Source organism: Cricetulus griseus, chromosome 6 (genome assembly GCF_003668045.3).
Source record: "Cricetulus griseus strain 17A/GY chromosome 6, alternate assembly CriGri-PICRH-1.0, whole genome shotgun sequence".
Lineage (NCBI taxonomy): Eukaryota > Metazoa > Chordata > Mammalia > Rodentia > Cricetidae > Cricetulus > Cricetulus griseus.
In genome coordinates, this window is record NC_048599.1 from 1,196,320 (window position 1) to 1,457,127 (window position 260,808).

At 48.2% G+C, this 260,808-nt stretch overlaps 8 protein-coding genes and 3 long non-coding RNA genes across 24 annotated transcripts in view; 4 read left to right on the forward strand and 7 right to left on the reverse strand.

Annotated features, from left to right (window-relative positions):
- Slc17a9 (solute carrier family 17 member 9) overlaps positions 1-10,376 on the reverse strand; it is a 15,599-nt gene extending 5,223 nt beyond the window's left edge. The window contains exons 1-6 of the mRNA XM_027419909.2: positions 9,619-10,376; positions 3,730-3,927; positions 3,237-3,376; positions 2,847-2,946; positions 871-1,001; positions 110-206 (exon numbers count right to left, since the gene is read on the reverse strand). Of these exons, the coding sequence (XP_027275710.1) occupies positions 110-206; positions 871-1,001; positions 2,847-2,946; positions 3,237-3,376; positions 3,730-3,927; positions 9,619-9,710 (758 nt within the window). The 5' untranslated portion in view covers positions 9,711-10,376. The remainder of the gene's footprint in view (positions 1-109; positions 207-870; positions 1,002-2,846; positions 2,947-3,236; positions 3,377-3,729; positions 3,928-9,618) is intronic.
- A 6,363-nt stretch (positions 10,377-16,739) lies between these two features.
- On the reverse strand, positions 16,740-24,648 carry Gid8 (GID complex subunit 8 homolog). The gene is made up of 5 exons (XM_027419908.2): positions 24,509-24,648; positions 20,720-20,849; positions 19,352-19,548; positions 18,447-18,644; positions 16,740-17,646 (listed from the first exon to the last, which is right to left on the reverse strand). Exons 2-5 carry the CDS (start codon positions 20,835-20,837, stop codon positions 17,473-17,475), a joined length of 687 nt encoding a protein of 228 aa, XP_027275709.1. The 5' UTR covers positions 20,838-20,849; positions 24,509-24,648; the 3' UTR covers positions 16,740-17,472.
- Positions 24,649-24,804: 156 nt separating this feature from the next.
- On the forward strand, positions 24,805-80,367 carry Dido1 (death inducer-obliterator 1). 6 transcript variants are annotated; one of them, XM_027419906.2, is made up of 17 exons: positions 24,805-24,956; positions 46,342-46,527; positions 47,691-47,802; positions 48,702-49,533; positions 50,450-50,771; positions 53,285-53,497; positions 54,448-54,676; positions 62,616-63,075; positions 63,193-63,352; positions 64,557-64,673; positions 64,806-64,910; positions 65,889-66,024; positions 66,247-66,775; positions 67,314-67,467; positions 67,828-67,917; positions 68,683-68,878; positions 76,114-80,367. In XM_027419906.2, the coding sequence occupies exons 4-17, from the start codon at positions 48,704-48,706 to the stop codon at positions 79,362-79,364; spliced, it is 6,792 nt and encodes a 2,263-aa protein (XP_027275707.1). In that variant the 5' UTR covers positions 24,805-24,956; positions 46,342-46,527; positions 47,691-47,802; positions 48,702-48,703; the 3' UTR covers positions 79,365-80,367. The 6 variants fall into 6 exon arrangements, with proteins under 6 accessions (XP_027275707.1, XP_027275704.1, XP_027275706.1 ...); XM_027419903.2 differs by having other exon boundaries at positions 62,616-63,352; XM_027419905.2 differs by having other exon boundaries at positions 62,616-63,352; positions 66,247-66,742.
- Positions 80,368-96,221: 15,854 nt separating this feature from the next.
- Tcfl5 (transcription factor like 5) lies at positions 96,222-122,437 on the forward strand. Its single transcript, XM_027419902.2, is given in 8 exon segments — positions 96,222-96,282; positions 96,285-96,687; positions 96,689-96,832; positions 97,642-97,825; positions 98,276-98,438; positions 107,245-107,491; positions 110,233-110,374; positions 122,315-122,437. Coding segments are annotated over 8 exon segments (1,467 nt in total).
- A 797-nt stretch (positions 122,438-123,234) lies between these two features.
- On the reverse strand, positions 123,235-148,476 carry Col9a3 (collagen type IX alpha 3 chain). The gene is made up of 32 exons (XM_035446352.1): positions 145,661-148,476; positions 145,054-145,122; positions 143,971-144,006; positions 143,362-143,433; positions 142,551-142,604; positions 141,472-141,507; positions 141,209-141,232; positions 140,922-140,975; positions 140,519-140,572; positions 140,169-140,210; positions 139,081-139,137; positions 138,636-138,689; positions 137,913-137,966; positions 137,584-137,637; positions 137,321-137,374; positions 136,806-136,859; positions 136,088-136,141; positions 135,369-135,422; positions 135,211-135,264; positions 134,667-134,711; positions 134,511-134,564; positions 134,174-134,227; positions 133,567-133,620; positions 133,374-133,445; positions 131,644-131,679; positions 130,765-130,809; positions 129,202-129,234; positions 128,871-129,017; positions 128,640-128,694; positions 127,932-128,114; positions 125,236-125,313; positions 123,235-123,741 (listed from the first exon to the last, which is right to left on the reverse strand). The coding sequence occupies exons 1-32, from the start codon at positions 145,724-145,726 to the stop codon at positions 123,551-123,553; spliced, it is 2,043 nt and encodes a 680-aa protein (XP_035302243.1). The 5' UTR covers positions 145,727-148,476; the 3' UTR covers positions 123,235-123,550.
- A 135-nt stretch (positions 148,477-148,611) lies between these two features.
- Positions 148,612-154,807, reverse strand: Ogfr (opioid growth factor receptor). The gene is made up of 7 exons (XM_027419900.2): positions 154,481-154,807; positions 153,138-153,206; positions 152,527-152,605; positions 151,670-151,748; positions 150,913-150,979; positions 150,350-150,498; positions 148,612-149,886 (listed from the first exon to the last, which is right to left on the reverse strand). Exons 1-7 carry the CDS (start codon positions 154,619-154,621, stop codon positions 148,923-148,925), a joined length of 1,548 nt encoding a protein of 515 aa, XP_027275701.1. The 5' UTR covers positions 154,622-154,807; the 3' UTR covers positions 148,612-148,922.
- A 1,278-nt stretch (positions 154,808-156,085) lies between these two features.
- On the forward strand, positions 156,086-160,190 carry LOC118239065. Of its 2 annotated transcripts, XR_004770513.1 has the most exons (3): positions 156,086-156,322; positions 158,243-158,295; positions 159,319-160,190. It is a non-coding gene; the product is annotated as an uncharacterized LOC118239065 (long non-coding RNA). The 2 variants fall into 2 exon arrangements; XR_004770512.1 differs by having other exon boundaries at positions 158,243-160,190.
- Positions 159,976-163,544, reverse strand: Mrgbp (MRG domain binding protein). Its single transcript, XM_027419898.2, has 5 exons — positions 163,318-163,544; positions 162,747-162,868; positions 161,740-161,821; positions 161,356-161,430; positions 159,976-160,998 (listed from the first exon to the last, which is right to left on the reverse strand). Exons 1-5 carry the CDS (start codon positions 163,463-163,465, stop codon positions 160,811-160,813), a joined length of 615 nt encoding a protein of 204 aa, XP_027275699.1. The 5' UTR covers positions 163,466-163,544; the 3' UTR covers positions 159,976-160,810.
- A 4,477-nt stretch (positions 163,545-168,021) lies between these two features.
- Positions 168,022-218,054, forward strand: LOC103159484. Of its 5 annotated transcripts, XR_004770480.1 has the most exons (8): positions 168,022-168,471; positions 168,590-168,708; positions 170,601-170,711; positions 195,252-195,391; positions 214,867-214,991; positions 215,539-215,685; positions 216,023-216,249; positions 217,180-218,052. It is a non-coding gene; the product is annotated as an uncharacterized LOC103159484 (long non-coding RNA). The 5 variants fall into 5 exon arrangements; XR_004770479.1 differs by having other exon boundaries at positions 168,590-170,711; positions 217,180-218,054; XR_004770481.1 differs by having other exon boundaries at positions 168,590-170,711; positions 216,023-216,180; positions 217,180-218,054.
- Positions 171,209-173,211, reverse strand: LOC113836248. 4 transcript variants are annotated; one of them, XR_004770477.1, is made up of 2 exons: positions 172,193-173,211; positions 171,209-171,843 (listed from the first exon to the last, which is right to left on the reverse strand). It is a non-coding gene; the product is annotated as an uncharacterized LOC113836248 (long non-coding RNA). The 4 variants fall into 4 exon arrangements; XR_003486253.2 differs by having other exon boundaries at positions 171,209-172,310; positions 172,865-173,178; XR_004770478.1 differs by having other exon boundaries at positions 171,209-171,869; positions 172,865-173,160.
- On the reverse strand, positions 201,616-243,142 carry Ntsr1 (neurotensin receptor 1). The gene is made up of 4 exons (XM_027419897.2): positions 242,426-243,142; positions 204,736-204,949; positions 202,916-203,006; positions 201,616-201,932 (listed from the first exon to the last, which is right to left on the reverse strand). The coding sequence occupies exons 1-4, from the start codon at positions 243,140-243,142 to the stop codon at positions 201,683-201,685; spliced, it is 1,272 nt and encodes a 423-aa protein (XP_027275698.1). The 3' UTR covers positions 201,616-201,682.
- Between the last annotated feature and the right edge of the window lie 17,666 nt (positions 243,143-260,808).

Below are 260,808 nucleotides of genomic sequence, written 5' to 3' on the forward strand. Positions count from 1 at the left end.
GAAACATGGGGCATTTGCTGGAGTGTCAGGACTGGGTCCTGCCAAGCATAGCCAGCTCCATGTCCTGTTCTCACCCACGCTTGGCCTGGCCACGTCAACCCTAGCTCACCAGACAGAGGGCTTCCGGAAGAGTTGTCTCCAGGGCACTTTGGAGGGCCTGGCCATAGGCAGGCCTTGTGCCAGGACACCAAGGGCCAGAACAAGGTCTAGGGGAACAAACGATTTCACAATGATAACTCTCAGGACCAGCAGCCCACACAGCAGCCATTTAGGAGCAGCTAGGCAGAGGAGTCAGGGTGCATCTTATTGTCCCTTCTAAGGAGTGGCTATCAGGTGGCAACACCCATGAGAGTACAGTTCTGTGTCTAACCTGGGCCTGGGCCTGGAGTCCCTCTGAGGCCACGTCTTGCTAAATGAAGATTCCACCTGCTAGATTCCCTATGTCAGCCTTAGCCTTGATGGAACAATATGATGAAAATCCAGGGCTGGGTCAGACTAAGGGATCAGCACTTGAGTTTTCAGAGCTGGTAGCCCTGGTCACCCTGTAGAGCAGACTGGCCTCAACTCAGAGATAGGCTCACTTCAGTCTCCCAAGTGCTGGGATTGTAGACACGTACCCACTTGCCCATGCTTTTTTGTAATATTGCCCCAGCAAAGTGGCTTGGGAGATTAGGTAAGGAGACTCCATCCATGCTGGGGTGAGACCAAGCTAGATTTGAGTGGAATTGTTTCTTTGATATGTTGTTGGTGCCCTGTCTGGGATGAGCACATGTTTATTTGGTCTTTCCAGAAAAAGTTCATGCAAAGGGTGTCTGAAGCACTGCTGCAAGGGGAAGAAACACAAGGACTGGCCCGTGTGGCTGCCATTACCTTTCTCGTTCAGCAGATACCTGTACACGTAGTATACCCAGAGCAAGGTGAGGCCCCCGGAGAAGTAGAAGACACTCTGCCAGCCACACCAGTCCAGGAGCACCGAGCCTACACCCCCAGTCACCAGGGTCCTGGGAGACACAGAGGAGTGCTGCAGTGACCGTGGTGACTATCACAAATGAGTCAAGCCCCCGGGGAAAGAGGCTGCTCAGAGGCCTGCCTCACCCATTGTGCTCTACAGGGTGGGAGGGCTGGGGCAAGGGGAATTTGGGAGCAACTAAGGACACTCAGCACGGGGCCTACTGCCACTGTGTTTTAAATTTCTTTCTTCCAGACCTTCAAATTGACACACAATTTGTCATGTGAATGCGTGGGAGAAAAAAGGTAACGATAAAAGGGTAGCTTAGGAAACACTGACGTGAAAATATTCCTTTCTTTTCTTTTTTTTTCTCCATATATTATAAAGGATAATGAAAAGTTTCTACACCCTGATAAGCCTCTCTGACGATGCAGCCATCCAAATCAGACCAAATCAAACCAAATTAGAAAAAGCCCATGTTTAATGGATACAACGCTCCCGGATGGCCTTCCAGCCCCCAGAGAGGAGATGGGGAAGGCAGACAGTTTAAATACCCTGTGGGAGTGGTCTTGAGCATCTCTGGGGGAGGGGCCATCATTTGGCAGGCTTTCTGAGATACAGCAGGGTTTGGAGGGAGCTGGGGGAGGGAGGCTTGGGTGGAACCTCTACGGTAATATTCCAGATTCTTTGGGTATATGGATGCCAGGGGCTGGGGGCGAAGCTTCCACCATAACAGATAATATTCCAGAAACACTTCTAAGCGCAAAACCAAAACCAAACCCCACAAACCTTCCTCTTCCCTTTAACTCCAGGGTACTATGGTCCCAGAAGCAATAAAGGGTGGCTTTGCCTCACCCTTCAACCCCCACCCATCACCCTGTGCACTCAGCCAAGAGAGAGAGAACACTGGGCTCTGGTGTGAGGTTGAGCTAGCTGCCTTCCATCTCCCTGTGTTCTCATCTGTGCCCCAGGCACAGCGCCTGGGGCAGTATCCTACCCTTGGCTGGGGCAGCACTTTCTCTCCTCATCCCTCCTGGCCATTCACAGGACCCTGTCTGCTGTGAGGGACACCAGAGCTGAGATTGAAGATGTATACTGGATCCCTCTGTAGAATCTGAGCTTTCTTGTTCCTTAGACATTCACACTTCCCAATGTGAACTGTGCTTTTAGTGTTAAATCAGGCCACCTTAATCAGCAGAGTTGGCCCCTCACACAGGGGGCCTCTGTGATCCCACTTTCCCCCCCTCTCCTCCCCACCCTGAACTCAGCAACAGTAGAGCCAGGCCTGGATGATTCAGGAAGTCCCCATTAACATCCCAGGAGCCCACCCAACATACCAGATAGTGGCCCTTCCTCCATGCATGCTCACCAAGAATGTCTCACAGAGGGTGGGGCAGTCTCTGGCTCCCCTCTGGCTCCCTTAGGATAAAGCTGCATGCTCACCCAATCCACATGGCAGAGCCCCAGCTCACAGCATCCAGAAAGGCAGAGACATGCTGGGATGGTTTAACTTTTATTGCTAACTTGACAAGATTTAGAATCATCACAGAAACACACCTCTGGGTGTGTCAGAAAGGTTAAACTTCGAACAGGGAGGAAGAACTATCCTGAGTGTTGGAGTTCTGGGCTGAATAAAAAGGAGAAAGTGAGCTGGCATGGTGGCTTGCACCACCACCACCTGGCCTAAGTCCTGTCTTCTTAATCTGCTTCTTGTCAATTGGTTTGTCACAGCAACAAATGCTGCACTTGTCACAGACCTGAGGAACAGCGACCGCCTGCCGCTGGAACCTAGCACTAGCCAGCAGAGCCAGTCCTCAGGCTCCTCTACTTTGACCACCACTGCTGGACTTGAAGGATGGTGAAAGCTTCCTGAATCCCTGGGAGGTAGGGACCTTACCCGAACTGGGAGCCAGCGCCCACAGTGCTGTAGGTAAAGGCTCTTTCACTCTCCTGCACTCTCTGAGACAGCAGACTGGTCAGGGCTGGGAAGTAAACACCTGAAACAGCAGAGAATGCTGTCACTGGGTGCCCAGAGAGAGCCAGTGAGGACAGGACACCATTTGGGTTTGGGCTGTGAATCCAGAGGGCGTCCATATCTCCTTTCCATTACCTCACTGGGCTGTAAGGGACCAGCAGGTTGTCATCCAAATAAATACCTTGGTTATACAGAGTAGACTTTTGAGCAAAGGGTAGCATACAGCACAAGGTGTGCATGGTGCTCTGTGCACACTTTCCTGGCAAGGTTGAATGGCAACATCAGAGGGAGGAAGCTGGAGATGGCCCTTACCTTGGAGCAGACCCATGAGGATTCGAGAGAATGTCATGAAGGCCAGGTGGCCACTGCCAAGGTGGACGAGCAGTGGCGTGACGACAGTAATGAAGCCCCAGGTGGAGGCTGAGAGCAAGATGACCTTCTCACCTCCGAGGCTGGAGGAGACATGGGGATGGGATGAAGTCCTGTTTGAGAGGGCTGAGGGGTACCACCACTAACCACTGTACAGAGTCTTGTGGTTGGCACTGCAGCCACCTGCCCTACAGAGGAGGGGCCCAGGGTGGAGTGCAGTGTATGGAACTGAGTCTGGCCTGTATGTTTCATGTTTCTTACCCACTGCCTTAGAAATGCCACACTAGACCTCCTCCTCCCAAATATTTGTTGAGCTCTTCCCCCCTCGGTCCCTCCTCTCCTGTGTGCAAGGGCAGGACTGACCTACTGCCTCTCTGAGGCACCCAGATGATGCACCCCCTTCAAGCCTGGGCAATGGGGAGAGGGGGTTGGTTACCGATCCCCAAGGTGGCCGCCCACCACCTGAGTCAGGCAGTAGCCCCAGAAGAAGCTGCTGAGCACGATACCAGCCTCCTTCTTGTTCCAGCCGAAGTCCTGGCTCATGGCAACAGTGCAGACAGGCATGGTGACTCGAGCACAGTACAGCAGGCAGGTGCCCAGGAGAAGCATCCCTGTCCATGCTTGGCACTCAGGCCTGTGAGACACAGAGAGCAGTCAGGACCTGGAGAGGGCCCCTAGATAGCCTTGATCACTCAGATAGGGCCAATACTAAACCCAGGGGGCTGAGAACAGTACAAGAGACCTCAGGATAGGGGCCTGAGGTTAAACACAAGACAGCACATTCACAAGGCTCAGAGCCTGGGTCCATGCTTCTGACTTCCAGGACTGTACCAGGATCCCAAGTTGAGGACCAGACACTAGCACTGTCCATATTCTCAAGTCGATTGTTGGCCACAAGGATGCAGAAAGGGAGCCAGAACTAGCAGACAGCTAACAAGCTTCAGGGCAATGTGCTAAACAGGGGAATCCAAAGGAGACAAGGTTCAGAGAGAGAAGGCTCCCAGGGAGGAGTGCAGCCATCCCTCCTCCAAGGTCCCCAGGAAAGGTCTTCAGTCTTCCCAGAAAGGGAGGCAGTCAGGAGAGGATATAGAACAGTGGTCCCAGAAAGGGAGGCATAGAGGATATAGAACTGTGGGGGGGGGGGAGGGATTTGCCCTGGAGGAATTCCGGCAGGGCAAGGTTGCTGGGCAGCTAGATCCCACGTAGCAGTAGAACGGGGAGCTCAGGGCTCCACTTGAGTGGAGTTCATTGTACACTGGACAGTGGGGAGGCAAAGAGCCTCAGAAGGGGAAGAGACCCTGGCTAGGCTCTTAGAGTGAGGTGTGTGGCCCAACTTATGGGGGCCAGGTTCAATCTTCCTGAGAAGAGCTTTGAAGGTAATTAACCTCCTGGTGTATTTGAGGTCACATGGTAGACTGGTGGGCTTAGCTGGATGGAAGGGTAGCAAGCAAAGTGAGCTCTCTCTCTCTGCTCCACCCTCAATCTTACTGTGCAGACTAGCTTAAAGTGATGGAGCCTAGGGTGACTCCAGACTCAAAGCAATCCCCCTGCTTCAGTCTTCTGGGTACCAGACCTACAGGTGTAAGCTACTAACTAGCTTGCTGCTGCTGCTTCTCCTTTTTTAAAGACAGGGTCTCTCTATTTTGTCCTGGAGCTCAATGTGTACACCAGGCTGGCCTCAACTCACAGAGATCCTCCTGCCTCTACCTCCTGAGTGCTGGGATTAAAGGCATGTGCTGCTAGCTGCTGCTTCTTCTTCTTCTTCTTCTTCTTCTTCTTCTTCTTCTTCTTCTTCTTCTTCTTCTTCTTCTTCTTCTTCTTCTTCTTCTTCTTCTTCTTCTTCTTCTTCTTCTTCTTCTTCTTCTTCTTCTTCTTCTTCTTCTTCTTCTTCTTCTTCTTCTTCTTCTTCTTCTTCTTCTTCTTCTTCTTTCTCTTCCTCTTCCTCTTCCTCTTTTCTTCTTCTTTGTTTGTTTTTTGATACAGGGTCTTTCTGTGAAACAGACTTGGCTGTCCTGGAACTCTCTAAAGACCAGGATGGTCTCGAAACTCAGAGAGCTCCATCTGCCTTTGCCTCCCGAGTGCTGGGATTAAAGGCATGTGCCACCAACGCCTAGCTTCTTAAACATTCAAATTTTGGATTAACATCCACCCAGATAATTCTGCTGACAGCTTGGGTCTGACAGTGAAACAGGAAATATGGTATGCCCAGACTCATCTGCTCTGGCTCCTTGCTCTTCAGGGAATTTGGATATCAGCAATTTTAGGAGGGATGGTGATGACAGACATGTAAGTCTGGGTACCGCTAGTGAGTTTGATCACACATGCATAGACCTAAGGTCCACATTATTTCCCTCACCTCACCCTGTAAAGACCCCAGGTTTCTACTGGAGAGACATCTGATTCCTTCTTTTTCTTTCTAGCGCTGGGAATCAAACCTAAGATCTCACTCTTGCTGGGCAAGTACTCAATCACTGAGCCATGTCTCTATTGGGAGGTGGATTTGAGACATGCTCTCCTGTCTCTGTGTGTAGACACCTGGCAAGCAGATTCTCTTTTGGTTTTGGTTCTTGGCTTTTTCGAGACAGGATTTCTCTGTGAAACAGTCCTGGCTATCCTGAAACCCACTCTGTAGACCAGGCTGGCCTTGAACTCACAGAGATCTGCCTGCCTCTGCCTCCTGAGTGCTGGGTCTAACGGCACTTGCCACCACCACACGGCTCAGATTCTCTCTTGTAAGAGCTCATTGTTTGAGTGACTGACATAGTGTATAGTGGCCCGATGCCACAATAGGACAGTGGAGAACGGCCTTTGGCCCATGAGTTCCTCCTCTTAAAGACACCTTGCACATATCAATATGGATATTCCACACAGCACTGGTCAGTCAGTCATCAGCCCCAACCATCTAGGACAGCAATGGAGAATGTGGGTCTGGATGCTTGGGGATTCTGCATGACTGTCCTCATGATGATTCTAGAAGAAATCCACAGTTCAGATCTTTAAAATATGAAATGGTTTTGAGATCTGCGGAAGTGGATACTCACTACAGGAGAAGAAGAGAGGGCTTGAGGGAGGGCATCCTTCCTGGGAGGGGGCAGACAGGAGGGTGGCATGACTGGACACAATCTTTTGGAGGTGGGCTGGAGTTTTGAGGCAGGTGACACTGGCCACCTCCCAACAATGGCACAGACAGAGCAGGGAAGAGACAAACTAGCAGATATCCAGCCAGAGTACCAAGGTTGTAGTTGGGCTGGGTCCAGAACACCATAGAGTAAGTTCTGGACAGAGTCACAGGCAAACAGGAGCAGAGTCAAAGGTGAGGGCCAGAAGGCAGAATGGACAGCCCAGTCAAAGATAAAATGGCAGAGAAAAGACTTTGAGCCACAGGGCAGGAACCCAAATCGTGTGATCAGTGTCTAGCAGGGGAAGAAGGTGACATAGACGGCAAAGAGCCTCAGTCAGAACAGAGGGGGGCTAACAGCGAGACAGGTAACAGATGATATGGGTTCCTGGGAGCATCATATCCTGTACTCCCCAAAAGATGTGTGGGGTCCTGGGGACCAGCTGCAGGCCCCAGACTATATTACCAAGAATCTTCCAGGGAGGTCAAGGGAGGTGGAAACTTCTGAAGTCTGCTCTGGTAATGGCCAAGGTGGTGTCCACTGTGTGGCAAGGAACCTCTGAACCCCAGAGTCAGGAAGGAACCTCTTGAGTAGGTCCAAGAAGGGTTGAGCCCTCTGCCACCTACTTGGGGACCCCAGACACTGGGGAGGGCAGCAAGCTGTGACCCTTACCCAATATGATGTCAACAAGTTCCCTGCTGGTTGAGGGGGAAGGCTCAGAGCTCAAGCTACTCTCAGGCTGGGGTCCCCAGGAACTACTTTTTTTTTCATAGTCAGAGAAGACAAGGCATGGGTAGGTTAGCAGGCAGGAGGGGATCGCCATCTGGCAATACTTCGTGTGAGTTCAGAGGGTCTGAAGCTTATTAGTTGGGGAAACTGCCAAGAGTTGGTTCAAGTAAAAGGTTTTGCCCCTGTTAGCTGGTGCCACATGTACATGACATACTCTAGCTTGATTCTTTCTCAGGCCTCTAGGAGCCGGGCCTTCCCCTCCTGTCTCCTGAAGATTTGACAGAACTCTTCCCAGTAAGTGCCCAGAACACAACCCCGCCCCCCAACAACACCCCAAGTCTGCTTTCACTTCTTGTCAGGATAGTGTCCTGAGCAAACATTGCCACTGGATTATTGAAAACACAGGGCTACCAGCCACACATTAAAGCTGCCCTGGAGGGTGTCCTGCTTGCCCTGAAGTGCTGCCTCACTTGCTGAAGCCCACCCCTAGGTGAGGACTCTATGCAGTATAGGTGGCTTGTTTTAGCTGACTGGAGGCACAAGGGTCACAACAGGAGCCCAGGAGCAACACTAACTCACCCGCTAAAAGTCACATCATCTGAAGGTATCTTAAAAAGGAGCTTTATTCTGGGGCTGGAGAGATGGCTCAAAGGTTAAGAGCACTGGTAGCTCTTCCAGAGGTCCTGAGTTCAATTCCCAGCAACCACATGGTGGCTCACAACCATCTGTAATGAGATCTGGTGCCCTCTTCTGGCCTGCAGCCATACATGCAGACAGAACACAGTGTGCACAATAAAATAAATCCTTAAAAAGAAGGTGGGGGGGGGGTTATTCCTTTATGCAAACCACCCAGCATGCCACTCTTTCTAGGTACATCTGTGGCTGCCCAGCCTGGTTACTGCTGGAGACCAGTTAGAAGCAGGAAGCCAAATAGACCCCACCCTCCAGATGAATAGTGTGTTTAGCTTCCTGATGGCCATGGGAGTTCAGAAAAGGCCTAGGCAACATCAAAGTCCTCCTGGAGGGTCCCTACCAGACAGACCAGCTGCCTAAGGACTAGTTAGAACCCCAGCTCCAAGATCCCTCCTCTTGCTGAAGGCTCTTTAGGACCAGGGGCTTGAGTCAGGATGCCTGTAAAGTTCCACCTGCCTGACCGGAGCCAGAGCTCAGGCTGGCACTCTCAGCGGGTATGATACTTCCTCCTAGACTTCTGCATCCTTGGCTTCCTGTAGATCGGCCTGTGCAGAGCATCCGGGGCTGAGCAAACAGGTGGTCACATGGCCCTTGGTTCAGAAAGGGGAAATGTGCTGGCACCAGTGGCCAGGGTACCAGACGTGCCAGAGTGTACCCCAGTACTATACATGCCTCCCTAACTCAGCCACCACCAACCTCCCCACACTCCCAAATTTGCCTCCCAAGTCACAAAGAGGACTGGAGGAGACGGTGGGTAGACAGAGTACTTAATGCTGTTACTATTACCCCCACATGAGTTGAGGGTGACCTTGACCCTGCAAAATCCCCCAGAATTCTCAGCCACCACCTCTGCCAAAGGTGACTGGAGCAAGCACACAAGGAGAGCAGTAAAGACAAGGGCCAGGCAGAGCCATTAAATTGTAACCTACAGCAAAATTGGCCCAACAGTTCAGAGTTCTCAGAAGGCCCAGGGTAGTGCCTCTGGGGGCCAGGTGAAGCAGAGGTGTGGGGATAAACATGGGGTAGGGAGGGAGGCAGTAAATCAGAGAGAGAGAGCTGGCACACAGTGCTCCTCTTCTGGCCCTCCCCCTAATTGTCACCTGCAGGGTGGAGATCAGGTTCTGTGCCTCTCAGTGCCCTCCTGTTGTGCCTCTCAGCTGCTCTAGGAGGACCTTGAAATTCCTCCCAGTAGATCCAGGGTGTGAGCTCTTTTATACTGAGTCTCCTCTTTGGCGCTCCAGTTTGAACCCTCTCATGAGGTCCTGTAGCCAGATGCCACCTTCTAGCACCTGGTTTCTGTGGGGCTACTTGCCTGGAGGGCAGTGGAGACCGTGGGAATGGAATATGAATGAGAGTGGGTAACTGCTGCTTTCCTTCTTAGTTAAGAAGCCTTGCAAACTTGGGACCCGACTCTGTGATACAGAGGCACTGCTCGGATCCCTAGGCTGAGTATCTGTCTAGCTCAGTGCTCCCACTAAGTGCACCGGACCTCAGAATACCAGCAGGCAGAAGGGCGAAGGAGCCATTTGCCAATTTTGGTATTTGATTAGAAGAGGAGGGTCCCTTTACTGGGTTGAGCGTTTATGTCCTCCCTCTTCTTGGGGGCTAAGGCTGCCCAGGGAGGAGCATGCCAGTCCCAGTAGAAGTGAAGGTGACAGGCTACACACAGAGACGCTGGGAGGCGCCCCTAGAGGCTGGTGCTCCTGAACTCAGGTCCCGTGAAGTAGCGTCTCCCTAAACGTAAGTGTACTCCTTGCCCCAGCGCCAACCACATCCCCATTCACCTGGACCATTGTGTATCCTCAGCTGCAGCAAATGGGGTCTTGCGGGTCTCCTCTGTAGTTGGGTGCATCAGGCTGGAGCGCTGGGATGGCATGGGCACCGTTGAGTCCCAGTACCGTGCCCTCCCACCTCAGGCCTAGGCCAACCCACCGGGCAGCACCGCCCAAGTCCACGTGTCAGTCCCAGTGCTTCCGTCTAGCTCTCCTAGGACGTGTCGCCCCCGGAATTGAGTCCCGCCCCACTGATGTCTGGGGAGGCAGGGCCACAGACCTTCCAGCTGCTCAACCCAGGCTTGCCACTGGGACTTCCCGCTGGGGGGAGAGAATTCCCTGGGGGATTGTAGCCCCAGACCTGTGGGCAGAGACTTTCAGAGCAGTATGGATGAGGGGTTCTGGTCCTATCTACAAGCCCTGGGGGTAGTGATGGAAGAGCTCATAGGGCTGTGTTATGGTCCAGTAAAAATTAGGGACTAATCCATAACTAAATGCAAAGATAGTAAAACTTTAGGACCAACTTTAAAATGGAACTTTGGGGGCAAAACTGAGCTGGTGAGAGCGCTAAGGGCAGTGAGGGTGGTCACTGGGCCCCCACACAACTGCAGGCCAACTGGGACACACCCACTAAAGGCTTCCCGCTGCACTCAGAATCTCCACTGTCTCTTCACCCTCCACAGAATGCCTTCCTAGCGTTCAACAGCCCAGCCCACAACAGGTCTTCACTGAAATACATATTTGTATTAAAAATAGTAGGGAGCTAGGACGTGGTGGCACATACGCGATCAAGAGGCAGAGGTAGGCAGATCTGTGAGTTCTAGATCAGTCTGATCTACAAGAGCTAGTTCTAGGACAGCCTCCAAAGCCACAGAGAAACCCTGTCTCAAAAAAAAATAAAATAAAGATAAAAATATTAGGACCTGAGGTTAGGGTGTGCTCGGCATATGTGAAGCCCTAAATTCAATTCCCGGTATTGGAGAAAAACGATCAGTACCTCAAAGCAAGGTCCATCTCCATCAGTTATCCAGTAGGACGCAAAGATGATGGCAGAGAGAGACTTGCTTCCCTAGCAGGCCAGGCATTGCTAGTTAGTTAGTGTAGGGTACTAGTAACTCTGTTCTCTTCTAGGTGTCCACTTTATTAAGTGACTCTCTTCAGAAACGGTGTACAAAAGATCCAGAATCACCAAGCAGGCAGGGCAGCGTTGGGCATTTCTGGAGGGGTCACTATTCTGGGGACAGGTGGATGAAAGTAGAGAAAGGACCCACAAGACACACAAAGTCTGCAGGAGCAGCCACGAAGTGTTGGGTATACATTTCAGGCCAGAGCATAAGAAGTAGGGTGGACGGTTATGCTGCCAGAGTTGACAGGGCAGGTGAGGCCAAGGTACAGGGGAGACTTAACAGCAAATTCTGAGGACAGAGTCCCTACCCCCACAGCGTTGGGTTACCCTGACCACCAAGTGAATAGCTAGTTGAGTAGCCAGGGTAATGGGGGTGGGGGTTGGGGCCCGCCGAGACCCCAGTATCACCTAGGCCCTGGGGCAAGAGAGGTCTGAATTCTTGGGCTGTGGATAGGGATTGGGGACCTTCCTCCCCAGGCTCCCATAGTCACTGAAGCAGAAGGTATGAGTACAGCCAGAACTGCCTGAAAGAAAATGACATTGGCTGGAAGGTGAGAAACCTCAGCGGTGGGCAGTAGCTGAGGTGGACATTCTTTAGTTGATACTGTGAGCTGCCCCACACCCAACTGGCAAAAACCATCTTTGTGTTCACGTTGGAAAGTTCCACATGGAGATAAGTAATGCCTGTCACAGTCTGCCAAGCACAGGCTTCTAGCTCCATCGAGAGCAATGGCTGTGGCTTTTGAGTGCATCTGTTTTGTTATACAAATCTGGCAGGGGGAGCCATGCCACATGTCCTTGAGCTGAGTGACTCACACACCTTGCAGCTTATGTCATCCTGGCTTTCTACTGAGAAGCCAGGCAGTGTTGAGTCCAGATGATTGGGTTTGTGAATAAAAGCAACTCCCAGACCCTACCCTGGGCCCAAGTCTCTTCCAAGACTCCACTTTAACCCCTGCCTCCTCTGTAACCCAACACACACAGTTCCAATGATGATTAGTCTGAATAAACCAGACTGAATGGTTAAATTTTACTACACTGTTCCTGACTGGCAACTGTAAGAAATAAGAAACAAGACTTCAGGAGCCAGATGTAATGTTGCATGCCTGCTGCACAGGTATAGCCAGATGGGGCTGCAAAGGAAGATCTGAAAAGGTAAAAAAGCTTTTGGTACCGAGCATAATCTGCATCCACCTTCTAAGCCAAATGTGTACATGGTACAGTTCAAGCAGCAAGGTCTGAGTCTACAGAAAGCCAGACAGTGAACACCATAAGGACCAAAGATGCTTGTATGCAGCCAGTTTGGTTCACAAAATGATCTCTGGTGCTCTGGGAAGAGCTCTTTTTAGGGGGTGCTAAGTGCCTTCAGCTGAACCTTTTTTTTTTTAGTTTTTGAGACAGGGTTTCTCTGTGGCTTTGGAGGTTGTCCTGGAACTAGCTCTTGTAGATCAGGCTGGTTTTGAACTCACAGAGACCACCTGCCTCTGCCTCCCGAGTGCTGGGATAAAAGGTGTGCTGCCACCACCCAGCTTCAGTTGAACCTTGTAAAAGCCCAAAGTGCTGAGAAAGGCCACCACCACCTCTACTACTCCCTCACTCTCCACACCAGAGTTCCAGGCGACAGGACGGCCTGTTTGACTTTTGAGAACCAGTTAGAAGGGTTTATCAGATATCTGACCTACAAGAGGGATGATTCCTGTGTATACAGGTGTGCATGTTTGTGGGTGAAACCTGTAGATGTATTTAAATAGGAGAGGGTTAGTCAGGGCTGTTTAGAGACTATCTACCAGGCACTTCAGGTTCCGCCTTAGGAAACTGGCAGGTGTGCATCCGTGGAATAGTAGATTCATGGAGTGGACAGTCACATGCAGGAGAATCTACTACCCTGTAGTAACCAGCCTCCAAAAGCCCCCAATCCAGAGTCTCTGTCTGCCAAACCTGCAGAGAAGCTGGGCAAGAGGAGTTTCACTAGGACCTGCATCTAAGGAGGAGCTCTCCTCAAGTCACAGCAAGTGGCTGGACAGACAGCTCAGACCCCTTGTTTCCACACAGGACCTGGGCTTGCTTTCTAGAACCAACATTGCTGCTCACAACAGTCCATAATTCCAGTCCTAAGTGACCTAATACCCTCTTCTGACTTCTGTGGGCACTAGGCACACAAATGGTACACGGATACACACTTCCAGGCAGAACACTAAGACACATAAAGGTTTTTAAAATCTAAAGAGAAAAAAAAAAAAAGAGAGAAGTCATTTGCAGGCATCATCAGTAGTCTCGTCTCTTGGCTACAGTTGGGCACAAGCAGTTCTGCAGTCTTCTTCTGTATTAGCGTCACACTGGGCTCTTAACCTGGTCTTCAATTAGGGGCACAGATGAGATGTAGATACAGCAGACTTCCACAACCCTTTAAACATTCTTACCCACCCGGAGGCCACACATTCCTGCCCTACCAGTCCTCCAGATTCACATGTAACCCCACTGGTGGATGGGTAGTTGCCCAGGACTAGTACCACTAGAGCTAGTCTGCTTCCAGGACAGGCAGACCATCTCAGGACCTATTATCCACAGTGCACAGAACTGTGTCAGAGTCTGTGATAGGTAGTAACACCAGGGGCCATTCAAATTCTGTGCTCTTTTATGCAAATATAAAGAAGTCTCAAGTCAGGATGGCATCCCAAAATTGAGGGAAAACATTCAAGATAGGCAGGTAGTCCCCTAAACCCTTCAGACTCAACATGCCCGAGTTCACATTCAAGCATACCAGAGATCACTGCCACTGAAAAGTTTAGCCTTACCCTCTGGGAGCCATGAGGCTAGCTGTGACTGTAAGACGGTCAAGAGGGCCACATCTCGGCACTGCTATGAAGGGAGGACCCAGGGATGTCATGCCCCACCACCCAGTGCAGGGTGCCTCTGCAGTGTGCTGTTTGGTGCACCCTTGGAGATTTCCTCTCCCTGCATTTCCCCCAGGCCTGACTGAGAAAATGGCAATGGGGGGTCCACACTGGCCAGCAGCATGGGAGCCACTGCATGCTGCATGCTGCACAGGGCACCCACAGCCATCTCATCCTGGGGCCCAGGAGTGCTGCAGCTGCCAGCTGAGTGCACTGGCACCATGCTGTGGCACAGTAGTGCTTTTCTAACATCTGGAGGCTTTCTTGTAACTGCTGAGTGGGGACAGAACAAAACCAAAGTGTAGTTATATCTCCCTGATATTCCAAGTCTAACACAGTGACTTGCATGAGGTACCTCTCCAGGGAAGGGGGAGGAGGGAGCTTTCAGACAACCATTCTGGAAAAAACAAAAACAAAAACATGAAAGCTTTTGCTAACAAATTCATAGCAGGCAGTCAGAAGCTGCCTTACCTGTATGTCTCAGATGATGTGTGGCTCTAGCAAGTTAAAGATTTATACAGACTCTACACATCTATTGCTACCAAACCAGCTTACTAAGTTCCAGAAAAAAGCCACACCTTTGTGAAACAGGCAAAAATACACATGGTGTCAGAACAAGACATGTCAACAAAACAACAGTGAATGAAGGCTGGTTATCAGACTGTACCCATGCATTGTGTCCCTTGACACATGGAATTTGGTCTTTTGTTCATTCTGAGACTGGACATCAATAGCCTGTAAGTGAATCCCATTTCTTTCTCTTGGTGACATGAGTGTCTTTATCACGGAACATGCAAGAGTCCTTCTGGAAGCCTGGTTCTTCCTCTCTAAAAAGTAATAGCACAGAAGAAAATAAAGACATCACAAAGCCACCATTCTTCAGCTACATACATTGTAGAGGTCTCAAACACCAACTCCAAACAATCAAAGTGACAAAACAAATCATCTTTAGTGTATAATAATCACCATGCTTTAGAAAATTCCAAACTGAGGTTACTCCTTGTACAGCTCTATGATGTTGGGACAGAGTACCAGAATTTTCTCAAGTCTCATTTATTTCAAGGCACTATCAAAAGGTGCAAAAAGAAATAAAGCTACTTTGTAAAAATCCAAAAACACTTTTTTTTTGAGAATCAAAGGAGACCAGTAGAAAAACTAATCTATCCTGAATGTTCAAGTAGCTTAACTTCATTTGACTGCTGCAACAGAAGTCGGCATGTCCTCCCGTGGAAGGGGACTGCTGAGCACTGGCAGATCTGACCTCTGTGCCACTGGCTGATTATGCTACTGACTGAAGTGGTTAAGGTGTCAACATCTTGTCTTATAGCCATTTAACATTTCAGGTGTTCGTGCAACAAGCCCGTTTTGCATATTGTGGCTAACCCTGCAGAGGGAGCTTCCCCTTACTACCCATGTTATGCCTTCTAGTTTTAAGAACACATCAAACTGATTGGCTATATTAGCGATCTTAAACATATTAATAAAAGATACAAATATGCTGGCTATCTGGTGCCTTTTTTGTTTAGGAAAGGATCTCATATATAATACAGCCTAGGCTGGGCATGAAAAATCCTCCCTCAGCCTCATGAACACTGTAATTACAGGCGGGAGCAACCACACCTAGCTTTATATGGTGCTTTAAAAGCAAATACTGTATCTTTATTGATACCCCTCCCCAACTTCTGCTTCATTTAACTTACTAGCTACCTGAAAACTGAAGCTTCCTTTCCCTTTACCTTTAAAAAACATTTGTGTGTGTGTGTGTGTGTGTGTGTGTGTGTGCGCGTGCGCGCGTGTGTGTGAATGCACACACACGCACCTGTGTGTCTGTGTATGTGGAGGCCAAAGAGGGCATCAGCTCTCTCTGAGCTGAAGTCACAGGCAAGTCAGGGGGAACACCTGACTTGTTATGTGGATGCTGGACTTTGGCCATCGTGATTAGTCACCATGTCCTCTTAACCAATGACCCATCTCTCCAGTAACTCCTTATTATTCTTATCCTCACACCTAATGAAAAGCTACATCTGCAGATGATGCTAAAAGACACCTGTCTACGAAAGGAGAGGTCCGCTCACTCCTTACTCACAGACCAGAAGAGCAGGTGTAGGTGTGTGTGTGTGTGTGTGTGTGTGTGTGTGTGTGTGTGTGTGTGTGTGTCATCGTAACAACAGCAACTTCATCATCAAACCTGTTACTAATGTGATCCTAAGAAGACCACTGCCAAAGCACCTGCCTTCTGCAGTAAGGGCTGAGAGCTGGAAGATACTCCATTCCATTCCCAAAAGAGCAGTAGCCTATGGGAGGAAAATAGATACTGATGAACAGTACTGAAGCAGGGACATGACAGAGATAGCTGGTTAGTTGTGTACCTGAGCAGCTTAGGTGCGGGCAAGCTGAGCGAACCCAGTCTGACCTAGCTTGTCGGAATGTGCCATACAGCTCAAGAACAAGGCACACAATCCAATTTGGTAGTTACTAAGGACGCTGCTTGTCAGTACCAAGCACCAGAACTCCTTGCTCTAGTGTCAGACAGGCAGCGGCTACCATTAAAGGACAGTGCCTATACCATCTCCACCACCCATATCCAAGGATAACAGCTGGGAACTCTGTAGATCTGTGCACCCCTGTCCCACCCCAGCCTTTGGCATTGCTCCAACAAGGCCCCATCAGGCCTGGGCCACTGCCAAGAATCAACCAAACACATCTGCACCTGGCATGACACATGTGCACGCTCAACACTCAAGAGCACGACCTACACATGCACATCGACCACGCTTCACAGATCATGTCCCTCCTACCTTCCACATGCAACAAACAGCTCATGAGAAGCAGGACACTGCAGCACTGCCCACATAGAAGCAAGAGATGAGAAACGACCTCACCGAGAAGAAGTTCAAACTGGCTACCATGAACACCCAGTCCTGTGAAGCCTGAGACCACCCAGCCATCCCCACTAACACCAGATGCCTTGTTGTCATGGAGGGCATTCCCTAGACACATAGGCTTTTCAATTAGTCCTTCAGCTATGGGTAAAGGTGCGTTCCCTGTGCCAACAGGGCAAGAACACCCAAACAAGGGCTGTGTGGATGAGAACTTTGTAGAAGCCATTGTGGTCATTCTGGAAGTAAAGAGAAATCTTTATTTTCAACAAAGTTGCCTACAAGAGATGGTTCATTGATCCACTATGAACGAGTCTCTCATCACATACAGCACCAAAAAATATATTTAAAAAATTAAGAAAACATAGCCTCATCCCTCACACACACATTCCCTCCCAAAAGGCACACAGCCCAAACCAAAAGGTACAGAACTAAATCAAACTCAATACCCGCACACAAGTTATCTTTGAATTAAGATTTACAAATTTATATATTCTTTCCTATGAAGGAACAAAAAGAGGAGGAAAAAGAAAGAAAAGGGGTAAGGAAAAACTTGAAGGGCTGATAAGACCTAGGAAAATAAACACTGCCTGCCTGCATGACAGCAGAAAGCCAAAGAACGCCAGTGCTTTCCTGCTCTGTGAGCGTGAGGCCTGCAGCTGAAACGACACTCCCTAGCAGTGCAGCACACGTGTGGCAAACCAGATCTTCTAGAGCCAGCAATACCGGAAGCACTGGGACAGTCAACTGCAGTGTGCAACCCTCAGGACGCAGGGCATGGCAGAGGTGGCGTGTTCCAGCATGGGTTTGCCAGTGTTTAAAAAGGCCATTTCCCCTTTTTAAACAGTAAGGGCCAAAGAAAATTACAGGGGGGAAGAGTTCTCTACTGCAGTGGCAAATGGGCCAGTCACAGCCAGAAGGGAACGAGTCCTGTGCTGGTTGACAGTGCTGGGTCCGTGCACAGGCTCTATTTGGGCTCCTCAATCACACCTTTGCTGAGGTCTGTCATTTTGGGATATTTTACTTTCTTCTGGTCTAGCTCATTCTGAGCCCAAAGTAGCAGTTTCAGTAATTTTGCAAGCTTGGGTGTAGACTCCCGATTTTCATAATCCAGAACAGCCTGGTTAACTTCACTCCACACCTAGGAAAGAAACACATCCAACAGAGATGGCCATACACGTGTACTAGCAGCAAGTCTTATAACATACTTAAGACATGGTTTTCAGAGCTGGGGATAGAACCCAGGTCCTCAAGCATGTTAGGCAAGCTATATTCCAGCCCACTGGATACAGCACACACCGGAGAAGCTTGTTACTCATTTAAAAACACATTAAACATTGGCTAAAAGCCACTCCAAGGACCCTAAATGGTCCTCATCTGAAGGGGTAATTACATTTTGGTCAGTAATGTCACAATGAGGTCAGCTAAGTGCCCTGACCCTTTTAAACAAAAGTGTTGTGAGGACTGTGAGAGAGAAGAGCAGCCCAACAGCTATGTGAGTGCCCTGCAGGCGAGCCTTAAAGAGGTATCTAAAGAAGATCTTCAAGGATGGGCAGAGTCCTTCTATATGGTACAGAGGATAGAGCCCTAAGAGAGAGGGATCCACCTGGGGGAAAGGAGGACATGGATCTTGGGAAGCAATGACCTGTCATGTATGCAGCACACAGAAGGAACTAAGTTTCAGAATAAACAGATCCTAAGTTGAAGATACTTAGGATACCTGTTTCTAAACTGACAGGAAGAAGGGCTTTGGATAGTAACAGTCCTAATGCCGCTGCTCCTGGTTGTCCAAGATAAATGGGTATAGATTAGAGGAGCTGCTAGTGTCCTACTGCAGTGTCCTCGCCCAGGATTTCACCCCATCAGAGTTTGGCACATGTACCATCTCCCACAAGTCCCTTGAGTGTCTGTGAACACAGCTTTTCCCTTACCAGCCTTTACCTTCTGCCTCTGCATCATGTGGAGAAGGTCTCCAAAAGGTGACTCCTCAGGGCTATCGAAGGCCAACAAAGCCAGTGTTCGCTCCATTTCTGTGAGGCACTCTCTGCTTTCCTCACCCTGCTCTGCCAGTTGTGTCTGGGCAAACTCCAAGGCTGCTTCTGTCTCACGTTGACGGATAAGTTCAATTAAGTGCTGTTGCTGGTCAATAACAAAGACAGACAAGTTGAGCTAGCACATACCCTTGTGGGTGACACCCAGTACGGTCAACAGCAAAGACAGCCAAGCTTGGCTGGCACACACCTAGATAAACACTTGGCCTCAGTCAAGTTTATCTCATGGACTTGAGGGTGTAACTCAGTGTTAAAGCACTTGTTTAGCATGCAGTCAAGGCCCTGGGTTCTACCCATACCACCACAAAAAGAAAAAAAAAAAAAAAAAAAGACATTTCCAAGGAAAGACTTTTCTACCATCTCCAAGGTGGTGCATTTCTGTTTTAAAAGCAAAAGGAAAAGTTGATGAGACTGCTGCAGTAAATGTGTTTGTTGTGCCAAGTATGCTGGTGTCAGTTTGATCCACAGAACCCGTGTTAGGACAGAGAAAGTGGGCTCCCAGGATTGTTCTCCTACTCCCATAAGCACTGTATTCTCTCTCTCTCTCTCTCTCTCTCTCTCTCTCTCTCTCTCTCTCTCTCTCTCTCCCCCACTCCTTCCCCCCCCCTCTCACACACACACACACCCCTTCACAAAGCACTTGGTTTCTATAGTACATAAAGCAGCAGTTACCTTAAAGCCTGTCTGTTTCCAACACTAAGCAGTGTTCTACTAATACACAACAGCCAATGTCGCTCTGAGCCATTGCAAACCAGTCAGATTTACCAAGCATCCACATCACATCCTAAAACTCACCTGAAGGTGGAAATAAAGATATCGGTTTGTGTCCAAGAGCTCTGGGTGGAGGCTGTTGATCAGGGCAATGGCCTCCTGGATCTGACCCTTTAGAATCATCTCCCGAATCTTGATTCGCTCATCAAGTGTTTCTAGGTCCACACTTGGTTCGATCCCAGACTCCATTCGAAACTTCTCTGCTGCTTCCTTAAACCCCTCTGAAAAGAAAACTACCTTCACTGCTAGGAAAGATAACCAGGAATTAAGGCTCTGTACCTCTAGAGAGCCCACCTACCATTAAATGATCCTACATACAAATCACACTTTCCTAGGGCCCTTTTATTTACTATTTTTGTGATTAATAGTCAATGCTGTCATTCCTTTGCAGCTATCCAAAACACCTGGTCTCAACTGGAAGTTCCAGACTGCTAGCCATGGTGTGCTGTGACACCGTCAGGGCAGGGATTATAGGCAGAATGCCAGAGCAACAGAGCCAACTCCAGGTGAGGCAGACACCTTGCTGGATCTTCACAGGGCCACTGGGCTTTACCTACAGGAGCCTGGTGAGGCCAAAGTCTCTGTAGCCACTTTTAAAGAACTTTTAGTAGAGATTAACTGGAGAGGCACAGGAGGATAAGGGTTACTGGAAGACTTCCACTGCTTGTTTTTGAAAATCGGGCAGGACAGCTGACTCTCTCGCCCCAGTCAGCAGTGATCTCCCCTGCAACAGGAGCAAAGTGCTGTTTTTCTGCATATTCCCACTCATTTCCCTTCCCTTCCCTGTGTTAGAGTTGGCCACACCTACAAACAGGCTGGAATATTTTTTCAAACTGGCCAGAAGATATCAATTATCTGGACTTTAAATCTACTCCAAAACATTTTTTTTTTTTTTTTTTTTAATTTTGAGACAGGGTCTTGCTGTGCAGTCCAGGCTGTCCCAGGATTCAGAATCCTCCTGCCTCAGCCTTCTGAGTCAGAACACTTCTTTTTTTTTAAAGATTTTATTTATTTATTATGTATATGACATTCTGCTTCCATGTATTATCTGCACACCAGAAGAGGGCACCAGGTCTCATAACGGATGGTTGTGAGCCACCATGTGGTTGCTGGGATCTGGAAGAGCAGTCAGTGCTCTTAACCTCTGAGCCATCTCTCTAGCCCCGAGTCAGAACACTCTTAATGATCATGAAGGCTTACCTATAAAATGGTCAAAAGCCAAAAAAGGATGTTGCTTTAAGGTCTCAGAGATCTGGAGCAATTATTTTATCAACAGGATGGATATATATATATATATATAGATAGATAGAGAGAGAGAGAGAGAGAGAGAGAGAGAGAGAGAGAGCGAGCGCGCGCTATGATCCAGTGGTAGCCCTCACAGGCAGTCTTTACCTGTGACCAGGTAGTTCATGATGAGACGGTTCATGTCCGCTCGTTGAACATGTAAGTTGTTGAGCTTTTCCATCCACTCATCTTTGGTTATTTCATCGGGTTTTTCTGTGTAACTCATTATGATTTATTTCTACAGGAAAAAGACACAACAACTGAGGAAGAATTATACGCCCACTGTGATCATTTCAGAAAATAACACAGCAATGTAGTAAGAAGTGGAAGAGTGGGAGGTACTTTTAATCTTGAAAACGACAAGCAAAAAAGGTCTGAGAAAAATATATATCTGGGTAAAATCAACAAGGTCAAGGGTGGGAAGTGTGGTTAATGAAACAAAGAGTCAAAAGTAGTAGAATGAAGACATCAGATTGTGTCAGAGAGAAAAGTCATCACAAGGAGGTCGTTAGTTTTGAAGCTAGGTATAAAGAACAGTCATTGGAGAGTTATATACTAAAAGTTATATGCTATGATGTTAAAAAGAAAAAAAAAAAAGAGGCACCAACCACACAGGCAACAAAGGCAAGTCTTAGTGAAGAACAGTCTTCTTCAACTCTTTTGTTGGAACACACAGCAACACTCCTTACAAGGTGGCACACAATGCCTCCTGCAGTGCTGCAACTGTACCCCTGCATCTTAGAAAGGTTCTAACATGCACCAAAGATGTGCTGTTCACACCTCAACATGGCAAAAACGTGGACACCACTTCCCAAAATGTTCATTCAACTGCATGAATAAAGGAACTTCGATATATAGGTGGCATGCCCAAACCCTTGGGTAGGTGTATTCTGGATTTGGAATTCTGCAGCTTGTACACAGACAATATGGCACAAATTCCAATCTGCGGTGGGGGAGAAGGAATGGGGGTGGGGGAGGGAGAGGGAGAGGGAAAGTACATGTGAAAATATTAATAATTTAATAAAAAAAAATTTGAAAAAAAAAAAAAATTCCAATCTGCTTTATGTATGACAGCCTCTCCAGAGACTAAGGAGCGTGGTACAAGTATACATCATTTATTTGATAAAACATGAATATTCACACTCAGCACAAAGGAAGCTAAAAGATGCCACTAAGTTTTGCCAACAAATAGGTTTTAAAAACCTATTTTTTAGGTGGGCATGGTGGTACACAATTTTAATCCCAACATTTGTGAGGCAGAGACAGGTGGATCTCTCTAAATTCATAGCCAACCTGAGCCTGATTTACAATAGACAACATTAAATGGGGAAAACAAAAGCTAAAACCAAAGTCCAATTGTGACCTGAGTTTTGCAAAATCAAAAACGACAGGAACTTCATGGCATATCTTTGTGTAGCCCAGGCTGTCCTAGAATGTACACAGATCCACCTGCCTCTGCCTCCCAAGCGCTAGGATCAAAGGCGTGCACCACCACTGTCTGGCAAATATTCAGTACTTTTGAGCAGACATGGAATCTGACAGGAGTCATTTCATGTGGGAGGAAGGCAGCTGGGGTAGCTTTGGGAGCACCAGCTGGACCGTTGTCACTAACATATACCGTTTGTCACTAACATATACCTCATGAGTATTACTTTGCACATTGCAAAGGACAAGCTAATTTGCTTTAATAAATAATAAAATTGGGGGCTGGAGAGATGGCTCAGAGGTTAAGAGCACCAACTGCTCTTCCAAGGGTCCTGAGTTCAATTCCCAGCAACCACATGGTGGCTCACAACCATCCGTTATGAGATCTGGTGCCCTCTTCTGGTGTGCAGATATACATGGAAGCAGAATGTTATATACATAATAAATAAATAAAATCTTTAAAAAATAAATACATAAATAAATAAATAATAAAATTGAAAGACAGCTCTGGTTTCTGGGCTGACAATGGAATGCATGCTGGGTGGGGAGAGCTAAGCAGTCCAACGAAGAGACATCCTAGCGCTGTTGTAGAGGACAACAGAAATCATGCTTTGGCCTCCAAACCAATGGCAGCTGTTGCTGGGCTGACAAGAGAGAAGCATGGGCAACCAGAGACTGGAACTTTCAAATGTCAGGCCTTAGAAATGGGGCCACGAGGACGTGGGAGAGATGCAAGCAGAACAGGTTGGAGGAGCAAGGCAAGTCTGGGTGCAGGGGACTCTTGGCAGTTGGAGAGGTGTGGTAGGCCCTCTGGATTACAGGCCCTGAGACCCACGCTGGAAGCAGTAATTAGGAAAACACATGCATACACACACAGGGAGGACAGGGAGGAAAGTTATCTAAGCAAGAGAGTGTGTGAGTGAGTGAGTGTGTGTGTGTGTGTGTGTGTGTGTGTGTGTGTGTGTGTGTGTATGTGTAACAGTAATTAGGAAAACACACCCATAGACACACTGGGAGGAAAGTTATCTAAGCAAGAGTGTGTGTGTGTGTGTGTGTGTGTGTGTGTGTGTGTGTGTGTGTGTGAAGCAATAATTAGGAAAACACACCCATACACGCTCTGGGAGGAAAGTTATCTAAGCAAGAGTGTGTGTGTGTGAGTGTGTGTGTGTGTGTGTGTGTAACAGTAATTAGGAAAACACACCCTTACACACACTGGGAAGAAAGTTATCTAAGCAAGAGAGTGTGTGAGTATGTGTGTGTGAAGCAATAATTAGGAAAACACACCCATAGACACACTGGGAGGAAAGTTATCTAAGCAAGAGAGTGTGTGTGTGTGTGTGTGTGTGTGTGTGTGTGTGTGTGTGTAACAGTAATTAGGAAAATACACCCATAGACACACTGGGAGGAAAGTTATCTAAGCAAGAGTATGTGAGGTGTGTGTGTGTGTGTGTGTGTGTGTGAAGCAATAATTAGGAAAACACACCCATACACACACTGGGAGGAAAGTTATCTAAGCAAGAGTATGTGAGGTGTGTGTGTGTGTGTGTGTGTGTGTGTGTGTGTGTGTGTGTGAAGCAATAATTAGGAAAACACACCCATACACACACTGGGAGGAAAGTTAAGCAAGTGTGTGTGTGTGTGTGTGTGTGTGTGTGTGTGAAGCAATAATTAGGAAAACACACCCATACACGCTCTGGGAGGAAAGTTATCTAGGCTTGTGTGTGTGTGTGTGTGTGTGTTCACCCATACACACACTGGGAGGAAAGTTATCTAAGCAAGTGTGTGTGTGTGTGTGGGTGTGTGTGTGTGTGAAGCAATAATTAGGAAAACACACCCATACACACATTGGGAGGAAAGTTATCTAGGCAAGTGTGTGTGTGTGTGTGTGTTTTAAAACCATAAGATGGTAAAGTGTCAAAGCCCACTTTCGGGGACTGTGGCAGGAGAGCAGAGGCGCTTAGAATTTGAGGCACATCGGGACTTGCAGTTGTAGCGGACTGGGGAGACCCCAGGAGCCTGAAAGGCAGCAGGGGAGGCGGGAAGTGAAACGTAGCAGGGTTGTCAGAGGACTGTGCCTCTCCGTAGCCGCGGGATAACAGCCGGAAACACCCGGATTCAACTTTATTCCGGGATGCACAGACCGCTCGGGGCGGCCGCGGACAGGGACCCGGCGACCGCGCCGCCGGCAGGGAAGCACCCTCAGCCCCGGGGATGACTCTCAGCGAGGCGACTGCGCCTTCACCTTCCGGTGCCCGCTCCACAGACTGCGGCTCTCACCACAGAGGTCCCGGCGGCGGCGGCGGCGGCGGCCTCCAGACCTCCCGCTCCGAGGCAGGGCCGTGCCGGGCGGGACCGGAGACCCGGGCAGGTCAGCCTGGGCGGCACGGGCCCCCGACCTCTGACCTCGGCCCACCCCGCAGCCCCGTGAGGACGCTCGGCACGGCCCGCCGGGGCCCGCTGCGGCCATCTTACCGTGCGGATCCCGCCTCCCGCGCGACACGGTCTGGGCGGCGGCTCCGCGGCCGCTCCCGGGGCCGGGGAGGGGCGGCAGTGACAGCGGGAGACAGAGGAGGAGGGGACGGAGGCGGAGGCCGCGGCGGAGGCGGGGGCGGGGCGCGAAGCGCAGGCAGACACACCGGCGTCCGCCGGCTCAGGCACCTCTCGCGAGAGCGCGAGGTGCGAACCGGCAGCCAATGGAATCCTTCTCGCGAAGGGGCCGGGCGGGCGGTCACCGGACGCCGGGACCTCGACTTCCGGTCTTGCGCGTCACTAGCTCTTCCGGCAGTGCCCTGGCTCTACGGGTTGGCGCGAGAGTCAAAAGGCCTGTGTCCCTCCTGCGCAAGATGGCTGCTGCGGGGGCGTCTGCGTACTGAGTGCTAGCGCGGGGGATGGAGACCTGTAGACTGAGTTCGAGGCAAAGGTCCCAGCTCTTTTCTTGTTTCCTGTTTTCTTTCTTCTTCTCGTGTGTGTATGTGTGTGAAGCTGGGAGAGGGGAGGGGGGTGTGGGGACGCGGGGATGCGCGAGGAAGGGAGGGCATTCTCCGGCCTTGTCGTCCGTCGGGCTCCGGCCCCAAAGGCAAGGCCTCCGGACGTAAGCGAGCGCCGAGGATTCTCCTCCGCGGACGTTATAATCGAGGCCAGATCGGCGTCAGAGCAGCACTGCCCAGAGCTGGAGAGCGGACTGCGGAGGCTCCTGGTCCCCGGCTGGGCAGGGACGCCTGCTTTCTGGGCGTTCTCGAAGGTGACTCCTTGTATTGGGGCTCCCCGGGACGGGAGCGTGCACGGAAGTGGCTCTCCCTGCTCCTGGGGCACTCGCGGAGCGGATCCATGCTTCCCGGGGGGACCCTATCCCCGGGTACCGAGGGACTTCCTACCTTGGGGACCCTGCTGGAGTCGCCGGCGGAGGGGATCATTGCCGCCGGAGAAGGGACCCCCACCCCCATGCCCTGGGAGTCACGGTGACTCCTTGCCTCGGGATAGTCCTAAAAGCTTGGAGTGAGGGCTGGGGATTAGCTGGAAGCCCAGGAAACTGCTGGCTGCAGTTGGCAAATAGGTATTTGCATGTTTATGTGCTTATTGTCTACCCCAGGGGGGATGCAAATTTGGTCATGGTAATGTAAATGTATTCCGGATTGCTTCTGGGAGGAGGAATGTTGGACATCCTGAGTTGAGGGTGGTTGAGTTTGCTGGTTTAAAAATGAACTGAGTTAGGTGATGTTTGGGACAAGCCTTTAATCCCAGCACTTGGGAGGCAGAGAGGCAGGCAGATTCTCTGTGAGTTAGAGGCTCTCCTGTCTACAGACCGAGTGCCAGGACAGCCGCCAGGGCTGTTCACACAGAAACCGTGTCTCAAAAAGAGTATAACAAGCTGTGACTTAAAAACGAACTCTAGGCAAAGCAACTTCTTATTGAATCACTTATTTTCGGCAAGTCTGTCCAATTTAGCAGATGTGTCGGCAATGGCCGCGCTGGCCGTGAACATTTTCCATTTATCACAAAGGCTAAATATGCTGCTCCAGAGTTCTGACCAAAGCTGTTGAGGAAGTTCATGTACTGTATATTAAACACGTTGTGCTGCTTAACCCTGGGTTAAAGTGTGCAAGGAAGGAGGCCACTATCGTCAAGAGAGAGAATGGCTTACTCAGAAGTTCAGTCCTCTGTGGATGGTGGGTTAGCAGTCTTTGCAGCAGCCGGCCAGTTCTAGGGGATCCTCTTCCTTCTCCTTAGTCCTTCGTACAAACTGGCTTCTGAGCTCATTGTTTTTGCGGCGTGCACAAAGTGTCCTTTGCCACAGTGTCTTTCCTAATGTGACACATGTTCACTCATCTTATTGTTTCCCCTATACCTGATCTCCGATCAGGTACCTATTGTAAGCCCAGCTAAAAATCTGCTGTGGTTCTCTTTGGGCTGTGCTATGTGAAATGCTTCCCTAGCAGCTTGGACTTTCCTGGAAGTCTTCCCTAAACACCAACCAGTAGGCTCTGTCTGTGCCTTTTGCTCAGGTGATAATTTTTTTAATTTTTATATTTTGGATGTTCCAGATAGAGTTTCTTTGTATCCCTAGCTGTTCTGGAACTGGAGGACTTGTTCTGTAGACCAGGCTGGTTGGGAACTGACAGAAATCTGCATGCCTTCTGCCTCCTGGGTGCTGGATTAAAGGTGTGTGCCACCATGCCTGGCAAATCTTTTTAAATAATCAAGAAATTTGGCTTGGTGAGGTGGCACAGGCCTTTTAGTCTGATCTGCATAGAGTTCTAGGTCAGCCAGAGCTACACGAGACCATGTGTCGAAAAAGGAAGGTCTGAGCTGGATGGTGGTGGCACATGCCTTTAATCCCAGCACTTGGGAGGCAGAGGCAGGTGAATCTCTGAGTTCCAGGCTAACCTGGTCTACAGAGCAAGTTCCAGGATGGCCAGAGCGACACAGAGAAGCCCTGACTCAATTCCCCCCACTCCCAAGTGAAATTTTTTCCCATGATTTATTTTGATTTTGTGTGTACATGCCTGAGCATGTGGGTGTGGAGGCCAGAAGAGGCAGCCAGAACCCTGGGAGCAGAGGCTGTAAGAGCCAAACTCCACTTCTGAAAGAAGAACAAGTGATCTGAGCCCCTTAGTTCAGCCTGGAACTATTTTATTTTTTGAAAGACAAGGTCTTGTGTAGTCTATGCTGACTTTAAATGTATTGTGTAGGCAAAAATGACAGTGAATTTATCATCTCCGACCTGTACCTCAAGTGTTGGGATTATAGATTTGTAGCTGTCTTTCTTGGACCACCAGCCCCCAAATCATGACACAGAGATTTATCATTAATTATGAACTTGCTTATAGCAAGATTATTTTTTACTTAAATTAACCCATTTCTATTACTTTATGCTGCCCTGAGCTTCTTCACCTCATCTATGAACGTCATGCTTTTCTCCTTCCTCCATGGCTGGCTGGCCTCCCTCTCTGCCTGCCAGCCGTGCCTGTTCCCCTTCTGTCTGCCTAGGCTGTTCAGCTTTTTATTACCTTAGGCAGGTAAAGTCAAGAGCAACACATCTTTACATAGCCAAACAGTTATTCTGCAACACAAAACAAAGGCAGCACATCTTTACATAGTTAAACAAATGTTCTATTCCACAACATAGACTTACACCACTACACCCAGTTCCTAACAAGCCATCCAGAGTTAACTAATTTGATACTCAAACTCAAATGCCGAAGAATGATTCTAATAGAGTTTTCAAAATTAAAAACATGTTTGTTTCTTTTATATTTGGGGGGAGGGAGGAGACCGGGTTGAAATCTGTCTGCCTCCCAAGTACTGGATTAAAGGTGTGCATCACTACATCTGGTTTCTATTACATTTCTATAAAAGCATAAATAAGCTGTAAAGCAAAAACATTGCAATTCATAAAAAGCAACAGTCTTGCATATGAACAAGTTGCATCTGTGGGTGTTGCTAGCTTGGTACTTGCTGCTCTTGCTGGGTAGTTTGATTCTCAGCCCTTACATGTGGTGGCTCCTAACCACTTGTAACTCCCACTTCTGATGTCTTCTTCTGAACTTTGTGTGCATCTGCACCCGTGTGCACAGACACACACACTCTTTAAAAATAATAATGAATCTTTAATAAGAACCAAGACAGCAGTTGGTTAGTGCAACACAGGTGGACCTCTTTGCTAGAAACACCTCAAATTCATTATGTGTTCGACTTTGATTTATTTGTTGCATGCTTGGAACCTGATAACCGTTGCCAATTTTTATGATCCACCTCCCCATTTCAGTTATGCAACCTACATAGGATTGCAACTCAGCATCTGAGGAACTGGGTTCTGGCTCAGGCAATTGGGCTCCCTTGCACGTGATACACATACATACAGATGCAGGCAAAACACTCATACATATAAGCATAGTAGTGCATGCTTTTAATCTCAGCACTTGGAGGCAGAGGAGTTTGAGACCAGCCTCACCTACATAGTGACTTCTAGGTCAGCCAGGGTTATGTAGAGAGACTTTGTTTCAAAGAAGAAAAAGGTTCTGAACTACTTTTTTTTTTCTTTGCTCTCAACTCTCAACCCCATGTTGCAAATGCCTTGTATCATGATTCCCTAAAAACATAAGGTTCACTGTGCTGAGGAGATGGCTCAGTGACAAGCTCACTACACAAACATAGGGACCTGAGGTTGGTCCCTATGTGCAAAGACTGACACTGAGGCTTCTATTTGTAATTCCAGTGCCAGGAGGCAGATATGAGAATCCCTGAGACTCTGTCAAGCCCACCTTTCTGAACTGGTGAGCTCCAGATTCAATGAGGGGTTATTCTCAAAAGTAAGATAGAAATTGAGGACGACGTCTATCTACGCACACGCACACAGCCAACATAATCCCTAGCCTTCTCCCTGCTGAGTGCACTTGTGCGTCTCCACACTCATGCATGTAGACTCACACACGCACACAGGTTCTTGTGTAGTGGACATCGAAGTTAATAAGTATCCAGTACATTTTAGGTGCGTATATGAATCTGCTGATTAGATGGGGAAATAAATGAGTCACTAGTACTGGGGCCCTTCCCCAGGATTAATACTAGCAAAGGGACAAAGGGGAGAGGGTAACAGCTCATTTTGTTTTTTCTTTGGGATTGGGTACACCCAGAGGAGATGGTCTGTGTTCTCTGTTACCCTGGTCTATTTCTTCAGGCAAGTCTCACTAAACCTGAAGCTAGGCTGGTAGCCAGCAAGCCCTAACAGTCCTGCCCGCTCCCTCACCGCCGCCACACAACAGTGCTGAGGTTACAGGCACATGCTATGTCTGGCTTTTTATGTGGGTGCTGGAGATTAGAATTCAGGTGCCTCTGCTTGAGCTGTCTTCCAATCCCTGTGAGTCAATTTTTGTATGTTAGACTCTGAAATGCTTTTGAGTTTGAGGTACACAAGGAAAGGTTCTGAGGACCAGGTGAAAGGGTAGGTCCAGATTGAGTAGAGGTGGGTTTCTGCAGTGTTTGGAACAGATAAGGTAGTGGAACAGAGCCATGAAGACCGACCTATGTGCAGTGGTCCTGAGTATGTAGGAGAGTAGGAAGTAGGTGGGCATGTCCAGAAACAGCCACGCTGGCTACAATCTGGGACAGTTGCCAGACTGACAGAAATGCCATCAGTCTGGTGGATTCATTAACTAGTCAAGCTTCCTGTGTGTGAGAGGTGGACCTGGGGAGAAAAGCCATAAGGTTTGGCCCTGAGGTAGGTGGGGCTATCCTGTGGTCAAAGGTACCACTGTTCTGCAAGCCAAGGCATGGATTTAAAGGTGTTTTATTGTGAAAGAGTAGCAGTTCTAAAGCCTGGCAATGATCGTATACACCTTTAATTCCAGCACTTGGGAGGCAGACAGGTGGATCTCTGAGTTTGAGGTCAGCCTGCTCTTTATAACAAGTTCCAGGACAGTCAGAGAAATCCTGTCTTGAAAAAAAGAAAGAGTAACAGTTATAGAGGAGCTAAGAGTATATGGGTTGAAAGAACTGGCGGGTGAGGTAAGAACAGGTAAAATATAAAAAAATATAGACCCTGGTATTCTGGAGTCCTTGGCTTCTGTAGAAAAAAATCTACAAAACAAACAGCTTTCTTCACATTTACTCCTCAAAATTAAAAAAAAAAAAAAAATCCTGTCGGAAGGAGATAACTTTTGTATGTGTCACTTTTCCTTTCAGTTCCAGGGGATCTGGCACTCTCTTCTGACTTATTTGGGCCCTAGGCATACACATACATACATGCAGAATACTTATATACATAAAATCAGAAAAAAATTATCATTGACCTCTCACCTTTTATAGGTAGATTTGTACAGATTATGTTCTCTGGACATAGTTTGCAACACACACACACACAGTGTGTGGTTTGTTTTTGAGTTTTGAGATGGGTCTCAAGGTGTTTCCCTGTCTTTGTAGACTAGGCCTCAGAAATCTGCACCACACACCTGGCTGGTTTTTGTGTTTTGTTGTGTCTTTGTTTTAATATTTATTTTTGATTTTCAAGACAGGGTTTCCCTGTAGCCCTGGCTATCCTGGAACTCACTCTGTAGACCAGACTGGCCTAGAACTCATATTCACCTGCTTATGAGGTTAAAGACATGCTCCTCCACACACCACCACTGCCTTGCTTGTTTTGTTTGTTTTGTTTTTAAAGACAGTGTTTCACTGTGTAGCCAAAGTTAGCCTGGAACTCACTATCTTCCTGCCTCAGTCTCCCCAGTCCTAGTAATACAAATGTCACCACACCTGGCTACAAAGTCTGTGGATTGTTTCCTTGGATCTTTTCTGTTCTGCCATTACCCTCTGCTCTGTACTGTGATGGCTGGTGGTGCTGGCTCTCAGCTGTGTAAGGAATGTAACACTGCCATGTAAAGATCTTCTGTAAAGAGGAACCCAAGGCTTCTGCTTTGTTCTGCTTTTCGAAGCTGCTGGGTTCTTCAGTGTTCAGTGCTGTGCAAAAATACATATATTATGTAAAGTGAGCTCTTGGGGCTACCAGATCACTCATGCCTAGCATGCCCCTAGAGTAGCTCTGGGTTCAGTTCCCAGCATTGCACATAATAAAATGAACTGGAAGCTAACTGTTAACTTTTGGTTTTTAGATTAATTTTTATTTCACATGTATGAGTGTTCTGCTTGCACATGCAGTGGGTGTCTGGTGCCCAAGGAGTCCAGAAGACAACTTTGTAACTGGAGTTAAGGATAACTGTTTGCCTTCTTTGGGATGCTGGGAGCTTAAGTCTTCTGTAAGAGCAGCAAGTGATCTTATAACCATTGAGCCATTTTCCCAGTTGATTTTATTTAGGATTTATCAGTTTCTCAAAAAGCAAAATAAAAAGAGAAATGCCCGGTGATTTAAGCTTTTCTTACATATAAGCACATCGTCCTTGCATGTCTAGCCCCTCCCCCCAGTGACCAGTGTATATTCATGTTCTGTCCCTGTAGACTCAACTAGCTTAGGACCGGAAATGCTCTGGAGCCAGGCTGGGCACAAGCTTGTCATGTTAACATTTGGGAGGCTGCAGCAGAAGGATCTTGAGTTCAAGGATTGCTAGGCAACATTGACAGATTGTGTATGCATACATACAGGCATGCGTACAGGAGGAGGGGAGTGTGCATCTGCACTGACAAGTACAGGGTTTTGTATCCTCGTTCCCTAGACAATACAGCATAACATTTATGTAGCATTTGCTTTGTATCTGGTGTAAGTCATCCAGGGACTTACGTGTGTAGGTTCTAGGGAAATAATTTATATAAAGGCCTTGAGCATCTATGAATGTTGGCATCCTTGAGGAGGGAGGGCTGTGCCAGGTATCTTGTGGCAATCTGCATTCTGTCTCTTTAGGAGTTTTGTCATAATGATCCACCCATACTCTTGTTTAGTTAGACTTCTGTGATGAGCATGTGCCACAGGTGTAGCTGACCAAGTGCAGGTGTACAGCAGCACTACCCTTGTACATAACCTGTCAGCAGGGAGCAGCAGGGACTCTCCACAGGGAGTATGAACAAACCCTGTCTGGCTCTCAGCTAGGGTGTAGGTCAGGGAGCAGGGGACAAGAGGAAGCAGGCCAAGCCAGCTTGGTTTACCTTATCTCCCTGCTGCCATATCCCTCCTCTTGAACCCTGATTGGTCTCAGGGTCCACACACCTCCTGAGACAGTCTATTGTTGCCCACCTGGAGGGCCCAGGCCCCTTGTTCTGGGTCTCATACTGTTTGAGACACGATCTTGCTGTGGTGGGCATTGTGTGCTGGTGAAAAGCTGCCATCCTTCTGCTTCCTAAGCCATCTTAGAACTGGGTAACCGGCATGGGCTGACTTGGCAAGTGGTCTTGCCTATCAAGTTTCCAATGTCTGCTGAATATCTTCAGGGTTTTGAAAGTTTGGATTGGGGGTTTTAGTGCAGAATTGTAAGTGGTGCCATCCAAAGGATTTTATTTAGTTTTTTGTATTATACTTTATTGTATGTGCTGCCATGGCGTCTGTGTGGATGTTATCAGAGGACAACTTGGAGTGGGGTTCTCTTTTTTGCCATGTGGATCCTGGGGATCAGACTCAGGTTAGTCAGTCTTGGTGGCCAGCACCTTTACCTGTTGAGCTGTCTTGTCAGCCTTGCTAGTTCTCCACCCCCCTTTTTAATTGGTCTGTGTAGTACACACGTGTGTGGTAGGAGGTGTCCAGTGTCCTATTAGGCTAAAAGCCAGCAAGCTGTAGGGTCTTCCCATTTCCACCCCTCAACCCCCACCTTGGAGCCAGGGTTACAGACATTTGCCAGGATACCAGCTTGTTGTGTGGGTGCTGGTGATTGGGAACAAGATCTTAACTGGTGACTGTAAACAGTAAGGATTAAGGGCGTTGGTGGCGCACACCTTTAATCCCAGCACTCGGGAGGCAAAGGCAGGTGAATCTCTATGAGTTCGAGACCAACCTCCAGAGTCACAGAGAAACCCCGTCTTGAGAAAGAAAGAAAAAAAAAAAGATGTTCACATTACAGATGTTTTTCACCAAGGAGGGGTGAAAATTGGAGATGACAGCAAGAAAAGGACAGTGAGCATATAGTTAGTTGTCCCATAGATGGCCACTCTAGCACAGCTACCAGACTGCAGGGTGGTTCTCTGAGCCTGCAGCCACCACACGAGCTTGGTTCTTGGTGTGAGTTCTCCATGCTTCTTCCTTGTTGTTTGCCTGGGCCTTCACTTTGGCCTGTGATGTAAGCGCCCCATTCTGCAGCTTGCACGAGCTCACACACTTTAAACTGGATTCAGTCCTGTCTGGTTCTGTGTCTGAGGGTAGAAACCTCCCTCAACTCAGGGCAGAGTTGAGAAATCAGAGTAGACTTCTTTTTTTTTTTTTGGGGGGGGGTTCCCGAGATAGGGTTTCGTTGTAGCTTTGGAGCCTATCCTGGAACTAACTCTTGTAGACCAGGCTGGCCTCAAAATCAGAGATCCGCCTGCCTCTGCCTCTGCCTCAGGAGTACTGGGATTAAAGGCGTGTGCCACCAACGCCCGGCTCAGAGTAGACTTGTTGTCAAGAGTCAGAAAGGTCAGAAGGATCTCACCAAGGAGAGATCCCTAGGAGTTGGTTTGTAACCTTGGGAAATACTGAAAGCAAGCCTACTTAACTAAGGCCGGGCTTCTGGACATAGCTCTAGAGTTCTCCACAGTGTGAGTGAAGGCCACATCTTTGTTTTTCGAAGAGGCTGAAATTAGAACCAGGAGACTCTGGCTTCCAAGCGATGTGTCTACGTGCATACGTAAATTAGAAGCTGGCTGTGTGAGCAAAACTGAGCGCTCAACCCTGGTGTTAACTGCTCTCAGGGTAAGAGGCTAGTGTTCATGGTGCTGCAAGGGAGTAGCGCGACCGATCTCCGGTTTCCTGAAGTGTCTGGGGGACAGTGAAAGAATGTCACTCTGGTTAGCACGGGGGAAATTCTTAATGGGGGGGGTTGTTCCCGACCCTCGTATTCACGTATACCCAGGCAGAGATCCTGGCTCCTAGTCGGTATTTAGGAGGATCGGGGACCGGGCAAGGGAGTGAAGCAGGGTCAAGTCCCAGGGAATTCCAGCTGGGCGGGCGCCCCTGCCTGCCCCGGGGGCCAAGGGAGCAGAGCGACCTGCGCTAGAGCTTTGGGGTCTTTTCTTCCTGGCTCCTCCCCAAAGGAATCGGACGCAGGTTCACCTCGAAGCGCCCATGTCCGCTGGCGCAGGGGTCTCTAAATGCTGGGCAAAGGACTGCCCAGGGTAGCCCCTTGCTTCGAGGCGCGGAAATCTGTCAAGCGTGTCTAGGACAGACCTGGCGGGCGCTCCGGGAAACCCAGGTGGCCGCGCTGGCGCATGCGTGCGGCCAGGACGGCAGAGCCGCTCTAGCCTCGCCGCGTCTCGGTGGCCGCTTGATTTCTTCCGCTTGCTGTGCGGCCCGCCGCTCTAGGCCGGCGGTCTCGCTGGCCTCCGCGCTAGTTCCGTGGCGGCTCTGGAGATGGCCGCGGGGCCCCGGCGGCCGCGGTAAGTGGCCCTGTGCAGCGCAGGAGGGCGGGAGCCGTGTGGACCCGGACGGCGCTCGGAGTCGGGGCCTGGCGGAGCGGCGCCATGGCCGCAGCCCAATTCCTGCGAGTGGCGTTACCGCGCCGAGAAAATGGCGTCGTGGCCCGCGGGGCCCTTTCCGGCCCCGGTCAGAGGGGTCGCGGAAGAGCGCGTGCGGCCGGGCGGCCGGTCTGCGTCTGGTGGAGTTGTGTGGTCCAGGCTGGCCCGGGTCTGGGCGGCTGTGGAGCCCTTGAGTGCGAGTCGTAGTTGCGGCCCCGGCCGGCCCGCCCGCCGGCCCGGCCGTGGCCTCCGGTCCTCGGCACTCTAGGTAGAGCCCTCGTGGTAGGACGTGACTGGGCCTGGGCGCGGGTGTGCGAGCAGGTATCTCGGGGGGCGGGAGGTGCCCCATTCTGGAGCGTGACTTGGGGCCTGGGCGTTGTCGTCCCCCCCCCCCCGACTCTCTTACCAATATTGGTGTCCAGGTGCCTGTTAAGGTAGATTGGTCTCAAGCTACTCTTGAGTAAGAGGCCCTGATTCTGATTCGCAATGCTATGTATGTTTAATTTTCCACACAAGGAGTCTCCTTGTTATATTTGATTATCTGGAGGTTCTGTCAGGTAAACTCAGCCGTGCACAAATGAGAATCGGCACACAAAAAAGGTTGTGCAATTGATTGCCCCTGCCAACACCCATGACCAGCACTTTCCTCCTGGCACTCAGGGCATGTGTAGCATCACAATGGCTTGCTGAGAACATGTGCTAGGGGACTGAGGGAGGCCCAGGTAGGTCTTGAAGGTGAGACGCAGTGTCTTCCGTGCACAGTAAAGCTCTCTGAACCTCTGGTAGGTAAGCATGCCTTAATAGGCTAAATAAAGAGTCTTAATTCCCAGCCAGTGCTGAGCAGCTCAACGAACGATTTCTCAGTGTATGGGTGCCGTGCCAGGCTTTACACATCTGTCAGCAGGACATGTTTTACCATGTTATACACCTGTACTATGATGCTAGGTACCTTCTGTTTGGCCCTGGAAGAGAAAAGATTCAATATGTAAACCAGCCTGTTTCACGTTCCTCTTAGATCCCTGCAGTGTCCCATGCCTTTGGGTCTGTTTTTCTCATGCTCAAGTCCCAACTAAGAAATAGTAGCAAAACGGAGTCTCTTTTGAAACTTAATTGGATGACTGGGTCCTATATAGATAAAAGCCCATTCATTTCTATGATTGTGTCAATTGATGTGTGTTGATTGAGTTACAAAGGTTATATGATTAACAGACTGCAATAGTGTGCTCTTAGGAAAGAGGAGGTCAAAGCCCAAAGTCCGAGTTGTGCTTATTTGTTGTTCTGAGTGTCAGACTCACATGTGAGAGACCACGTTGACCCCCAGGCTTTAGTCTATTTTCTGAGCGATCATTTTGAGAAGTTGATAAGGGAAGGTGAGTAGGCAGTTGTACATACTCTTAAAGAATTATTCTGGAGGCTGGAGAAATGGCTCAGCTGTTACGAGCTCCTGTTTGTCTTGTAGAGAATCAGAGCTTGGTTCCCAGGCATCTGTGTCATCTGGAGGGTTCACAACCACTTGTGACTCTGGTGCCAGGAAATCCTATGCCCTCCTGTGGCCTCTTCGGGCACCTACACATAGGTGGCAGACAGAGTTTATCCGTAGGTGTTGATTATCTTCTGTGGTGTTTGTAGGACATAATACTTTTTTTGTGTGTCAAACGTGTAAATGCTAGGGTTATGTTTTTCATGTGCTCATAGATGAAAAGGTAAGTCAGGTTTTCCAAGATGAAGGTGGCTTTTTTGTGCTTGGGTCAAGAGGTAATACTTCAGAATGGGCTGAAGAGATGGCTCAGGTATTAAGAGCATGTATTGCTCTTCCAGAGGATCTGAGTTCAGTTCCCCGGACCCATGCCAGGCAGCTCACAGCCTCTGGCCTCGACAGGCACCTGCACTTGTGCACATACAAGTACACAAAAATAAAAATAATAAAAATAAATTTAAAAATTGTTTATGCATACGGGTGTTTTGCCTGAATGTATGTATGCCACAGGTGTGCTTGGTGCCCTCAGATGTCAGAAGAGGGTAGCCGATCCCCCTGGAACTGGAGTTACAGGTGGTTATGTGTTGTTATGTGGGTGCTAGTTATCAAACCCTGGTTCTCTGGAATAGCATTCAGTGTTGTTAACCTCTCAATCATCTCTCTAGCCTCATACATTTTTTAAGGATAATATTTATATAGAAAAATCTTAAAACAGTACAGAAAAGCAAAGTGGGAACACTGTAAGTAGCCCATGTTATAGCTGTTAGTGTGTTCAGAAGTGAAGATATATGTGGCACTGTGTAGCTGTTTGTCAGTGCTTTTATCCAGTATTGTGGAACCCTCTCCGTGGCACTTTCCATGTCTTGAAATCTCAAACTAGTTAGCTTCTGTGATGATGTGGCTGTGTGTACTAATTAAGTCTGCTAAATCAAAGAGAGGCAGTCTCCCCTGGCATGAGATCATGCTTGACAACATCTGCTTTCATGCTCTTGGTTAAATATGTCCCTAAACCCTCCAGGAAATGTGGACACTTGTTATTTTGGTAGGTGACATTGACCCATCTGTTGCACATTGACCCATCTGTTGCACATTTGCCAAGTGGGGTGCCTATTTGATGTTTGACCTAGTAAGGGCTTCAGAAAGGATGTTTTAGGAAACTTGAGGTCCCTACTTCAGAAAGGAGGTAACAGCCCAGTGCACAGCCCACAATTTGCAGCCAGGACTGAAGGCTTGAAGATTCCTTTTCACACTTCCTGAGCCTCTACCCCATCCCTGCTCAGTTAACCCTAACCACCAAATGTCTTAAAATGGAACTCTTGTTCTGACTGTTGAGGATAGAAAATACTTGTTATTGGGACTGGAGTAGGAATTGGAGTCTATATCCAGAGAGCTATCCCTGAGAAGCCTGATAGCCAGGGACCATCATGGTTTGTTAGATAATAACAAAAGAATCATGTCTTTTGGACTGACTTAGCCTTGTTGTTACCTGTTTTCACTTGTGTTAATGTTAAGGGCTGAGTGTTGCTGCTCTTAACTGGCTTGAGGATGGAGTTCAGCCGTGCACCGATCTGCAGAAGACAATACAGGAAACCCTGCTAGAACTCCTTTATCGGCACCATATTTCATTAACACCCCCCCCCCTCGCCCCAGTAAAACCAAAGGAAAAAAACATGCGTTGTCCCCTGCTAATCTCAGAGACGGAAAGGAAGATTCCACTGAAGTACAGCTCCTGGATTGAGTTTCCCAAGCCTCATAGCCTCCTCAGAGTAATAACTGACCCTCGAGGAGGGAAGGAGATGGGATCAGATTAGGTCCAATTACTGCCCAAGTGAACCCTGACTGGACAGAAAGGCTGCTCTATACAGGTAGACAGCAAGTGTGGGAGTTCTGTACTCTGTTCCCACACTTCAGGGTTGTTATACTCAGAAATTCCTGGTAGCACTGAAGAGCTTTTGATTTATTTGGGCTTTGTTGATTCTGATTGTTTGATTTTACAACTGACCCATTTAAACCTTTTATTCAGTTTAAAGCAAACTCATCTGCTCTTATGTTAACAAAATTTTTTAAATTTAATTTAATTTTTATTTTTGGTTTTTCAAGACAGGGTTTCTCTATAGCTTTGGAGGCTGTACTGGAACTTGCTCTGTAAACCAGGCTGGTCTTGAACTCACAGGGATCCACCTGCTTCTGCCTCCCAAGCCCTGGGATCAAAGGCCTGTGCCATCCCCACCACCCTGCATGTTAAATATTTTGTGGGAACTAATTTCTAAGTCTAAGACCACTTCATGAGAAAAGTAATGTTTATGCTTTTTGTAAATCTGTTTCTATTTCAAGTGGCACACCACTATCACGTGGCTTCTGAACAAGTATGAACATAATTCCCAGTGACAATAGAGGGCATATGATATCTCAGTGCTGAGCATATAGCTTTGATCTGGGGATCAGCCATCCACTGAAACCATAACTGTTCATAACAATTAAAAGTGCTCGTTTGTTTTTTTTTGCAACAGGGTCTCACTATGGCTCTGGCTGTCCCATTAATGACTATGTAGACCAGGCTAACCTGGTCAAGCCTTTTTTCTCCTTCCTTCCTTCCTTCCTTCCTTCCTTCCTTCCTTCCTTCCTTCCTTCCTTCCTTCCTTCCTTCCTTTCCTTCCTTTCCCCAAGACAGGGTTTCTCTGTGGCTTTGGAGGCTGTCCTGGAACTAGCTCTTGTAGACCAGGCTGGAATTAAAGGAGTGCACCATCACTGCCGGGCTCTGTCTGTGCCTCCTTAAGAGTACTCTTACTGCCAGGTGGGGCAGCACGAGCCCTTAATCCCGGCACACGGGAGGCAGAGGCAGGCAGATCTCTGAGTTCAAGGCCGGCCTGGTCTACAAAGTGAGTACCAAGACAGCCAGGGCTATACAGAGAAACCCTGTCTCGAAAAGAGTGCTCTTTATTATTGAAATGAGTTGAAAGAATAGTTGACTCTAACCACCTAGAAAAACCTTATACTCTTACTATCTTTGAACTATTTTTATTGGCTTTACCAGTTTCTTGCCTTTGGGGGAGGGTATGGAACAATTTCCTTGTGATATTGAAGGTGTTTTCATTCAGGTCATGCTCCTCCAAGAGGAGTGAGTTAGAAAATGCCATTGCCATGACTCTTAGGACAGTGCCACATTCAGCTGAAAGTGTCTGCAAGGGAGAGGCACCAGGATTGTTTGACCAGTCTTTTGCATTTACCATGGGATGTAATATGCTTTCATTGTAGACAGTGGGAAATAGGATGGTAAAGCTAACTTTCATGTAGGGCTGTGGAAGTCCATGTCCTTTGCTTGTAGGAGTGGCCTGGGAATACAGTGTGCATACTAGGTTTCCTGATAAGCACAAGAAATGACACATGCAAGAGTAATCTGGTGGTGAGGTGACTTGAAGAGCAACAGTTACCTATACAGAGCCCTCCCTATGTAGCTGCTTTTAGAGTCTTGGCGTCCTGCTCCAAACAAGGTGTGTCCAGTTCCTGACTACCATTAGAAGGGTTGAAATTTCCTCCCTATGTGGTGATAACACTGTTTATGAGTTAATAAAGCTTGCTCGGGGATCAGAATGCAAACTGGCCCACTGACTGGGCAGTGGTGGCACACACCTTTAATCCCTGGATCTCTGGGCTACACGAGAGTGAATCATTCTAAAAGAACAACAGATCTTACGCCTTTAATCCCAACACTAGAGAGCTATATAAGGAAATGGTTTCATGTGAGATTCAGTTTCCAGTCACAGAAAGGACAGGATCTCCTTTTCAGCCTTGGTAGAGGTAGGAGCTAGTGTGTCTGACTGTTTGCTTCTCTGATCTTCATGCCAGCTTCAGTAAATCATAATAATCACCACAATTCCCCCTTTTTTGTCTAATTGCCACCCAACTTAAAAGCCTATACTAATAGAAACTGAAGGAGCAAATTTGTGGGATACAGAGGCTTGGAGGCCTAGCTGCAACCATCCATCCTCAAAGTGTTTTTTCTCTTAACAAGTGTTGCTGTTTATCTCCACCTGCTTATAAATCAGTAATAACTGTGAAGGGCATTTTGTTTGTTGTTTTTGGTGGGTTGTTTTTTTTTCTTTGTTCTGGTTTTTTGTTAGTTTTTTTGAGACATAGTTTCTCTGTGTAGCATGGCTGTCCTGGAGCTGTAGTCCAGGCTGGTCTCAAACTCCCAGAGACCCACCTATTCCTGCCTTTCAAGCACTGGGATTAAACCCATGTGCCACTACCTCCTGGTTCTTTTTTATGATTTCCTCAACTTTCCCTCATAATTTTCTTTCACCTAACCAGAATAATTTAATAACATGTGATTTGGTAAATAGCATTTGTTTGCTGAGCAGTAGACTCCAAGAGAAGTAAAAATTGAGTTCCTTCATGGGCCCAAGCATCAGTACATGTGATAGGAAATTTCTGCAGCTGTAGAGCCAGGCCTTGCCACCTACTCCGTTAGAGCTTCATGGACAGCAAGCTGCCCCCACTGAGGACAAGGGAGGAGGGAGTTTTCCCATCTCTGAACAGGCTGGACATTCTAATTATTAATCCACTTTATGGGAATTAACAACTGAGTTGTAAAAGAACCTTTTCTTAGATAATCTTTCATTTTTCATAAACAGGGTTAGCATCTTTTAAGTCTCATTTACTTAACAGATATTGCCCAGATAAAAAATCTTTGTTTGTTTGTTTGTTTGTTTGTTTTGGGTTTTCCAGACAGGGTTTCTCTTAGACCAGGCTGGTCTCGAACTCACAGAGATCCACCTGCCTCTGCCTCCCAAGTGCTGGGATTAAAGGAGTGTGCCGCCACCAACCAGCTCAGATCAAAGATCTTTAATAATAGAAACTACAAGTAACAATAAACTGGCCTAACCTGTCAGTATTAACAGATTCTGAGTTAGAGCCAAATAATCTTTATTCCAGCACTGGATATAATTTCTAACAAGTTAGAATTGCTTCGAAATTATATTTGGAGGCACTGGAGGACTGTTCTTGGTATTCAGTAGAGTGCTCAGGCCCTGGACTCATCCCAGGCATTGCGTAAACCAGGTGAAGCATTCCTGTCTTCTCGGTATCCCAACACTCAGGAGGTAGAGGCAGGGTCATCGTTAGCTATACAGGGAACTGGAGGTCAGTCTGGACTACATGACAGCCTGTCTAAAATAAAATAGTTTTGAATATCATTTCAAGAAAAACAAGTTTGAAAACATCTTGCCGTTCAGTAGGACAAAATGCATCATGACTGGATGCCAGGCGGTGGTGTTGCACGCTTTTAATCCCAGGCAGAGGCAGGGGGGATCTCTGTGAGTTCAAGGCCAGCCTGGTCTGCATGTGTGTGCCAGGATAGGCTCCAAAGCCACAGAGAAACCCTGTCTCGAAACCCCCCCCCCCCCAAAAAAAAGAGTCATGACTGGGACTTCATTGTGGCCATCTGTCACCTGGCCTACTGAGAACTAAGAAGTTAGTTTCATGTTTGTGGCTGTAGACAAGTTTAAGCACACAGCAGTTAGAATAGTTATAGTTGAATCTTGAGATTAGAGTGATTAAAAGGTCATGCACCACACTAAAGTTTTTAAAAGTGTTATTTTAACATTTGGGGGAGAAGTTTTGCTTAATTTCTCCTTTGCGATGGTGATGATATTTTGCTGAGTCAGGAAATGGGAAGGGAATTTGGAAGTTGTTAGGAGCACACAGGATGGAAAGTGGTGCATTGTAGATGCTGTTACTGACTGCCTTGTGCTACCCAGCATTAACTTAATTAGTAGAAATGGCACGGAATTAAGGTTCTTTTTATATTCCATTAGCTTCTGTGGGATCCCTGAAACCTTCCTTGGATGTGAGTTGTCAAAACTTTGTGAAATAATAATAGAGCAACATGATGAGTTTTCCTGGCGGCTGATTTGTGCACCCATACATAGGGACCCTGTGCTGCCACTGTGGACTGGGTTTGTAAAATATACATTTCCCTTTAGAATATCTCTGGTGAGAGGAAAGGGGAACTGTGGTTATTATGTAAAATGAATTTTAAAAAAGAATATATTTGGAGCCAAGGAAGATGGCTCTGGGTAAGAGTGTTTGCTGTCAAGCCTAATACCGTGCATTTGATCCTTCAAACTGTATGGTGAACAGAGATAAATGGCTACTGCTAGCTGTCCTCTGACCATACACACCCACACCGTAGCAGACATGTGCATGCACATACCCAGAGAAAATTAGTGTCATTTAAGAAATTAAGTTAGTGTGCTTGAACAAAAATTACATGCTGCTTATGTTAGGATTAGCCCTCAGATGCACACCTGTGTCACTCTTTCCTATGAGGAGTTGGCACTTGTACAACTTGTATGTGTCTCCTTGGATGATAAGGCACTACAGCTGTCCGGCTTAGTGTTTGGCAGGCATGCCCTCCAATACAAATGATGTGAGTCTCAACAAAACCAACCCAGGATTTCTTGCTAAACATAAAATTTGCACTTTCAAGAGAAAATTAAAATTTTGGAAACTTATCTGGCATTGTGAGCTTGATAGCTTCCCAGTAATTAAAACATTGCCGAGGCAATCCAAACTGTTACAATCGCCTTTCTCTAACTGCCTGAGATGCTGTGCTCCTTTGCTTCCTAAATGACCCTGTGTATGTGGTCAGAAGGTGCAGGGTAGGTAAAAGACTCACATAGTACCATACAGGCCAGTGGGTTAATGCAAGAAAGTAAGAGACCTTGACTGTGTTTTACAGTCCACAGCACTGTTGATTTGGTGCAGTTTCAAAGAACATCTACAACTGTGTAAAATGAACGACATGCCTCTGTAAGGCAGGGACTTTCTTCATAGAGTTCACCTAAAACCATACAAGGCAGAAGCATGTTTGGAAATCCTGTTAATCTTTTTTTGTTAAGCCAGAAGATCTGGAAAAAAAATACTGCCATTCTTAATGTTTGTGTGATTTTTGAAAATAACAAAAAGTAATATTAAGTATAGAGGACTTTTACTTTTCTGAAATAACAATACATTCCACATAAACAAAAGATCTTGGAGTCTTCAGAGTATATTTTGCTGAGACCAAAAGCTTTGAAACCTACCACTTAAGAATGCTGGTCAGCCATATAACTAACCATTTCTGCTGTCTTCAGCATTGTAGTTGGCATAGCATCTTTGGAGCTCTGTCCTTAACCTCATTAGTATAGCCCAAGTTGTCCATGGGTTTGCTGTAATCCTCCTGTCTGCTCCCTGAGTACTGAAGTTATAAATGGATGCAGTCACACCTGGCTTTAAAGTGTGTGGGGGTGGGGAGGGTGCACATGCCTGTGTGCTTGGCATTCTATGTCTTACTCTATTGCTTTCTATATTACTTCCTTGAGACAGGATCTCATTGAGCTGGATACTTGGCGTTTTAGCTAAACTGTGGCCTTTCTGAGCATGTTCTAATGTTGGGGCTGCCAGTGTAGTACATGCAGCTGTACCAAGCTTTGTATGTGGGTTCTGGGGACTTGAACTTGGGTCATGTTTACAAAGGAAGTATCCCACTGAGCCACCCCAAATCCCTACATAAAATTTTAATGCTGTAGTTTCATTGTATAATCTATACTTCTGGTTAATAGGAAAATAGTGGGTTTTAACTGAGAGGAGGGAGGAAAATGCCCTTTATAGTCTAACTCGGTAGCTCACGCCTTCAATTTTAACATTCAGGAGACTGATGGCAATAGGATTGCCATTAGCGCTGGGGCATCCTGGCCTAGAGTCAGACCCTGTTCAGAGAGAGACTGACGGAGATCATGCACATGCTTAGAAATGTAGAAAGGTAATTGTAGCTTTAGTACATTCAGAAATGACCACTTTTTCCTTCTTTGGGGAGAAATTAATATGATAGATATGATTACAGTTTCATGGCCACTTTTTTAATATGGACTGTGCTGTGTAGAATTGGGTTAGACATGTAGCAGTGTTTTACTTACTCTTTAGTGGTGCTGGGCTTGGTGCCTAAGGGCCTTGTGTATGACAGGCGAGGGTTCTGCTGTGCCACAGCCCCAGCTCTTACTTAGTTTTATAAAATGGTCTCCTTGTATAACTGAGGTTGGCTTGAGCTAGCCTTTTTCCTATTCTCCCTATCTCCTCAGGATTGAGGTGTACATACCTGTTCCTGTGTTGCCAGGCACCAACACTATCTTTTACTTAAACCTATGAATATGTTTCGTTTTGTTTGTACTTTTGTCCTCATACATACTTGCTTTTATTTCACAAACTGAATTTTAGTAGTTTCTGCATTGGCAGAGTAATGAAAAAGTTTTCAAATACAGAATAATTATTGCAAATGACTTCTATCACATTCTACTTAGCAGAATTAACTGTTTGGTTTTTTTTACTTTTTTGTTTTTGTTTTTTTCAAGCTAGGGTTTCTCTGTGTAACAGCTCTGGCTGTCCTGGAGCTAGACCAGGCTGGCCTCTTAACTCACTGATTTACTGAGATCTGCTGCCTCTGCCTCCTGAGTGCTGGGACTAAGGGTGGGCACCACCACACATGTCTAGTTTTTGCTTCTTAATATTCAGGAGTTTTCTAAAACCTAGAAATAATGTTTATTTTTCAGGTTAATCCGTACTTTTTACCCCAGTATTCAGGATCCAATCCATGCTAGGCACTCTTCCAGTGATCTACATTCACATCTATAACTTGATAGATATAACTTGTGTATAACTTGATCTATAACTTTAAGAAATTTTTTTTTTAGATTTTATTTATTTATTTATTTATTTATTATGTGTGCAACATTCTGCCCCCATGCACATCTGCACACCAGAAGAGGGCACCAGATCTCACAACGGATGGTTGTGAGCCACCATGTGGTTGCTGGGAATTGAACCCAGGACCCCCGGAAGAACAGCCAGTGCTCCTAACCTCTGAGCCATCTCTCCAGCCCCAAGAAATGCTTTTTAAGTTATTTTATGTGTATGAGTGTTCCATTTGCAAGTATATCAGTGTACCACATATGTGTCTGTTGCCTGTGGAAGTCAGATGAGGATGTTCGATTTTTCTGGAGATACCCTGGAACTTGGGTGCTGGGGACCAAACCCAAGTCCTTTGCAAAAGTAGCAAATGCTCTTAACTGCTCAGCCATCCCTCCAATCCCTATAAATTGAATCTTTTAAATGCTTTTCATTCCTGAGATTATTGTGATTTATTTATGTCTGTCTTTGTAAGTACTTTGTTATGAAATACAGGCATTCCAGTTTACTCTAAGAATCAGTTTCTGACTTCTTGTTTTGTTGTCTAATTTTTGGTCCTATAGCCTGGTCCAGCCAGTAGTTTCTGAATTCTTGAAGTTTGCTTTTTGTGGCTAGCTTTCCATGTGATAGAAACTATATGAGGTCTAAAAGGTCATTGTCACTTTAAGGATACATGGAATGTTTGCTCTTTGTCTTGGGTTACCAGGGAGACCACAGTTAGCTGGCAGGCAGTTGGAGCAGGCAGAGAGAGGAGTAAGAGGTGGGTTCTGCTCAGAACTGCTGGGCCTGGCCATTGTAGTTTCAAAGACCTAGCTGGAAGCAACAAGTGTTTAGATTGTGATTATATGAAAGAGTGAAGGAGAGGGCTGGATTGGGGGGGGGCAGGGCTGGAAGGTGTTACGCTTTTTTGAGATAGAGCCTCAGAACAGTGTCATTTGTTAGGACCTTAGTAGGAAGATTGGACAAAATCAAATGATTACTTATTTACTTACTTATTTTGGATTGAGACAGTCTCCTTGTATAGCCCAGAATGGCCTCAAACTCACAGTCTTGTTTCTGTCTGCTTCAGCCCATATCCACCACCCTGCCTAGCTCTCAAATATACCTAGATAACTACAGCCTATTGGTGTTCAGTAAATACACATTTAGTTCTTGTAAATTTCTTAGATTTTAAATTAACTTATGATACTTCTGTACTACTAAGATTTACAAAAAAAGCACAATTGTATAATTTTGTTATTTAGGCTTTCTACTTTCTGTGTTTCTCCTCTCAATGTTGGGTTTCTTTGTGCTGGGTCTGCTTTATGATAAGCTCCTAATTGAATTCAGAAGCAACTGATGCCCTGAGCCACCTTCTCTCCTTTGCCTTTGACTCCTGCCTGGATAACCCCTTCTTTCAGAGTATACCAGTATCACTACTTCCCTATTCAGAATAGGTTAAGTAGAATTTGCTTTTTCTTGGTTGTTGCTGTGTGGCGTAGTCACAGTTGCTTAAGATATGTAACATGCTTTCCCTTCCCTGTAGGAGCTTGTTCAAGAAGCAGTCCACACTGTCTCTTCGGTTGTTGGAAGCTCCAGAATCTTCTCACTCATGAGCGAAGACTGACGAAGGTGTGGTGAGGCTTAGCTATCTGCTGCACCTGTTTCCCAGGGTTATTGTTATATGTAGGATTGTCAGCCAAAGATTTCCAAGCTTTCAGTTTGGGGACAGGTAAGTGGCATTATTTGTATAAAGAAATGACTATAATGTGTTTCTAATAGTCTAAAGTACCAGATTTTATACTCTTTAGCACAGCTTTGTTTTATGAATGGCCATTTTTAGTTAAGAATTTGGCTCAGTTTCTTTGTTTTCACTTTGGCTATGTTACCATTTTGTAAACCTTAATTATATAGTTTCTGTCTAATTAGAAAGCAGTTTTGTAGAGGAAAAGTGGAGATGCCTCTTGGGTTCTTTCTGGGCTTGGAGGATTTCTTAGGAAGGCAGCAGGGGTCGCACCTGGACTGTACTGAGTGGAGATATAGTGTCTTGCTTCAGCCTGTGTCTAGAGTATGGCCCAGTGGTAAAATAGGAGAGCTGTTTTGGTGCAAAACTTGTTTTGCCTAAACAGCAAGACCATACTTCTCTCCCCAAAGTTTTCTAACTAGAATGAACAGGCCATTATAGTAGGTACAGTTTGATATTTACCCCCAGGCTATATTTAATTTTTTTCTACTTTAATTTTTTTTTTTAACTTTTATGTGTGTGCGTGACTATTACTATGTGTGTGCAGTGCTCACAGAGGCCAGAGGGGCTGAGAGTAGAATAAGTTCATAGCTCTCTGTTGTGGGTGCTGGGACTCAAGCTTAGCTCCTGAAGAACAGCCAGTGGTCTTAACTGCTGAGCATCTCTCCAGCCCTAGCTACATGTATTTAAAGAGAATGCACTAGGTAGGCATGGTGGTGATGTCTTTAATCTCAGCAGTGGGGAGGCAGAGGCAGGTGGCTTTCTGAGTTCAAGGCCTGGTCTACATAGCAAGTTTTAGGTCAGTTACATGGTGAGACCCTATCTGAGGCCAGCCACTCCTCTTAAGTGACAACAAGCCATTGTTTCTATCCTTGGTGTCCAGGCAGTCTGAAGAGTTGTATTATGACTCAGAACAACTGTTGGTACCTGACTTAGTTGAGTTCTGGCCTTTACATTTTAGGGGAGGTCACCTAAGGTGACTAAAAAAGTGATTCTTCACTCAGCAGCTTCACATGACCTCAAGGCCAAGTGATAAAGATCAATATTAGGCAGCTTCTGTAGCTGAGTGACAATTATTTACTATATACTAGGAAAGAAAATAATGTTTAGGCTACTGATAATCTTAAATTTTCTGTGTTTTGTATTTTCAGGGTTTTTGTTTAATACCAATCCTTTTCCTAAGATGGAACATGCAATAAAATCATGCGTCACTAGCATTTAAATGCTATTAAAGCCTGGACATCTAGGAAAAGAATTCTCAAGGTATACACCTTTTCCAATTTTGTCATTGTAAACAAGAAAGTTTCATCTTTTAGAAAGAAAGTGAAAGACCCGAGTGCGTGGTGGCGCATGCTATCCTCTCAGCTCTGGAGATGCTAGGGCATGATGGTCACCACAAGTTTAAAGTTGACCTTTGCCACATAGTAACAGCGAGACCTTAGGGAGGGGTACAGACTTGGGGCTACTATATATGTTGAAGCTGTTGCTTATATAAACAGGCACAGTGGACTGAACTGTGGTCAGGAATCTGGGCAGTTGTTCTTTGTGTCCACAAGATATACTCCATGCTCAGCTGGCTCCAGTGTTCAAGACACTGTCCCTTCCAGTCTAGGTCCTGGATAAGAATCAAAACAAAACAAAACAAACAAAAAACAGGGCCAAAGCCCCAGCCAGCCTTGGCCAGACCTCTGTGGACAGGCCCAGAAGTGGCACACACCATGCAGCCTGTGCTCACTGATGGTCATGAACAGCCTGATGCTTGCTATACAGAGTGCCCAGAGAATGGCATGGCCTCCAGCACCACTCTCACTCTGTTGGCCTGACTATTTGGGTCTTCACGCTGCTTGGACTGCCCTCACTTCTTAGTTTCCTGCCCATTTTATGTTCGTTCACTCTCTGAGCTAGATTATTTTCTGCAGAACATTTGCTGCATAACTTAGAATGTCTTTTTGTTATTTCACATTGTCTTGCATACCCCCCATAGGAAACAATGACGAGAAGCATTTAGTGTATGCACAGTTCTGCTCCTCTAAGAAAATGCCCTATGGTCACTTTTGCTAAGGGGCACTCGCTAGGTGTCTCTGGTAAATGGCCAGCCAAGACTACATGGCATGGTAGCATGGTAGTTTGTTGGTCACAGTGTGATTGCCTTTTATCATTAGGTATGGATGATAAAGGGCACCTGAGCAATGAGGAAGCACCCAAGGCTATCAAACCCACCAGTAAAGAGTTCAGGAAAACCTGGGGGTTTCGAAGAACCACGATTGCCAAACGTGAGGGTGCAGGAGACACCGAGGTGGACCCCAGTGAGCAGCCACCACAACAGCATAGTCTTTCCCTGCGCCGCAGTGGACGACAGCCAAAGCGCACCGAGAGAGTAGAAGAGTTCCTTACCACAGTTCGCCGCCGAGGGAGAAAGAGTGTGCCAGTCTCACTGGAGGATTCCAGTGAACCCACATCCTCCACCGTCACTGATGTGGAGACAGCCTCAGAGGGCAGCGTGGAGAGTAGTTCTGAGGTCAGAAGTGGCCCTGCACCTGGCTCCTCAGGGAATGAGCATCCTGCCTCTTCCGAAAAGGCAAAAGGGGTTGATGAGGAAGAAGACACCTCTGATAGTGACAGTGATGGCCTTACTTTGAAGGAACTTCAGAACCGCCTTCGAAGAAAGCGAGAACAAGAACCCTCGGAGAGGCCCCTGAGAGGCATTCAGAATCGCCTTCGGAAGAAGCGCCGAGAGGAGGACCCTGCTGAAACTGGGAGTGTACTAACTGGCAGCGCTGATGAGAGCGTACCTCTCTGTAAGCCTGAGCCTGAGGCTAGTCAGGGACCAGTGTCCCAGTCAGAGAAAGATGACAGAGAAAATCAGTCAGAGGGGAAAGCAACTCAGGGAAGTAAAGAGGAAGGCCCCAGGGATGCAGGCAAACCAAAACCTGAGTGTGAGGTTTACGACCCCAATGCCCTCTATTGCATCTGCCGCCAGCCTCACAACAACAGGTAGGTGGAGGGAGGGAGTTTGCCCATTTTCAGAGAGAGCCAAGGGATGGAGACAGCGAAAGGACTCCCATTTGCTTTGATGCCACAAGAGCTTAAAGCTTGGCTTGCCAAGCAGTTGGTTTATTGAAAAAAGATGAATGTGTCCTGTAAAAAAAAGAAACAAAAAGAGTATACACATGTGGACTACCTAGAGTCACTCTCTTCACGGTAGCAGCCAACACCCACTGCACTGTGACATTCACATATGGTCACTTGTATACAGCATGAGATGAAAAGCTCACTGTCTCGGTCTCAAGCCATGTGCATCCAGTGGACACTGTAGATAGGTGAGAACCATCTGCTGTCCCAAAGATCCTACGGGAGAGTGTTATTCAGGACATGACTGCCGCCAGTGTGGTCCTTTACCTGAGTTGGCTGCCAGGTGGTGATGGGGCATCCCTGTGGGTTATTAGGGGATGAACCTGCTGCTGCTCCATGGAGATATTCTGAAGCCTCTAGTTCCCTCTTAAGTGGTCCAGCCAAAAGATGAAGGGCTGAGGATGTAACTCGGTGGTTAGAGTGCTTGCTTAGCATGCATGAAGCCCTGGGTTTGAATCCCAGGGCCTCATAAAATGTGTGGTGGCAAATACTTACTTGCAATCTCAGCATTCAGTAGAGGCAGTAAGATCAGAATTTCAAGATCATCCTTGGCTACATAGGGAGTTTGAGACACGTGAAACCGTGCCTCAAAAAATAAGTAAATAGGAAAGAAAAATTATAAAGCAGATTTGTAATGCTGGTTACAAAAGGACGGACACATGAGTGCTTTTAGTTCTGGTCTCACTTTTTACTTTGTGTGTTTTCATAACAGAATGTTAAGTTTGACTTGGTGATAATGCTGCACAATAACCACATAATCATAACCTTCCCATTTCAGGTTTATGATCTGCTGTGACCGGTGTGAGGAGTGGTTCCATGGTGACTGTGTGGGCATCTCTGAGGCCCGAGGACGGCTCCTGGAAAGGAATGGGGAAGACTACATCTGCCCAAATTGCACCATTTTGCAAGTGCAGGACGAGACAAGCGCCAGTGCCGCTGATGAGCAGGACACTGGGTGCAGACCCTTAGGTGCTGACGGCACAGACTGCACGAGCATAGGGGTGGTAGAGCAGAAGTCTGGTGAAGACCAGGGGATAAAGGGTAGAATTGAAAAGGCGGCAAACCCCAGCGGAAAGAAAAAACTCAAGATATTCCAGCCTGTAAGTATCTGTTTGCCATGGCAAGCACAAATGTCAGGCTTACTGCTGATGAAAACACCCAAGATTAGGAAGGTTGTGGGTGCAGACACTGTATCTGGTACTGATACGTGTCTGAGCCCTACAGAGCAGCATCCTGCTGTTGCTTCCATCTTGTATCAGCTTAGTGGCATTTATTGCACGTGTCTATGTCATTCAGGTTGGCCTCCAGTTTGTGGCCCTTCTGCCTTAGCTTCCTTAGTACTTAGTACTAGGATTATAGGTATGTACCAACACCATACTCTAATGGTCCCTTAAAGGAAAAAATACCCATTTCTCCATACTGCTGTTGACTAAGGTTGAAAAAAAAAAAAAATAAGCCATTTAATTTGTTCTTGGTGTTACGTGTTTTGAGTGCTGGCAGAATTATTGAGAGAATAGTGACTTGTATTCCCCTCTGAGCATCTTGATCTGAGTTGTTACAGGCCAGTTACTCATTGGGTCGTTTCTCTGCCTGCCCAGTGTTTTCTTCATTCTTCCTGCTTGATTCATGTTACCTCATGGGACCATGACCTTCACGTCCCCATGAAGGGGTGCCACTGTTGTGTGCATTTTCATTTTGGTCCCTTGACCTCTGTAGCCTGTCTTCCGGTAGGTGTAGATTCTAGAACATCACTGCCTTACCATTCACATGTGCTGCAAGGTGAAAGAGTGATGGCTACATGAAAATGTGGTGCTGTTAGCATCATTTACTAAAGGAAGTTGTCCATTTGATGTTTTTATTGCCAGTATATTGGAGCATGGCCTGACTTTTATTGTGTGTAAACTTAGATTTGGTAAAAGAAAAGCAACTATGTTATTTAACCTGAATACTGACATTCTGCTGAATTGGTATAAGGGGTGTGCTAATGTGTATTTAGCTTTGCCATCATCTTATCATTAGAAGTTGTAAGCAGAGACATCCATATGTGCTATTTCCAGTGTGTGGTTTTTGCTACTGTGTTACAGACTTAGCTTAAAATCCCACTCCAGACTCTCTGGGTCAGATCCTGGTACAAAGCCTGGACCCCTAAGGGGCACAGTTCTCCCAAGGCTTCAGACTCTCAGAGAGGGGGGGCGGGAGATCCCTGCTGGGGGCTTTCAAACTGTCAGGCATATGTCCCATTCAGTCTTTCTGATAGACTTAAAGCTAAATGGTTTAAATGGTTGCTAATTATCTAAAATGCATGTTTAATTGAGTTTCCTGTATTTTGGCAGTATTGCCACCATCCCCCCAAAAAGGCTGCCTTCTTCAAAACCAACTGGATCTCTTCTCTTTTAGGGAATGGCACATTTTCTCTTTTAAGAATTTTCACCTGAGGGCTGGGTGTGACAAGAGTTCATGCTCTGGAGGCAGTATGAGTTCAAGGCTTACCTGATTATATAATGAGTTCCTAGGCCAGCCAAGACTACTTTAAGAACACTAGTTGCTCTTCCAGAGGATCTGGGTTCAATTCACAGCACCTACGTGGTGGCTCACTACCATGTAACTCAAGTGTCAGGGAATTGGATGCCCGCTGACTTCTGTGGCACTGCATGTAGAGAAACATATATGTAGGCAAAACACCCATACGAATAAAGGAATTTTCACCTGGGTCTCCAAGATGGCTCATTGGGTAAAGATGCCTGCCATCAAACTGAGTTTGATCTTGAGATCCCACATGATAAAAGGAGGGAGCTGACTCCTGGAAGTTGTCCTGAACTCAGCTGTACATGAGTGTACCTACACACACAGTAACTAAAAATTTAAGAGTATAATTTGTACCTCATTAAATATACAGTTTTACTTTTTTTAATGTGTATGTCTCGGGGAGGGCTATAAGTGCCGTCAGAGGTCAGAAGTCTAAAATTATAGGTGATGGTGAGCTAGCTACCTGATGAGGTCTTTTCTAAAAGCATTTGAGCCGTATTTCCAGCCCCACTCTGGCTCTTGATATCATTTTGGGACCTGCACATGTTTTCTGTAGAGGGCATGTTAATCTGAAGCTCCCATGTATATAGAGCTTGGCAGGACAATCAAGGGGGAAATGGGTTTGTGTAGTTCACATAAACAAAGACAGGTTCTTACTATGGCCTAGAACTTGGGAATCTGCTGCCTTCCTTTCCCAAGTACTAGAATTGTATTAAAGATTGTGCCATCAAAAAAAAAAAAAAAAAAAGATTGTGCCATCGTGCACAGTTAACAAAACAATTTTTATTCATATCAAAAATATTGTTAGAGCCAGCCATAGTGGTGCACACTTTGCACCTTTAGTTCTAGCACTAGGGAAGCATAAGCAGGTGGATCTCTTGAGTTCAAGGCCCAAGTCCACCAGGCTGCATATCAAGTTTCAGGCTAGCCAGAATTAATGAGACAACCTCTCAAAAACCACCCAAACAAAAAGCAATGCTCTTGTCTGAATCATAGTGACCATCAGTGCCATCAATGGTGGTGTCACAGCGCTCACCACTAATGTCGGCAAGTACGTTGTCTGAAGTTAAGCTGTTTCATTCTACAGGTCGTAGAGGCTCCTGGTGCTGCTAAGTGCATTGGCCCTGGGTGTTCCAATGTAGCACAGCCTGACTCCGTGTACTGCAGCAATGATTGCATTCTCAAACACGCTGCAGCTACCATGAGATTTTTAAGTTCAGGTAAAGAACAAAAACCAAAACCCAAGGAAAAGGTCAAGATGAAGCCAGAAAAATTCAGTCTTCCAAAATGCAGTGTTCAGGTAAGTTGACCAAAGTCACCTTCAGGACAATTGCAACAGGAAGTGTTTGAAAGTACTCTTCATAGATTTGTTTGTTTGCATGAGGAGAGCAGGGAACAACAGTTGTCAACAAAATCTAGATCACAATTTTCTTATCTCTTCCCCATCTGCTGAGGGATTAATTAACATGAATATAGTAAAACAAGCAAAACTGTGGGTTTTGTTTTGGTTTTTGGTTGTTTTTCAAGCCAGGGTCTCACTATGGAGCTCTGGTTGTCCTGGAACAAATTCAGTAAGACCAAGCTAGCCTCAAACTCTGCCTCCCAAATGCTAGGATTAAAGGCGTGCACCACCACCACTTGCCCAGGCCAGTCTTACGATTTTTACATATCCCTTGGAGAGTGTTTCCTTTGTTTTAAAGGCCCTTCTGAACCCAGGCAGGCTTTGATGGTTTTCTTCCCTTAGCCTTCACCCAGCTGGAATTACAGCTGTGTCATCAAGCCTGTCACTTTGGATCTTCAGACTCCCAGAGAAGTAGTTGCTCTATTCAGTGAGAGGATGATAGTACAGAGCATGGGGTGTGGCTGGCATCCTGATGGGCAGATTACCCACCGGGAATGCAAACACCATTTGTGCTCTACAGGGCCTCATGTGCACATGCAGGCTTTTTTTATTTATTTTGTTTCTAGCTTGTTTCACCATCTTGCAGAGAGGATTGGTTCATGCTTCTTTATCTTTGCTGGTTCATACCTCAGCTAGGTTCCAGACAGATGGGGGTCAGGAGTCTTGACATTACCCGAATGTTACATGAGAGTGCTAAAGGCTATTGGATGTTGCTCAGCTTAGGTGAAAGGTGAAAGGTGAAAGGTCTTAAGATGCCAAAATAAAAGGCAGTATCATGTCTCTAATTGGTCATTGAAGCAAAGGTATCACTTCAGACCTTAATAATTGGGATTTCACTGATTATCCAGGCAGGGATTAAAATCTCTTCTGTACACAAGAGACTAGCTTCAGAGAAAAAGGAAAACCCAGTGAAGAAAGTGATGGTGGCTCCTAGGAGTGAAACTTGCGGGAAGGAGGTAACCTGTGAAAGCACCACACCATCCTGGGCGAGTGACCACAACTACAATGCCGTGAAGCCTGAGAAGCCCGAGAAGCCTGAGAAGCCCACTGCACTCTCACCCACCCTATTGAGTAAATGTACGTATCACCCAAAGGCTGGCTTCCCAGGCCCCTCCCATCATCTGGATGGCTGCCTGGGGCTGTCTAGGAGTGGAGTCCTGGGTGTTCTGATGCTGCTGGTAGCCAGCAGCTCACCACCAGCCAGAACAAATACCAAGATGCCTCTGGACCCCAGGTGTTCCTGCCTAGCCTGTGGAGCTTCTCCTGGGGTGTTTCCTAAAGAGCTGTGTTGGCCTCGATACTGAGGCCAACAGTATCACATTGGAGGCAATTTCTATTTCAGTTTCAGGCTTTGGTAAGTATTTGCACAGCTCTCAAGATGGGACTACATCAGTGCACTGCTCAGACTCCAGGCTCAGTACCCTGCAGACACCAGTTTCTCACAGGACAGCCTGCATAAACCATGAGGAAGTTTTCCACATTACTTTTTCTTTTTTTTATGGGGGTGGCAGGGTTGAGACAGGGTTTCTCTGTAGCTTTGGAGCCTCTCCTGGCATTTGCTCTGTAGACCAGGCTGGCCTCAAATTCACAGAGATCGCCTGCCTCTGCTTCCCAAGTGCACCACCACTGCCCGGCTACATTACCTAGTTTCTGCACATGAAGTCATCACTGCTCTTCTATAGCAAAATTGATTTTTCTAGAGGTAGGATATATTTGAAAGGACAGATAGATAAATTGCTTGTGTCTGTTTCACATACTACACACCTACATAACAAACAGGTCCACATTTTCAAGGTCATTTGTTGCTGCTGAGACCTTATGGTGAGTAATTATGGTGACTTTTACCCTAGGGCAATATCCTCATCAAAGTGAGAATTGTGGGTAGTGGCTTCCAGATTCCTTTTAGATGTTGAGGTTATTAGTCTGCCCCAGATTTCAAACAATTGAAATGGCAACAGTTTGAGTAAATTTTTGAAGCCCAGGTCACAAAGTTGAAGCCATTTTTGCTTAATAGCTCCATACTCTACAAGGTATACCTTTTGTACAATGGTTAAGTGAATTTTCAGTTATGTTCTTGATAGTGTTTTGTTCCATCTCTGCTCACCCTCAGCTAGCCCAGATAGGTTACTGATAGTCCAGGCTAGCCTTAAACTTGCTGTGAAGCTGAGGATGACCTTAAACTTGTGAAGGGTGTTAGTATTTACAGGTGTGCAACGCACCTGATTTATGTTCTCAGGTGTGAACTCAGGCCATATTAGTCAAGCTGGATAACCTACCAACTGAGCTGCATTCCTGATCTTCTATCTTCACTTCTTGAGAGTGTGTGTGTGGTGGTGGTGGGGGGTGTCAAACCCAGAACTTCATGCATAACTAAGCAAGCACTACTTACTAACTGGTACCCCAACCCCATTAGTGCATACTGTACCTTTTGAAAAATATCACAGGATTAGAGTACCCTGAATTCTACAAGTATAAACATGCTATACTTCTTACTAGCCTTGCAGCAAGTTAACGGGGGTGGGGGGGGGCGACACACTTCTGACATAAAGGTTCACAAAAGGAGAGCGAAGTTATGCATGGTGTTGTAGGCCTAGAGTTGAGCTCAGGATTGTGAGTTCTAGGCTAGCTGGGGTTGCAGAGTGAGAACCTGTCTCTAAGGCACTCTGCTGCATTGTGACAGGCCATCGTGCACTTCAGGCAGTTGAGTAGTGAGTTTTATGTTTGAGAGGACATGTGTCATCTCAGGTGTTCTTTCTGTTACAGCAGCTCTACAGTAGCAGCACTGTGCACTAATGAGTAGGCTTAGAGCCAGGGACCACCTCTCCTAATAAGGCAGGGCCCACCAAGTATAGGCTCAGGTGCTTTAAGTGTCTGTAAACAGTAAAGGATGTAAATCTGGGGGTATAGTCAAAGCCCAGGGAGCTGAAGAGTGAGTGCAACTCAGTTCATCTTTGTTTGTGTGCCCAGAAGGGAAAGGCTGCTCTTGAAATTCTGACTTCAAGTCTTACTGTAGAAGCCATTAACCTTCTAGTTTCATTCTCAGACCCTGGTAAGTATAATGCCTATTGGTATCCTAGATGGTCCTGTGCCTGGAGAGAGAGGGTATTGGTGAGGAAGATGGAGAATAGTGATCCTAAATCTGAATGCTGTCTTCTCCCTCCCACGAGGTCTGGAGAGGTAGAAGGCTCCTCAGGGGTCATCAAGGTGTGACCAGTTTATTTTTATTTTTGTTTTGAGACAGGGTTTCTCTGTGTAGCCTTGGCTGTCCTGGAACTCAGATTCACCTGCCTTCTGAGTGCTAGGACTAAAGGTGTTGTGCCAGCACTGCCCGGCTGGTGACTGGTTTGTGTGTTCAGAGGTTCTTTTTCTTTGACCTCTTCCACCTTGCCTTATACATTGGCTCTTTAGTAGAGCTGATGGGCTCCAGGAGCAACAAAGTGGGACTCATAAACAACTGATTAATCTTCCCAACATACCAGCATCTCAGAATTGACCAGCATTCAAAATACAGCATCAGGGACATGTTTCTGAACCAGTTGCTTCTGTTTTTTCCCTTTATCCCATAAGTGTTATCTTCCAAACATTGAGAAGAGAGTGGTATCATCAGTGAGAAACACTGTCCCCTCTCTGCCTCTTGCCAGTCCTCTTTGACCCCTCTTCCTCTGCACAGTGGGAAGGCACCACACAGCCTGTGCAACTGTGTCCCAAGGACTCTGGCCCTGTCTCCCATTACCGGTGTGCAGAACACGCAAGAGGGGGAGTGGGGAGGGCATGGAGGGGAGTTAAAAGTGAACCCAGTGCTGGGAACACTTCTACAATCTTCTGAATGGATGCTCACCATGTACACTGAGAAGACTGCATGGCAGAGCCGAGGAGCCCTGCTGCTACCCCCTGGGTGGATACAGGCAGGCAGCAAGCTGTCCTGCACAGGAAGCCACACCTCCACATGCAGGTGATTCAATTTCACACACAGTTGTTCCTCTGATTCTTTTTTCTCTAGAATATCTGTACAGTATCCTTAATTTATAGAAACAATTGTCATTTTTAAAATTCCCAAAGATCTTGATATTGCTGTTAACCTTTTTTGTATCCTTCTGTGTTTCTTTATTTCCACACCTCCCATTGTCAGGAGGGAAGTGGGATGAACATTTGCCTAAAATATTCAGATTTATTAGTTTTGAAGCAGAATTTGGTATTTATACTTGTATACACAATAACTAGTATGTTGGACTCACTAAATGGCTCATCGAGTGACTTAAAACACTAGGGTTGGAATAGATGGTGACATGACAACAGTGTATATGGGTATGGGGACTTAATGGAGAACCCCAACTGCCTAGAAACCCAAATCCTGAGGGTCGACTACACCCTACCCATGTGGAAACAGTTTCCATGTTGATGCATGCATCCTACACAGGTACCAGGGCGGGTAGTAAGTGGAACAGGGAGAAGATGGGTTTTTGCCAGGTTATCTCACGGTGTGGGCTCCAGAAGCACATTCCATGGGATCGTGAAGGAGTCAGTCATCCGTATGTGGAGGGCACCAGAACCCTAAAGCTAAGGGTGGGCCTGTGTTTTATCAGCTGTATGAGCCGTTTATTTGTCTCCTCCAGGGTTGTTAGGGGCAATAAAATGGGGCGGGGAGCAGCTGTGCACATCTAAACCAAGCCCCTCCAAAACAAAATGTGCTAAGGGGTTCAACCTGGCAGCTGTTTTCTAGTATACAGAGAGCTAAAACTTACAAGGTTGTCAGTTAAATTCTTTTGGTATTTTAAATCATCTTTGCTTTAATAAGTCTTTAAAAGGCCTGCTGTTAAAAATTGGATCATAGCACTAACTTGAACCTGCCAAGTGAGCCCCTAAGAATACTGGTCTGTCCTACAGTCTGTCCCTGTGTGTCCTTCACCTCTCTGAAGTACCTTCCTGTAAACTTAAGGAGCTGTGGATCCAAGGGTTATTAACACTCCAAGAAAATCCTTTTGATTGCAATGCTGATGTCAAGAGTACAATGGTCACCTCTGAAGATACCTACCACGATTCCTCAGTATATTTCCATAAAGTGATAAAATGCACATAGTTACAAGCTTAGTGTCCAGAAGTTAGAGACTAACGTAGAAGACCAGATTCTTTGCTGCTTTAATGAGGGTTTGGGCAACGTTGATGTGCCACAAACCTGGAAGAGCTCGGCAAGAACTTCACCTGGTTCTCCACTGTCCCTCCAGCTTTGGACCCTTTCAGTCTGCAGGGCTCAAGGAAGGCACATGAACTGTTTTAACATGTTCCCATCTTGTTAGTTTCAGTAAACAATTTAGGTACAAAGAAATGGCTAAAGTGAACTTTACTGAAGTCATCTGTGTCTGTGTTTGGGGAAATCTGAGGAACAGCAGCTCAGCTCCCACATAGCTGGGCAGACAACACACACAGACATGGTCTTCAACTGCATTCCAGTGACTAATGTATAATGTATGAAACTAACATTACCCACCCAACATTGTTTTAGTTAAAATTTCAAGACACTGAAATAGTTAATATAATTTGCAAGTTTCTTAGAGTTCTCTGCATTAAGATGGAAGTCAAATACTAGATGTCAGTAAGAAATAAAAGATTTGGTTTTTATCCCCCAGAACATAGTAGTTGGATGTGGACTGGGGTCATTTTAGTCACAGTGGGCATCCAAGGAACATCTCTGACATGGCCTGGCTGATTTTGTCCAGGTCTCATTTTCTTATATGAAATTAAATCCGCACCTGCTTTTTAATAATTTTTGAGATGGCCTCAATATGATGATAGCTCTGGGCACCTCTCCCTTATATAGTCCTTCCTCAACTTGAATCGTGAGATTATAGGCATGTGTGTGAGGTCTTGAGAAAGGGGTGTTTTAACAAACATTTCTACTTGCTACTGCCACCTCACTGAGAAGAGGTGCAGTGAAACAATGAGAAACCCTACATTATTTGTTCCACAGATGAGGAGCAGAATTCAACTTGGTACTGGTTATCGTCACTCCTCAAGGTGCTGGAGGTGAAATACCTGCATGGGGACAAGCTGTGGCAGCCCCCTGTAAGGGCAATCACCAGGCAGGGTATTCTGGGGGGGGTGGTTGGCACTCTGTAGATTTGGACCCCTGCCCTGTGTGGACCCTGGTATCTGTTAGACTTCAACTTCAGTACATTTGCAGGGCTCTGTTCTGGGAGCATATGGGCAGGGTTTGTCCCCCAGTTCATTTCTCCTTCCCTCCATTGTGAGCCATTACTGCCATCTGGTGGCCAGCACTGCTGTATCAGCCCTGTTAATGAGCCCATGGTGTGATGATAGTTTAGCCTCTGTGATCCCGAGCAAAACAAAGCAATCTACTGTGCTCCATCAAACTTGAAGCGACTTAGTTTCTATTACAACGAATTGGTGTTGGCAACAGTTCACCTAGAATAATGGTCAACACCACTGGAAACACCTTCCTCCTGCCACTCAATGTTAGTCAATACCCCCGCAAGAGGGCAGAGGAGGGTACTCACAGAATGACTCCATTAGTGGGATGGGCATGTGGAGGGGGAACTTAGCATTGCCCTCTGCCTAGTGGCACCAGGTATGGCTCTTTTATACCGTATACAGCTAAAAGTGAATTCTGGGGTTCTGTTTGCCAAATATGTACAAGGCACTGGTTTTGAACCCAGGGATTGGGGAAGGGAATGGAGTAAGGATTCACAAATTGATATATTGCTCTATTCAGAAATGAAAATGGATCCCTATTGCTAGCATTTTCAGCAGTTGCTGCTCCAGGTCAACATCACTGCTTTACATAACTGTAGGGGCCAGAGGAGCAAGCCAGTCCCTTGAGCAATGGCAGTGCATAACTGTTGCCACATTTTACCCCCTCCAAAATAGAAAGTTTGTCAAGATGCTTGTAGGCAAATGACTAGTGACATCCATCATTTATGAGATATATTTGCCAATTTGTAATTTATGTAATAACTTTACACACTGGTGGGAGTGTCACTAAAGGCTCCTGACGATTTCCTTAAATGGACAAAAGCTGCTGGAGCTATAAGACTGCAGAGTGATAGCTACATTAGTGATGGATGACATTCAGGTATGTCTGCTTAGGTCATCAGATGTGTCCTGGGAGTGTTTGGAATAACCAGAATGCAGCCATACCAAGAGAGATTGGGTCTATTATAGAACCTGTGGTTTTGAAGTGCACATTTGTAACCAAATGCAAGACACACCACAGATGTTTCAGGCCATACTGCTGCTGTGTGGAGGGGCTTTCTTGAGGTTCTCGCAATCCCTTAGTTTTATAGAGGTGGGGAGGTGCTGGTATTGGGTCTTGCTTGTGTTACCACCTCACTCTTGTAGTCCTAGGCGGCTGGCAATCTAGTACACATTGACTGTGCCCCTCCCTACTGTCAACATCTCATGTAGCACTTGGTCCTTACTGTTCTTGGAGTGCTCATTCCTTCCCTGGCCCTTCCTCAGAGGAGTTTGCACTTATTCTCTTTTTCCTCCACATAACCCAGCAGCCAAATATGCAGGTGAAAACCCCTGGAGCTGAGAGTTAGAAAAAGGACTACCACTGCATACTCCTTAACATTGATCTTGCCCTATGGAAGCTTGGCTGTACTCCTTGGTTCACAATGTGCTCTCTTCTAATAAACAATTGTCTTGCACACTGTATTGTAAAAATAGCTCCTTGACAGTTAAAAAAAAATACTCCATTGGTGAGAGTGTGCTGCTAATTTCTATTTTGTACCAATCTGTCTCATATCTTCTGTCCTCAGGTGCAGGTTTTGGGTAGATGTGACTTAACTCTGTAGAGCTCCTAACATGCTTCTGAGCACACAGACCACTTGCAGCAAAGGGCCATTGGGGTGAAGTTGGAAGGTTTTCAGATGAAATGCAAGGCTTGCATTTTCTAGGTTTTTCAGTGCCAGTTTGTAGTTGGCAGTGGTACAGGCTGCCAATGACAACTTGGTAGCCAGGTCTGGCAGGGCTCCTAGATACCTGGACTAGTTTGTTGAAGTGCTATTTTCTTGTATATGGGGTCTCTGGGCTTCCTGGTATATTGGAAATGGGTACTGGGAGCAAAAGGTAGGAAGTAAATATCTATGATCTTGAAATTATGCTTGGGGATGGCTGGAACTGCCTGTGTAGGGTGGGTTTTGCCAGCACACAGTGTTTAGATTACCTGTCTAGTTGAGCCATCTCATGGGTGTTTGTTCATTGCCTGGAAAGATAGCAGTCCTGAAGCACATGTTCACAGACATTTCCTTACGTTGTTTTACCACTTGGGCTGCTGGGCAATGTGTTGGACAAGCATCATGCAGTCCCATCACCCAGGCTGTGGTGCGGACCCGCTGATGTAACTTGGGACTTGGGAAAGTGTGGGTGTGGGGGGTGTCTATTCCCTCCTTCACTATATGGGTTCTGGGGGCTGAACTTGGGCTTGGCAGCTACTGTACTTGCTCAGACATTTTGTGAGCCCTTAGCATAGGATATTTTGTTAACCCTTTTACCGTGCTGACTGGATTGGGGGTGTTAGGGGTGGGAACTTACATAAATGGACATCACTGCTTTTGGCATCTGATGCTTATTGCTTCCTTGGCCTTCCCTCAAGAAAGGAGTCTGCTGATTTCCTGTCACATAAACTCCCGGTGTTCAGACATGCAGGTGACATGCTAAACACACTGAGAGCTGAGAGTCCACTGCAGTCTTCTGTTTTGGCAAATTACTTGTGATATGAAAATAGGTTGGCTGATCCTATATTGCTCACCAGTTTATACTTTTATCAACTATGTCTCCAGTGGACTTTTGTAGAGTGATGATGAAGTAATGTGTGTTCCCTGTATTAACAGGTGTCAACCTTCAGGACCTATTACCAACATAAAACACTGCCCAAACTTGAATGTCAAGATTTTAAAAACCTCTGCAAATGCCTAGGTTGACTGTTTACAGGGTGCACATGGTATAATGTTCACTTGGAGTTTGTATTACCTGACTTTATCTGCATTCTCCTTTCTAGCCATGAAGGAAGACAGGAGAGCAGAGGACAGAACAGTGGCCGTAGCTGCAGTCCCAAAGAAGACAATTCCTCCAGGCTCCTTGATGGGCAGGCAGACTTCACCCAGAAATCTTGCTCCAAAGAAGCTTCCTCCTTATGCTAGCATGGCAGGAGCCAAACCAGCCATTAAGAAGCTGCCCTCAGGCTTCAAGGGTACCATTCCCAAGAGGCCATGGCCCTCAGCTACCCCTTCAGGCACTTCTGCCAGACAGGCAGGACCAACACCTGTGACAGCTGCTTCCAAAAAGTTGCCTGGGTCTGCTGCTGTGGTGGGAGTTATCAGGAAGCCAATGTCTGCCAATGCCTCTGCAGCCTCTCCAGCCCCAGGACGCCTTGGGCCTGTGAGCTCAGCCCCATCACAGCCCAATTCACAAATTCGTCAAAACATAAGACGCTCCTTGAAAGAGATTTTGTGGAAAAGGTGGGCTGTTATACATGTCATACATTTTGCAGATACAGCATTGATGATAGTATTCTGGATTTCCCTACTAGGGAAGTGCCCCCTGGTTTATGTAATTCCTCTTTTCATTCTATTCAGAGTCAATGACAGCGATGACTTAATAATGACAGAAAATGAAGTAGGAAAAATTGCCCTCCACATTGAGAAGGAGATGTTTAACTTGTTCCAGGTTACTGATAATCGTTATAAGAGCAAATATCGCAGCATCATGTTCAACCTTAAGGATCCTAAGAATCAGGTCTGTGTGCCCCCAACTAAATGTTGGGACTTCTTGACCCAGAATAGAGCCTTACCTTCATTTCTGTTAGCATCACAGTGACCTAACAAATAGCATTGGGAGCGCCCTTTCTGTCTTCTCTGCCACAACTGGAGTTAGGCATTTTATTACCCCTCTCCTTCCATTTTACTAAATAGCTTAAATTTTGCTGCAAAAATCCCATGCCACTGCCCTAAGATTAAAGTTTTTCATCCCAGTTTTCATGGCTGTCTGGTGGACCTTTTTATTTTGTTTTGGGTTTTTTGGGGGGTTGGGGGCAAGATCTCACCTTAGCTTTGGCTGGCCTGGGTCTTGCTTTGTAGACCAGGCTGGCCTCAAACTCTTAAGAGATCCAACACACTTGCTTCTGCCTAGCAAGTGCTGGGACTAAAGGTGTGTGCCAGTACAACGGGGTTCAAGCAACCTTTTCTGCTTTGCATTTCTTCCTCAGCTACAAATGTGGGCCACCCCTTGTAGTTTTCAACTTTGCATAACATGGTGCCTCCTTTCTGCTACTGGGGCTGTTTATAGTGTTCTCTAGATTCTGAACACACAGAATCTCTGTGTTTTAGAAGCAGAATCAAGTGCCCTGTCTACATCGCCATGGTCTCCAGTCCCATGGTAGAAGTAATATATTCCTGCCTTTAACATCCTTTTTCCCGGGGAAACAGTGTCTCACTATGTAGCTCTGGCTGGCCTCAAACTCAGATCCCCATGCTGGGGTTAAAGGTGTATACAGGGCTGGAGAGATGGCTCAGCCATTAAAGGCTAGGCTCATAAAAATATAAAAGGTGCATACAGTCTGGCCTTGTAACTGTGTTTTTGAGGCAGTCTTGTGCTTCCGCTTCCCAGGTGTGTACCACCCCTCCTGGCTTCCAGCTGTTTAACCTATATTCCAGGATGCATATATGATTTGTGATCCTGAGAGGGCATGGAGTCTGCAGATGGCCTTGAAGTCAGCTCTCAGCTGCACTATTGCCTACTCAAGAGAAGGCTGCCCATAGTGGGTGGGGGTTGCCCCTCTGCAGGGTGTGTGGCTTAAGTTCTTGGAGTATTCAGGGTCCATCTGATTTCCATTGTGCTGCTTTGTTTCTTCATATTGATCCAGAGTAAAAGATAATGCTAAAGATGTATGGATGAGGAAATAAAAGATGCTTTTTTTTTTTTTTTTTTTTTTTTTTAATAGGGGCTCTTCCATCGAGTCCTTCGAGAAGAAATCTCCTTGGCAAAACTTGTCAGGATGAAGCCTGAAGAGCTAGTATCTAAAGAACTTTCCATGTGGACAGAGAAGCCTACAAAATCTGTGAGTGCTGAGGGGGATGGTTGCCTGAGGCCCTAGCGGTTTCATTTTTCCAGAATAAGCGATGTGGAGGTAGATGAATATTCCTTCTGCCTAGAACCCAAAGCTGAGCCTTCGTTTCTTTCCCTCTTGTAGGTGATAGAGTCCAGGACTAAGCTGCTTAATGAAAGCAAGAAGAACACTGCTAAGCCAGAAACTATTCCTGACATGGAAGATTCTCCACCAGTGTCAGATTCGGAAGTGAGCATTTGGGGCGTCTGGTGTTTACACAGAGACCGAGACTAAGATGTCCCTAGTCACTGAACAAGTCTATGTGTATGCATGGTGCAGTGTGTTCTAAGTGCTATTCCTTGGGATGATTTTGTCTATTGTAAAACTTTTCACTTACGGAATTTAGGGATTATGGCCCTGTCTTGGCGGCCTTCTTCTCTATTGGTTGTTTGTTTGTTTTGGTCTTTTCCAAGACGGTTTTGGACCTTGTTCTGTAGACCAGAGTGGCCTTGAACTCAGAGATTAACCTGCCTCCACCTTCAGGCAGTTGGTACCACACCTGGTTCTCCATTGGTTCTTCACCAATTGTGCTACTAATTTAGGGATGGATTGGATTTGGAAAGGAAATTACATACTTGAGCCAAGCATGTTGGCGTTTTCCTATAATCCCAGCACTTTCTAGATCAGGGGTTCTCAAGCTGTGAGGTGTGAGCCTTTCACAGGGGTCACATATCAAATAACCTGTTAGTAGATACTTGCATTAGGATTCATAACAGTAGCAAAGTTACAGTAATAAAGTAATAACAAAAGTAATTTTATGGTTGGGGGTCACCACATGGGGAACTATATTAAAGGATGGCAACCTTGGAAAGGTTATGCTAGATAGGAGCAAGGAGGTCAGGAGCTTCAGGGTCATCCTCTGCTACTTTGTTTTTTTTTTTTTTTTTTTTTTTTTTTTTGGAGGGGGGAGTTGCTTGCTTGTTTGATTTTTGAGACAGGGTTTCTCTGAATTGCTTTGGAAGCTGTCCTGAAACTTGATCTGTAGACCAGGCTGGCCTAGAACTCACAGAGATCTGCCTGCCTCTGTCTCCTGAGTTCTGGGACTAAAGGTGTGCGCCCTCTGCTACATTTTGAGGGTCAGGAGCTTCAGGGTCATCCTCTGCTACATTTTGAGACATTGTTTCAAGAAAACAAGAAAGGCAAGACCTACTTGTGTTTCAATTTTAGGAACAACAAGAATCAGTAAGAGCTGCCCCTGAAAAGAGCACAAAGCCTCTTCTTGATGTCTTCAGCAGCATGCTAAAGGACACGACAAGTCAACATCGGGCTCATCTTTTTGATTTAAACTGTAAAATTTGTACAGGTGAGCATAATTTGGGCCTGAAACTTTGGAAATGAGACAAAATCAGATTTTGTTTAAAATTGCTCTTCTAGAGATAACAGTGTTTCAGCCAAGCTTAGACAGAGTGGCTCTCCAGCGCTTATACAGCCTTCCCTCAATTGATTTTGATTAACATAAGAAGCCATTTCTTGCTCATTGACCTATGCTCTTGAATGTGTCTTCCTCATACCTCATCCTCTTTAGGTCAGGTTCCATCTTCGGAGGATGAACCAGCTCCTAAAAAGCAAAAGCTTTCAGCTTCTGCCAAGAAAGAAGACTTAAAGCCCAGGCATGACAGCTCTCCATCTGATCCAGTTCCTAACACTGCTGATGAAGGAATTGCAGAGATACTGCCTGAAAATGCCTCTGAACCAGACCTGGAGAATATGTCTAGTCTGAACCAGGAGAGAAAATGTTTCCCTGGGCCTCCAGGTGATGGCCATCCTGAGCCCTCCCCACTGGATGGCCTCTCTCCCTGCTCTGCCTCTGGTGGGAGTGGGGTGGTCACCACAGTCACAGTGTCTGGCAGAGACCCCAGGACTGCCCTGAGTGGGTCATGCACCGTCACAGCCTCCATGGCAGCCCACCTGGACAACTCCCACACATCAGAAACCAAACTGGACACACTAAAGCCTGCTTTGACTCCTGCAGTGGTGCCTAAGTCCATACTGGCTAAGCCGTCCTCCTCTCCTGACCCGAGGTACCTGTCAGTGCCACCATCACCAAATATGAGGTTTGTTTAGGATGGGGTCTGAGCAAACCTCAAACTCTTGCTTTAGACTGACAAGGAAAGCTAGTGATTAGATTTATCAGAAACCTGGCTTTAAGCTGGGCAGTGGCAGTGCACACCTTAAATCCCAGCGTTTGGGAGGTAGGTGGATCTCTGTGAGTTCGAGACCAGCCTGGTCTACAAGAGCTAGTTCCAGGACAGGCTCCAAAGCTACACAGGGAAACACTGTCTCGAAAAACAAAAAAAGAAAGAAAGAAAGAAAGAAAGAAAGAAAGAAAGAAAGAAAGAGATTTCTTGAATGCCTAATTAGTATTTCAGTATCATTCACATCTTGATTTTAAGTTTTTAACTTAATGGCCATTCTGATTTGTTGTGTGATCAACTTATTTCTTGACCAAATATCTAAGTCATTATGACTTTAAATAGTTGCTTGGTAAGGGAAGCCACCAACCTTGGTGTTCTCTTCTGCTCTGAAGTCTCCATACTTTGAAGTATCCATTGTATACAAAGAAATTGACACTTTTTTTTTTTTTTTTAACAGCATTTCAGAATCACGATCCCCACCAGAAGGAGACACAACCCTCTTTTTGTCTCGGCTCAGCACAATTTGGAAAGGATTTATTAATATGCAGAGTGTTGCAAAATTTGTCACTAAGGCATATCCTGTCTCTGGGTGTTTGGATTATCTTAGTGAGGTTAGAACCAAGAAGTCTCCATCCCTCCCTCCATTCCTCCCCTCTCTCCCTCTCTTCCTCTGGGTGTGTGGGTGTGTCTTGGAGGAATCAGATCCATGCTGCTCTTAATGTTGTATGACCAGAGACAGAAGTCAGGCACTTGGTTCCCTGCTTAGGTGGGTTATTTCCACATATTTGACCTGCCTCTGCTTCTGAACATAATATCCTGGGGAAGAAGGTGGTTATCTTCCCACTCTGGCTTTAGGTGACACTCTTCTAAAGTGGTAATAGTTTTGTTGTGCCATCTGGTGTTTTGGAATTAATTGTGTCAATCTGTGAAGACTGGAGCTCTGGTGTTGACTCCATGTTCTTCTTGTATAGGATTTGCCAGACACCATCCACATCGGTGGAAGGATTGCTCCAAAGACGGTTTGGGATTATGTCGGCAAGCTCAAGTCATCCGTGTCCAAGGTACCTGCTCACAGTGTGGTCTCTGCAACAGTGGGAGATTGTGTTTGCTTAAACTTGTTCTTTAAGTCTCATTTTGTTGGGCTAGGGCTTGAAACATCAGCCAATCACTTACTGGACATTGAAAGTGTTTATAAGTACATAAAGATGTGAAGGTATACTTGACTAATAGTGATAGGAGCTTGTTTCTAATTTATAATGGTGTGAATGCATTCAAATTTTAGTAAATACACAGGCTTTGCTTCCCTCTTTCATGACTAAGGGAAATGAAGGTAGGAACTTGGAGGCACACAATCTTACCTCATGGCTGAGGTTTTGTCTTCCTAAAAATCTCTCAAGTCAGCTGCAGCTGATGTGTGTGAGATTTCTTTTGAATGTTGTCTATAATTTGTACCCGACTCATAAGAGAAGGTAAACCATATAGATTGACCTAATATTGAGGAGGCACCCAGATGGCACCTGCTGCTAGTGTGTCTTGAGTGCTGTGATCCTCATCATCACATGAATAGTGAAAGTTTGCTTGGTGTCAGATACTCCTAAGCTGACAGCTGTATATAATTGCTTACTGAAAGTCCTGGGAATGGAAGTGGTTTTAGCCCAGAAGTCAGACTAGAACGTGTGTTCTTTACGCTCAATGTGAATTAAGTGCAGGTAATAGATCAGAGTCAGACCTGCCAGGCAGTGTGTCTGTCCTAGGATCTGTATCTGGAGGAGGTTTGTTCAGGGCAGCCCAGGTGCATGCTTCCCTGTACTCTGTTTGCCTTACAGGAGCTCTGTCTGATCCGCTTCCATCCTGCCACAGAGGAGGAGGAGGTTGCCTACATCTCTCTCTACTCCTATTTTAGCAGCCGTGGCCGCTTTGGGGTTGTAGCTAATAACAACAGGCATGTCAAGGACCTGTACCTGATTCCACTGAGTGCTAAGGACCCTGTGCCATCCAAACTCTTGCCCTTTGAGGGCCCAGGTAAGCACCCAGTTTCTGGAAGGTGAAGGCACAGCACAGCCAGTCCCCAAATAGTCCTCTACACTGACACAGTCCTCTCAGGTTGTCACAGGGACATCTGACACCTGTCCCAAACTCTCTGGAACCAGTGGAACCGTGGCTCTAAAAGTGCCTCAGTTCATGTAAAAATTGACTCACAGTACTTACAGTCAGATTGTTTGCTGCCTCAGACCAGGGAGCTGTTCAAATGCCAGGACCAAGAACCAGACCTAGAGAGTTAAGACAGGGTTTGTCTGGACCCAGGGTGCCTTCCTCTCCAGAGAGAGGGTTGCTGTTATTGTTGCCACTCTGCTCAAAGTGAGCTGGCCTCTTCCATTCTAAGGCACTTCTCCACAGGACCTGATTCCTAAGGGTCCACTAACAGGCCCATAGAGAATCTCAAAATGATTACTTTCTAGTCACTGCACACACTCTAGAAAGTTCTTTTGTCTTTTCAAACTATTTAAACTCACTCTTTCCTTGGAATCATTGCTTAGCAGATTACATATAAAGAAACACACACTGGGTTCAGGTGACATGGAGGGGCCTACTCCAGTGATGTCCAGCTCTGCCAAGTGTCTTCAAGGAATTTTCAGGGCTTCAATTAGGGAATTGGCACTAGGTGCCTAAATTGGTTTCTTTGATCATTATATCCCCAGAGCATTAGTCTTACCTAAAGGCCATTGGGTTTGACAAGTGCTAAATATTCTTTAAAATGCTGTCATAGAGGAAGCTGATGAATGCCCCAAGCCCTGTACCCCACACCACTTAAACTTGCTAGGATGCTGAAGTCCCAAGCTCATTGCCCCAAGCACAGCCCTCTGCCAACTACAACCTGCTCCTAGTTCATGGCACGGGTTTACCTGTGCCTGAAGTTTCAGAATTTGTGCACATTAAGGTATTGGTTGGTATCCTAATGCGGGGTTAAATGTTAATGGACATGATGCAGTAGGTGATTTTAGTGCCCAGCACATTTCAGAAGTAAAGTGTGTTAGTGTATTCTGTGAAGCCATGTTAGGGATTAAAAAAAAATGCCACTGTGGATGGCACAAAGTGCCTTGGAAGTGCTCCATGACAGCCATGTGAAGAGGTCTGGCCAGCATATTCCATGACCAGTTCTTCGGGAAGTGAAGATCCAGAAGCTGACTTTGGCAGGCACCTGTATGAAGAGCGGCCAGTCACTTAGATGTGTCTCAGGTGGCGGGTAGGAGTTAGTAGTGTCCTTGGGTGGTGCCTGTAGTGAGGGCAGGTACTGCCACTGGGACCCTCCTCTCAGGTGGAAAAGCACACCATTTATTGCAGGGGTGTGAGTTAGATCCCTTGCCTCCGGTTGGCTCAAAAACAAAAGCAGCGCTTCATCATTTATATTCTCTATCCCATCTCCATCTCAGCATTGCCAAATGAGGAGAGACTGTTGGGAGTGTTGAGAAGCCTGCAGAGTCGATGGGTGTTTGGGTACATGGGACCCTTAACCAAACAGGATTTGGGCAAGGTTCCCAGTGGCCAGGGCCAGGAAGGAGACCACCAGAGGAATGGTACCATCCATTGTGGCTACACAGTTATCTGGCTGCAGGGTCATGGGATAGCCAGCTGGGACAAGACAAGTCCATACTGTGCTTCCAAGATGACGGTTTGGGGGTTGGCTTATTGTACCCCACTAAGAGATGGGGACTAACCACCCAGACTTATGTTCGGTGGCTTAACAAGTAGAGGGGCACACTTGCTGAGGCCTTGACACTGAAAGATACACTCAAAAGATAGGCAGATTTCCATCCACAGTAAATCATAAATGTGTCTTGTTGAATAAGAATTTAGAAAAGTAATGAAATATTACCTTTAAACTTCTAAAGATTTTTTTTTAACTTAATGACTGAGATACAGTTTTAATTATACTGTTGCCACAATTACATGTGTGTGGTATTTGCACACTGTCAGTACAAACAGCCTTGACCTAGGCCAGGCTTGTGGCTGGACCTGCCTTAAGTACTGATGGCTTGACTTGGCATTTTTCTAAGTGGAGAGGGGTGTGTGTGTGTGTGTGTGTGTGTGTGTGTGTGTGTATGTATGTATGTATGTATGTATGTATGTATGTGTGTATGTATGTATGTATGTGTGTGTGTGTGTGTATATGTGTGTGTGTATGCTTGTATGTGCTATATGTGTGTAAGGCTGGGCTGGAGCCTTGGTCCTGGGCTTGGTTTTCCCTGTCTCATAGCATGTAATCTTCCCAGAAGCCCTGGACACCTTGGGCCACCTTCAGGTAGTAGTAGTTCTGTCCCCTCAGCTGATCAGTGGCCCCATCTGAGTACCTAGGTGTGTGCTTGCTGGGGTCACTGCACATACCTAGAAAATTACTGGGGCTTGGGTCTGCATACCCCAAAGCCTTTCTCTCAATACAAAGACTGCCATTAGTCTCTGTGAGAGTGGTGCAGTGCTTGTCTTGAGCTGTTGTCCTTATAGCAGGGGTTAGGATGTCCTTGGACACAGGTAGCCTCAGCCCCATGTACCGTGTGTGCAGAAGATCATGATGGGAGTAGAGAGGGCCTTGCAGGAAAGTGACCCCCTTGTCTATGTACCTCATTTTCTATGTGTGGAGACACAATGGTCCCTCCCTTTGAACGAAGAACCTCTTGAGCTCTGTTCTTTGAAGGATGACAGGACCTCAAAAGTACATAGGTCACACCTTCAGGACATCAGTGCCAATATTTGGTTCTTGGCCTAGTATATGTGGTTCACAGATCCAGTCAGTACATCCTGAGCTGCTGGGTTTCTTATGACTCTAGCACCCCTGTGCTTTTTAATGATTTTTCACAAAAATGCTGTCTGATCTTAGTCTGTCAGACACTTATGTTTATATCTAGTGTGATTATTTCAAAGGATAGCCTTGGTCCCTCTGACCTCGCTGTCCAGCTGCTCCACACTAGTTTAGATGCTATCTTAAAGGCACCAACAGGTTCTCAGGTGACTTGTGGCCTTAGTCAAGGGAGTGAGACTAATTTAGTTACAGGAAGCCCTTCCCTTCTACCTGGCCCTGACAACACTGAGTGTGAAACCCACTCACATTCATCAGGGCCACTGCCAGGCTGGAGAAAACCAAGGCCACTTCATTTGGTGTCAGTGCCTGTTGCACTCCCCAGTTCCCTCAGCATGTGTCCAGTCTCCTCCCCAAATCTCCCTCAGGTGCCCTGAGGGAAAGGACATGTCTCTATATAGAAAGCATTCCTCAGAGAGTATCACACTCTAGTGTCTTTGTGTTTACTTTTAAACAGTTCAATTAGCTGGAAAGTTCTATGCTTTGAAGTTTTAGCAGGTAAGCACTCCAGTTTTGTGTATGTATCAAAGCTTTGCACAGAAACTGTAATCAAAGTCAAATACAGTATTGAATGGAATGTAATACTTTGTTCTATCCAAATCAATAAAAATGTGTCATGGAAACTGGTCATTGTTTGTTTGACTTGGAACCATGTGGTAGCTGGGGCCACTTGCCCTAGGCCTAGCTCTGTTCCTTGTAAGCCAGCGTAACTCTTCTGATAGTACAGGGCCTCCCAGTGTCCTGCCAAGTGGTGTACAGCAGAGAACATGCAGACTGGCATGCCCCATGGTGTCCTTTGTACTTGGGCACCTGGAAGAAGATGGACAACGCCCTGTTACCCCAAGCATGCACTGGGTGCAGTGGCTTTTCCCTGGTCTTACAGCTTCAGAGTCGAGGAGGGGAGGACATGTGCGTGAGTGTGTGTGTGCTAAGTGGGTTGGGAAGTATACAGTTCCCCCCATCTTTGCCAAGTGTGTCCAAGTCATACCTAAAAACACAGTGTGCACATTTTATTTTGACAGATTCAAACCAATAAGGGTTTTCATCTTGAACATGTTGAACATACTGTTAGATTTGGGAATAGAGATACCGATTTGACAGGTGTGGGGTCAGTGGGAATCTGCTTTGGGGTGATTCTGTTAATAAATGGGAATGCTGACATGTACACAGGTTACAGCACCACCTCCCACCATCAGTAGAAGCAGGTGTTGTCTTCTTCAGCCACATCTTCAGACTGTTGCTAACAGGTCTGGATACAGGTCCTGAGAGATGAACTAGCACACCTCTCCGGTGGTACATCCTTGTCTGGTTTCTCTTCCTTTATGATACCACTGAGTTCAACCGCTAGATAGACATTTACACCTTGGAAACGGGCAGATGAGAAGGTTAAGGGCTTGCTTTCAAACACACTAAACAATGTATCCCTTATAGTTGGACAGCACATTTTAACTGCATCTGTTATGTCAGTCTTGCACTGCTTGTTTTTTCAGTTGTGTGAATTGACAGCCTCATAAGAGCCCCAAAGAGGGTGATGAGTAGCTGCCATCCTGTCTAGTGCTGGCTTTGTTTGAACTCCACCCCACCCCACCCAATCTGCACTGCAGCTGGGGTGACCATTGCTTCTCGGGTCATACATCCCAGGCTCTGGGGAGTTGAATTCTTAACCTGAAGGCTGACAGAATCCAGCAAGCCTGGAAAGTGAACCCCAAGAAACCTGGATCTCCACTGCCCCTTCTCAGGGTGTGGGGTAGAGATGTGGATTTGGGGACTTTGCCCTGCATACCTTGCATACACAATGGAGCAGCAGCATTAACTTTGGGACATGTCCTTCACTCCTCAGCGAAGATACTTCCAAGGCCCAAGATGGATAATTGAATTTGATTGTTCACAAGATGACGTTGCTTCCAGGGTGCTAGCTACAGTTTAATTTTGGGTTGGTTTTGTTTTGGCCCAGGCTGGCCTGAAACTCACCATATAGTCTTAATTTGGCCTTGAAGTCATGAAAATCTTCTGCCCTCAGACTCGAGAGCCAATGGATAATACACATGAGGTACCATTCTTTGTGGGTATTTTACGTAGTTGCAGGTACACACGAGGTAGGCAATAAGGGCTGTGCATTCTGGGGAGGTTAGCCAGAACATGGAGCCCTGCAATGTGCACACACATGGGATGGCCGGGTGATTAGAAACAGCTGCTGGTAAGATGCCATTCTAGGCAACCTACTGTGCCCAAAACCACATAAACACAACTACCAGTTTGCTATGGATGCTGGAGCACCCTGCTGTGCTGAGAGACACATTCTTTTTAACAGTACCCTGGACCCCTTTTTGAGTCTTGGTTGCAGTGGAAGCAGGAGTCTGATACAGTAGAGGGCCCATCACCTGCTCTTGGGTGGGCTGGAAGTCCTTTCTGGAGTGAGGCAATATAGCCCCTCTGTGGTCCACATTAAACTGCCTACCCCACCACTTCACACCAGGGCCCCAACCCTTAGCACCTGTTCTTCCACCACCCACCCCCACCCCCAGCCAGCATCCTAGTGTCAGACTCTAGATAGAAAGAGCCTGGCTTACAGAGCTGTCCAGTAAACTACAGCTTGAGGCCCAAATGTTCCAACAAGTTCTCATCACTCAAACTTGCAAGCTCTGGGCATTTTCTACAGATTAGTTCAGAAGGGCTAAAAAACTGGTTTAGCAATTAGTCCAAACTATAGATCTTAACAAGCCATATAATATCCAGGAAGCAAATAGCAACTTAAAATCCCCTTAATTTCTCCTTAGGAAAAGAACTTGATAGCCTTCCACACATTCTGCTCTCCGGGTTTTTTTTTTTATTATTTTTTATTTTTTCTACTGCCTAGCTCTTTCTCTGATAACACTAGGCAGTTACAACCCTATCAGTTTTTATGCATCCCTCCAGGAGATTCTTGGAAAGAGGGAGGAAGGCTAGGTGTGGGGGCTGGGTAGTCAGCTCTCAAAGGCTGGCCCAGTTAGCCATCTCTATTCCCCCTGTGTGCTAAGCCTTACTGGAATTTAGGAATTGTAACACCCTTAGAACTAACTAACTACATATAACTGTCTAAAAGCAATCGTTTACAGTAGCTTGAAACACAAAATCTCTGATAGTGATTTAGTTGCTTAAAAATTATTACATGAATTATAATATGAATGCATTTTATAACAGTAAATTGAATAGTATAATCAAGTTGATAGCTTGTTTAATTTTACATTTGTACTCTTGATGCTATGTCATCCTCCCCACCCCCAAGTTACAAGTTTTATGACCTGGACTTTTCATTCATGCTCCGTTCTACACACAGAAGAGGAGTGGAAAGCAGCCCTGGGGAACGGACATTCCTGGCCTGGCTTGCCTCACCATTGTAGAGAGGTCCTTGCCTTTAAAAGCAGTGTGCCCTGAATCTCTCCAGTGCTTCTTTCCAAGGGGTGTACTCTTCGCCACCATTTGCAAATGCCCCGTGCTTTAGTGAAGCACAAGGCTCAGTGCTTATGAAGACTTGAGCAGTAGGCAGTTGCTGTTTAGCCCCGGTAGACCCTGAACTTCCAATCCTGCTGGTGCTGCTTACCACCTCTCAAGTTCTGGGGCCGCAATTGTGTCCATCGTTCATAGCTCACTAGGAGTGTGGTAATATGAATGCCCAATGAATTTTGTTTTAAATTGAGCTTTTTCTCATTACTGTAGTTCTGACACCACACTAAATTGACTGTCATTGGTCATTATAATTTGAGTTGAATTGATTCCTAATTATTTGCTAGCCTAGTATATTTAACATGTGCAGCTCACATGTTAAAGCTAAACGGGGCTGTGTCTATGGTGTGCAATGGGGGCAGGTGGAAAGCATTGCTGAGCCTTTAAAAACATTGTTTGTCTTCAGAAGGCAGAGACCGATGGATATCTGGAGTTCAAGACCAGTCTGGTCCACAGAGTGAGTTCCAGGACAGCCAGGGATACACAAAGAAGCCCTGTCTCAAAAAAAACATTGTTTCCCAAACAAACCCTGCCAGTCAGATGTTTCAACAACTAGTGGCTACCTGTCTCTCTCACCTCTTCTATAACTCTAGTATTTTAGCAACTGAAAAGACAGCAAAAATTCTCATGTAGGATGGGTTTGCTTATTATGAGTTGAGTTCTTGTTTTGTGTTTTCTGATTATGCATTAATCTATCATGGGTCCCTTTCAAACTGCCAGAGCTGGCACTAGGTGGGTATGCTGGTACATTGAAAGTCTACAATCCCTTGGCCTTCTACAGTAAGCTTCTTAGTCTTGGGATTTGACTTTCCTCAGATCCCTTCCTCTGCCCATTGAAGTTCCCCATTAGTGAAAAAGTTATTTCTGAAGGGTGGAAGCTAGGCTTAGATTCTAAAGTTTGTGTAAATATTTTGTTTTCCAGGTCTTGAATCACAACGTCCAAATATAATACTTGGGTTAGTAATATGTCAGAAAGTCAAACGTCCTACAAGTGCTGGAGAGCTAGACAAGACAGATGAGAAGCGGGCTCGACTCCAACAGGAAGAAGCAGAAACTTCAGTTTATCCCAAAGTCGCTGCAACTTTGCCATCTGAGAAGAAGCCTCCCAAGTACCACCTGCACTCTGCAGACACAGCTGCCAGCAGCACTACACCCCCGGGTTCTCCTCCACCCCCTCCTCCTCTTCCTGAACCCCCAGTCCTAAAAATACTGTCATCCCTCAAGCCAGGGTCCACCAGCACTGTGGCAGCGCCCACCACATCAGCAGTGATCACCACCACAGCTCCCCCTGTGGTTTCTGCCTCTTCAAAAACAGCCTCCCCTCTGGAGCACATCCTGCAGACTCTGTTTGGGAAAAAGAAGTCATTTGAACCCTCGGCCAAAGAGTCTGTTGGGTCTACCCTATCTCCACATCAGGATCCCAAGGCCAAGGGGGAAGATGCCGTGTCATCTGCAGCTCCTTTGTTGGATCCAATTGTTCAGCAGTTTGGTCAGTTCTCAAAAGACAAGGCTCTGGAGGAAGAGGAGGAAGGTGACGACCGGCCCTATGACCCAGAAGAAGAGTACAACCCTGAGCGAGCTTTCCATACTCTGCTTGCTGAGCCAGGGAGGCGCCATGACGTGGAAAATGTCCCTGAGACAGCTGAGAGGGAAGAGGTGGCCTACGATCCAGAAGATGAGACCATCTTAGAGGAAGCTAAAGTGACCATTGATGACCTGCCCAATCGGATGTGTGTGAAAGTCAGCTCCACGGAGAGGCCTGCTGACTTTGCCACCGATGCCACTAATCCCTCTCTAGTAGAGCAACAGAAAATGTTAGAAGAGCTAAATAAGCAGATCGAGGAGCAAAAGAGGCAGCTGGAGGAGCAGGAAGAAGCCCTTAGGCAGCAGAGGGCTGCAGTTGGCGCTTCCATGGCACACTTCTCTGTGTCAGATGCACTGATGTCACCACCTCCCAAGTCCTCCCTGGCCAAGACAGACCTGTTCTCTCAGGAACAGCAGGCCCAGGACCCAAGTCATGGAGCCCTGGGTGCCAACCACAGCTTAGACTCCAGACACAGTAGGGACCCGAGGCAGGCCAGGAGGCTGGCTGCTGAGAACACCGAGAGTGAGCCTCTTCCCAGGGCTCCCACAGGAAGCACACCTGGCCCACAAGGCACCCTCCCTGCCAGGGAGATGCCTGCTGCTGGGACTGCAGCAGTCCAGGGACCTGCCCTAGCTCCTGAAGCCAAGGAGTCAGAGGCTGTTCCCTGGGCTCCGGGTGAAAACGCTGTGTTGAGGCCTGAACATGATATGCAGAAGTGTGAGCACCCTGGTAACCCTGTCTCCTTGCCCCTGGACAACAGCCACCTTCCTGCTGCTGGTGATGGTGCATCCAGGCCCACAGCGCCCCGAAGAGTGCTACTGCCCACGCCTCCTAGCACCGCCTTTCCACCCAGCTTCCCTTTGCAGCCTGAAGCACAGAATTTCACCTCCGGAGGCAGGGAGCCGTTTCCAGGACCTATGTTTCTGTCTCAGGAAACATCTCTTGGCTCATCCCAATACGAGGACACTCGGGGTGCTCAGTCTGCTGGGAGGAGTGACAGCCCAGTGGCTGATACTGAGGACAGCAGGGAGCCACAGCTCAGGACTGGCGAGGGAACTACTCAATTCCCCCAGCCTGGGCAGAGGGGAGGGGGCCCTCAGCCGCAGTTTCCTGCCCAGCGGGAACCTTTGCCACGCACTTTTGGGATGTCAGGACACCATGGCCCTGGTTTCCCAGGACCTAGGGGGCCAGTCCCTCCCTTTTCAGAAGAGAGTATTGTTCCTAATAATGATGGACCAAGGGGCCCTCCACCTGCCCGATTTGGGGCCCAGAAGCCACCAATCCCTTCCTTATTCTCTGGGCAACATGGGCCACCTCCCTATGGGGACAACAGGGGACTCTCACCTTCTTACCTTGGTGGGCCCAGAGGAGGAGCACCAGCCCAGTTTGAAGAACGCAAAGACCCACATGGGGAGAAGAGGGAATTCCAGGATACACCATACAACGAGATGGCAGGTGCCCCTGCTCAGTGTGAAGGACCGGACCAGGCCCAGTTCATGGGGAACAGGGCACCCTTCCAATTTGGAGGCCAGAGACGGCCCCTGCTGACTCAGATGAAAGGGCCCCGTGGAGGGCCTCCGCCATCTCAGTTTGGAGGCCAAAGGGGACCACCACCTGGCCATTTTGTGGGCCCACGTGGGCCACATCCTAGTCAGTTCGAGACTCCCCGGGGCCCGCACCCTGGCCAATTTGAAGGACCCAGGGGCCAAGCACCAGGTTTCATGCCCGGCCCCCGTGGTGTTCAGCCCCAGCAGTTCGAAGAGCAGAGGGTGAACTCACCGCCACGGTTTGCAGGTCAGAGGGCACCTGCACCCCTGCCGTATGGAGGACCACGGGGGCCCGCACCCTTTGCTGAGAAAAATGAACAGCCACCTTCTCGATTTCACTTCCAAGGCCAGTCTTCCCAGCCCGTAAAGCCTCCCCCTCGGCCCCTGCTGGAGCTACCAAGCCACCCTCCTCAGCACAGGAAGGACCGATGGGATGATGCAGGCCCGGCCACTGCCCTGCCTTCCGGTGCTGGGTCTGGGCAGGGCCCCGAGGCTGACGGGCAGTGGGCCACGCCTGAGTTCCGAGAAGGCAAAGGGCATGAGTATAGGAGCCCAGCTTTTGAAGGGAGACAGAGGGAGCGGTTTGAAGGAGGACCTAAAGAGAAGCCTCTGGATGAGCCTGAAGCTCAAGGGTTGGAGAATCGGCAGGGCCGGGCGTTTGAGGATCGGAGGCGAGAGCGAGGCCGAAACTGGAGTCGGGAGAGAGACTGGGAGAGGAGCCGGGAGTGGGACCGGCACCGGGAGTGGGACAAAGGCAGAGACAGGAGCTCCAACAGGGACAGGGAGAGAGACGCCGACCGGGCTAAGGACTGGGACCGAAACCGGGAGAGAAGCAGGAATCGCGACCGTGACCGGGAAAGGCGGCGAGACCGAGACAGGTCCCGGAGCAGGGACCGAGACAGGGACCGTGAGAGAGCCCGGGACCGGGACCGGGACCGAGGCCGGGACCGGAAGGACCGTAGCAAGAGCAGAGAGAGCCCTCGGGATCTGAAGTCTGAGGCTAGGACCTCTGATGGGGGCCCCGCCACAGCCCAGGCCTAGAGGCCATTGCACTCAGGGCTGGTGACAAGACAGAGACACGCTGGTGAGGACAAAGACCTCGTGTCAGCTATTGTTAATAGAGGCTTAGCCTGGCAAAGACCCCTTTAAAAGCCAAGTACATAAAATGTGTTGAGCAAAGAGTTTTTGAAATAGCTATGAACTTAGATGCAGGATATAATATTCTGGACTTCAGGAATTACTGTAATTTTGTGTATAATGGTTTGTTACAAAATTTCCCAACTTTACAATTCTGATGTTTTTTTAATAACTTAATGTTTCCATTTAAAATTACAGAAATGGGAAAGTATCTACAAAAGCATATTGCTTTTTTTTTTTCAGATTATAAAGTTATCTTTTCCAATAACTTGACTGGTGTAAGTCTTAAGGGAATTTCAGTGGACCGTAGAGCTAGCTTTCCCTGTGCTGCCATCTCTGCTTCCGTGTATCCTGACCTGTCCGGGGGCTCTCAGTGCTGTCCTGGATGGAAAGCACTGTTGAGGGGGTGAGCTGCGGTGTGTGCTTGCAGTGGGAGAACGGTCTTCCTAGGCCTGGTTCCCCACAACGCATTCTTTAGAAGTTTTTTCAAAACATAATTAGAAATAATCCGTCCCAGTGGAAATTGTTACATTTTAAATAACAATTTATTTTTAAATGTTCAAATTTATCAGCCTAAAGAAGAAGCAAAAAGAGTTCAGAGTAGCTTAAGAGGGAAGAGGCAGGAGCCATTCAGAAAAGCATTGCCCGGTGCTGTCCTCTGAGTGGCTCTCTCAGGCCCCAGACAGGTGATGGGTTTGGAAGCTTCTCGGTGAGATGTGGCAATGTTTGTACCAAATCTGGAAGAGGACTGAGGGTGAAACAGACTGCTTCGTAGCCTTTAGGCTACTCTGCTGTTGCCACGTAGCCCCTCTGAAAATACCGTGAGAAGGTTGGCTAACTTATTTGACTGTGCAAATATGTTTGATAGTTCATTTTATATTTTCATAAACTTACTTTTTCAGATAGAGAATTAGAGAGCTTCGTTTGTTCTTTGGAGTCTTTTATTTCATTGTACATCACTACAGATTTTTTTTTCACTTTATAGCACAAATTTTTTAAGTTGAGAAGACATGAAAAAAATAGCAATTTGGGATATTTGCTATTACAAACCAAATGTCAGTAGTTTAAATTACATGAAAGTGTCAGTTTCAACATCTAAAAAGATGTGAAGTTTTTTTTAACATATAAAGTAAAATTTTCTAACTTAAATGCACAAGCATAAAAATCAAGTGTGTTTCTTTAGGTTTACTTGGTAGAAATTTCTGTACATTGTATTTTGTATTGCAGAGTGTTATATCACTGTCCATTTAAACACAGGACTTCATAGGTTTTGTTACTTGAAGTAGAATAAATATCTACAGAGTTCTTGTCTCTCTCTTCACTTAGCCTTGACCCCCAGTTGTCACAGGTGCAGGCACAAGCTTCCCACTCCCAACTAGCAGCCTGTGTTGGATGCTGCCTGCTGTATGGTGTCAGGACCCAAGGAGCAATGTGCTGGCCAGCATCCTATATAGAACCCTGATTGCATATGTGTGGGCTTGCAGGAAGCCTGCAAGTGTCACTGAAGGCAACCCGTGTTGGAGCTGGATGTAGTAAATGCACAGGTGTCATGGGTAGAGTTCAGCCCTTCACTGCTGGCTTTTAACAAGGAACCTAGCTGATTGTGGAGCAACTATTCTGGTGGAGTTGGTGACCCTTGACTGCCACCTACTGGTAAGACTTGGACCTACACCCAGCTGCTATATCTCCACCTAGGTACCCAGTCAAGAAGATCCTGACCCAGGCCCAGCTGGTTAAGTGTTTGCTGGGGCTTGGAGGCTGACAGCAACTCCCTCACCAAAAAGCCTCTGACAGCCATATCACTTTTCTTTTTTGAGGTATCCCTGCTATATAACCTCAGATTCACAGCAGTCGTCCTCCACCCTGCTGAGATCTGAGATTATAGGTAGGTACCATCACCCCAGCTCCCATTTTAACTTGATCCTACATGTGTACCTTGGCTGCATTATGTCACTTTGATGTCCACCCCAAGACTCCCTGAAACCTATTGCAGGATCCTGCAGCACACCTGAAAAGGCAGGTGCTAGGGCCCCCAATGTAGGGTAGTATCCTCTACCCATTCTAGAGCCCCAGCAACAGCAGCCAGGACATGGGTTACCAAATCCAGTAACAAGTGAGCAATAGTATCTGTGTCCCAGGGAAAGCATAGACACTGTCTATGGCCCAGCCCAGGAAGGGCCTGACCTGTAGAACACAGAAGACAGATGTCTGGGAAAGTAGCTAGTAAGTACTGCATGTCAAGCCTGCTCCCTACAGCAGCTCACATCTGTATGGCTTTTAGAGCACACATCTGTATATCTCTTAGAACACAGGTCTGTATGGCTCTTAGCAAATGTTAGGGAGGGGGGAATTCAACCATGGTTTTACACGCAGCAGACAGCTAGTAATACCTATACATGTTTGCCTCTCACATTCCTGTGACAGAATACTTAAACAAGGAAGGAAGGGTTATTCTGAATAGTGGTTTCAGGGGGATTCAGTCTGTCATGAAGACTGGAGCAGCTGTTGTTGACAGTGGGTGCTTGTGACATGTCCTGTTCACATCTTAATGAATCAAGAAGCACACTGCTCAGACCCTGAAGCACATCTGGGCTGTAAACTTCAAAGCCACTCTCCCCCACTTGGTGGCCTGTGTCAACCATCTAGGTTGCTTGTCTTAAAGGTTTTATTAGCTCCTAGAACAGCACCACCAACTGAGGACCAAGTATTCAAACATTTGAACCTGTGAGAGACATTTCAGATCCAACCATATTCAGTCTTATCTTTTGCTTAATTAATAAGATGTGGATTGTATAATATCATATTTATTGGTTTTTTTTCCTTGTCAGTAAACTGGATAATTCCCATATATTACACATGCACTCAAACTCTTGTTTACAGGAGGGCTTGGTAGCACACGTGTCATAGGCAGGCAGATCTCTCTGAGTTTAAGATCAGGTTGCACAGTGAGACCCTGTCTCAAAAACAGTACTGTAGTGGCACCTTTTTCCACCAATAGATTTGAGGTACCGACCTTTGGGTGTGGCTTTGGTGTGCAGATGTAATCCCTTGTAAGGAAGGGGAGGGGCCTCAATCTCTCTTGTAGCTTCTCTGGAAGGAGTATTTCATCTTCAAGTTTAGATTTGGACTGTTCTAGATTTTCACAGGTTGCCTCCAAAACTTTGTGCTTCTGTTGGCTCCTTGCCAAAGCTGGCCTCCATTCACGATGACTAAGCAAGCCTTCATACTCCTTTTGAACAAGGCTCACTTTTTCAAATAGTTTGCATTTTTCTTCAGTTCGCACAGAACGCTCGAGAGCAAGTCTTTTCTCTCTTCCCACATAAATCGGCTTCGAATTGATTGGAAGCCTCTCCACAGGAGCAGGAGAATGAATGGTAAGTAGTCTAAGGGTAAGCACACTTATTGCCAATTCCAATGAAAAACTACAGCAGCTCCAGAACCCGCCCCATGAAGCCCCTGGCTCCCGCCATCACCACACCCATGGGCGGAGCTATGGCATATTCTGTTACTATTTCTGAAAAGCCTGCAAATTTTGAACACCCAAAAGGATATACTGAATGCAAATGGGAGCCCATTCGTATGAAAGATTTAAAAGATATTAAGGAAGCAGTAGTTTCTTACGGCATGCATTTACAATTTGTGAGGCAGTTAGTAATGACCAGCTTCAATTAGTCTCAGCAGTTTTAGACCTGGGTCCATAGTTGCAGTGGAAGTCATATTGGAGGAAAGAGGCCAAGGCCCCTGAACATCAAGGCAGAATCAAAGGTTATGAGGCTCCCCAAGATCAGATTCTTGGTGAAGCCTGTTTTGCTGATGCAGATACTCAAGCTACATACAATGAACACATCTTGTCCCTATGCCATACAGGGATAATGAGTCATATACTAAAGTTATACAAGGTTCAAAAGAACCCTTTAGTGACTTTTTGCAAAGACTGACTAAAGCTGAACAAATAAGGGTAGCAGATCCAGAAGCTAGACGAGTACTCATTGAATCTCTGGCTTTTGAAAATGCTAATTTAGAATGCAAAAAGGTGTGTGGGGCCTTAAAGATCAGATCAGCACCAATGGATGAATGGATCCTGCACACAGCCAATGTTGAGTCTTTTGATTATAACACTGAGGCCTGGGTAGGAGAAGCCATCTCCAAAGGTATGAGGAGACATCAAAATACCAAATGTTGGGGCTGGAGAGATGGCTCAGAGATTAAAAGCACTGGCTACACTTCCAGAGGTCTTGAGTTCAATTCCCAGTAACCACATGGTGGCTCACAACCATCTGTAATGAGATGTGGTGCCCTCTTGTGGCAAAAAGGCATACGTGAAGGCAGAATGTTGTATACATAACCTTTTTTTAAAAAATACCAAATGTTTTAATTGTGGTAGAATAGACCATCTGAAAAGAAATTGTAGACAAGGCATTCCTAGAAATAACACTTCTTCTGGGAAAGATCCAAAAAGAAGGCCCTAACCTTCTGGATTATGTAGAAGATGCAGCAAAGGCCAACACTGGACCAATGAGGGTAGATGAACAGGAGACAAGACCTAAAGTCACTACATCTGTTCATGGTCACAGTATGGGTGGTAGCCATGTGTGTAAGGCCAGGAACCTCCTGAGTCTGTCATGGAGTGGCTGTGTAAGGTGATACTTTGAGAACAGAAGGAAGATCAGGATGGCCAGGCTGGGACAGGGGTGAGAGGCACCACCGGGGACAGCCTGGGGAACTAGGACTGCTCTGTATCTTGATGGCAATACAATCACATGACTTATTCCTCAAGAACCAAGACTTAGAAGAGACTCCATCTCGTAAGTGCGTAGAAGCTCCTGAGGTGTTCAGGTCCCAAAGAGAAGGTGTGGAGTTGGTGGGAAAGGAGGAACTGTGGTGACATTTTGTTTATAAAGCTTACCTGAAGATCGAGTGCAGAGCTAGCCTTGCTAGTTAGCCATAGAAGCCAGTCAGTGGTGGCACACACCTTTAATCCCAGCACTTGAGAAGCAGAGGCAGATGGATCTCTGTTAATTCAAGGCCACCCTGGGCTACACGAGATTAACTCAATCTAAAAGAGAAACAGAGCCAAGTGGTGATGGCTCACACCTTTAATCCCAATAATTGGGAGTCACAAACCTTTAATCCCAGCACTAAGGAGGTGGAGACAGGAAGGGATAAGGCTGGAGAGAGATAGGAATATAAGGTGGGAGGAAACAGGAGTTCTATGAAATCTGAGCAGCAGTCAGTCTGAGGCAGTCTGATTGCCCCTTTGGTCTGAGCATTGGTAGAGGTAATAACTCTAGCAGAGCAGTGGTGGCACATGCCTTTAATTCCAGCACTAGGGAGGCAGAGGCAGGCAGATCTCTGTGAGTTTGAGGCCAGCCTGGTCTACTACAGAGCAAGTTACAGGACAGCTAGGGCTGTTACACAGAGAAACCCTGTCTCGGAGAGTTTCTGATACTTCAGCTTTCACCCCCTGATAGCTGACTCTGAGTTTTTATTATTAAGACTAAAGAGAATTTATGCTGTTAAGACCAAAGAGACTGGCACTGTTAGGTCCTAGAGCACAATTAAAAAAAAAAAAAAAGTCAATCAGACCACTGAGGTCTATTAATCAGAAGCAACTTTACTCATCAATGCAGGGTACAAAAACTTATAACTAGTTAGGGCCACAAATGTCTTTTTATAGCAAAAGACCATATGCAGGGTGGGGAGAGCATGCCTGGAGTTGGGATTTACAGCTTCTGGGGAGTGTATCTCAGAATCAGGATTTATGACCACTGGGGAGTGCACCCCTGAGTGCAGTGGGAGTTTACAACCTCTGATTACAGGGTGTTAGTTCAAGATGTTTAAATAGCTGTGAGTCTGTTTTAACTGTCCCCGCCCCAATCTGGGGAGAATGTAGGGCAAAAGGTTAGGTAGCTTGTTTAATGCAGCTATCAGCTCCAATACCCCTCAAATATGTGTATAGGCTATAAACATACAATTTTTCATATTCCTGGGCTCTTCAGCATCATCTGAGGGTGAGCTGGAATGGCTGCCCCTTTTTTTGAAGAAAGGCTACCCCTTTTTATTCTCTATAATTTCACAAAGGATTAAATGGGAGAAAGGGGGCATGTGATCTGGGATGTGGCTTTGAAAGGAGAAAATTAAAAGTCTAAAACTCGGACTCCAAAGCCCAAATAGAAAGCTTAAGCTTCTCTGAGTTCCCAAAAGGCAGGCCAACAGACAAAGTTAAACAAAAGTCCACATGACTCAAGGCCTTAGTCCAGATATCTCAACCCTTGAGAGGTGTTGACATTCCTCTAGTCCAAAGAGGATCAGATAGTCATCAATTGTAGACGTCCCCAGCGCAGGAGACAATTAACAAACTCATTTCCTCTGCAGTATCCTGCTTAATTGCACCTTGCCTGAAGCATACGACCATTGTCCTGTCCTGTGTAACCACGGAAGTTCTGTAATCTTGGGTCTTCCAGCCCCACAATTTTCCCTTATAAAAACACTCCTTGGGGCTGGAGAGATGGCTCAGAGGTTAAGAGCACTGGCTGCTCTTCCAGAGGTCCTGAGTTCAATTCCCAGCAACCACATGGTGGCTCACAACCATCCGTTATGAGATCTGGTGCCCTCTTCTGGTGTGCAGATATACATGGAAGCAGAATGTTGTATACATAATAAATAAAATCTTAAAAAAAAAAAAAACCTCAGTCGAAAGTGGGTACTCCATTTGTTCCCTAATGAATGGGGTCCTTGCTGCAGCTCATATCCTCGAATCAATAAAGAAACCTTTGTCCTTGCATTTGGTGAGTCGTCTCCTTGTTGGTGGGTTCTTTCGGGGTTCCATAACCTGGGCACCACAGCTTGTGATCAGGAATTGAGAAAGCTAGCTTTGATCTGGACAAGTTAATAGGCACCAGTCATATGTTAATGAAAGGGCCATAAGTTCCTCTTGCCAGAGATAAGAATGCCTCCCTTTTTAGCAAGCAGCAACTTTCTTCAAGCCCCTGAGAGGATGGGGGATTTTTTTTGTCTAAATGCTGACCTTGGGAAAAGGGACTTTGGGGGTAATCAGACTCTCCAATATAGAATATTACTGGGTTTTTTTTATGTCTTAGTTTATCCAAATAGCTAAAGCTTTAAAGTGGGCAAAGGCGAGACCAATATTAGTGTGACCCTGGGTAGACCTTAGGAATTTATAAATCTTGATTATCAAATATCAAGCATATGTTACTTATCTAAATTTTCTAGCAGCTTGGTGTTAACTTGTGTGGGAGTAGGCAGAGTTATGCTGTATGTCTCCAAGGTGGCAGGGATTTTTTCCAATTAGCAAAAGAATTGTTATGGTAAAGCCAAAGGGGAACCTTGGAGGGATTCCATGGCAGGGGAGGGTGATTGAGGTGGAGGGGGATGGGAGACAGCGTGGGATGAGACACAAACATGCCAAGCAGACAGCTTAGTGAGAAGTTTTATTAGAAAGGGAGGGGGCGGGGGAGAAAAGAGGAAAAGAGACACAGATAGAAAGAGGACAGAAGAGAAGAAGGAGACAGGAAATTCTTGTCTGCTCCAAGAAACAGCAGAAAAGAGAGAGCAGAGAGTGGGAGCCGGGCAGTGGTGGCGCACGCCTTTAATCCCAGCACTCAGGAGGCAGAGGCAGGCGGATCTCTGTGAGTTCGACACCAGCCTGGTCTATAAGAGCTAGTTCCAGGACAGGCTCCAAAGTCACAGAAAACCCTGTCTCGAAAAATCAAAGAAAGAGAGAGAGAGAGAGAGAGAGAGAGAGAGAGAGAGAGAGAGAGAGAGAGAGAGAGAGAGTGGGAAAGAGAGCAAGTGGGCAGAGGTCTTTCTTTTAAAGGGGTCCCTTGCATCTGGGCTGCCTGAGTGCATTCTAGCAAGTGACAGGGGAAGGCCAGCATAATGCCTGAGTCCTTACAAGAGTTATTTTGTTTAAAGAGACCATCATTATATACATCCTCATCCTCCAAGAGTTACTTTGTTTAAGCTGGGTGTTGGTGGCCCACGCCTTTAATCCCAGCACTAGGGAGGCAGAGGCAGGTGGATCTCTGTGAGTTCGAGGCCAGCCTGGTCTCCAGAGTGAGTTCCAGGTTAGGTTCCAAAGCTACACAGAGAAACCTGTCTCGAAAAACCAAAAAAAAAAAAAAAAAAAGTTACTTTGTTTAAAGAGACTACATATCATATGTTATGTGGATATCCCTTCGATGTCTCCTCTTTTCTGGAGGGAAACTGAGGAGTGAATCAATGGGGGGGGGAGGTCTGGAAGGACTTGAGCAAGGGGAAACTGGTCAGGATGTATTCAAAACAAAACGGTGTTTTAACAAAGCTTCAGCAGGCTAGTTAGGACAAAAGGAGAGATGCAGAAGAAAGTAAGCCACACAGGAGAATACGGTGAGACCTCATCAAAAGAAGAGTTGCAACTTATTGTTTTCAGGATAGTCATTCATAGGATTTGTTAGATTTGAAGTTACTATTTTTTTTGTTTTTTGTTTTTTTATCATTTTTTTACTTGAATTAGAAACAAGATTGAATTACATGACAATCCCAGTTCCCGTCTCCCTCCCGTCCTCCCCTACCACCCCCCCAACTAAAACCCTGCCTATCACATCCCCTTTCTTCTAATCTACACCTGACTCAACCTTTCTGCTCCCTCATGACCTCTGCATCCTTCCTCTTCTTCCCTTCTCATTCTCATAGCTTCCTCCCTCCTCATCCCGTGCTCTCAATTTTCTCAGGGGTTGGTGACCCTTTCCCCTTCTCCAGAGGACAAAGTTTGTCTCTTTTAGGGTCCTCCTTGTTTACTAGTTTCTCTGGCAGTGTGGATTGTAGGCTGGTAATCCTTTACTCTATGTCTCAAATCCACATATGAGTGAGTACATATCATGTTTGTCTTTTTGTGATTGGGTTACCTAGCTCAGAATGGTTTCTTTGAGTTCCATCCATTTGCCTGCAAATTTCAAGATTCCATTGTTTTTTTCCCGCTGAGTAGTACTCCATTGTGTAAATGTACCACATTTTCTCTATCCATTTTTCGGTTGAGGGGCATCTAGGCTGCTTCCAGTTTCTGGCTATTACAAATAATGCTGCTATGAACATCATTGAACAGAAGATGTCTTTATTGTATGAATGTGCTTCTTTGGGGTATATACCTAGGAGTGGAATTGCTGGATCTTGTGGTAGACTGATTCCCATTTTCTTGAGGAGTCGCCATACTGATTTCCAAAGTGGCTGTACAAGTTGGCACTCACACCAGCAGTGGAGAAGTGTTCCCCTTTCTCCACATCCTCTTCAGCATAAACTGTCATTGGTGTTTTTGATTTTGGCCATTCTGACAGGAGTAAGATGGTATCTCAGAGTTGTTTTGATTTGCATTTCCCTGATGGCTAGGGATGCAGAACACTTTCTTATGTGTCTTTCAGCCATTTTAGATTCCTCTATTGAGAATTGTCTATTTAGTTCTGTACCCCACTTTTTAATTGGATTGTTTGGTGTTTTGGAGACTAGCTTCTTGAGTTCTTTGTATATTTTGGAGATCAGCTCTCTGTCAGATGTGGGGTTGGTGAATATCTTTTCCCAGTCTGTGGGCTGCCATTTTGTCTTGATGACTGTATCCTTTGCCTTACAGAAGCTTCTCAGTTTCAGGAGGTCCCATTTATCAATTGTTGATCTCAGTGTTTGTGCTACTGGTGTTATATTCAGGAATCGGTCTCCTGTACCAATTAATTCAAGTGTATTTCCCACTTTATCTTCTAATAGGTTCAGTGTGGCTGGGTTTATGTTGAGGTCTTTGATTCATTTTGACTTAAGTTTTGTGCAGGGTGAAAGGCTTGGGTCTATCTGTAGGTCTTATATATGTTTGCATCCAGTTATGCCAGCACCATTTGTTGAAGATGTTCTCTTTGTTCCATAGTATATATTTGGATTGTTTGTCAAAAATCAGGTGTTCGTAGGTGTGTGGGCTAATATCAGGGTTTTCAATTCTATTCCATTGGTCTACCTGTCTATTTTTGTGCCAATACCAAGCTGTTTTCAGAACTATAGCTCTGTAATAGAGCTTGAAGTCAGGGATGGTGATGCCTCCAGAAGTTCCTCTATTGTACAGGGTTATTTTGGCTATCCTGGGTCTTTTGTTTCTCCATATAAAGTTGAGAATTGTTCTTTCAAGGTCTGTGAAGAATTGTGTTGGGATTTTGATGGGGATTGCATTGAATCTTTAGATTGCTTTTGGCAAGATTGCCATTTTTACTATGTTGATCCTACCTATCCAAGAGCATGGGAGATCTTTCCATTTTCTGGTATCTTCTTTAATTTCTTTCTTTAGAGACTCAAAATTCTTATGGTACAGGTCTTTCACTTTTTTGGTTAGTGTTACCCCAAGGTATTTTATGTTGTTTGTGGCAATTGTAAAGGGTGATGCTTCTCTGATTTCTTTCTCCACCAATGTGTCATCGGTATATAGTAGGGCTACAGATTTTTTTTTGAGTTAATCTTGTATCCTGCCACTTTGCTGAAGGTGTTTATCAGATGTAGGAGTTCCCTGGTAGAGTTTTTCAGGTCACTTATGTAGACTATCATATCATCTGCAAATAGTGAGAGTTTGACTTCTTCCTTTCCGATTTGTATTCTCTTGATCTCCTTTTGTTGTCTTATTGCTCTAGCTAGAACTTCAAGGACAATATTGAAGAGGTTTGGAGAGAGTGGACAGCCTTGTCTTGTACCTGATTTTAGAGGAAATAACCCCCTGTATTTTATCAGACCACCATGCTTTAAAGTTAGAATTCAACAACAACACGAATTACAGAAAACGTACAAACCCATGGAAATTAAGTAACACTCAATTGCACAACTCCTGGGTCGAGGAAGAAATAAAAAAAAAGAAATTAAAGATTTCCTCGAATTCAATGAGAATGCGGACACAACATACCCAAACCTATGGGACACTTTGAAAGCAGTGCTAAGAGGAAAGTTCATAGCACTAAGTGCCCACATGAAGAAACAGGAGAATAATCACACTATAGAGAATTAACAGCACAACTGAAAGCTTTAGAAAACAAAGAAGCCAATACACCCCGAAGGAGCAGACACCAGGAAATAATCAAATTGAGGGATGAAATCAATAAAATGGAAACTAGGAGAACAATGCAAAGAATCAATATAACGAAGAGTTGGTTCTTCAAGACAATCAACAAGATAGACAAACCTTTATCCAAACTTACCAAACATCAGAGAGCGAACATGTAAATTAATAGAATCAGGAAAGAACAAGGGGACATAACAACAGACACAGAGGAAATCCAGAGAATCATCAGGTCATACTTCAAAAAGCTATATTTCTCAAAATTCGAAAATCTAAAGGAAATGGACAATTTTTTGGACAGATTTCACTTACCAAAATTAAATCAAGAACAGATAAGCAACTTAAATAGACCTATGACCCCTAATGAAATTGAAGCAGTCATCAGAAGTCTCCCAACCAAAAAAAGCCCAGGGCCAGATGGCTTCAGTGCAGAATTCTACCAAAAATTCAAGGTACAGCTAATACCAATTCTCCTCAAAGTATTCCACACAATAGAAGCAAAGGGTCATTGCCAAACTCCTTTTATGAGGCTTCAATAACCTTGATACCCAAGTCACACAAAGACACAACTAAGAAAGACAACTATAGACCAATATCCCTCATGAACATTGATGCAAAAATTCTCAATAAAATACTGGCAAATCGAATCCAAGAACACATCAGAGAAATCATCCACCACGATCAAGTAGGTTTTATCCCAGTTATTCAAGGATGGTTCAACATACGAAAATCCATCAATGTAATCCACCATATAAACAGACTGAGAAAAAAAAAAAAAACACATGATCATCTCACTAGATGCTGAAAAAGCCTTTGACAAAATCCAACACCCCTTCATGATAAAGGTTTTGGAGATATCAGGGACAACAGGAACATACCTCAACAAAATAAAAGCAATCTATAGCAAGCCGACAGCCAACATCAAATTAAATGGAGAGAAACTCAATGAAGTTACTATTTTTTTTTTTGAAATTACTATTTTTGAGAGTTCCAAGGAAAGCTACTCGAGATCACTGGGTGGTTTCTGAGGGGCACCTGTCAGGATTACATTTGATGAGGTAGAAGTCCAGCCCCACAGGGATACAGAAGGTTTTGTTTAAGATTCTCTAGAAAGGAATGAGGGACTCCCCGCCTCCCCCAAGGTCATACACAGTCAGGCCTCGAGCCTGGGTTATTGCTACTTTAACATACAATACTTATCTTAACAGAGTATTAACTCTATGTTGGCTGCTTTCATGGCAAATGCAACTTATGCTGGAATTTTTGATTCTCAGTCATCAGAGTTTTGTTATATTTATTTATTTATTTATTTATTTATTTAGGGGGGGTGTTTTGATACAGGATTTCTCTGTGGCTTTGGAGGCTGTCCTGGAACTAGCTCTTGTAGACCAGGCTGGTCTGGAACTCACAGAGATCTGCCTGCCTCTGCCTCCTGAATGCTGGGATTAAAGGTGTGTGCCACCACTGCTCGGCTTGTTATTTTATTTTTTTAGACAGGGTTTCACTTTGTAGCTCTGGATGGCCTAAAACATCATATGTAGACCAGGCTAGCTTCAAAGTCACAGAGATCCACTTGCCTCCCAAGTTTTGGGACTAAAGGAATGTGACATCATGCCCAGCAGTGAGAGAGAGGTTTTACTCAGACTGCTGGGTGAGGAGGCCCTTTCCCTTTTCACGCCAGATGATTTCCCCATCATTCTATCCTGTTGTTTTGGGTACTTTTCGCCCTTCTCAAATTCATCTCACACTGATAACAAAGCCATTGTTCATTTTAAGAGAAAGCCAGACAAGGTGGTACCTGCCAGTGATGGCCAGAGGACATCAGATCCCCTAAAGCTGCAGTTACAGGTGGTTGGGGGCCACCTAACATAGATACTGAGATCCAAACTCAGATCCTGTGCTAGCTCAATATGTGCTCTTATCCACTGAGCTGCATCTCCAAGTCCCCCAGTTCACCACTTTTGAAAGTCTGGGTATCGGCATCATGCCTAAGAACCTAATCCTGCCTTCATTTGTATTATTCTTCTTCTTCTTCTTCTTCTTCTTCTTCTTCTTCTTCTTCTTCTTCTTCTTCTTCTTCTTCTTCTTCTTCTTCTTCTTCTTCTTCTTCTTCTTTTTCTTCTTCTTCTTCTTTGTCTTCCTCCCCCTTCTTCAAAAGGCATATGATACTACATCTGATTGACCTTTCACTCTCCTATAAACGAAGCTTATAGCTTTCCTTTTGAGTCAAGCTTCATGTTAAGAAGGGTTTATGTTGTGATTCCCTTTCACTGCCCTATGTTGAAAGGGCCATTCTTTCTCCATTGAGCTGGTTTTGCACCTTTGTGTACTCAGCTGGCCCTGCTTGTGAGAGACTGGTCTCCGCTCTGTTTCATTGATCTTTATGACTATTTCTTCTCTAATACTACACATTCTTTCCACTTTAGTCTCTTATCAACTTATAAAATATATTTACTTAGTGTGTGCCTATGCCAATATTTGTATACCATGGGCATGTATGGCGGTCAGAGGACCACTTGTGGGAATCAGTTTTTTCCTTCTACAAAGTGGAACCTAGAGATTGAATTTAAGCCATTAGGTTCGCTGGCAGGCACTGTTGCCGACAGCCTGTCGACATAGCTATTCAAGCATGTCTTTCCGTTAAATGTAGAATAAGTTTGTATCTACAACAAAAGTTTTCTGGATTTTAATAAAAATTTCAGCAAACCTATCACTTTGGGGAGACGTGGTTACTGTTGGGTTTTCCAACAGTAACTATGTAGATCTTTATTTTCTACAGAGTGTAACTTCCTGCATCCTTGTTCCTAAAGCCTATTTTTAGATTTATACCTAAGTGTATTTTTGACTACTTGTAAATGTTACTGAATTTAAGTTCAGTGTCTACAAGTTTCTTGTTGGTATATAGAAATATACTGGTATATGTTCTTGGATTCTGCAACCGGATTGAATTTCCTGTTTGTTTGGTTTTTTTTCTTTAACAGATTCCATAAGATTGTTTACATAGATCAGGGTGCTGTTCCCATCCTTAACCTTAATGTATAGTGTAACTATTTTCCCTAAGTTTGACATGACCACTCCTGTGCAGATGCAGAGCAGCTATGACCATCACAAGAAATTCTCCCCAAACTGGGCATTCCCTAGAGGAGAGAGGGGTGATTTCAGGTCTCTTGTTGATTCCTCTCTGATTGGAGTGAACAAACATTTACTTTCTTTGTTTTGTTTTTGAGGAAAAAGTTAACTCTGTAGCCCAGTATACCTGGAGCTCTCTCTGTAATCCAGGATGTCTTCAAGTTCATAGCAACCTTCCTGCACTCTAAGTGCTGAGAGTACAGATGTAAGCCATATTTGTCAGCAGAGGAATTGTTTGTGACAACTCACTGTGAGGTCCTAGTGGCTTGGAACTTGTTATGTAGATCAGGGGACCTCATACTCATAGAGATCCATCTGCCTCTGCACCTAAGTGCTGGGATTAAAGATGTGTACCATTACACACACCCTAGGGCTTGGCTTTGTGTCCATCTTGGTAATGGCTGCTTTTCCATATTTAGTGTTTTTAGACTTATTTATGTGTGTGAGTGTTCTGACTGCATGTTAAGTACATGCACCATGTGCATACCTGGTGCCTGTAGGGATCTAAAGAGGCCACTGGATCGCCTGGAACTCAAATTATGGATGGCATGAACCACCACATAGTTGCTGGGAACCAAACCCAGGTCTTCTGCAAGGGCAACAAGTGTTCTTAACTGCTGAGTCATCTCTCCAGCCTGCATGTCCACATTTAAATCATTTCTATTTTATGTGATCTTGTTGTACTTAAATCTTCCAGCTGTTCCCCTTGTGCCCACCTTTCTACTGTTTTCTCTTCTGCCCCTTTACACTGCAATCCTATGTCATCTTCATTTTCTTGTCCATGGTTATTTTGAGGCCTTTGGGGAACATTTTTAATCTATCCAGGTCTTCATTGGGTTGTATACAAATTTATAGTTTCCCTGTGTATGATATGCTGGATTGCCTTAACTTCTTTAGTACAAGTCTACTAGTAACGATGGTTATTTAATCTTTTTCTTCCAGTGCTGGAGATCAAACCCGGGCCCTCATACATCTATTACTGAACTCTATTCCAGCCCTATTTATATATTTTTTTAAATTAGAAAAAGTCATCGTGTCAAGTGTGGTAGAAGATGCCTCCTATCCCAGTATCCAGAGGGTGAGGCAGGGGGATCACACCAAGTTTGAGGCCACGTTGGCTACAGTTTGAGCCTTGTTTTAAAAAGTGAAACAAGAGCTGGGCATTGGTGGCACACACCTTTAATCCCAGCACTCAGGAGGCAGAGGCAGACAGAGTTCGAGGACAGCCTGGTCAACAGAGCAAGTTACAGGACAACCTCCAAAGCAATGCAGAGAAACCCTGTCTCGAAAAGCCCAAGAAAACAAAAACATAAACAAAAGCCAACCAATCAATCAATCAAACAAAAAGTGAAACAAGAAATAGAAAGGGAAGAATTACCTTAGCTTTGCTTTTCAAAAGACAGCTTTGCTAGGCTATCTCCCTTAGGCACAGAATTTTAACACTAACTTTGTGGGCCGGCCTGTGGCGCACTTTCTTGATTGACAGTTGATGTGGGTGGGCTCAGCTCTCTTAAGTTACAGCCCAGAGTTCCCTCAGATTGAGCAGTGCCTAGAAGCATAAGATGAAATAAACCCTCTCCTCCCAAAGCTGATTTTGGTCATGCTGTTTTACCACAGCAATAGAAACCCTAACTAAGACATTGGATATAGAATATCGTGATGCTATCTTTGCTGGGTATAAAAGAGTAGTTCAGCATGTGAGAGGCCCGAGGTCTCATCCTCAGCTTGACTAAAAAAGAATGAAAAGGAGCTGGAGAGATGGCTCAGAGGTCAAGAGCTCTGGCTGCTCTTCCAGAGGTCCTGAGTTCAATTCCCAGCAACCGCATGGTGGCTCACAACCATCCGTAATGAGATCTGCTGCCCTCTTCTGGTGTGCAGATATACATGGAAGCAGAATGTTGTATACATAATAAATAAAATCTTTAAAAAAAAAAAGAATGAAAAACTCGAATGTGTGTTGCATGCTACTCCACCTAAAGCACCCAAAGCACAGGGACTTCAAGCCCTAGGCAGGGTATGGCCAGTAAAGAGCATGGTAGCACTACAGAAGCATGGCTAGGAAGGGGCGTGACTGGGTCCGCGGGGTAACTGGGCATGCATGCGGGATAGCTAGCTGGCTCCCGGGCAGTGGGCAGGGCGGGGCTAACCAGGGAGGGGGGGGGGAACGAGCCTGAGACAGACATTGAGCCAATGGGCGTGCCTTTCTGAGGGTGGGTGTGACCTAACTGGGCGTGGCCGCACGGGGCGTGGCCTGCCCAGGGTTTGAGCATAAAGGCGCAGTGCATCCCAGTCCACTGGGGGGGCGGGGCAAGCGGGCGGGCAGTTGGCGGGGGCGGCGGGTAACGGAGGGGCGTGGCCCAAAGGGGGTGGGGTTACCGTTGTGGGCGGGACTGCGCAGGCGCCCCGCTCCTGCGGTGTTAAGCGGTTTCCCTCCCCCAACGGCGCGCCCGCGGTGGCCGGCGCGTCGTCTGCGGAGGCCGCGACCCGCCTCGCGCCCGCCCGCGTCTGCGTCGCAGTCCCCGCGCCCGCGCCCCGCCGTTGGGCCGCGCCGCGCCGGCATGTCGGGCCCGGGGCCGCGGGAGCCGCCGCCTGAGGCGGGCGCGACGGCCGGCGAGGCGGGCCCGAGGGCGCGGGCGGCGGGGACGCGGCGCTGGGCGAGCCGGGACTGAGCTTCACGACCACCGACCTGAGTCTGGTGGAGATGACGGAAGTGGAGTACACGCAGCTGCAGCACATCCTCTACTCGCACATGGAGGCGGCGGACGGCGAGCTCGAGGCACGTCTGGGCTCCGCGCTGCTGGCCGGCCCGGGCGCGGGCTCGGGCGCGGCGGGCTCGCTGGCGCCGGCGCCGCCCGTGTACCCAGTGCTGTGCCCGCCGCTGGCGGCCGACGCGCCGTGCCTGGGCCACGTCGACTTCCAGGAGCTGCGCATGATGCTGCTGGGCGAGGCGGGCGCCGCCGAGAAGACGCCTGGCGGCGCGGACGGGACGCGGACGCGGGCAGACGGCGCGGCCAAGGAGGGCGCGCGGCGCGGGGCCGGACGGCGCGCCCGAGGCCCGGGCCAAGCCGACCGTACGCGTCCGTCTGGAGGACCGATTCAACAGCATGCCGGCCGAGCCGCCTGCGCCGCGCGGTGCGGAGCCCGGAGAGTCGGGCGTGGCGCTCAACAAGTGCGTGCGGGGCGCGGGGGCGTCGGGGAGGAGGGGCCTGCTCACAGAGCCGGTGCCGTCTGAGGGGGTCATGCTGGGCGCCTGCCGAGGCTGGGTGGGTTCCTGGAAGGGCTCCCCCCGCAGCGCCACCCGCCGCGGCCGCGTAGACGCCAGCCTTCCCCGCAGAGTTTTGGGAGGTTCGTTGTAAAGGGGCAGGCAGTCTGCGGACTAGGTAGAGGCGGTCCCGCGCCGGCCTGCTGCGACTTAGCCCGAGGGTGATTGTGGAAGTTGCACGCTATGCAAGTGCTGGTTGGCAATTCTGAGGAGTACCTGGGTCCCGTGAACCTTTGGTCTGTCGCGGAACCCCCAAAAAGCAGAGGGAGAGTTCTGGGGACTGTTCCCTTTGCTCCCGTCTCCCTCCTGGGTGCCATGGGAAGCTGCTCTGGCCTCCAGTGCAGACTTGGACCTGTGGAGAGGAAAGGCTTGCTTTAAGATTAGCTGAAACCTGAGACAGTTCCTGGCCCACTTAGTGCCCTCCCGGGTAGCTGTTGAAGACACTGACTCTGCAGTTTGACACTCACTCAGGCTCTGGCTGACCTGGTCTTGCCCATCCTTGCCAGATTTGGAGGATGACAGAGATTGGTGTCAGGGAGTGCTGCAGGCGGGGAGGAGGCAAGTGAACTTCACCAGCACCACTGGCCAGTGGATCATGCAGGCCATATCCTGGACGGCTTGAGAAGCAGGGTGGAGTGGAATGGGTGATGGCAATGTTTCGGGAGCCTCTCCGCCACCTATTCCTCAGGTTTCTGGGTTTTCTTTTGTCTTGGCAGTTTGGTAACTCTTATTCGACATCCATCTGAATTAATGAATGTTCCTCTTCACCAGCAACAAAACAAATGTACGACCTTAGTGAAAAATAAAACTGCTGCTGCCACTACTGCTCTGCAGTTCACCTACCCGCTGTTTACAAGTGCCTGCTCCACTGGTGGGAACGCCAGCCTTGCACAGACACAGGTAAAGCTTTTTCGTTTATGTTAAATGCAAAGCTTGTAATTTAGTGCAATATTGTCCCAGGAATTTTTTTTAATGGAACTGGTGACCTTTTTAAAGTTAAAATATTTATATTGTTAGGCATTCTTAAGAAACCCAGTGAAAGGGCTGAAGAGATGGTTCAGTGGTTAAGAATGCATACTGTTCTTGATTTGGATCCTAGGTTGGTTCCCATCTCACAACTGCCTGTTAACTCCAGCTTTAGGAGGGGATCCTTCTGGCATCCGTAACACCTATAGTCATGAGCACAAACCCACACATACACGGTTAAAATCTTTTTTTTTTTTTTTTTTTTTTTTAAAGGGAAGTTTTTCAGAAGGTTTGAGCATAATTCTGTCAGTGCAGTTTACTTGTGCTGTAGAGAGCAGACACAGCTACATATTGATACAATTCCTGTTACTTAACTTTTTCCAGAGTTCTAGTAACTCATGTTCTATACTGGAAGCTGCCAAGCACCAGGATATTGGACTGCCTAGAGCATTTTCTTTCTGTTACCAGCAAGAGATTGAGTCCACCAAACAGACAGGAGGTAGTAGAAACAAAGCCTTGCCGGAGCAGGTTTGGATTAAGGTGGGAGGTAAGTGATAAATGAGCAGGTAGTGGCTGTGTGTGCTCTTGACAAGCTGTAGCTGCAGAGTATTTAGGCTCTGGCGGGTGGGGACAGGAGAGGACCTTTATATACACATGTGTAAGAAGTCTTAGGGGTTTCAGCAATCTCTTCTTTGAACTGTCTTCTGAGTTTTGAATGTCACAGTTGACTCAGATTTGTACACTTTGAAGCTTTTTCTTAACAGTAAAATGACAACAGCCTCACAAACATGTTCAGGTGCCGTAGCCACTGAAAGTATTTTGTAGTTTATTTTATTTCATACTTTGGGGGTGATGATGGAGTCTGAAATGAACAGAAAGCTCCAAAGAGATAGTGTCGTGGCAATGGCTGGGCTTGGCAGAGGCCACTGGATGCTCAGAAGGTCTGGGGTGTAAAGAAGCCACCACCAGCACACTGTTTCTTGATAGTCCCTTCAGCACCTCCCTCCTGGGAAAAGGTTATCTTGCAAGAGACAGTAATTACTACTCCTGAAGCTTTCGGAGCTGCTGAGGCAGAATGAGATGGAAACTGCTGCTTCCTGTCAGCCCTCAGTTTTTAAAAATTAATTAATTAGTTAATTTTTTACATTCCAATCCCAGTTCCCCTCCGTCTTCTCCTCCCATTCTTCCCTCCTCCTTCCCCCCATCCCGCCTCCCATCCACTCAGAGAGAGTAAAGCCTCCCCTAGCCTGTCAACTCATTCTGTCCCATCACCTCATTGAGGCAAGACCAAGCCCCCTCCCCCCATGTCTCGGTTGAACAAGGTATCTCTCCACAGAGAATGGGCTCCACAAAGTCAGTTTATGCATTATACTTAGATCTTGGTTCCACTTCCAGTGGCTTCATATACTGCCTAAGCCACACCATTGTCACCTGTATTCAGGGGTCCTAGTTCAGTCCTATGCTAGTTCCCCAGCTGACAGTACAGAGTCAGTGATCTCTCACTAGCTCGGGTCAGCTGATGCTGTGGGTTTCCCCATCGTGGTCTTGACTCCTTTGTTCATATTATCACTCCTCCCTCACTTCGATTGTACCCTGGGAGGTCTGCCCCATGGCTAGTTATAGATCTCCACGTCTGCTTCCATTTATTTCTGGGGTTGTGGATTGTAGGCTGGTTGGTTATACTTTGCTATGTCTGATACTCGTATGTATGAGTGAGTACATACTAGGTTTGTCTTTCTGGATCTGGATTGCCTCACTCAGGGTGTTTTTTTCTAGTTCTGTTCATTTGCCTGCAGATTTTAGGATGTCAGTGTTTCTTACTGTTGAATAGTACCCCATTGTGTAAATGTATAATATTTTCCTTATCTATTCTTTGGTTCAGGGACATCTAGGTTGTTAGGAATAATGCTGCTATGAACATAGTTGAGCGAATGTCCTTGTGGTGTGGCTGTGCCTCCTTTGGGTACATGTCCAAAAGTGGTATTGTAGGGTCTTGAGGTAGACTGATTCCTAGTTTTCTGAGAAACTGCCACACTGATTTCCACAGCAGCTGTACATGTTGCAGTCCCACCAGCAATAGAGGAATGAGTGTCCCTTTTATTTCACATCCTCTCCTTTATAAGCTGTCATTCTTGTTTTTTATCTTAGCCATTCTGATTGGTATGAGGTGGCATCTCAGTTGTTTTGATTTGCATTTCTCTGATGACTAAGGATGTTGAGCATTTCCTTGTATCTTTTGACCATTTGAGATTCTTCTGTTGAGAATTCTCTGTTTAGGTATTTTTTGATTGGATTATTTGGTAGTTTGGTGTCTAGTTTCTTGAGTTCTTTGTATATTTTGGAAATCAGCCCTCTGTCACATGTGGGGTTGGTAAAGATATTTTCCCATTCTGTAGGCTGCTGTTTTGTTTTGTTGACTGTGTCCTTTGCTTTACAGAAGCTTCTCAGTTTCAGGAGGTCCCATTTATTAATGGTTGCTCTCTGTGCCTGTGATATTGGTGTTATATTTAGGAAGTGGTCTCCTGTACCAATGTGTTCAGGGGGGTATTTCCCATTTTCTCTTCTATCATGTTCACTGTCGTTGGATTTATGTTGAGGTCTTTGGTCCACTTGGACTTGGGTTTTGTGTACGGCGATAGATAGGGATCTATTTGCATTCTTCTACATGTCGACATCCAGTTATACCAACACCATTTGTTGAAGATACTTTATTTTTTCTATTTTATATTTTTAGCTTCTTTGTCAAAAATCAGGTGTTCATAGGTGTGTGGGTTTACATCAGGGTCTTCGATTCTATTCCATTGGTTCACCTGTCTGTTTTTGTGCCAATACCAAGCTGTTTTCATTACTGTAGCTTGATGGAGGAAGTCTTTATATATGTTTCTCTTATTGGTTGATGAATAAAACACTGGCCAGTGAGGCAGGAAAGTAGGCGTGACTAGGATGAGGAGAGTTCTGGGAAAGGTAGGCAGAGAGGCCCGCCAGACAGAGTCGCCATGCTGCTAAAAGAGGAACAACACGCAGGGGCATCACCAGGTAAGCCACAGCCTCGTGGCAATACACAGATTGATAGAAATGGTTTAATAATTAAGACAGAGCTAGCCAATAAGAAGCCCTAGTCATTGGCCAACAGTTTAATAACTAATATAGCATCTGAGTGTTTATTTGGGGCTGACAAGGGCGGCAGGACCCAAGCAGGACAAAGAAACGGCCCACAACAGTGGCTCTTTAATAGAGCTTGAAGTCAGGGATGGTGATGCTTCCAGATGTTCCTTTATTGTACAGGATTACTTTGGCTATCTTGGGTTTTTGTTTTTCCATATGAAATTTAGTATTGCTCTTTTGAGGTCTGTGAAGAATGGTGCTGGGATTTTGATAGGTAATGCATTGGATCTGTAGCTTGCTTTTGGTAGGATGGCCATTTTACTGCCTATCCCTGACCATGGGAGATACTTCCATCTTCTTATATCCTCTTCAGTTTTGTTCTTCAAAGACTGAAGTTTTTATCATACATGTCTTTCACTTGTTTGGTTAGAGTTGCCCCAAGATATTTTATATTGTTTGTGGCTATTGTGAAAGATGATATTTCCCTGAATTCTTTGTCATCTGTATATAGGAGGGCTACTGATTTTTTTTTTTTTTTTTGCATTAATCTTGTATCCTGTTATATTGCTGAAGGTGTTTATCAGCTGTAAAAGTTCCCTGGAAGAACTTCTGGGGTCACTTATGTGTACAATCATATCATCTGCAGATAGCAAAAGTTTGACTTCTTCCTTTCCAATTTATATCCCCTTGATCTTTGTTGTCTTATTGCTCTAGCTAGAACGTCAAATACTGTATTAAATAGATATGGAAAGAGTGGACAACCTTGTTTTGTTCCTGATGTTAGTAGAATTATTTTTGAGTTTCTCTCTGTTTAGTTTGATGTTGGCTCTTGGCTTCCTGTATATTGCCTTTATTATGTTTAAGAATGTTCCTTGTAGCTAGGTGTTGGTGGCGCACAACTTTAATCCCAGCACTTGGGAGGCAGAGGCAGGTGGATCTCTGTGAGTTCAAGGCCAGCCTGGTCTGCAGAGCAAGTCCCAGGACAGATTCCAAAATAATACAAAAACCCTGTCTTGAGGGGCGGGGGGGGGGGGAGGTTTCTTGTATCCCTGATCTCTCCAAGACCTTTATCTTATCATAAAGGGATGTTGGATTGTCAAACTTTTTCAGCATCTAATGAGATAATCATGTGGTTTTTTCTTTTGGTTTGTTTATATGATGGATTATTTTCAGATGTTAAACCATCCCTGCATCTGTGGAATGAAGCCTAGTTGATTATGGTGGATACCATACATATTTCTGATGTATTCTTGGATTCAATTTGCTGGTATTTTTACGTCGGTGTTCATGAGGGAAATTGGTCTGTAATTCTCTTCCTTAATTGTCTTTGTGTGGTTTGGGTATCGGTAATTGCAGTCTCATAAAAAGAGATTGACAGTGTTTCTTCTGTTTGTATTGTGTGGAACAATTTGAGTATTGGTATTATTAGCTCTTTGAAATTCTGGTAGAATTCTGGTCCTGGGCTTTTTTTGGTTGGGAGCCTTTTGATAACTGTTTCTATTTCCTTAGGGGTTATAAATCTATTTAATTTGTTTATCTGGTTCTTGATTTAATTTTGGTATGTGGTACTTATCTAGAAAATTGTCCATCTCCTTAAAGTTTTCCAATTTTGTGGAGTACAGGTTTTTGAAGTATGACCTGATTCTCTGGATTTCCTCAGTGTCTGTTGTTATGTCCCCCTTTTTGTTTCTGATTTTGTTAATTTGGATGTTCTCTCTCTGCCTTTTGGTTAGTTTGAATAAAGGTTTGTCTATCTTGCTGACTTTTCCAAATAACCATTTGTCTCAATTGATTTTGGTTTTTCGAGGCAGGGTTTCTCTGTGGCTTTGGAGGCGATTTTTTTTTTTTTTTTTTTTTGGTATTGTTTTCTTTGTTTCTATTTTATTGAGTTCAGCCCCTCATAATTATTTTCAGCCATCTACTACTCCTGGGTCAGTTCGCTTCTTTCAGTTCTAGAGCTTTCAGTTGTCACTAATGCGGGAATTCTCCAGCTTCTTTCTGTGGGCATTCAGTGCTGTGAACTTTTCCTCTTAGCACTGCATTCATTGTGTCCTATAAGTTTGGGTATGTTGTATGGTCATTTTTTTTTTTTTTTAATTTTAGGAAGTCTTTAATTTCTTTATTTCTTCCTTGACCCAATGCTGATTCAGTTGAGCATTGTTCAATTTCCATATGTTTGTGGGCTTTCTGAAATTTAGTGTTGCTGTTGAATTCTAACTTTAAGCTGTGGTGATCTGATAAGGGTACAGGGGTTTATTCCAGTTTTTTTTTCTTTTTTTTTTTTTTTTTTTTTGTATCTGTTGAGGTTTGCTTTGTTACTAAGTATATGGTTGGTTTTTCAGAAGGCTCCATGAGGTGCTGAAAACAAAGTATATTCTTTTTGTTTGGAAGGAACAAAAATGTTAAGTCCATTTGAGTCATAACATCTGTTAGTTCCCTTATTTCTCTGTTTTGTTTTGAGATGGTTTCTCTGTAGCTTTGGAAGCTGTCCTGGAACTCCATCTGGAGACTAGGGTGGCCTCCAACTCACAGAGACTGGCCTGCCTCTGCCTCCCGAGTGCTGGGATTAAAGGTGTGCGCCACCAATGCCTGGCTTCCTTATTTCTCTGTTAAGCTTTTGTCTGGCAGACCTGCCCAGTGATAATAATAATAGGGTGTTAGCTGGGTGTTGGTTCGAGGCCACCCTGGTCTCCAGAGCGAGTTCCAGAATGGCCTCGAAGGCAATACAGAGAAACCCTGTCTTCCAAAAGCAAAAAAAAAAAAAAAAAAAAAAAAAAAAAAAAAAAAGATGGGGTGTTGAAGTCTCCCACTACTAGTGTGTAGGGCTTGATATGTTGATGTAAAAGCTTTAGTAATGTTTCTTTTACAAATGTGGGAGCCCTTGTACTTGGGGCATAGATGTTCAGAATTAAGATTTCCTCTTGCTGGATAATTCCTATGATGAATATGAAATTCCCTTCTTTATCTTTTTAATTTGTTTTTTAGTTTGAAGTTCATTTTGGTAGATATTAGGGGTAGCTACAACAGCTTGTTTCTTAGGACCATTTGATTGGAAAATCTTTTCCCAACCCTTTACTGTGAGGTAATGTCTGTCTGTGAGGTTGAGGTGTGTTTCTTGTATGCAGCAGAAGAATGGATTCTGTTTTTTGTATCCAGTCTATTAACCTGTGTCTTTTTATAGGTGAATTGAATCTACTTATATTAAGGGACATTAGTAACCAGTGATTGCTAGTTCCTGTTATTTTTGTTTTTGTTGTTGTCGGTGGTGGTGGTGGTGGTGGTGGTGACATTGTGTGTACTTTTCCCTTCTTTGGGCTTTGTTGCTATGAGATCATCTATTGCCTGTGTTTTTGTGAATGCAGTTGACTTCCTAGGGTTGGAGTTTTCCTTTTAATACTTATGCAGGACTGGGTTTGTGGATAGGTATTGTTTAAATATAGTTTTGTCATGGAATATCTTGTTTTTTTCTGTCTACGGTGATTGAAAGTTTTGCTGGGTATATTAGTCTGGGCTGGCTGGCATCTGTGATTTCTTAGTGTCTGTGTAACTTCTGTCCAGGACCTTCTGGCTTTCATTGTTACTACTGAGAAGTCGGGTGTTATTCTGATGGGTCTGCCTTTGTATGTTACTTGGCCCTTTTCCTTTGCAGCTCTTAATATTCTCATTCTGTATATTTTGTGTTTTGATTGTTACGTGGCAAGGGGACTTTTTTGGCGGGGGAGCCCAGTCTATCTGGTGTTCTGTAGGCTTCTTGCATCTTCATAGGCATTTCTTTCTTTAGGTTGGGAAACTTTTTTTTTTTTTTTTTTTGGTTTTTCGAGACAGGGTTTCTCTGTGGCTTTGGAGGCTGTCCTGGAACTAGCTCTTGTAGACCAGGCTGGTCTCGAACTCACAGAGATCCACCTGCCTCTGCTTCCTGAGTGCTGGGATTAGAGGCGTGCGCCACCAACGCGTGGCTCTATTTCAATTTTCAAGTCTTGGACTTATTTGATTCTTTTTTTTTTTTTTTTCTTAGTTTTCTCTAAGGGGATTTATTATTTTCTTCCAATTTTTTTGTTTGTCTTTTTTTCCATTTCCTTAAGGGAATTTTCAATTTTCTCCTTAAGGGTCTCAAACATCTTCAGTTATTTTAAATGTCGTATTCTTCTGCCTCATCTGTGTTGGGGTGTTGAGGCATGCTAGTTTAGCTATAGTAGTAGTTTAGCACCACTAGTTTCTGGTAGTGCTGTATTGCTCTTTATGTTGTGAGTGTACTCTTACCTTGTTGTCTTTCCATCTCCTCCTCCAATTGGTATATGTGCAGCCTGTGTTTCAGGGGGTCCCTCTTCCTGCTATTGGTGTAGTTGGGGGCTGTGGCTCTGGTGATTGCTCCTTCAGGTGGAGGTGGAGTCACAGTTTTGCTCATCACTCCTCTAGGTAAATGTGGGGCTGAGGCTCTGGTGGTCAATGCAGCAGCTGGGTGTCTCTTACTGAGAAATGTTAGTGGATGCTGAGTGGGACACAGGTGCTCTTTCCCTGAGGAACTTAAGATGCTTTTGGAAGCCACTGCTGGAAGCTGCTGCAGTTGTCACTCCCCTCGGTCACTCACAGGATGACTCAGGCCTCTCTCTGAACCTCCCATTGGCTCTGACCTCTCTCAATCAAGTTTTTTGTTTGTTTGTTTGTTTTTTTTGTGACTAATGCTAAAGGTGAAGCTGCTGTCCAGGTAATCCATTAATGACTGGCTCTGAACAGAAAATCCAAAAATGCAGTCGTTGCTCCATCTACAATGCTGGCTGTCTCGGCTGGTCTTCAATATATGCTGGAATTCCTAAAGAAGTAGCTTCAGTGACAGTGCTAGCAGGGAATGAGCACACAAGTAGGCAAGGAGCCGACCCTCAATTTTGTTTGTCAAAACTTTTACGTGAAAGTCCTTTTGTGAAGTATAGATGAGCACTAAGATGGGCCTGTGCCCACAACTAAGACTAAGGAAGAAAACACCAAAACTTCTGAGTTCCTTCCTCCGGCTGTCTCTGAAATGTTATCCAGAATTGGTGGTAAAGGACCATTGGCTTTTTGTGACATGTGGGAGAGCATATCTCCTGCCCACTTTGTTTTGTGTAACTGAATTTGACTTATTTATGTACTATGTCCACAATAAAGTGCAAAAGCTATGATTTTTTTCTTTGCTTTTTTTCGGAGTCACTTTAACGTAAGAACATATTTAACTGAACCGCTTAAATTATATTCTCATGTGAGGTAAAGTATCAATTTTCTTATTAAAATAATTAGATATGAGGAAAAATTTTTAATGAAAATACTTGAACCATTCTTTTCATCCTAAATTCTAGAAAAAGAAAACAATGTCGTGGTTCCTGTATTCATGGGTAATAATTATTGACTAAAAAGGAGGAGTTAGTTCAATGGTAGATCAGCGGTCGAGTACTTAAGGACCTGAGCTCCACGTTTAGCTCCACGGGGGGAGCTGACATAGTTGTGTTAGTTGCATAGCACTCAGAAGGGGTGGATTTTTGTTGTTGTTGTTATTGTTGTTTGTTTGTTTGGGTTGGGATGGGTTGGTTTGTGGGTTGGTTTTGTTGTTTGAGACAGGGTTTTTCTGTGTGTCCCTGGCTGTCCTGGAACTCACTCTGTAAGCCAGGCTGGCCTTAAACACAGAGATCCTCCTGCCTCTGCTGGGATTAAAGGTGTGCACCACCACCACCCTGGTCAGAGGGGGTAATATAATTATGCTGTAGGATTGGAGCTCAGTGCTGAGTGCCCAGAGCCTCTGTCATCATAGCTCATTGTTTCTTTTTTGTTTCTTGGTTTGGTTTTTCAAGATAGTTTCTCTGTGTAGCTTTGTAGACCAGGTTGGCCTCAAACTCAGAGATCTGCCTGCCTCTGCCTCCCGAGTGCTAGGATCAAAGGAGTAGGTCACCACTGCCCAGCTTCATTGTTTCTTTAATTCCTGCTTGATAGTGTTAGAATCTTGGATTGAAATGTAAAACATGCATATGCATGGGTGAATGCACAGGCACACACACAGTCAAAAATAAAAGAGGAAAGAAAAAGCACTTAGAAGGGTCAGGAATTCACAGACATCCTCAGCTACACTGTGAGTTAAAGGAATACTGGGCTTCATGAGGCTCTTTCTCAGGAAAAACAAAAAAACCCAAACAAAAAAACAAGCTGCCCAACACAGATATTCTACATTAATGAGAATGAGTTAATAAAAAACTAAATGACGGCTTTTTTCTTCTTTTGCAAAGAAGAAGCGCTATGTAAACAAGCAATCAATAAGAGGAATCGGAGTAGAATCCGCCAGTTGGACACAAGTGTGGAGCGAAGAGCCCTTGGGGAGATTCAGAATGTGGGTGAAGGCTCCACAGCTTCACAGGGCACCTGGCAGTCTTCTGAGTCCTCACAGTCAAACCTCGGGGAGCAGACGCAGAGCGGACCCCAGGGAGGAAGGTCTCAGCGTCGGGAGAGGCATAACCGGATGGAAAGAGATAGAAGGTAATCCAGTGATGGACCAGGGGCTCCATCCATACAGTTGTCTTAGGTGTGCTGGCCTTTTCCTGTGATAGTTCACCCTCTGGAGGCTTAGAAGTCCTTAGACTCAGTGATCTCTGATGGACTCGTGCTCTGGCTACAGTAGCAGGCAGGATACAAAGCAAAATGACCCAGGTGTGTGAGAAGAGCTAGCAAGCACCTTCCCAGAATTCTTCTCCTGGAAGGTTACACATGACTCCAGTGTTGTGCTCCAGAAGCAGCAGTATGGTGCCACCAAACAGGAGGGCTCATCGTCACATGACAGTCCCTGTCAGGCACCCTGTAACTAGCAGGCTCCCAGTGTGAGCCATGTTGCTTACAGAGTTGAGGTTCTGTGGGCTGCTGTTCACTAGTCTCCCCAAGCCCGAGTTCCCAGACACTAGAAGGCCAGCCTTGTCAGCAGGTCTTTAAGGAGTATTGGGCCTTCAAGTTAACTGCACAGTAGGTAACATTGTAGCTTAATGTTTTATTTAGGGTAGCCAAGAGGCTGAGGAAGGAGGATTGCTTACAGTTTGAGGACAGTCTAGGATATGTAGTGAGTTATAGGTCAGTCTTGAATAGCAAGACCCTTCATCCAAAAAAGAAAGGAAAAGGGAGAAAGGAAAGAAAGAAAGAAAGAGAGAGAGAGAATGTTGGGAAAGAAGAAGTTAAAACTGTTATTGAAGTGAGTTACATAAAAGTGAGTTTGGATGTTATATGTGCTCCTCTAGGTAGTATAAAAGTTTGTTTATTTTTCTCTGTTGAAGTTGGGTTTTTATTACAATCAATTTGGTCATTTATGAGTATTGTGTATGTGTTTTCAGCTCAGGAATAATGCTATTTAATGAGACAGTATTGTGTATTAAAGTTCCATTATTGAATGAGACAAGGTGATTTATTGCTTCTTAGAGGAATGTGTTAAAACTAGGTAAATACCTTTCTTCCTTCTTTTCTTTCTTTCTTTCTTTCCTTTTTTTTTTTCTTTTTTTTTTTTTAGACCAGGCTGGCCTCAAACTCACAGATATCTCCTTGCCAATTTTTTTATGTGTATGGTGTTTTACCTGCATGTATGTCTATACACTATTTGTGTGCCTGTGGAGGCCAGAAGAGGGTGTTGGATCCTGAGTCCAGAGTTGTGAGCCACCATGTGCATGCTGGGAATTGAACCTGTGTCCTCTGGAAGAGCAGCTAGCCACTGAGCCTTCTCTTCAACTGTGTTATTCTTTGTGTGTATGAGTATTTTGCTTATGTGTATGTTTGTGCCTGGTGACTGCTACGACCGGTCAGGTCATCTCTGGAATTGTAGTTACAGATAGTTGGGAGCCACCATGTGGGTGCTGGGGATCAGAGGTAGGTCTGCCAAGAGCAAAACATGCTCTTAACTGTTGAGCCGTCTCTCCAGTCCCATTGCATTTTTTTTTTTTTTTTTTTTTTTGAGGCAGGGTTTCCTTCTGTAGCCCAGGCATTTTTCTTATTATTCCTGTACAAAGGTCATGGTATACCTGAGGGACTTCCTTTAGTCTACTGTGAATTGTAAATTGAGTACTGCTCACCCTGATGTGTGTTTAATGAGCACATATGGGATCTCTGCTCTGTGGAATTCTTGAGACCAACTAGTTTAATGGCTTCTAATGAGTTCTGTGCTTCTTGAGTTTCTCATCTATAGGATAAAGTTGTTACTTACCACAGACTTGAAGTCAGAACTACTTGAGCTAGGGAAAGGGTTTAGGCCCTTGGCTAGAAATTGGGGTGCATCTAGTAGGTACCAGCTGCCGTTTGACTGCAGGTGTGTGGGTGTGAAGGTGTGTAGAGTGGACTGCATGTACCGTGTAACTGTACACTGTATAGCACAGTGAGGGCTTTGTCTATTACTAGGTGTGATATGTAAAGCTTAAAGCAGGCTGTGACTTAATTCTCTCAAGAAGATTTTTCTTCAATGCTGGTGATGGGAGCCAGGGCCCCAGAGAATAATAGGCAGACATTCTGCTGAGCTTCAGCCCCAGCCCTAAATGCTCTAAAAATGGATACATTTATTTTTATTTTTATTGTTTTTCAAGACAGGGTTTCTCTGTGTAGCTTTGGAGCCTATCCTGGCACTGGCTCTGGAGACCAGGCTGGCCTCGAACTCACAGAGATCCGTGGATACATTTATTTTTATGAGACAGGGTCTCACTGCATTGCCAGGCTGACCTTGGATTCATGACTGTTGTGCCTGAGCCTCTGAGGTGCTTTATTAGAGGTGTGCATCATCAGGCCCCACTCCGTCTGAAAGCTATGCCTGTGCCTGAGCACATATCTCTACACGGGAAGCAAGTCATGCTTCCTGAATAACCATGGGGCTGGTTTTGGAGCTCAGTGTCCAGCACTGCAAGAAAAGAAAGAGAAAACAATGGGAAAAAAGCACTTGCCCAGGAATTTTGTTCTTGAGTTCAGGGATTTGCAGTCATTCCTGGTGTAGAGAGCTGGCCCATGAGAAGGAAACAGAGAAAGTGTAGGGAGCCGCAGGCTACTGGGCCACTGCAGGTTCTCTGGTGACCATGGCAGCAGTGGCCTCTGTGGACAGGTGCTTAGTGCCCACTGGCTCGCCTGAGGCTTCCGGGTGGGACGCGCTTCCTGCTTTTGGAGGTGAGCTCCATGCATACTGCTTTGTTTGAATGAACAATGAACTCTGTTGCTCCTGCACTTCACCAGCCGTCCTGTGTGATTACTGTGGATTTTGACTGCAGGCGCAGAATCCGCATTTGCTGTGATGAGCTGAATCTTTTAGTTCCGTTCTGCAATGCAGAGACAGATAAAGCAACAACCCTTCAGTGGACCACAGCATTCCTGAAGTACATTCAGGAAAGACATGGGGATTCTCTTAAAAAGGTGAGTATTGTGGCGTGGACCTCAGTGTTCCTGAACTGCGCTCAGAGAAGATGGGGTTTCTTGATGTGGTGACTGCAAAGGTGGGCAGAAACCTGAGAATTCTCTGTTGTAGTTGTCAGTGTTGCTTCTTATCCTTTCTTCCTGGACTCTGAGGATGGATATGAAGTTCAGTATGAAGGGAGTTCTGCTTGTTGATGCCACTTACTAAAGTCATAGTCACAGCCCAGATTTGCTTATGAAATACAGGTGACTGTCAAATGTCAATTGTTAGATACCAAATTGAGTACATGTTGTGCATAGTATATTGTGTTGGATCTGAATGGCATTCAGGGCATGATTTTTTCCTCTCAGAACATGGCAAGGACAGCAGACATAGTTCAGTGGTAGAATACTTGCCTAATGTTTGTCAAGCCCTGGGGAGGAGAAAAATGAAAGCTTTGAAAAACCGTGAAAGTAAGAATAGCAATGGGCAGGGATGTGAGAAGCAGATAAAATCAGTAGTCTGGACCTCTGGCTTCAGAAGACAAATTATTAGATTTCTGTGGTGTGTGTAACCAGTACAGGCTGAGCCACCAGTGCTCACACACTTCTTGTTCTTTGGGGACCACTGCACTCTGTTCCTTTCTTTCCACACATGGGCTGGGATAGCTAGCCAGCCCTCTTGGTTCTGCAAGGACTGATGATTGCTTTGGGAGTCAGCTTAGCCCTGGGATGGGCTGGTAGAAGAAAGAGAGTAATGTTAGGTTTTGGCCTCAGAATTCTGGTGGTCACAGCTTATGGCCTTTGTCCTTCAGGGTATTAAGGGCTTAGGGAAGTAAGTGACCACCTGGTGTATTAGGGTTCTCTATAGGAACAGAACTGATAGAATGAAAGAGAGATTTATTTGAATGGCTTAGAGGCTGTCTTAGGGTTTTTATTGCTGTGAAGAGACATCATGACCACAGTAACTCTTACAAGGAAAACATTTCATTGAGGGGGCTCACAGTTTCAGAGATGCAGTCCATTGCCATCATGACAGGGAGCATGGCAGCATGCAGGCAGATGGTGTGCTGGAGGAGTAGCTGAGAGTCCTGCCTCTTGCAGGCAGCAAGATGTCAACTGACTGTTACATCGAGGGAAGATTGAGCAAGAGAGACCACAAAGCCCACCCCACATAGTGACAAACTTCCTCCAATAAGGCCACACCTCCTAATAGTGCCACTCCCTTTAGAGGCCATTTTCTTTCAAGCCACCACACAGGCTATGGTCCAGCTAATACAACAATGGCTGTCTACCAATGGAAGGTTCAAGAATCTTGAGCACACACTTGAATCCAGAAGAAGTAGGCTCTAATGCTAGGGAAGAAATGAAATTGCCAGCAAGAGCAAGCAGGCAAAGAGAGCACACTTCTTTTTCTTTTTTCTTTTACTTATTATTTTTATTATTATTTTGATTTTCTGTTTATGATACTTAATTTTCTTTTCTTTTTTTTGTTTTCAAGACAAGGTTTCTCTGTGGCTTTGGAGGCTGTCCTGGAACTCACTCTGGAGACCAGGCTGGCCACGAATTCACAGAGATCCTCTGCCTCTGCCTCCCGAGTGCTGTGATTAAAGGCGTGTGCCACCACTGTCCGGTGTCATGCTTAATTTTCAGATGGAAACAATAGCCAAGTCATAATTGTCCTTACTGATATAAGTGTTTGTCACACAACCACAAATGTATTATAAATTTAGAATAGTTGATAGTGTCCCTTGAGGTACATTCTTTTAGTATCTCAAACTTAAATATGATAACAACTGATAGTCTCTTAATTGTTGTTGCATTATATGATAAAGAAACCAAGGAAAGAAAATACAAGTATCTATACAAACATATTTTTTAAGATTTATTTATTATATATACAGTGTTCTGTCTGTATGTATGCGTGTAGGCCAGAAGAGGGCACCAAATCTTATTACACACAGTTGTGAGCCGCCATGTGGTTACTGGGAATAGAACTCAGGGCCTCTGGAAGAGCAGACAGTGCTCTTAACCTCTGAGCCATCTCTCTAGCCCACAAACATGTTCTTAACAAAATATGACAGAAACACTGTCGACTATAGTCCTCATTTCTGCAACTGGTCACATGGCCAGTATACAGTAACCCTTGTAAAAGGTTGTAAGTCCCTCTGGGGGAGGACTGAAAAAAGGCTAACAGTAAAACTCTTTGGTAATTTATCAAGGTCCTTCCTCAGGGATCTGGCCATCCCTTCATTCAAGGGGTTCTGGGTCTGTAAATTGGCTCATGTCTGAAAACTGGTCCATGGGCCAAGACTCCCTTTGCCACAATCCAGTGTAGCCTTTTTTTTTTTTTTTTCATTTGTTTGAGAATTTTTTAGCTTATTCAGATCAAACAAAAATGCAGTAGGCCTCTTAACGTAATTCATTCCTGGAAACACCATGTTTGGCTAGCCAGTTCCAAAGGTCTGTACTAATCATGACAACATAAAATTCACTTTGTTCTGACCATTATAAGTCAGGCCGCTATGGACATTGCTTTGTCTATGCTGCCCATATGATAACTGCAATTCCTTGCCTTTGATGATTCAGGGCTGCCATTGGGCCCCTGATACTTCGGGCCTTAAACCCAATTGCATTTAATTTATCCAAGTGAGTAGCAGCATCTCCAGCCCTAAGGTGTTGTGGAAAAGGATGAAAACAAAACTCTTCAAATGTGCTGGTGTCCCTCTCACTATTTTGTGTTTTACAGGATTAGTGAAGGGCATATCTTCTAGGCTTTCCCATTGTGGAGGGTTAGGTTTTACACAGTGTACCACCTTTAGCATTGTAGTTTCCCTGAGTGTTAATATCCCTTCATCAACAAAAAGCCAAGGGATAGCAGGCATTTCCAACTCCTTTTCCTGGGCCACCTTTTGACAAATGCTTCAGCCAACCATTCCACCAATACTGACTCCCTTTTTTTTTTCCCCCTTAAACTGTGTGAATTTCCCTATTAAACCTAGAGTCTTCATTCAGAGGGCCCATATCAATCAACTCAGCCTGATCCAGTTTTATGTTCCTTCCACCATTATCCCACACCCTTAAAATCCATTCCCACACATATTCTCCATGTTTGAAGGAGTTATAAATCTCATTAAGCTCTTTAGTATTATAGCACACCTTCTCATGAAGTACACATTCTATCTCCCATCTAGGAGCCTGCTTGGCCTTAAGTCTGGTATAGGTCTAGAGGCGTCTACTGACAGGCTCTGAGGGACATCAGTATTGTCTTGCCTTGTGTCTCCTTCAGAGAAATTCATTGCTGGTTTAGCAGTTGATGAAGGATTAATTTCCTTAGTTAAAGGTGGGAAAGGGGTGGGGGTGTTCATCTTCTGCAGAGGGTGGAGAGGCTGCTTCCTCAAATGAGATAAACCCATGAGAATCTGAGGGTTCAAAATTCTCAGCTTCAGTAGAGTCCTCCCACAAATCCCCATCCCAAGTGACAGGATTCCATTCCTTACCAATTAATGCCCCTACTTTAATCACTGACACTCTCTGGGGATGGGACTTGAATTTTCTCTGTAATTCAGCCAATCTTATAATGAGGGCTTCCGTTTGATTTTCCACGCTTGAACTCTGTGTTGCTGGCAAGAAGACTGTCTTCCAGGACACACTTAGAAGCTTTTAGACTGTTTGTAGGCACATGGAGCCAGTAATCTTATCACTGAGCTCATTGTTGTTTTTCACAGTATTCTGAGGTGCTACAAGTTGGTTAGTTTTATCATGAAGCTCATTCTTTTCCTTTGTCAGTTTATCCAGAGATGATAGGAGCAACCAACCAGCATCATCATTTTCCTTTTTCTACAAATTGTCAAAAGGTTTATATAGTCACCAAATCCAATGTCTCTCATAGTTGGTGAGTTGGGCTAATCAGATGCATTTGCCTCCTTAAGTTTGTAAAATAGGTGACACTATGGGTTTTCTAGTACTCTCTGAACTTCCAGGAGAGGCTTCAGTAACTGTAGGTGTTGGCAAATTGGAAAGCCTATTTAAGATACTTAAAAATTCACCCCCAAACTTCTGTTGCTCTAGAGCCACTTCTGTACCAAAATCTGCATTAGTCAGGGCTTTCTAGAGAAACAGAACTGATATAGAATGAGTCTACATATATATATTATAGTGTATAGGTAGATAGATGTGTGTATATATAAAGAGGATTTATTAGAATGGCTTACAGTCTGAGGTTCAGCTAGTCCCAACAATGGCTGTCTACCAGTGGAAGGTCCAAGAATCCAGTAGTTGTTCAGTCCGTGAGGTCTCAGCTGGTCTTCAGTACACACTGGAATCCTGAAGAAGTAGGCTCTAATGCCAGTGAAGGAATGGACTTGCCAGCAAGAGTGGGAGCGAGCAGGCAAAGAGATAAAGCTTCCTTCTTCCATGTCCTTTAAATAGGCTGCCAGCAGAAGGTGTGGTCTAGATTACAGGTGGATCTTCTCACCTCAAAAGATGCAGATTAAAAGTGCGTCTTCCCACTTTGAATGATTTAAGAAAAAAATCCCTCACAGATGTGCCTGGCTGCTTTGGGTTAGTTAATTCCAGATGTAGTCAAGTTGACAGTCAAGAAGAGCCGTCCCACCTGAGTACTGACTTTGGACCAATATTCTGCGGAGCTCATGAGGAGTGTGTTGGAGAATGGGTTCAGATGATACAGCAAACCTGGAGCCTTGACAAGGGCCCCTGTGAGAGACCTGCCAGGGCCCCAGCCACACTGAATGGGACCTTGACATCCTTGTTTTTGTCCCTTTCCACCATCTGTGTCTGAGTGGTATTTACATCTGTTTAATGCAGCATTGTGGGCTGTTTTTAAGTGCACTTAGCGCACTGCTGCCTACTCTGCTTGGATTTTTATGGTTATTTGATAACATTGTTTGCTACAATAGACTGCTGGTCTGTCTTAAAATAAAGCTTTACAATTTGTTAAAAAGATTTAGTCTTTGGCTCTGTGTTCCTATTTGTGGTAAATTGTTGATGTAATCCAGTCCAAAAAAAAAAAAAAAAAAAGAGTTTATAATTTTTGAAATAAAATCTTAAGAATATACTCAAAATATGAAGCTTTTAAAACTAAGGATTTTTCTTTTCTTTTTGAGGTTATAGTATAATTGCATCATTCCCCACTTACTTTTCTTTCCAAACCCTCCTATATGTCTCTCCTTGCTCTTTTTCAAATTCATGGCCTCTTTTTTTTTTTTTTAAGTTGTTACATGCATATAAGTATATAGATGTATGTATATAATATATAAATTCTTAATTATAACTTGCTTAATCTGTATAATGTTATTTGTATATATGTTATCAGGGCTTGCCATTTGATATTGAATAAGCAATAGATGTCCTCTCCCCTGGAAAGACTATTATATTTGTATAATTTTGACTCACTGAACTTGTAGATGACTTCTGGGTCAGATTATTGGGCCAGCATTGACCTAAAAATATTCAGGCTCGATTGTTTCCATAGTAACTTTCCTCCTCTTATTTGCATGTATATGACTTTATAATTCAGTAGTAAGAGGTTTTTGTTTTTTTTGTTTTGTTTAGTTTTGTTTTTTTGAGACAGGTTTCTCTGTGGCTTTGGAGGCTGTCCTGGAACTAGCTCTTATAGACCAGGCTGGTCTCGAACTCATGGAGATCTGCCTGCCTCTGCCTTCCAAGTGCTGGGACTAAAGGCATGGGCCACCACCACCTGGCCAATAATAAGAATTTTAAGTGTTTTTTCCCCCAAGTTTTGTTAGTGCCCATTTTGCTCAGATCTTTCCTAATGTAACAGGTACCCACTCCAGAATCTAGGTATCTTGTGGAGATGACACCCCTGCTGGTTCAGAGGAAGACAGGAAACAATAGATAATGGTAGTCAGATTCTGCCATAGGGCAGAAGCCCCTCCAGGGCCTTTAGGACCACAGAGGAGCTTTGGATTTGAGTCAGGATGTGTGCAGGCCGGGGAGCTGAATTTGCACAGGTTTTCAAGTGGGGATGCTGCATGTCATGGCTGAAGAGAGCAGTGTCTGCAGCCTTACTTCTGATGTCTCCTAAGAACCAGAACGAACCCTGGGCAATACATGGTCAGAGCACCTTTTACATCCATTACTTGCTATTGGGGGGCTGGTAGGAGGCTGCAGCTATAGCTCTGGAAACAGACTCAGCCAAAATGCAGTGGAGGGAATGTCTGACTCAGCATGGCTGTGGTGTACCGAGCGTGGGGCACAATGGAAAGGTGTAGAGATGGCTTGCAGTGCATCTTTGGCTGGGTATGCTGAGCTTTTGGGTCTGGCCAGCCCCTAATGGTGATACAGAGGTGTTGGCAGATGAGAATATGATATAGGTCGATGACCACTACACAGCAGTGTTCAAACACGAATGTGGAGAGCCAAGAATATTTGTGTGTCCATCACCTAACTCCTCAGCTGATGTGCTACTACTTCATCCATGAACACATTTAATTAAAAACGTTCTTAATATTATGTGTAGGAGTGTTTTGCCTGCATGTATTATCTGTGAACCATATGTGAGCAAGGTGCCAATGGAGGCCAGAAGAGGGCATTGGATCTCCTAGAACTGGAGTTATTATGGTTGGGAACAACCATATTGGAGCTGGGAATTGAACCTGGGTCCTCTGGAAGAGCAGCCAGTGCTCTGAGCCACTGAGCCACCCCCTACACACACACACACACACACACACACACACACACACACACACACACACACACACACACACACACACACCACACACACACACACACACACACACACACACACACACACACACACACACACACACACACACACACACACCACACACACACACACACACACACACACACACACACACACACACACACACACCACACACACACACACACACACACACACACACACACACGTACGTACGTAGTGGGGGGAGAGAGAGAGACAATTACAAGTTTGAATCTTCATTTAGAAAGATTTCTACACAGGGCCCTAAAAGACTGACCTATCTTCATATCAGCCCCACAAAGCTGATGGCAATGTCTACTACCCAGTCTCACATTTCTGTAAGGATTCTTTTAGGTTTTTCAAGACAGGTTTTTTCTGTGTAGCCCTGGCTGTCCTCCAACTCACTCTGTAGATCAGGCTATCCTCAAAGTCAGAGATCCACCTGCCTCTGCCTCCCAAGTAATGGGATTAAAGGTGTCTGCCACCACCACTGGGTTTTGGAAGGATTCTTTTTTTTTTTTTTTTTTTTTAAGATTCATTTTTATTTCATGTGGTCTTTTGCCTGCATGTATGCCTATGAGAGAGTGTCAGATCCCTTGGACCTAAAGTTACAAACAGTTGTGAACTGCCATGTGGGTGTTGGGAATGGAACCCAGGTCCTCTGGAAGTGGACCAGTGCTCTTAACTAATAGTTATTTCTCTAGCCCCTCTGTAAGGATTTTTACAGTGATCTTTGTTGGAGTTTTTGTTTGAGTTTTTTGGCAGGGGAGGTGGTTCGAGACAAGGTTTCTCTGTGTAGCCCTGGCTGTCCTGGAACTTGTTCTGTAGACCAGGCTGTCCTCAAATAGAGATCTGCCTGCCTCTGCCTCCCAAGTGCTGGGGTTAAAGGTGCACACCATCTCTGCCTGCTTGGAGTTTTTGTTTGTTCACTCTGTTTCACCCTCTCACCTGACTATCTAGCCATGGCTCATGAACTGTGTTTGATTTTGCCCTTTAGTCTAAGCAGCTAAAATCTCACCATCCCTGTTTGTAGTGGTATTGAGGTTTGAAGGTCTGGCCAGTGGTCTGTGGAATATCCCCTTCTTGATTTGGGTTACTGGTGATGATTTTTTAACTACAGAGTAGTTTTAGACGTAGATATCACAAGAACCCATCTAGACTTGCTCAGTGTCCCAGGTTGCTCGTGTGTCTGAATGATTTGATAGTGAATTACAGATGCCATCTTACACCTCTGTTCTCCAGTGTTTGCTTTTTTGTACATTGTCTTACATAAACAGAACACTGTGGTCAAGATGGGATTGTGGTAACAGATGGGCACTGTTAGCTAGCACTGTGAAGGTTTACATTGTTCCAGCAATGTCCGTCTCCACAGCTATCTCCCTGGTTGGGATCCAGTCCGGGGCCACTGGTAACATTTCATTGTGGTGTGAAAGGCAATTAGGGATTTGTGGCTGTGAACCTCATCAAGGAGTTGAAGGCTGCTGAGCCCCACTGCCATCCTATGGCTCATCTGCTTTGCCTTCCTCTTGTCATCAAGGGAGAGGTCCTCTTTGCTATGAAGTCATACCTTCACCTGGTTATTTCCAGACCCCGTCCTGGCACACAGGTCCTGACCCCAGGCCTTCTTCCCTAATTTAATTAAAGCTGTTGCCATTTCAATTAGTGTTCTAGGGAGCTCTTTGGATCCGTTGTCCCCTTCTAGCATTGCCCTCCTTACTGCTAGCTCAAAAAATACCCTATGTGCCCTCTAAAGTCCACCCTCCTCTCAGCTCTCAGGTCTCCTCCCAGAAGCCTTTAATCGTTGCCCCTTCAGTGTTCAGCTAGAGTAGGGTCCAGGGGAGCCTGGAGACATACATTTCTTGACTTTCTGCACTGGCTTCTAGGATATCACCCTCCTGGGTGTCTGCTCCTCTGAGTCTGTCTTTTCCTCAGCATCTTAATTATGGGATGCTCCTGGCTCAATCTGGGAGCCTGGACCTGAGCAGCCAAGGCAGGAGAAGTATCTACTGTTTTGGTAGACAGTGGTGTACCTTCCTGAGTCCAGAGCCCCTCCATCATCCTTCATAGTCTAGACTCAGCCTTTTGCTCCCAGGATGGGGAGGATGCTCCTTGCAGAGACTGCACCCCATCTTTTTGAGTACCACCTTCCTTGCAGAGGTGCTGAGGCCCTCATGGCAAGACTCTTGAGGGTCTGTGCCTACCATTGACTGCTGACAGCCCTTGGCCTGTTTGCCTGCCAGCCTCATGCTCTAATGTGATAAACCAAAGCCGTATTGTGTATATGATGGAGCATCTGGTCCATTAAACTGCATCCTTTATGATCTCGTCCAAGTACCACTTCACGCCAGGTAAGTGTCATTCATGCAGTCTATGGGGTGGCCCTACATGGGTGCACTGGGGTGCTGAATTCTCTGTACCACTGACTTCACCAGATACTGGGGTCCAATGTGGAGTTGATACAGCAGGTAATAAACATAGCTTCCCAAAGTAGAAGAAAAGACTGCCACTAGCATTGGATAGGCTCTGCAGTGTGGATGAAGAACCTAGCAGCTACAGCTTTTGCTGGGGCTGATAGAGGGTCATTTGCTACAGCACAGGGGCCTCAGGGTTGGGATATGTAGCTTGATGACTACAAGTTTCTAAATGTCCTCATAAGAGCATGGTTGGCACAAATGTAGCAGAAGAAAGCCAAGAGATAGAGTCACACCTCTCAAATTATGGGGAAACTGCTGTTTGTTGCAGATTTTTTTCCCCCTCTTTAGAACATGCCACTAGAAGTACCTGTCAGCCACCCAGCAAGTACCTGTGACTTGTATGTCACTGAGTGGCCAAAGCTATGCAGTGTTCTGTTCTAAAAATAAATTATCTTGTACAAAATAACCCTACACTCTTGTCCTGCTCTGTTCCTGGCTTGCCCATTGACTACTCTGGGCCCCTCCTTGCTGAGGGTCGTACCCCAGCTTCCTTAATTTATTCTGTATGCATTAGTATTTTTTGTCGTAGTTTGCTTTTAATTAAATAACTATCCTTCCTCTGTCCTTCCCAAATTAAAATTTATGTCCCTTAGTCTCTTCCTAATGAGTGCATTAAAATCAAACATTTCCCCCCTCTCTCTCTGCCTCTCTCTCTCTCTCTCCCTCTGTCTCTTCCTCTCTCCCTCTCCCCCTCCCTCCCTCTCTCCCTCTCCCCCTCCCTCCCTCTCTCTCCTCTCTCTTTTTCTATTATTAGGGTTAGGAAACAAGACCTCATAGCTCATGTAGTGTAGCTGGGGGCTGGGGTTGACCTTGAACTTCTGGTCTTCCTGCCTTTTCTCCTCAAATGCCAGAATTACAGGCATGTGCTACCACACCCAGTTTACACTGGGGATTGAACCTAGGCATAAGTTACCCTCTCAACTCCACCCTCCTCCCAGGTTTACTCCCAGAAGCATTTAGTTGCTGCTCCCATACAGTTCAGCCAGAGATGGGCCCTCAAGACCCCTTGGCTTTCTGCACTGGCTCCTAGGACATCACCCTCCAGGGGCCAAGGATGTGACTTAGTGGTAGAGCACTTGCAAGGCCCTGGGTTTGATCTCCAGTGCCAGAAAAAAAAAATGAGATACCACTTCAATATCAAATATCAGAAAAACAAAAATGAAAATAACTAGTTAGAAAAGATCTGGAGGAATTCTAACACTTGCGTGTATGCTGATGGTGAAATGTGAAGTGGTGTAGCCACTGTGGAGAATAGTATGGTAGTTCTCAGAACAGAATTACCATATGACCCAGCAAATCCAGAGATTGAAAAGAAGAATTAGACTGACGTTTGTCTCAGAGCATTCACAGCAGCTGTACTTATCATAGTGGACAAGCAGAATGTTTTGTTGGACACCCAATGGCAATGTTCAGCCATGAGAAGGACTGGCGTTCTGGTGCCTGCTGTAATGAATACTCCTTGACAAGCTGAGTGAGATAAGCCAGTCACCAATGTGAGGGTCCCTGGATAGATCAGACTCAAAGATGGAAACTTACTGGTGTGTGTCAGAGCAGGCAGCGGGATGCCATGGTTAATGAGGACCATTCCATGCTGTTTGGAATGGTAAGAGACATTTTGTGAGCCACCATGTGGTTCCAGTAAATTGAACTCAGGACCTCTAGAAGAGCAGCCAGTGCTCTTAACCACTGAGCCATCTCTCTGGCACCGATAAGAGACATTTTTGGAAGAAGCTTCTGGTATACTTAGTGCCATGGAATTGTAAACTTGCAGATGGTGAAAACACCAAATTTTACTATAATGCATATTTACCAAAGCAGGAACTTTCAAACCTAGATTAATGAGTCTAGAATGCTATACTTAAAAAAGAAATTTCTAAACAGTAAAAACAATAGAACAGTGAAGGCCCACATCTCTGAGCCCAGCCTCCTTCCACTTTAGTGAGTTAGCACACTTGTATTTTCTTTCATTTGTAGACAGCCATCCCAATGTCTGCCTTTGCACTCACAGGTCTCTATACTTGTGTGTTGGAATTGAAATCCAAATACTAGTCTCTTTCCTCTCAGGGTCACTTATCTCGTAGGAATTCACACATTCTGCATTTCACAAATTCATGGAAATAGTTAACTACTTGTTTGCTGCATCTTCTAGACTAGCCTTCCTGAGGGTCTTCCCCCACCCTCCCAATTCTTGGGCCATCAGCCTTGGTAGCTATCTGGCGACATTGAGGCCAACCCTGTGTTTAGGTTAGGAAGCAGGCCAGCCTTGTCTGGACTTTAGACCTAAGGCCTTTTTAAAGGCAGGGAAAGCTGGGTGAATAAGCAGACTAGCAGCCTGCAGGGAGTTACTCTTAGTCTCACTGTGTGCAGAGCAAACTCAGGGACTGCCCTAGTCCGTGGCTGGCCAAGGATCCTCACCAGTTTGTTAAGGGACAGCCACTGACCTGGAAATTTAACAAATGATGAAAATACTATATTTTATGTTTTTAACCATAAAAAATGGCCATATACTCCGACACTGAGAATTTATTGGAAAATCTTTAAAAAAAAACATACATACAGTATAACCCCTATTAGGGAAAATGTTTTTTCCTATTTTCTCAAATACCTCCTCTCTAAGGTGTGACATGTTTGTGATACCTTAGAAGCTCATACTTTGAGATAACTTTACATGGCTCCTAATTTCAGCCCCTTGTGCTTTTGAAACTAGCAGCATTAACATAATTTGAATTCAGTGCATTAATGATCACTTCTTGACTTTAGGAATTTGAGAGCGTGTTTTGCGGTAAGACTGGCAGAAGGCTAAAGCTGACTAGACCCGAATCCCTGGTGACCTGCCCTGCACAGGGCAGTCTGCAGAGCAGCCCCGCCATGGAGATCAAGTGACTGGACTGACCCAGGACCTGGGAGAGAACTGCTGATCTCACGGCATCATGCACATGCCCGCCATCCCAGAGCTCAGCTCTGAGTCCTCGAGAGGGATGTGGCTCCAGTTGGTGGGACTCCAGTAAGGATTTTGAGAGCACATTTTGTGAAAGTTTTTATCTAAACAAAATACTTACCCACTAATGTCCGGATGACCATTTGAGGATGAAGACATCTTGATAATTAGTAATTTTTCAATTACCTGTCCGACACCATCATGTGTTCTTAACATGATAACTTAAAAAAATTAACATCCTTGGTAATTTCTTGAGTCTCAAGACTAAAGAAAACATTGCCGTTTACTTATTTTGTTTACATTTTAAATATGCCCCTTTAGCAATTGGAAGAAGGTAAATTGTTCTTAACTAGAAGAGGTTTGGAAACTTTATTTCATTTGTTTTATCACCCCCTGCCCTATTTCCAGTCTCATGGTACTCTGTATTGGAAAATGCAGTGCCATTTTAAAACTTTTTGCTAAGAATTTTCCAGAGACTTCTTTTAAAACTCCTTTTGCCCATAAACATTTTCTCGGTAGATTGCTTCAATGCCCACATTTCCACATTGTGAGTCATTGCTTTATGTGTAATAAACTGTATGTTTGGAACACAGGTTTCCAGTGAGTAGCTTTATTTATTGTACAGATGGTGCAGTGTAGTTCCTTCAATAAATACTGGGAGCCAGAGATGTTAAGTTTGCAATAGAAAGCAGGTGAAACACATTGAGTGCCTCACCTCATCACACTGTAGCCAGTGCTAATGTGAAGTTTTAGCAGATTGCTTTATTGGTAGTCTATTATAGGCTTTGTGTAAGTGTTATGTAAACAAGTCTCTGAGTGTATTTATCTCATGGAATTGTACAAAAAACAAAAAACAAACTTGAGATTCAACATCCCTAAAGTCTCCATCCCTAGGGCCTGTGCCTGAGGTATGCTGTCACAGATGAATGGGCTGCCATTAATCCTGCAGGTGGGACAGTGACAGTGGTGCCAGTAGATGCTCTTGGGGGCCCAGACAGCAGGCCAGGAAGGATCCCTGCTTCCTCCTGGAGTGCGTTGTCATTTCCCAAAGTTGCTGTTTATGAGCTCCGAGAACCTGACTTTTCCCCACCCCCCCCCAACACAGCTCCTTGGCAGGCTGAAGTGTCACAAATCCCCGGGGTTCCCTGAGCGCCAACAGCTCCAGGAAGGCCAGGATCACCAGGAAGGCCAGGCTCACCATGAGCACCATCTTGACCATCTTTGCTGATTCCAGGCACACCTTGAGGCCCTAGAAACCAGGAAAGTGCAGTTAGAGGCCATGGGAACTCCACAGCCACTCACAATCTACCTGGAAATTCTCCCTCTACTGGTTTAATTCTGAGATGGGGCACTGGGGCACAGAGTCCCGAAGAACAGAGGCAAAGACAAGTGGCTGGGCAGGAGGTGGGCAGGTACAGCTGAGGCAAGGCTAGCCACAGATAGTATCGTGTCCTGAAGACAGTGCTCTCTGGTCTCAGAAGGGCTTGTGGGGTGTTACATCAAGAGTGTATTTGGAGGGGGCTAGAGAGATGGCTCAGCAGTTAAAATCACTGGCTTCTTTTCTGAGGTCCTGAGTTCAATTTCTAGCATTCACATGGTGGCTCACAACTGTCTATAACTGTAGTCTCATGAAATGTGATGCCCTTTTCTGGTGTGAAGATGTACATGAGAAAAAAAAAATACCTCTGTACATAAAATACATAAAATCTTAAAAACAACAAAAACATATTTGGAGTTGGCAGGCAGCCTGGAGAAAGTTGGGAAACTTTAGCTAGGGGTGGTAGGCCATAGCCATTTACCAACAATGATATTACCCAAATGTGAGGGCACAGCTGGGAGTGGAAACTTAGAGGTAATACTTAAGGCCATGTAGGTGGAACTGTAGCCTGGGGTTGCCAACAGGATAGTCAGGACAGCAAATAAACTGGGCAGGGGTGCCTTGAAGAGAAGGGAGGTTGTACCTCAGAGAGAGGGGCTACACCTCATGGAGGAGGGTAATGAGCCTTATGAGGTAGGGGCACCTTACAAAGGAGAGGGGTTATGTCTCACAGAGGAGGCAGGGAGGGTCACCCAAGCACAGATCTGGCTAGAGGAACCTAGAGAGGAACACTCCTTAGGAAACACAGCTGCAGATAAAATTCCTCAGGGGCCTGCAGATGGCATGACTTCCTCCTCCTACCAGCCTCCTAGATGCTGGGATTACCAATGTACGCCAGCACACCTAGTCCTCACCTAGCCCCCAGCATTGCACTGTTTCATTAAGACACTGAGTGTGACAATCAGGATGACTCAACAGGCAGAAGTATTTGCCTATAAGCCTGGTAACTTGAATTTAAGGTCCAGAACTCATGTACAAGGAGAGGAGAACTGACTCCACATAGTTGTTCTCTGACCTCCACATATGTGTTGTGGTACATGTGCATGCATGCCATGTATGTGCACACAGGTGCACACAGGCACATGCTCACTACTAAGTAAAAAGAAAAAAAATCAATGTCTATGTTGTCAATTAAGAGAGATTAATTTTCTGGAATAGAAATTATATTTAGTAAGAAGTTAACCAAACCTATTTAGCTAAAGTTAGAAATAGAAAAAGTATTGATCCCTGGCTGTTAACTGATTATTCATTGTTTCTATATACTAAAGAGATTATAAAAGCAGTTCCTAACCAGTGAAAATGTTTGCCAAGTGAAAAACACTTCCAGCCTTCCCCTAGAAGAACTGTTTGATGGCAGTGGCCTACCTTGGGGCCCCTGGTCCCCAGCAGGCCCATCCAGTCCTGCTCCTGTTGCACCCTTGTCTCCTCTGTCACCCTGGCTTCCTGCAGTGAGGAAAGACACAGACATATTAGAACAGCTGCCCATCCACAGTGATGGCCTTTCCCATCTTGTTTCCACAGAGCTTGCTGCTTTTAAGTGTTTCCTGAAGTGAGGCTGTTCACCAAGGTACACACCTAACATCCCCAACACATCAGCTGACACCACCCTTACCTCCAAAATCACTGGTGGAGTCCTAGTTTTGTTTGAAATGTTTATGCTTGTGAAACAATTGTGTTGTTTGGTGTTAACGTTTTCAATATGTGTTTCCATTCACAGCTTATCAAAGGATATTTTGTTTTCTAGTTTTATTATTTATCTATTTTTGGTTTTTCAAGACAGGGTTTCTCAATGTAGCTTTGGAGCCTATCCTGGCACTCGCTCTGGAGACCAGGCTGGCCTCAAACTTACAGATATCTGCCTGCCTCTGCCTCCCAAGTGCTGGTATTAAAGGCGTGCGCACCAACACCTTGCTTATTCTAGTTTTATTGAGACAAGGTTTTAATCTATGGTCCAGGCCTGGAGCTCACTATGCAGCCCATGCTGACTTCCAACTCACAGTGATCCTCCTGCCTCAGTCTTTTAAGTGCTGGGATCACATGTGGCATTAGAGTGTTTTTAAAATATCCCCAAAGTGTTCTTCAAATCTTTCAGCTGTTTCGGTCTGGTCATGGTCACACAGGGTTGGGGCTATAGCTCCATGGTAGATCACTTACCCAGCATGCACAAGAACAACAAAAGTAAAAAGCAAACAACCTCCAATGACACAGATACAGTAGCACTGGTTTTCTGGCTTGAGTTCTAGGATACCAGACATATGAACAGGTGTGATTATGGTGCAAGTCTAAGGCTATTGATGCTTGTTGTTAGGAGTGCTGCTGGGTCTGCAGTTGCCAGTGACCTGGAGAGGCTGCCCCAGTGTCTGGGGTTTAATGCCTTTGGACACTGGTTCCATGTGGTGAGCCTCAATAGAGGATTCAGCATTGTATTTTCAGGGAGGGGAGAACAGGGAAAACAATGCTGAGTCCTCTCTACAGCAGGTTCATGGCATCCTGATGCACACTCATCGGTGCCCACTGTCTCACACAGAGTGGACAGTGTGGCATGTTCACTTTCAAATAGAAAACAGGTTTGTGTGGCCATCCCAGCAGGCTTCCCGAGATCTCTGTGTCTCTGTCACCACCTTTAGTGTCCAGCTGTTTTTTTCTCAGAGCATCTATACAGGTACATAATGCTCTAAATTTTATCTTCAGTCTAGAAGGAAATCAGATACATGTTTGGAGGAAATCCTGTATGTTTTTAAAGATGGCAGTCACTCACATGATACCAGATGGCACAGACTGCCTGAGAAGGCCACATTCTGGAGGAATGACCAAGAAAACAGTCATCTGAAAGTTGATTTTGGGACAGACACTGCACTGAAACAAGAAGAATTCTCCGTGTTTGCTCTCTGGTGCTGAAATTCCTCAATCTCCGAGGATTTTAAAAACAGGTAAAAATGATATTCAAATTATACCCAGTCCATCCACCTACCAAAGTTTTAAGTGTAACCTTGGAGATGATGAGGGACTCAGAAATCACTTCCCACACAGATTATTATTATTTTTTTTGTTTTGTTTTGTTTTTGTTTTTTTGAGACAGTTTCTCTGTATTGCTTTGGAGGTTGTTCTGGCACTCGCTCTGTAGACCAGGCTGGCTTTGAACTCACAGAGATCCACCTGTCTCTGCCTCTCAAGTGCTGGGATCAAAGGTGTGTCCCACCAATGCCCAGCCCAGATTATTTTCTCAAGCTACCTTTGGGAAGCAGGAAGCTATTGACCAATCAATCAGAACCAGGTGGAATCAGAAGTTTCAAATTTGTCACCAATGACATGAGGCTTGAGAGGTCTACATTTTAAAATACACAAATTCTCAAGGTTTTGGGGAAAGGCTGATGTCCATCAGCTCAATGTGTCATTACAACCCCCAGTTTGTCTCTGGTGCCCTAGTTTTCTTCAAGCAAGCTGTCCACACTATGCACTAGTTACTATGACATCAGAAGACAGGTATTGAGGTCTGACCTGTCTCTTCCTTTCAAAGGCTCCCTGATTCATATAATCTTAAATACAGTTTGAATGAGTTGTTTTTATTGCAACTGACATTGTCATGTACTACCAGTCTTCATTAAAGTCTGAGCTCTTGGGTGAAATTGGTTCCTATTATTTATTGCTCACATCCCCAACAAATTTTGTCCTGGTGGTATTTGAGAAAAATACCACATTTCAGATTACTGTGCTTCCCACAGAATGGCAAGAAATTACCTGTGGTGGCCTCAAAAGCACAAAGGCCCAGATTGTTGACTGCATCCTTACAGCATTTCTAGGTGAGCCATGTAGACAGTAGAACTGGTTGACCTACACTAAGCCCACATAAATGTGTGTTGTTCTCAGGTCTCATGACCATGAAGCCAATTGAGGGCAGAAATGACAGTCTCATTCGGGTGACAGTGGACCTGAATGTCCCTTAAGTCCTCTCATCCATGGATCTCGGGAGTAAGACCTCTCAGCATTGGAGGGTGGGACTGGTGGCTGAGACAGTGCCATCATAGTGGCATGACCATGTCTTGCTTGGATCAACTACTTACCTCTAGGTCCAGGATCTCCCAGTTCCCCAGTGGGACCACGATATCCAGGGGGACCCCGAGCACCAGGGTGACCAATGGATCCTGGGGGTCCTGGGGGTCCTGGGGGTCCAGCTGGACCAGGCCTGCCGATGGAGCCTGGTGCTAAGGGCTTCCTCAGGTGTGCAGCCAACTGTGCGATTTGCTCTTTTGGAAAACAGGGTTCCAAGTACACACTTCAGAGAGGATTACCAAAGTATCTTCATGCAAAGTATAACACATCCAGCTATCTTTCATAAGGGAATGCACTTACTGACCAAAAATGGTTATTAACTGCTCTAGGGTATACCACGGGAAACAAAAGCCCCCCCCACCCCCACGAACACCTCACATGCTGGAATGAGAAGTTCAAAGCCACTCAGGAAAGGAGCTGTCCCTCCTGGCCAAAGGGCATAGTGGTTTGTTTCTTCCTTGTTTTCTGAGACAGGGTTTTTCCTGTGTTCCCCTGGCTGTCCTGGAACTCTCTTAGACCACACTGTTCTTGAACTCAGAGATCTGCCTGCCTCTGCCTCCCCAGTTCACCACCACCCAACTTCTTCCTTGTAACATTGCCCTCAATAGCTAGTTGGGGCTTCTCTGAGTGCCCTGCATTGTGTTAAGCCCTCCTTGAGGTCATAGGACAGGCAGGGTGGGGAGGACAGTGAAGGGTGAAGGAGTGCACAGGAGACTCACCACTGATCATCCCCCCACAAAGCTCCCTGATGCGCTGTTCACTGGCTTCCTTGCCCTGAAATTCACCAGGTTCATCAGCAGGTGGGCCAGTACACCAGCAGCCCTGACATACCCAGCACATCACTCCCCAAACCGATAGTTCACAAAAAATCATGTTCTAAACCCCACAAAAAATCATGTTCTAAACCCAGCACAAGTCCAACTACCCCAACACAAGAGAAAGGAACAAACCGGAATTCCAGGCTTCCCTGTGATGCCTGGAACACCCTGCAGGCCTTGGAGGCCCAGTGGCCCTGGGGGACCAGGTACACCCTGGACGCCGCTGGTACCATTGGGGCCCTGGATACCTTTGGGGCCCAGTTCCCCTCGGCTTCCAGACTGCAGAAAAACAAGAGGAAGGGGGTCAGAGTGAGCGCTCCTTGGGAAGTCCTGAACCTCAGGAGTGAGTGGCCACCAGTCCTCAGATCTAGGCAGTACCTTACAGGGCAACTACCCACCCAGAGGTAGATGGGAGCCTGTGGGCTCCTTGGATTTGTTGTCAAAGTATCTGCTAGGTACTTACCTCTCCTTTTTGTCCAACGGGGCCATTGGGACCCTGTGAAAATGAAGTGAAGTATATTCTTTAACTATGTATGGGGCGGTGGCAGTGGCTGTAAAAGCTGACCTCGCACACGGCCATGGGAGGACAGCTCTCAAGCTAACACTGAAAGCCCTCACACATGAACACACTGGCAAGGTTCTTCTTCTTCACCTACAGATGCTGTTTTAAAACCTCTGTCCCGGGGGCTGGAGAGATGGCTCAGAGGTTAAGAGCACTGACTGCTCTTCCAGAGGTCCTGAGTTCAATTCCCAGCAACCACATGGTGGCTCACAACCAACTATAATGAGATCTGCTGCCCTCTTCTGGTGTGCAAGCATGCATGCAGATAACTGTATACATAATAAATAATAATAATAATAAAGCCTCTGTCCCCTGATTTTAGTGGCTGTGTGGTGTCTGCTCTTACACCCGTCTGGCCTGGTTCCTCCCAGTCTCTTCACTCCAGTATTACAAATGCTGAACTGAACATCTCCTTTCTAGAACGCTGTGCCTTTCCCTAGCTGGGGCCTCAGAAATGGTTGGTCCCAAATGCAAGTAGACTGATTGGGCCCATCTATTGGCTTTGCTCACAATTGTGAGCTGACTGTCCACAGATAAAGCAGGAAAGGACAGAGGGTGAAGGTCCCCACCTGGCTCACCATTATGGTAAGTGGCACCATACAGAGGTTTCTGGCTGGCAGGGGCTCTGTCCCACACAACCACTGTGTAACACTCCATCAGTTTAAGAATGATCAGGTGGGGCTGATTCTAAAGCCCTGTCAAGAATTTTCCAAAATAAAGTACAATCAACTGGGATTATTTGTGAAAGGCATTAATAGGTTCACAGTGGCCAAGGGTTGCTACCTGAAGGCAGGATCCCTGAAGCTAGACTTTCTCTGTGTCACTTGGACAAAAAGGAAAGACATCACTGTAGAATTGAAAGCCCTAGCCACCTTGAAGCCACAAAGGCCTTTCCATTTGAGTTCCAAGGTGGTTCTATTCCTGGTGCCTCCAGGAGAGCTGTGAGTGGCTTAGTCAAAGCTTCTACTTAATTTTTTTTAAAGATACACTATGTATACAGTGTTCTGCCTGAATGTATGCCTGCAGGCCAGAAGAGGGCATCAGATCTCATTACAGATGGTTGTGAACCACCATGTGGTTGCTGGGAATTGAACTCAGAACCTCTGGAAGAGCAGGCTTAACCTGAGCCATCTCTCCAGCCCCCAAAGCTTCTACTTTATAATAAACCCAAGTTCCAGCTCTGAAAGTGGCATTTTTCTCCACTTTGACCTCAGCAGTGGCTGATTCAAGCAAGGGTGACTTTCCTGAGCAAAATGTAATGAAGCCCTCTGAGAGTCCTAACCTTATCAGGGAACCACCCTGCCTGTGTCTTCTGGACCCCACTCTCCCACCACCTACACTCTAATGGGTGGCAAGGCCTGGGCACTTGTGGGTGCCATCTTCAGATACCTGATCCACAGGACAGTCCCCACCAAACTGACCAGGTGACTCTCAGTTGGCAGTAAGGGGTTCACGCATACTCACCAGCTCTCCCTTGTCCCCTGGAAGACCATCAGAACCTGCAATGCCCTGAGGATGACACACTAAAGTTACCATTGGCTCCTCCCCACCTGAAGCCACTTGTCTATTTTGTTACTGATCCTAGGCCAGAGTCTAGGCCAGGATCCTGTACTTGAAGGAGCTTCCAAAGTAACATGAGAACAAAAAAGCCACAGCCCAAGAGACTCACAAAGCTGAAGCCACTTATTTGCACAGTGAGGCTTTCCTGCTATGTAGCACTTCCACAATGTTATACGGAGAAGCCCTGGATCACCCAGAGAAGAGGAAGCAGCTGCTGGGAGGATGGGCTGCCACAGCCATCACAGTGCATCCTCTCTGAGCTGTTTCAGGGAGGAATGGGCTTCAGAAAGCCCCACAGCTCAAACCTGCTTTGCAATACACGTCTTAGAGCCCACACTTCACTTCTCTTCACTCATTTTTTTTTTTCTGAGACAGGGTTTCTCTGTATAGCTTTGCAGCCTGTCCTGGAACTCACTCTGTAGACCAGACTAACCTCGAACCCACAGAGATACACCTGCCTCTGCCTCCTGAGTGCTGGAATTAAAGGCGTGCGCCACCAATGTCTGGCTCTCTTCACTCCTTTTACAAAGCCAGTTTCCCTAATCAGAAGTACCCCCCCCCACCCACCTAGGACCACATAGTGATCATCTAGACTACTTGTACCCAGTAAAGCAGCTGACTTTGTCCCCTCTGATGTCCAGGGCTGCGCTAAGCAGGGATGGAGGAAATCAGAAGCAATACGAGACAGAGAGAAAGAATTGAAGAGCCTCTCAAGAGCTTTCAAAGTAAACCCACAGCCAGATGGCTTAGAGCTGAGATGACATGCATGGAACTTATGCTCACCTGGTCTCCTTTAGGGCCTGTGGCACCTCCTGGACCCTGGGCAGAGAGAAGGTTCTAGATTAGAGAAATCCTGGTGATCCCCACAGAGTGTCACTGCCCTGCATAGCAGAGGCAGGAATCCCACTTAGAGTAGGCATAACAATTTCTCCTATGGCAGGGGGCTCAGAACCAGACCCCAGCCCCAGCTGCCAAACCCAAGTTTATAGATAACAGCAGCACACAGCCCTCCATGCCTCACAGGTTCTTCAAGGGTCAAATTTCCCAGGACAGCAGCTGCCTGTCACGCCCAGTGGAGAACGAATTATTAATGTCTATGACTTGTGAAGGTATTCTGTGTCTATCTCCGTCTATCCGTCTCTCTCTCTCTCTCTCTCTCTCTCTCTCTCTCTCTCTCTCTCTCTTTCTCTCTCTCTCTCTCTCTCTCTCTCTCTCTCTCTCTCTCACACACACACACACAGAGCTTTTTGCTTGAGTGGTGGAATATGTGCTTAGAGAGCAAAAAGCATGAGGCTTCCTCAACATGTAAAGGTGAAGGCTGGAACGATGGCTCAGAACCACATCAGGCAGCTCACAGCTGTCTGTGACTCTAGTTCCAGGGAATCAGACACCCACGCTCCTGCATACACACAATACACATGCATACACGTGGGCAAACACATACTCATAAAATAAAAATCAATCTTTTTTAAAAAGAGAATTCAAATGTGAAAGTGAAGGCAAGAGCTATTCAAGGACAAGAAAGCCAGAAAAATGCACCTCCAGCCCCCTGGGACTGGGTCAGGCACCAGCGCTGCCACCAACAAGCTTTTCCCTCCATTAGCTTAGGGTCCTTGGAGTTGTTGGCTAGTTTCCTAACCCCTGGAATTTCCTGCCTGGAGGTTAATAAAGCACCTTTGTCCCTGTGTAGTGGTATGTAGTTTCTGTGGCTCTCTGTGTCTGTAAAGATGCCCTGGAGCCTCCAATGCCTGAATGTACACATCTTTAGAGTGCTTGTTTCTGCCCAGTGGGGAACCAAGAAAGCAATCACATAGCCCCTAATGACCTGGTGTATGGTCTAGGCTCCTGTCAAGACCCCTAACCTCCACCCAGGAGTGAGAACCTGAGTAAACCACAACTCCCTGGGCCCTGGCCCTGTAGAACACCAATATCACTGGCTGCCATAGGACCAGCAGCAAAGAGTCTTAGAAAGTTACATGTTTGAAACACTAGGGTCATTTAGGTCTCAGCTCATACCCAACAGTAGCCCAGAGCCTAGAGCCTTAAGTCACTGCCTCTACCCATGCCCCAATTACTGGTTCTTTTTTGTTTTGTTTTGTTTTTTGTTTTTTGTTTTTTTCGAGATAGGGTTTCTCTGTAGCTTTTAGATGCTGTCCTGGAACTAGCTCTTGTAGACCAGGATAGTCTCGAACTCACAGAGATCCTCCTGCCTCTGCCTCCCGAGTGCTGGGATTAAAGGCATGTGCCACCAACGCCCGGCTCAATTACTGGTTCTTTTAGTCCTGCATGTGGAGCTTGCCACAGAGCAGTGACTATTCTAGATCCCCTCTTGTCCAAGAAGATCACCAAAAGAATGAACGATAAAAGGACCAAGGGCGTCTGTTCACAGAGTCCCTAGCATCCATGTAGAAAGGAACAGAGTGTCCTTACCACCCATGTGGAAAGGAACAGACTGCTGCCTTGGGTCTATGTAGACTGGTTAGAGCAGGGAGGCACAAGAGAAAGACACTTACCCGGTCACCCACATCACCCCTTAGGCCTTGGGGGCCTGGAAGGCCAGGGTCTCCCACGTTGCCCTTACGGCCCTGTGGATTGGATAACATCCCAGCTAGTCAGTACCCAGCTAGTAAGACCGGGCCAACCTCCTCTGCCCAGCCAACCAGGGCACATTGCCCTGGCTTAAACCATTACTCCAACTTTACCCACCTGGAAGCCACGGACACCAGGGGCCCCAGGAGGACCTTGTGGGCCAAGGGCCCCCTAAAAGAGCAAGATATAAATGGATACTGTGAAGTCCATGGAGGCCCTAACAGCCTTTGTGGCCCAGAAAACCCAGCTATGCCTCCCTGGGATGTTGGGTGGACAGTGAATGAGTCTTAAGCCATGCCACTAAATTACTAGTTTTGGAGATACAAGCACAGACACCTTCTGGGGCAATTAAGTATGGGGAGCAGATCTCAGGCTCTACCAAAATTGTCAGGCTGGCTCAGTGTCAGGTACCAATGCCCAGTGCCTTCCACAAGGTGCTAGAGAAGGGTTGAATCCACAGGTTATATAGTACAAGGCTTGGGAATTTCCACCTAAACTTGCCAGGGTCTCAGCAGCACAGTGACATGAAGAATTTGAGGTTAAGGTAGCCCAGCATGGCACCATTATTCCAGAGTGTGAGGGATAAAGAAGGTGAGATTCCCCCATTTCTTGCCATTCCCAGGTTTAACAGATTTGGCCCTTGATAAACCCAAAGTGCTACCCCTTCTTGCTCATAAACTATGTCTCTGTGCCCGTTCCAAGGGAGCGATGTCCTCCCACTCACCACTGAGCCCCTGTGACCAGCCTCACCACGCTCCCCTGGAACACCAACATCTCCCTGCAAGGAAAGAAAAGGTAAGGGCAGGATATGACATACGACATATGTGAGGAGAAAGGGCCAGAGTACACTCGTACACATGGAAGGGGGAGGCGCAGAAACCCAGCATGCACAGACAAGGCAGAATCTCCATATACACATAGGGGAAGGGCAGGTCCCTGTGGACACATGGGGAAAGAAGCAAGGTACCCCTGCACACATGTAGAGAGGGCAGGTTTCCATGTATACACACTGGAGGGGTAGAGTTCTTGTGTACACATAGGGAAGGGTTACTGATACTTACAGGGATACCTGGCTCTCCAGAAGGGCCAGCCTCACCCAACTCCCCAGCTCTACCCTGTAGACGTGAGGAGACAGAGAATGTTATGTCCCCTCCTTCCATCACCATCACTGGAGCTTTGCCTTCTGTGACTCCCTCTTGGGGGAAAAAGCCACTCACCGGTTCTCCCTTCTCGCCTTTGGACCCGGCTCGCCCAGGGAGCCCCTGCCAGGACAGGGATCAGGGTCAGGTACAGGGTTGAAGTCAAGATAACAGTCTAGGTCAAGACTGGAGTTTAGATTAGGAATAACGCTAGTGATCAGAGGGTCAGGGCTGGAAGCCAGGATCAGAACCAAGGCTGCTGAGCCCACAGAGGGCATGCACCCAGAAAATGTTCACAGTGCAGTTGCTCTGTGCACATGGGCAGTGTGCATAGGCCAGACAAAGCACCCCCAAGGGTAAAGCTGACCCACGATGGGACTCTCACAGCTTCCTCAGCCTGATACAGAGCCTTGACAGTACTCCCAGTCAGGACACACAAGGGGGACCCCACAGTATCCAGAACAAATACAGGTTCATTTTGTCCCCCACACTAGAGTACAGAATGTTAAAGTAGGTCCCTGTCATCACCTACCAGGGCTGTGCCAGATCCTAACAGAGTTATTCCTAGGACATCTGCAGGAGCTAATCCCAGAGGAACTAAGCTACTGCTGTGGGCACTCACCGGCAGCCCATTGGGGCCCTTCTCTCCTGGGGCACCATTGCGACCAGCCTCTCCCTGCAAGGACAGTGGTTAGGGTATGAGGAAAAATGATGGCGAGGCCTGGAGGAGCTGAACTCCTCTCCCATCTCCTCCCAGCAAGTGTTCTGCCAGGCACCAACCTTCTCGCCATCAAGCCCTGGCACGCCATCCTGGCCATCCTTGCCTGGCATGCCCTAAGGACAAGTGACAGTGTTAGGCCCTTCAGACAGACAGGATTACCTTGTTCCACGAAGAAACCCTTCCTAAACTAAAAATGTCTCTTGAGTCCCTGAGACTGGCTGTGTTTTCCTGGCTAGGTGGCTGTATGCTACCCTCAGAGGCCTTGCAAGGGAGTGGGTAGACAGAGTGCCCATGGAGCCCAACATACCCATCTGTGTTTGCTGGCCCTATTCTACCACCCTTCCTTTCAGGCTGCTGGGAGCTGCTAGGTGCTGCTGTAGGTTTCTGTGAGCTGGTGGGGGCTGCTGGAAATGTTGGGGTATTCAAGGGAGGCTATGGATTTCTGGGGCTGCTAGAGCAGTTGGCGGGTGCTGGGGCTGTTGGGGACTGCTAGATTCTGCTGTGGGTTTCTGGGAATTGCTGAAGCACAGTGGTTTAAACGGCAAGGAGGTAGTCGCAGGTTAGACTACATATAGCACTGGCACTTTTGAATAGGGTCCCTGGCCCTTCATAGGTCATACACTTGTGAAGCAGGGCCCTGTGTGTGGAAGGTTCTGTGGAAAGAACCTGAGGGGAATGATGACGAATGGTAAGAGCTCAGCCAAGAGGAATAGCAATGTTGGGGCAGTTTTGTGACCATGACACCAGGCTCAATGCCACCAATACCTGAGATACTCACTGGTTCTCCACCTGGTCCGGCCACTCCAGGGATTCCTTTGGGACCAGGCCTGCCCTAAAGGAAACATGGAACAGAAACAGCTGAAGTTGGGTCCCCGAGGAACATCCCATCCTGCCTCTACAGGCTCAGCCACACAGGCCCAGCTTCTGGGACATCAGGTATACTGTGCTTCAACTGGAGACGGTGTCATGGCTCATCCCAATCACTGCAGATAGGCTCCGTTACCAGGGCTTCTCCAGGCATGTGGAACCCTTAGGATTTACGGACACTGTAGCACTGCTCAGCCACTGGTCTTGGGTAGGGAAGAAAAGGTTTGGTGGCTACCAGAGGCAAATGTTTGTGGATAGCCACTTCTGTTCAGGAGAAGCCTGGGTGCCTACTAAGCTCCTGTCCACACACCGCACTACAGAATCTCCATCTGCAGCTGCAGTCTGAGATTAGCAAAGTGGAGGGAGGAAGCTACCTATCTATCTCCTAGGGCTGGGCTGGAGCCAGATCTTAGTTCAGTGGCCCAGGCCCCAGCCTCTGCCCTGAGCTTCTAACTGCTGGCTGCTAGGCAGGGAGAGGGCTGGGACCCTTCCAGAATAGGGTATAGCAAGAAGAGCCCTCATGCCCCTGGCAGAGGTCCTCCAAGTGTTCTCCACCCCCAACTCTAGTCAGGAATTAAGTCAGGCTCTTTCACAGATGGATCCAGAGAACCAAGCTCCTTCTTACTTACCAGGTCACCCTTAGGGCCTCGGAACCCTTCTGGACCCCTTTCACCTCTGTCACCCTAAAAAATAACAAGGGGGTAGGGACAGGGTTAGCAACAGAGAGAAGGCAGGAAAGCTGTGTATTCCGACTGTGGTCCCTTCCAGGTTTTGCCTGGTTTAGCCCTCTAGACCTAGTCAGTGACACCCCTCCTCCCCCAGCTCATATCCGGACAGCAATGGAGGCAGATCTCCCATGAAGGTCAGATATCCCATGCACCCCAGCTGTGCTGTCACCGAGGCATGCCACACACCCTGTGGGACTTCCCATATGCTCCGGACCTCACAGATAGATACACCACCCCATGGTACATCTGACTGCCTCATGTTTCTATCTATGGACAGACAGGGCTGGGGGAAATCCAAGTGGGACAGAGGGAGCATTTGTGTGAATTGGCAGCAGGATGGTGGGGTTGAGGGTCAAAGGTCTGGGCTGGTGTGTGGTCCACCTCCCCATCCCACCCCAGCCCAGAGAGATACATACCACTTTCCCAGGTGCTCCTGGGACCCCAGGGGGGCCCCGAAACCCAATGGGACCCTGTAGAGGAGAGATGGCATTTGCTGTCCTCCTAGAGGAGGCTCCAGCCCAGCCCCAAGTCGCCAGCCAGCAAGAACCCTGAGATTCCGGCTGCTAAGGCACTTTCATCTTGAGCCTGAGAAGACTCTGGGTAGGGACAATTCTAGGACTGACTTCAGCTGACCCACAGCCCCCCCTCCTTCACTCCCCATGGAGCCAGAAGCACTTACCCGGTCCCCAGGGGGCCCAAGTGGTCCTGGAAGTCCTTGTAATCCTCGTGGGCCCTGAGAGAACAGAACTGTGCCACAGGGGCCAGACGGCACATCTACCTGAACAGTCACCATAGGCCTTGCCTCTGAGTCCCCTGAGGCCTTGGCATCATTCCAGAAGAGCTTGACTTCAACTAAAGCTCCTGGAGGGAGCAACTCCAGCCTTAGTGTCACCCTGGGTACGATCCTCTCTCAGGAGCTGGTTACTTGTCCCTGAAGTCTAAACTAACTTCCCTTGGTGACCATCAAAGGGTTTTCCACCTCACCACCTGATCCCTCCCTATCCTCACCTGTAGTCCCACGGTGCCTGGGATGCCAGGAGGCCCAGGAGGTCCAGGATTACCCTACAACAGAGAAAGCAGTAGTCAGCTAGTTCACTCTAGTTCTCCTCACATCTTTCATTTCCCACTGGTCCCCTTCCGTGAGCCTGAGTCATGAGGGGCACCACTCCTCCTTCACAGCTGAGCCACGGAGGTTGAGTGAGGTGGGGGATACACCTCACTCAACACACAAATGATGGTGGCCTCGATACCCTGGGAAGGACCAGAGGTCCCTGCTCAAGCGGGGGCCCCAGGCCTTCTTAGGCACCTCCTTCCTGGTCAAGCGGGGGGGAGTGCTCACTGTACATCTGGAAGTCTGTACTCATCATAAGGGTATCCTGCACCTCTTCCCAGCATGTAGCAAGGGTAGGCAGTGGCCTTCTAGGACAGTGGCCACTGTGTCAGAGTGACAGAGGCTTCTATGAACACTTTAGGCCCAAGTGTCCTCAGAGACTTTCAGCATGCCAAGAGCTTCCATGTGAGGTCAGCTAAAATTTGTTTACACGAACATAGTCTGTTCCAGGCCTCCCAGTTCTGACTAGCCAGGCCCACTGAGGAAATACCAGCAGCAGATACCCACCCAGAGGTTCCAGCTCCTTTCCCTATGACTTTCAGGACTGCCAGCCACCAACTCCCCTCTGCCTTGTGGCTGCCACTTCTAGCTCAGTAAAACCTATGTGGACAGCATCTTACCTTCTCACCATCTTTGCCAACTTCTCCTTGTTCCCCTTTGTAGCCAGTAGGTCCCTGAAAGCAAACATAGAAGTCACAGTCCCTAGACCATTGGATGCCCCCAATCAGGCATGAATTCAGCATCCAAGGTGCAACTGGACAGGGAGATTGAGACCTGAAGGGGTTTGTGACTGTGCTTCCCAAGAACCCCCAAGAGGAGGAGGGTTATGGTTAGCCTCTGCCTCCTGTGACCTCTTAGGCCAGGCTGAGCCTAGTCACACCCACTTCTAGTGTGAGAAGATGGGTAGAGAAAATGGAATGAGTTGATGAACAATGATATCCACCCCCCCTTAACAAGCTGAGTCTAGGCTCAGGCTTTCTGAAACCCCAAACTACATAGCATGGAGGGGACCCAGTGGCCTCTGTCAGTGGAGAAGTGTGCTCAGCCTGTCACCTACTGACTCACCTTGAACCCTGGCATTCCTGGGGGTCCAGGGGGGCCTGGAGGGCAGATGGCAGGACACTGTTGAAAAACAGAAGGGTCAGATCCTTCCAAGACAATTGGGGCAGGATACCAAGAGAGACCAGCAGCAGGGGGTGGGGGACTGAAAAGGACCATTTCACCAGTGAGGGGTACTGTGGACAAGCCTGAACAGGGCCCCATTCAGAGCTGGGCATGAGGTGTGGTGAGTGACTGTGGAGAGCTGGACTGTAGCCAGTCACCGTCCCTCACTCTCTACAGACAGGCTCAACCTCAAAGTAGCTATTTACATGCTGGCTGCTGGCCGCGGGCTCCACAAAGGAGCCTTCATGTGACTGGGCACCTGGAGGCTCTTAGGAGGGATGCTATGTGAACTCAACCAATAGTACTGATGCTCTGGTTTGACAGCATATCTGTGCCAGATACCAAGAAACCGATGGAGATTTCCAGTTCACTTCATGCTGAACTGGCCAGGTCAAGCCTGGGTACACAGCGGCAGTGATTTCTACCCACCACCAGCCATCCCAGAGGCTCAACACTGTCCTCATCTGGGAGAGCCCTCTTTTCTCCTTCTAGGGGATGTGAGCAAGGGCGAAGAACAGTGGGAAGGTGGCCGTCGGTGTTGGGTGAAGCAGTGTCCAGATGGGGATGAAAGCCCCGTGACAGACTAGGCCTGTCAGTCACCCAGGGCAGTGGCTGCTTACCACCTAATACTGAGAACAGCTGAGAGGTGGCTCTTCAGGAAGCAGAGTTGCCACCTGATGGAACTGCACTCATTAGGTGCCGCTCCCCTGTGACTAGCAGCTTTGTAAGGGACAACACAGTTGTAGATGGTGAGCAGAGAAGATGAGGCCAGGTTTGTGCCTGGAGCCATCTGCAGAGCCCAGTCCCCAAGGAACTCCCTCTGGGGCCTTCCTGCCAGGAAAGCAGGTCCCTCTATGGGTAGGAACTCTGTCTTGGAACCCCACCCCACCCCCAAGCAGTGGCCCCAGGCAAGACTCCTCCTCCAAAGCAGGACCTGAGTAGGTCTGTGACTATGCTCATAAGCCCCCCATAGTCACCACGAAGCATACCTGCAGATCAGTAGCACCTTCAGGGAGGACTCCAGGGTTTCCCTTGAACATAACAAAGAAGCCGTTGGTGTCCATCCACCCTCCTACCTACTCTGTTCTTGGTTTTCATCTAACAGAGGGCTTGAAATCCTCAACCCTATCTCCCCAGCAGTCAGTGCCAGGCACTGCTGACCCATCTGCAGAGTAGATGACAACAGAAACCATCTGTCCTGGGGCAAAGTGACCTTTTATGCTGTACCAACCCGTCTCCCACCTGCTTGTGGGGAATGGCAGAGCCCGGGTAGGGATTAAGGTGGGGTCCAGACTAGCTAGTCTAGACTGCCTGACAGAGACCCCTCCTCAATACTTACAGGAGGTCCAGGAGGTCCTGGGGGACCAGGCAGGCCTGGGAGTCCAGAGGGTCCCTACAGAGGAGTCATGACTCAGAACAGAGCCTGCCCCACCCACTGAGGGCACCAGTTTCACCCAAACAAGAGGATACTACAGCTCCCTGTATCCTCCCTGGATGAAGCCTGTGTTGTTGGCACCTATCTGTCTGCCACCCTGGGTCATGTGCCTCTCTGCCTGGGCTTCTGTCAGTGCCCACCAAGTATGGGGCAGGGGGGGAAGGGAAAAGAGAGGAGAGAGTGTACAGGGAAGACAGAGGAAATGGGGTGAAAGTAAGGAGGAGAAGGATCACGGAACTTCTGGTTAGGTGTGGGTACTAAGGCTACATGTATTCATGCAGTGGCCACACAAGGAGCAGTTACTCACCGGGGGGCCTCGCAGACCAATCCCACCTGGGAGTCCACTCACTCCTGCCTCTCCCTGGAGGAGGTAAAGAAGAGGGAAATGGGCAGCCTGTGACCCTGAGTGAGGGACTCCCACCAGGGTCATCTGTCCTTTGGAAGGCCAGGACTCCAAGTGTGAAGAAGTCAGGTCATTCCCTAAAAAGACCACTATGCCACGGTCTGGGGTATCCCACACAAGGTGGGATTCAGTGAGGGCTGCTCTGGGAACCTACATTCTTGGGAGGGGCCCAGGGGATGATGAATACTCACAGGAGGTCCAGGCAGGCCTTTGCCCTGCAAAGCCAAGAATAATGTCAGAGCATAGGTTGGCCCTGCCACCCCCAAGGCAATTTTGGGGTCCAGGAAGAGTGAGGTACCTGATTTAGGAGAACCGTACCCACTATTGTAGAGGTTATAGCCTAGATAAGGCTCTAGGCCTGTGGGCCACAGCAAGGGACCCCAAGGATGTCATCCCACAATGACTAGTTACACTGGCTTTCAAAACCTCATAGGGAGGAGAGGTTGGTACTTACCCCAAGTCCTGGTGGTCCTGGGGGTCCTAGACTTCCCTGAAGAGGAATAAGGGGTCAGAGCACACAAGGAAGAAACTCTGACCTTTGTTTGCAAACCTATTTTTTTTCCCTTTGGAGCCTAAGTCATAATTCTGTCGAGTTGGGGAGCAGGGATGAAAACCGCTATAGAAAACTGAGGCCATGCAAGGTTCTGCTGTCCTAGAAACCTGAGTGAGTATGGAGGAAAAACATGGCCAAGAAAGTTGCTAGTGGGTAGGCAGAACCAATGGGAGGGCAGGACACAAAGGTAGGTGTGAGCCACAGTTAGGGGACCCAAGACTGTCTTCTGGGAAGCTGTGCCAACATTAGCTCATTGCTGAAACGTCAGGCCTGGGTTTATGTGAAGGAACTACCAGCTTGGCAGACAGGGTCTAAAATGACTGGTTTGTCAAGAAGTGGGTACACTCTGGTCCTTACACTGTAGTCAAAGTGTCCCCCAGACAGCCTGGGACCAACCCACGCAGGCTGAGCAGGGCCAGCCCAGGTGGCCACCAGCGACTTTCTTTCATTTAGGTGCCCACATATCTGAGTACCCCATGCTAGCCTTGTGTCCTCTCTTGCTCTCTGAGGTGCTTTGCGCTCATGACCCCTTCTCCTGAGGTGAAGAACCTGTAGACAGATCTGTTCTCCAAACCAGTGGGAAAGAGGGCCAATTTGCTGGTAAATGGGGGATTCAGTGAAGATGGTCCAACTCGGGATGCACAGGGGCGTGGCTCCTCCTGTACTGATTCACCCAGGGCCCTGGTGTCCAGGGACACTGAGAGGAGGGACATCCGGGGCTCATCCTGTACCCCCATCACCACATCAGCTCTCCCTGCCATGGTCTGAATGCCAAGATGTCTGTGACCAGGTGCTGTGGGATTGCTGGAAAGAGGGGCCTAGGGGTGTCTACTCAGCATCATTCCCTAAAGTGGAGTAATGAGATAGGGCCCAGTCAGTGTAGTCGGGGACATCATCCACAGAACTTTCATCCTGATGGTATGGCGGGCCACCTGGGAACCGTACCGCTAGACTTTGGCCACTGGAACTGAAACACTTACCCGTTCTCCAGGGGCACCTTTGGGTCCTGAGGGTCCATCCCTCCCGGTCAGACCCTGGAGAAGTAGGTAGAGTACGGGCTCAAGAAACCACCAAATGAGAAGCACATGCCATGTCCCAGGAAGGATGAGCCACTGACACTTTTTTGTTTGTTTTTTCAAGTCAGTGTTTCTGTGTAGCCCTGACTGTCCTGGAACTCGCTCTGTAGACCAGGTTGACCTTGAACTCTAAGAGATCCACTTGCCTCTGCCTCCTGAGTGCTGGGACTAAAGGCGTGCACCACCACTTCCTGGCTCACACACACTTTATTAGCTATGAATCCAGAGGCAGGGATCACTTTGAATGGGGTACCCAGAGCTCTAGGAGGGGGTGGAGCCAGCACGTGGAAAATCTGCTACCAAACCAGAAGATGACAAAACAAATAGGTCCAGCAGCCCAATCCTCAGATCCTGCCTGGCTAGTCCCACAGCCAGGACCTTGAGTACACCACTATCCATCAAGGCATCAGGGAGCTTGCAGGAACACTCGTGTGGCCAGCATGGTGCAGGAAGCCTGACAATGGGCACTTGTTCTCAGATCAGTAAGCGCTGAAGCAGCTTCCAACTACTGGAAGCTGGTTCTGTCCCAGCCAGGAGCTGGCAGTGTCTGGGATGACGGCCAGGGACCCCCACTGGGAACTACTGCAACTTCTGTCAGGACAAGGTTTCCTGCCTGAGTAAGCCCAGCTGCAGAATAGCAGTGAAAGCCTGACCCTTGGCTGGGCTGGGACAGGGGTGAGGTGAGGTAGGGATGCAGTAGCGGGGGTACACTCACATCCACACCGGGCAGTCCTGGCAGTCCTGCCTCTCCTGGCTTCCCTGGCTTCCCCGAGGCCCCTTTGGGTCCCTGGTAGAAGGAAAGGACAGAGTTATACAAGAAGTATCTGGCTGTAAGCTCTAGTCTCCATCAAGGAAGTCAAGTCCACTCCGAGAGGGCTACCACCCAGCTGTGGTGATGGGCTCCTTCCCCTGCTACTCTGCTCGGCCCTGGAAGACTGTCTCACTCCCATTGTATCTACTGGATGTTCACCAAACGGATCCAGCCTCCCCAGCCAAAGACCAGCAGGTCACTGTATAGGAATGCCTGTAGGCTCAAGATCTTCAACAAAGGTGAGAGAGCCTGCACAGGCACAGTGGGGAGAGACCTATAGGGCTGCACTATCTCTCTTCTCTAGTTTATCTGAAAAGTGACACAAAGAAAGCTTCCAGACAAACCCAGCATATGCTCCCCTCCCACCCACTTCCAGGCTCTGCCCTCAGGCCTCTCCTGGGGCAACACAGGCCCACAGCAGTGAGGCCAGGGCATCAATGATCTTTTGTTTTCCATGTTCACCTCTCCCTTGCAAACTAGAAAAGCCTCCCATTTCTAACCAGGGATACTTACTGGAGGGCCAGGCAGACCTGGAGGGCCAGCTTCTCCCTACAAAAACAAAAAATGACCACATGTAACCCCTGAGAATAGGAAACCCACCCTAGAGCTGGGTCATTCTCCAATCCAGTTCTGGAAGCCTGGCCCATGGAGACATTATGGGGGTCCCCAGACCCTCTCTCTTAAGATATCTGGGGCCTCTCCTCTGCAGGGATGGGGTGAGCTAGAAACAGGCTCAGCCACACAGCATTTGGGGATCACTTGAGAACGCAGGGACATAGTAGCTTCCAGGAAATAGCAAGTGGCTGTGGCTAGCTGAGCATCTTGACTCCATCTGTCTGGGAGATGGCAGTTCCTCCCCCATTTTCCAGAAAGATGTCCCAGCAGCTGCATCCTCCATGGACACCGCTACGGTGGCTGAATCTTTCAGCTGAGACTTTAAGACTGTTTTAAGGAGGGACCTTAAAGCCCAGATGCTCAGCTATAGCAGAGAGGGTTGAGAGGGTAAGGTCCTGGGCAACCTAGTCCAACAAAGTAGACCAGGAAGGGTGTGAGGGAGCCTGTGGCTATTCCAGCTGAGCTAGGTACTGGGACAGATTCAGGGAACTCTTGGTGACGTTTCCTATATCCTTCTATGGCGTGCATCCCTAGGGGAATAACATAAACGACTGGAGGCTGCCCTTCCTAGAGAAGAGCCTGTGGGAAGCTTTCTACTCCAGATGATGGGAGGGGGTGGGGCAGAGCTACAAGATTGCAGTCGCCTTCCCAAATTGTTTGGGCCATAACTTATTGAGACGCTATCTCTGAAGCTGGTCCCCATCCCCATTTAAGACTGACTCAATTCTCAGCCCCAACACGATCCCCAGGTCCCCAGAGTACTCCCTGGACTACAGGAGTACATGCATCTTTCAGGGCCCACTAGTTTAGCCAAGGACCACCTGTTATCTATACCCCAGAATCTACCCCAAAGAGGAATGGGGCCTTTTCAGCCCTACTGGGGGTACCCTGTATCACCCAAGCTCTCAGAAGAGGGGCTTGCATGTGTGGTCACAAGGCTAGGAGTCTCAGGGCACCTTCCCCATTCCTCTCCCAACTCACATCGATGCCATCCTTGCCGGGCTTCCCAGGAGGCCCTTGGGGACCAGGGGGGCCTCGAGGTCCCACTTTCTGAAATTAAGATAAGTTATTAGGTAGCCCTCTTTACCACCATATCAGCCCCGTGTCCCATCTTCCCCAGCCCAAGTAATTCTGGGGCCTGTGACAGAGGCCCGTGACTCCTCCCCCCTTTCCTGCCCGCTAGAAAACCCCAAAGTCTCCAGGGCTGGAGCCGGGTGCGGAGACACGGTTATCCCCACTTGCTCCAGGAGTGGCTGTGCCGCGGCCCCGCAGGGAGTCTCCAGGAACAAAGACAACATTGTGCGTTCTGAGCGTGGTGGCAGCGCCTTCAGCGGCCTGACCGGGTTGGGCGAAGACAAGTGGGAGCCCAGGATCATGGTCGATTTGTCCTGGTGTCCATGGGGCTCGGCTGCATCACGAGAGTTTGCCCGCCGGAGCAAGGCGGCGAGGAGGCTGCCATAGACGTCCTCGAGGGTCCTCGGCGGCGGGGCTCAGGGCTCGACCCATGAGGCTCGAGCTGTCTCGGGCTGTGAGGTTCGACGTCCAGCCCTGTCCCCGACCCGGTCGGCACCCGAGGGCTCGCGCTCACCTGCGCGTAGGTGGCCGTCAGAAGCTGCCCCAGCAGCAGCAGGGCTAGGACAGGAGCTCCGGTCATGGCTGGCTGGCGTTCTGAGCGGCTGGCGCCGGGCAGCGGGGTGGGGAGAGGGGCTGGGGGCGGCGCGAGGCCCTGCGCCCCCCCGGCCCCGCCCCGCCCGCGCACAAGCCCCCCATTCAGCTGGGCCCACCTGGGCCGCCGGGGCGCCGCGTGGGCTGGAAAGAAAAAAACGCAGCAACATTTTCCGGCCCTCCTCTGAGTTAAAATTATCCAGGACAGAGCGTTACACACACGCACCTTTCAGCGCACAAGAAAGACTCTTTTTTTTTTTTTTTTTTTTCTCACTCCTCTGCCAGATCGTGGCCAGGAAGAACCCCATCTTTTAAGAACTGCGAAGGGCACACCCAAGCTGCCCAAATCCCAAGAGGATCACGGTCGGTAAATCTCCCTTCAGGATGCCTACCATGACAAGGATCCTGCATAGTGACAGTACAGCACTTCAGGCTAGCCATCCCAGTCAGACCTCTCTCTCAAGCTTGGACTCAGGCTCTAGCCGGGGTAGGGGTGGTCTGGTTCATTTCAGCCACCACTGGAAAGCCTCAGACCTATGGTGCACCCTGTTCCCCAGGGGGGAGCAAGATGGTGAACCGGAAGAGGAAAGCAGCAGCCAGAAGATGGAGGCTGCTCAAGAGAAGGACTCAGTGTTAGGACATACCTGGAAGCAGGTCTCCACAGTGGTAGTCCCTCCCCCTTCCAATTATTTCACTAAATTATGTACACGAGTCTTTTGCCTGAATGTCTGTATGTGCGTATTGTGTACTGTGCATGCCTGATGTCCAGAGGTCAGAAGATAGGGATGGTTGTGAGCCTCCATGCGGGTGCTGGGAAGGGAACCTAGGTCTTCTGCAGATGTAACAAGTGCCCTTAACTGCTGAACTAATTCTCAAGCCCCTTCCCTTAATCTTTCAGATATTTAAAGCACCTATGGGGCTTGCTAAAGCTGTGGGGTCCCAGATTACCTGTCCTTTCTGGGAATCTGAATGTCCAGAGTAACACGGCCCTGGGTTTATAGGACACGGCAGAAGCTCTATCTGCAGGCAGGGATTGTGTGACAGAAATGAACAAGAATAGAGTGGATAAGGGTGAGAGAGATGGGGGGAGGAGACAAAGAGACAGAGGGGGGAGAGAGGAGAGGAGAGAGAGAGACACAGAGACTCCAATGAGAAGCTGTGGCTTTCTCCTGCCAAATGCGGTAACAGGAGATTCTGTCAAGCACCCCACTGCCTGCTCAAGTGTTTGTGAATGTACGTGAGAGTGAAGCAAGGGTGAGCTCAGGAAGCCTTGACCTCAAGCAGTCTGAGATGTACCAAACACCTCTTCAGAAAAAGGTATTCTGACAAGGGAGAAGACCAACTCAGGCAGCAGAAGGTGCAGTGTGTGTGTGGGGAGGGGGGCTCTAAACATCCCATCTCACGTGGTCTGGGACAGGAGACTCTTCCGAGACCAGGGTGTCATGGCCTCTGTAAAGAACCTCCTACCTGACTCAGGTTCCTCTGGGCAACACAGCTCAGCCCTTCCTGCCACCTCAGTATCTAGCATGTGGCATATAGAGCAAATACTAGATGCCACTCGGATGAGGCACAGCTGGCCTTTAGATTGGGTCTGGGGAGCATTTTTGGCACTTGAAGCAGGTTTTGTTTTCAACTCCCTCACACCCCCGGTATCCGTAGACCTCTGAGGTAAGGCCAGCCTCACATCCTAGGTCCAGGCCTCCCAGTACTTGCCTTTGAACTGTGCAGAACTGAAGCTGTATTTACCTGTTTTATACCATTCTCCCTAAAAGTCAGGGGCCAAGTGAGTCAGAATGGCCAGCCATTCCTAGGGCCTCTCCTCACTGTCAAGTGCTGATGGTCCCCATCACCTTGAGTCCCAGCCATCTAGTTGAAGCTGCCTTGGCTCTCCAAGCGTGACCCCAGCTGAAGTTAACCACTAGATAGATGCCTTCCATCCATCTCAGAACATCTATTTCCATTTAATGATGGAAGTTTTACCAATGAGCCAAATCACAGCTAAGGTTGCAGGGGCCCACAGCCCCAAGCTAACCTTGAAAGGGTGACTTCCACAGCATAGTTGTGACCTTGTCAAGAGACGGTACTGGCCGGGCCGTGGTGGCGCATGCCTTTAATCCCAGCACTCGGGAGGCAGAGGCAGGTGGATCTCTGTGAGTTCGAGACCAGCCTGGTCTACAAGAGCTGGTTCCAGGACAGCCTCGAAAGCCACAGAGAAACCCTGTCTCGAGGAAAAAAAAAAAAAAAAAAAAAGAAAAAAGAAAAGAAAAAAGAAGAGAGCCGGTACTGACAGTTCAGCTCAGGGGAGCTGTAATGCTCTCTCTCAGGATACCAAGGCTGTGCTTGGTGGTCCACACCTCATCTGCACCAAGTTGTGTCTCCACAGAACTCCTTCCATGACAGATTGGCACTGGGGACTTAGAAGGGAAAAGCCATAGCATTGAGAAGCTCCAGTGGAATGCCAGTCTGACAGGCCACCTGGGGCCTTGGAAGGTATCACCTCAGGGAGGCCTATCAGTAGAGAGGGGAAAGATGGAAAGGACTGGTCTGGACATGTAAACCCAGTACTGCCCCCCGCCCATCCAAGGGGATGATGTACCGGTTCCCAAGTTCTTGTTCCCTGTTCTTGAACAGGTGACAAAGTAGCAGCAGCTAAGGTTCTGATAATCAAACCTTGTATTCAGGAAGGCCGTATATTTTAGGACAGGTCTGCAGAGTGCCTGTGCAACCAGTGTCTGCCAGGCTCTGCATGGGCAAAGCACCAAGGTGTGGCACTGGCCAGGCTGCTCTGAATTGGGGGCAAGAAGGAAGTCTAGAAGAACCAACCCACAGAACCCACAGGCAACCAAACAGGACCATGGTCCACACACAAAAAAACAAAGTCTAAAGAGTTTATTCGGAAAAGGCCTCACTTGGCACCAGACTAAGAAAAGAGGCCCCTCCCCCGAGACCCTTAGGGTTTGTTCACAAACATGGGGCTCAGAGGGCAGTGGGGGAGGACACAGTGAGGTAAAGAGGGTTCTGAAGGCCATGGCCTTCCCTGAGGGCAGGGCCTCAGTCCCTCTGGTGGCTGCTTCAGTGACCACCAGGGCGAGGCCAGCACTGTGGGGCACCGAGAAGAGCCAACAACAGGGCTCTGGGACTCAAGACAACCCCTGCAGTGGGCTGACTAGGACTGAGATGCACCTCTAAGGCTTTGGGGGTTCAGCAGAGTCCCCCAGCCTTGACGACATCTCAGAGTCATCCACTGGGATTCCTGTAGTGTCAGGGTCAGGGTCCACCAGGCTCCCAGGGGCACCTTGCTCTGGCCCCACCTGGCTTTCTGGGTCCTCTGGCCCATTCTCATCCTTTTGGGCCTCAGGGCCCTCTGAAGGCGTAGGAGGCGGGGCATGGGCCTGCATGTCAGTGTGATGGTTACTGGCTACTCCATCACCCTCAGCCCTCTCCTCCATCGTTTTCCTCCGTTTTCTTACCTCATCAGCCACTCCGGCCCCATGGGTAACAGGGCAGGGCTGTTCAGCCTCCCTGGGTTCCTGGCTGACAGAGCTGAGGGCACACTCCTCAAGGTTGAGGGCAATTTTTTCTACATCTGACTCCCCTGGGACCTGCTCCTGCCTGTTCCCCTCCAACTTCCTCTTCTTGCTCTCTTTGGGGCTCAGTGACTCAGCCTCATCCCCCTGGTCCTCATCCAGGGTTCCCACATCCTGGGGCTTTGTGCTCAGCAATGAGGGATCCTCAGCTGTTCCACTGTCCCCACTCAGGTCCCTTCCAGATCCATAGGTCCGACCCTGGGTGCCAGCCTCTTGGAAGGGGTTCCCGGAGCCCTCATCCTTATCTGCCTGCCCTAGTACCATCAGTGGCCGGGGTATACCATGAGGCTTGAACCTCCGCAGCTTGTCACGGGGCCCCCAGACAAACTGGCAGCGAGGTCTGAAGTGCTCCCATGCAAAGTACACAAGCTCCCGGCGCTGGTGTCGGCAACGCACGGCGAACAGGAAGTAGTCCAGGACACTCTGACGCACGCTGGGCAATTTGTGCTGTACCAGTGTCTCCTCCAGGAAGAAGCGGACCAGCGGTGCCTGGTAGTGCTCTAAGCCCAGCTCTCCCAGCGACTTGAGGATGCGTGTAATGCGCAGGTTGTTGTGGCTGTGACTATGAAGGTGGGTGACAGGAGGTTGGATGGACCTGGCCCTGGGGATACACATCTGGCCAAGGCATCTCTAGCTGGCTCCATCTCAAATTTCCAGGGTCTTCTCGGGCCCCCACCTGGGAAAATGCCCTGTGTACCCTGACCCTGTGGACAGGATCTGCAAGTCCTGGGAGATGCCCTAATCCATGGACTCCTGTCTGGGAAACACTGCTGAAAGCTAGAAGGGGCTGACATCCTGGCAGACCCAGAGCAACTGAGATGTCTGTAGACCTCCCTTGCCTCTGCTTCCTGGGTGGAGGGGATGAAAACTCCCCAGCCAAGGGACTGCTGCCTTTAAGATCTCACAACACTAATAAAGCACCTACACTCTGGGGCCTGTATTAGACTTCTCTGCTGGAAACCTGGCCCCAGATACTGAGGGGGAGCAGCAGGGATGGGAGGATGCCAGCAGGGCCCTGTCCTCACCTGTTCAGGTTGTGGAAGCGTGGCTGGAAGTTCTGTGCACGGCAGACGGCACCGGTGTCCCGGTCCTCAAGTTGGATCCCATAAAAGCCCAGCATGAGTTCATAGGCCCGGACAAGACGCTCTTTGACTTCCTCAGAGCTTTTAAATGCCTAGAAAACAATCCCCTGGGGGCTCAGGTGGCCCTTGGCCCTCACTTATCACTGTTGCCAACGCCTTCCCTTAGGCCCTGACTCAGCCTCTGGGGATGAGACAACTTCAACATCTCCAGCTTTCTTCTCTGAGTCTAGGAAACTTGTTACCTCTATTAACCTGAGTCACCTGCCACAAGGAATTCCTTGCTATCCCTGTCCCTTACCTCTGCTACTCAGTCTCTAAGGGCTGGCCCCCTTTCTCTGATGTCCCCAACAGGTGGCATCATTCCCATTAGGCAGATCTCCAGGTGCCACAGGGGCACCATGGGGCTCTTCTGGCCCCTGCTGCAGCACAGACACGGTCATGGCGACCTCTCTGCAGGCAGGAGAAGCTCTCCTAACTTCCCAGTCTGGCCCAGGAAGAGAACTTACCTCAACCTCCTTGAGTGTGAGGGGCTTGGCATGCCAGTTTACTCCTGGTTCCCTCAGAGGAAACAGCCTGTGAAGATAGTGAGGGTATAGACACTTTAGTATCAGACAGCAACCTATCTTTAATTCAATGCCTCCCTCTTATTCCTGGGAGAGGCTTCTCTCTTAATCAAGGAACTGGGTGAGGATGCCATCCAGCTGAGAGCAGGTAAGATGGCTGCTTGGAGCCTCAGTCTATGTGCTCAGTGAGCTGTGTGGTATAAAGTCAAAATGGGCAAGACCAGTATGTCTGTCACCTTTGGGGGACAGAACTTTCTTTTCTATGTTTTCATAGTTTGCTCTGTCTTGTCGCTAGTCCTGCAGGATTACTGCCACAATGTACTCATGCAAAAGAGGACACTGGGCACAGCCCAGTGGGCTGTCCTCAAGCAAGGGACATTGTTCTTGCCAGAAGTGGCATAGCTTCTGAGGCTGCTGTGTGGCACCTCACTCGAGCCCTGCTGAAACTAAGTCAGAGGTAGTCCAGCTCCAGGTGCCCCCTAGACAGATAGGCCTGCCCAAGGAACTGTATATAACACCCCCACAGAGCCCAACAACAGGGACACTAGCTAGAGGTCTGCAGGCAATACCTGTCACATACTCATAGACTTATGGAAAGGAAGGAGTGCTTCACACACACCTAAACCTAGATACAGCATGACAGCTCCCACCTATATGAGCAGCCCCCCCCCCAAAGACCCACCTATTCAGTTCCACTCACCACTGGATATAGGAGTGATTCTCTTCAAGGAGGTCATAGTTGTCTTTCCAGTTGTGAAGAATTTCCTCAATTAAAAGACCTGGAAGTCCCATGGGGGAAAAGTCACCTACAGAGGCTTCCTTGACATAGTTCAGGGGACAGAGCTATGTCACAATCACTGCCTACCCTCAATTTCTTTAGGGTTCTCAGGACTCAGCAGAGCTATCCACAGCTCATCAGATACAAAATGTAGACAACTAGGCCTACTTCTCTATATGAGGGGTGCATTACTTCCTCTCTGGGGTACATGCTCGAGAGCACATGCACACACACACACACAAACATGTACATACACATCACACACACTCGCTCACGCACACACCACATTCACACGCACGTACACACACACCTTGTCAGCCAGGAAGCTCTGTACTCAGAAGCAATCCCCATAGAAACCAGGCCTGGAACATGGTCCAGGGAAGGTGCCCTTTCGGGGCCAGACAGCAAACATCTCAGCTATGTAGCCACATGGCCTTTTCCATGCACAGCAAAAAAGCAACCTCATAAATGGATGGGTGTGAGTAGGCACCAACAAAACTTTACTTATACTGCTTAGTTTCAAATAACGTTTATGCCACAAAACAGATATGGCGCCTCAGGCCTATAATTTCAGCACTTGGGAGACTGAGATGGGACAATCTCTGAGTTTGAGGCCAGCCAAAAGCTTACTCTCTGGCCCTTCAACCTAAGCTCCAATTCCCTTGGCAGCCTCAAGGGGGCACTGCGGGGCCACTTGAAAGCCAAAATGGGACTGAGGACAACCACCAGTTTAGCAGAATGGACAAGGGCAGGAGCACTGGGGACGAGTGGGCAGGTACCGTTTGGCTGGAAGCAGATTTCATTTTTGTAGAAGCTCAGGTTAGACATGTCGCCATTGCAGTCTTGATCTGCCAAATCCTGAAGAGCCAGAAAAAGGATGGCTGAGGACTCACGAGAAACAAGCCATCTTTAAGGGCCCCTCATACTTCATGCAGTCAGGGGCAGGGACAGCTGTTCAAGACCCTAAAGGTCATTTTGGGACCTCTCTGTGAGCATGGGTAGGTTTGGAGGACAGTCCCACCTTCATCTCCCAACCAGCAGAGGCTATAGATGGCTACTCCCCTTCTGTACCTCAAAAACAGCACAGGGGTTGCCAGTACCTCATGGGTACAGAGGAGAGAGACTGAAGCGATCCCATGTGCCAGTCTGGGAGCCCTGTGTAAAGCACTGAACCACATGTTCTGTCAGGAAGCTGGTCTCTCATTTTAAAGCTACACTCTGAGGCTCAGGTAGGACAGCATGCTATCGCCCCATGACTAGGGAAAGGGCATGGATCTGAACTGACAATGAAGAACATACCCCAGAGCCCAAGGCTGGATTTTCAGCAGGCCAGGGGATGCTTTACTTGGGAAGAGGACTGTGTCTCGAGGTTGGGGCCATGTGTACCTACCGGGTAGTGGTGCCGGTACCTTTGCATGTCCTGCATAGCTCGCCAGTTTCGGTACCCTGTCATCCTGGACTGGAGAGAGAATAAAAGGAATGAGATACCTGGGAAGTGACCAGGATGAAGGTGGCATGGCTTGAGCCAACCACCATTGAGTTCTACGAAAGAGGAATGGGCATTTCTGATTCTTCTTCTGGTCTCTACCCACCTTGTGTCAGGAGTTCTGAGAAGGGCAATCTAGACACTACAGAAACATATCTCCATGTGAACACAGACAGAGGGGACTAGAGTAGCCCGAGCTACCACTCCTGCCTCTCTCTAGGGTGCCTTGGGCCATATTAGCCTACATACTGCCAAGGTGTGCATGGCTGGTGCTCTTCTGCCCCCAGCCCCGCTGCATCTCTCTGGTCCGCTGACCAACCTCATTTTGGCCCAAGCCCTCTGTGTGTCCCCTCCCCTGAGTACTACAGTATTTCTCCCCATATTATGCCATCAATGGTCAATGGCTATATCCCCAAGGGCAAACAGCCTCAAGAGAAAACCCAGATGCCTCTGGATGAGTCTGATGGATGGTGGGGTGAATGAGGCCCCTTCCCTGAAAAGCCCCTGCTCCTCCCTGGCCAAATGTGATGGAGAGGACACTGTGTCTCCAGGCTTGGGACTGGCTTGTAAGTGCTTCAGGTATGATCCAAGAGCTCTTGTGGGGAAACAATTCTCATCAGAGTTTTTGGGCTTTACCCAGCCTCAGCTTCACTCCAATGTGGTCAGGCACAGGGCAGGGCTGGCATGTCTGGAAGGCCGGCCTGAGAGCCTCTCCAGATTCTGGGTGACTTTCCCCCAAATAGCAGACGACCAGAGATGGCAGCGACGGAGAGAGAGGATGGCCACAGTCCTCACTCATTCTCTAGGTTTTCCATCATGCCCGAAGCCACAGCCACAACCTGGGCAGTGTGTCTTGCAGAACGGCACTACGACTTACACGCTGCTTGCTACGAAACTACACCCTGAGACAAGCCCTGGTGGCAACAAAAGTGGCCACAGCTGGTGGCAGTCAGACAGCCCTCGCCCGGCCCCAGCTTTCCTCGGCCGGGGTCACTGGCCCTCTGCAGTCCGGGGCCGAATGGGGGGCGGGGGAAGGCCACCCGGGGGAAGGCCACCCACGCAGGGTGAGGATCTGGGGCGCGCTCTGACGTCACCCACGCACGACCCCCCCCCCAGTCGCTGCCCTGACGTCACCGGCGCTCGGTCCGACACGGCCTGGGCCCGGCGCCCCCTCGGGACAGCGGCCAGGGCCGGACGCTCACGCTCACGGCCTGGTGTCGCTGTGTGGCCCTCCCGCCCTCTTGCACCTGGAACACGCCTGGCCGTGTCTCCTCCGCGTCGCCGTCCTCGTCGCCCGTGTCCTCATCGCCCGTATCATCCGCCTGGCCGTCCTCGCCGTCCTCCTCGCTCTCGTCCTCCCAGGTGGAATCGCAGTCCGGGTAGTCCATGCTCGAGAGGCAGAACCGGCTTTCCGTGGAAAGGAAAGTGAAAGAGGAGGAAGCGCGGGGGCGGGGCGGCGCCAGGCCCCGCCCACCGCTCCGCTTCCGCCGTTACGCGGGGTACCCGGCCCGGCAGCTACCCTTGGCGCTGGGCGCGGAGCGGTGCCCGGGAGAAGGCAGTCCCGGAGAAGGACAGCCCTGGAGGCTCTGCACCAGGGATTCCTGCCCCCACCCTCTCCCGGAAGACGCACCTCCTCAGACTCAGGGCCCCTAGAGATTCGCACTTCCCTGGAGACTGTCCCTCCCCTCCAGAGAGATAGGCGGGCGGGCTTCTCCCCACCCTGCGGGCAGGGCCTCTTTCTGCCAGCTCTGGCCTGTCCCTCCTGCCTGGCCTCCGTGTCTCTACTAGCTCACTTTGTACCTGTGTGTGTGTGTGTGTGTGTGTGTTTAGATACCCATGGACACTAGTGTGTGTGTATGGGTGTGTGTGTGTGTCTGTGTGTTTAGATACCCATGGACACTAGTGTGTGTGTATGGGTGTGTGTGTGTGTCTGTGTGTTTAGATACCCGTGGACACTAGTGTGTGTGTATGGGTGTGTGTGTGTGTCTGTGTGTTTAGATACCCGTGGACACTAGTGTGTGTGTATGGGTGTGTGTGTGTGTCTGTGTGTTTAGATACCCGTGGACACTAGTGAGTGTGTATGGGTGTGTGTGTGTGTCTGTATTTGGATACCCGTGGACACTAGTGTGTGTGTGTGTGTGTGTTTAGATACCCATGGACACTAGTGTGTGTGTATATGGGTGTGTGTGTCTGTGTGTCTGTGTGTATTTGGATACCCGTGAACACTAGTGTGTGTGTGTGTGTGTGTTTAGATACCCATGGACACTAGTGTGTGTGTATGGGTGTGTGTGTGTGTGTGTCTGTGTGTATTTGGATACCCGTGGACACTAGTGTGTGTGTGTCTGTGTGTTTAGATACCCATGGACACTAGTGTGTGTGTATGGGTGTGTGTGTGTGTGTGTCTGTGTGTATTTGGATACCCGTGGACACTAGTGTGTGTGTGTCTGTGTGTTTAGATACCCATGGACACTAGTGTGTGTGTATGTGTGTGTGTGTGTGTGTCTGTGTGTTTAGATACCCGTGGACACGTGTGTGTGTGTGTGTGTGTGTATGTGTGTGTGTGTGTGTGTGTGTGTGTGTGTATGTCTGTATTTGGATACCCGTGGACACTAGTGTGTGTGTGTTTAGATGCCCGTGGACACTAGTGTGTGTGTATGGGTGTGTGTGTGTGTGTGTGTGTGTGTGTTTAGATACCCATGGACACTAGTGTGTGTGTATGGGTGTGTGTGTGTGTGTCTGTGTGTTTAGATACCCATGGACACTAGTGTGTGTGTATGGGTGTGTGTGTGTGTCTGTGTGTTTAGATACCCATGGACACTAGTGTGTGTGTATGGGTGTGTGTGTGTGTCTGTGTGTATTTGGATACCCGTGGACACTAGTGTGTGTGTGTGTGTGTGTGTGTGTGTGTGTGTGTGTGTGTTTGGATGCCCGTGGACACTAAAGGTCGATGTTAAGTGTAGTTCTTCAGTAATGTGGCCACCCTATTATTTTGAGACAGGGGATCTCTTTCACCTGCAGCTGAGATTCCATGAAGCTGGCTATCCAGCAGGGATCCTACTGTCTCTGCCTCCCCAGCGCTGGAATTACAGGTACACACCACCAAGGCTTCTAGGTTGTGACCAAACTCGGGTTTTTTCCTTTTTTTTTTTTTTTTTTTTTTTTTTTTTATTTTCAAGACAGGGTTTCTCTGTGTAGCTTTGGAGCCTAACCTGGCACTCGCCCTGTAGATCAGGCTGGCCTTGAACTCACGGAGATCCACCTGCCTCTGCCTCTGCCTCCTGAATACTGGGATTAAAGGTGTGCACCACCAACACCCGGGCTCAAACTCAGGTTCTTATGTTTGCAAAGCTTTTTTTTTAAACCAGTTGAGCCCTCTCCCTTCTGTGTTCTGAAAGAACAATAGTGAATTCCTGAAGCCATGGAAGTTCTGGACACCCACTAATGTCCACTGCAGATTTCTTGGGATCATGTGCATAGGTAGCCCTTGGCTGATAGCTGGAATTCCACTGCTGACTGTGGCCTCAAGCCTGACCTTGTTATGTGGCCCACTTTTTTAGGCAAGATAGAAAGGGAGAGTTAAGGGGGCACGGGTGGGTAGCAGGGGAAAGGACCCCCAGTCCAGTATGGTTGGAGTTTCTCATCAGGCAAGAGTTATGAATTCTAGGACAGTTGACAAAAGTTGCTTGAAGACTACCTACATAGAGAAAATATCCCTTTTATATAACGATATCCCAAATAATATTAAAATAGTAATGATTTTACTTCAGGCTTATGTGTTTATGACCTTACGAGTATGGCCTTACTCTTTGACCAAATGTGAACCTGTAATTATCTGGGAATCTCACAGTAAACATACATTGTCTCTAGCAACTGTCCAGTACACAACAGACTATGGTTTGATATATTAAAGTTCCCTAGCAATTCCTTGAGCTGGAACTTCAGAAACTACCCAAATCAGATTGATGGGCCACTGTACTCCTATGTCATTTTCCCTTGAGAAGCCGGTAGCCACACTTGGGTGTGCTCTGCTTTTCCCAAACACTCGCTATCAACCCATGTATTTATGCCTAAAATATCTTTCCAAACTCCAACTCTGCCTCACACTGACTTACCCCATGAAGTCAAGAATCCTGGCTTCACCTGAGTGATCTCGGAGAAGGCATGACCAGCAGAACAGCTCAGTGGGTAAAGGCACTTGCCATCAAAACCTAGTAACCTGAACTCAATCCCAGGAACCCACATGGTAGAAGACAAGAACTGGCTTGGAAACGTTGTCTCCGACCTCCACATGTGTACCCATGCAAATACATATGCATATTAAATAAAAACACAATAAGAAAAAACAAAAACTACAACTCGGGTGCTGTAGGTGGCAGCATGGAGCTCTGATGTCTGCTTCACTGCTTCTGACACCAACCATGCTCAGGCTGGGACCTGGTTAAGCATGCCATGAGATAGGGAAGCCATAGGTGGGGTGTTGGTTAGTGGGTGCTGGAGATCTTAAGGTTTGCCTTCCCTTGGATGGACAACACCCACCCCTAACTATCCCAGAGAGTTGAAAAATGGACATGCCCTGGGCTGATATCTGCAAGAGATAGAGTGCCACGGTGCCTGGTGCTTGTGCAGCAGCAGCAGACCCATGCTGTCAGGGTTTCAGTCACTATCACACTGAGTTGCCTGTTGGCTGCCACATGCTATGCCTTCCTCCAGTGTTTTTGGTTTGGTGATGCCCAGTGTGGCTCAGTGCTGCCTCACCTAGGAAGGGGGTCAGAATGTGCCCCGAGTCAGGCAGAAAAGGGGTCTCTGTCCACACAGGAGGTAACACTGTGTTTGAGCTTTGCAGGTTGTCTGGCTGGGGTGAGCTCAGGTTAGAACAGTGCTAACACTTCCTTCAGGTATAACAAGTTACAGCCAGCCCATGGCCTGGCTGCCCTTTCTGGTCCCTCCCACCCCCCACAAACACACTTTGTAACCTGCTGCTGCTACTCAGTATTCTCTATTGTTTTCAGGGCAGAAGGCACCCCCATTCCCTTCTTGACCACCCTGAGCCAGACTGGGAGAGGTAAGACCACACCTACCTGAATGATCCCTACATTAAATTGCAACCAGAGCAGAGGAGAAAGCCTCACCCACGCCCACACAGTGTGAGGCTTTACATAACAGATGTCCTGTGGTGCCTGGTGTCCTCCACACAGGGTGCCCCTATGGTGGAGGCTGTGGGTCTCAACACCAACATGGCTTCTCAGTGTGAACTATACGGGCATTTCCTTTTGTTTCACAGCTACTAGCATTTTGTATTTGTACTTGGCATTCTTGCCTCCTTTGCACTCTGGTTTCCTTTTCAGCTCTTGTTGGTAACCTAAACATCACTGGTTGGGGGTGTACAGAGCCCACCCTAGGCTGGGAGAGGGAAAGCATGTGTCCTAGAACTCCAAGTCTTACTGCCAGGTTGTGACATGCTTTCATGCCAGCAGCATGGTCTGTTTCTGTCTTTTTTTTTTTTTTTTTTTTTTGGTTTTTCTATACAGGGTTTCTCTGTGTAGCTTTGGACCTATCCTAGCACTCGCTCTGGAGACCAGGCTGGCCTCGAACTCACAGAGATAGGCCTGCCTCTGCCTCCCGAGTGCTGGGATTAAAGGCGAATGCCACCACCGCCTTGCTACCTGGATATCTCTTAAGGGACACAGGGACACTCCTGTGAGGAGGGCAGCAGTTTTGAGTTTACCCACATGAGACTCTTGTGAGGCAGTGTGGCCGGAATGCGACACTGGGCTATTGGGTAAAGCCTGCTGCTAGAACAAACTGACCAGGCCCCCCTGCATGCTCTCATCCCCCTAGACTGTCCTTTCAGATGGTTTAGAAGACTGAGCCTGGCTGGACAGAGGACTGCCTTCCTGATCATCACACTGCCCCTCAGGGGCACTATCTACCTCCCATTTCTCTTGCTAGTGGTGGATTCAACAGCGAGACTTCTCCCACCAAACAAGCCTCTAGTAGTGGATACTGGGCAAAGACAGGACAGAGTGGCCCCAAGCCCGTTCCAAAAGCATGTTGTAACACTGCTTTCCCTGTCTGTCACTTGCAGTGGGACATGTGGCACTGCTCCAGGTCTGAGCACACAGTCTATACCATAGGCCTCTACCTCCTGCCCCATCCCAGGAGGCAGGAAATGAAATTATGACCTTGTCCAGGCCCTACAGAAAGAGACCCAGAGACCTCCCACAGCTGGTCTTTCCTGAGAGGACAGGCCAGGAGACTAGGTGAGCTCATCTGTATCCACTCAAGATGCTTTCTGTTTCAGAGAGGGTTCATGGTGACCCAACTGTCCTAACTAAAAGTGGCAGTGGGCTGGTATAGGCCAGCTTGGAGCCCAACACTGGGCACTGGGTCCTCATCACCTGGGACCCTACAGAAGGCGGGAGGGGTTTCAGTCACAGACAGTAGTCAAGATGGTCTGGTCAGTAGTCAGTGTGCTCATCCCACACAACAGCTGGAATTGGTCATAGAAGGACAATAGGCAGCAGCCTCAGGTCTAATGCCAGACAGCAGCTGGGCAGGCAGTTGAAGGTTAGGGTGTCCTGCTAGTCTGTGATGAAGGCTCAACACCTTACTGCCATCCAGTGATGCCAGGAAATTGTCTAACTGTGCTTTACAGTTATGAGTCCTGGGGTGGGGATCCTTTTCTCTGTAGGGAAAACAACAAAAACACCCATTTTAGTAGCAAATCACACAACTGCCAAGATGATTTTTTAAAATGCTTTAATGTTCTCCAAATGAAAGTACTTCAACCATCAGGCTAGTGGCTCTTCAGTCCGATGGCTGTGCCTTTATTCCACGTCCTTAAAATTAGTCTTTTCCAAATTACTAAAATTACAAAAATAACCGCTAAAAATTCTCTGTATCTGGCATATAAAAACAGAGCCAGAGGTATCTCAGTAGTTACCTTAAAACAAAACATCTCAGAAAAAAACACATCACAGGTTTAACTTCTGCAGTATTTTTCTTCATACAAAAACACTAGTAAAATAGGCTTCTTAAAAATTAAATAGTGAAATACGAACCAAATTATATACATTGTTACAGTACACGTGAATGAGGCAAAATATCCAGTTCTTGTTTCCCAGATAGGGGAGGCCTTCTGTGCACAGTGTGTGCTCTGTCAACTCCAAAGACACCTTTTCCTGATGCCAGTGCACGCTGGAGCCTCACAGGACAAGCAATGCAAAGAGTGGGCATCTAGGAAAGGTGAGTGGCTGCCTCCTTCAGAGGACAGTGAGGGCGGTGTCTTATTGCTTGTGACTCTCAGTCCTCTGGTCCCATGCACCTGCTCCTCTCCACACACTGTGGGCACAGCGGGAACCAACCAGGAGAAAGCAAGAGGTTGGTCAGAGGCTTCACCATCCAAGCGGAGAGGATGCTGGTCTTGTGGACCAGTCAGGTGCTCGGATGGTCTGATGACACAGGAGAAGCCCCCACTAGCATCTCTGCCGGATGGTCACATTCACCCGGGAACCTGAGAACAGGCAGTGAGGGCTTGCAGCATTAGCGCATCTCTGTGGCACCTGGGGCTGAGGTGTCTATGTTCGGCGCCTCTTGGCAGCACTGGGGCTGGAGGGATTGCTGTTGGCAGTCAGGACCTTGTCAGTGACCCGGCTGCGCTTCCGCTTGTCTGCCCCGTCTTTGCACCCCAAGTCTGAGGAGTTCTTCTCCTTGTCTTTGCTGGATTTTTCTAATGCTTTCCCCAAGCTCCCTGAAGATGAAAAAACTGAGAAACAAAATCATTTGGCTGAAGACAAAATATACACAAACTCATTTTTTTTTCCTGTTCAGCTAGATAATGAGATATACATCAGGCTCTCTGCACCTAATGTTACCCTGGGTGGGAGTCCTGTGAAGCTTGGGCTATAAGAGACGCCTCATCTCCCTAGGGGTCTCCTGTCTGAGCACACTTGATGCTCCCAGGTTTGGCCTTGGTCTCAGTGAAGGGACAGCTGAATGCTTGGCCCCTTCCAGGCCTTCAGGGGCCCTCCTGCCTGAGGTGAGCTCATCTCTAAGTGGACCCTCCACCCCTCTGACTCCACGGCTTCCTGGTCCCATTCCGCCTGAGGCGTGCCACGCTTACCGTCATCAGCCCCACTGTGGGGGTCCACATCCTCCTTCATCTCCTCCTTCATCTCCTCTTCAATGACCACTTTTCCTGTGGAGGAGACAGCTGCCGTTCACTGGAAACCCACGGTGGTGGCCAGCGTTGGGGGATGGTCTGGCCATGACTGCTTCCGATTCTCGCTGCCCACACAGGCCTCGGCGTCCATCACGAGATGGCATCCATCAGGAGACTGCCTTTGAGCACCGCTCTCCCCAGCCCTTGGTTCCCAAAACCTCCCGGGTGCCACTGGATGTGGGGTCTGAGCAGGATCCTTACACCTCCCTGGAGGCCCCAGACCTCCCCACCTTTGGCCTGGTCCGGCTTTTTTAATCCCCAGCCCCGATGGTGGCCGAGTCTCACCTTCTCGGACCTCTTGAATGATCTCATCTGGAAGGACAAAGTTCCTCTCTGGATTTGGGAATGGGAGAATCTCAGACTCGTGCTGCCGGCACAAAGCAGTTTTGGTTTTTTTTTTGTATTTTTGAGAAACAGAAAATGGTATCAGCTCACTAAGATGCACAGGAGGAGCAGGCTGGAGGCTGAGCTGGTAGGGTTCCTGGCTCTAGCTTGCAGAGTCTACTGCAGCTGGGCTTTTCAAATGAGGGAGGGCCAGGCTAGCACCAGCCCAACAAAGCCAGAGAAAAGGACCAGGCGCGTGCCACCCAGAGGAAACTGGCAACATGTCAGCCCCGCTGATGTGCATACCAGGAACTGACCTGGCTCACCACTGCAGTATTCCCACCAGGACAATGTTCCCCAGGTGCACCATGACCACAGGCACCTACAGCTCCACCTATCCTGGTACTGAAGTTACACTGCCTGTCAGACACTATAGACAAATCTGCCCAGCTTGGTTACTAGTTACCCTGCATACCTGTCACACATTGCCAGCTCTCCAAACCAGTTACACAGTCACCCATCAGACAGCGCTACCTCTAAGCTCTACAAAGAGGACTACATCTGGCTCCCACAGGGGTATCCAGTGCACCTCAATGGGACTCAGATGGGGTCAGCCTCCACCTAGAGCGCTCGGGACCTCTTACTACTTTACACTGAGGCTGATGCTATTCTCTGGCATCTCAGCAGCCAACTATCTATCTCCCTGGAAGACTTCTTGTGGCCACCCCAGATCTAAAGCAAAAGTGGTCAGAGACCATCACTAGTTAGTGCTTTCCACAGCAGGACTTGGGCTTTCCTGAGGAAGGGCCTCATCTACTGAGATCACTTCTTCTCTGCTCTGCATAGTGAACCCCACGTGACCGGTGGGCTCTGTCTTGTACTACCACAGATGATCCTAGGAAGACAGGATGTGGGTGGGACCCGTCTCCACCTTCAGCCCCAAAGCGGTGAGCCACGGTCCAACTCACCAGTGCCTGCATGTCATACATAGTGCTCAGATGGTCCCAGATGACCTTGGATGGGACCTGGCGCCCAATATTCTGGCTGAACTTGTCTCGAATACAAATCATGTGGAAATGTCGATTCACCCCTGAGAGGCAGGACAGTGGGTTAGGGGTTAGGGCTGCATCTCTGTGCAGACAGCATGGACGTTGGAGGGGCAGGGGTATGAAATGGCAGGTGGGGGTGTTGCAGGAGTCAGGTGTCAAAGAGGATAGAGGTGTCAGGAGGCAAGTGGGTGTCCCAGGGGCAAGTAAGTATACAGTAGGCGGGTCCGGGGCAAGGGGGGCTGCAGAGGCGGGGACTGTGGAGGCGGTCCCTGGGGTAGGAGTGTCTCAAGGGCAGGGAAGTCAGGGGCGTCCCCCGGGAGAGGGCTTCTCGGGCAGGAACGTCATGGGGTCTTGGACTAACTGGGCACTCCGAAGTGGGAGGTCCCGTCTCGGGTGAGGTCGCAGGCTCCGCCCGCCCGCGCTCGCCCGCCCGCCCGCCCGTTTACCCGCCCCACCCCCATGCGGGTGCGCGGCTCGCCGCGACGCTCACCGACAGGCTTGTGGCCCAGCATGGCGTGGAAGAGGCACACCTCCACCTCAGGGCTCCACACTACCGTTTCCTCAGCAGGGCTCGGGGCTGCCTCGCCGGGGCCCTTGTCGCCTGGGGCGCCCGTGCCGCCCACCTCGGCCTCCCCCATGGCCGCGGGCGAGCCACAAGCGTCCGGCGAGAGAAGGGTTGCTACAGGCTCCGCGCAGGCGCACTCGGTGTGGAGGGCGCGCGCTAGCTGGGCTCCGGATCGCCGCGTATCCGCGTCCGCGCAGGCGCAACAAAGGCTGGCTTCCGGTGCCGGCACGCCCCCTGGTGGTCAGCCCTTTCCCTGCCTCCGGCTCTGGCCAGAGAGGGAGCTGGCAGAAACCTTAGCTTTAAAAGAACACCGCACTCCTTTAATCCTAGCGTTCTGGAGGCAGAGGCAGGAGAATCTCTGAGAGTTCCAAGTCAGTCAGTCTACATGGCATGATACACACGCCCCTAAGTTAAATATGTTAAAAAGATTCAGGCTCTCCCCCTGCCAGTAATAAATCATACAGTGTGTAAATTACATCTCAGTAAAGTTGTTTGTTTGTGTTTTAAAGCCAGGGGCTAGTGAGATGGCTCATCCAATAGAGACGCTTGTGCACAAGCCTGATAACTGCAGCCTCACCCCTGGATCCTGCAGGGGGCAGGAGAGAACCAAGTCGACCCTCTATATCCATACCATTGTGTATGTGTGTGTGTACACACACACACACACACCATAAATAAGTAAAAATAAAAGCCTGACAACCACAATTTGTAGAATTGAGGCTCTTATCATCTCAGAATGGCCCTGGCCTGGTTGCTCATGACAGTCCCAGAGTTCGGTGCTTCCTTGGCATCTGGGTCCTGCTGGCCTTGCCATCTACTTCTACCTCCGTACTGTCCCCACAGTTGAGCTCCACCAGAAGTGGGTTGGTGATGAATTCAGACAGGTGTTAGTTTCTGGTCTGGCCACTGAAGAGGCCTAACTTAACATCAGTGCAGCCATGACAGGCTGCAGGCTAACAATACTGGCACTAGGCCTCATTCTTAAAATAACCAGGAAAAACCACAGACTGTACCCTGCAGGGGACCAATCAAAATTGAGACAAACAAATACTAGATGCTTCAGAACACTAAGAATAGCTTACCTAACTTGTATATAGGTTGACAATTTCCTTGCAGCAATGCCTGCACCAATCCCTGTTTGACAGGATTTCTGTTGCCTCACTCCTGCCCAATCTGGAGTTTAGCCCCGATCTGAAGCCAGAATTCCCTTACACCCCATCCTTTACTCCTTAAAAAACCCGCCATAGCTAAGCTCAATGTTCTTCCTGATCCAACCACCCTGTTGGAACGGATGGAGAGCCCAACCTGGAGCTTGCAATAAAGGCTCTTTGCTTTTGCATAGGAGCTCAGACTCCTGGTAGTCTCTTGGGGACTAATGACTCTGGTATAACAGCCACAACGCCACACTGGATTGGGTGGGGCCAAGTGCTGGGCAGAGCAGTCTACACAAGAATGTGGTCTCTCCTTGAGGTCTGAACCACCCCAGTTGCCACCCGTACAGGTGTCTCTATCATTCATCCCTCATCTATGCCCTCCATGTTCAGGCTTCAGAATCCCTTTCCTGACTGCTGCCTCTCAGCTGTGGCCTTGGAATCCAGTTCTGACCCTGTACCTGTCCCTCATTCAGGCCTGTAACCAGACCATGCTCACAACAGTGAGTAGGGCACTGTGGAGGGTGCAGGCTCTGGCCAGCCTCATTGTCTGGGACAGCTCAGGGCTCAGAGCCAGTCAGCCGTCTGTGGCTGGCTTCAGCTTTCCATTGTGGAGGTAGGTTGGTGAGGAGAGTCCCAACAGTGCCATGGGGGAGATGTAGCCCAGTGGGGCCTGGGATCACAGCTGTCACATGGAGTTATGATTCCCCCAGGGCCTGTGACCTTGTCTTTGTCTGTCTGGCATCCAGAACTTGACTTAATTACTGTAAGGCTGAAGTGAAGCATAATATACCTACCACCTGGGACCTGCCATGGTGCAAGTTCCCAGGCTGAGACCCAGCATACCTTAAGTGCCCAGGAGCAGTGTTCAGAATAATATACTGGTTATTCTCCAGATATCTGGGTGTGGGGGACCTTGCTGCTGACTGCTTCTGGCTCTGGTTCATCGTGGTCTCAACCCTACCAGGTAGGATCTTGTTTCAAGTGCCTCCTTCCACAGGGAGCTTCTTCCCTTGTGTAACCCTCGGCCTCCTCTAATCTAGCTGGTCCTCTGTTCTATGTGGTTTGTATGTACCATGGCACTGAGACCACATCCCACCGGCGTGATATCTGCAAACACCTACCTGACTGTCATTCCAGATATATCCTGGAATGTGTGACTGCAAATCAGACTTGATGCCTGTAGACAGGTTGAGTGTTTTAGGAGAGGAGAATGTCTTCATTCTTTCCTTCTGTGAAGCCTTGGCAGGTCTCTGCAGAATGGACTCTATGCCAGGTAATAGCAAGAGGCTAAGCACTGAGGTCAGCATCTAGGACTCTATCTACTGTCTCATGAGCCAGCTGACTTTCTGTTTTCATGAACAGAAGACACATCTGGAGCCAGATACATACATAGTCGAATCTCATGAATTTATTTTTTGAAAATGGAAAAGACCCACTTTAAAAAATTATCTTTATTTTATGTATGTGCATTGGTGTTTTAGCTGCATGTATGTCTGTGTGAGGGTGTCAGATCCCCCAGAGCTGGAGTGACAGACAAGTGTGAGCTGCCACGCCGATGCTAGGAATTGAACCTGGGTCCTCTGGAAGAGTAGTCAGTGCTCCTAACCTCTGAGACATCGCTCCAACCCCTCAACCCCATGGATTTATAGCTCTCTCATTATTGCTTTCTAACGAGCTTTAGTGAAACTACTAGCCCTTTATCTCGTGTGTGCTCCTGCAGCCTGTTTTCTGGTGTTCAACAAGTCATCCCAATAGGCAGCTTTAAAGTGAATGCATATCTGTTGGGAGCTGAGAAGCTCCTTCTGCAAGGGTCCCTTTGACCTGGAGCAGGTGTCTGGGTAGCACTTCACTCACTTGTGGAAATCAATGGTGAGCTTTGCACACACTTGTATTCTCTGTGAGGTCTTCAGGCAGTTCCTGGGGGCCAGGACTGTGACTAGCTTTGTAGCATGGCTGCCTATTTCACAGATGGGATTAGCATATAAAGTGGTATCTGCTGGTGGGTGCGCTAGCCAACTGGTCAACCCTTTTCTTATTTGTTGGGATCCCTGCTGCTCAAGCTGGGGAGATGACTCAGAGAGATGGCTCAGAGGTTAAGAGCACTGACTGCTCTTCCAGAGGTCCTGAGTTCAATTCCCAACAACCACATGGTGGCTCACAACCATCTGTGATGGGATCTGGTGCCCTCTTCTGGCCTGCAGGCATATATGCAGGCAGAATACTGTATACATACTAAATGAATCTTAAAAAAAGGATCTCAGCTGGGTGTTGGTGGCTCACGCCTTTAATCCCAGCACTCAGGAGGCAGAGGCAGACAGATCTCTGTGAATTCGAGGCCAGCCTGGTCTTCAGAGCGAGTGCCAGGATAGGCTCCAAAGCTACACAGAGAAACCCTGTTTTTTGGAGGAAAAAATCTCTTTTACTAGATGGATGTGAGTGCTGGAATTCTTGATCCCAGTGGTGGAGGGTTCAGACTGTATATCAAGAACCGATCCGTACTCTGTATGGTTAAGATATCTTTATTCAGATAAACACCAGCCAAACGCAAGACAGATCATGCCCAGAGCAGCAAGGCAGCGAGGCCAGAGAGAAGGACTCCCATCTGCTTTGCCGTCCCTTAAGAACCCCTCCTGCGTCATACTGACCTCACCTTGACCACACCCTGACAGGCGTGGTCAGGCACATCTGTAGCCAGCCTCTAACAGGCGTGGCTTACTGTCCCCTACAAGACTGGGTCTGGATGAGAAAGAAAGGTTCTCCCTCGTTCAATGAATATACAAGCCTTACAGTTTATATGCCAGTCTTGTATAAGCTTGACCAGGGTGAAATATCACCTAGACCACCTTTAGGTCTCAACCAAGTGTCATCTTTCTATATATTCATTTAGTTATTTGAGTTCTCATGTATCCTAGACTGGCCTCAGACTCACTATATAGCCAAAAATTGCTGTGGTCTTTGATCTCCATTCCTCCACCTCCTAAGTGTCGGCTATTAGGTATGTGCTGATATATATGCTGGGGATTGAGTCCAGGGCTTCATGCAGGCTAGCAAAGCAGTCTACCATCGGGCGTCATCTCTAGCCTCCCAAATGGCATTTATGGTCTGAGGATCTGATCTTGTCTCTGGAAGGTGGTGGCCATTGCTAATAAGTGGGAGCCTGTCCTGACTCCCAAGAACTGGATCCAGTGGGAGGAGTATTTGTGAAAGCTTTGTTCAGATGCAGCCTGCCTTTGGTCACACTGTCTCCCTGCAAATTGCATTTCTGCCGTAGTGAAATTTCCCATAGCATGGCTGGCCTCACTCTGCTTGCTCCCTTACAGAATTCTGGAGACCCAGTGCTCTGGAGGACAAGAGACAACCTGCTTGTAAATCTTGTTCACATGTGTTCACCTGATGACCACTGGCTGTCCTCTGGACCTCACTTGAACATATGAATACTGAGAACAGGTGTGCTGTCCTCTGCAGGCTGTGGAGCATTGGACGTAGGGAGCCTAGAACTCCGCAGCCACCAGATAGGACCGGTACTTTGCATTTCAGGCCCAATCTTTGCCTACTGGAATTGCAGCCAGGTGGTCTGATTAACACAGCTTATTCCATCTCTTCTATCTTCCTATTCGAGGTAAGGTGACAAGATTCAAGGCCTATGTGATTATTTCCATTCTTCTCAAAGCGGTTTGTAGGTCTTTGAAAGTCGAGGGCTTCCCTGGACCTACAATGGCCTTCAGGCGAACCTGCCGCAGCCAGGCTGCAGAGTCTTGCCTGTAGGGGGCACTGCCCACCAACTCTTTGGAAGCAAACCTCTATTCTAGCTTTGAAATCTGCCAGCAGGACCCAAAGGAAGGTGCGCTCCCAAGCTGCTCATGCACTTCAATAGAACCCCACTCTTCAGAAGGGGCTTATGAAGGATTGCCATGATACCCAGAAGGTAAGTGTTCTTTCTGGGGTTTGGTTTCTTTTAGGGGATCAGATTCCGGGACCACTCTGGGACATGCTACCCCATGGTAGTGTTGTTCTGAAGGTCAAGTCACATCTTTGTTTTCTAGTCTTGGAAAAGACGAGAGCTTCCTGTCGGCCTGCTGTCTCCATGTGTCTCAACAACTCCTCTGTCTCAGCCCTTTGTTATTACAAACCACACCTGGCTGGCAGAACACTTGTCCAGATGGTGAGGAGTGACTTAGAGGGAGGGCCAAGCAGCTTTGTCCAGGTCCTGACCTGCCCAGTTGAGAGGTGGGGAAGAGGGTCTTTGCTCACATAGCCAGTAGTGGCGTCTGCCGATGGGTTCTGTGTCATTAAACTTTACAGGAAGAGCACAGAACGTTGGGTAAACGGGTGAGAGAGGCAGGTTTCACGATGTGCCCCTGAAAACCAGCTGTTCCCTAGGATGAAGTAGTGAGGTCAGAATTGTCCTCCGTGTTTCCTGTCTGAATGACTCACCCTCTTCTCTGTCCCCAGGAAGCCCGGCTGGCTTCTTACGGATGGAGAGGTGTAGGACAGTCAAAGGCAATGGGAGCAGGACTGAGATTTGTAGCCTGCTTTGGAGGGGGCTTGCATTGGAAGACGCTCTGCCTTGGGTGGCGCTAATAGCTTGGTTTGACCATAGGACAGTGTGCAGGCTCATGGTCTCAAGGGCCTTCCTCTTGGCCTCTCAGGGTCTCTGGTCCTTGATCTTAGAGTGTTTATCAATGTCAACTTTGAACATTACTCATGACTCAGCCAAATGTCAGCAATAACTCTGCCCATGGAGCTGCCTCCCCCTCCTATTTTGTAACATTAAGGCTTTCTGTTGTCTGGTGGAGAAGTCGTTTATTCTCAACTCAGATCCCTGGGGCCCTGAGCAATTATGACTTCCACATCATTAGAGGACAGTGACGCAACTGTCACTCCCTCTGTGGGGAGACTATGCCTATGTTACTAATCATTTCAGTCTCAAGTAGTTCCAATGTGACCCAGAAGGTTGAATATATCTTTAAAGGGATTGACGTGGTCCCCACTAATCTAGTGTTCAGAGGCCAGCTCTGTTCTCTCTATGAACCAACAAAGATAGCAACCAGTGTTCTCTTTGGAGAAGCAATTCTTTTTACAGGCACGAGGAATTGTTCTGAGATGGTTCAGTCAGTACAGTGCTGGCCATGCAAGTGGGAGGACCGTGAATTTGACTCTCAGGATCCACATAAAAAAGGGGAGCCAGGCATGGTGGCACACACCTTTAATGCCAGCATTCAGGATGCAGAGGCAGGTGGTTCAACTGTGAGTTTGAGGCCAGCCCACAAAGAGAGTTCCAGGACAACCAGGGCTGTTATACAGAGAAACCCTGTCTTGAAGTAAATATACACAGACAAACAAATAGTGGCATGCATCTGTAATCTCAGTGGTGGAGAGGTTTGAAAAAGGCAAATTCCTGGGGATGGTGGAGCCTCCTCTACGTGGTGGACCCCCAGGTGAGGCAGTGAGAGACCCTGTTTCAAGAACAAGTTGGATGGTTTCTGAGGAATAATTCTTCAGGTTGTCCTTTGGCCTTGGTACTTTCTCTCTCTTATAAACAGGTGTGTGAACGCGCGCGCGCACACACACAGACACAGACATACACACAGACACGCACATGTCATAGTTCCTGTTAATCCAGCTTCCAGAGGTTAGCTGTGTTCCTTCCCAGAACCAACACAGAGAATGGCAGTTTTCTCTTTGTAGGAGGAGCCGGTTTTTTTTTTTTTTTTTTTTTTTTTTTTTTGAGAAGAAACGTTCTGAAATAAAGTTTCTTCTGCCCCAGCACAATCCTTGAGGCAGCCCTGGAACACCACAGCTTGCTGTGAGACCTATGCAAATCTAAGGGTTGAGGGTCATAGGTTGACTTAGTGGATACAAACTGCACTCAAGTGACATTGAATCAGAGATGAGGAAATGTCAACTAGCCTCCCCATGTGGCATTATGGCCAAAGACTGACATTTCAGATAGGAGGAAGTCATTACGAGTGTTCTGATGAAAGTAAAGTGACCATCAGTCCTCAAAGAACTTGCAGCCAGCTCTGATCTACTGTTCCTCTGCTTCCTCCTAAGGGTCTGTCTCCCTCTTGCCCCTTGTACTGGCTGGTTTTGAAGAAAGTCAGAGTCATCAGAGGTAGGACCCTCAGTAGTTGAGCAAATGCCTCGATGAGATCCATCTGTAAGGTACTTTATTTTCTCATTTAGTGATCAACAGGGGAGGGCCCAGCCCATGGTGGGTGGTGCCATCCTGGACTGTTGGTTTTGGGTTCTATAAGACAGCAGGCTGAGCAGGCCAGGGGAAGCAAGCCAGGAAGCAGCTCTCCTCCATAGCCTCTGCGTCAGATTCCACAGTCCTTCTTCAGCCCGCACTCTCAAAATTAAGAAATGAATTTGAAAGCTGGGCAATAGTGGCACACTAGCACACACAGCTAGGACTACAAACATTAAAAAAAAAAACAACAGCCGGGCGTTGGTGGTGCACGCCTTTAATCCCAGCACTCAGGAGGCAGAGGCAGGTGGATCTCTGTGAGTTCGAGGCCAGCCTGGTCTCCAGAGCGAGTGCCAGGATAGGCTCCAAAGCTACACAGAGAAACCCTGTCTCGAAAAACCAGGATCAACCAACCAACCAAACAAACAAACAAAAAACCCAACAACAACAAAAACAAAACACAACAAACCCATCTGGAAAACCAAAAAAAGAAATGAATTTGAATAATGTCAGAAGGATATCCAAAATCTTCTTTTCCCAACAAAAGAACTTAATTTATGTTCCCAGTGAGAGAGGTTTCCCTAGGTGGGGAGGGATAAGATTTGTCAACTACATCCGTCCAGTTCCAAGGTCCACGTAGAAAGGCTGATCAGCTGGCTGTGTGTGTGTCTGTGCAAGGAAGTCACATCCTCTGGAACTGGAGTTACAGTCAGTTCTGAGCCACCATATGGGTCCTGGGAATTGAACGCAGAGCCTCTGGAAGAGCAGCCAGTGCTCTTAACCACTGAGCCATCTCTCCAGCACTGAACCTGATCAATTGGATCAATTCCTTGGACTACAACTCTATTCCTGGTCCAAGTTGATGTCTATATTGAGTATTCTTTTCTCTGGTGGAGAGGAGGAGGGAGAGCACCTGACAGGATGTAATGACAGCAGATGAAAACATCTCCAACCCACGCCCCACATGGGATGACAATGAGGCAGGTCCCACTGAGGCTACACGTAGGATCTCATCATGGGGGTGGGGTCAGAGAACGGTGCCCTGGTCCCAGGATACCAATGGAGCCTTTGATGTACAACAAGGAAGGGAAGAAACAGGGTTGGTTCCTAGAAAGGATCAGATGAGCAAGTACCTGGATTAGAAAATGAAGAAAAACCCTTAAGAGGAGGGATGCTAAAATTATATTTTGTAACTAACAGCTGGGCAGACATAGTGAGACAGAATCTTCTATGATTGAAGGCCGGAGGGACAGAAACTTATAAGAGTCACCAAGAGAGGTCCAGAAGGTCTGTATAAAAAGGGATGAAGAAAATAAAAGCAAAAGGGCTGGATGAATGAATGACCCAGTGGTGAAGAGAACATACTGCTTGTCCAAAGGACCTGAATTCAGTTTCCAGCACCCAGGTCAGACAGCTCACAACTGCCTGTAACTCCAGTTCTAGGGAGATCAGTTACCTCTGGCAAAGATAATGTTGGCAGCTCTAAACCAAGCAATGAGGTAAACCGAGATTCAGCAGTGTAAGGTCCAAGTCATAAGAGGACTCCCAATGGGACCAATGCAGGAGAAAGATACCTGGGAGAAAGGAGAGGGCAAGCGTTTTGACTGTGGAGAGAAGGGTCATTTAAGAGGGAATGACCTCATGGAGAAGGGAACAGAAAATAAAATAAAACCTCTCATGTCTTTTGATAAGGACACAGGGAATCAAGGGTTTCTTTTTAGCAAGTCCTACTGGGAACCCTCGATATATTTGAGGATGGGACCAGAGAAAAAAGAAATTGCTTTTCTGGGTCAGCTTTGAGCCTGCATACGCCTCTCTATCCCAGTCAATGTTTTTTGTCATCTAAAACTGTAGTTATAGGATTAACATGTAAAATAATTTAAGTATTATTTAAAACATTTTTCATGAGATGTAAACTTTTTGGTCATATTCTTTCCCTTTCCTCATCTCCTCTCAGATTTCCTCCCCCACCCAACGTCATGTTCTCTGTCTATAAAAAAAAAATGAAAACAAAAGAAGGAAAACAAATGTACAACAAAGGAAATGCACATACACCAAACATGGAGTCTGCTTTGTGCTGGCCAACTACGCCTGAGATTAGGTCTGCCCTGGAGTGTGGCTGACTCACCCAGCATCACTCCCGTGCCCACTCCGCCTTCTCCGTGCTGGGGTTTGTCTGGCCTGACTTAGTCCAGGTCCCTCTAGTTCATGTGTGCATCAGCATGTTGTTTCCTGGAAAACAGCTTCCTTCGAGTAGTCCATCACCTACAAGACGCCTGCTGAAATGCTGGTGGTGTTGTTTGGGGGAGTTTCTGGAACCTTTATGAGGTGTGACCTGGCTGGAGGAATTGCATCATCGGAAGTGGCCTTTAGGTTTATAGCCTTGGCTTACTTCCAGTTTGCCTTCTCTGCTTTCTGTGCGTGGTTGGAAATGTGATTGCTTAACTTCCTGGCCTGGCTGCCTGCTGCCTTGCCTCCACTACTACACTGAAGACTCTCCTTCTGAACCATAAGCCCTAACAAACTCTTCCTCTGCAAGTTGCCTGGATTGCTGTATTTTTATCCCAACAAGGAAAAATAACTGATACAGCATCTGCAGAAAGACACCTGAGGTTGTCTCCTGGCCCCCACGCACAGGTTTGCACATGCTCACCAAGCATGTGCACCCGAGTGCATTCCTCACACATGTGCACCCATGTGTACACACACAGATATTGAGAGAGTGGAGTGTGGGAAGGAGAGGAGGTATCTGATGGATGTCTACTAAAGTGGTATCTCTCCCTTCCTTTTAAATAAGAAGGCACATGCATAATGTCACACATGGCTGACCTGAGCCCTGGTTTTCTCACCACATAGAGCTAGAATTTTCTGATGAAGCCACTGTCTCCTGATGCTTCTTAAACAAAATAGTTTCTTTTCACTTTGAGCTACTAGTGTCTGTAGGCAGAGAGTGTGACTATCGGGGTAGGGAAGGCAGAGAGGAATGGGGAAAGAAATACCTGATGGAGGTGACCTCCCAGAGATCACACCTGGCTGTCGCCAAGCACTGGGGTCTCCCCAGGGCTGCCTAGATACTTTGTTCACAGGGAGATGAAGCCTTTGGGTGGAAGTGGCTCTGGGATCCCAGAAGCTAGGGCAGAAACAGGTTGCTGCTTCTTCAGTGTTGGGCTGGAAGGAGCACAGTGGCTCTCAAGGGCAGATCTTGACCCTCTGTTCTTATGGGCAATGGCGGTGATAATGGGGGCAGCTGCCCACTGCTGGCTGGAGAGGCAGTCACATCCTGCCTTCCTGTGCCAAGCCTTCTGATTTCTGAGGTGGTTAAACAGCAAAGCAGACCCAGCTTCCTTTGAGGAATGGGGAGCAACTGAGGGGTGCTGAGACTGTGGAGTATGTGGGAGGCTGTAGGCAGGGGGCTGGAGTGGGCCATGTCCCTGTGTCTTGGAAGATGTTCCTTAGGGGGCTGTCACCCTGGCCAATGGTTCTGGGGGGAAAGGAATCATTTATCAATGAAGAAGGAGCTATAGGTCACCAAATGGTGCTAAGCACTCCATGAAGGATGTGGATCTGAGTCTAAGCTGCTTGGCTCCACACTGGCTCATAGGATAGAGATATTGTCTGGTAAAAATGGGATGTGTTTGCAAACACTGAGAACCTAGGAGCTGTGAGCTGGTGCCAGGCTCAGCTGTAGCTGTAGCTCCCAAATTGAGCCTTGACAATCCCAGATTGTTGGGAGCATATATCCTTGGCTCAACCCTCTGGAGTACATATCTCATATTCCCTTGCCCTGGCTACCCATGGGGACTGTGACTCCTAGTTCTGGAGGTTAGGATTCTGTTTGGTCACCATGCACCACCTTCTCACCCTGTCTTGGTCCAACAGAGCAACCCATGTGGACCTGGAGCAGATACCCTGCCACCTGCTATGATAAGGGCCACATTAGTTCATCTTTCTAGGGTCTGTATTGTCAGGCTATGGCAACCCCTGCACAGCAGGCTGAGAGAGGACAGACAGACAGACTGTGAGTCAGGAGTGTAGGCCAGCGCTGTCTCAGAGGGAGGAACCATGCAGTTACATCCAGGCTTCCCTCCCTCCTGGGCCGAGAGCCAAGGACTCAGAGCCACAAAGCATCTGGGTCTCAGGGTGGGGGACATATATATGTACACACACACACACACACACACACACACACACACACACACACAAATCCCTGGTCATTTGGGCTCCTAAAGGGAGGAGGGGCCCTACTCACTTGTCCAGTCCACAGTGACACAGGCAGCAGCTCTTCTGTCTGTTGGTAACTGGAACAAAAATGTGTCTGATAACCCTCATACATGCCTCTTGGGTACTGCACCTGCCTAGGCTGTGGCCAAGCTCATTCCAAGAGCCACAGGGTTCTTAGCTTCCAGCCACATCATGGTTAGAGAACAACGCTTGCTGTGAGCTTTGAGAAAGGCACTGTCTTGGTCTGGCTTGTCCAGGGAGTCAAGGCCAGTCCCCTCAGTGGGCTCTTCTTTCCTTGAAGTTTCTGGTCACTGAGGCTGGTGTTGCTTGGTTCCCCTAGGGCTGCAGTGAAAATGGGGAAATGGGGCTAGCTAGCTGGATCGCTGATAGCCCTCAGGAATTTCTTTTGTTCTTGGCAGTGAGCTGGGCTGTCACAGGTCTCTCTGCATGGCTGGCTGTACCTCACTGGCCGCCTTCTCAGGGCTTTGGGGGCTGGGGCAAGAGACCCTCACATTCCCAAACTTGTGGAGTGTGGGTACAGGAGACTTGAGCCCCTTCCTTTTCTTCCCTGGGTGTGTGTGTTCCCTCTCGGCTGAGAGAAATTACAAGTATTTATCATGTTTTCCTTCGAAGCTTGACACATTGCAATTGCTTATGAAATCTCAGCAGACAGCTGGCATATCCTCACTTCCCTGAGGCTGAGCAGGCTGGGGTGCAGGGAGGCTGGAAAACATGGATCTCCTTCACTGCCTCTTACAAGAGTCTTATCAGGGCAGAGCCAGCAGCAAGTGTGAGCATGGGGCTAGCTTGGGCCCCAGAAAACAGAGTAGGCCACAGGCTCCTGCCTCCTTACTGCACTTGGCAGGTACCAAGACCATTGTCCCCTCCTTCCCCATTCTTACCCTACAGGGTGTCAAACCTGTTCTCACCTCACGTGGATGCCAGAGTCTTTCTAGGCAGCAGACACCAGATACTTTCTGGGAAGACCACCTGTGAGGTGATGAAGCCTCAAGGAAACTTTGGACAGATTTCTTGTGGACTCTTGACTAGGAACGGAAGCCCACCTCCAGTTCCTAGCATGTCCTATTTCCAGTCCTCTGTTGGTCACTGAGCAGAAACTCTCCAGACATGGAGGGTCAGGAACAAAGTTCGACCCCAGGGACAGCTTGGGTTCACAGCTCGGCCATAGCTAAAGGATCTTTGATGTGGGCTCAAGAGGGCACTGACAAGGATCATTGGGGGCAAGAAGTTTATCAGAAGAGTTACTAACATCATGGACAGACTGACAGACAGCATGGTGGAGGTTCTGAGAAGTTCAGGCCCCAGCACCAGAGACAGACAGTATAGTGAGGGCTCTTGTGGCATTTGTGGCAGAAGTGGGGTCTCTTTTTATACCTTTTTGAGGATGCGGGGCTTTACAGCACAAACCTGTAGCCAGGCTCTCTGATTCTCAGGAATCAGGGGAAGATGTGTGACCACAAATATCCCCTATGATGCAAACCCAGTTCTCTTGGTGAGAAATCCTGGCACCTAGAAGTCTGTTAGAGATGCAGATAAAGTCTCAGCTGGGAGCCCGTCAGAGGGGAAAAACTTCAGCGTGTTTGCAGGCGCCTGAAGGGGCCAGAAGAGGATGTTGGATCCTCTGGAGCTGCAATCACAGGTAGGAAAATCTCTGAGGTACAAGCAGGTTTTTATTATTATTATTATTATTATTATTATTATTATTATTTATTTTAAAGGTTTATTTATTTTGTATACAGTGTTCTGCCTGCACACCAGAAGAGGGCACCAGATCTCATAACAGATGGTTGTGAGCCACCATGTGGTTGCTGGGAATTGAACTCAGGACCTCTGGGAGAGCAGCCAGTGATCTTAACCTCCAAGCCATCTCTCCAGCCCCAAGGTACAAGCAGTTTTGACATCACCTATTTTGGATACAGCATCCCCAGGGCTAATGTTGACTTCAATCACTTCTACTGCTCTCGGAGCCCCTGAGACCAGTAGTGGCTCATCTGTAACTTTTGGGGATTCAGATCCCAAAATCTCAAAGTCGGATCTTCAACGTTCAAGTAAAGGAGGTCTCAGCAGAAGACAGTATCATGGCAGGCATCTCCAACAAACTCACAGTGACGGTCCCAAGTCCTAGGCAATGTGATGGAGGAGTGATCCCTGGAGCTCCATCCAGAAGCCTTTCTCCCTCACAATATGGCTGCATGGCTACAAACAACAGCAACTCTGCAGACACCTCTGTCTGTGTGCATGTTTTTCTTCAGTAAAAACCTGAGACCTGGTAATGCCCGGCTTGATTTTTCAATTTTAAAGATGTTTCTTTTTGGAGTCCACCAGCTACTTTGTGGATGAAATTTCTGTTCTTCTGGTAGAACAGTATCTGATGTCTGAAAGAACCACAGAAGTAGGCCAAGCTCGTTTTTTCAAAGGCCTGGACGTGGACTAGGTCAGTGAGTACCAGAATCAGAGGTCTGGGCCAGTCTTTAGATCCCCAAATTGGGGTACTAGATAGGCAAGGTAGCAAGGCTGAGGACTTGAATTTGGAACCAGAATGTATTTTTAAAAGCCAGAAGTTGGGAGCTGGAGAGATGGCTCAGTAGTTAAAGAGCACTGGCTGCTCTTCCAGAGGACCCTGGTTCATTCCCAGGACCCACAGCTCATAACCATCTGCAACTCCAATTCCAGGGAATCTCCTGTGCCTTCTTCTGCCTTCTTGGGGGTACTGTCACATGTGGCACACAGACATAACACAAGCCAAACACCCATACACATAAAAATTAAAAAATTCAGATGCAGTATGCACCCATTTGCTATCCCAGCTTGCCTACAGTGATAAGGGAGGGAGACACGGGAGTCTGGGGCTAGTTAGCCTGGAGTATGCAGCACGGCAGAAACAACAGAGAGATCCCGATTCAACGAAGTAGGAGAGAAAGTTGTCTTCTGACCTCCACATATATGCTGTGGCACACACGTCCTGCCTCCACCTTACAGCACAAGTACACATACTGCAAGATAAAAACAAAGAAGTAACTGGGGGTGCTGACTCAGTATTCAAGCCAGCCGGGAGACTAAGACATCACTCCATGGTATGGTTAAGGGAGAGGTTGTACTGTGTATAGGAGAGAAAAATATATCTAGAGGCTTCTGCAAGGGTACAGAGCAGAGAGAAAAGAGAGAGGACTGGACATGGCCAGGGCTACCTGTGAGAGAAGGGAGATTAGGGAGATAGCAAGGGATAGCAGAGGCAGGGGAAAGCCTCACCTTTATAAAGAACACACACCACACACACACACACACACACACACACACACACACACACACACACACACACACACACACACACACACACACACACACACACACACACACACACACACACACACACACACACACACACACACACACACACACACACACACACACACACACACACATACACACACACACACACACACACACACACACACACACACACACACACACACACACCACACACACACACACACACACACACACACACACACACACACACACACACACACACACACACACACACACACACACACACACGCGCACACACACACACACACACACACACACACACACACACACCACACACGCACGCACACACACCACACACACACACACACACACACACACACACACACACACACACACCACACACACACACATACACACCACACACACACACACACACACACACACACACACATACACACACACACACACACCACACACACACACACGCACGCACGCACGCACGCACGCACGCACGCACGCACGCACGCACGCACGCACGCACACACGGAGGCTAGCATGTACAACAAGGACTTGGGGAGGGAGCCTGGCATGGACTTGGATGTGCAGCCACAAGTGCATGGCAATGGAGCTATAGGTCCCTTCTACCAGAAGTAAGGGAAATGACTCCTTTGTGGTTTGAGAACCGGTTTCACAAGTCCCTTCCAACGCTGGCTTTTATCTAACTGCTAGAAATCCCCCCACCCCTCGTAGTCCAGTTTGAGCTCATTTCTGGATATATGGACTACCTTTTGGAGTCTGGGGACCTGGAATTTCCTCTGGACCTGACAGCATGGGTGCTGGGAACTGAACTCAGGACCTCTAGAAGAGGCTCTTAATTATAGAGCCCCAATAGTGGTCTTTAAATTATGGATCAGTCTGGTCTTCTGATTGGATGGGAGCAGGATCACAGACACATTTGGTTGGTGGGTAGAAAGCAGGGTGTCTGGCTGTTGGGATGGGTGTGTGTGCCCAACAGGATGTGGACACTAAAGGGCCCACTGCCTTGTTGGCAAGCGCAGGTGTCTTGGGGGTCCAGCGTGCTTCTGTTGCTCAGTGGCACCTGAAGATGCCTCATCTGTGACATGAAAGTCATGTAAAAGCCAGAAAACATGTCAGAAGGGACACAGGACCCCATAGTCTCTACAGGGCTTTCCCCACCCTCTTCCAAGTCACATGGAGTTGAGGGGGCTTGCGCATGTTAGGTGAATATAATTAAAAACAAGCTCTCCAGTGCCGCAGAGACCCCTGTCCATGAAGGCAAAAGAAAGCAAACAGGTACAACATGTGATGACCGATGACCATCATCGGTCTGCAAAGTGCATCCCAGGCGACTGCCGACAGCCAGCCTCTGATGACAGAGCATCTCACTGCCTCCATCCAGCCAGACAAGGCATCACATGCATGTTTTCAGAGTAAACAGTTACCAGCTCCTCTAGCGGGAGGACTTGACAGCACCATTTGTCACGCGCATGTCATCCCAAACCCACCTGGAGATTGTGGGGCCCATCTGTGCTTGCTAATTGGCAAGCAAAACTTCCGGGTGTTTCTCAGACAGGAGGCAGTTAGGCTCCCCCTCCTCAGGCAGGGACTGCAGGGCAGGCGCCGCCGTCTTCCCTGGTGTTAATTTCAAAGAGATGGATGGCTCCCCATCCCCCAGAAAGACTCCCAGCTTGAATGCCGGCTAGAGGCTTATTTAGCTTTAAAGAAGGTTTACACACATGTCAAGTACATCTCAATTACAAATTCAAAGTAAAAGCTTCAGGGAGAAAGCAAGCCTCTCTCCCCTTTTTTTTGAAGCAGGGAAGTTAATTTCTCTCTTTCTGATTTCTGTTGTGCACTTATCATACTTCTGGGAACACTTGCAGAATGCCAACGCCAGATATCCCCCAAGCCTATGGAAGTCGGCAATCACAGGGAATATTAGCTGTGGGCGACCTGGGGCTAACACCCCATCATTTCTGGGGGGTGGAGTGAATGGGGCTTCAGGTAGAGGCAGGTTTTGGGGGCAGAAGAGCATGCAAGTCCAGGCCAGGGTCAACATGAGGAACTCCATGATGTGATGATGTGTGACAATTTCTCCTGGCCACAGAGGCTGCCTCACAAAAGGTCAGGTCTCTTGTGACCCCAGCTGCTCTGTCTGGGGTCAAGGCACAAGGCGAGACCAAGGGGGAGGTGGGTCACACAACCCAGACTCTGGCTGAGTCTCCTTTCTTCTGTACCAGTTTGGTCCTGGGGAACAAGTGCTCAGGGCATGTGAGTCCACGCTTCATCTGCAAAGGGATGGCAGGGGACACAGCTCCTAGAGCTGCCAGAGCCTCCGGTGTGATGAAGGCTGCTAGGCCACCTCCCAGAGAGACAGTCAGATACATGGCATGGAACTTCACTGAGGTTATCTGCTGCCTCCCTGCAGCCCATTAAATGTGTGCTGAGTGATGAGGGCAGGTAGATACGGGATAGGCTGTGGGGACAGGTATAGAGCCCCAGGAGATTATGGTCAGGAGTAGGTATGCATGGTGACTAGAGGAGTGGACACGCTATTTCCTTCAGCACCCTGGTCGCCTCTGGCAGGTTGTAGTACCTACCATCAGACATGCCAGAATCTATACTATCAGATAGGTAGGTCATTGTCTGAGCACGCATAAGACCCATCAGACTGGCCAGGGTCTGTCAGACAGGTCATGTTCTATACCATCAGACAGTGTAGAGTTTACAAAAATACACAGCCAAGGGACCACACCATGGGATAGCATCAGGCGACTACACTGTATCCCAGTTAGAAGTGTGGCCTTGCAGAACCATTGAGCTGATGACTGGGTGCTTTTCTTTGCTCTCTTGGGGCTGCTGGAAGTGCTATTCTTTAATGCAGATGAATGACTAGGCCACTTGGAGGAGCCAGACTGCCGGACAGAGAATGAGGTGATTAAAGACAATTTGGGCTTAAGAGAAATGACTGGCTCAGACAAACAGCCAGTGACACAGGCTACCACATTGCCTGGCTCCCTGTGTGACATCAGAGTCCTATCTGTTGGGCTGGGGTAACTGGGGATAGAGGTGACTCTTAGGGTAAGAGGCTGCAAGTTATGCTTTCTTCCTCCTGTATACACGTGCCTAGTGTATAAATTGACATGACTATCCCATGGTATGGTTAAGGAGAAAGGAAAAGTTGTTTTTTGTTATTTGTTTGTTTGTTTGTTTGTTGAGACAGGGACTCACTGTGTAGCTCTGACTGTCCTGGAACTCACTATGTAGACGAGGCTGGCCTTGAACTCACAGAAATTCACCTACCTATGCCTCCTGAGTGCTGGGATTAAAGATGTAAGCCACCATGCCTGGCAAGGGCAAGTTTTTTTATTGTAGATATGAGAGGCCATCCAGAGGCATCTGGAAGATTCCAGAGCAGGCAGAGAAAGAAGTAAACTGAACATGGCCACTGGACTGGACATGGCCAGGGCTCTATGTTCGAGAAAGGGGAGAAATGGACGTCCAGGAACTCACTCTGTAGACCATGCTGGCTTCGAACTTCAGAGACCTACCTGCTTCTGCCTCCAGAGTGCTGGGATTAAAGGCAATCTATTTGGTTGTGGGTTTTTTGTTTGCTTGTTGATCTTATTTTGATTTTTGTGCCAGTATTGGAAATCAAAATCAGGGCTTTATGAATGTTAGGCCGAGGCTGTTTCAGTGTTCTACACTCCCCACCCTCCTTTTTGCTTTTTACAAATTGCTTTTTTTTTTTTAATTTGTTTTGAGATAGGCTCTTGCTAAATTGTCCAGACTGGTGTTGGCTTTGCAATTCTCCTGCCTCAGCTTCCCAAGAAGGTAGGATGGCATGCCTTGCTGTCAGTCCAGCTCCTAGTCCACAAGTGTTGCCAATCTGCCAGCCTCATGAAGGTCAATGAGACGGGGCTTGTGCAGCTGAGGAACTGGACTTTAACCTTTTATAATAACCTTTTTTTTAATCCTTTAAAAATTTTAAAGATTTAACTTAACATTTTTATTGATTATTTGGAAATTCCACATAATTCACATTGATCCCATTCACTTCCCAGTACTCCCAGATCCAGCTCCCATTCTTATGACCCTCCCCCAAACAATTATTTATAATTAAATATAATTATAATTCAAAATAGTATCGAGTCCAATTTGTGTTGACCATATACTCACTGTAGCGTGGTCAAACCCCCAGTGACCAGTGCCTTAAAGATAACTGAGTCTTTCTTCACCCACCCCCGCCAGAAGCCGTAAACTGTGGAGAGCTGCACTTCAGCATCCTTATCACAGTTTTTAAGAGTTCTCTTCAATGGCTTCCCGTCTAGACTGTTTCTTTGTGGGAGAGGCTGTCACAGAAGCCCACTATGCCTCTCACTCTCAGCCGTGAGTCTGCAGTCAGCCACACCACTGCTGAAGAACCTTACTTGCCCTTTGTAGTCATCGGCAGCACGGATCAGGGACTTCACATGGTTTGTCTGTAGCTTCGACATTTTCCCCTGCTCATCCAGCCCTGTTCTGCTGTCTTTCCTTCCAATCTTATGAGTCCATGTTTTAAAAGCGTCTTTCCATGGACCTTCCCTTCTCTAGTTTTTCTGGGGACAGCATGGGCTCTGCAGACTCCTCTGCCATGGCCTCATCTCCCTTTGGAGCCTCTGTGGGTCTCTTAGGCTCCTCAGAGCCTCTCTACGGTGGCGGCAGGTGCTGGCTCTGTTCACAGCCATGTGCTGTGAACTCACTCCATCAGCTTGTGGAAAGAGAAGATGTTGGCGTGGACCGACTCAAAGCACTGGATCTGGGCAGGGATAATTGCCAAGTTGGTCAGCCCCCGTATGGCGGGCCTTTTATTCTTTAAATTATTATTATTATTATCGTTATTATTATTATTATTATTATTATTATTATTATTTATTTTTCCTTTTTGGGTTTTCCAGACAGGTTTTCTCTGTGTAACAGCCCTGGCTATCCTGGAACTCACTCTGTACACCAGGCTGGCCTCAAACTCACAGAGATCCGCCTGCCTCTGCCTCCCGGGTGCTGGGATTAAAGGTTTGCACCACCCCCACCTGGCTTATTCTTTAAACTTTAAAAATTATTTGTATTTATGCATATGTGTGTACCTGCTTGTCTGTATGTGCACCATGTATGCAGTGCCCGCAGAGGCCAGAAGAGGGCACCAGATCCCCGGAACTGGAGTTAACAGGCAACTGTGAACCTCTTGAAACCAAATCTGAGTCCTCTTTAGAGCAGAAAGTACTCTTAACCTCTGAGCCATCTCTCCAGAGTGTAGCCCTGGCTGGCCTAGAACTCACAGAGAATTACCTGCCTCTGCTTCCCGAGTTCAACATCAAAGGTGTGCACCATCATGCCTGGTCCTAAACTTTTATTTTAAATAAATTAACTTAAAAGGAAAACAAAGCTGGGCAGTGTTGGTATACACCTTTAATCCCAGCACTTGGGAGGCAGATGCAGGAGGATTTCTGTAGTGAGTTGAGACCAACCTGGTTTACAGAGCAAGTTCCAGGAAAGCCAAGGCTAGAGTGAAACACTGTCTCAAGAACCAAAATTAAAAACAAATAAGTAAATTCATTAATCAATTAAATTAAATAAAAATACAAAGCAAATAAACAAAAAAGCCAAGACTGTAGAGATGGCTCCGTAGTTAAGAGTACTGGCTGCTCTTCCAAAGGACCAAGGTTTGATTCCCACCAACACCCTTATGCCAGCTCAGAACCAACTGTAATCCTATGCTCAGGGATCCAACACCCTCTTCCTGTTTCTATGGACAGTGTATGAGCATGGTCTTAGGGTTTCTATTGCTATGAAGAGACACCATAACCACAACAACTCTTATTTTTTTTAAAGATTTATTTATTTGTCATATATACAATATTCTGCTTGCATGCACACTTTCATGCTAGAAAGGGCACCAGATCTCATAACAGATGGTTGTGAGCCACCCTGTGGGTGCTGGGAACTGAACTCAGGACCTCTGGAAGAGCAACCAGTGCTCTTAACCTCTGAGCCATCTCTCCAGGCCCCGCAAAAACTCTTAAAAGGAAAACATTTATCTGGGGTGGCTCCCTTGCAGTTTCAGAGTTCACTTCATTATCATCATGGCGGGGAGCATGGCAGTGTGCAGGCAGACATGGTGCTGGAGGAGTAGCCGAGAGTCCTACATCTTGCAGGCAACAAGAAGTTGACGAAGACATGGGGCGGTACCCTGAGCATAGGAAACCTCAAAGCCCGCCCCCACAGTGGCACACTTCCTCCAACAAGGCCATAGGCACCCCAACAAAGCCACACCTCCTAATAGTGCCACTCCCTATGAGATTATGGGGCCCAGTTACGTTCAAACTACCACAACAGGCAAAAACAACAATACATACAAAATACTAAATAATAATAAAAATTTAAATGAAAAAAATCATACTTTATCCAGTAACTGGAAAACTTCAGTAAACTACTGTTGTTTGGAACAACATATGTGAGTTTATCTTCTGAGCTATGCAGTTTACAAAATTTAAATATGGATCAAGTATTACCAATGCAAATTTTGTGTCTAAGTTGAGTGTGTGGGAATATAAGATACATGATGCGTTTCAGACTTCAGTAGAAAAACAGCCATTTCTTATCCTGAGTCTATGTCAAAGAGTAACACTTTGGATGCATCAGGCTAGATTAAGGATGGTTATGAACCACCTTGTGGGTGCTGAGAACCGACTTGGGTCCTCTGAAAGAGCAACAAGTGCTCTTAATAACTGAGCCATCTCTACAGGCCCTAGCACTATAGTTTTAAAGCTCAGAAGTCCAGCAATCCCCAGCAAGGTTCTGGTGGGGTCAGTTTCTTTGGGGAGCCGGGGAACGGGGTGGGGTGTTTCTTCCTCTCCACCAGCTGCCATGATCCTTGCTTCTGGACTGGTGGGTGCATCTTTCCTGTTGCTGTCCCCATTTTCCTGAAGTCTGTGTTCTCTTGTCTTCTGAAAGAGGGCCCACCCCAACCACGGGACTTTGCCTTGAGAGCCTAGTCCTTTTCATCTATGAGGTCCCAGTTTCAGGTGTGTGGGTTAGGACTTGGCTTTCAGAGGACTCCATCAGACTGTGGCACTTTGGAAATGCAAGGGCGGGAACTGTGCTGTCTCATTCATGACCCCTAGGGTCTAGTGAGCAATTAATGAGTCTCTTCAACTGACAGGAAGAGGAAGTTGTGGTCTAAGTAACAGGCCTGAGGAAGCAGATAACTGAGCTAGTGAGTAGGAACCAGGTACTTCCCAGTTTCTGTAAACTCTCATAATGAAACAAAAGTTAAAATAAAAATAAAGTGAACAGGGCATGGTCACTCACACCAGTAACCCTGGAACTCAAGGAACTGAAGAACAACGATAATCGCGAGTTTGAGGCCAGTCTGGGCCAAACAGCATGCTCCAGGCAGATCTGGGCTACAGAGTGAAAACTTGTCTCAAAATCTCAACAAACAAACAACTCACACAAAAGAAATGTGGTATATGAACAGAGACGGTGACCTCAGACTGACCCCAAGACCTCCTCTGTAACAGTAAGTACTTCCGCCAGGCCACCCAAGTGCCCCCCCCCAACGTTAAGGTCCCAAATAACATACAGAGACTCATATTAGGTACAAATGCTGCTTGGCCAATGACTAGGGTTTCTCATCTGCTAGCTCAGTCTTAATTATCATAAATCTATATATTTTATAAGACTTATCAGACGCCAGTGGTAGCGTCCCGTCTTCCGGGCTCTCATGGTGGTGACTCTGCCCGTTCTCCTACCTTTCCCAGAATCCTCCTAGTCCCAGCTATCTTGTTTTCCTATTGGCCAACAGTACTTTATTTATCAACCTATAAGACAATCATCGACACAGAAGGACCTCCCCATCACTCCTCTTCCAGGGTTGTGTCGGGGATCTAAAGAATGGAAGGTCTGGGGCTGGAGAGATGGCTCAGACGTTAAAGACTAGGCTCACAACCAAAAGAATGGAAGGTCTGGCTACCCCTGCTTAGTGGGTAGTTACATTTGTTACTTTATTTGTATTTACTTACTCATTTTCGTTTTTTTTCAAGACAGGGTTTCTCTGGCTGTTCTGGAACTCGTTCTGTAGACCAGGCTGGCCAATAGCTCAGAGATCTGCCCACCTCTGCCTCCTGAGTGCTGGGATTAAAGGGGTGCACGACTCCACCCAGCTACATTTGTTACTTTAAAAAAAATAGGGAACAGAGTATCTTGTAGCCCTGGTTGGTCTCCAATTTCCGTTACATCTGAAGGTGACCTTGAGCTTCCGATGCTCCTGCCCCACCCCTCAAGGCATGGGCTGCCAAGCTTAGTTTATGATCATGTTAGCCAAACTAAGTACTCTATCAATTAAGTCACATACACATACTCAGCAAGATAAGATCTTGCTTGCTGTGTGGCTCAGGATGGTTTCAAATTCATGGCAATCCTGTGCCTTAGCCTCCCCAGTCCTGGGATCACAGGTATGGGCCACCCATGCCTGGCTATCACACCCTTGTCTCTTTTTCCTACTCCAAAAGTTTTTAAATTTATTTATTATAATACTTTTAAAAATGATTTGTTTATGTGCATTCGTGTTTTGCTTTCATGTTTGTCTGTGTATTGGATCCCCTGGAACTGTAGTTTCAGACAGTTGTGAGCTACCATGTGGATGTTGGGAATTGAACCTGGGTCCTCTGGAAGAGCAGCCAGTGCTCTTAACAGCTGAGTCATCTCTCTAGCCCACTATAATACTTTCTTGAAATTAAATATAATTGCATCATTTTACCTCTTCCCTTTCTTCCTTCCAAACCCTTTCATGCAGTCTCCCACCCAATCCCCTCTCAAACTCATGGTCTCTTTTTCTTTAATTATATATATATATATATATATATATATATATATATTCTTTTTTTGAAGTGACTCTTTTTTTAAAGATTTTATTTATTTATGCATACAACATTCTGCTTCCATGTATATCTGCACACCAGAAGAGGGCACCAGATTTCATAACAGATGGTTGTGAGCCACCATGTGGTTGCTGGGAATTGAACTCAGGACCTCTGGAAGAGCAGTCAGTTCTTTTAACCTCTGAGCCATCTCTCCAGCACCTATATATATTATTCTTAAATACATAAATATAACTTGCTCAATCGATATAATGTTGCTTGTATGTATATGATCTCAGAGGCAACCACTTGGTATTGGATAATCAATTGGTACGTCTACATTTATTCATTTGTCACTCTTTACTTACTTATTTGTATGTGTGCACATGCCATGATGCATGTGGCAGTCAGGAGATGACCAGGGCTGGTTCTCTCCTTCTATTGTGTGGATCCTAGGGACTGAACTCAGGTTGTCAGGGGTGGAGGCAAGTGCCTTTACCCACAGAGCCATCTCAATGCCCCTCCTTCTTCACCCCCTTTTTATTAGGTGGTGGTGGTGGTGTGTGTGATATATGAGCATTTGTGTGTGTGTGTGTGTGTGTGTGTGTATGAATGTTGGTGTGTGCATCCCATAATGCACGTGTGGAGGCCAGAGGACACCCTCAGGTACAGTGGTCCTCACCTTCCACCTTGATGTTCACTGTTGTGCTTGCCAGCCTTGCTGGCCCCTAAGCTTCTGAGGATCCTCCCGGAATCCCACTTCCCATCTCACCCTAGGGGCACTGAGATTACAGATTTTCACCCAGATTTGTGAGGGCCCTGGGTTTAGGGGTCAGTTCCTCACATGTATGTAGCAAGTGTTTCATTCCCACTCAGTTCTCTCCCCAGAACCTCCCTATTGCTCATTAATATCAAACTACCATGATGGAGGGCTGCTCAACTGTGTCCCCAAATTATGTCCCTAATAAAGAGGTGTGGTTCTTTGCTTGGATGCTTTGGGGACAGGAGGACTCTCTGTATTGCAGAATCCCCTGAGACAGGCTTTTTGTTTTATTTTGTTTTTAGGCAAGAGTCTCATTATATAACCTGGAACTCACTATGTCAACCAGGATGGCCTCAACCTCACAGGAATCCATCTACTCTGCTTCCTAAGTGCTGGGATTAAATGTGTGCCACCACGCCTGGCAAGACAGGTTATTTTTGCTTTCAGATGTCACCAAGTCATTTTATCTCAGAATCTGAATGAGGGTTTGTGAGTATGCACACCGGAAGGAGTGTGCTGTGCTTGTTGCTGTGATGGGGCTTTTGGCAGGAACAGTCTGAGCCTCGGCAAGCAAGTGTGTGAGCTGCTCCTGATATATATATATATATATATATGTGTGTGTGTGTGTGTGTGTGTGTGTGTGTGTGTGTGTGTGTGTGTGCATTTCTGCAGCTGCGTAGAACGCCAGGCAGCATGTTCACCCATCTGTTAGTGATGAGTGTCTCTGGGTGGGGTAGTAAGACTTTAGTTGTGTGGTATTCTCCTGCATATTTAGCATTTCCACCAGAGAATGAATGCTTTTATGAAATACCAAGAAAGTATGCATGGAGCTAGGAGCCTTGAGGAAGGCTAGGATGGGGAAGCAGATTCAGACACCCCTCAGCAGCAGGCACAGCTAGCGATTCCTGAGCCAAAAGAAGAGAGAACAGGCCTGTGAGTGGCCTGAGGATGGTGGGTGGGTAGCTAGTGGTGTAGAGACATTTTGAGAAGCAGAGAGAGCAACTGACGGTCAAGCTCATTGTTAGCCCAAAACACTGCACCTGGAGCCCACATCCCACCTGGGACCTTTCCCACTGCACATCTAGGGTACTCTGGGGCAAGGATTGGAAACACCTCAGGGCTTCAGGTTTTGCTAGACGGTTGGATGGAGAGCCTAGGGTTGAAAGGCAGAAGGCAAGAGAATTATTGCAAACAGAACTGTGGGTCTTCTGGTCCAAGAAGTAAGTGACACACTGATCTAGTTCCCTTCTGGTTCCCAGTGCAGTGTGGGTGTGCTGAGAGTCGTTTTATGACTGGAATCCACTGAGCAGTAGAAGGGGGCGTGCTTGATCTCCTGTGACAGACATGGTAAGGGTGCTGTGTCAGGTCCCTCAGTCTGAGAATTAGAGGTTTCCTCTGAGCTCCTGGTGACTAGAATGGGAAGGAAAGAAAGCATTGTGGAATAGCCTGCTGGCAACTTCAAAGGGGAGCTACAGAGTCTCACCACAGACTCGGATGGGCGCGTGGACATAACTCTGCAGTGGGGATTCAGAGTGCTGTGTGCCCAGGGAGACAAAGAACATCTGCTGGTAAAGATAGAGAAGACACTGACAAACTAGTTAGGCCTCCTTCCACCTCCATTGGTGAACCATGAGTCACTTGGTGTTACTGACAGGAACATCGGTGACTTAAGGGCAGTCATACCACAGAAAAGTCCACTGATAGCTCATGGGCTGCTGGAGCCTTCCCTGACTTGGGGCTCTGGGCCTCAGTTACCCCTATGATGTTGGCACTGGGGAGGGAGCGGGGCTGTTGGTCCTCCCTCCGATTTCCACATTTGGTTGTGGGCTGCCATGGAAATCACATATTTCCAGGCTTAGTTTCAGGAGACGAGGGTCTGAGTCTACCCCAAGGATTGACAATCCAGTGCAGACTCTGCAATGGTCTCTGCATCTGGCACAGAAAGCCCCAGAATCAACAGCTTGCAGAAGAGCTATGGGCCTTGGGAGCAAATGAGGTGCAGTGTTGCCTCCCGGTGAACTGGGGTAGACAGTAGACAGCTGGTAAAATGTCATGGAGGACATCAGCAGGCAGAGATCTGGACATCTGCCCAGCTTTGAGAGACAGCAGCTCAGGGACCATGGAACTTCTGACATCCCTGAGCACTAGGGACTGGGAGGGCTGGAGTGCAATAAACCCATAAAACATGTGTGTCCTGAGGTGTAACCCATAAAACATGTGTGTCCTGAGGTGTAACCCATAACACGTGTGTCCTAGGTGTAACCCATAACACATGTGTGTCCTGAGGTGTAACCCATAACACATGTGTCCTAGGTGTAACCCATAACACATGAGTGTCGTCCTGAGGTGTAACCAGGGCTTTGGGGAGAAATGACCAGGGCAGAAAACTTGAACTCTTACCTGCTTCCCTATTTCCACCAGTTCCAAACTGGAACACCCGGGCCTGCTGCTGCCCTGGGGATCTCTCCATCCCTGTCTGCAGCAGGAGCTGCCAGATCCAAGTGTGTGGCTGACTGTGTGTGGCCTTGCTGTCTGCGCTACTCAGAGCTGAGCAGGCAGAGGTAGCTTAAAGACACAAATGTCCACCCAGAGATCATTACGGAGGCTTTGGATGTCCCTCTCTCCTGGGCTAGGGAATGCCAGGGACAGAAGTAGAACTCTGGTTCTCTGATTACCAACCCCACGTTAGGCACACACCTCCAGGTTGTGTGTGGGCAGAGATATTGATAAAACTGCCCAGCCTTTCCATCTCCAGCACTGGCAAAGGAGGTGGCCTTTCTTTCATTCATTTGATCAATAGGTCCGAGTATCCATTAAGTACCACCAGGCACTGCCTGGTCTGCTTGCAGGCAATCACAGCTGGAGCTTGGCTGCTTCGCTGGGCTGTACCTGACAATGGGGTAAGTTTGCCTGGATTCCCTTTCTCCTTACACAAGCTCGTTAGAAGGCGGGTGAGCCAGAATATTGGAAACATGTTTGTCTCCTGTCTGAATGCCACTTGAGCCAGGAAGCACATCCTGCTTGGCGAGTGATCATCTTGTCACCTGGACTATGAAAGTGTGTATCTCTTGTGCAGACTGCAGATTTGGAGCAAGTCTCCGCCTTTCAGCCTTGAGCAGAAAAAATGCTTTTATTCTCTCTCTCTCTCTCTCTCTCTCTCTCTCTCTCTCTCTCTCTCTGTCTCTGTTCCCCCCTCTCTTTTGTGTGTGTGTGTGTGTGTGTGTGTGTGTGTGTTATCTTCCTTGATAGGCCTTCCACCTTATTTTTAAAAGGATTTTATTATTTTTATTTACATGTATGTGTATATGTGTGCGGGTCTGGGCACATGAGTGACTGTGCTCACTAGGCTAGAGGCATCAGGTCCCCCAGGAGCTGAAGTTATATATAGGTGGTTGTGAGCTACCTGACAGAGATGATGGACCCTCTCTCCAGCCCTCCATCATATATATCTTCCTGCGTGCGTGCGTGCACGTGTGTGTGTGTGTGTGTGTGTGTGTGTGTGTGTGTGTGTGTGTGTGTGTGTGTGTTGAGAACAGGTCTTTCTTACTGAATAGCCCTAGTTAGCCTGAACTCTGAGGAGAATAGGCTGGCCTCAACTCATAGAGACCCACCTACCCTCATTTCCTGAGTGCTAGGATTAAAGGTATGTGCTACCATACCAGGCTATATTTTACCTTTTTGCAGCAAGGTCTCTTACTGAACCTCTAGCCTTGGCTAGAGTGGCTGGCCAGCAAGCCTCTGGGATTCCCCCGTCTCTGCTTACTCAGTGCTGGGTTTACAGACACATGCCACATTGCTTCTGGCAAAAAAAGTGGGTGTTAGAGATCCTAACTCATGTCCGTGTGCTTGTGGGTCACTCTACCCACAGATCCAAACCCCACCTTTCATTTGCTTATTATTTTGATACAGGATCTTAAGTAACCCAGGTTGGCCCCAACCTTCCTATGTAGCCAAGGTCGACCTGGAACTCCTGAGACTCTGCCTCCTGAGTACAGTGCTATACCTGGTGGCTATATATGAAAGGCCAAAACTGGGGTTTGGAAGAGTGACTTGTTGCCTTTGTCCCTTAGCCACACATACCACAATGACCTCCAAGGTGGAGGGTCCTTCAGTTAGGGTTAGTGGCTGGGGATGAGGAGGTCAATGCACTGACCTCCTCACATGTTTATATTACTAAGGGGTGGCTGCTTGGGCTTGGCTCCCCAATATCTGGCCAGGTAGAGAAGTGGACAGCACTTAGGGGTGTTCTGCCTTGTCTGCTTGTTCCTTCCCTAGCTTAGTCCCAAGCCTCAAGCCACCTTCGTCACATGCTACCTAAAGAATGAGGCTGCTCCATGGGGTAGGGGTCCTAGTGGCTTTTCCCCAAGTCCTGCTGTTTGTCTAGCTCTCTGTTCTTGCTGCCTTCCCTTAAACTCTCAGACTCTCACATCAGGCTATTCACAAATTTCTCTTTCTCTGAATGCCACCACAGTCAAGCAGGTTCCTCAAAAGTAGGACCTTCCGTTTCCTTATTTGACAGCCCTTTGAGGCCCAGCTCTGAGCCACTTTCTCCTGGAAGTCCTCTTGGCCTTGCTCCAGCCTGGGTGGAATTGGCTTACCCACCACCCCATACTCTGGCAGGCTTCAGAGTAGGGACCAGGTCTTTGTTGATCAGTTCTGTCTTCAAGGCCCTTCATGTAATGGGTGGGAATGAACACCCACGCAGAGACGTGATACAGAGTGTCCTAAAGAGGTCAGCAGAGAAAGGATCCTGGAACTTCACCTGCAGTGTTCCTCTCCAGCTTCCCCAGACACGGTTGTTTCCATTCCCTTGCTGGGTTTGCTAGAATGCAGTCACCTCCTCCAAATCTCCCCCCGTATCCTCCTCCCATCTAGGCTGGCCCTAAGCATGCCCTGAGACAGCAATTCCAATGCAGGACAGGCCTATGAGTCTGAACTTGCTCCAGGTACTGTGTGCCAGGCTGGAGTACTACCTGGTCCGAGTGCAATGGGTCACAGTCCTTCCTTACTTCCTTACCCATGTGCCAGACCCTCTGTGTGGGAGTTGGCAGAGCAGCCCACATAGAGGTCAGGATTAGAGCTGGCACAGGTTCTGGAAGCCCACACACCTGCTCACGGTCTCAGCCTTTGGTTACAGAAGTCTGTGGGCTTATTAGCTTCTCACCCGGGGCTTCTTGGTTGCCTCCCTAGGAGTAAGGAGTCAGAGACGTGGAAACTAGCTGCTCTATGCACCCTGGTTCATCTCTTCAGGGGATGTGACTCTTCTGTGTGAGGGGCTGAACTTTGCACCTCTGTGCCCAGAAGAAGGCATGCAGTAGTGCTACATAAACATCCATGAGCAATGTCTGTGAGTCAACTTACAGGAAGGCAGAGCGTCTGGGCTGCTGGGGAAGAGTGCTCAAGTAGGACAGAGGCCAAGAATACTTTCCTAGCTACTGAGACTAGCTACCGCATGTGGGTGCCCTCGGCCTGGGCCAGGGCAATCTTCGTTAACTTGTGCAATGCCAAGGCAAACTGCCGAGCCTGTGGCAAGGCCACTAGAGGCCTCTGCAGCTGGAGTTCTTTAGTCCTACAGGGACCACTGAGGATCCTATGACAATATCCATCCTGGCCTCAAAGCCTGTGAGAATCAAAACATGGGCAGTGTTGCATTAACTTTTCCTGGGGAGATGAGAAAAACATATCTGTGGGTACCAATGGCAGACCAGGTAACGATGCCACCCAAGCTTACCCAACTGGTGAATAAGTGAGTTTATTGGTTGGGCTTACTTACAGAAGAAGGGATGAGGCATTATTTGCTGAAGCGTGGGTGACCCAGCCTGGGTGACAACCCCCTCAAAACTGCATACTAGGTAATTCCCTTCAGTTAACCTTCCATCCACTTGGGTACCTCTTGAGATTGCATGGAAATGGGGGTAGGGTTGTGGGGAGCTAACATCTTAGATGAAGGTCCAATGGCTTGTATGTCAGGAAACAAGGCGGGGGTAGAGTCGTGTGTCTGTGCTCCTGAACTTCCCTGGGGGAAGTTTCCTGGAAACCCACTCTGCACAGCCAGTTCCTCCTGCTCAGAGCCTGTGGCTCAGCTTATCTATAGAGTATCCTGCCACCATCTGGGTGTTCCCAGATGCTCTGAAAAGGGACTGTCTTTTTCCAAGACCAACCTGGATCATAGAGTCTGTGTTTAAACAGACCAGAGAAGAATGGTGAGGAGCACACTCCAAGGCCTCCCTTGTTTAAAATCTCCAGGGCATCCTCTTTCCCTCTGTGTTCCAGGCTTTTTCATTCAAGCCACCAACCAGCTCCCAAATCATGACAGAGACTTATTAGTTTTGAATGCTCGGCATAGCTTAGGCATGTTTCTGACTAGCTCTTTTAACTTAAATTAATTTGTTTCTCCTTACCTTTTGCCTTAGGGCTTATTACCTTTCTTTTGATTATCTTATTTTCACAGCTTCTCTATGGCTGGCTGGTGGCTGCCTGGCTCCTTGTCATGGGTGTCTCCCTCATTCTCTTCTTCCTTCTTCTCTTGTTCCTTTTGTCCCAAGCCTAGATTCCTCCTCCTATTTATTCTCTCTGCCTGGCAGCCCTGCCTGTCCCTCTCCTGCATAACTATTGTCCATTCAGCTCTTTATTAGACCAACCAGGTACCCTAAGCAGGCGAGGTAAAACAGATATGACACATCTTTATGTAATTAAACACACATCCTTCCATAGTTAAACAAATGCAGCATAAACAAAAGTAACATGCCCCAACACAGTTAAAGTAATCTCCTGAGGCATAAGAAAGTGTAACACATCTTTGCCTAGTTAAAATAATATTCTACAAACACCTCTGTCCCCACGGGAGAGTGGTGGCATTTGATTCCCTTCCTGGGGGCTGAGCTCCACTGTACTTGGGCAGACAGGACCCTGCTGGGCACCTAAATTGCAGCTGTAGGTTTGTGAGTTTGAATTCTTTCTGTTGTCTGCCAGAGCAGCAATGGCTGAGTGGCCTTATTCACAAACTCTTGTGAGCTAGCTGGGTCTGGATTGCTGGGACCCCAGCACTGTGGTGTGTGAAAGCTGGAGAATCTCTGCCCCATCTGGAGAGGTGTGCATATTCAGACTCAGCTCCTGTCTAGGTCGGGGGAAGGACCCTGGTTTTAGTCCTTGGTCTAAAGCCTACTGACATCTCTGGTACCCTAGGCCAGCCATTTCCCCTTTCTAGGCCTCAGTTTCGCCATCAGTAAAAGGTTCAGGAGAGGTAAAAGAGGATCTTTTTGTTGTGAGGGTACCTACGCAGAGCTTAACGCCTTACCATTTTGTGCTTTCATAATATGCAGGAGGAGATAACTCCTGGAGGTCCTGAAGGCTGAACCCAGACCGTGAGCCTGGTCTTGGAGGCAGAAGAATCCTGAGTGATTAGAGGAGCTCTCCCTCTGCTGGCCTCCACGATGCCCTCCATCTCCCAGGTCGTCCCCAGGTAGCTTTTCCTACTCTCCTCCTCGCTGGATTTTGGCTCTTTCTCTTCTGCCTTAACCTCTTCTTGCTCCCTCCTATCTTGTGGCCATGTGGAGTATTTCTGCCTCATTTTCCTACAGCAAATAGCTCTGAGACCAAGGTTTGAACTTTATTTATTCCACAGGAAGAAAGAAGTGGGGAAGAAGTATAGGAAGGGAGGTGCCCTGTGCAGGGATAGACGCTAGCACCTCACTGGACAGCTGGTCAGTGGTCTGTACTGAGTGACTGCTTTCAAGGAAGTAAGTTGTCTCCAGACACCATTTGCCAATGGGTGTAAGTGATGGCTGCAGAGGAGTTCATGTCAGGAGCTGGGCTTCTTTCCCTCTTATTGAGGATCCGACCTAGTTGTCACCTGATCCTCAGCCAGATTGAGGGCTAAGATAACAGGGTTTTTGCTTCAAGCTGGGAATCTGGTACTTCTGGGCCTGGCTAAGGGTTTCCCAGGCACCCCAGAACAGATTCTGATTATCTCATTATTGAACCAGCAAGACCAGAAACAGCAAGTATCACAGCCCTGAGGAATGAGGTGGACTGAAGGCCATGCACAGGACAGGTGTGTATACATGTGTGTGTATGCGTGCATCAGGTATGCACCCCTGTTGCTGTGTTTGGTATGTGCATCTATGTGTGTGCACTCTCGTCTATGGTGTGGTTAGGTTTTCATGTAAGTATGTATTCTCACACAGTATGCACAGCTGTTGTGTGTACATGTTTCTATGTGTGTGAGTGTATGGTGTATGTATACATGTTTCCATGTGTGTGAGTGTATGGTGTGTGTGGATGTTTCTATGTGAGTGTGTATGGTGTGTGTATACATGTTTCTATGTGTGTGTGTGTATACATGTTTCTATGAGTGTGTGTGTATGGTGTGGGTATACATGTTTCTATGTGTGTGAGTGTGTATGGTGTGTGTATACATGTTTCTATGTGTGTGAGTGTGTATGGTGTATGTATACATGTTTCCATGTGTGTGAGTGTATGGTGTGTGTGGATGTTTCTATGTGAGTGTGTATGGTGTGTGTATACATGTTTCTATGTGTGTGTGTGTATGGTGTGTGTATACATGTTTCTATGTGTGTGAGTGTGTATGGTGTGTGTATACATGTTTCTATGTGTGTGTGTGTGTATGGTGTGTGTATACATGTTTCTATGTGTGTGAGTGTGTATGGTGTGTGTATACATGTTTCTGTGTGTGTGTGTGTGTGTGTGTGTGTATGGTGTGTGTATACATGTTTCTATGTGTGTGTGTGTGTGTGTGTGTATGGTGTGTGTATACATGTTTCTATGTGTGTGTGTGTGAGTGTGTATGATGTGTGTGTATGTTTCTATGTGTGTGAGTGTGTATGATGTGTGTGCATGTTTCTATGTGTGTATGAGTGCATGGTGTGTGTGGATGTTTCTATGTGAGTGTGTATGATGTGTGTGCATGTTTCTGTGTGTGTGTGTGTGTGTGTGTGTGTGTGTGTGTGTATGTTTCTATGTGTGTATGAAGGTGTATGGTGTGTGTATATGGTGTGTGAGTATGCATGGTGTGTGTGGATGTTTCTATGTGTGTGTGAGTGTGTGTGTGTGTGTGTGTGTGTGTGCTGTGCCTGTGCTGTAGAGGCTTCTTCACTTACTTGGCAGGTGCCAACAGCCTCCTCTATCCCAGGGCAGCCCACCTCTGTCCTCCCCACCTCTGTCCTCCCCGCCTCTGTCCTCTCTGCCTCTTGCGTGCTCCTTTCCTGTTCCTCTGACTCGGGTTCCCTGCCCACTCCTTCCACGCAGCGTCATTCTTTCACAAACTCAGCCTGGACATGGTTTCCATGGTGTTTTGATAAAAACTGGAATTCAGATCATAATTTCAGGGAGTGGTGGGGGAAGGGAGCATTGGGGAGGGGAGCCGCACAGACACAGGAAGCTTGGCATTCTTTCTTCTTTCAAATGTGTTTAGAACATAGGCTTCGCTCCCTAGTCCTGTCCTGTTGCCTAGCAATGGCGATGGAGCTGGCAGTCTCCTCCTCTGTCCAGGTCACAGAATGGGAGACACACTCACATGATCAGAGCTGGGAGGGGCTTTGCTAGGATTGCAGGCTCAGTGGGAGGGGCAGTAGTGAGTGGTCAGGGTCAAGGTTACAAGCTGGTTTTCCCCAATCTCACTTTCATGACCAGCCTGCAATCCCATTAGTATTTCATTCCTTTGGTGTTTGTGCCTGTCTCTTGGGTCTGTATGCCAGCCAGGTCCGCATACCTGTGAGAGGAAGTTGAAGGACTTTGCTGTACGTGGGAGCCTCACGCCGTCATCAGAAAGGGGACAGGGTCAGTCTGAGGAAGCCAGATAGATGAGTGAGTGAATGAATGAATGAATGAATGAATGAATGAAAGGCTGGGGAGGACATAGTGACTCTTGGATTTCAGGAAGAATTCCATCAGAGCAGTTTTTAAGAGAGCAGATTCCTAGGTCTGGGCTCCTGGTTCTGCAGGGCAAGGTAGGGCTGGGAGGCCGATGCCATCAGACTTACATGTTTCTGAGGATATGAGGCCCTTTGAAGACTCTGGGAGAAGGGGAAGAGACCCTGGGGGCTCTGATGCAGACTTCTCTTCATGCCTGGCAGAAGAACTTCATAGTAGACGGGGCCCTGCCTCTGCCCTGGTGGCTGGTCAGGGCTGGAGTGTGAGTGGTAAAGGGAGCAGAGGTGGGGTAGAAAGGGGATGAGGCAGGGCATACCCCAGTCCAGAGAGCATCTAAGTGGGCGCTGGGCAGGGTGGCAGCAAGGCCAGTGGCCCTGGGTCTTCAGTTTATTTAAAGCGTGTGTGCCGGACATACATGCATGTAACTACCTACCCCATCCAATAGTTAAGCAAGTGGACACAATTCTCATCTCTACCTGTCAGGTACTCATCATGCCACTGGTCTCCCATATTGCTCAACCTGAGAAGAAGGCAACTTTTCTCTCTCATCAAGGAGCAGGAAGATGGAGGGAGCTGGACAGGTTAAAAAGCAGCTTCTGTGGCAGAAACACTGTGTGGATTATGTACTGACTAGATTCATGTCAACTTGACAGAAATAGTCATCTGAGAGGAGGAAACCTCCATTGAGAAAATCCCTTCATAAAGTCGGGCTGTGGGCAGCCTATGGAGCATTTTATTAATTAGTGATTGATGGGGGAGGGCCCAGCCCATTGCCTGTGGGGCCACCCATGGAGTGCTGGTCCTGGGTTCCATAAGAAAGCAGGCTGAGCAAGCCATATGGAACAAGCCAGTAAGCAGCACCCTCCATGGCCTCTGCATCAGCTCTGCCCCCAGGTTCCTGCCCTGCGTGAGTGCCTGGCCTCGCTGCTTTTGACGGTGAACAGTGATAGGAGCTGTGGGTGAGAAATCCTTTCTCCACAAGTTGCATTTGGTCCTGGTGTTTCACACAGCAACAGCAACCCAACTAAAACAGGCAGAGAGAGTCGATCCAGGCAGGCTGGTGGTAGTGCAGCTCACCCCAGGGGGCCAAGTGCCTGGGGGATGGGAAGTCTGAGCGACAGGCAGGGGGGCGGCAGCTGCTGAGGCTGGGGGAAGGGGTCCTGTGGGCTTTAAGTTGAGTCTCCCTTCCTAGAGGCAGACTGGAGAGTGTTCATGCTCAACTTCATCATCATTGCCGTCTTCATGCTGTCACCGTTTTCATTGCCTATCTGACATCTGAAGGCAGCTCCGCTCAGCTTGGGCCACTTGACATTTGAGTGAAAGCCTGGAAACATTGCTCCCTTTTTCCTCATTCTGGAAGTAGACATCTTAAATCTGAGGAAAATTATATTGTCTAAAAAAATCACAAAATTTTATTTTTTGAAGTTTAACCAGAGATTAAAGCTGTGTCTGCTGAGAACAAGTGTGAAGCCTGGCAGCAGGTGTGTGTCAGGGGGACTTTTAACTCTTCAGGAAGGTGGACAGGGAGGTGGCCAGGATCCTTGCAGTCTTTAGGAGATATGACCCCCACCCATAGCTTATCAGAGGCAGATAAAAGCCCATGTGTTCAATGAATGGTTGGGTGTGCGGATGGATGCATACACAAAGGCCCCAACTGGGTATCCACAGCTTCCTTTATTCTCCATGGGGGGAGTGTTCTTTGATTGCAGTGTGGTGGGATGGGGGGCATTCTGACAGATGTTTGAGGCACAGGGCTTGTGTCCACATCACTACTGGGCTTATGAGACTCTGCACTTGTGACCCAGGATACCAAGGCCAGCCTCTAGAACTACTTTCATCCTGACATGGCCCAGAGCTGAGGATACCAAGCCAAGGTCACAAGTACATCTGTGGTGCATGGACGTAAGTCCCTAACTACATCAAGCACACAGACAAGAGGCTAAACACCACAGCAAGGGCTTCTGGTGACAGCCATGGCATTTCTAGGAGATTGTATAAAAGGGTATTGGCTGTACCCAGCCTCAGGGTATTTCGCTCGTGTTTACCCCAGGCTGGGTCCTTCAAGACAGTCCCAATCAGTTGAGATGAGGCTCAGAAGAATGGCTTGCCCAAGGTCTGGGAACCCAGGATAGGAGCCTGGGGCTGGGCTGCCTGGTATAAGTCCAAATCCTCCAGAAGAAGCACTGGCCTGTGACCCACTCACTGGGCAAGATGGCTCCACAGGGCTGGGAGGGGCTCCCATGTAGACAGTTCTTGGGTAGAGAGGCCTCCTCTGGGCTGATCACATCTTCCTGTTGTCAGCCATGAGCCTGACTCACCCAGACCCTGTCTTTGATTACCCAAGAGGTCATGTTATTGGTTGTGCTGTCTTGTGGGGTTCAAGTAGCCGAGTGGCTATATCTGGGTGACCACAGATACCCCGACATTCATCTCATTGTTTGATAGGCCAGAGGGAGTAGAGGCTAGCCCTGGGCCATGGCTAGGCCTCCCACGTCCCATGGCAGTACTGTTCTCACAGGCCGATCACCCATCTATTTATTTCTTTTCCAGACAATGGGGCCCAAGACTCTTTTGCAAAAGGCTGAGCTTGGCTCTCTGGCTCTCCTGCTACTCCTGATGGTCCAGGGCATCCTGGGACTGTCTCCAAGCGCTCAGCCAACTTTCTTGGCTGGAGGCTAGATGGTTCTGTCTTGTTTGGAGACAGCTCCCAGAGATGAAGGGTGCCTGCTTTTCCGGGCGCCTAGAACCTGGGCCAGGGCGGCTGCTTGGCAGCTGGTAACAAATTGGCATATGCCTCAGTCCAGGGCTGCTGGCCAGCTGGATGCTGGGGCACTGGCTTCTCCTTACCTGCAGAGCTCAGACATTGGCATCCTGCTGAGGACTTGGCTCAGTGCCCTTCTCAGGAGTCCTGCCCTGAAGCCAGCAGCTGCCAGACCTCAGTCTATACAGTTGTATAAGAGACACAGGAGTGTGCACCCTCCCACCAAAGTCACCTGGACAGGGGAGGCCGGGCCCCACTTATCTGCCATCCTTTTGCAGATCCAAGAGGCCAAGGTCCCAGTGCAAGTATCCCTGCAACACCGCTTGGGGCTTGTCCTGGGTGAGGACAGGCTTAAAATAGAGGGAGTCCTAGGTCTGTATGAATTCAGGCCAGCCCTTTTGTCCTTTCTGAGCATGTGAGAACTTGGGTCTCTTTAGTGGGCCATAAATGGATCCTCTCAGCTTTCAGCTGTGGGCCCTGAGCCTTGAGGAGAATGTTCCGGGAGTCTCTGGACCACTCTGAGAGAGGTGACGTGCCAGCCTGCCAAGGAAGGGTCTGGGCATGTGGTTCAGAGAGAGCCACAGAATCTGCTGGGCCAGGGAGGAAGCATGAGGAAGCTGAGACGGAGCCTTTGCCTAAGTCCAGCTTCAGTCACTGTCTGGCCCAACTGTGCAGCTACAAGGTGCTGTTATGAGTGCAACAGCCCATCTGCCCAAGAGCTGGGTCCCAGTTCTTTTGTTTCTTCTTTCTAAACATCCATTAGTCTGGGAACAAAGGAGGCTATCCTTGGCACGCTAATTTCTTCTTGATAGAGGCCTTATGGGGGCAGGAAGAGAAACAGCCTCTGTTCTCCTTGTTAAATTGTAGGTAGGAAGAGAATAGGGAGCAGGAATAGAGGATTGGGGAGAAGGGGCCAGAGGACGAAAAGAAAGAGCAACTGGAAAGAGAAGCCTCCAGGCTGGTGGGTGGGTGGGCAGGCAGGAGGAGGGTGCCCCAGCCTTACTGGTGGTGGTTTAGAGTGGCCACTGGTTAACCCCTGGAGGCCTGGGAGGGTGTAGCCCTGAGCACAGGCTGAGGCCTCACCCCAAGCCTCCTTAGGGCCTAGTACACGGTCTCCCGAGTGGCGCTGGTAGAGAAAGCATGGTTGCTGGACATGCTGTTTGGCTTCCTAGAGAATGTTGGCCTCTTCTTCCGGCGCCGCCACCCAGGACACAGGCAGGTTAGGGTGGACAGGAAGACCTGGCGGAAGTTGGCAGAGACCAGGTTGTAGAGGATGGGGTTGATGGCAGAGCTGATGTAGAAGAGAGCGTTGGTCAGCATGTAGAAGTAGTGGTAGAAGTCAAAGAGGAACCTGTGGGAAGACCGGCGTTTAGACCCCCAAAGCCCTCAGCTGTCAGGGACCAGGCACGGTGGCTGGGGCTACCAACCCTCGGGACCTTTTCCTGGTTATGCCCCACTTGGGCATGGCCTCTCTACTTTGCCCTCCTTCTCTCAGTAGCACACCTTAACTGTCCACAGAGTCGTGTTCAGAAGCTGCAGGGTCCGCTGGTCCCTGCATACAGCAAAGATAGGAACCACTGAGGCTCCTGATGCCTTTGTGTGTTGCGTCCACCCCCAGACATCTCTGAATTTCAAAAGCTTTCACGAGGCTGTTCCTGTGCTCACTACTGTCTCCCTGTAGGCAGAAACTGTGTCTTGTCTACTGGTGCCTATCACCCTGAAGGCACTGTCACCCACATATCTCGCAGCCCTGTTCTGGGTACAGCAAGAGTTCGTGAAGAAGGCCTGCTGAGCGGCTGGCCCACAGACCTCATCTGGGCTGACCCCCAGGACCCTCCATCACCAGCTGACTTGTTTGTACAAACAGGCTTCATGTTGATCACCTACTTTCCCTCTAGGAGCCTGGATCAGGGTTAGCAGAAGGGGTCTCTTTGTCTAGTCTCCTCTAAGAACCTGGGTACTGAGTCTCCTATGAGTTGTCCTCTTAACGACACTCACAAGTGGCTTGCAGCTGGGAGTTGAGTTTGTCTGTCTCCCCTGACTTTGCCTCTTTTCCCTTTGCTGTGACAAGTCACAGCACCGTGTCAGTCTGTTGAGCCCTCAAGTCAAACCCTGGGATGGCTGTGACCCAACAGACTTTAGGGTCTGACAAAAATGTCTCAGGCATGTCCTTGAAGATCTGCTGCCTGCTCTGACCTCTTGGCTATAGCCACCCTCATCCAACCATCCTCCCTGGAGCAATAGGTGCACACAGCTCCATGTCATTCCAGACCAGCTTTATGTTGTGGGGCTCATGGCAGCTCTGCCCCCATTTTCTATAGTCCAAGTACTCACGTAGTCCACTGTTCATCTGAGATATAGCAAAACATGAGACGTCGTACATGGTAAGGCAGCCAGCAGACCACAAAGGCAATGACAACAGCACCTGCAAGACAGAATCATTGGTTTCAGAAATGTGGAGAGAGCCACAAGAAACAAAGATGACATCCTGAGGTCACAGACCTCTTCCTTCCTTCCTTCTTCCCTTTCTTCCTCACTCCTTCCCTCCTTCCTTCCCCCCCTCTTCATTTCTTCCTGGTACAGCAGCGTGTGTCTGTAACCTAGTGCTAGGAGACTGCAGACCAATGCAGAGGCTTGTGGAAACCTAGAGTTCACAGGCGAGAGGGCACAACTGAATCAGTGAGTTCCAGGTTCAGTGAGAGACACCATCTCAAAAGATAAGGTAGAGAGCAAAAAGAAAGACATCTGCTGCTAACCTCTGGCTTGCACACACATGTGTACATACACACAAACACACAAAGCAAACACACATGAAACAACCAAACAGATGCAAGAATGTTAAATGTTGCAGCCACTGTTTAAACAACAATTCTTAAAAAAAAAAAAGAACAACAGTCACACATGACCCAGCACCCTCATTTCTGGGAACAGACCTGAAAGAATTGAAAGAAATACTTGCACCCCATATTCACAATCAAAGACGTGGAAGAGACCTGGGAGCCAGTAGGCAGACAGGTGGTCTGTGGTCATGTGGTCCATGCACTCAACAGGAATGTGTACTCCTAAGCCATGTAGTTAGCACTGTACCATGGAATATTTTTCGGTATTAAATAGACCTTTGTGGCAGGATGCAAAGTGCAGTTGACAGGTGCCTTGGCCCAGATGTGTCCTAGCAGGCAGCACTGACCACTGACATTGCCATCCCCAGACACAGCTCTGCTTGAGGCCTTGGGTGTTTCTCTCTACATTCAGACTCAGGTTCTTCCTCAGGAGAACCTCAGAGAACCAGGACCTGGCCTCATTCACTCTTCCAGTTACCCTGAGAGACATTAGGTTAGTACAGACATGAAGTGGTTGCTCTGGGATCTATCAATGTCCCTGGGAGGAGGTGTCTGAGAATGAACCCTTCTCACAGTCTTTGGGTAGAGGTGAGGACATCTGTGAAGAATGCCACTTAGACCCACACAGAGCTCGTTCCAGCCACTCTGGTCTCTGATGTGCTGGCCTGGGGGACTCGTTGCTGCCATGTGCTTTGCCCTGAGACTGCACCTGGAGCTGCTGGGAAGCAAGCTTGAAGGGGGCAGAGCCAGGAAGGAGCCACAGCCATAGCAAAGGTGCAAGACACAGGTCTGGAGGATAAAAAGACTTTTGTCCTAAGTCTTTCCCATCCATCACACCGGATAACTGTTTCCTGAGGTTGTATCAGCTGCAGGGGTCAGGCCTACCCTCTCTGCTCAGCATTGTTTCGAGGACTGTCTGACCACCTGGCATTTGCTTGGAATATCTTTCCCCTCCAACTCTGTTACCAGGACCTTCTAGTCCTGAATAGCTAGATATTGCCTGTATGGAGGTCCCCAGCTGTCAGGTCTGGTCATGTGACTTTACTCGTGCGTGTGCCTGGGGTTATCTGAAAGAGACTTGATTCAGAAAAGGAACTGGAACAGGACTTCACCCTCAGCGGTAGCACCCAGCCTGTGGTTGATGGGTTAAGGTATGAGGGAGGGAAGAGGGCAGAGGGCTGAGCTTGGGCCCACGTTCTAACCCACGTTCGTTCTATCTCATGTTCTTTCCCACATTCTATTTCATGCCTTTCTACTTGGCTCTGGGTTGAGCCCCACAGCTCTGTCTACTCCCCAGGGTCTGAGGTTACGTACGTAAGACGAGGACTCCGTGGCGCAGGGCCTGCACACGACCAGGGTCGATGGACATGTTGAATGTGCTGTGTTGTAAACTGTTCTGGGTGCCCACAGTGCACACCACACCTTGCTCGTTGGCCTGGCGCACCATGACTGTCAGTTTATTGGCAATCACAGTGTTTAGGATGGAGATGACCAGCATGGGGAACACAAAGGACATGAAGGTGTTAACCTGCAGAGAGCAAGAGGCAGCCCTTAGTCCCAGACACAGACCTTGTTATCCACCAGACCTGGGGATAAACACTATCATGCCAGTGTACTCAGAGCTGGGGTTGGGAGGTACTTTACAAGTTAGGAGGGCCATGCCCACCTAGCTTTCCCACCAGACCAGGCTTTCCCCCAGACCTCCTCCTCAAGCTCAGCTCCACTCCCAGCTGCTTGGAAATGATCACATCTGCTCCTGGGACTGTGTAAAACCCAAGGTGATCTGACAAGGGGTATCATGCCCAGGACTCCAGACCTTAGCACGGTCTGTTCAGTGAGGCTGAGCCCTTGGCTCTCACTCTGCATGCAAACCGTTCACACCGATGCCTCCATATGCTCTCCCACCCACCTGGTGCCTCTCAGAGGTCTGGAAAAGTGTAGCCCTACTCATCTGTCTGGGCTTTCTGTATCTGGGGAAACGAAATCTCTGAGGTCCTTGTGGCCTGGGGCCAGTAACACAGAAGAGGCTGGACATGGATTTGTTTCCCTCTTGGGCCCTGTGTGCACTCCCAAGCTGCATCCCCTCTGACCTTGAGAATAGAGGGTCTCTTCTATGTCCCCTAACCCCCGGGGTCAAGAGCCAGAGCTGCTGTTGCCATGTGCTTAGCTCCGTCCATTGGAAGCCCATGGAGGGCAAGCAAGAAGTTCTTGGCTTGCTCTGGGTCCAGCTGTGCCCCATCCCAGAAGACACACTAATTCAATTCTTGGTGAGTCATGGTGGAATTAAACACACGGAATGTATCCAACACAGATTTAAAATGTCAAAACATTTAAAATACCACACCTCGCTGAACACAGGCAGCAGACACCTACCTCTGGGACTGTCCCGAGCCAGAGCAGAACAGCAAGACAGGCATTGGCTCTAGGCCTTCACCAGCCCCCATGCTTCTAACTGTAAGGTTCCCAGACTGAGCCTTTTTCTGACCCTCACCAGGTGTGACCCCAGACTCCCAGCTGTCTGCCTCCAACTTGCATGGGCATCCCAGCCCTGTCCACACAGGATATAGCCTTGAAGGACACTTGTGGCTTCTGCCAACTTGAGGGTCATTCTGAGTTCACAGAAGGGTGCCTCGGTACCACCCCACCTAAGTGGAAGCACCCACAGCATCTTCCAATGTGCCTATCCAAACCAGCCTGGGTGTCCTGGGGAACATGCCAGGGGCTGACCCAATAGGACCCTGATATGTGACTCTGAGCAGTGGGAAGGGACACAGCCAATAGCAGGAAAGCAGTAACCAGCTGTGGGAAGAGTTGCCTCATCTCAGCTGAGATGAGTAAATGCTAGGGAGAGGCCAGCCTCAGTGTTGCTGATCTCAGGGAGGCACAGCACATGTCATACAGTGTCTCTGTTGTCCCCTCTATCTCTGCCTCCCCATCTGTGTGTCTGTCTCTCCTGGTATCTCTTTGTTTTTCTTCTTCTGTTTTAGACATATGTGCCAACTTCCATGGGTGGCAGGACCTGTCCTCCCTAGTGTCCTAAGGCCAGCTAGGTAGTAGGCCTCCCTCCAACACCACCTTTGTGGTGGGGACAGCCATGACCAGATGCAGTGAGCTGTGAAGCTGGGTTGGGACCCTGGGGAGGACAGTAGGCACAAAGGGCATGTCGGCCTCTGGTGTTCTTGCCTCCTATTCCACCCTGGCTGTTACTATCCCACTCATCTCAGGATTGGAAATGCCTGAGCATGAGGGAGGAGCTCCAGAAAGTGTCAGGGGGAGTAAGGGGCTGGAGGTTGGGTGTAGGCTTGAACCTTAGACAGACAGGAGTCCTGTGTCCTTAGGCAGCTTTGACCTGGAACAGGTCCCACTCAGATTCCACATTTAAAGCTTCTTGTTATTGAAAGAGTGACCTGCATCATTAGGAGCCTTCAGTAGCACCCAGGATTACCATCAGGGTGGGCAAAAGAAGCAAGCTGAGGTTTCTTGTCAGGAAGCTGGGATGGTTTTTTATGAGGGATAGGGGTAGCCCAGCCACCACCCTCCCTAAATCTACATTTTCACGGAGAAGGAGGGAGGCAGAATAAAGGACAGAGTAGGAAAGAAACCATAGTATGGGATGGTGAGTCCAAGCTTGTACACAGAGGAGATATATAGTCTGTCAACAGACGAGATTGCAAGTGGATGGTAGCATGTACCCCTGGCTCAGGCCAACAAAAGATGGCCTTGGCCCCTGATCCCTGAGCTGGAGCTCTCATCCTCATCTGTATTTCCCCTTAAGAGCAGTTCTGAGCCTCCCAAACCCCTAGTTGTGCTTCAATAAAAAGTGGGACTCACTCACTCCAGTAATCAGCCCACACGGACGGCAAGGAGATGAAGGGGTTGAAAAGCACAAGAGCTTCAAAAGACAGAGGGTGAGGTACGAGAAGTTTCCCGTGTACTCCTCCCCTGTGTAGTGACCTTCAGGATGAGGCTAGGCTGTAAGAGTGGTTGAACCCCAGCCAGGACAGGTTCAGCAATGGTCTAGCTTAGGACAGGCTGCAGATAGAAGACAGTCTTCGAAGGCCAGCACTAGCAGGTTCCAATGCCCTCACGTTTCCTGGCCTCCCTTCTCCACCTCTGCTGAGACCAGGGATGATGGCATAATGGATACCAGAATGACTCAAATGCCTGCCACTGAGCAGCTGGCCAGTCCCCATGCATCTGCTCCTTGGGGGGGCACTGGTTGACACCAGGTACCCCAAGATAACAGTTTATGGAGAGAGCATGTAAGGAAACACGATAGCTTCCCGAGTTCCTCTAAGGCACAGCTTGGCACTGCTGAGAACCGACCAACCTGTATGGAGACCGGCAGTGCAAGCTTTAGGTGTCCTTTCCAAATTGGAGCTGAAATGACTGGCTCACTACACTAACTGGACATGCCTAGTGCCCTGCATCAGATGCCCTGGTGTGAGCAAGAGCTCCCATGCCACACCAAAGCCATCACTTATTCCCAGGTCTGGAAAATAGTAGGGACAAAAGAAGCCTGTCTGTATCTGGTGGGTCTATTCTCGTTTCACAGGTGGGCAGCTGGGGCCCAGAAAACTAGAGGGGGGGGTCTCTTAAAGTGATACAGCCCAGGAGTGAGAGTGACTACACAGCATTTGTTCTCAGAGCAGGATTTTGGGGGAAGACAGAGAAGCCATCATCTAGGAGCCCCTACAGGATGCCTGAGAGCCGGTTCTAGTAAAGTGGCTAACAGGGAGGAGAGGGCTTAGGGTATAAGGACAGCTTTCTGGAGCAGCTCCTTCTAGAATGTCCCAAAGAGTGGCAGACCCAGGATGCTACATTGTCTTAGTATCCACTTGAATCCCTGTTACCCTTTGCAGGTGTCTGGGAGTGGTAGCTTTGACCCAGACAAGCTCCAAGTGTACCAGGACTAGAAATTGAAGTTTCAGGATTTGCATCTCAGACGGGAGACAAATAGGCAGACCAGACCCCAGCCAGATGAAACGAGTGTGCTGATCACATCCCTCTGCTATCCAGGTGGTACCTCTTTGGGTGGCTACCAGGTTGGGGAGTATTCAGTACGAAGGCTGGGAGTCCTTGGGAACTTCTTCCAGAACTTCTGTCCACTTCCTTACTTTGTCCCCGCCCCACTATTGGGCCCCTGTTCTTTTCTGGTTTGGGATTACTGCAAGAGGCTGGACCTCAGATAGAATCCCATTGGGAGATTCGTGGGGTAGTTCTCAAGTCCTAGACGGGAGTTCAGGACCACAGACAGCACCCACCTACGCCAAGAGTGTGGCGAGTCCATGTGTGGGCAGGACCCCCGTGGCCTTCTGCTCCCAGCAGGTGGCACGTGCCACCCTCCCACCTCTCTGTGCACTGGCTACCTCCGATGTGAGAGTCAGACTCTTCTGTCCTGCTGTCCAGAGGCGTGGAGGCTGCTGCCTGGTTGTGGACTTGGCAACAGAAAACCTGAGCTTCCACATCCTGTCAGTGCCCGGCTGTGCAGCAGGCCTGGCACCAGTTTGGCTGTCAGGAGACCACTAACTCAGCCCAGAGGCCTCGATTGGATTAGGAAAATGACCTTCTCAACAGCTCTGCCCTTGTCCACCTGTGCCAGACCCTAAGTGCCTTAGTACAGCAGGCTGGATGCAAGGCAGCCTGTGCCCAGAACCCTCAGCACAGCATGTGGCATGGGGCTTGTTTCCTTGGTGGAGGGCAGAAACAGGTGAAAAGTTGCTTCAGTGTTTCTAGCCCCTCTCAAGATTGGCCCCAAGCCATCTGTATAAGGGAGCTAGTGTTCAGGGTTAGGGAGGACTGACGAATGTCTGACCCGCCTTCAAATATCTGTCAGCCAAAAAGCCCATTAGAATGTTCAAATCTGTGGGACATCCACTAAGCAGCAGCAAATGACTTCAAGACCCCTGATAAGTTCAGTGGCAGCAGAGTCTAGTGTAGGTGGACTGGGCACTGCTAGGCCCACACCCCTTCTCTGTACCCAACACAGTGGAGCAGGAAAGGGTCCCAGCCTGTGCCTAAGGCCCACTTTATACCTGCAGCCAGGAAAGCAGTGTGGCTGAACTGAGCCCATGGCTCTTTGTCCATGTCAGCTAGGACAGGAGCATTTCCTCTCATGGGTAACCGTGTCCTGAAAGCCAGCTTCCACTTGCTAAGATGCATCTGCTGTGTTCAATTCAATCAGCTTTGCTGATATGCCTTTTGTTTGCATTTTCCTAAGATGCAGGGTGCTAATTTGACGTTGAAGGATTAAACATTGGTCCAAGTGCTCAACACAGTGCACTTAGAGCCCTTGACAAGGTTGAGCCATCCAAGAAAGTTCTCTGTTCTATGCCAGGAAAGCCTGGGACTCGTGGATGTTAGCTTCTTAATTCCAGTGATCATGCAAAGCCCTCAGCTGGGCTTGGGAGGGAGGCTTTGCAAGGTTGGGACAAGGCTGGCTGCTGGGGTTCAGTGGGTGTAAGAAGGACACACAATGCATCTCAGAGTGTACGTTTAGAGTGAAGCATACAGGACGCAGCCCCCTGTCCATCCCTGTGTACTCGCTGCCACGCCATCTCATTCTCATTGCAGCTGAATCTCCAGCCCCACAATTTGCTGTGTGCTTTTTTGCCATGTAATTGTGTGGGTAGTGCAGCAAATATCCTGCCTGCTCCTCCCAGTTTCTAATTACTACCTATTGCCAAAGCTGGCCACCACACTTCCCCATGGACATCTGGCTCTTCAACATCGGCGTCTCAATGGGATTAGTGCTCTGTCCCTGCCCGATAAATCTGATTATAGCAAACATATAAGGGAGTGTCCCCACCCACAGGAAGAGGATTTAGAGGTGGCCATGCCAGGGAAGAGGGTGGTAGAGGGAGGCCTTTCATTCCCCCACACACAGCCTCAGGCATGTCGGAGGACTCACCCATAACTTGTGCAAAACTAGGCTCTGGCCTTTTCCTGGCTGTCCAGGCTATGGTTCTCACCTCTGGCTAGAGGACACTTTGCCTCAAGCCAGCTTCCCACGGGGTAGGATTGTGGGGCATCTGAGGGCAGGCAGAAGTAAAGGCTCCTTAGAAATGGCAGCAGATGGCTTGAGAGACAACTAGTTAGCAAAGTGCTTGCTTTTTTAATTCTTCTCTCATACGAAACATCTCAACCCCACTCCCCCCCCCCCACGCCTCTCCTCTTCCCCAGACGCACTGCTCATGCATTTCCCTTCAGACATACGCCTGCAATCCTAACACTGGGGTGTGGTGACTGCAGAGGTTGGGACTTGCTGGCCAGCCGTCTGGCCAATTGTTAAGCTTTAGATTCAGCGAGAGGCTATCTCAAAAAAAAATAACGTGGACAGTGATAAAGGAAGATACCTGACACAGCAACCGTTAGCTTCCACACCCATGTTCCCTCTCTCTCTCTCTCTCTCTCTCTCTTCTCTCTCTCTCTCTCTCACACACACTGTCTCATATACACTCACACACTCATATACATACACATTCTCACACACACACACACACACTCTCTCACATACACACACATATCTGCACACACACACACACACACACACACACACACACACACAACACACACACACACACACACACCTGAGGCGGGAAGGCTCAGTAAACAGTGGTCCAAATACTACCCAGTCTGTTACAGACTGCCCTTCCCTCCCAGTCTACCAGCCCTCACTGTGGCCCATTACCTCATTAGGTTTTACATTGTCTGTCCTTTCCAGTCACATGGGGCTTTTCTTTATAATAACAAAGAGGCTTTTTTGTTTTATGAATGGCACCGCCTGCAAATTCATACTCTCCAGAGTGTCTGTGAATGAGAGTGCTGTAGGTATAAATTCTTTCTCTCTAGGTAAGGGGAGAAGGCTAGACGAGGAAGGATGGCCAGAGTTGATCTTATCAAGTGACCCTGAACTCCTCCTGCCTCACTGTGGTCTTGCCGTTCCCCCTCCCCCCATACAGGAGGGAATGGGCCAGATCACCTTAAGCAGCCTGGTCCTGACCATTCCCCTCATGATCCCCAATGAACTCTGAAGTCACAGACAACCCAAAGGCTGAATTACTCTCGGAGGACAGGGCAGACCTGGCAAATTGCTGGCCACAGCTTGCCCTGCTCTGTCTGTGTCTAGGGAAGGAGGGAGACTGGTACAGGGCTTACCCACCCGCCCATTGCCAGGCCAAGAGTCAGCCTTCTGAGTATTGAGAGCCAGGGGCTTGGGGAGCCTTCCCTAGACTCACAGCTCTCTTACAGTCTCAGATTAGCTTGCCAGCCTTGATGTCCCTCCACAGGAGTGCAGGGGGAGCCTTGGCCATTTTAGGATCTGTTGCTATGCTGCGCAGACCGATCCCAGCAGTTAGACACTTGCTGATTATTGTTCTGAGCTGGGAGCAGGTTATACTGAAGGCTGTATAGACCAGAGGGGGTGCAACCTGGCTCTTTCTGGAAATTCCAGAACTTATGGCTGTGCCTGCCCATCTCTCCTATGGGGCTGCTTATATACTCCTTCATTCTACACCCTCTGGCACTGTCTAAGGCAGTGCACATCTCAAGCTCACTCTATCTAAGGCTCATAGTCACTTACCAAATGCCAACATCTGCAAGATGTCCTACTTGCAGAGGTTGGAGGCAGAGGCCTCAGCAGGAGGCAGAGGTGAGCGCAAGTGTGAAGGATTGGCTTGTTTTCAGAGAGCTTCACACTTGTCTGTGGGCTGGGATCCTATGGGCCTGGAAAGGTTGACAGGGACAGAAGTCCAGGATGGAGAAACAGGGCCTTGACATAGCTGTGTATATATTTGGGGTGCTCTGCCCACAGGGGAGACAGAACTGGGCAGGAGTCAAGGATGGCAGCCCACACTAAATACAGGTAGAGAGGGGCCAGGGCTATGGCTGGGGCTGGTGATGGGGCACTGTGGTGGTGGCACCTGAAAGGGCTTCTTATGTTGACTCTCAGCAAGGTCCCTGTGCTGGGCAGAGCACAGGAGCGTTGATGAGTGTTTTCAGGGCCAGGGCTCCACAACCCAAGCTCTCACACTGACTTTTCACCAATTGTGAAGCCTGACTGAGTTATGGTGGGGTGGGTCATCAGTGCCCTGCCAGTGGGAACCACTTGAACCCTGACCTCGGGTCCTCCCTCCCCATCCTCCTCTGTCCTGGAGCAGGAGTCCACAATACCTTCTGTAAAGGGTCTGAGTGAGTGAGTTTGCTTTGTGGGCCAGAGGATCTCTGTCACAACTGCTTAGCTTGGCCACCACAGTCCAAACTAGCCACAAAGGTGTGAATGACGAGTGAGTGGTCTGCGTGCTAATAAAATTTCACTTTTAGCAGTAGATCAGGGTCCCAGCTTTCCGGCCCCTTACCTGAAAGATCATGCTCGGCCATGGAATAGACACTGAGTGACGGTCATGTCACAGTCCGTTTGAGAAGAATGGGGACCACCACAATCATTGGGACTGGCTGTATTCCCCCGCCAGTGCCCAGTGTATAGAAGGAGCATGAAGGATCAAGAGGAGGAGCCAAAACACGTGTTTGAGTGTGGGCAGCAAGATGCCACCTAGAGGCTGCAGAACACCATCTGCCACCATCCTCTGGTCCTCCCCACCATAAGCCTCTGGCCACGGCTTTCAGTTCTAGGATGGCCAATAGGCCTAGACTGGTGGCGTGCATGGCTGAGGACCTGTCTTATTCCTAGGGAGTCTGAGGTGAGAAACCATCTCCTAGGCTCTTTTACTTCATATCCAACATGGTTTAAAATAACCCCAAGAATGGGCTATACTTGGTGGAGGCAGGAACTCTTTTGTGGCCTTCTACTGCCAAGCAGGGCACTGCCCCTCCTGCTCCACAGCCTCTGAAGGTTGTACCCCTACAATTGTGCACACAGTATGATGAAAGGTGAGTTTACTCCAGTTATATGAGAATCTCCCCAAATGTGTCTCCAATGAAGCCCATATTCCTGAAAGTGGCTCCTGTGGCCACTTTCCAACCACAACTGGGGCTCCACTCCCTCAGAAATATCCCTGTAGAACCTATTCCTGAACAAGCCACTGAATGAACCCATCTTTCTGCAGGCACTTGGCACCCTAATTCACATTCTGTTGGATGTCATGGGCTGTCAGTCACCCTCACTAGGGTGCCTCGTCAGGCATATCCAAGGTGTATATGGAATGAGATTTATTTCATTCCAGGAGCATTCAGAGTAAGCATTTGCGCTAGGGCCTTCTCCCAGAAGTCCTCCCGACCTGTCTCAAACAAGCACAATTTCCCAGGGCATATAAGAGGAGGAGGAGAGGAAGAGAAGGGGGAAGGAAGGAAAGAGGAGGAGGGGAAGGAGGAGGAGGCAGGAGGGGAAGGAAGAGGGGCAGGAGGACTGGGTGAGAGCAGGAAGGGGTGGTTCCTTGTCTTTATTTGTTTGGAAGGTGGATACTGCACCCACTGGACAGGCTGAGGCAATGGTCTGTTTTTCATGCTGCTGCTGCTGGGCTCTACCATTGACCTGGATGCTAACTGCAGCAGCAGGAAGCCTTATTCCAGGCATTGGGATGCATGGGCTGCATCCAGCTGTCCAGCCAGGCTCCTTCAGGGGCTGCAGTCTCTGCCCTGCTAATCTTGTTCCTGCAGGCTAGATGAGTTTCCTTTGATGGCTTTGAAATGGCCACTTCAAGGCACTCAGACCTTGGTCTGTAAATTCTCCCAGACCATAGCAGCTATAGGAGAAAATCCACAGCAAGGCTGGGTTGAGTGTTGATGGAAAATTACCGTGATTGAAATGGAGTCAAGGTCAGCGGTTAGTAGGAGGGGGAAGATCCGTGTGGCCATTTCTGAGAGACTCAGGTCTTTGTGTGGCTTTGTCCCCAGCTGGTGCTATGCACACTGCTGGCGTCTCCCTTGCTCGGTCAGGTCAGCACAGCGGCTCTGTGTTCTGGAAGCTGCACATGCACTTAGGCTCTCAAGCACACACAGAGATGAAGATGCACAGGGACATACATACACAGACAAACTGCAAAAACCAGGACCTGAGGGTCTCAGCCCCCAAGGAGATGAGTGAACAGTGGTCTTGGAGGAGGCCAGCTGAGCCACATCACCAGGATCTCAAGCACGTGAGGAAACAGTCCTGGCTTCCCTTACATGCTTGACTCTTCCAGTTTCTCTGCTCAAAAACAAACAAACAAACAGCAATAATAAACCCTAGCTGTAAGGGTTGAAAGGAACATTGCAGTAGCATTGAAGGCTCATTAAGGGAAAGCTGTTGCCTCCTAGTCAAAAGAATGAATCTTCCTCTGGGTGGAGACATACCATTGTCTCTTTTCCTAATAGTTATTCCAGTTGGGCAGGTCAACTGTCTGGCTAAGGGAACACCCCCCTCTGGAAAGCAGATTCGCCTGAGGCTTTGCCAAAGAGATGGGAGGAATATTTATCCCTTTAATGAAATAATGTACTTTTCTTTTCCAGAATTCCCTCCCACCAGCTGTGCAATGGCCCCAGAGCCATCATCAGGGCCTGTTAAGTCCTTCAGCTTCTGAGTCCTGAGTCAGAAGGGTGTAACTTTCCCTTCTGCCTCTTTCTTTTGAATGCTGGTAAGAGCCTAAGTATGCCTTCTTAGGTACTTTGGGCTTCTTCTTTCTTTTTCTAAAGCCATCCATCCTTTTGCCATTCAGTTGCTTGTTTGCCATATGGCTGCCTGCTTGCCAAACCTCCATGCTTGAGTGAAAAAGGCACAGTGTTCTCTCTTTTCCCTCCTTTGCCAAGATTTACACCTTTCCTGTCCTTGAGGGGTTTTTTGTTGTTGTTGTTGTTGTTCTGTTTTGATTTTTGTTTTGATGGTTAACATTATCCTCAAGCATTTGAGTCCACTCTTAAATTCTTTTACTGTTGACACTAATAACCCCAAGATGAGAAGCCCTCTTCCTCCTTTCCCCGGTGATTTGTGGCAATTTCAGAAGGACTTCCTGAGATTCCCAGTAATACGAAGAGAAGAGGGTACACAAGGGGAGGGCGGGATCCTTCTCATCAGCCTGAAGACTGGGGCTGGGGTTAGACAAGTGTGTGCTGTGTGGCCACACCGAGGCTTCTGCAGAGCTCAGAGAGCAGAGCGTGTCTTCCTTTCACCTTTGTTTCTTGCAGAGAGGGCGTTGTCACTGGACCCGATCCTCAGGTTCCCCTGGAGACCTGGCAGCTGCTCCTTAAGCCTTGGTAGAGAAGAAGTGACTTCTTGCTGCTGTTCATACTTGGGTGGAATCAGGAAGAGTGTTCCTGGGATACTGGGCCAAGGTAAGACAGTATTCCCCGCTGCCTGGGGGTCTTAGAGCTGGCTGTGCCCATGATGCTTTCCCAAAAGGCACCAGCAATCAGCAAGTGCTGGCTCAGCTACATCGGCATGAGCATGTATCTGTGTGTACACCTGTGTGTTTGTGTCTTCGTGCGCAAATGTGCATGTGTCTGTGTTTCAGATGTGCCTGTGCCCGTGTATATCATGCCTGCTTACACACATGTGTCTCTGTATGTGTGTGTATGTGTGTCTCTCCGTGTGTGTGTGTGTGTGTGTGTGTGTGTGTGTGTGTGTGTGTGCACATTGTGACAGATGGTTTCTGCTTTTGCTCTTATTTAGCTGTTGGCCCATCCAGAACTCTGAATGCTCTTGAAGATGCAAAGAGGTTGCCAGGTGCTGTAAGGTCCTGGGGCCTGGAACCCCCACCATGACCCTGGGAAAGATGTGTGATCAGTGCCTATCTAGCGTGGTCCTGGGTCCATGCCCCCCCCCAACTGGTAAAGATTTTAGATTGTTACCTGGAGCTGCATGCCAGGACCCTACAACCAGATGGAGGGGCGCTCAGGGTGAGACCGAGTCTCCGGTGGCTGGGCCTCCCGTCTTTTCTACTGTTCTCTTAGCTCTCAGCCTTTGTTGCCCATTAGAAGATTCAGCATCTACGCTGGTTCCCTGTTGATGCAGGAGATGTGGTATTGCTTACATCTTCCATGTGTTCAAGAATTAAGGGAGAGCTGCCCCCTAGCTCTCAAGGCCTCCCTAATGCCAGGAATAGTCACCCAGACCTGGGCCAGGAACAAGTCTGACTGCCCCACCTGCCTGGCTCCACTTGGGCTGGGCACTTTAGAACAGGGCCATTGCCTCCGAAGGTCTTAGCACCTATCCCTGGACCATTCCTGTAGATGAGCTACAGAGCAAACTTTCCACAGAGACAGCAGCAGCCTCCAGTCACCACACAGTGGTTCCCACTGAAGGCTACAGATCAGCAGATTGAGTTGGGAAGCCCCTGCCTGTAAACAGGGCTGTGGTAAGGGGTCAGATGAATGGATACAGAAGCCAGACCAAATCCTTGGGAGAAAACCTCAGCTGGTAATGATGGTCTTGCACTCTTCGCCACTGAGTGCTGGGTGAGGGTGTGAGGCTGCTCTCCAGCCCCTGAGCCAATCGTCCTTTTTGGTGGTGTAGCCTGGTACCTCTTTTAGTGTCTATGGCAGTACCATAACCCTACACTATCTACCTGTAGCAGGGTAACAACAGGGTAGGGCTGTACCCTGTTGCCCCTCAGGATGGGCATAGGAGAGGAACCCCAAAAGGAAGGACTGAAGGAAGGTGTGTTTCCTGGGCTGAGATCACTTTGCTCTGAATCCCTCACCCCACTTCAAAAGAAATCTCATCTTCTTTCCAATAATGACTTTGTCACAAAGACATAATTGGTTCATTTGTTAGACTGAATGTTTCCAGGCTGAACACTGAAGATTTTTTTGTTTTGTTTTGTACAGAAGCAGTCTCACTCAAATGCCACTGGGCTTTGAGGCAAATAAGGCATTCATCCTCCCCTGTTGGGGTTCCACCCTGGTTCCTACGTCTCTGCAGTCACTGAGTGTGGGGGATTGCGAAATTGAAGTTGTGAATGGGGCTGCCCAGGGTGCCATGTGTGTCTGTTTGGAAGTCAGTATGGAGACAGGCTGACCTTCCATAAGTACAGCTTCCTCTGAACATCTGAAGCTGTTGGGTCCTCGGGACGACAGGAATGGAGCACCTGGTGACCCCCTCAGGATCTGGCCCTGCTCAGCAAGAGGGATTGGAGCTGGTCATGGTCTTCTGTCTTCTGTATACAGTGTTTCTGACAGCTGGTTTGTGCCGAGTTACTGCCAGCCCTTCCCCAGTACTTACTGAGGACACTGGGTTCTCCAGGGCTGGTAAGGAGTCCTCAGAAAAGGACATCAAGCCTTGAATGGGTTGGGCAGGCTCTGGGCCTCCCAGGTATGCAGGAGCGTCTACAGAGTGCCCCTGTCCTCGGTAGGGAGAAACAGGGAGCAGGCTGTAAGGAACAGCAGCCATACTTCAAAAGTGGTTCTACCCTGGGGATAAGGCTCAGCTGGTAAAATGCTTTCCTTGCAAGCAGGAGGATATGAGTTTAATACTGAGGATCCTGTTCAAACAAAAAATTCTGGTGTGGTGGAGTGTGCTAGCAACACTGGGGAGGCAGAGGCTTGAGGCCAATCATCTTGCCAACAGATGATTTTAGACCAATAAGAGACCATGTATCAAAACAATGTGGATGACACCTGAGGAATGACACCACAGGTTACACACACACACACACACACACACCACACACACACACACACACACCACACACACACACACACACACACACACACACACACACACACACACACACACACACACACACACACACACACACACACACACACGCACATTTGGGCGTGGTCAGAGTGATGTAGCAACACTTTAACTATGAGGGTCGCATGCACGGGGCTCTCTATGTTCCCTGACCCGCCTGGTTGTACAGTACTGAATTCGTCTCGTTAGTACTTTCCTAATAAACCATCTGCTCATCAAACTAGCTCTGACTCCACTGTGATATGCATTAATTGCGTTTCACTTTACCTGGTCTCAGAACTGGGATTCAAACCCATGCCTCCATGGGAGACTGCTCTAGCAGAAACAAGCGCTACCTCCCTTTCTCTCCCTGGAAGGATGCAGCAGCAGAACTTGTGCAAACCTAGCCAGCCACACCAGGATTTCATTGGGTGGGAACACGTCTCACACTCCAGAAAGGCACTACAAGTTCTCCCTGACCAAACCTCAAAAGTGGCATGCAGTAAAGCTAAGCCAGGCCTCAGGGCTGGATGGGAGAGGAGCCTGGAGATTAGGCACACCAGCCTGTCAGAGAGCAGGCCCCGAGTACCCACCGTTGTGTTCTTCTTCCTCAACTGAAAAAGGAAGATGGTCAGTAGAACCCTCGGCCTCTGGGTTGGATTGAGCTCACAACTATCCTGGGGTGTATGGTAATTATGTATTCAGCACAATTAACCCTTGTAGTAATTGCTTGTCAAGGGAACTCTGCTCACCCAGTTCAGAACCTTCAGCCTGGTCTTAGGGGGACCCCAGTCAATTGTGGGGAACCAAAGCTGGGTATGATTTAACTGTAATCCTAGCACTTGAGAAGTAGAAGCAGCTGTCTACAGCCAGTCCAGGTTCTATTAAAGCCTGCTTCAAAGACAAAAACAACTGAGAGAGAGAAAAAACAAAACACCTTGTTTTTTAAAACCAAAAAGAGAGGAGAAAAGAGAGAGCTACCCTACTTTGAATCCCTGCCCCACTTCTCTTCTCTCCCACTAAAGCTCACCCTTGTAGATGGAGTTTCTGTCCTGCCTGGTCCCCTTCGGCGCCAAACAAACACCCAGAGACTTATGATAACTATAAACTGTTTGGCTGATGGCTCAGGTTTCTTACTGGCTAGCTCTCTCTTAATTATTAACACATTTCTCTTAAGCTGTGGATTTGGCTTCCTGGAGAAGGCTCCAGTGTGTTACTCTTTGATAGTCTACACAGCACCTCTCTCGAGGCCTCTCTCTTGTATCCTCTCCCCAGAATTCTCCTCCTCTCATAGGCCTGCCTGGATACTAGTCAATCAGTGTTTTATTCAGCAACCAATAAGAGAAACATACATACAGAAAGACATCCCCCATCACACCTGAGCTGCAGGTGAGTCACAGCAGAGGAGCTTTCTAGAATGTGTTTTGAATCAGGGGCGGGAAGGCTGGGCTAGGATCCACCTGGAGGAGTCACCTGGCCAGGGAAACACAGCTGTCCCCAAGATGCTTGTGGCCTCAACCAGCTGCTTTGGAGGGAATCACAACTTTAGTCTCACCAGGTTAGCACTAACCCTCACTCTCCTGGGGCTGTGAATGCTAGGGGCAGCCTGGCAGCTGCACACAGGGCTGGAGGCCCCTCCTTCCACTGTGGTTGTAATCACAATGCATTCTCCCTGACAGATCTTCTCCAAAAGACAGCCACAGGTGCTCATGACATTTAAATTGCTTCAATTTGCAAGTCCAATGTTTACATGAATATTCATGCACACACACACACACACACACACACACACACACACACACACACACACACACACAGGCTCTTTTGGTGGCATTCAGACCACAGCCTGCTTGGGATGCCTCGTCATGCAGTGAGGTGACAAGACTCATTGATTCCCATGGTGGTTTCTCATCACAGAACATTTCAAAGCCCGAAGCCTGTCAACTTCCCAGACACTTGGGACTGGGCTGTTCTGAAATGCAGGTGGCTTGCAGTCTTCAGATTGAAGATGCCCGACTTAGATGAAATGGGAAAATACAGAATCCCACAAAATTCCCAAAGAAGAAACAGACAATTGAAAAATTGGTACACTCTTTTTTTTTTTTTTTTTTTTTGGTTTTTTGATACAATTTTCTCTGTGTAACAACTATGGCTGTCCTGGCACTCGCTCTGGAGACCAGGCTGGCCTCGAACTCACAGAGATCCGCCTGCCTCTGCCTCTCGAGTGCTGGGATTAAAGGCGTGTGCCACCAACGCCCGGCTGAAGCAATCTTTATTAAATAAATCTAATAGCTTTTCAATAATCTTCTAAAATAGGAAGTACCAGGCCCAGACGGCCCATTGGTGAGTCCTGCCAAACACTCACATGAGAGCGACATAACCCCCTCTAGTCTCTCTGAGAAGGCAGAGCGCTGGGAGACCTTAAGCTCACTCAGTGAGGCCAGCATTACCCCAGAACCAGAACCAGCCACAACAAATGACAAATGTAGACTATCATCCCTTAAGAACACAAATGCAAACTCCTTGGGAAAATACTAGTTAATTAAACACGCAACACATATGTGATGATTTGAATATGCTCCCTTAGTTCACGTGTTAGAAATTTAAGGTTTCTATTGCTGTGAAAAGATACCTTGACCATGGCAACTCTTTGGCTTCAAGACAGGGTTTCTCTGTGGTTTTGGAGGTTGTCCTGGAATTCGCTCTGGAGACCAGGCTGGTCTGGAACTCACAGAGATCCGCCTGCCTCTGCCTCCCGAGTGCTGGGATTAAAGGTGTGCGCCACCACCATAAGGAAGACATTTAATTGAGGTGGCAACTTATAGTTTCAGAGGTTCAGTCCATTATCATGGCAGGATATAGTGTGTGAAGGTAGACATGGCGCTACAGCTGAGAATGCTACGTCTTTCAGACAACAGGAAGTGGTCTGAGACATTGGGTGACATCTTGAACATATATGAGACCTCAAAGCCCATCTCCACAGTGACATACTTCCTCCAACAAGGCCACACCTTCTAATAGTGCCACTCTCTTTGGGGGTCATTTTTTCTCAAACCACCACAGAAACTTAATCTTTGATACAACAGGGTTGAGAAGTGAGACCCTGTGAATGGGTTTAGGTCTTAAGGAAGAGCCCTCACATAAATATTAATTTTATTACACTGGAGTAAGTTTTCTATAAAAGCAAGTCTGGTTTTTGCCCTCTCTCTTACATGTGTGTGTAGATAGCCCTTTACATAGAAAATAATCAAAGAATGGACACTCTTGGAACTTGTATGATTATAGGAAAGTAAGATATAAGGTTAGTAAACAAAATTCTATTGCTTTCTTATATACCAACAATGAATAATTGAAGTAAAAATACAATACCGTGTCTGTTTATTTTTAAATATTTGTTTAATATTCGTGTGTGTGTGTGTGTGTGTGTGTGTGTGTGTGTGTGTGTGTGTGTGCGCACGCGCACATGCCCTAGGTCATTCATGTAGAGGCCAGAAGAGGCATTGGATCCCATGTACCTGGAATTACAGACAGTTGTGAGCTACCCAGTGTGGGTTCTGGGAACTAGGGTCATCTGCCAAAGCAGTATAAGCTGTCAGCTATTTGCCCAGTCCTATAATACTATATTTTCATACTAACTAAAATAATTAATGAAAAAAAACTTTAAAAATAAATAGGATTTGTTTTATACACAGATACACAAAAAATGAGATATGGACTGGGCCTAGCTCAGTGGCAGAGCGCTGTCTTACTATACCAAGCATCACCAACCCACCCCAAATGAAAACTTGGCTTAGTTTTTAAATAGAAGACAGGATTGGAGTGATGGCTCAGTGGTTAAGAGTTCTAGCTGTTTTTGAAGAGGACTTTAGTTGAGTTCTCATCTCCTATGTTGAGTGGCTCACAATCATAGCAACCACAGCTCCAGATCATCTTACGTTCTCTTCTGACCTCTGAAGACCTACGGACACTCGGCACACATCCATATTGACACCACCACATCCAAGACATCCAACAAAACTACATAGTCAAGATGGTGTGGTCAGTGAAGCCAACAGAGAGCCTAGGAACAGACACACACAGGACTATCCAGCCAAGGCAGTATGTAGAGGAAGGGTCACCCCTGGACAACAATCTATGAAAGAACAGGACCTACACCTTCCAAAAACTAATCAAAACTGATCGCAGACCTAAATATAAAGTTCAGGAAAATAAAGCAGGGGAGAAGTTGACTATCCCTGTGTTTAATACTGAATATTTATTAACTATTTGTTTAGTTATCTTAAGAGTCTCATGTAGCCTCATAAAACTTTGAATTCAAAATCCTACTGCCTCTTCACCCCGAGTGCTGGGATCACAGGTGTAGGGTGAGCCACCACAACCCGCTGGATATTTAAACAGAAGAACGTTCTGTGAAAGAAAAACCAATAAACTGGACCTTACTAAAATTAATGATACTGTTAAAAGACAGCCGATATTATAATGCCTGTAATACCAGCATCAAAAGCCTGAGGCAGGAGGATTGCAGGCTGGAGGTCATTCCCAGCTATATTGTAAGACCAGAAGCCTCGGAGGCAATATTGCAAAAGACACATATGATAGGCTGATCCAAAATATACAAGACTCTCAAAAATAAATAAGAAAACAAACAGAAAATGGGCAAAAGTCTAATCAGGAACCTCATGCAAGAAGAACCCACATAGGCAAATAAGCAAGTGAAGTAGTGCTCTGTGTTACACCTTACTGGACTGAACTTTATCAGCTCAGCTTCGCCAGGTTTGAATCCCTGGAGACATACATCTGTGGGCATGTCTGTGAGGGTGTTTCTAGAGAGGTTTTTGGTTTTTTTTCATTTTTTCATTGATTTATTTTTTACATTCCAATCCCAGGTCCCCCTCCCTCTTCTCCTCCCATTCCTCCACTCCCCCCTCCTCCCATCTGCTCCATGGAGAGGGTGAGGCCTCCCCTAGGAAGTCTACTAAGCCTGTCCCGTCATCTAGCTGAGGCAGGACCAAGGCACCTCTCCACCCCACACCCCTGTGTCTAGGCTGGGCAAGGTATCTCTCCATAGAGAATGGGCTCCACTAAGTCAGTTTGTGCATTAGAGTTAGATCTTGGACCCACTGCCAGAGGCCTCATATATTGTCCTAGTCACACCATTGTCACCTAGTTTGGTCTTTCACAGGTTCCCCATTTGTCAGACCCGAGTCACTGATCACTCACTAGCTCGGGTCAGCTGATTCTGTGGGTTTCCCCATCACGATCTTGACTCCTTTGTTCATATTGTCTCTCCTCTCTCACTTTGATTGTACTCCAGGAGCTTGGCCCATTGATTAGTTGTGGATTTCTGCATCTGCTTCCATCTGTTTCTGGAAGAGGGTTCAAGCTTCTCTGGGGGTTGTGGATTGTAGGCTGGAGATCTTTTGCTTTATGTCTGGTATCTACTTATGAGTGAGTATATACTATATTTGTATTTCTGGTTTTGGGTTACCTCACTCAGGATGGATTTTTCTAGTTCTGTCCATTTGCCTGTGAATTTTAGGATGTCATTGTTTCTTACTGCTGAGTAGTACTCCATTGTGTAAATATATTTCTAGAGAGGTTTAACTGAGCAAAGGAAAGTGTAAGGCAGTTCTCAGGGTCTAGAGCACTGGGCTGAACAAAAGGAAGGCAGTCCATGCATCAGCAGATAAACCTTCTCCTTCTTGACTTTAGTGTAAGGTAGCCAGCTGCCTTCCATCCCTGCCACTGAATCTACAGCCACTCTCTCCGCTGTGCCTTCCTCACCATGATGGGGCATATCCTCAAACTGTGAGCCAAATAAGCCCTTCCTCCATCAGTTTGCTTTTGGTCACAGGATGAGAAAAGCAACCAACACAGCCATGGAATAAAACAAGAATGTCCCAAAACAAAATCCCGGATGAAGAGCACCTGGAACGTTCATCATAGCCAGCAGAAGGTGAATTAGCACAGCTGCTGTGGGAGACAGGTGCAGTGTCTCATACAACTAACTTATTAATAATGTTCCATGATTGCATTCTTTTTTAACCTAAAGGAGCCGAAAGCTTAAGTTCATACAAAAACCTGCACAGATACATTTATAGAAGCTTTATTCATAACTGCAACTGAAATGCTCTTCATTAACGGAGCAATAATGACATCTAACTCAGAGACACAAAGAAATGAGCTTCCAGGCCAGGAAAAGGCTCAAAGGAGCCTTGAATGAATATTGGCAAAGGAAAGGAGCTGACCTGAGTGACTTTACTCCAGCTGTATGACCTTGGGTGGGGGTGGGGTGGGGTGGGCAGTATAACTGGTATCCTTGATGGGATTCCATGTATCTATCCAGAGTGCATGTGAAACACCAAGTGGGAGCCTCGGTATGAGCTGTCAATTCTGACTAATTTGTCAGCACTTGTTAGTTCTGACAATGTATTTTATAACGCAAGATCTTTCTAACAGGGAAAACTAACAGGTGTGTATGTGGTCATGAGACATTGTCTCAAACAAACCAATTACAAAACTGCTTTAAAAATTGTCCATTAAGCTCTCTCTCTTCTGCAGCCGAGCAAGATGCCCAAGGGAAAGAAGGCCAAGGGGAAGAAGGTGGCCCCGGCCTGCTGCTGTCGTGAAGAAACAGGAGGCCAAGAAGGTGGTGAACCCTTTGTTTGAGAAGAGGCCTAAGAACTTTGGCATTGGGCAGGACATCCAGCCCAAACGAGACCTCACACGCTTCGTCAAATGGCCCCGGTACATTCGGCTGCAGCAGCAAAGGGCCATCCTCTATAAGCGGCTTAAAGTTCCTCCTGCCATTAACCAGTTCACCCAGGCCCTGAACCAGCAAACAGATACCCAGCTGCTCAAGCTTGCCCACAAGTACAGGCCAGAGACAAAGCAGGAGAAGAAGCAAAGACTGTTGGCCGTGCTGAGAAGAAGGCTGCTGGCAAAGGGGATGTCCCAACCTGGTCTTCGAGCAGGAGTCAATACAGTCACCATCTTGGTGGAGAACAGGAAGGCTCAGCTGGTGGTAATCTCCCACGATGTAGACCCCATTGAGCTGGTACTCTTCCTGCCTGGCCTGTGTCAGAAGATGGGGGAGTCCTCTACTGCATCATCAAGGGAAAAGCCAGGCTGGGACCACTGGTCCACAGGAAAACATGTACCACCATTGCCCTCACACAGGTTAACTTGGAAGACAAGGGTGCTCTGGCTAAGCTGGTGGAAGCTTTAGGACCAATTACAACGACAGATATGATGAGATCTGATGCCACTGGGGAGGCAATGTCCTGGGTCCTAAATCTGTGGCTCGAATTGCCAATCTGGAAAAGGGAAAGGCTAAAGAACTCGCTACTAAACTGGGTTAAATGTACACTCACACCTAAGTTTTCTGAACATAAACACAAACTTATCTTCCATCTAAAAAAAATTGTCCATTAATAGTTGTAACTCCTAAGGCTGGAGAGACAGCTCAGTAGGTAAGAGCACTGGCTGCTTTGGCAGAGGACCTAGGTTCTATTCCCAGCACCCCACTCAGTGGCTCACAACCATCTGTGACTATAGTTTCTTTTCAGACCTCCCAGACACTGCATACCTGTGGTGTACTGACATAAATGCACTCAAACACCCACACAAAGTATTTTTTAAAAAGTGGCTCCCAGCCCCTTAATTTCCTAAGTGTGCTCTTTGCATTCTGCCAGCAGTGATGACCATCCTGACAGTTGTCTGTCCTTGGGAATATTGTGTCAGGATTTGGCTTGCTGGGTTGTTTGGTTGCTGCTTTTCAGGATTCTTGGGGCCTCTGCAATTTGCAAGGTCCCTGTTTTGTGAAACTCCCTTGTGGTCATGCTCTTAGCTCAACTAGAGGTCCTTCCACACCGGAGGCTGTCCTCAATACTGTGTGCTTCTGAGGTGTCTCTCCTCAAGCAAAAGGAGCTTCCCATATTCCCCATGTTTCATCTTTCCTCAAGGGCTGGACACCTCAGTTCCTGTGTCTCCATTTGGTCTCATTCCCAGCCTCCATCATTGGAACCAGCTGCTTCAGAAATGCAGCCCCTTCAGGGCCACAGCAGAAAGGCTGGTTAGGGTGACTCTGTAGATGACAGGCCAGGGAAGGAACATTTAAACTGTGTGTGTATTTAGAAATAACAAGCACCTCTAAGTGGTCTCCCTGTTGGGTCTGGTCAAGGCCCTGACATTCATCTCTCATTTTTGTATACAGCTCTCTCTGGATCTCGTTAGAAGACTAGGATGGACCAAGGAGGTTTTGGGGGTCTCCTGTTAACTGGAGAGCTGTAGTTGCTTCAAAATAAATCCACCTGACTGTCTCAGTGTCTCCCAAAGACCCTTTGCCCTGAGTAAGGACCCAGTGACGACTGGTTCTGGGTGTAGGTGGCCTTACAGACCAGGTGATCGGGTAGATTCAACTCCACTTGCAACTGCCCCCAAAACTTGTTGGTGGAAACTCCAGCTCCCTGGGACTAGCCCCTGCCACAGCACAGTGTTTCCTTTCCCTTTTCTTCCTCTTTTTGAACAAGACACAGAGGTGCATTCCAGTTGAGCATGGGCCATCTTCTACAGAGCACTTGACCGGGGCCTGTGGCAGCAGCTCTGAATGGACAGTCAATAAGACCACCACAGCTCATTTGCACCCAAAACCCACAGTTCTGGTGAAGGGACACCAAGGTATGAACTTACTCTATTTTTAAGAACAGAATAATTCTCAGGACCAAGGTTTGTATGCGTTGGAAATGAGGCTCGGCTCACTCACATGGTGGGCTTTCTGTTTGTCCATCTAATGGAGTGGATTCAGGCTTGTGAGTGCACTAGACACTTGACAGGGTAGGGGGAAACCTGGGGTCCCTCTGAACAGGTGGGGCTGATGTGTATCTGGGGAAGGGTCATAGATGGGATACTGGGGTCACCAGCACCCTTAAAACACTTGCTTCTTTGCCTTCAGAGCAGACTCCTATATCCTCCTGAAACTCTTCCTGCTATCCAGCCGCCGGTACCGCTCAGGCGGTGTAGTCCTTCGTCCTCAAGGAACCTTAGGGTGGGTTTACAGGGGCGGCTGAGGAGGGGAGTATACATGGTCACTGCAATGCTGGGATTGGAGACACAGCTCAGCAGCTTCACAAGGAGCCGATGCTGGCATTAGACCTGTCTGCTGACTGGGCCTTGTCTCTAAGGAAGGAGGCCCATGTTTCCAAGGAGCGAGCACCCTGTTTATTTCCAGCAATCACTCCTCGCTGAACCCGGATACTTGAACCTACTTGTTCCCTAAGGAATCCAGTTTCCTGATGGATTAAGAGGGACAGATGCGTGTACAATGATCTGTTGTCACAGTCCCCGTGGTGATGGGCCTCACTCAAAGCTGGGCAAGTGAAGCAGGGCTAAGAAGTATCTTACAGAGTCTGTCCCATACTCAAGAAAGGCAGCAGGGAGCTGGGCCTCTGTCTTCCCACTATTTGTGTAGAATGTCAGCCCTTGACTCCCCAACAGCAAGGAAATGAGGAAAGCTGGGCACTTCTGGTTGGAGCAGGCATGCAGGTGCACCAACAGCTGGCTTTCTGGGAAATTGTGGGCAGGCAGCTAGCATGGGGTCCACTGCCCCGGGAGAGTAGAGCTGGCTTCCATGGGTACCTCCCCGGGTCCTTGCTTAAGTACTCTGTCCTCCTCACTTTAAACTTTGACAGGGCCCTTCTTAAGGCAGGAGGAATGAACTGGAGCATCACTTACGGGTAGTTCCCTCAACAGGAAGCAGCTACCTTACAGGCTCCTGAGAGCCCAAGGCTCCAAGGCAACCAACCTCCTCTACTTCCTGTGCTCAGATTTTGTTTTGTTTTGATTTTTGAGACAGGGTCTTTCTATGTAGCCTAGTGCCTGAGTTTTGACTATCTGCCTACAAGGCAACCCTGCTGACAATTTTGGCCAGCATCAGAGGGCCCACCAGGATGCCCATTTGCTTTGTGAATTAGTTACAAAGGTCAAGGAAGAATGCCATTAAAACTCAGTGGGAGGCCGTGGGAAGGGTTGAGATGTGTTCCGGTGTCAATCACAGCCACTCACCCTCTGCTGAGCAATGCTGCAATGGTCCAAGTCAGGTCCTAGACTGGAGTGCAGATTGGGCAGTCCTATTTTATGCCACTCAGAACATGTTGCCGCCCCACAACAGGAACAAGGCAGTGAGTCTCTTGGAAAGCCACAAGGCCCAGAAGGCAAATGGAACAGGATTTGTAGGTTCAAGGACCAGTTGCCCTGCCACACCCTCCTAGGGCCTGGCCCTCTAGCCTGTGCGTGAGGATACCCTGAAGCCAAGTAGCCCAACCACAGCTAGTCCTCATTTCTTGCTCCTTTTGGTCCACTCCAGACCCTGAGGCAACGTTTATGGTAGGAACCGAGCCTGATAATGTTCAGCACTGCTGGCCTTCAGTATCCCCATAGTGTTACCTTCATAGATCTGGGTCCTAGCAGGAACTCTCTGGGACCCACTTCAAGTTACCAGACAGCAGGAGCCAATAGGTAAGACTGAAGCCATGGATGTTGTGGCAGTGACAGCCCACCGTGCTGTCACCAGATCAATATGCTCCTGAGTTTGCTACGCTGTGTGTGAGACAGGGTTCTGCTGGAACCAGCCAGCACACTCCCCTCAGCAACTAGAAAAGTCCGTGATGAGGCAGGTGAAGGGAGTCTTTTCCACGGTGCGGGTAGTGATGGAATCTAGAGATAGCTGTGAAGAGTTCAGACAGCATTTGGGGAAGAGGCAGCCAACAGAGGAGCTGGCCTGCCTTCTCCTGGGAACCTCACTGTTGTGTATCTAGGAGCCCAGCAAGAGTAACGTCTCAGCATGAAATAGGATAGAACAGAAGATAATGGGGCTCATCTAGCCCAGTGGTCATGCCCTGGGACCAGCAAAAACAGACCTCGCATCCAGTCTCTGCTTCTCTTTTTACGGTATCCTGAGATAACAGTATGAGTGTGTATGTGTGTGTGCGTGTGTGTGTGTGTGTGTGTGTGTGTGCGTGTGCGTGCGTGCGTGCGTGCGTGCGTGCGTGCGTGCGTGCGTGCGTGTGTGTGTGTGTGTGTGTGTGTGTGTGTGTGTGTTGGGGGGGGTTCAACCTCTTAACCTGAGAACAGAGCCTTATTTGGAAAAAGTGTTTCCTCAAAATATAATCAGATTTAGATGCAAGTGTCCTGGTTCAGGGTGGGTCCGAAATCTTGTGACAATTGTTGCAGGGGGGTCAGATAGACAGAGGAGAAGGCTTTCGGAAGACCAAGGTAAGACCAAAGGGATGCCACCATGAGCCAAGGATGCTGGAGTCAATCATGGCTGGAAGAAGAGGAAGGAGCCTCCTAAGCTCCTGGAGGAAACATGGCCCTGAAACACACCTCTGGGGCCACAAGAGAAGGCCGTATCTGGTGCTGGGTTATGGCAGCCACAGATCTTAGGCTTGCTTGAGGTTAGAGCAGTTATGGCACGGACCTCCAGCCCTGGTGATTTTCTTTAGGAGCTCCAAGAGCACCGCCTGGCTGATCTGCCACAAACACAGGTATTTTTAATACATTAGACGGCTCCCTTTTAAACAAGCTGTCAGGAAAATTAATTGCAGGAAGTTTAACAGGCGCTAACATGCCTAAGAGCCCTGCAATTACCGGCTTCCAGTCTGCAGGCACATTTGACAGCCTGGGGGCCCCAGGGTTGCCTGGCTGCTCCAGAAATAATTCTTCTGCCAGGGGTGCCTGACCTGACCCCAGATTACTGCCCGGGCGTCTGAGTGGATTCTGGAGTCTCTGTGGCAAGTCAGGATCTGGTACAAGACATGTCACCCACTTTATCTTCTGGAATTCAGCTGAGCCCTCAAGGGAAAGTCCTTTGGGAGTGCAGTCCATCCCAGCAAAATGGATTCTGAAGCTAGGCAAAAAATCCTGGGGCCTCAAACTTGTGTGAGGACTACAGGGAGAGAGGAGGCTTTCAGGATGGCCATCCTGGCCCTATCCCCCAAAGCACAGCTGGTACACAGAGACTACGGCTGGGCCCCTGTGTCAGGATTCCTCCCCATTTCCTCCTCCATTTTCTAAGTGACACTGGTGTCTCACACCTGACCTGGTGTCACAGAAGACCCCTCTGGGGACCATGCAGGAGTAGGGTGGCCTTCAAAGCTGGCTTCACAGTAGCCCAAAGGCTTTTCTTGAGTGTGGTTCTGGTCCACACATCTGTAGAACAGGAAATACAGAGGCAATGTCAGGGGCTCTTGGCCTGAAGGCAGTCAAGACAAGGGAGCTTCAGGTGCCTGAGTCTGAGGGTCCTTAGGGTGGGAAGACTCTTGCCTACCTTGCTGTCTTGTGTCTTCAAATGTGCTTGGCAGAGGCCAGCAGCTGTGGGCCTGCTATGAGCTAGGCCCAGGGTCCTGGAGGGCTGTGAGCTGAGTGGGATGTCTCCTCCTCCCCCCTAGGCAATAAACCTTACTCTGGACAGTTGCTTCCTACTGTGCACATCCTGCCTGCATCAGACAGGGTTATAAATGAGCCAGCCCCACTGGATCCAGTCCAGCTCTAAGGCCTCGATGTCTGGTGCTCAGCTTCCAGAATGACATGGCCCAGATGTGCTTTGGACCACTCTCCTTGACCCTCAGGAGCTGGGGATCGTGGGTTCTACTGAACCCTTGGAAATCACGCGCTGGACCAGTGACTGGCTGTGAGTGTTTACATCTTAACAGTTCCCAGGGAGAGATTATTTCCAAACATCTCCTGGGCTCTCTGAACCTCTCTGAGGGGCTGCAAGTGCGGCATCTTTAAAGAGAAGAACCGATTCTGAGTTACAAGAAAATAAAGCTCTCCCAAGAATGCTCTTAACCTTTAAATACGCCAAAGGAGAGTCGCTGGAATTTACAATAAATTCACCTTTTCACAGACAACTGGCTAAATGTGTTGAAATCCAAACAATTCTGCTCTTTTTATAAGCTTTAGTGTAAGACTTGCTGAACCTTTGTCCAGTAAGTACCTTCCTTTGTTATGCTCTCCTTACAACATTGTTGTAGTAATTCCTTTAAGCCAAAGTTCTGCATCTTAGCTGCCTGGGATATTTGTGGATGTAGGCAGTGTTTGAAATTAGGAGAAGGCTTTCGCTTGAGATACTGGACCAGCTCAGCTGCTATAAACAGCCATAAACCATCACGGGGTAAGGCCCTGTGTTCTGACATGCTGCCGACTGTGCCCAGCAGCAAAGGCTCTTCAGAGGCTCTTCAGAAATCTTCTCTTTGGGGTGTTTTTGTGATGGAGTCTTTGGGAGCTGAAGTCTTTTTTTTTTTTTTTTTTTTTTTTGGTTTTTAGAGACAGGGATTCTCTGTATTGCTTTGGAGCCTGTCCTGATCTTGCTCTGTAGACCAGGCTGGCTTCAAACTCACAGAGATGCACCTGCCTCTGCCTCTTGAGTGCTGGGATTAAAGGCGTGCGCCACCAACACCTGTCGGGTTTTTTTTCCTTTTTCTCTTTCTTTCTTTCTTTCTTTCTTTCTTGTTTTTGTTTTTGTTTTTGGAGGGGAGCTGGAGTCTTTGTGAGGACAGCTTCTTAGCTGGCAAGGCCAAGTTCAAGGACCGGGCTGTGAATCCACACAGGCCTTCCCTATGGGTTTTGTGCTGGTAGGGCTAGGTCTAGACAGAACATGGAAGGCTTCTTGGAGGCCGGAGCTGGAGGGGAGGGGCCGTTTCCACACTGATCTTCCATCCGGGGATTACCTATATTGACCTTACCCTAACAGGCTGAAGTGTGTGTGTGTGTGTGTGTGTGTGTGTGTGTGTGGTATGTGTATTGTCCTCTTCCACTCAGCATAACATCAAATACAGCCTTGAGCATTCCGAAGATGCTCTATTCGCTTTAGGGCCTCTTGCTTGAGCAGAAATCAGATCCTTTAAGGCAATGTAATGGAACCCAGAACCCCTGTAATGTCTCATCTACAGTGTCTATTATCAGTTAAAAGGCTATCAAATATGTAAAGAAATAGGAAGAAGTGACCCACTGACAAGAAGTAGTCGCATGGCGCAGACCACAAAGTAGACAGACCAGTGAGAGGTGGAAGGGATCTGTGAGACTTACCACAGGTCGGTATTTGCCAGATTTTGTGCAGGAAAGGCCCTATTAGGGGGGTGACTCTGAAAAGCCAGCAGAGATGGAAGACTCTGATTTCCTCAGCAGAGGATGGAGAAAAGGAGCCCCAGAAATCGAGGATCAGGGGAGGAAATCTGAGAGGAGAGAGAAAGGGACCCACTGATGCTGTGTCTGACCCATTGTCTTTGAATGACATATGCATGTGACTCACAGTAGGGGCTTGAGGACTGAGCCACAGCCATGAACCAAGACTAAGGTGTGTGTTCAGAGGAAACTCAGGGCTTAGCAGTGGTCCTGATGTTGGCACCGCCATCAACAGATCGTACAACCCAGTACTGCTCTCCCTGGACTGCCTGCCTACCTAAGGAAAACACCAGCATTCCTCAGGAGTTAACATAACCTGAAATACCACAACACAGTTTAAAATGCAGGAGAAACAATTCAAAGTTACCATTGAAAGACCCAGAAATATGACTCACCCTAAAGGAAAAGACAGTCATTCGATACATCCATGGGATTCTTACAGTCACAGTAACTGCCCATTGAGGAAAACAAAAACAAAAATACTCCTTCTGGCCAAAAGAATAGAATCTTGGCCCAGGTGAAGACTTAGCATTCCCTCTAGGCCTGGTCAATCAACTTAGGAAGGTGGGCTCTCCTTAAACTATGCTAAAGAGATAGGGGCAGTAATTTTCCCTTTAAGGGGACACTGTACTTTCTGCTTCCAGAATTCCTCAGGACAATCCCTATGAGTCACCATGAGGCCCAGCTGGATTGTCTCACCTTTCTGAAGCCTGAATCCAAAAGACACCCCCCACTCCCAGCTTTTACTGTCTCTTTTGGATGCTGGCCTGAACCTGTGCATGTTTCCTGACACTTTGGGCTCCTTTACTTTCTCTAAAGCCCCGCCCCCACCCCTCCCCTGTTATGTGGCCTTGTGTCTGACTCCCATGGCAGTTTAAATGACTTTTTTCCCTTCATTCTTCTTCAGGCAGCTGCTGAGATTTATATTACACCTGCCCTGGGAGTTTTCTTTTTAAACTTTAATAAAATCATCCCTGAGCATTTGTTTGAATCCATTCTTAAATTCTTTTGTTAGCAAGACTAAGAAACCGAAGTGGGGACCTCGATGTCTCCTGTATTGTCTGGTGACCACAGAGAAACCTGCAAGTTCCAATAACAGGATGGTGCAAAGAAGGAAAGATCAAAGCTTTAGCAGGCACTGTGGTACCCCAGCACTTGGGAAGGTGGGGCAGGAGGATACACATTCAAGGATAGCCTGGGCTATACAGTAAGATCTCACATCAAGACAAAAACAAAAACAAAAAAACAAGCATGTGACCATGTTTCTTGAGGTACAGAACTCTCTGAAATGAATGGGAAGATAAAAGAGAAAGACTGTGTTACAAGACCAACTGGAACTTTAGAGGTAAATTAAACACCAGCAAAAAACATTGGCACTTACAGAATAATCTGTTGCTAATGGAACATTCTACCTCCGTTTTGTGCACTATGTACCAATGAAGACTATTATCTTGGGTATAAAACAGTCTCTAACAAACTAAATTTATATATGAGCATATTCTCTGAAAACAATAGAATTGAGTTATAAGTGGATATAGTACAACGGCATCTGGAAAGATGGCAAAGCCTCTAGAAGTACAAACACTTCTAAACAAGTGAAGGTCAAAAGGGAATCTTAACAAAACAAGAAAACCCTTGAACAAGAAAGGATATTGCTCAAACAACAGCAACAAAGCCAAACCCAAACTTCCAGATGCTACTAAAGCAGCACTACCAAGGAATTTTTGTAGCATTAATTGCTTATACATTAAATAAATAAAGTTCCTGCTGGATGTGATGGTGCATGCCTTTAATCCCAGCACCCGGGAGGCAGATAGATCTCTGAGTTTGAGGCCAGCCTGGTCTACAGAGTGAGTTCCAGGACAAACAGGGCTACACAGAAAAATCCTGTCTCAAAAAACCACCACAAAGCCAGGCGTTGGTAGTGCACGCCTTTAATCCCAGCACTCGGGAGGCAGAGGCAGTAGGATCTCTGTGAGTTCAAGGCCAGCCTGGTCTCCAGAGCGAGTGCCAGGACAGGCTCCAAAGCTACACAGAGAAGCCCTGTCTCGAAAAACAAAAAAACAAAAACAGAAAAAAAAAACCAAAACAAACAACAACAACCAAAAAAACCCAAGAAAAACAAAACAAATCAAAAAAAAAAAAACCCCTACCACGACCAATAAGAATATATAATGACATTCTTAAACCAACAATCTAAGTTTTTTTCCCATAAGAAGTCTAGATGAATGAACTGGGTGTGGTGGCTTACACTGTAATCCCAGGTTAAGGCAGGAGGATTGCTGCAAGTGTAAGGTCAATCTGTATTACAGAGTGAGAATCTGTTTCAGAAAAACAAAACAAGAAAAGCAGTCCATCAGTCCGGGCAAAGAAGAACAAATTAAACTCAAAGGGAACAGACATAAGAAATAAAAAATTAATATAAATTAAACTGGAGACACAACCAGGAAGCTGGAAGTTGTTATGTGTGTGAGCGTTTGCCTGAATGTGTGCCTGTGCGCCACTTCCTCAGGGAGTCCAGAGGCCATGTCACAGCCCCTGGGATTGAATCTGTGGGTGGTGGTGGGGAGCTGAACCTCAACTCTGGAAGAGCAGCCAGTGTTCCTAACCACTGAGTCATTTCTCTAGCCTTGGAAGTTGATTTTTTTTCCTTAAAAAATTTATTTATTTTCATTTTACTTGCATTGGTGTTTTGCTTGCATGTTTGTCTGTGTGAGGGTATTGGATCCCCTGGAACTGGAGTCACAGACAGTTGGGAACTGCCATGTGGGTGAGAGAGAGGAAAAAGAGGAAGAGGAAAGAAAGAAAGAAAGAAAGAAAGAAAGAAAGAAAGAAAGAAAGAAAGAAAGAAGGGGGAAAGGGTGGGGGATGGAGAGAGACACACAGAGAGAGACAGAGAGAGAGAGAGAGAGGAGAGAGATAGAGAGACAGGAGAGAGACAGAGAGACAGAGACGGGGGGGGGGGCGAATCATGGATCTGGTGGCAGGCCTTTGTTTGCTTCCTCCCAGCCCAGTCTAAGCCACTCTTCTGGAATAATGGAATAAGGCAGCTGCTTCCTCACTACTCTGACTGTTCCCAACATTGTTTCCTGAAAGTCAGAAAGATAGATCTGTACCCTTTAAGCATAATGCCTCCATACTGTTCTTCTGGGGAGCTCACTGCTGCTCATTTCCTGGAGTAAAAGCCACTGCGTCGTCTGTCCATTAATGTCCATGGCTCCAGCACAACCGCGCTCTCCCGGTTCCTTAGGCACACACAGCACAGGTCTGTCCCAGAGCCTTTGTGCCTGTCTTTTCCCCTTCCCTGACACTGCACGCCTTTCCCTGGCAGTCGATGAGGGACCTTCTTTGACCTACCAAGCTGTGTCCCCAATCTTAACGCCTCCACATTCTCAGAGGATTCCTCAGAATAAGCTGCTGGAGAGACCTGGTCCTGGACTCCGCCTCAGACAGCAAGTATCTCTCAAAGGAGGTAGGTAGGTGCTGGCCAGCTGGCTGTGTTCCCTGACCTAGTGTCGTGTGAGCCATGTGGGGTGTCTAAGATGATGGAACTGTTCTCAGGCTCTGGTAAAGAGAGCATCCTGGGAGTAATAGCGTCTTGTGTTCTGTTGTTCTAAAGAGGCCTTGCCCTGCCTATGAATCTGCTGTATCTTTGTTGTTTCCTGGAGTAAAAGGAAACCTGCATGTTGTGAACTGAGAACTCCCAGTCCCTGGCAGATGCAAGCACCTGATAGGAACTAACTCATCTAACATTGGCAGGTGAGCAAACAGTACCCTGGGTCCTGAAGCTGGCCATCTACGGAGTACAGATTTGAATCCAGCTCTGGACTGCTGCTCTGGGGTGGCCCCCAAACCGTCTGTTCTTGGGTGATGATTCAGGTGCTGGAGTATCTGCCAAGTCACCAACTATATCTGGTTTGCCTTCCAAACCAGCGTTGGCACTGACAGAATGGCCTCCAGAGGACACAGGTGTCTGGCTGGAAGAAGGCAGGGGGAACTTTCAACTTGGCCAAGCCCTGTTATAGTTTGCCCTCAGTGTCTGTGATAAAACACTGATACCAACATGGGGAGGAAAGGGTTTGAGAGCCTCTCCTCCCTTTAGACACAGACAGCTAGAAAAATCATACAAGGTTCTATAATTATGGTTTGGGAAATGTGGACAGACAAAGCTCCAACCCTGGTGTGTGGTCTGATATGGTGGTGGTGCCCTCTGTGTCAGGCTGGCCCAGGAGCCTCAATGTTTGAATGTCACCATGGGAGCATCTCTGTTACATTATCAGACTTGACCAACCAGAGTCTCTGCCTCCCAGTATAACATATTGAGACTATGGCATGAGGCTATTCTCAGGACAAACAATCCCACTGCCCTTGACACTCTGCAACAGGGTGACAGATGAAGGCCTTACGGATGGACAGCATCCAGAAAAAGCATCAGTCTGAGGATGAGGCCTAAGAGCCCAGAGCTTGGGTACCACGGGAGCTCCACGTACAGCCCCTGAGGTGCTGTGGATCAGACCCTTCCTCCAGGGCTCGTGTTCTCTTATCTTCCCTCATCACCCAGAGACAATGACCCTTATCCCTAGAAGAATCACCAACAGTCAGATGGCCACGTTGGACAAGTGCTCTCTCAAGTCACCTGATTGACACGAATACATTGGCCCTGCCCTTGTTGCTTTCTGAGAAGCAAGATCCCAGTATAGGACCCCACCTGGACTGCCCGCATGTCCCCATCCTTCATGTCCTGCCTTGCTAGGCCAGGCCAGCAAGTTCAGATCACCCTGTTCTCAAGGTGAGGGTTACCTCCTTCTGGAAGACCATCTCAATTTTCCTTTCTCCCCCTAGCCTTAGAATCTTACCCATGGTGCTCAGTTACATTCTATAGTCTGAACACCAGATTTCATAAGCCCACCCTACCCCAAGTCCTCTCTGACCAGGTTTTATTATATAGCCCAGTCTTAGTCTCCAGAGAGGTGAGAGTACAGATATAAACCACTATGTCCAGCAATATACAGCATATTGGGCTTTCAAAAGCTTTGACCAGGGGCAGGAGAGATGAGTCAGTGGTTAAGAGTGCTTCTGATCTTCCAGAGGACTGAAGTTTGGTTCCCAGCACCCACATCAGGTGGCCCACAACCCTGTAACTTGAGCTCCAGGGTACAGGTGCAGACAACTTCACATACACATTAGTAAATAATAATAATAACTTCAATCATCAGGCTGGGCATGGCGCCACACGCCTTTAATCCCAGCACTCGGGAGGCAGGGGCAGGCGGATCTCTGTGGGTTTGAGGCCAGCATGGTCTACAGAGTGAGTTCCAGAACAACCAGGCCCACACAGAGAAACCCTGTCTCAAAAAAAAAAAAATAGAACCTTTAGCCATCATGATGGCAAGATTGCTCAGTTGGGTAAAAGTGCTCAGTGCACAAACCTGACAACCTGTGTTTGACACCTGGGCCCCACAGTAGAAGGAGAGAACTCACTCCTAAAGTTATTTTCTGAACTCCACATGCACAAACCTTCACTAGAGTGTGTGCAAGCATGCACAAAAATGCATGCACTCATGTACACACACACACACACACACACACACACACACACACACACACACACAGAGTAATTTAAAAAACTTTGATCATGAAACACTTCAAGTATATATAAAAGATGGAAACCCAATATTCACTATTGCTTCACCTACACACACCTGTGGCTTTCCCCCAGACTGTATTAGAGCCAATCTTCTTCATTGTGGAGTCAGAGTGTTTCTCCTTTCCTTGTCATCCCTGAGCAGCTTGGTGCTCTCTTCGTCTGTCACCTTGCAGCTGATCCGCTGTAGCCGTGAGACAGCGGCTGTGGGCACCACCTCTCCCTGTATGGACTGTAGCCTCCCCTCTCCCTGTATGGACTGTAGCCTCCCCTCTCCCTGTATGGACTGTAACCTCCCCTCTCCCTGGGATGGACTATGTACCCTCTCCCTGTATGGACTGTGTTCCCTCTCCCTGTATGAACTGTACCCTCTCCCTGTATGGACTGTGTACCCTCTCCCTGTATGGACTGTGTTCCCTCTCCCTGTATGGACTGTGTTCCCTCTCCCTGTATGGACTGTGTTCCCTCTCCCTGTATGAACTGTACCCTCTCCCTGTATGGACTGTACCCTCTCCCTGTATGGACTGTGTTCCCTCTCCCTGTATGGACTGTGTTCCCTCTCCCTGTATGGACTGTGTTCCCTCTCCCTGTATGGACTGTGTTCCCTCTCCCTGTATGGACTGTGTTCCCTCTCCCTGTATGGACTGTACCCTCTCCCTGTATGGACTGTGTTCCCTCTCCCTGTATGGACTGTGTTCCCTCTCCCTGTATGGACTGTACCCTCTCCCTGTATGGACTGTACCCTCTCCCTGTATGAACTGTACCCTCTCCCTGTATGGACTGTACCCTCTCCCTGTATGGACTGTACCCTCTCCCTGTATGAACTGTACCCTCTCCCTGTATGGACTGTACCCTCTCCCTGTATGGACTGTGTTCCCTCTCCCTGTATGGACTGTGTACCCTCTCCCTGTATGGACTGTACCCTCTCCCTGTATGGACTGTACCCTCTCCCTGTATAGACTGTACCCTCTCCCTGTATGGACTGTGTACCCTCTCCCTGTATGAACTGTACCCTCTCCCTGTATGGACTGTACCCTCTCCCTGTATGGACCGTGTTCCCTCTCCCTGTATGGACTGTGTTCCCTCTCCCTGTATGGACTGTACCCTCTCCCTGTATGGACCGTGTTCCCTCTCCCTGTATGGACTGTGTTCCCTCTCCCTGTATGGACTGTACCCTCTCCCTGTATGGACTGTGTTCCCTCTCCCTGTATGGACTGTACCCTCTCCCTGTATGGACTGTACCCTCTCCCTGTATGGACTGTGTTCCCTCTCCCTGTATGGACTGTACCCTCTCCCTGTATGGACTGTACCCTCTCCCTGTATGGACTGTACCCTCTCCCTGTATGGACTGTTCCCTCTCCCTGTATGGACTGTACCCTCTCCCTGTATGGACTGTTCCCTCTCCCTGTATGGACTGTACCCTCTCCCTGTATGGACTGTTCCCTCTCCCTGTATGGACTGTTCCCTCTCCCTGTATGGACTGTACCCTCTCCCTGTATGGACTGTACCCTCTCCCTGTATGGACTGTACCCTCTCCAGCACTGATGCTGCATCTTAGGTTGGGTCTGGACACAAGAGAAATCCTTCCATTTTCACTGGAAAGGAGGTGTTCTGAGGATGACTGAATGGATGGTGGATTGGGGAGCACGGATACAGTCCCTGGGCTCACCTTTCTTCCCCACATTCGGCACATGCTACCTCGGCATGTGGGCACAGGACCTGTATAAGCTCTAGTCTGGGACATAAGTTACAAGGTCAGCGTAAGACATTTATAGAGCAGGTCAGAACAGGGAGCAGGAGCAGGACAGTTGTAGGTCAGAGTAGGAAGCTGGCCTGGGTGGCATCAGGGCCACCTATGGCTCTGATTGAGCAGGGACATGTGACATTCTTGGGGAGCCCCTGAACACCATAAAGTCCCCAAGTCTCCAGCTCTTCCTCCTGTCACTGGTATAGGAGTCAGGTCTCAAGCCTTGGGGAGAAGCTGGGCACCAGGCCTCGCCGGCTGTTCTGCTTCTCCCACTGCCTGACCAGTCCTGCTATACCCAAACACCTGATCTCCAAACAGTCACTGTTCTCAGCGGCTCAGAAGTTTTACCACCTAACTCTCAGCTCATTTTTAAATAATTTCCATTTACAAGTGCCTGAGATGGAATCCTTAAACCATGCAGAGTAGCCAGTCCTCACAGAAGGCGCAAAGGCAGGGGGATGTCCCTGTTTTGGAAAGAGGCCAACACATCAATACTTCCAAATATGGTCATGAGGGTGGAGGCGTGGGGTTGCCGGCCCTGACTGGGGACACTCAGTAAAGCAGACGCTACCCATTCAGATCTGCTTCAGGTACCCGGCATCCTGGTGGGTACCACAAACACTACAACCTCAGGATATAAACACATCTTCAGACGGTGGTCAGTGGTGCAGGAGGGCTGAGAGGGCCCAGGTCTCTCCTAAGGAATGGTCTCATCAAGTACCCAGAAGAGCTTGTGTTCCCAGCCAGAGAAGCCTGGTCAGCTGTTAACGTCAGATAGACGGAAAAACATGCTATCACCAAGAAATGAGGCTGCGTCTTCAAAGGAAAAATGGGAGCCCTATTCTCCAGGGGCATGAAGGCAGCCATCAGGCAGTTAGTAAACACTCAGCCAACACCATGACAGCTACAGAGGGGAGCCTGGCCCAGGTTGGGTACTTAATAAACATTGCTGATGGATAGACAATGACCAGGATCCTGTCAAATGGGCCCTGAGGCTGCCAAGCAATGGCAAGTCCCAGGCATCATAGCTTTGAGATGGAGGAGACACCCTGTCATACGGGTTCTGTGGCACCAACGGGGGTTCTGCAGGAAGGGTAATGTCTGGGAGATAGGGATGAGTTGTGCTTGCCCCCTTGCTAAGGCCCTACAAGTAGACAGACCGCCATCCCCAGGCAGTGTGGTTGATCAAAGGCAGGAGCTTGAAGGAAGAAACATGTCTCAAAGGAAGCAAGAAGCCACAGTAATCGCCTGCTGTTTACCAATGAGCACCCACCAAATACGCTTGTCTCAATGTGCAGGTTCTTGATAGAGAATTTGAACCCTGACTTATCCCTGCTCAGAGTGGCATCCCAGGAGGGGCCCCATAGAGGGACACTTGTAGAACAAGTGCATTTTTGGCCCCATGGCCCGCCTCAGAGATGACCTGTTGAGTTAAGTACTTCCCAGAGTCTGAATGCTGGTTACAACCCACTCAGTATTGCTGGTTCCTGTGTGGCACCTGGACACACAATGTGGCTTCCAAAGTGACCATGGAATCCTGCTGGGAGGCTGTGGGAGGCCATTGGTGAGGAAATTGACAGACATATGGGACAGCCAGCTTTCCTGGAGGCTCCTCCAACATGGCAGGAACCTCTGTCCATACTGTCCCCTTCATTCTCTTCCTTCTTTGCCTCCCTGTGCCTCCATGGTTGCCCAGGGTCTGGGGCCAGTAAATTATTCACAACTTTCTTCCTTCCTTCTTTTTTTTTTTTTTTCGGTTTTTTGAGACAGGCTTTCTCTGTGTAGCTTTGGAGCTTATCCTGGCACTCGCTCTGTAGATCAGGCTGGCCCCAAACTCACAGAGATCTACCTGCCTCTGCCTCCCGAGTGCTGGGCTTAAAGGTGTGTGCCACCAACACCCGGCTTTCTTCCTTCATTTTTATTTTCTTTTTTAAATTTCTTTTTATTGTTTTCCAGACAGGGTCTCACTATGTAGCATAGAGGCCTGCCTCAAACTTGAGAGTTGGCACTACCATGCCTGTCTTAAAGTATTATTTCTGCTCTGGCTTCCCTTGTGGATACTCTCCTCAATCTTACTTGCCTCACCACACCCAGACACCCCAGACCCTCTGCAGAAACATCACCACTAGCAGCAACAAGGACACTGCCTGTGAGGGCTTTAAGCACCCCAGGGACCTGTGAATCCCTCTCACAGTACTCATTTCAATATCACGATCACCTCAATTCTCAGACGGGGAAACTGCAACTCAGCTAGGAACATATTCAAGGTTAAAGCTCCAACTCCTAGGTGAGGGTCCAGGAGAGGCAGCCAGGAGGCTTAGGGGGCGGGCAACAATCCGGTGGTCGGACAATTCCACAACCTCTTGAAATGACTCCCTCTCCCCTGAGTACCCACAGAGTTAGAGGAAACAGGGGGAAGTCACTGTTGGGGCTCAAGCCCTCTTCAACAGGAGGGAAAGAAACAGGGTGGGACAGGCAGCTGGGAGTGGAAAGTGGAGGAAGAATGGATGAGCTGCTGGAGGTACTCTGTCCTTCCCTGCCTCCTAGGAGCAGCTGAACTCTCTCAGTACACAGCACTCAGGATGATGTCACTGGGGCCTACTTTGGGACAAAGGAGAAGAAAGTGCTGCTGAGGCACTGTTCTTTCCATAGGGCAACACTGCTGTTGTCTCCCCGGGTGGTGCCTTGACTCACTGGGGCTTCTGAGGTGACTTTGCTAGAAGTCTCTGTGTGGCCCCCGTGGAAAGGCACAGCCAGATGGGAACAGTGGCTGCCCTGGTGTGCTCCCTAACGTGGCATAGCAGAGTCCCCACTTAAACACTCTTACCTGGATGACGACCTTGACTGTGGCTGTGTCTACAATGGGTGTGCACACCAGGCCACCAGGGTGTTGGCCATCGGCACTGCGGTTCTGCAGGCCCATTGTGAAGAGCATAGGCACGGCTAGCAGCCCCGAGGCTAGCCATATGGCACTGATGAATTTCTTGGTGCGGCTACGGGACATGAGGGTCTTGGCCTTGAAGGGATGGCAGATGGCCAAGTACCTTTCCACACTCAAGCTGGCTACATTGAGGGCTGTGGCATAGGTGCAGGCATCACGCAGGAAATAGTAGCCACGGCAGCCAGCATCCCCAAAGGCCCAGGGATGGTGCACCCAGATGAAGTTGTACAGTTCCACGGGCATGGCCAGCAGCAGGATGAGCAGGTCGGACAGGGCCAGGCTGCCCAAGTGATAATGCACAGTGCTCTGCAGGCTCTGCAGCGACTTCTTCCGCGCCAGAGTGAAGGCTGTCACTGAGTTCCCTACAGTGCCCACCACAAAGAGTGCCAGGTATACAGCGGTCACCAGCACCTTGGAATAGATGTCAGTGTTCACGTCCAAGTCGCTGTTGGGCGCTGCCAGGACAGATTCCGAGGTGTTGCTAGAGCCGTTTCCCAAGCCAAGCGCCAGGAGCATCGCCTCCAGTCCTGATTGCGACCTCGGGAAAGGCTGGCCTCCGAGTTCAACAGGGGCGCCCTGCTGCACCGAGCTGTTGAGGCGCATGGTGGGCGCCGGGTGCGTGGCTTTGTCCTGCACCTTTGCAGGTGAAAGTTCCTTCAGGGCAGGTGAGGAGGCGCCCAGAGGGGAGGGTGAGGAAGCGAAGGGGGGTGTGTCGTCCAGCGGCGAAGCGCGCTATCCAGACGATCCTGAGAGCTCTGGGGCTTGAGACGCGCTGGCTCCGGGATCCACTCTCCTTTTTCCTCCAGAGTCTGGGAATCTGCGTTTGGGCTCCGATCTTCCTCGGCACGCTCCGGGTCCCGGGCCTGTCCCAGATTGGGGCTGCTTCGACCTCTAGATTCTGTGGTTGGGTCTCTGAACGCCTGACTGGCAACGGATAGAGACCCTGCTGGCTTGTGCTTCGTTAGGCGATCCTGTGGCGCAGAGCAGAGCGCACGGCTGCTCAGCGTGCTCACCCTCGTTCTGCCTCTTCTGCTTCGAGCTATCCCCGCACCCCGACTTCGCACACCTCCTGCTGCGCCGGAGCCTGCGGGGCTCCTCGCGCCTCCACTGAGCTGGCGGCTGCGCGGCGCGCCCAGCAGTGGAGGAGGGTGCTGGAGAGGCAGAGAGGCGGCCCCAGCCACTGTCCCCTCCCCACTGGGTACTGGCTGACGGTCGCCCCTGCTCGCTCCCGTGGACACCCTGGGCTGGGATGAGCACCTCAGGGAACCAGGATTCCTTTATGGGGTGCAGCAGAGTGAGGGGATATTGGTTCTTTCCTTTCAGCCTCTCCGGGGCAGCAGTCTTCTCTTCCCAGATCGTTTGTCCCAACTTCTCCCACCTCAAAAAGGAAGCTACCCCATGTCGCCTCCAGCTCCCTCAGGAACATGAGGCTATACTCGGGAAGGCGGAGAAAGAGGCGGCACCCTCCTAGTATGGCAGGCCTTTGTACAGCTGGCTGGGCCCCCACCCATCTGGGTGCCTTCAGGGTGCCATAAGCACCCAGAGGGGCTCTAGCTTGTCCAGGGTTGGACGAAGGAAAGCAGAGAGCAGGAAGGCAGAGCAGCCCAAGCTCTCCATGCAGGCCCAGGCAATCCTGTGGTCCTCTACTGCCCTTGGGTATGATGGGACCCCTGTCCTCTTGTGGTCACCTGGATTTGGTCATGAGCTGGGGCCCTGTAGGGCTTTACAGGGAAAGGGAAGATTTGTGGGTAACACAGAGAGGCATCTGTCCCTGCAGGAAACACTGCAGCCTGTGCACTCAGCCCAGCTCAGCTTTTCCTAGGGGACCCTGCCCCTGTCTTGGACCCAGGGAACAAAGGTCTTTGTATCTTGTCCCGTTGTCAGAGGCCCTGGTAAGAGTCTCCAGGCTTGCTGCCGGGGTCCTTGCCTCTATTTCCCCACTTGGCCCTCTTCTTCCAGACAGCTCATACTGGACCCTGCCAATCCCCGGGCAGCAGGGAAGAGGGCTCAGGGACTGCAGTCCTGCATGAACCCAGCTGGCTGCATCTGCTGTGCTGGCATTAGGAAACCTGAGTGGGCTGTGGGGAGATGGGGGGTAATGAGACTCACGATCCAGACCAAGGATCCAAACTTGACCCCAGACGGAGACTCAGCCAGCAGGGAGATCCCCAGGTTTATACTTCCAACCTGCTTTGGGCTCGCCTGCTCAGACAAAAGCTAGTCTTCTCACTGTGGAATCTTAACACATGAGAAGCTGTGTTTAAACATTAGGTCTTCAAAGGAAACAACTGTGTCCCCTTCCTAGAAATCAGTACAGTAAGCTATAGGGGTTGAACAGGCCTTTAATTCTTGGGCAAGTATCTCTGCTTTTCTGTGCCTTGCTTTCTTCCTTTGTCACAGGGAAGCCACTGATGGTTTCTCGTTGATTGCCCATCTACTGTGCAGGTAAGGTGCGATTGAAAACTGCCCCAGATAGACAGACACTGTGCATCAGCTAAACGAATGGAGGGGATGGCATAGGACCTGCTGGTCTTTGACATTTTAGGAAGAAATAGCACTGGGCTTTATCGGGCCCATACCTCACTGCCCCATGCCATCATTGGTCTCACCCAGACCCAACCACCAAAAGGGCCATCGGCCTCCTTCATCGGGGGTTCCCCAGAGGAGGGCCATAGCCAGTGACCACAGGAGTATATTCTTTTGGAAACAGGAGCTGCAGTCATCCGGGAGAGACCATCTCAAAGGCAGCTTGAGCTCATGTTTGGTTTTCTAGTCCTGACCTTTTGGCTAAGCCAGCCTTGTCTCCAAAGCTTTCTTTTTCGATAGTGTCAAAGCTTTAAAAAATCATAAATGGCAACTTAGCACAAATATTATGACAAGATATTTGCTTAAAACCAGCTAGGAAAATGTCATCCAGAAGGCCTAGCTGTGCACAAGGATGGTGCAAGCTCTCATAGGAGGCACCCCAGTCACCATGCCCCTAGACCCTTCTGGATTGTTCTTTCTGAGCCAGGGAGACCCAACAGAAGAACCTTTAATTGCAAGTTTGTGTCTTCAACCCATGCTTCCGGAACAGGGGCCTCTCTAAACATCATGTCACTGAGCACATTGTACCAAGGTCAAGCCTGGCTCCAGCTGTGTCCAGAGGTGACCCAACCATAATCCTAATGGCTCAAGTCCCACGCTGACAAATTGAAGCCCCCCAAAGCTATGGGCAAGCAAAGCTTGAGAAGCATGAATTACTACAATTTTGGGACCAGGAAACCAGGGTGGACTGCAGTGAGTCACAATTGCTCCTGGTCTGAACCCATTTCCAGGATCAGAGCTGACCTATCTCCTCTGCAGCAAGGACCCAGGTCTATTGGCAGGATCTGTGTTTCCAGACAACTAGAATACAAGATGACTTCAGCTTCCTAGGTTCCTTGTGTGGTATGGACAAGCTGAGTCCCATCATTACGTGGAATTTTTAGCTATTTTCTGTGTGTGAAAGTCAAGTTCAAAGAGCCACCAAATGAAAGGCTCCAGGAGGCACCCTCCTAAAAGCCAGTATCTTTGTTTATTTTGCTTGACAACATGTCCCCCAACACTGCTCAGACAGACACAGCTGGCACTCAGTGCGTGAGAAGACACACAACTCAGGTCATTTGGACAACAGCAGTGCCACCTACTCATTGTGTCCAACAGGCTCCAGGAGAAGCAGGCCATCATCCTCTCAGGTTCCATGTCTCCTTCCCCTGGCCCTTAGACCACTGCTGGGCAAGAACTTGGCTTCTTAATAAATTCAGAAGGTTAAACAAGGACTGAAGAGATGGCTCGCTGTTATCGCAGAGGACTGGAGTTCAGTTCCCAACACCCACAGAAGATGGTTTGCCACCATCTGTAATTCCAGCTCCATAGGATCTGACACCCTCTTCTGGTCTCTGCTGATGTCTGACTCATGCCCCACCCCCACAAATGGGCATAATTAAAAATAAAGAAGATCTTTCAAAAGTTAAATGCATTTCCAATCATAGTGCATCAGTTATTCTCTCACAAGAAGCCCCTGAAGCTCAGACGCCCAACTCATCAAACATTTATTTATTTGCTTCTTTTCTATTACTGTGGTCCTGGGAATTGAACCCACGGCCTCACACATGCTAAAAGATCATTCTACCACTGAACTACATCTCTGGCCCATTTATTTACTTATCTTCATTAACATTTTTAAATTATATTTTTGTTATTGTTTGGAGGCAAGGACTCACTGAGTAGCCTTGCTGATTTAAATCTCGCTTTGTAGAGCAGACTGATCTAAAAATCATAGAGATCTATCTGCTTCTGTTTCCTTGTGCAGGGATCAAAGATGTGCATCACCATTCCTGGACAACACTTTATTTATGTATTTGAATGTGAGTGTGTGTGTGTGTGCACATGTGTGTTTGTGCAGGGACACGTGTGCCACAGTGTGTGTGTGTGTGTGTGTGTGTGTGTGCACATGCCCGCACGCGCAGATTAGAGAACACCTTGTGGGAGTTAGTTTTCAGTTTGTGGGTCCTGCAGATCAAATTCAAGTTCTGTGGCAAGTGTATTTACCCTCCAACCAATCTCTATGGACCTTATTTTCTATTTTTGAGACAGAGTTTCCCAAAGATGCTGAGGCTGGCCTTGAACTTGGGATCTGGCTGCCTCAGCCTCTCAAGCGCTGGCATTGTGGGTGTGTATACCCTACCTGGGTTCTGTTTACCACTATTATTTGGTGTCCTATGGGTCTGTGAGTAGGTAGGATATGTAAATGCACACAGACAGCAGAGAGGCAGCACAGAGAATCTGAAGCGTGGAGCTGTGTGCTCCATCTCACAGTTTGGAAACTGCACATGCTCCAAGTAATGCTGCCTTCCAAGGAGAAACCTTAAAAATAGAGCAACACATGTGCATGTGTTGGGAGTAGCCCCTCCTCCCCCTGTGGTCTGGCTATGCTCACAGCATCTCCGGGGTTTCTGGCAGATGCCCAAAGTCTAGGTCCATCAAGCTATAGAATGGTCACCCTTGCCTTTCATATTCCCAGATAACCCTTCAGCGTTGGCCGATCTCTGGAGTCACAAGCTGTATTCTGGGGGAAGCAAGGTGGCTGCCGAGAGTGTGTGACTATAAGAGACATGCTACCACAGGGCCAGAGGTTACAGAGGGCTATTGGTAGGGGTGGGATGTTATGGGATTTGGGTACCAGAGATCTGGAGTCCTAGCTGTACCTCTCCCTGGTGATTAGCTCTGACAAGGTAAATAAATTGACTGGACCTGCTTTCCCCACATGTACAGTGCAGATGGTGTGGTCTCTGTGAAGGATGCTGAGGGAGTCTTAGAATGAGTGTCCCTCTTCAAATAACACAGAATGTCACTCTGAGAAGATATAGCATTCGAATAACACTAGCTCCATCTGAATGCAGGCCAGCGGGAGAAGCCAGGCAGGGAGGTGCCACACCCTCTTCCTCTTCCTCAGGGGACCTCTTACCCAGAATGTTTCTGTGGCTGTCATATGCACTTGCCTAAAAGTCACCCTCCCTTAGTGTCTGAAGTCCTCTTGGAACAGACTATCAAGCGTGTGTGTGTGTGTGTGTGTGTGTGTGTGTGTGTGTGTGTGTGTGTGTATGTGTGTCTGTGTCTGTCTGTCTGTCTGTCTGTCTCTCTCTCTCTGTGTGTCTGTATGTGTGTCTCTCTCTATGTGTCTATGTGTCTCTTTGTGTCTCTGTCTCTGTCTCTCTCTGTGTGTGTGTGTGTGTGTGTCTCTCTGTCTCTGTCTGTCTGTCTGTCTCTGTGTGTGTGTCTCTGTGTGTGTCTCTCTCTGTGTGTCTGTGTGTCTGTGTGTCTGTGTGTCTCTCTGTGTGTGTGTGTGTGTGTGTGTGTGTGAGTATGACTGCCTCATCTTCATTTTAAAGCTGTAGTCCAGAGGCCTTTCAGGACCAAGAAGGCAGGGGTCCTAGCTCAGGGAAGCTGTGGGGTGCTGCACACAAAGTATTGGTACTCCCTATCCAACAGTTTACCCCTTGGTCTTTCCTTCCTGTATCCTCCTGGCTGGTCACCGCATGCCTGGCCTTCACACTAGGACATCCCTCAGCTCTCTTACCAGCAAAAGCCTCTCCCCTTGGCTGGAGCTTGGGCATTCTCACCCACCTAAGGCTGGTGCTGCTTCCTGGGAAAGTCTGCTCTACTTGGTTAGGCAAGGAGTTTAGGATCTGACCTAGCGGCTTCAGTCTTGGCCACCTTCACTGAGTCAGTCTCGGTACCCTGAGCCTCAGTTTCCCCATCTGTAAGGTTGGAGTGCAAGTCACCTAGTGTTCATGGAACTGTCCCTAATAGTTTCAGACAGTGCATATGTCAGCTAAATGACAGGCTCCAGATGTCCAGAAGACCCGTGGCTGCTTGCTAACTGCCTAGCCTAGGAATTTGTCCTGGGCCATCAGAGGAACCCTCCAAAATGAGAAGGGTCTCTATGTGGGAACAAGGGGGGAGAACCAGGGAGAAAACAGCTGTAGAAGCCACCCTGGCCCCTAGCCACGATGGAAGCCCATAAGGCCTCCAGAAGGGACGAGACTCACGAACATCTTGGTTTCAGACCAGGAAGGCCCATTCTGGCCTGTGGTCGCAGAATGCAAGGTGACAGGTGCATCTGTGGGAGGTGTGTTTCAGAGCATCAGGAAACAGATACCCAAAAAGCACAGGGCATAGTGCTCTTGCCCAGTGAGCACCAGCACACGGTCCAGTCTGATTGAAGCTCCTGAGAAGCTTCGATGCTGGGAACGGCACAAGGAGGCTGAGGCAGGGGCACCACGGGATCAAGGCCAGGCTGGGCTACACAAAGAGACTGTTTCAAAACTTCCTACAATCGTGAAAACTTGTGATGGTGCTGATGGACTTCGCCCTTGACTGTGCACACACAGCACAGCACACTCTTCTACTGGGCCCCCTCTGCTCAGCAGCTGAGTGAGAGTCTCCAGCAGGAATCCCAAGGGAAATGCAGGGAGCAGGAGAGAGAGAGCCCTTGGCTGAGGAGGAGCTGTGGGAGTGGTGTAGGGGGGGATGTGCATGGACCAGAGGGTGTGACTGGGGAGGCATGGAGCCGGGAAGAGGAAGGCATGGCTAGGGTGGACTATGAGCCAGAGAGGCACTCCCTCCCTTGGGGGCCCCTATGCTGATCACATGGGAGAGCAATGATGAGTTTCAAAGCCCCCATATTCTGCCCTCAACTATTTTGGGAGAGCCCGGGTGAATAGATACATGAATGAATGAATGAATGAATGAATGAATGAATGAATGAATGATCAGTAGGCTTTCAGGGCACACCCTGCCCTTGCCTCTGTCCATCTCTCTCTCTCTCTCTCTCTCTCTCTCTCTCTCTCTCTCTTTGGTTTTTTGAGACAGGGCTTCTCTGTGTAGCTTTGGAGCCTATCCTGGCACTTGCTCTGGAGACCAGGCTGGCCTCAAACTCACAGACATCTGCCTGCCTCTGCCTCCCGAATGCTGGGATTAAAGGCGTGTGCCACCAACGCCAGGCTTGTCCATCCCTCTTGTTTCACTTCCCAGGAGAAAGCCCCAGGATTGGTGGATACTGACAGCATCCCTTGTCAGCTCCAGGCCATGCTGGTGTTGAGAGGACCGGGTGGGTGGGTGGAGATAGGAAGGAGAAGGGGTAGGAAGCCCCAAGGACCAGTCCTGCCAGGGGCAGGGGCAGAGGAAACTGGCATCCAGGTGGCAGTAGCTGTTGGATGCCTGGAGGTAGATGAGGGATGACTGACCTGGCACTAACCCAATTCACAGAGCGAGTTAGGGTTCTTATTAGTGTCTGCCAGGAGCCCTGACAGCCTCTCTCCCCTTCACCCTGGCTCAGGGTATATGGAAAGAGGGTCCACCTGCAGGCATCTCATCCTTCTTTGGCTTCCGTGGGTGACATCTGTTTGTGGTGGCAATCATAAGACAAAAAAAAAAGCCCCACAGTGAGAGAGGAGGAATCTATTTTAGCCCATACAAGTGGCTGTAACACAAGGTTAGATGCCTGGTGGCTTATAAATGGCTGCATGTCCAAGAACAAGACAGATGCTGTGTCCAGTGAGGGCCACGTCTGCTCTGTGGGTGGTACGCCTTGCTAGGTCTTCACTCAGTAGGAGAGATGAGGGCTTTTATTAGTGTGTGTAGAAGAGCTCTAGTCCTTGGTATGAGGTGAACCCTAATCACCCCACAAAACACTCCCAACACTACCTCCGTGGGTTTTCTCACATATAATTTGGAGGAAATGTGTTTAGTTCACTGTGGAGATTCTCTTGTTCTCAACCACATGTCTTTCTGGGACTCTTTTCTCCCCAGGGTCCCTTATCATCCAGAGACCCCAAGGCCCTTGAGATTCTTGTCTCTTGGAACCGTTTCGGGGTGAAATGGAGCTGTAGCTTTGGGTCCCTGTCCCAGTCTAGCTAGTCCCTTGGACTCTTTGGTCACATGAGCTCTGTTTTTCTCAAGACTTGGGTTTTGGTCACTTGTTCCAGAATGTCCCAAGAAAACCCTCTGTGAAGTAACAGTTAATTCCTCACATTCTAGGTACTTTAGATGTTTGGAGGTCTCAGGATGATGAGAGGTAAGTCTGCTCTCAGGAGAAACTGAGTCTCTTGAGAAGACAAAGAGCCCAAGTGGGACAGCTGAGCAAGGGTTTGCCCTGCTGGGTGTGCAGGAGCTCTGAGTTCCATTCCCCAAGCTGAAAAAGTAATTATCAGCAAAGGTACCAGGCATCTGTCTTTGGCACAACAGCTTCATGCATGGCAGCCCCACACAGGACACTGGCTGCTGAGGGCAGACTCCCTTATCCCGCCTTCCAGACCACACTGGGTTCTGTGCTGGCTCAGCCTGACCTGAGCAATGCTCAGAGGCAGCTGTGTCTAATTTCTGCATGTTTTCTTTTCAGAGGATGAATTATGTTGAGTTAACACGGATAATTGAGTGTAAAGCTTTCCCCCAAAATAACATGCAGGTGCTAACCCTGCAGGCTGCCTCTTCCCATGCCTTCTGGAGGAAGAAAAGGGAGGTCTGGACCCTACCTGGCCAGGCTCTTTGACTGTCTGACCTTGGTCCTTCTTCCCTACTCTCCACCCTGCCCATTGCTACTCCGGGATCTAGAGGCCGGGAATGTGGGCACAGCCTTGGTTCTGATGTGGACCCTGCCTAGACTCAACATCGTGTGAATTCTAGGTGGTAGATTCTGCCTAATACTTAAGATGATCTTTATGGTCTAGGAACACCAGTCACAACTGTCACTTATTAAATAGTTAGGGATCTTGGGGACAAATCACACAAGTTTTATCTTTACATACAGAGAGGACAGGTCACCGAAACATGGACAGGTCTTTGGGGCTTGAGGACAGAGATGAGAGAGACCAATACAGCCCCATTTCCTCTAGCAGAGGAGTCTAGACAGCACCCATTTCTCCAAGTCTGGGTGTCCAGGACCTTTACTGGGGTCACTCATAGAGGCAGAAGTGACAGCCCACCTGGCTAACTGTGGTCTCTACCCCTTCTGAGATTGGACTGATGCCATAGGAATTACTACAGGTCTCATTATTAGCAGAGACAATTCAGAGTCCGTCATGTCCCAACACCCCAGGCAAACCAGAGTCAGTTTATCAGACAGGACACCGGGGAAGGGAAGGTTCCCAGCCACCTTCCAGGAGTCTGTTCCAGTAGTCCCTTCTCTAGGAAGGGTTGGCTGTATGTGTCAATGCCATCAGTCCAGGTCATCTTTCTAGGCTGTTGCCATCACTTGAGGTCACCGGAGCCCAGCTGGGTGGCTCATCAGTCTTCTGGCCAATCCTGCTGGCACTGGTGGCACTGTAGCCACTGCATGAATAAAGACTGTTCCTTTCACATGGAGCTGGGAGACAGCCACGGCCGGCATTGACAGAGAGAGTCCTTCAACAAGGGTGTGGGTGCTGCCCAGAGAGAAGAACCTCAGGGAGTGGGCCCTGTGTGTAAGCTAGCACATGTCCACGCTGCTTTGTTTCATGGACCTTATTTGTACATTTGTGTGTAACTGTTTTTGAGATGAGAGCACACACTGGGGTCCCCACGATGTCCTCATACTTTGGACAAGACTTGGAGAGGTTAATGCTGTTGCCCCACCCTCCACGAGTGTCCAGGATCTAGAGAGCTCTGTTCTGAGAGGCATCCAGTGTAGACTGGCTGGAGACTGAGCTGGAGTTCCGGGGCCTGTCACCCACATTGCCATCTGTGACGAAAGCCTCAGGCAGACTGCATGGCCTGGCATACCCCAGTCTCCCTATGGAGTAGGACTGAACAGGCTTTTTGGCATATGGAGGAGGATACTCCAGGCAGTTATAAGAGAAAGCCATGAGATAGATTTGCAAAGCAATGGTCAAATATGTGATCCAGTGAAAAAACCTTCAAGTCAAAAATCTTCTGGAACTTTCCTGTGGAAATGGCTGCTTCCAAAGAAAACGATAAAGGAAACCGTGGCTTATCAAAGCAGACTCTTGGGAACCACATACTTACTTCTTTGGTTCTTCCTTCCTGAGAGTCTCTTGGGGAGCGTCAGAGCCACAAGGTTCTACCTGCCATCACCAACGAGAGTCACCTCATACATCTCAAGTGTGCTTCAGAATGCCCAAACCTGCCAAGGTACCTCAGCTCTCAGAAATGGCCCAGGCTGCAGAGCGGAAGAGCTAGCCCTTGGGTTGGGGTTTACAGTGTCTGCTTGTCATGTTCTGATCTCCAGAAGTAACGACCTGCTTCGAGAGATTCATGACTGTGATCCTGTCTCTGCCTACTGTTGATTACCACGTCAGCGCTCATTCCATCCTGACCCAGAGACTAGCTAGCTCTGTGCCAGCAGCAGTACTTTGCAAATTGGTCATGCTCCTAGCCACCCCTTGCCTCCCCAGTGCCTGACTATAGCAGAGGTGGTTGTTCACCTTAAGGGATTCTTATGGCTTCAAACCCACCCCGGATGTCAGGACACCCATCCATTATGGTTTCCATGTGAAATGAACCCACAGGCTCATGTGCTTGAACACACCATCCCCAGCTGGCGGTTGTGTGTTTAGAATGTTGTGCAACCTTAGGATATAGGGCTTTGTAAGGGAAATTAGATTGCTTCTGGGTGGGGACTGGAGGAAGCTTGAGGGTTCCAGTTGTGCAGCTTTCAGCCCAAGTCCAAGAGCCACAGACAGAGCAAGCAGCTCCTCGATGCTGTGAACTCCGCATGCCTTCCCCACTGCGGACTCTCCCAAACTGTGAGCTGAAAATATTCTGCCACAGTGGTACATCATGGTACTGTCACACAGTACGAAACCTGAAGTTGGTCTCCAGCTACAGTCCCCGGCACAGAACTCCTAAATCCCTTTTAACTTTCTGAGTGATGGAGATGCCAGGAGAGCCTTTGATTTGAAATTCCAGTTTTCCACATGATCCCTGACTTTTGGGACTTCCTGGGTAACAAGAGCATCTTTGCTTGGGGAACAGTCCTGTGACTAGGGGCTGGACAAAACAGCAGCCAAGGAAACACGAATAGTATGTAAGCGGCTCATAGAACAACCACATGGCCCTGCTCTCTCTGTCTCTCTGGAGTCTTGACCTCTCTAGCTCAGACTCATTTCCAAGTTAAAAATCTTTTTCTCCCTTAAGAAATTATCTGCCTTTCTGTTACTAGCCATGCGTTTCTGTCAAAATCTTTTTTTTTCCAGTATGCAAGATAATGGGAGTATTAGTGAATGACCTCTGGCCTCAGATCCATCCCCGTTACGGGAGACGTACACCCTGCTCCTGAACCACAGTGCATGGCTGAAAGGTGAGTGAGGCTCTCTAACCTTGTAGGTCACTGTCTGCAGTTCACACTCTACAGGTCACAGGTATTGTGAGGGTGTCTCTGGGGATCCTGCTAGCACAGTGCAAAGAGCTGCAACAAAGACCTCAACAGGACTGTTCTTAGAATCACCATACCCTGCTCAGGCTGAAGTTGATTAGAGTCCCTCCATGGACTCACTCCCTTTGGGCAGTTAAAAGTCCCTGGACCCAGAAATGAATAACTCTTGTGACTTGCTTGAGTGGCTCCCACTCTATGGAGTGTGGTTACTGCTTTCATGTTTAATAACTCTATCCCTTTGTTACTGCTTTTTTTGTGCCTTGCTCAATTCTTTGTTCAAGACACAAAGAACCTTGACGTTTATCAAAGTTTCATCAAAAAAAGACCCACCCTCCCCATGGGACAGGCTCTGAGGGGCCTCTACCAGCCCTACTGAGAGATCTTCACGTAGCTGGTGACAAGTATCTTCTAACTGGGTGGCTCAAGACAGCAGGAGCTCATTCTCTGTGTCTGTCCATTGTCCACCTATCCTTCTGTCCATCTTCCAATGCAGGATGAGCAGGGAGTCGCTCGAAGTGCCAAGGGACAAAATGGACCCCTCTTGGTTCCAGACCCAGGAAGTACGAAATCCATTAGAGCCAGGAACTCTATAGTTACATGGCCCAAAAAGCCCAGGTTTGTCAGACTTCATTGCTGTCTCCCTCCTTTCTCTTTGGGAGCAGCAGATGCTGGTACCGGCTGCCTGTTTCCTCCAGAAATCTCACTGAGTGCACCCGCAAGGCTCTGCACCGCAAGGCTCTACAATCTGGTTCTTAAAAATATCACCGTGGAGGGAAAAGGAACATTAGTGCGCCGAAGAAAACTGTGTTCCCAAATAAATGAGCAGTTAAAACAAAATCAGATTATGGTGCCCGCAGAAATCACACCTCTTCTCTCCAACACATTCACAAGGACTTGCCTGGGAGACTCAAACGTCATTATCATCACAATGGAGGGAATCTAAGCCCTGGTGTGTGCACCCTCCCTCCCTCTGTGCGCGCGCGCGTGCACACACACACACACACACACACACAGAGACACACACACACACACACACACACACACACACAGACACACACACACACACAGCACACACACACACACACACACAGAACACACACACACACACATGCACACACACACACACACACACAGAGACACACACACACACACACACACACACACACACACACACACACCACACACACCATGATGTTATGAGTGTGTATCCATCTATGATGAGCACAGTGGCAAAGAGACAGGTTTTTATGTTTTGTTTTGTTTTCTACTTTTCTTTTATAAAAGCCTTGGGGGACACTGAGGGTGTAGTTCAGTGGTAGCGTGCTTATTTATTTGTGTGTGCATGAGTGTGTGTGTGTGTGTGTGTGTGTGTGTGTGTGTGTGTGTGTGTGTGTGTGTTCATGCACATACCATAACATGTATGTGTGGAGGACAGAGGACAACTTACAGGAGGAGTTGGTAACTTTCCTTCCACAATGTGGGATCTGGGGAATATAACTCAGCTTGCCTGGCTTGGCAGCTTGGCACCTTTACTCTCTTGAGCCATCTTGCAGGCCCATGACAAATCTTTCTGGAGTATCAACCTGTCCTCTGGGGGCAGCCCTCTGACCCTTCGTTAACCTTGACCACAGCTCAGAAGCTCTCATCCACCTGCCTAGGATATCAAGAAGTGACGACCAGAAGTGAAAGGACCGGTACTCAGCACAAGACACCCCAAGACCAGGTTCTTAATACAGAGAACATTTATTTGCCCCAGAGAGACAAAGCTGGGGTAATGAGAGACAAAGACAGGAGATAGCGGACAAGGGAGAAGGGGCAGGGGTATTTGTCCGGGAGGGACAAAGGACAGCCTCTAGCTAGAAAGGAGACAGACACGGCACATAGGCAAATGACAGTTTATAAAGTTAAAAGGGAAAACCTTGAGTTAGTATGAGGTGTTTAATTTTGACTGGGCATCTTAATTAGGGCAGCCAAAAGGGTGCTTATTTTAAATAAAAAATTATTTTTATTTTATGTGCATTGGTGTTTTGTCTGCCTAGATGTCTGTATGAGGGTGTCAGATCCCCTGAAACTGAAATTATAGACAGTTGTGAGCCACCATGTGGATGCTGGGAATTGAACCAGGGTGCTCTGGAAGAGCAGCCAGTGTTCTTAAACACTGAGCCATCTCTTCAGCCCCCCAAAGGGGGGCTTTTGATTGCTGGATTTCAATACTTTGATAGTTGGACCATGGCAGTCAGCCTCAGGAGGAGGAAGTGGCCAAATTCCTAGCTTTAGGAATGTAATCAAACAGTTTTTAGCAAGACAGAGGAAGGGGGCAGGGAGGGGAAGAGTAAGCCCCGCTGGAGCTGTGTTTGCTATGCTCAGTCCAGCAAGAGTCCCTACAAAAGGGGTCTCTACCTACCCTGCTTCTTCTGTGGGGTCCCAAGGTTTTTGTTCCTGATAGTTAGGTCTGCAGGGCCTAGAATGGACTGGCTCTCTCCTCCCTTCCCTGTCAGGCAGTCAGAAACACCTCAAGAATGGTACAGGCGGACAGACACTGTCCAAGATTGACACATCACCCATACTGGTTGCTAAGTGGATTTCTGGTAATCCAGGGAAGAGATGGGATGGCAAGAAACTTTGATGTCATTGCTCTAAGTCCCAAGTCCCATGGCACATGCATTCTGCTCTGCTCCCATTTTTCGTGGAGCTGGTCTGACTCTGGCTCTCCTTGCTGGCACCTGACATGGTGACTGTGTGCACTTGAGCACAGACAGATGCCTTGGATGGTGACTCCTGGGGCTTCTATCACAACTGTGAGACTGTGAATAAAAAAATAAATAAATAAAAATAGGGGCAGGAACAAGCTCAGGGCCCATGCATGGTCCATGACCAGCTGGAAAATCTTGACAGTGTCACACATGAAAATAATTCCCTTCTTCCCTGGAAATTCCCAGGCCTGATAATTGAGATGATTGTTTCTGAGCAGCTCTGGGTGAGTGGGAGCATAATGGAGGTAATTTTCTTCTTCCTGTGTCAGCTCCCCAACAGCAGGCCATCACCACATAGGCATGCTACTTGAAAAGGGTTCTGAGGACTGTCCTAGTTAAGTTCTCTCATTGTTGTGACCAAGCATCTGACAGATGCAGCTTAAGGGAGGAAGGGTTCATTGTGACTGGAAGTTCAGGGGATCTTGTCCACCATAGTGGCAGCAGGAATAGACCTGCCTGTGATAGTTGCAGCTTCTCACCTGCCAACAACAAGGAAGCCCTTGAGACCAGAAAGGGTAGGGCTGGAACCCTCAAGGTCTGCCCCTAGTAGCTTAAGATTGCCTACTGCTCAAAGATTCCACAACCTTTCCAAACAGTACTTCCAGCTTAGAGACCAAGTGTTCAAACATATAAGCCTGTGGAGGATATCCCACAGCACACCGTTAACAAGGGGTATATCTAGTACTGACTGTATTTCCTTGCTTTCAATCTTCCAGACCTGTCCATAAGATCCTGCCAAACAGTCCTGAAGGCCTGAGCACACTTCTAGTCTCATGCTTTTCTCCAAATTGAAACCCCTGGAAAGAGGAAGGAGGCCTGTAATACTTGGAAAGTAAACAAAATTTACAAGACATAGGAAGCTCCTGAAGTTTACAAGATCTCCAAGGCCTAGGGTTATATACCCAGTAACAGTGGCTGGGGAGGGGAGACCCTTGGAAAGGGAGAAGCTTCCCAAGTTGTGCAGTGAACTCCTGGGTTGCAGCTTTGTCTATGGGCTTCTCAGAGATACCTCAGTCATGCATGTTCCTGCAAGAAACCCTGAAAACTCACCGATTCACTATACTGGACTTTAGTGGAACCATTGCTCTGCTGTGTTGCCAGTACTCTGTTTGGGGTGAGCAGATGTTTATCTGTGTCTCCACAGGAGAAGTCATACAACAGATCTCAGTCCGGGATCTGCGAGACTGAATTCTTCTGGGGCTTTCCTAAGTGTGGTTGGTGACCCAGAAGCCACCTGCAGGCAGTTCTCCTTCAACAGTGCTGAGTGACATCCCCGGAAGGCTGTCACTGAACTCCATTCTGAACCTGCCTGTGCACTGAGGAGAGTTTCTCCATTTTGTCAGAGAATATCAGTTATGGCCATAAATGAGGAAGAACACAGAGGTGGTGAAAAGACACAAGGAGGTTAATCGCAAGCTGAAAAATATGGGATCGGGCGAAGAAATGTGGGGTCATGGCACCAACCTGCCTCTATGAGTGAGCCTGACACTTAGCACAGCAAAGGCAACAGGGCAATCAGTAAAATAAAACACACGAGGACGACAAGGCATTGATGGGGCTGTTTTCACGGCTTCTGTAAGCCATCTAGGCACTGAATTGGAAGCCGGTAGGGTGTTGCCTTGTCATTACCACGGAGTCATCTCTGAATCGTCTGCTGCGGTGCCTCGCTGCTATGCACATGGGCGTTAATGTCCCCACAGCCCCTCTGCTGTGAAATAAGTGGCAAAACTGAAACGATAACAAGAAGAGCAGAAAGGGGCTTTTGCCCAGCGCTCTGCATTGTTGTGGTTGGATGGGTGTGGCCGTGGGTCTCTTTCATTCCCTTGCTTTCCTGTGGGGATTCCAGCTCCTGTGTGTGAAGGGGAAAAGGTCACCAAGTCAGGCCCTCTGAAGCGGTTTCTTCCCTGGGGGTGCATGGGGAAGTGATTTTGACCCTGGGAATTATGAGATCCTACAGAACCCTGTGGCCCCGAGACAGACATGGGGCAGGGGCAGGTAAGGCAATGCATTGGATGAGGCTCAGAAAGCCACAACAGGACAGGAAGGGCAGCTCTGGGGAGAGCAAGCTGGTCATCACCTCAATCCCATGTGGGTTCAGCCAAGGACTCTGTCACTATATTCTTCTAAGAATCCATAGAGGACTGTCCCTCAGGACACAGGTGCACCACAGCCACAGGTGCTGAGGGATGCTGCCTCAGCATGGAAGAGGTGAGGTCAGGGGTGAGCAGAGTTACAGAGGTGAGGTCAGGGGTGAGCAGAGCCAGTCATAAGCGGGCTAAGGAGCAAAGTGAAGTCAGCTAGAGGTCGCATTGCTTCAGCCCTCCTTCCTGAAGATCAGGTTCTCACAAAAGGCCTCCTTCAGCCCAGTTCCTCCCCAGCCACGGTCATTTCTTGTTTTCCATTCCCTTGCCCTCTAAACTCTGGTGTCCTCCAGTCAGGAAGAACAAAGCCTTTGGGATGTCAATGCCAGGATCCTCTCTACTCTCTGCAAGGTCCTCATAGTAGCTAGGTGGCAGTCTTGATTTTCCAGCCTCTGCGAGCTTTTAGGCTTGGCTACTGCCTTCCAGATCATCTTGAAGGGATGACCACCAGGACATTCCTGGAAAAGGATCAATCCCGGGAGGGGCGAGTGTGAGATGGAGATATGTTACTTGAGTGACCAAGGTGCTGGACACCAGCTCACCCAGCCTGCTGGAGCTGGGACCTGATAGTCTCTTCTATCGCACCCCACACAGGAGCCCACTACTCCCCCAGTCCTAGGGCCTATAGCGTCGTTGCCCAGTGACCTTCGAGTATCCACCTGTGTGTCTGTGTGTCTGGCCTCCTTGTTGCTAAGATGACCTCTTCCAACTCTGGCTTTCATACAACCCCACATGCAATGGAAGAAGACAGGATAGCAAAGGAAGACACACCGTTCAGGAGATGAGCAGGAGGCACAGAGAACAACCCAACCAGGAAGGATGATGGGAAGCCTGGTTTGCATCAGGTTATGCTCCATCCATATAGAGAAAGACCAGAGGTTGGCTGGAACTTGACAGTCCTCTCGCCTGTGCCTCTGGGTGCTGGTATGGCAGGGGAGCCCCACCACACCTGCCTGAACTCCAGGGGCTTTTGTGACGACTCTCCCTTTCCTGACTAAAGTACTGGTGTGGACTCCTGCCAAGATAGGTGCTTGTGTGGCTTTTTTGAAAGACTTAGTGAGTGTCTCACAGAATGAGACCTCTTCCCCTGAGGAGACCTCAGGCACCCAGCCTGGCCCAATCCTGAAGCCCTGCATCTGGCCCTGTGGGTTCCATGTAGCAGCCACATGGCTGTGCCATGGCCGCACCACAGCAAGCTGCACCACAGCAAGCTACTGCCCCCACATGCAGCCGGAGTAAGGCAGGAGTTACTGCTGTTCCCATTGCCCCCATCCCCTGGAGTCAACCTCCATGTTAAGTTGGAGCCCCACCTTCAAAGGTCCAATGTCTTGGACTTTCATCCAAAGCCAAAGCTACTCTGTTTCCCCACAGAGGCCTCCAGTGTGATGACAAGGAACTTGGGAAACAGAAGCAGGGCTGCTCCCCGTGTGTGTGTGTGTGTGTGTGTGTGTGTGTGTGTGTGTGTGTCTGTGTGTGTGTGTG

Excerpts from the sequence above, each read along its gene's own strand:
- Dido1 (XM_027419903.2), top strand. The coding sequence starts at position 48,704 with ATGGATGATAAAGGGCACCTGAGCAATGAGGAAGCACCCAAGGCTATC. Across the intron at positions 49,534-50,449 it reads CGCCAGCCTCACAACAACAG|GTTTATGATCTGCTGTGACC; the intron begins GTAGGTGGAGGG and ends TTCCCATTTCAG. Across the intron at positions 64,674-64,805 it reads CAGAGAAGCCTACAAAATCT|GTGATAGAGTCCAGGACTAA; the intron begins GTGAGTGCTGAG and ends TCCCTCTTGTAG.
- Ntsr1 (XM_027419897.2), bottom strand. The coding sequence starts at position 243,142 with ATGCGCCTCAACAGCTCGGTGCAGCAGGGCGCCCCTGTTGAACTCGGA. Across the intron at positions 204,950-242,425 it reads CAGTCAAGGTCGTCATCCAG|GTTAACACCTTCATGTCCTT; the intron begins GTAAGAGTGTTT and ends TGCTCTCTGCAG. Across the intron at positions 203,007-204,735 it reads CCACGGAGTCCTCGTCTTAC|GTGCTGTTGTCATTGCCTTT; the intron begins GTACGTAACCTC and ends TCTGTCTTGCAG.
- Mrgbp (XM_027419898.2), bottom strand. The coding sequence starts at position 163,465 with ATGGGGGAGGCCGAGGTGGGCGGCACGGGCGCCCCAGGCGACAAGGGC. Across the intron at positions 161,822-162,746 it reads TGTATGACATGCAGGCACTG|CACGAGTCTGAGATTCTCCC; the intron begins GTGAGTTGGACC and ends TTGTGCCGGCAG. Across the intron at positions 161,431-161,739 it reads CATTCAAGAGGTCCGAGAAG|GAAAAGTGGTCATTGAAGAG; the intron begins GTGAGACTCGGC and ends TCTCCTCCACAG.
- Col9a3 (XM_035446352.1), bottom strand. The coding sequence starts at position 145,726 with ATGACCGGAGCTCCTGTCCTAGCCCTGCTGCTGCTGGGGCAGCTTCTG. Across the intron at positions 143,434-143,970 it reads CAGGTCTGCCTGGCCCTCCA|GGACCCAAAGGGGCCTCGGG; the intron begins GTAAGTATCCCT and ends TCCTTCTACCAG. Across the intron at positions 138,690-139,080 it reads CAGGAATGCCAGGGTTCAAG|GGACCTACTGGCTACAAAGG; the intron begins GTGAGTCAGTAG and ends GTTTGCTTTCAG.
- Gid8 (XM_027419908.2), bottom strand. The coding sequence starts at position 20,837 with ATGAGTTACACAGAAAAACCCGATGAAATAACCAAAGATGAGTGGATG. Across the intron at positions 19,549-20,719 it reads CATGAACTACCTGGTCACAG|AGGGGTTTAAGGAAGCAGCA; the intron begins GTAAAGACTGCC and ends TTTTCTTTTCAG. Across the intron at positions 18,645-19,351 it reads ATCTTTATTTCCACCTTCAG|CAACAGCACTTAATTGAACT; the intron begins GTGAGTTTTAGG and ends GTTATTGACCAG.
- Ogfr (XM_027419900.2), bottom strand. The coding sequence starts at position 154,621 with ATGGACTACCCGGACTGCGATTCCACCTGGGAGGACGAGAGCGAGGAG. Across the intron at positions 152,606-153,137 it reads GGTACCGGCACCACTACCCG|GATTTGGCAGATCAAGACTG; the intron begins GTAGGTACACAT and ends CTGGCTCTTCAG. Across the intron at positions 150,980-151,669 it reads AATCACTCCTATATCCAGTG|GCTGTTTCCTCTGAGGGAAC; the intron begins GTGAGTGGAACT and ends CTATCTTCACAG.